The 273810-nt window shown below is 48.2% G+C and overlaps 6 protein-coding genes across 8 annotated transcripts; 3 read left to right on the plus strand and 3 right to left on the minus strand.

Moving 5' to 3' along the window:
• Positions 1–28165: 28165 nt before the first annotated feature.
• Positions 28166–38921, plus strand: LOC122373959. Its single transcript, XM_043352422.1, has 3 exons — positions 28166–28714; positions 35044–35181; positions 37378–38921. Exons 1-3 carry the CDS (start codon positions 28700–28702, stop codon positions 37540–37542), a joined length of 318 nt encoding a protein of 105 aa, XP_043208357.1. The 5' UTR covers positions 28166–28699; the 3' UTR covers positions 37543–38921.
• Positions 38922–43924: 5003 nt separating this feature from the next.
• LOC122373915 lies at positions 43925–48042 on the minus strand. Its single transcript, XM_043352373.1, has 2 exons — positions 47734–48042; positions 43925–47149 (listed from the first exon to the last, which is right to left on the minus strand). The coding sequence occupies exons 1-2, from the start codon at positions 47890–47892 to the stop codon at positions 44363–44365; spliced, it is 2946 nt and encodes a 981-aa protein (XP_043208308.1). The 5' UTR covers positions 47893–48042; the 3' UTR covers positions 43925–44362.
• Positions 48043–61912: 13870 nt separating this feature from the next.
• Positions 61913–110735, minus strand: LOC122373972 (cold shock domain-containing protein CG9705-like). Its single transcript, XM_043352447.1, has 5 exons — positions 110321–110735; positions 97074–97169; positions 75200–75331; positions 72309–72558; positions 61913–62891 (listed from the first exon to the last, which is right to left on the minus strand). The coding sequence occupies exons 2-4, from the start codon at positions 97160–97162 to the stop codon at positions 72360–72362; spliced, it is 420 nt and encodes a 139-aa protein (XP_043208382.1). The 5' UTR covers positions 97163–97169; positions 110321–110735; the 3' UTR covers positions 61913–62891; positions 72309–72359.
• Positions 110736–114307: 3572 nt separating this feature from the next.
• On the minus strand, positions 114308–187119 carry LOC122373979 (sodium/calcium exchanger 2-like). 2 transcript variants are annotated; one of them, XR_006255135.1, is made up of 16 exons: positions 186973–187102; positions 154929–155242; positions 154335–154596; positions 153859–154041; positions 123716–123854; positions 123229–123337; positions 120735–120916; positions 120241–120334; positions 119598–119745; positions 119072–119265; positions 118208–118352; positions 117547–117876; positions 116945–117129; positions 116487–116619; positions 115633–115900; positions 114308–114975 (listed from the first exon to the last, which is right to left on the minus strand). XR_006255135.1 is itself a non-coding variant. In XM_043352463.1 (15 exons), the coding sequence occupies exons 2-15, from the start codon at positions 155172–155174 to the stop codon at positions 115791–115793; spliced, it is 2460 nt and encodes an 819-aa protein (XP_043208398.1). In that variant the 5' UTR covers positions 155175–155242; positions 186973–187119; the 3' UTR covers positions 114308–115790. The 2 variants fall into 2 exon arrangements, 1 of the variants encoding a protein (XP_043208398.1); XM_043352463.1 differs by having other exon boundaries at positions 114308–115900; positions 186973–187119.
• On the plus strand, positions 127914–131635 carry LOC122373986 (uncharacterized protein K02A2.6-like). The gene is made up of 2 exons (XM_043352479.1): positions 127914–128981; positions 130951–131635. The coding sequence occupies exons 1-2, from the start codon at positions 128450–128452 to the stop codon at positions 130968–130970; spliced, it is 552 nt and encodes a 183-aa protein (XP_043208414.1). The 5' UTR covers positions 127914–128449; the 3' UTR covers positions 130971–131635.
• Positions 187120–231966: 44847 nt separating the features above from the next.
• On the plus strand, positions 231967–267040 carry LOC122373995. Of its 2 annotated transcripts, XM_043352491.1 has the most exons (13): positions 231967–232451; positions 246189–246279; positions 255352–255590; positions 256567–256661; positions 259179–259387; positions 259703–259842; positions 260158–260281; positions 262138–262299; positions 262917–263294; positions 263523–263657; positions 263945–264092; positions 264404–264638; positions 265032–267040. In XM_043352491.1, exons 1-13 carry the CDS (start codon positions 232417–232419, stop codon positions 265837–265839), a joined length of 2799 nt encoding a protein of 932 aa, XP_043208426.1. In that variant the 5' UTR covers positions 231967–232416; the 3' UTR covers positions 265840–267040. The 2 variants fall into 2 exon arrangements, with proteins under 2 accessions (XP_043208426.1, XP_043208432.1); XM_043352497.1 differs by lacking the exons at positions 231967–232451; positions 246189–246279 and adding an exon at positions 251139–251425.
• Positions 267041–273810: the final 6770 nt, after the last annotated feature.

Consider the following 273810-nt stretch of genomic DNA (forward strand, 5'->3'; position numbering starts at 1 on the left):
TGCACTGTCTGTTGTCTTGTTTATACCGGAGGCGTCGCGCGGCATGGGCCGTGACGTCACTGGGGCGCTCTGAACTCATTCATCAATCTCGCTCTCTGGGTGGGCGTCGGAGCGCTACTGGAACTGCTCCGGCAGCGGGGAGGGACAGCCCAGTGAGACCACAGGTCTGTGTAGATTGCAGCTCACGTGCTCGGCTAATGTGCTGACAGCTGAGGGTTTCCGGAGCTCTTGGTAGACACCCGGTGACTGGGAGATAGTGTCGACCGGTTCCTCCCACCGCAGAGCCGTGAAGGGTGCCAACTAATAAAACTTATCATCAATTTCCCAGGAACGGAAACTTGCTGAGTGCTCACGGCTCAGTCGGGCTGACCTGTGCCAATAGTTAGAGGCTAGAAGGAATGGTCTCTGCACATTTGGAATAGTTGTGGTTCAGACAGTAGGTGAGTTTGTTGCCAGTTGCCACACTCACGGTTCTGAAATATCTATGTAATCGTCCATAAGCCTTTCCCATTTACAAATACCGTTCCAACTGTCCTGCGCCTGACTGTTATGTGATGCAGGACGGTTTAGCCCTTATAAAGACCATGTATCAATATAGCAAACATACAATTGCTGTTAGTATCATAACGTTTAGGCTGTTCTTCGCCTCATCAGCAATGCACTTAAACGCTGTTTCCATCCCATTTAACCCTATTAGTGGCAGGCTCCTGGCTACCCCATATTAGTGGCAGGGGGGGGGGCTGTTTACGACCCCCCCTTGATATCTCGAGATCTAACCGGCCGATTTTCAAAATTCAAACGGCATTCGATTTGGCTCAACGAGATCTACATTTCTAAAAAAAATAAAATTAAAAAATGTCAATAGGGGGTAGAGGGGGGTAAAAACGGGCAAATTGCAGATACATTTTAGACTGTTTATCACGGCCAGGTTTCTGAACCAATCTTAACGCAACTTTTGCCGATCGATAGAGAATGAACCAGGAATTCACATGGATAATAAAAATATGCATTTTCAAAAATCATAGGCGGATACAGGTCATTGAGATTGGGGGTACACAATAAGTATAGTAAATAAGGTTTTTGTTGGTACTGTTTCTAAAAAGGGTGGCAATGGTCTTGTTATGTTACAATTTTTTTATGAGAGAACGACTAAAATTGTATTGGTCATGCATAGGCGGTGTCAGGGCACCTATGTTGGGAGGTAAAAAATAACCCCCCTTTTTGGACGCCTGGATCCGCCTATTATAGCAAAAACGTGTCAAAAGAGGATGCACAATAACTTTGTATATGTTATCACATGATACCTTTCATTCACTGTTCGTAAAACTGGTGCAGCATCGTGATCTTCGCCCAAATGACTCGCTTCACGAATAGGACCCCCAATTCCCAGTGCTCTGGAGCCGCCCCTGGTAAAGTTATGAACTTGAAATTTTCAGGGAATGTGCCCAGTTTAGTTTTAGGAAAAGTCAGAAAATTCCAGCATCGTAGCTTCAGCGGTTTCGGAGATATTCCCGAAAAACCTGAGGGGTGGATAAAAACACCCCCCCCCCCCTGCCACTAATAGGGTTAATTGCTCTTTCAACTCACCACTGGACTGAAGTCCTAAGGTGTTCTCCCCATTGGACCACTGGGTTTCCTCATCGACTCCCGTTTCTGTCATTGCTCTGGAGTTCCCATGGGAGTACCCTGTCTGGGGAACTGAGAATGGCGGGCACTCTCCGGTCTAACTTCTGAGACAGACAGACGCAGCTTCCACATGAAAATGTGTCGAGTACTTTCATCAAACTTGTCGCCAAATCAGTGACTTCACCACAGAACTTTGCAAGTGCTCATGGAGACGCAAAATTTGGCAGCATTTCGATAGGCATTGTAGGTAAGCACAGACTACAGAGAGCTGAGCCAATATAAACTTCAAAACAAGTATCGTTCGGTTTCGCTTTTGCTGAATTTCAACTGCAGGCTGGCTTTGGGATTTTCCAGTCCACATGTTTTGCTTCGGGTGGCATTTTAGATTTACTCCCGAGTCGGAACTGACACGTTTGACAAATGTTATGCATCCCGAAGATGAAAAATGATCCGTAATTTGCAGTTTTAAGCCATTTGCGTACATAAGTCTTCTCTCCGGCACAGTTAAGCGTTGCTAATGCTTGTCGCAGGTACAAATGTACTCTGCTAACACTTTGAGTGTTGTTTTACAGTTCTATACATAAATAAGTAGGCCGTTTTGGAAATCGACCAGCCTGTTCGTGTAGAGCCTTATAAAAACCTTCTTATATGGAAACAGGACATTTCCCTTCGAACATCTGATGGGCGATAGGTAGATATACGGAGAGGGAAGATCAATTGGGACCAGGGTTGTATACCAATCAAGTCGATTGAATTGATTGATTTGATTCAACGCGTATTTTGAGTTGATTGGATTGAGTCGATTGACTTTTCGAGATGACTGGTTGACTGACTCGTTTGACTTTAGCGACTGGTTGACTGATTTGATTCCCGAAAATTAGAGTGACTCGTATGATTGAGTCGATTGAATGGAAAGTTCCAATAAGTTTTAGTTGACAAAAAATAATGACACCAATTGATGACATCAAAGATCACAAAACTACACTGAAAACTGCTTGTCATCACAACTGCAATATGGGGTAGATGGCCAAATAAAGAACAGGGCCTAACCCGCGCCCCGTAGGGGGGGGCCGAAACGGCCCCCCCCTGTCCTTTTCGGTCGATATCTCCTAAACGGCTGGAGATATCGCCACCAAACTTTCAGGACCCCTCCGGGCATCAATTTTGCACATTGTGACCAAAAATTTTTCTAGAGGCTATGATAGGTTGGCCACAAATGACGTCAGAGTGACGTCATGTTCTGTCATTTTCGACCGAAAAAAGACCTTCGCGAGAAGACCTGTCAGGACTACAGCTTTGAAGATACAGAAAAATGATCAAGACATAAAAGGTGTAGAATTGACAGGGCTACAAAACTGCTATCTCGAATTTTTGAAATTTTTGAGTTTTGACCCCCAAAAATCAAAAAAGCATTTTTTTGGATATATTCGCCAAAAAATCCAAAAAGTTTTTTGAGTTTCGAAAAAACCGGAATATATGTGATAGTGCCTACCGTCTTCTATCTACATACCAAATTTCAGATCGATACCTCGTTTTTTGGCCAAGTTATAGCGAAAAAACTGTTCAAAAATGATGACGTCAAATTTTCAAACTCAATTTTTGGCAATTCTAGAACTCGTAGAGCAAAACGAAGACCACCATTAGACTCCCCGTGACGAGCTGCATCGAATCGATACCCATTTTATGCAAAAATATCAACTTTGAAATTTGACCTAATTTGACCTGACCTTGACCTGACCTTCACAAAAACGTGACCTAGGCTGGCCCCAAAGGCTGCCTAACCCACATAATCGCATTTGTCATGTAAAATGGACCATAAAACATGTATCACAAGACACATTCATATTGTGACCCCCGGTGACCTGACCTCGCTGTGACCTGACCTGGTATCAGTGACCTCAGATAGCAAAGTATGTGTTTGTCGAACAATGTACCATCGATGGTTTTCAATAAATTACCAATTTACTCGCTTTCACAGCACATTTCTTGAATTGCCTGTAAACGGTGAAAATCTGACCTTTGACCTGACCTGTGACGTCATCGGTTTGACCTAGGTCAATGAAATTTGGTCACAAGGTAGTTCCCGGGTGGGGCTATCGAACGCCGTTTGAATTTTGAAAATCGGCCGGTAACTTTCCGAGATCTTAGGGGGGGGCCGATACGGCCCCCCCCCTACGGGTGGTAGGGTCCGCCGGTAGCCCTACGGGGCGCGGGCTAAACATGAACAGCCAACTTTGACTTTCAACTGCAAAAACTGCTCCAATCCTGGTGATAGAACCTAGCGATGCACCTACCTACCTTTCTGCACTCAGCAGGAAACTTTTTTTTTTAATCCAGATGATAAAGTGCAAGGCCCTATATAGGTACTTATAAAGTGTGATTAATTAATAATTCACATCTCCACATCTCCTCAGAAACAACCCACTGAACTCTATAAATATTTGAAACCCCTACAAAAATAACTGAAACCAAAGCGTCGTTATCGTCTCGCTAATTACGTTTGCGTAATAGCTAATTTGCTGCATTGTTTAATTTGCAGCAGAACGTTTGTTGATCCTTTTCTCCCGAAAACCTAAGCATAACATATTTAATATATTTCATTTTCCTTAAAATATTTTACCGAATATTATTAAGTGGTTTTATTTCAAATGAAATAATAATTAAAACGAAATTGGTGTTGTACAATACAACCGATTTATTTATGATGATCTACCATACTACATGATAATCAATGACATCATCTTACCAAAAAATCAAAAGACGTAGAATAAGGATTTATAAAAGCTTAGCATACTTATTGGCAAAACGTTTTCTTTGTTTTTTCGCAGTCGCTCCGTGCCGTTTTCGTGTTTTAATTTTTTTTTTGTTCCTACTTCCTTTGTCCTTAACTTATCCTGTGGTTCCAGAGTCCCTGTCCTCTCCATTTCCTTTTAAATATATTTTTAATGCTCATCCCTATTCCCCAGTCCTAACAGTTTCAAATTGTATTGCAATAAAATGTTTTGAATTTGAATTCTTCACATATAACCTATCTACCTTCGTTGGTACTGTTGGTAGCTAGTGACACATCTAGGCAGGTAAGTAGGTACCTACCTGCTTTCCTGCTGTCTTCATAAAGCATACCTAATGAAGGTGTCAAATTTTTAGCACATTTTCAACACTTTCATATGGTGTCGGTGTGGCATGAAACCTAGCTAGGTTCATTATGTTCAGGGTTCAATTCAGAAGAGCTCCGCATAACTCACATAAGAGACAGACAGGGGCTTTACATGGGGTAGATGGCCTAATGACTTAGCTGGAATATGGCCAAAATTAAATTGACAACTTTTAGGTGAAAGGTGGTGATTTGGGTTAAAGGGCGTTTGTTGAAGTCAACTACTGGGTTATTTTGCACCCATTAAATGAAACTTCTGCTCCAATTCTACCCATTGAACCTCAATATCATGATCCACCTGTCCATCACTAGGTATCCTTCCTTATTACATAGAAACTTTGAATGGCATGGCAATTTATAATTTTAAATGACAATATTTTTATGTTTCTTCTGTAGGTAGGTAGGTAGGTAGGTAGGTAGGTACACCAGACTGCTATGGACACTTTTCCAAGTTGGTGGGGCAAAAAAACCTAATGTATGTCTTGGTTTGAGTCGTTTGATTGAGTTGATTGATTCCTTTCATTGTCGCGTTTGAGTCGATTGAATCAATTCCCGAAAACTGCTCTGACTTGATTGATTTGATTGGTTTCCCAAATTTGTCGTGATTGAATTGATTGCTATTGATTGAGTCGTATACAACCCTGATTGGGACAAATTTCACACTTATCTAAATCGGCTGCCTTTTTGAGAAATCTATCTAAATTGTGGATACACTCACAAGCTAATGAATATTTGTGTTCAGCAAGTAGGAACATTGTCTTCTAGACTTCTGGACTTATCGAATTCGGAGATTCATGAAGCGAGCCGGGGGGGGAGGGGGAGGGAGAGAAACGGCAGGCCAACGTCCAGCACTAATTAATGTAGCGATGAACTACACATAAAGAGCGTCGTTATGCTTACTTGATTGTCTCAAAGTAACGTCTATCGAACAGTGGCTAACAATGCCACAATACGCCATGTTGGTTCGCCCTCCCATACCTGTTGCAGCGACCCCGCGGACTGCTCCCCTGGGTTTTCAGAGGGAATAAAATGCAAAGTTTGGCTATGCTGAAGGTTCATTGTCAAAACACTGGCGATGCTTACAATGTAAATTGTAATGCCGGAGGCAATGGTTAAACACCTTCAGCTTTTAAATTCAAATTCTATAATAATAAAAAAAATAACATTAGGGTGAACTGTGACACGTCTAGGACAACTTGAACAAATGTAAGGGAGAACCGGGACTGCCCAAGCAATGTGATAAAAGTGGGTAAAAATCAATGGTTATTGACATTGCGCCCTTACCTACATAAATGTTAAAGTTAGTAAAACAGTCATAGTCCAACTAAGCATACACTCGAAATGAGTCAGTCAGTCGAATTGGTCATACATGAGCTTATACAACGATTAAATACAATACAATTACCAGGATTGGCTTAAAGTTACCCTTTGCCAACAGCAAACATATAAATGCAGCGTCATCTTTATTTTCGCGCCACCTTGGGTCCAATATGTCACTCCTCCCACAAACAAGTTACCGCGACACACAAACATCATCGAACGCCAACCATTTCACAGAACACTTCCCGCATACATCCAACCATGTCAACGTGTCACGTCCGGGGCTGCGGCACGCATTTACGCGCGACCGTGACATCCTTGGCGGGACGCTTTCCCGCCATTTGTGCGCGCCAGAAATGGGACCGCGTGATCCATTGGGCGCCGACGGCCCCACCCGCGCCGCCCCCGCCTCTGTCAACATGGAGTGGGAAATACGGTGCATTACGAGAACTGCTCGAACGGGTGTCCTCCGTGGGGTCGCGGTACGAACATGTGTCCGAATGTGTGCGTGTGTGTGTTGTCGTGGTAAGCATACACGCGGGCGGATGAAGGAAGGGGGGGGGGCTAGTAATAGCGTCTGTGGACGATCGTGCGTTTTACTTATGGGGTAAGCAATGGTGGAGCGCCAGGGATGGTGTCATCATGTTGAAGATGCAACAGAGCAGCAGAATCGAATTGTGAGACATTTAGCAGGACCACCGGAATATTATAAACATTGCGACGATAAAAATGCACAAGTGCATGCAGTGCACAAAATCTTGACGATTGTTTCACGAGCAAGTGGCAAAAGAGAAACTATTCAGTGCTGTCGAGTACGACGTGTGTGTTTTAGACTATTTCATACTTTGAAAAATGTCAAACCTTCATTACTCATTCTAAGAACTCTTCACGAACAGACATAGGTTCTGATAGCCTTGACCTACACAAGCAATACTTCTTCGTGTTGGAACGATGTAGATTAGGCAGGAGCAATGGAACGCAAAAGGGCAGCCGAGTTGACTCAATTAGACACTTAAGCACTCGTATACCTACTCCATGAATAAACAATGTGTCAAGAGGGCTAAAGAAAGCGAAATTCTGCTGCACAATGAAACAGACAAGCCCACCTTATGGCAACAGTTTTAGAGCCCCGCCCCTGCGTCCTTGCGCGCAACAGTTTGGTAAATTTGCACGACCGAGTTGATTAGTGTCCGGCCATGAGCATTGCCTGGCGCTCCAAGTTAGTCAATTGGTTAATGACACAAACATTGGCGATTTTAACGGCGCAGAAATGTCACTGGAATACAACTGTGACTGTGACAGAAAAGGCAAAATTGAGAGGAATGAAACTATGCAGTTAAAAATGATGGTTGCTCAGATGTATTGACCGGCAACACAAATTTCTTATTACTCATTACAGAAATTCTCCCTACAGGCAATGCGAGAAGCAGCATGGAGTTAAGAGGAATGAGAGGTGGGCAACATACCCAAGACCCCCATGTGTTCTGGGTATTGCATAAACACGACATCCTCTTACCGAGTCCGCAACGCTAGTCCATGATAGCGAGATAAAGGTCACTGGCCTTCCATCAACATCTTGGTTCAGATAGCGTCACGGTTATAGGAACTCTTGAAAATGAACATTCGAGCGCTCCTTATTCTCCGTAGTTTCTAAGGGCCAAGGGGCAAGTTTACGAATGCACGGAGTGTTTTTTATGACTCGATTTGTGCAGCGAAAGTTTGACCATGGGTGCAGTTATAGGTGGATTCTAGTCCTGTGAGTGTTTTGAAGCTAATCAACATGATCCCCACCAATGAATGAAAATCGGGTACAGCAATCTACGCTTGCCCCAACAAAAACATTCATGAGCTAGCTGACATATGTCACCACCGCCATCCCGAAAACAACACTTTCCCCACATCTCAACATAACCGAAGAGAGAGCCACGTCACGTCAGGCGTTCTCAGCAGCTGAGCCGGCCGTTCTCAGCAGCTGAGCAGACGCATGTGAGAATGCCTGTGATACTCGAATGTCTGTGAGAGTGCCTGTGATACTCGAATGTCTGTGAGAGTGCCTGCGATACTCGAATGTCTGTGAGAGTGCCTGCAATACTCAAATGTCTGCGAGAGTGCCTGCGATGCTCGAATGTCTGTGGGAGAGAGCCGGCCGGCACTCGGCTCTGCCACAAACAGCACATTGTCTCGGTGTCGCTGCAGAGACAATGGACCGGACACCCGACACCTTTCTCCGACTGCCTCCTCCCTCCTCCCCTCCCTTTACCAGCGCCGTCTCCGACTTTCGTACTGAGGTCTGGAGGGTGGAAGAATCGTCAGACGACTCTCCCCGACACATTGGATCATCTTCTTTTCGTCTTGTTTTGTTTTAACCGTATCGCATCAATTGTCTTATATTTGTCAACATCCATACCTTTACCTCTAAGCGCTTCCCTACTGCTACTAAAAACACACCTACAGGTAGGTGTATTTTATGAAGGGGGCGGGCGGTATCCGGCAGGTCTGCCGAATGCCGCCCCCTCCATATCTTTCCTGACGAGCCTATCCCACCAAAGATCAAACACACGAGTCCAGGGTTCAGGCAGTTCTATGAACTGATCAGCAATTAGGACCGGGGCGGCGGCGTCGGTGGCGGCGGCGAGGACAGTGCCTATTTGCCCCGGGGCGGAATATTTGTCTGTCGCACCTGGCCGCCAACGCGGGTCAACTGTTGGTGACGTCATTTCCGCAGCAGACGATGTGGTGGTTGTGTTTGCCCTCCGGTGGTGCTATCGGAGAGGTGTGTCCATTGGGGAGGGGAGGGGGATGCATCCGGGAAGTTGCGTCAGGTGTCATTTTGGGGATGGGTTTGATATCCTGTCGATCTTATTGCTGTTGGGCTGTGTAAGTGTTTGGCCTAGGATACCGACTTAATGCAGGAATCTGTTTTCACTGTTCCATTCAGGACTTCACATAACATAATTTCGGGCAAGTGTACCGGAACTTTCGTAAATAAACAACCATCGCTATAATGCACAGTCACCTACCAAACGAACCCCAAAATCTTGCTGACACTGTGCACACACCAGTGCACCGGTTGCGCTTTGATGCACGCTGGTTAGTTCCACAGCTCACACCCTCGTCTGTTGACATCGCCCAGCCCCTGCAGCTGCTCTGGTAATTCTCCATAGGTCCGCTGGTCGCTGTCAGCTGACAGATGTTGCATCATCACGTGAGGGGACCCGACTCACCGCTGCACGTGCAACTTGGTAACGTGCACCAAGGTGCGTGGCTTCCCTCTCCCCCACATAGAGAAAATCATCTAAAAAAAAAAAAAAAACAGATTTCGTTGCCTTGTGCAATATGCAATGAGCATTATTCCAAACACATTCACATGACGTTAGCTCCAAACCGGGCTCAAGTTCGGTTTTCGTCGACCCACAAAATCTCCTGCGAGCATGCGTCGTTGCTAAGGGGAAGTAATCCTGGCAGTAGCATTCCACTATTGCATAATCCCAGAGATGTGAGATTCATGGAATGTTTATGAGAGCATGTAGCGAATTTATCGCATTTCTGTAGAAATCTAGGCCGATGATATGAGAGTTCAGTGAGCTGACAGGTCTCTCGGTGAAAAATTAGCAAATCGCGCGGTTGCCCCAATATTCATCAGCGCAAGACATCGCACGAGGAATCAAATGGTGAGCTTCGTGTTTATGCCCGCAAATGCAACGAAAATGAAACCCTCGGGAATGTTTCGATCTACATTTGGTGAAGCAAGATCCAAAAGCGATAAGGAAAAACATGTTATATAAGAGATTGTAATGCACGGCATTAATGAACTACTTTTTACTGTCGTTAGGGGATCACAGCAATATTAAAAAAAACGCCCATGACCATCATTTTTAGAAGCAATATTATCAATCTTCGTCCACCTACATAAGCAATGTTTAGACTAAAAACAAAAACAAAATTAAGAATTGCAATTCCCTTTTCCGCGTTTAACCCGCGCGGGGCTGGGGTCTCCAGCCGAACGAGCGGGGCTGGGGGGGGGTAAATTTTACCCCCCCTGTTATCTCCCGAACTAATGGTCCGATTTGGAAAATTCAAACGCCAATCGAAAGCTCTCATCACGAACTACTAAAAACATGTACTTAATTTAAAGTTTGAGGTCAAGGTCAAGGTCAGGTCAAGGGTACAAATTGCAAGTTTCTACAGTATCGGCCTTGCACCGTAGTTGCCGAAGAATGGAGTCATGGACTGAGACTGATCGCCCAAAACGTGTTCTTAGGCTACCAAGACAATATTTGTTGCATACAATATAATTCAGAGGTCAAGGTCAAGGTCAGGTCAGGTCAGGTCAGGTCACCAAAAAACAAAATATAGAAAAGGGCATGTGCGACACATGTTTTATGGGTCATTTTACTCATAGAATTCAATAGGCACACTCAATAAGTGATATGGACCACCTCTGGATGAATTTCAGGTCGAGGTCAGGTCAAGGTCAGGTCAAGTGAGGTCAAATTTTGAAGTTGGTTGTTAAGGCCTAAAAAGGTGTCTATCTGATGCAGTTTTTCACGGCGAATCGAATGGTGCTATTTTTGTTTCCGTACGAGGTCTAGAACTTCCAAAAAAGTCATTTTTCAAAAAAATTTGTGTGTCGTGACGTCATAAAATTTTGAATAACTCCCACCTTTTTGAACCGATTCTTCTAAAATTTGGTATGTAGGTGCACATAGACCACTTCTCTGACATATATTCCGGTTTTTTCGATAGACTCAAAATTTTGGATTTTATAATGATTTTCCCAAAAAAGTCAGTTTTTTGAAAAAATTTAGGCCAAAATCCAAAATTTTCAAAAAACCGAGATAGCCATTTAATAGACAAAGTAAAATTACGTATAACCTTTTTTGTTACGTCTTGATTCCTTTAAAAATGAAGATGTTAGCGGCGTTTGAACTTTTGCCGTTTTTGAGGCGAAAATGGCGAACATGACGTCACTAAAACGTCAATTTCTCAAAAATTTTCCGACGGATTTCGCTCAAATTTTCAGGGAACATGTCAAATTGATGTAAGAAAAGGTACTGAAAGTTTGGCGGCGCTGCGCGCCACCGTTTTTGAGATATCGCAAAAATTCGCGAGGGGGGGTAAAATTTACCTCCCCCCAGCCCCGCGCGGGTTAATGAATGTCACATATGTGATATCGCTATGCAAAATAGTCCAGTCCAGCTCAGGTTTGTTTTTCAATAGACATACATAATTCTAACAAATAGTGCTTTACCTACTGGACACAAACCTTCCGTTATTTTGTTTAACTCTCGCCCCGCTGGGGAGCCAACTTGCCCCCCCCCCCCCCCCCCGAGGTTTTTCCTGAATAGCAAGAAAACAGCGGCGCACAGCACCGCCAAATTTTCAGTACCTTCCCGGGCATCAATTTGACACCTTCAAATTTCCGAATTTCAAGTCTTAGGTCACCTCAGGTCAGGAGTTATTGAGGTCAAGCTGAGGTCATGTTCGAGCAAAAATGAGCAAAAAAACATGAAATCTTTAAACGCTCACAAAAGCTACAGTTACCAAGCAATTTCAAAGTTCTTTATATGGTTATGTAGACAAAAGGCAGCGCTACAAAACTGCTATCTCGAATATTCAAAACTTTGGGATTTCGACCCCCAAAATTAAAAAAAAAAAGTTTTTTTTAGAAAAACGCCAAAAATCCCAATTTTTTGCCCAATATTCGAAAAACCCGGAATACATGTGATAGTCCGTGCGCTCTTCTATAAACATACAAAATGTTAGATCGATGCCTCCTTTTTTGGCCAAGTTATCCCTCGCCCGCACATGCCATTTTCCCATCCTAGAACGCACATGGGGGGGGGGGGTGGGTGCCACCCCCCGCGCCATTTCGTTCCTGTTGGAGATAGAGCTTAGCGGTAAAGATCAAAAAGATTCTTTGGGAAGAGACGAATCCAATGATACCCAGTTTTACCTTCTCAGGTCAGTCATTGACCTTCCAGGTCAGGTCAAACTTTAAAATGTTGCTGTTTTGGGTCACCGTTGGATATCAAGTGCGCTGCTTATCATATACCGATGACGATGCCGTTTTCTGGTGCCAAGCCAGCTAGAACCTCTTTGTCACACTACCCGACCAGGTTTTTGCTGCTGAGGTCATTTCAGGTCAAGTTAGGTCAAGGTCAATTATATGTGTTTGTATGTCTGTGTGTGTCTGTGTGTATACTGATGTGTGTACCGATTATTTATGTGTCCATATTACATGAAATCATGATCTGAGAAGCTTTTACAAAAAAATGCAGTCGAAAAACTTCACAAAAAGTAAATTCCGCTTGCCTAAAACGCAATTATCTTAGATGACCTAGGTTGACCTTGACCTTGACCTTGACATCTGTACATCGTCGAACAGCATGTTCCATGATAGGTGGGAGGTAAGACTGGCAAAAAAGATCGAAAGCAAGGTGTCAAAAGCTCACAAGGCCCATAGCCAACGCAAAATGTTGAGAATTGGCCATTTGGGTCATGACATGACCTGAAAAACAAGGTCATATCTCCGAAACCAAAAACCTCAGAAACTTGAAATTTTCAGTGGACATCAAGAAAGGATAGAGGAGCAGCTACACGAAAAATCAGCCTTCTAGCTCTACACTGAGAAAACAGTATCCCCATTTTCGGTCTCAGAGACCAGTTTTCGGGCTAATGTACCATATTCAAAACAGACAGCACATTTCGAGAATACTTTCTGAACAACGCCACATGGGCTCATACGATCCCTTAAATCGGTATCATTGATCGCAGAAACAGAGCTCAGTCAGTACCCATTATCGGTGTCAAGCTTCAAAACTAGTCTCACTATGAAACCAGTTTTCAGCCCGATCCCCATTTTCGAGCTCACCTGAATCCAGTTTGAGGGCTCAAATTGTGTGGTGAAGCCAATATTAGGGCTCACCTCATCTCGCTTTTCGGGGCTTTGGTAAAAACTGGATTGCGTCAGCTGGCTGGCCAGCTGGCGACGCACGAAAGGTATTTAATTTTAGATATAGGTAAGCGCGGTAGTAGGATGGACATAAATATTTCAAATGGCTTTAAATGAAAAATTGATTGGTAAATATTTATTCTTTTATATCTAGCATTGATATGTAAGAAGCTCTGCTAGCGCCACCATACGGCGCCAGCTGGCAAAAAATCCAGTTAATACCAGAGCCCGCTTTTCGTCCGATGCAGCCCCTCCTCCCCCTCCCCCGTGTCCAGCAGCTGCGAATAAGACGAAGCCGCGAACAAACTTTTTTTTGCTCGGCCAGCCTAGCGCCAGTCTCGAGCGGTGGGACAGTTAACCCGGCAATTTTGGCCGGGATGCAAAAGTTACGTTAAACCGGTTTATGTTAACCCGGGAGCAAATAACAACGTGGGAGCCTATCTTAGGTGTGGCAAAGCTAACGGATTACTTACTTGTTGCCGAGGTGCCCAAAGAAGGTACTGGAACCGAAAACACAACATTGGCTCATGTATTTATTAACATTCATACACACAGTCATACTTGTGCAAGGTGTCAGTGTTCGGTTGTGGGGTGTAATAGCCAGGGAAAAAGTTCTATGAACTGAAAAACCCGGCGCCTATTACTTCGCCACATGGTTGTGTATTCAACATGAACTGCAAGGAGTGCAGACGACATTGCCTGTGCTAACTTAACGTCTCACGGGCAGCGCCGCGCTCTGACGCCTTGGTCCCAGGGTGCAGGGTCCCAGAAGCGGCGGCGTTTCTGACCGCAAATCGCCGGAGAGCCGGTCGACGCCGTCGAGGGGACTGAGCAGGCCGCTGCCAGCTCCACCTTCACGTCCGCGCGGCGCAGCTCGGTGTGCGGCGGCGGCTCATCGCGCGGGCCGCACCCGTCCGTCCGCCGCACGAGCCGCTTTTCGATTCGACAGCGCAGCACCGGCACGCCATTGTGCTGGCTGAGCGGCGGCAGCGGCACGTAGGCAACAAAACAGTAGAAATCGATGGGCCTGGATCGGCGTTGCCAGCAACGCCGGCAGCGGCGCGGCGGGAGGCGCCAGTGCCGCCGTCGGGGACGTGTGCCCTTCGCTGCGCTCATTCGAGTTGGCCGGCCGGCCGCGCGGCGTAGTCCTTTTGACACGGTGTGAGAAGAGCCGGATGAAGGCGGACTTTTTATTGGCGTTGCTGGTGCTCACGCCGCCGGCGTCCAGTTTGGGCGGCAAGTCCGAGTACCAGGAGTCGGACAAGTCCCGCGCGAACGCCGCCAGCCGGTCGTCGTCACTGCTGGCGGCGGCCCGCCGACGGCGCTGCCTCAGAATCGGACGAGTCGGTGGTACTGAGCACCTCGCGGGACGGGTAGCTGGGAGTGGGCCGACCGCGGCCCCTGCCAGGCCGCGCCACCTTCACCGGCACAGCCGCCTTCAAACTGCCCTTGCTGGGCGGCGGGTTGGTCGGCGGAGGCGGCAGCGGTGCCTCGACGTCAGTCCGAGTCGCTGTCACTGGGCGGCCGCCGCGGAAACGGCTTCTGTTTGACCCGCAGCCGGCCTGGGCCGGCTCGGCGCCCTCGGCCGGCGGCGCGCGCCGTTTCGAGCGTTTCACCTTTTCACTGTTACTCTCGCCTGGTCCTCAGCGTCGAGCGGCTCGGCGCTGTTCGGTTTCATGTGGCCCATGCTGCTGGGAAACTCGGGTGGGGACAGCTTTCTGACTGGAGTGCCGTCGAAGATGGAGGAGACGGGGGTGCTCGCAGAGTCCTTGCCCAATGCCCATGATAGAGCCGAGGCTCCACTGGACGCCCAGCTTAATCGGGCTATCGCCGCCCTCCTTCTATGGTGGATTCTTCGGCCCCCTACAGCCACTAGGGCCATCATATACTCCCAGATGGCGGCACCTAGGGGATGAGGGGGGGGTGGTGGTGTCTGGGCCACTTGTCCACCTCGTGGCGTCGCCAGCGACGCCTGCGAGTCGGAGCAAATGATTATGGGGTCTTCCTCGAAGGACGGGTGCTCCAGGAGATGTTGCTTTGCCGTCTTGAGCGCCACCATCTCAGATCGGTAACTGGAGCAAATCCTCCCCGCCGCCTCCAGCAGTACCAATAATGTACTGTCTGGGTGCTCGGTGAGGACCCCAGCGCCGCCTTCCTATTACTCCCCCGGTCGCAGACCCGTCGACCCAGGCCCACGTCGCACGCTGGGGGAGCGCTCCCAGGCACGCCTCCGCAGCACTCCTCCTCGCTGTCGCGGACGCCCCGATCGGCAGCCGGTCCAGGTGGACCGTGACGCCGTCTGTTGGCGTCTACGGGGGCAGTCTCGTGGATAGGCGCGCCTCGGCGGGCAGCCCCACTCCAGTGGTCCCACACCGCTCCCCCCCCCCCGCGCTCTCTCCAGCCGGTCACTGACTTCAGTCACGGTTGGGGGGGGGGCTTCCGACACAACGCGGCGGGTCCTCCGACGGGAGGGAGAGCGCCTTCGCCAGTAGGCGCGATGCCAGCGCATCCCTCCTCATCTCTCCATCGGCACGACGCCCGCCTCGGCCCTCACGGCGAGTCTTGGAGCATGGAAATCGGGCAGCCAGTGATGACTCATGCCACCATCAGCATCTCCGCCTCCAGGACGCCAAGATGTGTGGCCGCAGCCGCAGGCAGCCACGCCGACCCCGCTGCCCGCATGCCCAAGTAGTCTCGAATCGCTGACACCTCTCCTGAAACAAGAGTGGTGTCGTAAACTTAAACCCCTTGCTGGCGCCCGCCAGCCGCGACAACACCGCCACACCAATTTTTGTGACCCCGGAACTTCCGTCCCGAGCCTTATTTCACGGCACGATGCTACAGTGCGCTACACGTATTGTGGTATTCAGCTTCCATGGAAACATCAACTAATTTGGACACTCAAACATGGGAGTCAGGAGTGGTTAAGGCCCAGAGCGTTCTGTCTGGTTTATAAAACCTTGGCCAGCAGATGTAAACGTGCTTTTTGTATAAGTGGCTTAATTTTGACGCAAAAGGGCACTAACCTTCGGCGCAAATAATGCAGAAATTTCAGCGCAAATTGCAAAATAGATTGCGCCGAACTTCGGCGCATGACGGCTTCACGGGCGTCCGGCGTACCATATGGATGTTTTCCAGTTTGGGCTGCAGGTTTTAGCTCTAGGTTTTAGGCTGTAGGTTTTGGGTTGGGTTAGGCTGGGCTGGGCTGGGCTGGGCTGGGCTGGGCTGGGCTGGTTGGGGTGGTTGGGTTGGGTTGGATTAGGTTAGGTAAGTTTAGGTTAGTTTAGTTTAGGATAGATATGAATACCTATTTTTTGTAAGTTGAATTACTTTTTTCATTTTGTAGCATCATATGCCTTCCATCTTTGAACTGCCATATTCAAGCACCAGAATAAGTATGGACTTGAACCTTTTCCAGTCTGGATGCCTGTATGGAAGTTGTGCAAAATCATGCAGTTGAAGGTATTGTAACCACAAATAAGAGCTGATGACTCAAAGCTCAACTTGTCCATAATTGGTTATCTTGCTCTATACTTGTAGACCCTTCCTCTTACTTGGCACACAGGCATGGTGTCACAATGTTCTAAAATTGGATTTCAATTGGGTGTCCCAACAAAAAAAAAATCTGAAGACAAAATGAGATAGATTTAGTCTTTCCGCAAAACTGCATAATGCCATTTTTTACCTCAGATTTTATCAGAACCTTCACAGGATCTGAAATGAAATGATGTAGAGTAGATGCATCAACTGTCAAGTCATGCGTAACCTGGCAGCTGGCTGTTGAATCAAACTTTTGACATATTTTTTAGCAAAGATGAAATAAAGCCACTTGTCATATTTTTAGGATGAAAATATTTTCCCCATCATGTGTGGTTATTCACCTAAAATTCTGAAACATGGAACACTGTGATACCAGCATTCCATCATGTCAACCAGCATTCCGCAGCATGTTAGCAGAAGCAGCAGCATGTTATAAGTATATGAAAGATCCAAATAGGTTGTAGGTTGGTAGGTATTGGTACTAAGTTTAACTTAATAGGTTAGTAGGCAAGGTTAGGATTAATTTTAGTTGAGCATCAAGATAACCAATTACGAACAAGTAACAAAATCCTTACCCACCCTTGAAAGCATTGCTTCAATCACATCATCACGAAGAACGAGACAAAAATTTTGCACATTCTTACACTATTTGACATCCTGAATCCAGATATGATGCTTTCATGTGGCGCAAATACAAGAAAAATGAATAATCAAACCCGTGCGTATTCGTATCAACGGCGCCACAATTGTAGATCAGACCTTTTCTGAACAAATGCCACCACAATTTTAATTGATAAGGGATTAAAATGGCATGAGCATCAACATCTTGATTTTTTCTAAAAGATAGCGATAACTGATAACTAATAACTTACCATTCATTTTGAAATCACGGCGGTAGGTACACCAACACATGGCAATGAAAACAGCAAAAGACGGAATGGCGGAATGTCGTATGGAGCCCTAAAACGCAGCTCGAATTGAGCCCGAAAAGGAAGACGAACTGATGCCGCTTTCGGGGCTAATGTACTTTGAGCCCGAAAAGGGCGCCTAACTGATCCCGATTTTAAAATCATACAGATTTGAGCCCTGTTTTGGCACTCATATGAGCCCTTATTCAAAAATGTTCTCAAAGTGTTTTCTGAGTGTACCTGGGGGGTGGCAACCCCCCCCCCCCATGTGCGGGCGAGGGTTATAGCGAAACAACTGTTCAATATTGATGACGTCAAATTTTTGAACTCAATTTTTAGCAATTCTAGACCAGGAAGCGCAAAACAAAGACCACCATTGAACTCCCCGTGACGATCTGCATCGAATCAATACCCATTTCATGCAAAAATATCAACTTTAAAATTTGACCTAATTTCACCTGACTTTCACCTGACCTTGACCTGACCTTCACCAGAACATAATCTAAACTGACCCCAAAGACTGCTGACCCATATACCTAATCGTATTTGGCATATAAAATGGATCACATGATGGATGGATCACATTATGGAAATGGATATGCATCACATGATATTTTCATATTTTGACCCTCAGTGACCTGACCTCTGAGACCTGACCAGGTAACAGTGACCTCAAATAGTAAAATATGTGTTTGACGAACATTTCTCCATCGGTGATTTTCAATGGAATGCATTTTACTCGATTTTACAACGCATATCTTGAAATGCCTGTAAACGGTGAAAATTCGACATTTGACCTGACCTCTGACGTCATCGGTTTGACCTAGGTCAATGAGATTGGGTCACAAGGTAGTTCCCTGTTGGGGCTATCCAACACCCTTTGCCGCTTGTCGCTATGCTGCGGGGTTCTCGAGATCTTAGGGGGGCCAAATTGCCCCCCCCCCCCCCAGCAGGGCGCGTTGCTCGGCAGACCCCAACGGGGCACGGGTTAAATATTGGCTGCCTAGCAGAAGTCTACCGTCGTTTTCAAATCAAATTGGCAGATCAAGTGAAGATAATGAATCACTGGTCATCTGTAGCAATGCACCATCACCACCTTCTACCTTGGCATCAAGCAGCATCAATATCATCACATAAATGTAGTAAGTTCCTTTTTACTGTACACCACGTTAGGGAATAATTTGTTTTTAATGATCGTTAACATCAAACATGTCGTCAGCACATCAGCCAGCGATTAACGGCTACCAGACACCCACTCCGTCATGGGTATGACAAATGTGACCATATTTACGGTAATGCCATAGCCTCTGATAAAAAGATTACACATAACCGTTATACAAGCCCAAATTACCTCAACGATATTTGCGCGGTGTAAATCAAAGCAACAAAATTTTGATTTTTATAAGCTCCAAGATTCTCGTACGGATTCGCAATGAGCACAAACTGGGAAGGATAGGAGTATCAATTAAAGTCGGATATCGTTTGTAATTTTTCATGAGCATTTCAGCGCCATCACTTTATTGCACTTCATTTTATCAACAATGTCATAATTTGCCCACATTTGCCGCGCCCCATTGAAGAGGAAGCGAACATGAGATGTTCATTGCCCAGGAAAGGTGCTTGGAATGAGCTGCGAGCCACATTGCGTAGTTGCTCGACATTACATGATCGGCATTTATCTATCTATTTGACAATCGTTGCCTCACCAGCTAGCAAATATCCCAGCATGAGGCGTCCGGGTCTTTATTCACCTCGGATAAACCAGGCAATCGGACACCAAGTGGTGGGAAAACCAACATACCACCAGCAAGACAAACGCGCTACTCCCACACCGATAGTTCTGGCAAATTCCGAGGTAGGTAACCTCTCGCATTCCACACATAACTGAGCCAGCCATGTGACAACGGCACAAGCCATGTGAGAGTCTCAGGCGACACGTCAGCAAAGTGACGTAATTTTCAGTCGGTATTTTGGGCGGGCGGAAATGGCTGGGTTTTTAGGATCGGGACAAGAGCCAAGTGTGTCGCAAGCTGTCATATGACAAGAAAAAGGGCTGATGCTGGTTAGGTTACGCTACTTCTAAACTAGGCGAATTTCCCATTGATAAGTCATCTGGTTATTCATGTAGTCATCAACACTGCTAAAATAAACGGTATACAAAAATGTAAAAGCCATCCAAATGCCGACAGACACCCAAGTTCAGTTGACGGCGGGAGGCACCCATCCACATGTGGCACCATGCACTAAAAGTCCTGGATTGCATCACTCCAACAACATCGGCAGACCTTACTGACAAAGCAAACGTCACAAGATTACCGTATCGCCACCGCTGTACCTATCCCTATCACTCTGACCGCACCCAGTGTGCCTTGACGTCTGATAGGGCACCTCAGGCCCGCAGGGAAGCCCGCATACTTCATCAAACATAGAGTGGTGTGTCATCAGTCCATGGTCGTGCCTGTTGATCTAAGCCTTAGAGTCGGTGTGTAGTCAGCTCTCTGTAGCTGGCGGTCCCCGAGGGCCATACGTGGGGAAATCAGAGGCGGAAATGGACCGACAAGTGGCTGCTGGAGAGTGGGTGGACGCAGCTGCGTGGGGGTTCCACGAGGGGCGCGAGAGGGATCGGGGGGGGCTGGAATGGCCACTGGAATTCCAATGGCCCTCACAAGCGAGAGGCACGTCAATTTATGGCGAGATGCAAACTACAAACATTGTAACGTGATAAATTTTCATTTTACCGGTTTCCAGAATGCGCCTCCTGCCAAACGTCAGGACCGTTTAGTCTGGAGATTCATAGTCAGTTGATGTATTTCAAATCGAAGTTGTCCGTTGCTATGTGACATGGCGCTTGGTTTCACGTTTGTAGGTATGTGTCTCAATATATGAGACTGGCATTTGGCATGCCGAAAGCTTACGTAATATGTTTAAAAATTATGGGACGTATTTATAATATTGGCAAGCCCCCAGAAGTTATCCTCAGCCAGCTGAATTTGAACGAGGAGGATGACTAACGGGTTAAGGGCCAACGCCTTTTCCCTAACCTGGCCATCATATATACGAGATGTTGCACGTATCTTGAGATGTGCGCGCAGCTCAAAATATTTGAAAAGGAAGAGCTTGAAGCGAGTTTTTCGCTACAAAAAAAGAAAGACAACAAGCCTTCATTGAAAAGTATAACGATATTCATCCACTCGCAATGAAATACCGCATGTCTGCGACAATCCGACGGGGGCAAGCTTGATGGCGTTTGAGAAAATTTACGGCACATTCCGGCGACACATTTAGCGGAGGGTGAGCGACTTTGCTGGCCCATTATGGTAACAGAGGACGCCGGAAGCCGCGGAAAAGGCCCGGCTACCAGCGATGCAGCAGGTGGTCGGATAGTGAGCATAAGCTTTGCTTCCTTTGAGACATGGTGAACCTGCGATGTCCAATTGAGCATTACTTGTACGAACTCCATTTATATGCAGTTGTGTAATGTGTTGAACGATTTAAGTTGTGTCACGTGCAATGCAGTATAAAGCTGATATTGAGAAAACCGGAGAGTATAGCTACATTTATTTTGTTCAACCAACATGACTGGCAGTAATTTTAATCGGTCACCTTGCACTTTGATTAATCATTACAAACTGTGTTTTGGACCATGCATGAATTTGTTTGATAAGCCGTTTGTCTAGTGTCTGTTTAGGCTGCAGAACTAGACTGTTAAATATTGACGTCCAGGGAAGGACCTGGGCCCCTGAGTTTTGACTTGCCGTCCCAACTGGCCCACTTCTGCGATCAAATGCCGCGCAGTGCGCCCCTTGGGCCAATCTGGAACAGTGCACTTTGAACTTTGAACCCCTCCCAACATGATCACGTCAGCGAAAAACAAAACTGCGATCTTTCAAAGCTGAGCTGCAGCGCAGTTCGGAGCCAGAGGCGCGGATTTAGCAGCGCAGTAAGGCAGCTTGGCCCCGCGACCAAGTGTCAAACGATCATGACGAAAACAGCCGCAAAAACACTCGGTGCTTCCGAACTCATTTAGCCTTGACGAAGTTGTGCCATTTATAGAATATTGATTGAACAGATTACAGGCTTTCATCTTTTACTGCAACGTATTTGTGAAGCACTCACTGAAGCAGACGCAGAGCAAACTTTGGAAACCTCAGTCGGACTACTTACCAGAATATGTCATGTAAAAACACTCGAAGTTTTTTTTTTAAATCACTGGTAACACATTTCAAAGTTACTTGTTTTGATCAGCATGTTACCCATTTTGGATTCTAACTTGACTGTCTCTTATGAAATATAACTCATGCGTTTTAAAAACATGTTTTTTTTTTCTTTACATGCATGGTAACGTTACAAAAAAAAAATATAATGTCGTTCCCAAAACATTGATATAACAATGACAGCGAATATAATAAAGGGAATTTAAAGCTTTGAATTACAGTCATACCAGGAGCTGAAGCTCTCTATCATATGGCTCTACACAAATATCCTGGATGTTGCGATTAGACATGACCTTTCCTACCAATAGCAGGACCTGACTGCCAGTCACCGCTTTCGTAGAATTACCATACATTTTGAATGCAAAACAATAGCCCAAATTTCCCCGGTGTCCGCTACAATAACACATTTGCACATCGACATCATTAATACTCATTGAGCTGTCTCAATTTCAAACACAGGTCGTTGGCCTCGGACGACTGGGCTGCAGACGTTCTGCAACTGTAGAGAGCGTGCGTAAAGCTCTGGCGCACTCGCAGCTGCAGAGTGCAGACACGCACACACACCCTACCAGACGCCACGGTCATCTGGGGACCTACTTAATCACTCAGTGTGTGTGTGTGTGTGTCTACCACGAGTGCATCTGCAGACACACTGAATTAGATAGTGAGTGAGTCCTGCACGAGCACGTGGCTAACGGTTCGACTGACCCGAGGGAGCTCGGGACGGGTTGAGACTGAGAGTGATGGGCCACCCAGCTAGAGACCTTCGGGTAAATTATCAGGTTATTTTTGTTCATTGAAAAGCTTCGCATAGCCTATGCGGTGGGTATTTAGTTAGAGCCTCAAGTCGTAAGGCGTAGGTAAAGCCAGTAGAAAGTTTCGTCTGTCTTATGCAAGCTAGGCTTGCGATCGACGGTTCACACCGAACGTAAAAAGACTGGGGGGATATGCTATCATAACGGAGGGTTCCGAGATGCGTAGAAAATTCTTTGAACACGTGGGCTCTCTCTCTCTCTCTCTCTCTCTCTCTCTCTCTCTCTCTCTCAGGGGCGGATCCAAGGGGGGGGTCACATGGGTCATGGCCCCCCCTTGAGGCCCGGGGGCCCAAAGACCTTCCAGGGGCACCACCGGCCTATCAGGGGTATCACAGTCCTGACAGGGGCACCACAGGACCGCCAGGGGCACCACAGGCCTAGCAGGGACACCACGGGCCTGGTGCCCCTGGGCCCTGACAGGACTGTAACGCCCCTGACAAGCCTGAAGTGTCCCCGGCAGGCACGTGGTGCCCCTGACAGGCCTGAGGCGCCCCTGCAAGGCCGGTGGTGCCCCTGGCAGGCCTGTGGTGTCCATGGCAGGCCTGTGGTGCCCTTGCTAGGCCTCTGGTGCCCCTGACAGGCTTGTAATGCCCCTGGAAGGACTGTGGTGCCCCTGGGCCCTGACAAGCCTGAGGTGCCCCTGACAGGCCAGAGGTGCCCTTGCTAGGCCTGTGGTGCCCCTGGCAGGCCTCTGGTGCCCCTGACAGGCTTGCGGTGCCCTTGGAAGGACTGTGGTGTCCCTGGGCCCTGACAAGCCTGAGGTGCCCCTGACAGGCCCGTGGTGCTCTTGTTAGGCCTGTGGTGCCCCTGGCAGGCCTCTGGTGCCCTTGCTAGGCCGCTGGTGCCCCTGGCAGGCCTCTGGTGCCCTTGCTAGGCCGCTGGTGCCCCTGGCAGGCCTCTGGTGCCCCTGCGCCCGGAGAGGACTGGTGCCCCTGAAAAGTCTGAAGTGCCCCTCGGCAGGCCCGTCGTGCCCCTGACAGGCCCAAGGTGCCCCTGCGAGGCCGGTGGTGCCCCTGGCAGGCCTCTGGTGCCCCTGACAGGTCTGTGGTGCCCCTGGCAGGTCTGTGGCGCCCCTGGCAGACCTGTGTTGACTGGTGCCCCTGCTAGGTCGCTGGTGCCCCTCACAGACCTGTGGTGCCCCTGGGCCTTGACAAGCCTGAGATGCCTGGCTATGACAGGCTCGTGGTGCCCCTGATAGACCAGTGGTGCCCTTGCTAGGCCTGTAGTGCCCCTGGCAGGCCTCTGGTGCCCCTGCTACCCCTGCGCCCTGAGAGGACTATGGTGCCCCTGAAAAGCCTGAAGTGCCTCTCGACAGGCCCGTGGTGCCCCTGGGCCCTGACAGGCCCAAGTTACCCCTGCGAGGTCGGTGGTGCTCCTGGCAGGCCTCTGGTGCCCCTGGCAGGTCTGTGGTGCCCCTGGCAGGCCTGTGTTGACTGGTGCCCCTGCTAGGCCACTGGTGCCCCTCACAGGCCTGCGGTGCCCCTGGAAGGACTGTGGTGCCCCTGCCCCTAGGGGTGCTCATGGGCCCAACAGGCTCGTTGTGCCCCTGACAGGCCTGTCGTGTATACTTGCTAGACCTGTGGTGCCCCTGCTTCCTGGCACGCCTGTGGTGCCCCTGGCGGGCCTGTGGCGCCCCTACAAGGCCGTAGGTGCCCCTGACAGGTTTTTGGTGTCCCTGGAAGGACTTTGGTGCCCCTGACAAGCCTGAAGTGTCAAGGACAAACCCTTTAGACGCCAGGGTCAAGTTCGTCGGACTGACAACGATTTGCTTACCTGATAACGTTCCTGGTAAGTACTCATTACTCAGCGTCCACAACATATATACACATAGCACATTCATATATACTTGCTTACAATTGGTAAATGTGGTTGTGGCTAAGAGGTAAGATACTGACTAAAAATAAAAAATAAAAATAAAAAACTGAAAATGGGGGCACCACCAAAATGAAGTGGACGAAATCCGTTGAGTTTTTAATTTTGGGTATAGGTAGGGGCACCACTTCGATTCATGACCCTCCCCTTGGAGTTTTCCTGGATCCGCCCCTGCTCTCTCTCTCTCTCTCTCTCTCTCTCTCTCTCTCTCTCTCTCTCTCTCTCTCTCTCTCTCTCTATCTCTCTCTCTCTCTCTCTCTCTCTCTGCCTCTCCCTCACTTTTTCTCACTCTCTATCTCGTTTCAATATTCTACAAATTTGCTTCCACCTGATCGAGCAACAGAGCCACCCACATTTGCTCAACAACAACAACAAAACCGTATCTGATGTGGCAGCCAACAGCCTGACTTTTGGGCCACAGCTACAAGTCTTTTGGGAAATATCCATAATGTGTGGCGTGTGTTCACACCACTGTCCGCCCTTGCATCAAACGGCTCACAGATGCAAAAAGCCATTGCGTGACCAATAACGCGCAAACATCCCAGCCGCATTTTGAGTGTCAACGTTAGGTTTCCCATAAACGCTCTAGCACGTGCTAGAATATATATTACTGAACGGCTCTGGGAAAGAAAAATGGAAACCGAGGTCTTTAAAAAATGGTAGGCACGAGGCGTAGCCAAGTGCCGGAGATTTTTTGAAGACCGAGGTTTCCATTTTTCTTCTCAGAGCAAGTTCAGTAAGATATTTCCCATACGTCGTTTTATATCTATTCAGAAACTCACAATTTAATTATTGAAATCACCTTTTTTAAGATTTTTATCAAAAAATCACCAGAACTGTAGGTCATCAACCCGTGCCGGAAAACAGTGCAGGAAAGATCACGTGCAAATGTTTCCCGCACGGCTAGGATAATGCTAAAGGGATATCTCGGCGTATGGGAAAATGAGAAGGATGGTGCCGGAAACGTAAACCGGATAATAACATGAGTAACCAAAAACGAAATAGCGGCTGCGTCTTGGTTTTTGGCTTTCGAGCCACCAAAATATTCTTGTATCTGGGCCCGGTAGCGGGTTCGGTGTTTGCGGTGTGTATGAGAGAAACCGCCGGGTAAGACTGGGATCTAAAACGTGCCAGAAAGCAGTGGATCGATGTCGATCAGTGGCACCTTGTGAGCTCACTAAAGTGATGTATTTATGATCGCGCCCACAGTTTCTCTGGAACAGTCATAAATCAAACGATATTGTGTTTCAAATATCATGAGAAACGATCGCTTAAATTGTACACATCCAAGCTACACGATGGCAAAAATAGCGATGCAGCGGAAATCCTGGATTCAGAAGTTGTTAAGCATTTTCTTTTGCATGAGTTTTATGTAAATTAGAAAAATATTTTAGGTTCAATGGTAAAGGCTGGACATTACTGTTCCCAATATTTCCAAGACATGTTTCTCGCTTAGTCGCTCAATATCAACGACTTTACAAATTCACAAGAATCTTCCTTGCATCTGGCAGCGGGGAGAGCCCACAGCTAATCAAAGGTAAAACACGCCGCTCAAGGCGAGCCGATTTTCGCACAGAATCAGACATGCTTCTGAGAATTGTTTGGCACGTATCTTACATAACATGTAAACGTACATCAACGTACATCGCACTGACATGGTTCAGGGGTAAGCAAAACGGCACAATTTATAAACAGAATGACGGGTGGTCGGTTATGCACAACCACAGAGGAGGAGCACTGAACATGGACGGATAAACAGCGCTGGTAATGAGGCCTAGTAACAGTCACCGTCACACAAAACAGGACATGCTTTCATGACATTTTTAATTTATTAAAATTTTAACGATGACCATCGACCAGGACGGAGAAGAAATGACAAACATCTCTATTACGCAATCAGCTGAAAATTAATGCCTCCGGTAAAGAGCGGCAACAAGGAAAGCACGAGTTTTTCGTGAAAATTGAACATTACGCATATGGTGCGAATGTCATACTCGTGCACTCCGGAGAACAAAAGGAAGCACCTTTCTGTCAAATATTTACAAGAAATCTCCCAAAGCAATGTCAAGAAATTAACAGTGAGTGAAAATCCGCCTCAATTATTCTTGTTAAGATGCCATAAACATGTCTCAAATCTTCAAATAATTTACAAAAAAGAATTCTTCATTAAAAATTTATCCAAGTATTCAACGCGTGGGTGCAAAGAAATCTGACACATTCCCTCCCTGCTACCTGCCATCCCCCCGCCCCCGGCCCTACCGACGCGTCGACCTATCGGTCTCGGTGGAGGAGTGGCAACTCGCCCGGGGCGAGGTCCGTCTCCGTTCTGAGAATTCGGAGGGACCGCGTGACCCGCCGTCTGGGAGGGGCGGGGAGGGGGGGGGAGACAGGTCCCGACAGGTCCGTTGGATGCCGCCCTCGTGGTCGCCCCGGAGCACTGACCTCGCCGAGACGGGCTGAGAGACGGTGAAACGTTTCAGGGTCTATTGGCAACAGGTGGCTTGGCGTTCGGCAAATCTGACTGGGAATAAGACAAGTTCTCACATTTAACCGGTTATGAGTTCATGTGAACCGAGGTTTTTAAGTCAATTCAATTTCAATTTTAAATTTTCAAGTCAATTTTGAAATCTTTAAATATTCAATGGGTGAGCTTACTGATCATATTGAGTCCCAATTATATTGAGACTGATCATATTCATATTGAGACTGCATCAAAACTGCACGAGATTGATGGCACCCACTCTTTCCTTCATCATTCCTATCCGGGTTCGGTTAAATCCTAAGAGAAAAAAAACCGTTTTTGTGGGAAAATGCCCGAAGCAGGATCCATCTCAAAATAGTTTATTAAAATGCTTACTGACGATGATAAGTATTGACATGCGAAGGGAGCCATTGCGTCTGTTCCGTTATTCTGTATTTCTCACATTCTTTTCAGCGCTTTTCATCACTTTATCGACGTACGAGTTATATCTCCAGCAGCACCATGAACTTGTGCAATTTATTGACCAACAGCCTACAAACAGACGGCAAAATAGCGCTCCCGGAAAACGCAACTCGTCAGAACGTGCGCCGCCAGCTTCCCGGATATCACTGAAGGTTACATGGAGAGCTAGAGGTGATTAGAATCATTGTGCAATGTGCATCCCAACAGCACACAGCAAGACCGCATTCCACGCCTCTATTGTCTAGATTACCTAACCTACCCATTTAGGTTTGTAATGACGGAAGAACAATGACGACTGTAACGTCACGGGAAAGAGCAGCATCGACGCAGCGTGTTTCGAAAGTGATCAACCCATATGGCAAGGTATTGGTAATTTATCTCCCAACCTGAAGCGCAACAGGATTGCAATCCAGGAAGCATCATCACGTTCCGGTTCTCTACTGTTGCCAGCAAAGGTGGCAAGGAGAAAATTTGAGTGGCAAAATTAAGACAAATCCTTCATTTTATAGTTCCCATTTTAACATTAACATGCAACTGGTCGACTCTCATATCCTTCATTAATTGAATAATGATGTAATGATTACAAATGATCCAACATGGCTGCATGCACCAAAGCTGCATTTTAAAAGCAATTTTATCAATGTTGTGCAACAGTACGTTTTTCTTTTAAGCGAAAAGTTTAAAGTAACATCATTTCGCGGTGCAGCATTTCCCATCTCAAAAACTTATCTCTGCATCTGATGGATCCTAACTTTTTTCTTCACCATTTCCGCGATACTATAAAGACCCCTGTGGCCCTGTGCGTTCATTCCTGCAGGCATGTGCGAGGTCGCCGCACGTTGAAGACCATTCATTGTAATCAGTGAACACTTGAGACAGCGCACGTTTGGCGTGGCCAGTGGCCACCGATCGTCACCCGGCCGGCCCCCATCCTCCACCTCCCCATCCTCTCCCTCCGTCACCTCCGGAGCCCCCCCCCCCCCCTCTCTATACCACCCGCCGCACGCGCCGGAATCACCACGTGGCCCTCACCCGCCGCTGCCCACCGCTCCTCGAAACATGAGCCCTGTCTCACGCAACACCCCCCCCCCCCACCCCCTCCCCCGGGCGCGCGACCCGGCCAGGTCACACCGGCGCCCATTCATCGGTGTGCGGCCGCCTCCTCCCACATGTCCTCCGATGACGTCACGGCGGTGTGGGCGTGTCCTGTCGGCCTGAAGACGGCCGCGCCGGACAGCGCCAGGTCAGTTGGCCAGTCGAGCGGAGTGAGAGAACAGCAGCTCGTGGCGCCGGAAGCCAGCCGCCGGTCACCCTCAGTGGCCCAGACATCCGTCTGAACACACTACACAACATGACTGACAGACAGGTAAGGATCGAACCTGGGGTGGCTTTGAAGAAAAGTGTGTAAAGAAGACGGCTAATTGTAATCTACATCGGGGAGATGCCTTAGAGTAAGAACATCAGTGTTCGGTGTTCTTTTATGTATGTGCATAGCCATAGATAACATCAATCATGTTATTTATGGTATGTGCAATGTGCATGATTTCATACTACATGCTGCGTTATGTGAATGACATTGTATCGCTATTATCCTAGTAAAGACAAAACTTGTCAGAGCTAAAGCCTTTTCAAGACAGAAATTGGGATCAACTAGCAGGCAGGGGTGATGGTTGGAGACTGTTTTAAAAGCATCGGTGCCATTATCTGCCCCTTTTCGCTATTGGCTCATAGCTCCGAGTTCTCAATTCTCTCAAACATTGAAGATGCATAAGATCAACCTCATCCAGGCTGCCTGACTGGAACTCTCGAATGAAATGTTCACACGTATTGTATCGTTGGTACTACAGTTATCGCGATGTTCGTGAAGCATTTCAAGGTACCGTGTTTCATACACATGAAATAGGGACGCTCATTGACTGCAACTATTTTTTTCGAGTTTAAACCAATGCGAACACAAAGCAGCTCAAACAAGTGGTTTAGTTTCCGTCTGACTCTGTGCTCACTGGACGTTGACGATGAATTGTGTAATATTTGTCACTCCTTATATCGACTTATCGTCTCCATTGTGCCAACCAATACAGGAGCAGACGGAACGGAATGTAAGCGGAATGTACGCGGAATGTTCTTGTTTTCTATTCAATCTTGCAAACCTTGTGCTGTTTCTATTTAGTAGCATGGTTACGAAGTGTCAAACATATTCTTGTTACATTAAGTTTATCATTCAATGTTTTTCTGTGGTTCCAGAAGTTGAAAAATATTCGTTTAAGCATTCGCTCATTTAAAATCAATCAATATGTATTCCACATCTATCATTTGAGAAGTTCAAATAAATTGAAATGTATCAAAGGACAAATGTGATTGCAAGAATATTTCGCTTTTAACCCAGCTGCCTTGGCACCTGCCGCTACCATTTCCAAACGAACTTAAACGTCCTATACATGAAGTAAGTGGAAAACATCTTGAAAAATAACAGATATCTATAAAATACACGAAAAGCTCAGTGCAATATTCGCCCGACAAACAAATTGTTTCATAAATTTAAGATTTTTAATTCATGACGTCAGCATCCAGTTTCAGTCAGCAGCCTATCTCAACGGTGTGTGCAGGCAATCACCATAAACATCAGACAGTGTGCGAACGTTCCAATTCTGTAGCGCGATAATTCTCTGTCAGCACAGGGATGGCATCACCAAGCGGTTCGTAATTGTGTCGGCTACAGACAAAGCCAGCTCGGGCGTTAATCTCAGGATATATTTAGATATCTCGATTATCTTCTTAGAGTATGTGACAGCATGCACGCTAGGCTGCAGGCTTCGAGTGCTCAATCCGACGGTGAAAGAAACATTTGGTTCTGAGTCTGACAGTGTGTTGTGGCATGAATGGAATTCGCATTCATACCACTAACCACTTACGGCTTACGTTTTATGACTCATAGGCGTAGGAACAGGGGGGGCCAGGTGGGCAAGTGCCCACCCACTTTTCGAGGTGGGTGGGCCAACCATGTGTTTTGGCCCACCCACTTTTTACTCGAGGCCCCTCGTCTCGATTTGAGAGGAGGTCGTCACCTTCCAGAATAAACAAACTCGGTAAAAATAAGTTCCACGAATCCCCACGCACGGACTCCAAGGGGCCGTGATGGATCCAAGGAGGCCCTCTGTTCATACTTATCAGTCGAAGCCCCTGAGACTGATGGCCTGAGAGGCCCTAGTGGATCTGAGGAGGCCCCAATATCCACACTGGTCTGGGAGGCCCCTCCATCCACACTAGTCAGAATAGGCCCCTGACACTGGCGGTCTAGCCGAGGCCCCCTACCCTCACTAGTCAGAGGAGGCCCATCTATCCTCGATAGTCAGAAGAGGCCCCTGAGACTGATGGTCTGGGAGGCCTATCCATCTACACTGTAGCCAGAGGAGGCCCCTGAGACTGATGACCTGAGAGGCCCTTATAATCACACCAGGCAGAAGGGGCCCATGACACTGATGGACTGAGAGGCCCTTCTACCTATTCATACTGGCCACAGGAGACCCCAAAACTTTCGGTCTGGGAGGTCCCTCAATCCGGCACCAGTCAGAAGAGTCCCCTGAGACTGATGCCCTGGGAAGCCCTTATATTCACACTAGGCAGAGGAGGCCCCTGAGACTGATGGTATGAGAGGCCCTCATATTCACACCAGTCAGAAGAGGCCCCCGAGGCTGATGGCTGTGAGGCCCTTCTGTTCATATAACTGGCCACTGGAGGCCCCTGAAACCGGTGGTCTGGGAGGGCCCTCTATCCACACTAGTCAGAAGAGGCCCCTGAGACCGATGGTCTGAGAGGCTCTTATATGCATACTGGCCACAAGAGGCCCCTGAGACTGATAGTCAGAGAGGTCCACTCGTAATGAATCTGAGGGGGCCCTCTATATCCACATTTACACTTTTCTAGGGAGGCCCCCGGGACTGATGGTCTGAGAGGCCCTTTTATTTATACTGTCCACAGGGGCCCCCTGAGATCAATGGTCTGAGAGGCTCTTCTATTTATACTAACCAGAAGAGGCCCCTAGGATTGATGGTCTTACAGGCCCTTCTATTTATACTAGCCAGAGGAGGCCCATGAGACTGATGGTCTGAGAGGCCCTTCTATTCAAACTAGGCAGATGAGGCCCCTGAGAATGATAGTCCGAAGAGCCATGCGGCGGCAACTGGCCGTGGCCATATTTCGGCTCGGTGGGGCCCTACAGAGCTCATGAGAGCACCTCAAGGGCTCCCAAGTAGACACGCTTATCCCCATAAGGGTGCCACACAGGCTTCTGAAGGCTCCTTGTAGGCATCTAAGGGCCCTTTTCGGCCTCTAACGGCTCCACCCGCCTGTGATGGCTCCACACCAGTGGTTATGAGCGTCACACAGCGGCGCCTTTGAGGGTCATACTAGTGTCTCTTAGGGCCCTATATCGGTGGCTCTGGGGGCCCCACACCGGCGCCTCTGTGGGCCACCACACCTGTGCATCTCAAGGCTCTATATGTACATCTGAAGGACCCACACCGACACCTCTGAGGGCCCCACACCAGTATCTTGGAGCTCTGAAGGCCCCACACCGGTGACTCTGAGGACTCACCGGCTCCTGAGAGCACCATGTTGATGTCTAACGGCTCCACAAGGCCACTGAAGGCACCACGCAAACTCTCACTGAGCTCTAATGTCCATGTACCGGCCTCTGAGGGATTTAAGCCAGCGCATTCATAGCTCCACACCAGCAATTGTAAGGGCTTCACACTGAAGTATCTGAGGGTTCCACACCGGTGTCTCTAAGGGCCACATACTGGCATCTCTGAGGGCCCCATACCGGCGTCTCCGAGGGTCCACATCTGGCGGGCACCCATCAGCGACTGAAGGTCCCACACTGTCGACACCGAGAGCCCCATCTGCGTCTGGGAGCACCATGCCGTCTCTAAGAACCACAGCGGCTCCTCCGTACGAAAGATGGGCGTCTGCATGCCAAAGGGGAGCGGTTCTGAGACAGTAGGGCACCTACGTGCAATAGAGGGGCGCCTATGAAGCCCATAGGGGCGCCTCAATGCGAAAGAGGGGCGCCTCTGAGGCCTACATATATGGGCGTCCACATGCAATAGAGGTCTGCAAATTGCAATTGATCGATGCCATGGGGGTGCATTCATAAGAAACAGGGGCGCCGGCATGGCAAAAGAGCATGGCCTTCAAGTGTCCATAAGAGAGAGACGCCTATGATAAGCGCACATTGTATGCGACAACGGGGCGACTGTGGGACATATAGGGATGTCTCTGATGACTATAGGCACATAGGGCGCTTATATGCCAAAGAGGGCGCCTATGAAGCTAATGGGGGCACCTGGGAAACGAGGAAGACATTTGTGTAAGGGTTTTCAGGGGTCATGCGCCGTTTGCGGCAAATAGATTCTAAAAAAAATCGGAGGGGGAAGAAGTTTTAAAAATGGTGCGGACTTTCCGCATTGTTCGCTTTAGCGGTTACGCCCCTGGGTACATCTGCCCGATCTCAGAAGCTAGATTTGGAGGTCATACTTGAAAGCAGCCAGCAGGATGAGGCAAAAGTTGGAGGCCCCTGAAAATAGGAGGCCCCCTGGAAAAGGAGGCCCCTTGACAGGGTGGCCCATCCACTTTTCATGACGTTCCTACGCCCATGTTTTATGTAAATGAATAAACATAAATAAAACGTCTAACATTTATTGCCAGTTCATGTCACTTCAGCTTTCGTTAAAGCTATCGATGCCCGCATACCGGCATTCAGAAGAAAACTGCCATGAGTGTGCGCGTACTCATACCGGTTCCATAGCGGTGAAAGCTGCCGCCGTTACCGGTAGGCTGTACCGCAGCGCTCACGGGCTTGGCGGTACAGTCTAACTGCCAGGCATCAGAGCTTGGCGCGGCTGCGGCGGTCGGTATTTTACATTATTATTCCGGTTATTGCTATTAAATTCCACTATAATGATCCTGAACGTATCAACTACGATTGGACAGCATACATCCATATCGATTGTAGCAGTCTTCTCCTGGCATACGACGCATGCAACGTGTTTGATTCCCAAGCATTTACGCTTGTTCTCGAACAATCGACTGAGCAGAACTTTTATTCCAACTATACAGTGCGTCTACCATCTACAGTTGTGGATTTTATTCAACTGCGTATGAATTAGTACCGAGTATTTCCACCAACTTTTAAGTTCACTGAGAAAACGAATTGCTCTCTGCCCACGTTAAGTGTATGATCACTATGAAGTATAAAAGTACGATCTCACCACATGACAAAAGCCGAACCTTCTCTCCTGCGTCCACCCTACGCCTGGCGTGGCGCCCATATTGCTTCCCACGATACGCAGAAGGTCCGTTGAGGAGTCCCTCTGATTGATTGCCATCGATGTTATCAGATGAAGCAGCTGTTGTAATAACCAACCAGCGGCATGATTGGTTCTTTCTCGAGATAATTTCTATGTCAAGGCTGAACAAAAACTAAATGAGCTGGCAAGGCTCAAAAGTTATGTAGCCAGCTTTACGGTGGGTGTGATTTATGCTTTAAAAAAACGACATTGCAGACTGCTTGAATCGTATCACCTTATTACAGGAGTTGTCCTGTACGTTGAAGAGAAAGGATGGGTAACATACTGAGTGCGATTTGATTTTATCACTTGGTGGGAGGGCGAAGAAACGTGAGAGCAAAATCAAAACTTACCACACAAAAACATGTTCAAATAATGGTTTTTAATCATGTTTTCCTATTGCACTGCGTGTAGTATTGCAATAAAAGACGTAAGCCATTTCCACTGTCCTATTTTACCGAGTCATAGCCCCGAGGGCGGTATGCGTAACACGCTGGGCCCATCAGTAGTATAGAGGTATCAATCATTACGGCGTGCTTCATCCATCACAATAATGGACGCACTCGGTAGCGGCCAAAAGGAGTATCATTCGCGCGGCGATTGCGGCACCATATATAGCCATCGGGGTATGCTTTGTTTTATTTCCATATTAATTATTTAGGAGTAAGCTCGGTAGATTACCTTGGTGAATGCAAAAGTAGTAGCAAAGAAAAAAATTATTTTAAGCTTGAAAACCTCAATGGCAAAAATATCAGAAGAATCACTGAATTGTGAATTTTGAAACATCGTAGCGTGAACAAGGGAATTTGAAACATTCAGACATCTCACCAGTCAGCCCCAGTGCTACCCCCATTAATTCGTTGTTCTAAGTCTGAGACAGACAGATAGACAGACGAGGTCTGGCAGTTATAGCTCCCTGAGGTGTAAGAAAGCCACAACTTTAAACGATTTATCGTCAGACGGCACAGCGTGGGATGAATTCGTCAGCCCCCGTGGCCGTCACAATGCCGACTGATTGTATTCCTCGAAATCATGATATTAGTTTGTTCTGCTAATGAACTATGTTCCATGGTTTGATATTGTCGCCCTTCGAATGAGATGGGATTATAATTATGAGATATATCAATTCCAACACCATTAACATTTCACCCATGTTTGGGCGATAAAGGTCTTCAGCGTACCTACCCTCACAGCGATTTCAAATTATTTCGACAAATCCCGTTCACTGAGTATCCCACATCCACCTACTAAGAGCCTCATACCATTTACGCCACCTGAGAGTAATGCCTCCACTACGCGATCTCCTTGCACACAACATTGAACTAACTCCTTCTCTGTCTGCCCACAGTGTATCGCGCAGCTTCTCCTGCTGGCCGCTATCGTACTGATGGCGCTAGTGTCGAGTTGTCACTCGTACCCCAGCGCACATCCGTTCCGAAACGAGAACTTCATGCGCCGGAGATCACTGCAAGACTGCGAACGATCGGTGAGTATCAGAGAGAGAACCAAAATCTGATCAACAAGAATGGCATGCTCATCAAACCTTACTGTGATGGTCAGGCATGCTTACTCAGGATCACCTGGACAAATATTTAGATATTGCTTTTTCTTCATTAACAGAAATAAATATAAAATGCATACCGAGCTAGGTTTTATAATCATGCTTCAAGCATGCATCAAATCAATATCTCCATCATTTTTCATTTTCGGTCCACCGGCGCACTACCTTTGTCCCACACTCCCGGGCCTCTGTCTACCATTCCCCTTGTGACGCACCAATCGATTTTCGTCCATCGTTGTCACTGCCTAACCGGGTGACCCTCTTCTGGCCTCTGATTCGGCCAGTATTTATCGACGGCATACAGCGTGAAAACAGGCACTATTTCGGGGCACAGACCACCCATATACTGCCCCGACCCCTAAGGTGATATAGTAGGGAGATCGGTGATTAGGGCGGCTTGTATGTATTATTAGCAGAAGACCGGCCAATTATACATAAGAATGTCTCTAAAATCTACTTTCCTTATTTTTTAATGTCCTTTCAAAGCTCACAAAGCTCAGGCAGCGCATGTTCGTCTAATATTTAGATTGTTGATCGCCTTTATTAGCTTCTTTTGTATATCGCCACTATCATGATAGGCGCTTATGACAGTAAATATCTTATCTTTTCTTATTATCCGAGCTTACCCAAAAAGCAGCAAGCTTTGCCAAGAGGTAGATCCGTGCCATTGCTCATTAAAGCTTGCTTAAGCGAAGAATGGCGTGGGCAGTGACCTTTATTTCTGCTTCGTGTGGTCCAAATATTCCCCAATTCTATACATAATATCATCCGTTAGGCACCACCCCCATACCATTACTCGAAGACAAAAACAATCGACGAAGCTCAATGGCAGATTTTATGACGCATCTCGACTCGGTCCATCTCCTTCCCTCATCCCTCCTCTCTCGTCTCGATTCGCCCCATGCACCACTTGACCGCCCACGCGATAGCGTCACCCCTGGGGCGGAAATTGCCGCCCACTCTGGATTGATGGTATCGTCCGGCAACAATGCTGTGGGCTATGAGCTCCCGGGATTTGGGGTCATCTGTCCCGCCATCAACAGGGTGCCATCTATATCCATGGGCCAATAGAGGCTATCGCCAATAATGAACGTCGCGATCACGACGGAGGCGGGGTGAGGCGGAGCGAGGGCGAGGTTATGGCGATCGATAATGACCCGCCTCCAACCCGCCTTGTTTGTCCGAAGCTTTTCCAACAATTAGCTTCTACTTGGTGGTCAGTGATCGTCCATCGGTCATATATTGACGTCTGTCTCAAATGCCAAGCATTTCATGATTATTTGCTTTAACTAGAAGAAGCACATAAGTTATAGGTAAAACAAAATCATCCTACCGCCTTTACACATTTTTTTTCTACGGTTCGCTGTCTTATTTAAAAGTTTATTTATTGTTAGTGTTGTCTACGCATAAACTATCTGATGCAATAACTTTGATAAAAAGGAGTTACTCATCCGCAACAACATCACGGACTATTCCCCGAAATGTTTGTGGTCCCGTACCCCATTTCTCCCTGACCGTTTCATCATACTCCAACCCTGCTCCCCATCCCGTGTTGCGTGATACAGCTGTGTGCGCTGGCCTGAACCCCAAAAACCGCCGCGTTTCGTCATGCTCGGGTGATGCTGTGACCTCCGTCCGATGCCGGCCTGCATGCCACCGCTTCCGGCTGCCCTTCGTGTTTCGGGATGTCGCGCCGAGCCGAGGATGCGTCACGGGTAGTCGACGTTCAGCTTACTCGGCCGGATTTGGGTTATTTTTGTTATAATCTGCGTGCCGGATGACAAACGGTTGGGTTCAGGTCATAACGACTCTGTAGCAGTTACCATGGAAACAACACACATGCAGTTATATGGCGGGGCAAATTGACAGTCGATTCATGAAGTATATGGTGAAGATTCCAGAGGAATGAAGCCATGGCAAAACTGATCCTGACCTAAGCTAGTGACCTTACGTGCCAACTGACCTGACTTCAATCGCTAACCTAGGGTGACACCTGTCCTGACCTCAGTGGTTGACCTAACGAACCGTCTGACCTAAGCTCAACCTCCGACCTTACGTGCCGCCTGACTTAAGCGTCTGACTTGATCCCTTGACCTGACGTCTCGTCTCTCTCTGTTGCAGGCCCGCCTACGAATGACGTGCGAACGGTGCGCCAAAGAGAGTCGCTCCGACGACGCCTTCATCATGTGCTGCAGCGACACGGACGGCATCCGGGAATGGTGCGAAAAGTTCCTGGCGTTCGGCAGCGACGACTCATTCATAACTTCAAAGCGGTTCGCCGTCTGAAAGGATCCACCACCCGGCGCCGCGACCTCATCGGCCTTTCAGAGGCGCGACTAACTTCGTACCGATCTCGTCCAGACTCCCTCGGGTGCTGCCAAGTCCGGCCGGCAGCGGGAGAAGCCCCGAAGACGTCAGCTCCCTTCACGACAGCGCACATGCATCCGGGACGTGTTTATTTTCCTTTGTTGAGCGGCCGCGTGGCCGGGCGGTCGGTGCGTGTGCGCGTGCTACCGCCAGAGCCACGCCGCGGGGTCCAAAGGTCTTCAGGGAGTGTCAACGAGTCGCTGGGGTGCCTAGCGACCGCTCCCCGCGGACATCTGGAACGCCCACGCACGGCGGCCTGCCCCGGCCACCGCGCTGCCTCCTGTGCTGTGTTACTGGGCGGGTGTGACACCGAAAACGGCGCACCCGGGTGCGCCGTTACTGTCACATCCTTCCCATTGACGTCACTCGTTTGACAGGGCCATCTGTGGCACCGCAAACGGACACTCTTGTTTGGTTGGTTGGCGGGTACGGGCCATGATCCTCCTGGCTTTTTCAAAGCGGCTGCCTGTTTTCTTTGTGCGGTCCAAGCCTGCTGTGACGGCCGGACGTGTCGAGGCGCACTTTGGTCCACTTTTGCGCGGCATGCGTGGCCGGCGGAGGGGCGGGTCGGGCCCTCTCTCGTGTCTTGTGTCTCGGGGAGGAGGCCGGTGTTCGGGTCGCTCGCCTGTTCGGTCGCGATGCGCCGAGACGACCGCACGATCTCATTAGGACAATGGTGTCAGGGCAGCTAGAGCGTCGCTCGGTCTCGGTGTCTCATCGCGACCTCTTCGACAGCGAAAGACAGTAACTGAACTCGAACCACCTATCGGGCCTTATCGCAACTGGGGCATATCGAACGTGGTGGGCATCGAGCTCATACAGCATCTCTGAGCGGGTCTCTATCTCTTTGTGTCTTCACGTGCGCGAACTCTTCTCATTTGTGTTCCTCTCAGCGTCTACTGTACCGAAAGCGTGATCACACGATCGCGCTCGATCTTACTCCGGCGACTCCCGGCGTCGCTCAAACCATCGATCCGTTGGCACGTGAGAGCAGTTCTTCCAGACACCTATCACCATGAGCGCGTTCTGACCCTGCGTGTCGGTCTCGTAAGGGCCGAGCCGGAGCGTGTCCCGAGGCAGCGGCGACAATGACTGTACGATCTCTGCATGCACTGTCCAAGTGTTCAGCGTCGGCGTTTGTGTGTCTGTGTGCGCGTCTGGGTGTGTGAGTTCCTAGTGCTGGTATAACTGTACATTATAGACGCCTATTTATTATGCTATTTAAGGAATGTCTGTTTCTATGCTGCTTGCTGGTGACACAAACCAGCTGTTTCAAATACATATTCAGCCATTTTATACTTCTCTGGTGTGAGATGAGAGACGTGGCATTAATGCTTTAACCCGCGCCCCGTAGGGCTACCGGCGGACCCTACCACCCGTAGGGGAGGGGCCGTTTCGGCCCCCCCCCCCTAAGATCTCGGAAAGTTACCGGCCGATTTTCAAAATTCAAACGGCGTTCGATAGCCCCACCCGGTAACTACCTTGTGACCAAATTTCATTGACCTAGGTCAAACCGATGACGTCACAGGTCAGGTCAAAGGTCAGATTTTCACCGTTCACAGGCAATTCAAGAAATGTGCTGTGAAAGCGAGTAAATTGGTAATTTATTGAAAACCATCGATGGTACATTGTTCGTCAAACACATACTTTGCTATCTGAGGTCACTGATACCAGGTCAGGTCACAGCGAGGTCAGATCACCGGGGGTCACAATATGAATGTGTCGTGTGATACATGTTTTATGGTCCATTTTACATGGCAAATGCGATTATGTGGGTTAGGCAGCCTTTGGGGCCAGCCTAGGTCACGTTTTGGTGAAGGTCAGGTCAAGGTCAGGTCAAATTAGGTCAAATTTCAAAGTTGATATTTTTGCATAAAATGGGTATCGATTCGATGCAGCTCGTCACGGGGAGTCTAATGGTGGTCTTCGTTTTGCTCTACGAGTTCTAGAATTGCCAAAAATTGAGTTTGAAAATTTGACGTCATCATTTTTGAACAGTTTTTTCGCTATAACTTGGCCAAAAAACGAGGTATCGATCTGAAATTTGGTATGTAGATAGAAGACGGTAGGCACTATCACATATATTCCGGTTTTTTCGAAACTCAAAAAACTTTTTGGATTTTTTGGCGAATATATCCAAAAAAATGCTTTTTTGATTTTTGGGGGTCAAAACTCAAAAATTTTTAAAATTCGAGATAGCAGTTTTGTAGCCCTGTCAATTCTACACCTTTTATGTCTTGATCATTTTTCTGTATCTTCAAAGCTGTAGTCCTGACAGGTCTTCTCGCGAAGGTCTTTTTTCGGTCGAAAATGACAGAACATGACGTCACTCTGACGTCATTTGTGGCCAACCTATCATAGCCTCTGGAAAAATTTTTGGTCACAATGTGTAAAATTGATGCCCGGAGGGGTCCTGAAAGTTTGGTGGCGATATCTCCAGCCGTTTAGGAGATATCGACCGAAAAGGACAGGGAGGGGCCGTTTCGGCCCCCCCCCCTACGGGGCGCGGGTTAACTCATATGTGAATGAGAACTGGCGTCGGAAGTAGCGGACTTAGGATTTAAACTGAGACTGAGGCTATGAAAACACGCATAATTGCCTAGCTTAACTCGGCAACAGTGGTTAACAGAAATTAACCCTCGCCCGTAAACGGCGATCTGCCACCTTCGCCCATGCAGGGGGGGGGTTGGTGCGACCCCCCCCCCCCTTGGCGTTTGAAAACGGAGAGTCGTAGAACTTAGCGGGAAAGACCAACGGATTGCTCTCGCCGAGATCTCGCGATTGGTGGTATATTTTTTGGTCCTAGGTCAACATTTGACCTACTTTTGACCGGTCAAAAGTCAAATTTTCGGAAAAAAGACTTTTTTAACTTTCCGCGGCAATTGCGGCAAAACGGTGGGAGATATCGACTTGAAACCTTCACTATCGTGTTCCTTGATCAATTCTCTATCGTTTGGTATGTATTTCGTTTCCCTAGCTCTAAAAATGGCGCTTTGGGAGCGCCGGAAGTCGGCAAGGTCACAGTCGGCGGCAGAAATTCGAAAAATCAAAATTTAAATTTTTGAAATCTGATTGTATTTTTGGATTTGGGAGGTCCATTTGCTCCCTATAGAAGCTAATATTGCTGCATATTCCCATTGAGGTGACAAGAATTAGCAAAATAGTGGTTCGGGCGCTTTTCAAAAATAGTACCGGACGCTGTTCCTCTTGTGACGTCATAGCTCCGTGACCTGACCTGACCCGGTCAAGTTTCTTATACCATATGATAGCCAATACTTGCACCAACATGCATGGGAAGTTTCATCACGATCCATCAACCGATGTCCGTACCACCGGCAGGAAACCTCGGGCGTTGGCACTCAGTTTGTGAAAATCCGGCCGGAGGCTGTTCCCTTTGTGACGTCATAACTCCGTGACCTGACATGACCCGGTCAAATTTTTTTATCAAAAGATGCGCAAGGTTTGCCCCATAAGATACCTAAAATTTGGCGGCGCTGCGCGCCGCTGTTTTTGCACTATTTCCGAAAAGCCTCAGGGGGGGGGTTGCACCAACCCCCCCCCTACATGGGCGAGAGTTAACCCGCGCCCCACTGGGGGGGGCTATTTATAGCCCCCCCCCCTCCCGTTTTTCTGCAATAACTTCTAAACCGCTTGACAGATCGACGCCAAACTTTCAGTACCTTCGGCTGCATCAATTTGACACCTTGTGTCAAAATTTGAACTTCGTAGCTACCATAGGTCGGCCGGAAATGACGTCAGAGTGACGTCATGTTCGTCCGATTTCGACGCAAAACATTGAACCACGGCAATCGCTCCCAAGAGCTCAGTTTTTAAGCTAGATCCAATTTCTTTGCATGAAAGAACTCAGAATTGACCGCGCTATCAAACTGCTATCTCGGATTTTCAAACTTTTGAAAATTTCGAAAATTTTATATAATAATATTCAAATTTATATTTTTATATATTTTTCAAAAAGTTTTTGACTTTTCGAAAAAAACCGGAATATATGTGACAGAACGCATGATTATGACTAACTCTAGCAAGTTTTAGCTAAATATCTTCAAAAATGGCCAAGTTATACGCATTATTGCAAAAAATTCACAATTATTAATTTTTCAAATCAATTTTTCAGTACGTATTTGGCATCTAACACCAATATAAATGGCACCATCGTGTTCCTGAGCTCAAACTGCATCCAATACACACCTTTTTTGTTGAAAAATTTCAACTTCAAAATTTGACCTTTTTTGACCTGAAAGTGACCTGACCTAAGCTAAATTCGACTCAAAATGACCTCGAATAACATAGACGACATCAAATTCGAAGTCTATGGCCTAAATGGACCATAAAACATGTGTCACGTGACCGACGCATGATATAATATTTTCGTGACCTGTGATGACCTGACCCTGACCTGAAAATGAAAGTACAAGTTTGGTACCCTCAATGTATCTAGAGCATCTGTTCACGAGTGTGGAAACCAAAAATGAGCCTGATCTGACTTGTAAGACGGCGGCCAGAGCCCAAAATGTGAACAAGCCAAAGTGCTAATAATTTTTACTTTGACCTGACCTGTGACGTCATCGGTGACCTCGAGGTCAATGAAATTAGGTTTCGCTCGACAGTTTTTCCGGGGCTATCAGACACCGTTTGAATTTTGACGATCGGCCCAGTAGTTTCGGAGTTAGGAGGGGGGGCTATGAATAGCCCCCCCCCCCAGTAGGGCGTGTTACACACAGACCCCAGTGGGGCGCGGGTTAACATCGCGGGTTAACGACTACAGGTTATCATCTATTCCTGTTTTTTTCGGACATCCCAGGCTCAATTCGAAACATGCACCATTATTCAACGTCCGTGTGCTAAAGTTCTATGAAGAATGAAAATTCCATGTTGATTGCGTTTTATCCATAGTGGAAAGTATGCGGCGGCTTTACAAGACTGATGTAGCTATAACTCACTTGTCACATAAACATCACCAAAACCCTGTGTATGAATAACCTGCAACATCATGGGATCACGAGGGAGGGAGGGGGGGAGGGCAAGCATTCACGGCACCTGCAAAATGCAGTGACATTGTACGTACAATTGCGTACAATGTTGGCATTTTGAGGTCAAGGAACAGACTCAATAGAGCGATGCTTAACATCTAGAATCTCGGCAAGGGGCAGGTGCAACAGTGGGTTTCTTATTTCATAGAGAGCAAAATACAACATAACTAAACGGAGTGAAATCATTAATACATTTTGTTCCTTCACATAAACTAATGAAAGTCGCATTGCTGAAGCTCTTGGAAGCCTGAGACTAGCATACATTATAAATAGAGTGTTCACTGAAAACACCACTGAACTCTCTGATATGGAAACACCGCACTGCTCGCCGCGGTCAGAGGTCATGTTTGGTGCCGCTCAACGTACCCTATGTTGAGGACGGCTCGTCCAGCTCGGCTGGGGGCTACTCGTGTGTCATCAGGCACGTGCCACGTGCACGTGATCCCGCGGCCACGTGCTGAGATCGTGCCAGTCATCGCGGTCGCTTTTCCTTTCTAGTCGGATCACGCTTAGTGCACTGATTAGGGTTAGACTGCGCGGGGACGTAAAATAAATATCCATCGCTACCATATTTGCAGTTTTGCGAAAGAGACATTGACAATAGAAAAAAAAAACATTACGTACACGCTGATTAACCAATGAAGACTGCTGTTGACTGTACGAATATGCAATTAAATCATTCACATTTCTTTACACATAATTCAATATACCATTTGATTTTTGACCAGTTGGCAAATTTCTTCACTCCGTTCCCCACAGTGCGTTCTCTTTTCTTTCCCTTAATTCTCGCTGAGTTCATCTGACGCTAGCCAGACTGACTGGCGACAGGCACTCCGTGACATCACTGGAGCGTAGTCTGACGTCACTGGAGTCACGTTTCGACCGCATGGACTGACTATGACCGGTGCGTGATCAAGGATGTGCAGAGGAAGCGAATGCAGATAGTACGAGCGACGGGTCTTTTATTTTTGCTTATGATTATATTTGCAGAAATAATAGTTGATGGTTCTTTAGATGGATTGCAAGCATATCGGCGCTCATAACTTAGGGTGGGGGAGAGGGTAACTGCTCGACATGGAGCGAACCAAAATGTCTTTTCTATTCCTTATAATGTAAAAATGTATTTACTTTAACCAACCCCCACTCCCATTCCACCCCATCATATCCCCATCCCCATTCCCATCCCACCCCCACTCCCACTACCCATGGCCATCAGTAACCGAATCGATGCTGTGTATAAACAAATAAGAACATCAAAAGACCACATTTATGTCAGCAGTGATTATGCCATGTTTCAGCCTTCGAAAAATGAACTGAACAATAAAATAAGCTGAATAATCATGAAAGAATAAAGAAGAGTTAGGCTCATGCACGGCGAAAAATGAATGGTGGAAGAAACAAACATACTAAAAAGCAAGAATACTCAGATCAGCAGACCTAATGACAAAGCATGCCACCCATTAATGTATTTCACCAGCTGAGAAAATGCGTTTCGCTGCACAACTAGCACAGATATATCAGAAAACAGCCACACATTTGACCGACCGCTGAGTATGCTACAACTTAAAGCCTCACTCAATGCATTAACGACGCGAAAATATCTACTGTAGACTTAGCTAGTAGAAAAGGCTCAACTGAATGTTCTGCATCCGTGGTGAATTCACCACCTTCGGCGGCTGACATCGCAGAGCTCATTTAGCGCGCCTCCGGTGCCTCTCAGTTCCGACCTTTTCTCCGCGATTTTTCTTTGCAAATGGATTCCACGAAGACCAGCCTTTGGCCTTGTGGTCATCGCTGTGCTTTGGCTGCCGACGAGTTTTCGAAACTGTCGCGTAGGTGGGGATTTGTCCGTGGCTCTGTCTCACAGATGGAGCAAAATCTGAAATTTCAGCGTAGAGATAGCTCGCGCGAGTCGTTGTGCCGGCTCTCCCAGGATCTGGATGGTCTCTCTCAGACTTCTCCACATAGACATATCTACTCCGAGGTACCGTACAGTAGCTACTGATCGGCGTTGCTCCATCAGCGCCCACATAAAGAGGAGACTCGACCAGTCTCGGGCCGTGAGATGGTGCACCGCCCTGCATGTCCCCCCTGCCCAAGTGGGGCAGCACATGTTCTGCGACGTGCTCAGGATATGGCATCAACGGTGCTCCTCCTTGAAAAACATCTCTAGCCAATGCCATCTGCCTCTGGCCGAGGTTTGAGTTCATCGTGTCAAGCAGGTCGTCGTACACTTCATCGCGGTCAGCCGAATTTCTTCTTGGTCCACGACGATCTGGAGTGTAGCGCACATCCGTACCTAGAGCTTGATAGACGTCTGAGTAGAGGTTAGAATCTACGGACGATCTGCGACGGCGGTGCTCCGGATCGGTGTTAGGCACCCTGGGCAGTGAGTTGAAAACCTCGGCGTACTCAACTTCAGTTGGTCGTCGTCCCGAGGTCATGGGTTTTCCCACAGAAGGCGTAGTGCAGGCGCCTCTGGAAGGGATGGCACTGTCCCCCTCGTGGAAGTTTTGGGAGGAATCTGTGCGAGCTGATAGCACCTCCAAGGAAGCGGAAAGTTGGCGTGAAATTTGACCTGTCATATGAGAAGGCTTCTGTTTTGTGGACGTCGCATACACTGGCATTTCTTGTTTCGATTCGGATGGCTGCTTGGACGCCTTGCTGGACCCGAAGGTCGAGTTACTGGACTGTGGTGCCTTCTTCGTTACTTTATGGGAGAGATGAGCTCCATCACCCTCGTCACTCTTCTGATGACAGTTGTCTGCGTCAGTCACAGTCACTTCGGGGACAGCTTCGTCTAGCGCGTCTTTCTCGATGGAATGCTGCGGATCTGTGCTGGTAGTTGGCTTCCAATTCTGGCCTTTCCCGGCTTCGGAATGTTGTGTGCTCTCATGAAGAACGGACTCGGTGTCTGACCCAGCCTCTTCACCTGATGATTCAGCCTGGACATTAGGACACTTATTGTTTCGCAAAGCAGTTTTCTGAGAAGGTCCTTGCTCACTACATCCACCAGCTTCCAGCATCTCCAGCGTCTCTGGACAGCCTCCCTCTGACAGTCGGGGCACTGTCTCTCGGAGTGTTTGAAGCCAGCTTGCAAGTGGGCCTGAATCTCCCCGTTCTCCCCGTCCTTCAGCCTCTTCAAAGACGTCTTCCGGGCTATTGGCATCACTCATGTTTCCGGGACCACTGCCTGCGGCAGCGGCACGGTTAGGTGAACCGGGGTTGAGTTTGTCCCTTCCGAGGCCTCTCACACTGGGGACGATGCTGAGGCTATTATGTTCCGTTCTTCGCGCCACCTGCCATCGTTTGGCACGCAGCTGTCTCCTGTAGCAGAAGAACGCAACCAGCACAAGGACGACGAGCACCACAGCTGCGGCCAGGTAGGGAACCCACGCCAAGCTCGGACAGGCGGGCGACTTGCTGCCCAGATCGTCAGAGCAGCACCGCTCTCTGAAGACGCCGATGGATACCAGCGCCGGGCTCTTCTCCCCGATGCATTGCGTGTGCTCCCGTGCCGCCACCGCCTCGGAGGGACACACGCGACCGTACAGAGACACAGGAGAGTCCTCCGACAGAGTCAGAGCGTCCTCGGAGGCATCGTTCACTGTCAACGCGCTGAGACACACCTGAGGAAGTTCGTCGTCAGGTCTGCGATGGCTGTCGTCTTGAAGGATAGTCAGACCCTGTAGTGCGTTCCCCTGCATCTTGTTTACCTGAAGACTGTGCAGAGAAATGGATTGATTTGCTTTCACTTTGAGAGCGAGCTCACCGAGATTATCGATGTCGCATGAGGCGAGAGAGAATCGAGCTACTGTCAGCTCAAATGCCCCAGGCTGTACGTCACCCAGAGAGCTGGTCTCGATCAGGACGTTCTCGACGGATCCGTGAAAAGCGGATGCTTCGATATAACTTAGGCGGCTGGAGCGTACCGATATACTCTTCCACCCGGACGTTGCGCTGATGCAGCTTTCTTTGACGTTATCACTGGAGACGGAACTGAGGGATAAGTGTCCAATGTGGCCACTGAAGGCATCTTTCATACAGACCGAAAGGGATAAGTTCTGTAGCTTCAGCTGCCCAATTCTGGACTGAATAGCCACCGGTTCCATGTAAAGGACTGGAATATTCTCAAAAGTCACGTCCTTGAATGTAGAGTTGGGCGCCAAGCCTTGCTTCGAGATAGAGAGTCGCCGAATGCTCTTCATGGATATTGTTGATTCGGGATGACGCCAGTCAGACAAGGCTCCCGGATCCAAAGCCACTATATCCACCTGTTCAACAGCGAGTTCAATGGCTCTTTGTTCTATGACAGAAACCAAGCTGTTGCGGCGAATAGACAAAATGTCGATGCCTGTTATATAGATGCTCCGGAGACTCGTGAAACTTGCAAGAACGCCTTCATCTAGGAACAGATTTCGTCCTCTGGTGATGCGAAGTGATTCAATTGACGATGGTTTGTCCAACCGAATATGTGTCTGAAAAAAACACAAAGAAAAATGTAATTGCTGTGTTCAGAAAATAAAGATTAATATCAGATGGAAATAAGAGGAAGCTACCCTGGCTAACGATATGCTTCACAATACTGCATTGCTCGACAAAATTACTTCCTGCACATAAATGTTGCGGCGAAATACTTGTATGGGTAGAAAAATCAAAGTTTTTGTGAGGGTGGCCTCAGAAGGCCCCGTTTGGAAGGTTTCCAAGAAAACATGTTTAAGCTGACAAAATGTCACATTGGATGGTACATTAAAAAAAAAAATAGATTCAACATGGGCGTTTCCAGCACCACTTTGAGAAAGAAAGGCCGGTCGTATCCTACCTGAATCAGCATTTCATTTCATTTTAAATCTGGATCACCACATCACTTTCATATCTATTTTGAGTGCCTGCACAATGTGACCTCCATGTGACAGCCAAATATAGCCTGAAAAACACTCATGCACAATCCATCCCCACTATCATAAATAATGGAGCCCAAAACAGACCATCTCCTTCACAACTTTTATCCTCGCAAGCCTCCCCCATCATCACACCCAGTCCTACTCGAGTAGGTACTCACCTCGATCGACCTGAACTCGCACTCGGCGCTGACGGCGTTCTCGGCGCTCGGACTGAACACGCAGTCATCCTGCCAGTTCTTCGCCCCTGCCGAGGCACACGCCAACACCACACCCAGCGCGACCGACTTCCACACAAACCACGCTCTTGTGGGACACATGGCGGGTGGGGACTCCGTGCCCTCGCGTGAAACCCCGTGACCTCGCCTGGTCAGCGGCACGGCCAGCGCGGCCTGACCCGCTGATCGCCAGAGACGCTCTGCCGGCTCACCACGGTCACCGTCCTGTCCCCTGGACGGCAGGATGTCGCCGCCTCCACGGTCACAGGAAGGGCGCCTATCGCGGCACGGAGGAAGTGCGCCACACATCACGTCACGAGACTTGTGTTCGCAGGTTAGGCAGGAAGCCGCCCCGGTGTGAAGCACTGAACTCTAATATACAGGGTGATCCAAAAAAATTGGAACCCCTAACTTAAAATGTCTGTAAGTCAGGAAATTTTCACTTGATTGATAAATTGCAAACATCATTAGAAATAGCGTTCAATTCTCTATAAAACCAAGTTGATTGTACTTACTTATTATTATAAATATTGCCCTAGACATATGCCTATAAAATTTGTGTCACGAAACTCAGTGAAACGGTTTTGAGCATTATGCGCAAATCAGTGATTGACGGTTTGCTGTTCTGACCTTGTCGCTTGTTGGAGGTTCATCAATAAAAATAGCTCATTCACGTGCTATTGTAAGGAAAGGAAAGGCTGACGGCCTGCTGGGACCAGTTGTCCCAGAGACTGCTGGCCCGCGCAGTCGGAGCTGTCCCCAAGCAACTGCAGGTCTGCGTGACGGCCCCCGGAGCTCGCGTTGAGCACATGCTGTGATAAACAGCGGAAGTTAGGACGCGTGTATCTGTTCTACCGTGTGCTTCTGTGTTAACTTTTATGAAATAAAATTGAATTTGGAAGTGGTGTTATTCGCAAAAAGACAACAGATCGAGTGCTAACGGATTTCAGCGCATTGTTAAATTTGGCGATTTCGTTTCACTCAGTTTTCTGACGCTCATTCCAAAAGCTAATAGTGTGCCAATGCTTAACAACAAACATGCACCAACTTGACGTTATTTTATAGAGAATTTACTGCTCTTTCTAATGGAGTTCGCAATTTGTCAATAAAGTGAATACTTTCGAACTTATAGACATTTTAAATTAGGGGTTCCAAATTTTTTGGATCACCCTGTATACTGGAAGGAGCATTGGTGACTTGTTTTTGTCTATCGATTTCCGCCATGTTGTGTATACCAGAAATATAAATTGCATGTACGGTAGCAGAGGTGCAGTTAAGTGAGAGGTACACTACTCAAAAGTGCTGCTGCTTCATGCTTGCAGTTTGATTGCAGTGATCATTTTTTCAAGACTTTGGTATGCACAACATGGCGGAAACCGGCCCCCGGTCAACAGACATGGTAGCCCGAATCTAGTCGGATATGAAAATTCTACTAAATCCATAGACTTTAATGCTAAATTGACTATATTTGAGAGGGTTTTATGAAGATACATGACCAGATACAGAAAAAAGCGAGATGCTATCTTGTAGAATAAATCGTCTACTATCTGCGACTTTTGAAGTGTTTTTCAATCTGAGGTACGGAAATCGTGTTCCCAAGAGACTGAAAGTAGCCGTGCTTTACATTAGACCCGATGGCAAAAATTCGGAATTTGACGAAATTGGCCATTTTTACGTCTGGTTTATGAAAATTCTAGACAGGATACATAAAAACCCGAGATGCTATCAGATTGGGAATTTCATTGTCTATTACCGCTTTTTGAAGTGTTTTTCTATCTGAGACCGGCAAATCGTGTTCCCAAGAGACTGAAAGTAACCCTGTTCTACAGCAAGACAATGGCAGAATTTTAATATTTGATGGAAGATATCTTAGGTGATAAAAACCTTGCTACTAATTGCAATGCGTCATTGGAAAGCTCAACACTGGCACTATCATCGGTCTTTGCATTGCTATTTCACAGAACAACAAGAAATAACGTTTTGAAGCCTTTGAATATTGACTTACTTTTCATCGACGGGCTCGATCCCCATCACCACCAACAATTTTCCGGGAAGTCAGGATTTTGTAGATATTTAAGCCGAATTGCAGAGCTGTGTTAATACTACGGCACTTAAATACACATTTTAAGAAAACTGCTTTTTTCTTAGCATGAGTTAGGTCTCAGAAACAGCCATATGTCAATATAATGAGGAAAAATAAGTGCAAATGATCGCGCAAGAGAGTATCCTTAGCTCCCTAGCAACCACCTAGCAACGTAAGGCAAAATAGTAAACAACTCCTGTTGATATCAGGTACTCAGCTTTGGAAGCACACTAGACGGTCAATATACTGGGCTTCATACTGAATTTTGCATACCAGAATGGATGTTTCCAACTAAAATTATTTTTTCGCGAAATTTATCTTTGTTGCCCTACTATTTTTCGTAAAACCGAGATATACAAACTTCATGATATCAAAAATAATATTGTGATAATAAAAACCGCCATATAAAAGAAAATAATTGCTGAGATCATGCCTACTAAACTTGGTCCTACCCCCTAGTTCAATATACCCTGGCGGAAACCGTTAGACATTCTGGCCCATATACGGCCAAGGCGAGTGCCTCCCCCTGGTGTTAAGTCTATAGAGAGAATCCTTGACTCAGACGACATAAATGCTGACGCGGTGTTTGTGTTTGCATGGTGTTTACTGTTTGTGTTGTGGTCCATTGTGTTTGTCGGGATGTGCTGTCTGGGATGCCGGCTCCGAGGTTCAGAGACGCGTGTTGACAGACATTACCGCATGGTGACAGACTGTCCCGTACTGCCCGTCCAGCAGTGCGCCCGCAAGTTTCCATTAAAAAATGTTCGCAGTGAATATTGGATCGTTTCAATGTTTCAGACGAAATCGGTTGGGCGGATCTTACATAGGGTAAGAAGAAGGAATCATTGATCAACTCTAATGATGCCTTTTCAAATTGTATTGAAAGGTCAGGTCTTCACCTGCTATACCATACTCACCCCGTCATCTCCACCGAAATCAACTTATCTAGGAAGGAAAAATGGAAGATATAAATTATACAAAATACAGAACTTACGGGACAAAATACAGGACTTTGCGACACCATTGCAGCATTGGCTGTCTCGGTATCGTGAAAACTACCCGGTTCAAATTCCATTTCCACCGTACCGTAAAAGCACCAGCATTCTATGCCATAGGTACCAGACATACCAGCCTTATCCATGAAAGTACCAGCCTGCCATCCCACGGTACCATCCATACCATGGAGTACCACCAGTACATCCTCACCGTACCATGAAAGCACCAGCCGCTCGCCCGCCACTCGAGTGGTCGACTCACTGGCCCCGAAATGACGGTCCATATCAGACCGCCGGACAAACAGTGTGCCCTGGGGCACCCAATGAACGCCGCTCGACACACAGCCAGTCAGCCGCCGACGGGCTGTCGAGGCCCCGGTCCAGCCCACTTCCCGCTACCGGCCACCCGGGGGGGGGGATAGAGGGGGGGGGATAGAGGGGGGAGGGGGGCGGCTGGTCTGACCGAGTCTGCGGTCAGCACAGGTCAGGAGAGGGGAGTGGAGGTCAAGTTTTTGGGCGGGTGCTCTGAAGCTGGCTAACTACAGAGGCAGTGAATTCAGTGGTGGGACGGTGAAAAAAATTGGAAACTTTTACTACACTTTTATCAATAATTCTTACCATGTAATTGCCTCAAGATACATGCAACTGTCGACAATTTTTACAATGTAGCTAGGTAGTGGGCGGGTATGCGGATGATTGTATACTAAGATGTGGGATACCGGATACGGCTCTTAGAGATTCAATGAGATAAAGGAATATCTAAGACCTGTGATTTGTGAAATCTTCGTCTAATCCCACTCAGGTGCGCAAAATTGTTAGCTCCTTAGTCCTTTCTACATTCCACAATGAATATTTGCAGTCCATTTGCGTTTATCGATTCGTTGACAGGCACGGTGAAGACCACTTCCCATTCAAACCCATGTCCATTGTTTGCCCAAGTCTCGCTATGGTTTATGGAAGAAGTATTGCACTATACGCAAACCACTCCACTTTCCAGTGAATATTGAAAACCGTATGCCTGTGTACTCGTAGATAAGCGCTAATGCATTCAAATAACGGTGGCAACCGCGGGCCACGGACTCACCTGAATAAGCGCCTTAAGTCGCCGGGCCTGAAGTCGGTATCAGCCTGTCATAACGACCCACGAAGATGCGAGTCCGATGGAATCCTCAATAAGTCCTCATCGAGTGTGGCGAGTCCACGGCGAGTCCTCGATGAGTCCTCAATGAGTCTAGTCCTCGGCGAGCCATGGATTTCACCTAAACAGAAACGGGAGTAGGTATGTACAACCTATAGCTAGCTCTAACAGTAACGCCGTGTCGAGTCTGATAAATCGATAGAAGCTACGAACCATGATAACAAGAAGAGTTAAATCTACCGCTGGATATCGGTTAATTGGTCCGGCACAGGACACAGTGACCGGACACAGTGATGGTGATTAGCGACAGAGCGCAAAGAACACTAGGATGGCTCGTAATGGCACGGTCTGCTTGCTAGGTTGGCTCTGGGCTAGAAATACTATGGGCTTTGATCCTCAACGTATATTGGAAAATTATTTTTCCTCCAGTTATTTTATCGATGCCCGTGAAAAGATTTTGATAATAATGGGGATAATTGTGCTAATGATCGGCATCGAAATAGTTTATCTCTAATAAAGACAGAAAGGTTTTGATGACAATTAAAGGTAGTGTGCCACCTTTCAAAGATTTCCCATTTTATTTTTTCTAGGATAAGAAGCTTCTGTTTTTACCTAATATCGCAAAAAATCAAAAATGGGCCTGGAATAGTGCTTTTTTCGCCTAAAAGTTTATCGGTTTTTCGATATGTATAACAACTGTAGTGGGCTGACCTGCAAACAGGCGTCGGCAACAATCGCGAATGCGGCGCACATGTGACAATAAGCAAAGGTCATTATAGAGTTCCGACGTACGGGAATGAGTTATCAGCTGTCTAATCGTAGACAACACAATGTCGAACTTAAACTGTAAGCCTGTATTGGTATTGTTTCTTTAGTTTGGCTGTCGAACATTAATTTATGGTTTGAAATATGATTTTATGTAAAATAATTGATATGAAACAGCCATCTCTTAAATTATGACCCCATTTCACCACACGAAAGTGGCAGAAATGACAATGATCAGCTGACACATTTTTCTTGGCCGAAGTCAGAGCGCGCGGCCCGACGCACCACCACCACCGCACCACAAAGTATGAGCAGCGTATTTGGAAATTCCGACCTCGACGAGCATCAGAAGCCACCTAACAGGCGTGTTCGAAACCGCAGGAGATGATGATGAACGGGTTTATCGAAACTTGATTGGATGAGCCTATCGGTAATAGCGATTCTAGTGTGTGCATTTATTGTTCATAGTGGTGTGAAATGTGGTTGGGGTACGACCGACAACCCGTCGGGGCGAATTTCGCACTGGGGTACTCAAAATTTGAAGAATTTAAGACGTTTCCATGAGTTTTGAAGGTATGGATAAGTTCTAAAAATCCGGTTCTCCTTATCCGGGTCATTAACTCCATGTGGTCCAGGAAAGCTGGCACACTACCTTTAACCCGCGCCCTGGTGGGGGGGGGGGCTATTTTTTGCCCCCCCCCCCTCCAGACTTTTCGATATATCTCCAGAACCGCTGCGCCGATCGTCACCAAACTTTCAGTACCCTCCCGGCCATCAATTTTACACACTGTGACCAAAAATTTTCCAAAGGCTATGATAGTTTGGCCATAAATGACGTCAGAGTGACGTCATGTTCTGCCGTTTTCGACCCAAAAAAGGGTTTCGCGGGAAGAGCTGTCAGGCCTATAGCTTTGCAAATACAGAAAAACGATAAAAAATAAAGGCTGTAGAATTGCCAGGGCTACAAAACTGTTATCTCGGATTTTTGAAATTTTTGGATTTTGACCCCCAAAAAAACAAAAAAATATATTTTTTGAATATAATAGCCGAAAAATCCCAAAAGTTTTTTGAATTTCGCAAAAACCGGAATATGTGTGATAGTTTTTACCGCCTTCTATCCACATACCAAATTTGAGATTGATACCTCTTTTTTTGGCGAAATTATAGCGAAAAAACTGTTCAAAATTGATGACGTCAAATTTTCAAACTTGATTTTTAGCAATTCTAGACCTCGTAGCGCAAAACAAAGACCACCATTAGACTCCCCGTGACGAGCTGCATCGAATCAATACCCATTTTATGCAAAACTATCAAGTTTAAAATTTGCCCTTTTTTGACCTGACCTTGACCTGACCTTCACCAGAAAGTGACCTAAGTCGTACCTGATAGTCTTATAACCAACACCATTGAGTTGGAAATGAAAAATTGGCCATAAAACATGCATCGCACAACCATGTACCTAAAGTTAGGTTCATGTGACCTGACCTGTGGGCTGTGACCCCTGGTGACCTGACCTGTGACCTGACCTGGTATTGTCAGTGACCTCTTATAGCAACATATGTACTAGGCACCTGACGCCCTATCGCTGATTCTCGACAAAATGCGTTTTCTTCGGTGTTATAGCGCATTCCCTAGAAGACCCGTGAACGGTGAAACATTTCATCTTTGACCTGACCTGTGACGTCATCGGTGACCCCGAGCTCAATGAAATTTAGTTTCTTTCGGCAAATTTGACAGGGCTATCGAACGCCGTTTGAATTTTGCGGATCCGTCCAGTAGTTTCGGAGATACGAGGGGGGCAAAAAATAGCCCCCCCCCCCCCACCAGGTCGCGTTATAAACAGACCCCACCAGGGCGCGGGTTAAAGCCCCGGTCAGGTCAGTGACCCCGTGAACCAGTCAGTGCAGTCCCCAGGGGATTATAGAGACATCTCCCCTCCCAGCTAACTCAGCTCTTAGTCAGGACTCAAGTTGTAACTTCACTGCGGGTGTTGCTCGATTCATATTCAATGGATACAGACTGATAAAGAGGCCACTATAAACTCTCATAACTCCAGCTTAATTTTAACTGGAATAATGCTGAATATTTTTTATTGTTTCAAGGAACCAAGTTAACTCGAATGATAAAGTGATTGAAATTTGAAAAGGAAGCAATTGCGCGCCTAGAATGCGAAGAACTGTAGATAAAAAAGCATGGCTGTGGCGGAAAAAGCCAGACTTGACGCATTTCAAGCATGTACGAGCATTGCATAATGCATTGACGTGGTTGCACGCGCCAGCCAAATGCTGAACTGCATTTATCGCCTGCGATTTAATGGTCGAATTTTGCCTAATGGTCGTAAGAAATGTGCGTCTGTAATGGTTAAAGGGACCCTCCCACCTTAACATTAGATTTGAGTTGAGATAGCCAAAATGGGGTCCCTGGCTCACAATTACCGGTTTCGGCACTCACAACATCGAGAAATGCCTTAAATCGGAAATATTGAATTTCAAAATTGCAGCATTTTGATTCAGAGGGGCTAATGCTTAGGAATACCCCTCTGAATGTGTGACGTCAGCGCAAATATCTAACGATTTTTAAATGTTTGACTAAAACGTTTTGTAGCACGCGGTGGTATATGCTATTTGCGCGCAACATCTGCCGCAAACGCCGCACTTCTAAAATAAAGTCGCTAGAAACAGCGGAGATCCCAAAAAAATAAACAAAAGTAAAAGTCTAATATCTTGAAAACCGGTGAATATTTTTCGGTGAAAATTGGTAGATATTCGTTTTAGCTCTTTCTGAACCGAGCGACATCACTTTCATGCCAATTCATAAACTTTTTTGAAGGTGGGAGGGTCCCTTTAACAGGAAATAACGTCATGTCGACACGTGTCCTGGGACTGGACGGGTGATTATGGGGGACGTAATCACGCCATAAGGCTTTGGTGCGAACAAATCTAACTCCTCGCGAGAGGTTATTCGGGTCATAAAGGGTAAGAACTAGAGGCGTTGTAACGCCTATAAGTAGGTAAGTGGTGACCTCAAGTAGTTAGCCGTTATAAATGTGATTATTTTTGGGAAGTAGAATAGAATAAAAATGCATTGCCAAATGACATCCATAGCAGTTAGCACTCAGAAAGAGCGCAAAACTTTGTGTCAACTTCACTGGGAAGTGGGAGCAACTAACTATAGTCTAGCAAACCCGAGAAAGAACGGATTTAAAGTGCAGCGGCCATTGATGCATGTGTATTTATACCGTGTACAATTATCATTGGCATTGATGAACCGGTATATGTGTAAATGAAGTACGGTAGGTAAGTTGGTAGGTTGAAGCTTGGTAGGTTGTAGGTTGTAGGTTGTAGGTTGTAGGCTTTAGCTTGTAGGTTTGTAGGTTGTAGGTTGGGAGGTTCAAGGTTGTAGTTCAGTAGGTAAGGTTAGATCACGTTAGATTATGTTTCGGCTTATCATCACCGTACCTACTTCATCTACACATTTACCGGTGAACTTACCCACCACGACCGTGCGGATGAGGAAGCACAAAATGATTGCCCCAAATTGCCGATTGCGCCGTTTTCAATGATCGCTGAAACCGTCATCGGATGGTTCAGGAAACAAATTAATCATAATTCAAATGGTGATGCATTTTTCCCGTGGGGACGTTACAATCTCATACAATGCATAGCATTGGCCCATGGAAAACCATTACATTGTATGCATCGTTTCATAATTGCCGCCCATGTATCTTGCTGCAGTGGTCAGTTGAATCCATCGCGCTAAGCTGTGGACACAGTTTACCCGGAATTGGAATAGGCTCGATATTTTCAAGAATAGGTATAAAATAACACTCACTGGTTTTGGTAAAGATCCAGTGCACTCCAGGTTGTGCCGCTTTCTTCCGAACAGTTCGTTTCTCCGTAACTAGGTATCCAGTTATAACCACTAACCACTGTAACAAACAGTAAACACCAACAGGCACTTGCCAACAACACACAAACTGATTTCGCCCGGGGCGCTGTCTCGCATCCCGACCAGACGGATGGCGGCAAGTCACGTGACCACCTCTCGTTCAAGGCCACACGGCAGCCAATCACCGCTCAGCAGAGGTTCGCCTGTCGCCCTCCCCTCCTCCCCCCCTTTCCCCTACCTCGCTGCGTGAGGCCCCGCCCGGGGGTGGTCCCGCGCGCTTTGAGGGGCGCAGTGAACGACAACGTCATTAGAAATACCTACGGACATTTTGGAATGATGCAGGGGAGATTGGAGAGAATTGGGACACTACTCGTAAAGCAGCTATGAAAAGCTGTCACTTCGATTTCAAGGTTTTCTAGACTTGCGTTGCGTCTAGCCTTCTTTCAGCGATTTACTAAGCCATGTGTTTTGCATACTGGCATGGAGAGAAGATCGAGATGAAGCTAAGCCCCGTGGGTATAGTGCGAACAAATACCGTCGTCCCCACTTTCGCGTCAGGACCAATGGGCCCCACTGACAAAAAGGCCAATATTGCCACCGGGGCGCTCCGACAGCCTGGCTGTGGCAGAAGCCGAGCTGGCAGTGACCAACGTCTACAATTTGAGCTTCACACATCTTGGCTTTAAACAGTGGAACATACCTTTCCAATCGTCCAACAACAATGCCACGGATCCGTTATCACGACACAACGCTTGTGGGTCGCTATTAGTACGGCACGTGGGCGCCGCCGCTTGCACACGCTGATGATTTTGCTCACCCGCGATATCTTGCTGTTTCTCATAATGTGAAGTGTGAACTAAAAACAATATTAATAGTGCAAGGTCATAGCGCTTGAATTGTTGGTTACAAGTACTTATAATGCACGCTTATTGCAAACACCTTTGCTGTCAATGCCTTTTCGGATTGGGCCGGTAATTTCAACAGCGGGTGTGCAATCAGTATGCCTAAGCATGCAATTCTGCAAATGCTGTTCTGTAAATGTCTCATTAAATACACAAGGCGTTCAGAGAATAGTATGGTTGACAGCAAGCTAAATTTAGATGTTCTACTTCTAACTCAGTTGAGAAACCGGACCAGAAAATCAGAGAACTCGAAGTTAAAACGTCCACAGCAAGTTTTGATGCGCAGGTACAGCCCGCAGCTAAAGTAATGTGAGGTTCTGCCAATCTCAACCGATGGCTTTGACTGACGATTTATAAATACGGAGTGATCCAGAGGAAGACAGCAAAAGATGAGCTTGCAGCTATAAGGATGATGGTACTGAAGCTATATTTCAAATTTCATGTCAGGTAGTCTGAAAAATAGTTCCTAACCTGTTCAGAAAAAGTATACCTAGATCATTTTTCAATCAGGTCATGTATGAGGTCACTGGAGGTCACCAAATATGAAATTTTCACGAACTTTTGCTACCGATTTGGACAACAACTTTTCCTGGCTCGGCGCATCACCGTCCTCACGAGCCCTCAGACTCCTAAGCAAGTCCTCAGATTCTTGTGAGGGGAATCTACCCTCGGGTCCTGTTTCTATCTAAAATTATAGTAAAAGACTGTTCGAGATGTTTCATGAACTGAGATGACCTCAGGGACATACAAGAGGTCAAAGGTGCATGATTTTCCGAGACAGTGTGCCATTACTCATTTCCCGGTGTTTGATGGTGACGGTGTTTCCGTCCAAAGAAGAAATGCAGAAGAGCATTTCAATTTGCTCCCATTGACTGATTGGTAATGGGGAGGTCACAAAATTGATCTGACCTTAGGGCACCGATCGCAAAATTCCGAAATTTACGAGTTGTTTGCATTGATTTTCTCATGCAATAGCCTGAGTTTCAAACTTTTGGGATGTAAACTGCATGAATGACAGAATCACGTTTTTTAGAGGTCACTAATTAACTTGACCTGGTGACCTGACCTTATGTGATCTGGGGTCAAAAATTTCACACACGATGTGAAATTGATGCATCATAAGCAATACAAAGTTTCCTAACGCACGCAAAGAAAAAAACTGGCAGATGTGGCCAAAAACGCCCCTGACCCCCTCCGGGCGAAGGATAAGATAAAGATGCAAAGCTTGACAACTACTGGCACCTCACATTGCCCAAGCGGTGGACTGTACCTCAAATGGGTACCCTACCATGGGCAAGAACCGGTCTCCATACACTGTGTCCCAATATCGAAGTTCGCTCTCCCACCACTACTTCAAAACACTTAGGTACGTACCTACGTATCATCCCAAGTGGATGCTCGCAATAATCTGCAAATGGTGTAAGTTCCGTGTGGTATGGTATGGTACGGTAGGTACCTATGACTTTGGATACCGGTACCTATCCTTACAATCTGCTGATTCTCTAGGCGTCGAATGGGATGGATTTCTGAGAGCTGGTGGGCGCCCAAACCATTCATCTTTTATCAAATGATGCGTAAATTCCGGTAAAGACGCGTTCAATTCATCAGCCCCCCCCCCTTTCCAGATATATACCCACAAGTATGATAGCTATTCGCTGCTCAGGTTAACTCACATTGGTTTACTTTTGATCGATAGACGATAGTACAGGTTTTTCCACTCTCCCACACGTTCCTGTTGCTGCGCTTCCCCTCCCCCCCACACCCACAACTACCCCCTACCTTTCCCACAACTCCCGCAATATAGCCCGGCTCCTGAATCCGCCGACCATCCGCCGCTCCCCCGCGCGGCGCCGGGCTGGTCGAAATGAGCTGCCCCGGCGCTCGGTCATAGAGCCCGTGTGTGCTGCGGACACCGAGAGGTTACATAGGATACAACCCAGCGCCGCGGGACGTCTGGATTGGGGCGACGAGTCGGGTCGGAGAGGGCGAGAGTGAAATGCCGATGAGGGAGGTCAGAGGGATCGAACTAGGAGGGTCAGATGCTGGCGACCACGCTTATGTAGTGACTGCGGAAAACGTCGTTGAGGGCTATTATAGTGACTTTTACGGATAGGTATTCTTTGGTGTTCTAAAATAAAATACTGCTTTTCCAACATACGAGTTCTTTAGTCGCGCGCACTCGGTTTCTTCCACTTCTGATTCATTCTTCTGCTGATTACGTTCACAAGTTAGCTTTAGTTTTCTACCTGAGCGAGACCCAAATGGAAAAGAATCCCTCATTACGTACAAAACAGCTAGCATTTCAGGCGGGCGATGATCGTCCTAAATGCTTTTAGTTTTTCGGCCACTCTTTCCGGGAAGCTACATCCTCCTCTGTGATTAGGCAGTACGGAGAATTGTTGCCTACCAGCCAGATCTCCGGGCAATATAGGAGACGAAAAACGCCTTAGAGGATTCGATGATGGCTGCCAAGTGTGCAGGCATTCATTGCATGTTGCTGAGCCAAAGCTAATTTCATTGACGAATTACTCGGTACCGTAATTTATACTTATCTTCGATTGGATCTTAGTTTATCATTACTCGATGAGGAATTCAAACAAAATGGCAGCTTCCAATTCAACGGCATCGAACGCCGAAAGGCGTCTTTTGTAGTTGTTCGTTTGATGAAACATTGCGCTAATTACATATGATAACTTCGTTTTCAACCCGGCGAGTCCTGACGGCACGATAGAAAAGTAAAACCAGCCCCCTGTTTCCGTATTCTTGCAGCACACTTGAACTTTGCACTCAGCGGCTGAGTGGCTTCCACATCCCACCCAACATTACCCGAGCGTCTTTCAAGTCCTGAGTCCACCCCCGGCCCTAACCCAACCCAAACTTCCACTAACATGTAGGTACCACATGACCGTGGAGACAGGGCAGGGGGGAGGACCTCTCAACTTCCACTAACGCATACTTTTGGACTTTAGTGAGGATAAGGTGCCTCTCGAGTTCTACTAACGCGTACCACAGGAGTCTGGGTAGGACAGGGACGTCTTAACTTCCACTAGCATACATCAAAGAACACTGGACAGGGCAGGAGAGGGGGACCGCTCAACTTCCACTAACATATACCATTGAACCTTCTAGAGGACATGGAAAGGGACGCCCCGACTTCCACTAGCGTACGTACATCACAGAACCCTGGAAAGGACAGGGGAGAGGGACGTCTTAACTTCCACAATCGCACACTTTATGACCCTGGATAGGACCGCACCGAAAAGGAAGGTAGGTAGTCCGAGGAGCCGCCGTCGAGCCAATGTCCGTGTCTGTCCAGTAATTCGATCAAGGACGTCCCGTGGTGTTTACGCTGGGGAGCACGCACGCGGAAGTGATGGCTGGGAGCGGGCCAGAGGTGACACAGAAAGACGGCAAAAAACGACAGCGGATGATTGGGGAGGTGGGGATGTATTTGGGGAGAACAGGTGGGCTGGAAAATAGCTGTGAAGGTAGCTGCGTGTAATTGAACGGTGATGATAGATACCCGACTTAAACCTAGCGGAATAGTTGTCGCTATACATGGTAAAGTCGTTTTGAACAATTCAAATGTGTATGAGATTGTCAAATACGAGCACATCGGTCATTAAACCGGGAGGTGGCATGGAGGGCAATCTTATGCATCTTATTGTAACAAAGAGCGATGTGGTGTGTTTGTTCGATGTGTTTATAAAAGAGCGATGTCTATTGCGCAACCGTTAGACTTAAAGGGACCCTCCCACCTTCAAAAAAGTTTATGAATTGGCATGAAAGGGATGTCGCTCGGTTCAGAAAGAGCGAAAACGAATATCTACCAAATTTCACCGAAAAATATTCACCGGTTTTCAAGACATTAGACTTTTACTTTTGTTTACTTTTTTGGGATCTCCGCTGTTTCTAGCGACTTTATTTTAGAAGTGCGGCGTTTGCGGCAGATGTTGCGCGCAAATAGCATATACCACCGCGTGCTACAAAACGTTTTAGTCAAACATTTAAAAATCGTTAGATATCTGCGCTGACGTCACACATTCAGAGGGGTATTCCTAAGCATTAGCCCCTCTGAATCAAAACGCTGCAATTTTGAAATTCAATATTTCCGATTTAAGGCATTTCTCGATGTTGTGAGTGCCGAAACCGGTAATTGTGAGCCAGGGACCCCATTTTGGCTATCTCAACTCAAATCCAATGTTAAGGTGGGAGGGTCCCTTTAAGTTAGCAGACAGCAGTGCTATCATCTGTTCAGCTCTGGGCCTACCCTCCTACAGTCGCACACTGTAAGCGCCCCTCCCCCACCACACTCTGTCTCACTCGCCTCTCGTCGTCTCACAGACTCGGCCTCTACCCTACCGCATGTATTGTTGACGACACGGGTGGCTCGCTCCAACTCGTCGGCTGGCCCAGCCCGGGAGTCACGGAGCAGGCGATCGCACTGCCCTCTGCCGCACAGACGCCGAAGCTGACACGGGTTAGCGTTAATTCCATCAGGTGAACCACCCCAGAAATTCTCGCCGGCGCCGTTACATGTGCGACAACAGCGCGAGCTTTCCGCGTTCAACAACGATCCCGAAACAGCCGTCGTCGATAGAGGCGAGACCCCGCGCCAGCAGAGCGCAATCTCGCCCTTACGAGTCTCGCGGCGGTCGAGAGAGCCCTCCGTTCAAGGCGGGGCAGGAATTAACCTTCGGCGAGAGAACTCAGCGGACGCTCACCGTGCTCACACGCTCACCAGCTCACATCCACGCGCTCACACACGCTCTCACTTGAGACCCCACCCGATACACGCTAGAAGGGACACGCTGGCGCGAGAGACAGAAAGCGAGCTCCAATCAATTCGAGACAGAGGTCGAAACAAGCCACGCCGACCGGTACAAGCGTGTTTGAAAATAGAGCGAGACGAGAAGCGGTTTCCAGCGAACTCACGACGGAGATGACGCAAAGCGCACTGCCTGCGGCGGTTCTCTTGACCGGGCGTCTAGACAGTCCTCACTCTTCACCATCACCGTCCTCACGAGTCCTCAGACTCCTGCGAGAGGAGTCCGTCCTCGCGCGAGCAGTTTCCGAGTCCCAGACCCTCGTCAACGCGCCGACGCAGATGTCCACCGCATCCTCACATGTTGCTTCGATGAGTTTCGCCACCGTCTCTCAGTGTTTCTCGAAGCTTCTCGAGCGATCTCGAGCCGCCGCGTCGTCCCCAGCCAGCCGGGCGGTCGGCACGTCCCCAGCTGCTAGGCTGGACGTGCCCAGGGCGCCGGCTGGATAAAGTCGAGACAGGAGCTAGAGTTGATCCGTCGCCTTCGGCAGAGAGGCGGCACATTCTGCGGCGAACAGGGGCGTGGCGGGGTCAGATGGAGGTCACGGAGAGGTCAAGGCTACGGTCTGGTCACGCTCAAGCCAGGGGCAGGTCAGTCATGTTCACGTCACCGTCACGGTCAGGTCATCTGTGGAGAAGAGTCAAGGTCAATAAGACAAAGGCACAATTCCAGTGATTCAGACATTGCACATCAGAAGGTTATTCGTGGCGTGAGACTTTTCTGGAAAAAGTACGTTTGAAACTGAGAGCTGAAAGACGCATTTTCAGTTACATGCTTATACAAGACGTGTAGCGAAAAATAGTTATAAGAAACCAGGCGAGAAGCTCCACGTTTCGCCTACCACAGAACTAAGCGCCGACCTCGCACGGTCTAGCCAAAGTCTGAACCGCTTCTTTCAAAGAGCATAAAGGTTACAATAACACGAAGTTTTGCACATCAGCATATTGCGGAAGCGCTAACTTTGCACGCAATGATCCACATACTCAAGGAAGATGAGACTTTAATTCTTCCAGAGCATTTGGATGAAGAAGTCGGCTTTGAGCTCATGTGAGTAAAATGTATCGGACGAAAGTTAGCTGCACATGAACTGCAAGAATCGTGCGCAGCGCTATTGCGAAATACATCTTAACCCCCGTAGGGGGGGGGGGGCCGAAACGGCCCCCCCCCGTCCTTTTCGGTCGATATCTCCTAAACGGCTTGAGATATCGCCACCAAACTTTCAGGACCCCTCCGGGCATCAATTTTACACATTGTGACCAAAAATTTTTCCAGAGGCTATGATAGGTTGGCCACAAATGACGTCAGAGTGACGTCATGTTGTCATTTTCGACCGAAAAAAGACCTTCGCGATAAGACCTGTCAGGACTACAGCTTTGAAGATACAGAAAAATGATCGAGACATAAAAGGTGTAGAATTGACAGGGCTACAAAACTGCTATCTCGAAGTTTTGAAATTTTTGAGTTTTGACCCCCAAAAATCAAAAAAGCATTTTTTTGGATATATTCGCCAAAAAATCCAAAAAGTTTTTTGAGTTTCGAAAAGACCGGAATATATGTGATAGTGCCTACCGTCTTCTATCTACATACCAAATTTCAGATCGATACCTCGTTTTTTGGCCAAGTTATAGCGAAAAAACTGTTCAAAAATGATGACGTCAAATTTTCAAACTCAATTTTTGGCAATTCTAGAACTCGTAGAGCAAAACGAAGACCACCATTAGACTCCCCGTGACGAGCTGCATCGAATCGATACCCATTTTATGCAAAAATATCAACTTTGAAATTTGACCTAATTTGACCTGACCTTGACCTGACCTTCACCAAAACATGACCTAGGCTGGCCCCAAGGGCTGCCTAACCCACATAATCGCATTTGTCATGTAAAATGGACCATAAAACATGTATCACACGACACATTCATATTGTGACCCCCGGTGACCTGACCTCGCTGTGACCTGACCTGGTATCAGTGACCTCAGATAGCAAAGTATGTGTTTGACGAACAATGTACCATCGATGGTTTTCAATAAATTACCAATTTACTCGCTTTCACAACACATTTCTTGAATTGCCTGTGAACGGTGAAAATCTGAACTTTGACCTGACCTGTGACGTCATCGGTTTGACCTAGGTCAATGAAATTTGGTCACAAGGTAGTTCCCGGGTGGGGCTATCGAACGCCGTTTGAATTTTGAAAATCGGCCGGTAACTTTCCGAGATCTTAGGGGGGGGCCGAAACGGCCCCCCCCCCCCTACGGGTGGTAGGGTCCGCCGGTAGCCCTACGGGGCGCGGGTTAATTCAGCTTGTTCTGTATTTTGACTAGTGTTCCTCCATACTTATAATTTCAAGATGCCTTATAGGAAGATTCGCTTGACAAATTTTCAGAACAGTTTAATAATCATGGCACATGGAAAACTGCTTAAACAAACACGCAAGTATCTTCTAGTACGGCAGAGTTCTACAATACTTCCTCGCTGCCTCTGCTATTGCTGGCCTTCCAGCCCTCATCCCAATCTTATCCTTTTGTAACTTCCCCCACCCTATTTTTTCCGTTCTCTACCCGCACCCTATCAGTCTGGTACGTTGTGCGGACGAAGGGACGTGATACACAGGAAAACGGATGTCCTCTGCACTGAGCAACTACAGATAGCAGGCCATCGGACGAACATACTGTCTAGTCAAGTTGCAAAATGTGAATCACAGCAGACCCGAGAGGGAAGAGGAAAGAAATACAAAACTATGAATAGAATGAGAGAGCGAGAGAGAGCGAGAGCGAGAGAGAGAGAGAGAGCGAGAGAGAGAGAGCGAGAGAGCGAGAGAGCGAGAGAGAGAGCGAGAGAGCGAGAGAGCGAGAGAGAGAGAGAGAGAGAGAGAGGGAGAGAGGGAGAGAGAGAGAGAGAGAGAGAGAGAGAGAGAGACAGAGAGACAGAGAGACAGAGAGACAGAGAGACAGAGAGACAGAGAGACAGAGAGACAGAGAGACAGAGAGACAGAGAGACAGAGAGAGAGAGAGAGAGAGAGAGAGAGAGGAGAGAGAGAGAGAGAGAGAGAGAGAGAGAGAGAGAGAGAGAGAGAGAGAGAGAGAGAGAGAGAGAGAGAGAGAGAGAGAGAGAGACATCCAGGCATACATACAGATGGACAGGCAGATCCCAGTGCCAAATATCATTAGATGCCCTCTAGGCGGGACTGTCCAAATTTTCCACACTGAATTTGGAGAAGTCTAATGATGCAAAAACGCTCTTCAGGCTTACATAGCAACTAGAAAAATAAACTAACTTGCAAACGTACGGCAAACGAATTAGGAAGTAAGTACCAATGAAAAGCTTGATTCTGTAACACCATAAAAACTAAGTGGGATATAACCAAATAAGAGGTGTCAGGAGCCAATCATTTCAGGATTGACGAAGATCATGAGTTTGTGACGACGCCAAAGACTTGGGAGATCTGGGAAATCTGTCATCTCCGGCACAGCACATTACACACACCGTCATCCAGCAAACTAGCAGCACACAGGCGACATACTGGACGTGGGGAACACCAGCTCCAGGAAACACTTCCCTCCCCACCCTACGAGAGCGACCAGTACCTAACACGTGCCCTGAAGCACACACGTCACCCAGCGGGGGAGGTAGGGGGGGGGGAGGGGGCGAGGGGAACACGTTCCCGAGCCGGTCCATTCATTTGGGCACCCCCCCCCCCGACCAACATGGGTCTGCACTCGGCCAGCGGGCGGTGCGGGACTGTCGAGATGAGCCCATGGTGGACCCTACCAACCCAGTGACCTCCAGCGACACACAGTGACCCCAGTGACCTAAAGCGACATCCAGTGGCTCGTGACATACAGCGACATCTACATAGTGACCTCCAGCGATACCCAGTGACCCCAGTGACCTCCAGTGAAACACGGCGACATTCAGTGACCTCAGGTCACATACGGTGACATCGAAGTGACACAGTGACCTCCAGTGACTACTCAGTGCGACTCTGCAGACCTGCAGTGACTGTGATTCACATGGGCCTATAACGACCTAAGACGGACCGCAGTCGCACATTGAGCGACCCATGGTAACGTCAAGTGACCTCAAGTGACATGAGAAACGACCCTGTGCGATCTACAAAGATGTCAAGAGACATGCCCACAATTCACAATTCACGACTTCCAGCGACTTTCTCCCGTCCATTGAGCGACCATATGCGACCAGCAACCCTCAGTGGACAGCCTGCGACCTCATGCCCGGTGACCCCACAGCCACACGATACCTCAGCGGTACCCAAACCGGGAGCCCAGAACAACCCCGCTGGTTACCGCAGCCATGTGGAGAGCGGGAGGGAGCAATTAGCCAAATGAGTCGCTGTCGATACTGTCACTGGCAGCGCTGGGGGTTCGTGAGGGAGTGGAAGGGGGGGGGGCTGCGGGGGCGGGCCGTCCCTTGGTTACACGTGCTCGTGCGGCTAAGATTGGTTCAGACGGAGATGCATCGACTTAACCGGATCTGGGAATGGACATTGGTGGTGGGAAACAGGCAGAGAACTATAGGAAACTGATCAGAATAGCAGGATGTGGGAAATCAGGAGCGGTTAGGATGACTAGGTATATGGGAGGAAGGAAAGAAGAAAGGGAGGGAAGAGAGACTGTTTATGGTGCATATAGGAAGAAAGAGGAGAAAAGAGGCGACAAAAAGTTGCGAGAGCTGGAAAAACTGAACTCCAGTGCAAGTGATCGATAACCCGAGAAACACGGCTTTTAAGAGATAAGTGTAAATTCATGAAGACTTGCGATAACTCTGCACCCGGTCTCACAAATCATTAGAAAACAGGTTGATGCATAATCTACATGAAGTGCAGAACACCTCGTTGAGCCCAACAGCAAAACAATGCAAAAGAAGAGCGAGTGTTGAGCGGAAGGTTAACAGACGTAATTGGTTGTATTAAGAAAATAACTAACTTTCACAAGCACAAGGCCAAATATAGAAGCCGGAACTGAACTCAGGAGCGGTATCCAGCCTCAGTCCCGGATATCACAAACCTTCAGAGCAGAGAACTACACACCGGACTAGCGAGACGGTCCATCGCGCACAAATCTCGATCTAAGTGACTGAGGAGAGCGGCCACTTTTAGCAGTTCGTTGACCCCAGCCTCCAGGGAGCACCCGAAGGAGGGAGTGTCTACTTCAGGAAAAGGCAGAAATATCGCTGAGCTCAGACGTCAAACACAGCCAATGGAGGAAGGGTTAGAAAGGCAAAACAGAAAACGTAGAAACTGAGTCGATGCTTTCCATGATCATCAATATCAAATATGAGTAAAAGATGAACAATGGTATTACGAATATTAGTAACGCAAAAGGTATGTGCCTTTTACCCCCCCCCCCCCCCCCCCCTTCATACACTCACACAATATACGATAGTTTCCCGCATACTAGAAACGGGGTCACCTGATCTACACGTGGGACGCATCCAATAAGAGACCGCTCGCCCAGGGCGCATAGACCGCCAGGAGCGAGCACTTGCTGTCCAGTGGCTTACATGATCCATATTTATGAATTCCGAGGATTGCGCGATTCATTTCAACACGCCCGTATGATGTAGCGCTGTGCTGGCAGATGAACAAATTGCGCCTGTGCTCTATTTTTGATTCATTATCATGGTTGCGAGAGCTGTTTGCATAGCAATGACCTCAGCAAGTGAAGTAGGAAATGCGCAATGTTTTGAGCTAAATATGAAAGATCAGAGCAATACCACCATCAGTCACGAGTTCAAAGCATGATAAGGAAGGTTATGATGCTGTTTCAAAGCAAAAAAAGCAAGATCTATGAAACTATCAAAACAACTACACATAAAACAAGTTGTATAAAACGATAACACACAAAAAACGACAAAAAAAACGAGACATGACAAAGACAAAGCAAACAAAAAGGTTCATACGATATCAAACAAAGATATACCAGCCAAAGAAACAAAACAAATATGTAAAACAAAAAACAGTAGGGTGAAGTCGTATAAGAGTACGCACTTGTGGATTTCTTGCTCTCATTTGTTTAATATTTGAAGGAAAGAAATCGCAAATAGGGAATATTAAAGTTCATTGAATTAGCCATCAACCCATGGGGCAACGATCCTTCAGCGTAAATGGAAGTGGTCTAAAACTGACATTTTCTGAACCGTTGCACTTGCGTACTCTTACCATATGGGGTGTGTAAGAGTACGCACGCCAGGCGGGTGGAGTACGCAAGCATATGAACACACACCTATGCAGCTTGCACTGTCCAAATGCTTAGCTTCAAACTCAGAAGGCATTTAAGTTAATTCTAGTATCCAAAAAGAAAAACATAAAATAAATCTTTCAAGTCTATAAATCAGGAAATAATCATGTCGTGTGTTTCTAAAAAAAAAAAAATGCACAATCAAAAAGGAGAATAACTCGTATTTGGAAGAATTTCGGGTACGCATCTGCATCACAGTGCTCCATTGATGATATACCTACAAAACAAACGTCATTGAGCGATAGATTAATAATTATATATTTCTGTATATTCGATTTAATGTATAATTCTGCGTACTCTTACCCTCCTGAACAGTGCGTCCTCTTACCGTACATGCAATTTGCGCACAAAACAACCCCGAAACGTTGTGCAAAACTTCGCAAACAGAATATTGCACTGTACAGTATTTCCCCAGATAACCTCACAAGTTTCCCACAACAATCACGGAAATGTACCTCATCTCAACTGCCAAGTATCAAAATTATTGTACCATATCATAATAATATCATAACGCTCGAAAATAATATTCATCGCCTTAAACTCAACAGCGTCGCCGCTCAACGCCCACGTTCCGTTGGTGACATGCACGCACTGGCGGCTTCATGTCACTTCATGAACTCGACAAACCTGCGTTGCTAAGCAACCGAAACAGCTGATGCGTACTCTTATCGCCCGCGTACTCTTACCCGCCCTTACCCTAGGTAGGTACGGTGCACAACGAAAGACAATTTACAAAAAAAAAAAAAAAACACCAGACAGCGGCAAACAAACAATTAAATATTAACCACCGAAGAACATATCAACAACCACCTAAAAACAAACCTAACAGCGACCTCCGTCCTATCCTGACCCGATCCCGACAGTCCTCCGATCGTGACCGGGTCACTATGGACCGTTCCAGGCCCTGTTACTACCCGGCGGTCAGTGTCACAGCTGTGACGTCAGAGACCCCAGGGACACCCCCCACCGGATGGATGGGGCGGAGGGGGGAGGGTCGAGAGGTCGCTGGGTGTCATCAATGATTGGGGGATACAGCGGGTGGCAATAAAAATCAGCAGACTAATTACCAAGTACGAGAACCGTAACCAACTTCAAAACGAAGCCACATGTTGTCAAAATAAGTCCAAAAAATAATATGCTAGCAACAAAAACTAGCTTACAGCCTTGCAAAATTCCATGGTATTGGACTCAAGTCTCAGCTAACCATAAATAGCCGAACTAAGCAATAAGCATGGACATAACGAGTAAACCTTATGGAAATCCACTAACTGAAAAAAATGTGCAAGTTGTTTCAAAATTCCTTCCCGGAAACCTGAGCTAGTTCATGGACTGACATAGGACAGATGCTCGACTCGAGTGACTCCAGCTCCTCTACCAAACTCCAAAATCATTCCGCTATTTTGTGACCGAGCCGTGCCGTACTGACGTCAATTCAGCCAGCTGGAGCCACTCTGTTTATCCCGTGTCACATGTAAAATACCACAGGCGCCGCGGGCAGCCGGGAGCCGGCACCGCAGAGATTTGAACATCAGCAGCCGTGGCAGCGCCATGGGGTGGCATAACGAGTGACGCAATAGCACCGAAATTAATTTAAATCATACATTGATTTCCTAGACAGCGGTGCATCTATGATTTGAAGACACCGTTGAGCATCAGGTCAAATAGAATACAGAATGATTGACACATGTGTGCATAAAAATGGTCATGTTTATACCTAACTACAAAGCAAGCAATTCATGTTAGCCCATAATTTATACCTTACCCCAACCTATAAATAGGTTATGAAATAAACATATCAATGCGCCAGGGGTTTCAGAGGTGCACTAGCATAAGTTCCTAAAACACGGCTAATGTCTAACACTGGCTCAATCAAGTCACGTAACTAGCTGCTGGAAAGCGCTAGTAATCGAAAAAAAAATACCCTGCAACCACGGAGTGTATAAATACCCCCAACAGAGCCTAAACGCTCGATCACCCCCAACTCCTGAGCAAAAGATTAGCCAACTGACCACGTGGATTAGTGGCCAGCTGAGCCCGCCGTGGCAGCGGAGATATCTACACCGCTACCACTGAGTGGCAGGCTTTTCTGGACCTATTTCGGGCGCACAGGGGCGGACGGCGACCTCGGAACAATGGATGGTTTTCAATGAATGAAATTCACCAGCCTGTTTCCGGTGCGATTCAAGAGAAAGCATGCAATGGGTCGCGGCTGTTTCTCGTTCTGATTAAGGTCAAAACAAATACTCATTATAATAGATGAATATATGATTAACTGGAATTGAAACATATATCAGCTAGACATTGTCGACAGCAATTCTCTCTTTCGAAATGACTTATTTATACAAGCGTATTCATCTATGGCAGTGAATGCTGCCTTATTGGTTTTCTTGATGTCAAATAGCAAATAACGCACAACCCAGGCTTGTGTAATACCCTTTGGGGAACAGCTCTGCCACAATGACATCAATACTCCCAATCAACAGAGCCACAATAAGCAAGAACAGCACCAGACGTGGACATATGAGAAATGGCTGACATTGTTGAGCCAAAGAAATAAAACAAGTAAGACAACACACGATGAATTGGGGAATCATAACATAGCAAATACATACGACACAATATACCATGTAACTTTGGACACCGATCACAATGACGAGCACATGAAACTGACAATAAAGCCACATCATTCCAAAAACACAAAACGGCCGAAATTTTAAGGCATTGCCCTGAGCAATTCTTCCTAATCTAATCGTATGTGACACTGGAGACAAACGGACTTCTTACCCAAGGGATCTGGAGTGCATGATCCACACATGGAAATAAATACCTAACCCATATTTCGACACCTTTTTTTAAACCCCACATTTGTTCTCCGGTGAATTTCAGACAAGTTGGTTAGAGACCTTCAAAAAAGGTACAATCACTCGATTTTTCTCAAGTTTGTCTGTCTTGGCAGATAAAGCAATACCAGAACAGGCCTACGAACACACATATTTGATCAGGATCGGACGATTGGACACTTTTATAAGGAGTTTTTTTTCGTGCCTCCCGGAAATTCACGGGAGAGCAGATGTGGGGTTTAAAAAAAAGGTGTCGATTTCACGTGTGTATCGTTACGAGTTTCAGTCTTGACGCCCTCAGAAACTTTCAGAGCACTTCACCTCGCAGGGTTTTCGATAAAATTGCTGTAGCTTTCGATGTGGGATGCCTCTGCTTGCAAGGGTACTATCCATCCTCTTCATATTTTAGCCATATGGGAAATAATTTGATTTGAAACATCAATCAAAGTAAAGCTTTGGGCAAAAATCCACCAGAAGACCCTGCCCCTGGCATGCCAGCCACGGCCAGTACCAGTCCTGTGCTGCCACCTACAAAGCTAATCAACAATGCAGCCCTGCCATCTACATCCAAAAGCTGCCATCTAGGCTACAAAATCGGGCAGGTCGTCTCGCATCCCTTCCTGGTCTGTCTGTCATGCTATACAATACACGAGTCACGAAGCATATTCTCGTAAGTGTTGATAATTGATATTCATGAGAAATACAATCGGTTAGGTCCCATCCCGCCCTATCCCATCGTTCCATCCGTCCCGTCTCACGTCATCCCGCCCCATCCATCTCATCCCATTCCTCCCATCCCATCCCATACCCCATCCTCATACCTGCGTATGGCGTTGTGCTCCCGGCGCGGCGCTGGTCTCGCGGCGATCGGTTCAGTTCACAAACGTGGCGTCATCCAGCTGCTCCTGCTTCTCCTCGGCGCTGGGCGGCTCGTTCCACTTGTGGTGCTTGGCGTGGCTGAAGTTGACGATGCGCACGTGGATGGCCTGGTAACGGTCCATCTTGGGCGGGATCGGACACAGTCGGAACGTTACCCGGTCGTCCTTCAGAGGGATGTACTCGCCCTCAACACTGCCGGGAGGAGGGAGTGTCAGCCGGGGGTATGGAGGACAGAAATATGAGGTGACCAGAGCACCCATCCATTGGTTATGCGAGAGCGGGCGAACGTTTAAGTATAGCGGCGCACGGGAAAGAAAAAAATGGTTTGTCGTGAAAAGGAAAAGATATTACGATTCATAAGCGTATTTTTTGCTTTAGGTGAGAACTGAGAAATGTAATTAACATGCGCGAAAAGATAACTATTGTTATTTAATAGCTGCGCGAGGCAAGCACCAATTGAGTCACACACGCCGCTTACACCAGTGCATTGGTAAGCCGACAGGGTGATTGGTGAAAGTGGATAATGGCGCCACCACTGGGGCCAATAGAGTGTGAGGGATGGCACCAATCACTGGCGTTATTGGCGGGTAGGTACTGAGACGAGAACGACAGAGCAGCCAACAATGTTGAACGGGGAGGACGGGAAAACGGTGATGGAATGGTGGGAAAAGTTGCCCTATACGTGGGCCTTCTAAAGACAAAAGCAAATGCCTCAAAAGGAAGAACAAGCCCCAGCATAAATCACGACTTGATGGGCCATTCTTGTCGGACGATATCTAGGATCACAAACAGACACGAAAACTGTAGAAATTCACTCCACTCTCAACAGAACAAACAGCTAGGGAATCCAGCAACAAACTTCAATGGTTTCTTTTCATGCGGAATGTAAATGAATGGTGGGACGACGAGGACATGGGCGATGAGCGGTATGTGCCCCAACGTGTGTCTCTTGAAAAACAATACAGGAAAAAGTGCCATATCAAAGTATAGCTGAAATGCATGTAGATTCGAAGATCACACCAGCAAGTGTGTTTTTTTTAATGGTTTAGGTAAAGTTTCTCGTGTAAGCTATCAAATGTAATACTCACACTCCAAAAGACACCACACATTCATGAAAAAAACTACTGAAGGTGCACAAAATCATTACTAAAGAGGGTAAAGCAGCATCACAGCAAAATCACCTGTAAAATCTTCACATTAGAGAAACAGGACAATCTGTGGACAAGGACATGCATTATGTACAAAAGTCAGAGTTGCATAGTTATCGGACGGCAGGACATTCCACATCAGCTTGGAAACGCGTAAATTGGACAATATGTCACAAGCAAAGCGATTCTTCTGACACAAGAAACGCGTTGACATTGAAGGACAAAAGCTGCACAAAATATTGTCTAAACAAAGTATGCACAAAACATCGCATCCACGCAAAATGTGCAGAAAATGAGATGAGCCATGCAGACCTTCATACACAGAAAAATCCTAATCCTGAATTAACAAAAAATTCCACAGATGACACGGGCAGCCCACCAACTTCTGGCCCCTTCTCCGCCACCTCTGACTATGTTTGTCATTCATATTCCATATGACCTATGGCCCATAACATCGATAGCACGAATCGGACCATCTATATGACTGTTGGCCATTCCATTATGACTCGCGGTACCGATCAGCGTTCATGACTCCGGCTATTATGACTCGCGCGTGCCAGTCGATAGGACTCGCTGTACCGGCCCCCGCGCGTGCACGAGCATCGATCGTGCACATGGCACGGTCATTGGCTACGGTATGTAACCACGAAAACGCTGCGACTAATAGGTGCCTGATGCCCCAGCCAGTTCGGGTTCAGCCGACGAAATACGGGCGAACAAGTTCTATTCAAAGATTTAGAGAAGAACAGATGAAAGCAAAATGGGTTTTACGAGCTTTTCAAGTGTTAAATAAACACCATATTTTCTGCATAACCAATTTCAATTACAATTGCTATAGGGTTGGTGAAACTAAGGGAGAAAATGTACTCACTTACTTATAAACAATTAAGGAACAACAACAATATATACTCGTATTGCCAAAAGATAAATTGGCATATAAAAGGCCATAAATCGAGCACTGCGACATTGGGTGCCAGACGCCTGGTTTCCAGACAGAGCAATCCACAATGTCGGAAAACTCCGACCGGTATCGATTTATGGGCACGGACACCAGTTTTGTAGTCCATCTGGTCGGCAACAGCACTGAGCACAGCAGGTGGCCAGCCCCGCGGATCAATTGCCTAAAATAAGATTCAATGCTACCACCAAGCGAGTTATCCTCCAAATATTGCCATCCCTAGCGTACATGTATCTACATATATAGCTGATAGCAGTTTCTTTGCCCATAGCTTTCCTGACTAGTTACGTGATATAATTTCTATCCGCCTATTGAGCGAAGTTGCACACAACGCTGGTTCGGCATTTATAACCGCACTATCAGTGATCGCGCGCTATCGTACCGTCACTACGTAGGCGTGTGTAGAGCTGGCGAAGAGGGCTGATGTTTGCAGCTGTTTGAAGGAAAGGACGGGCGGAGAATGAAACCGAGATTCAACGCCAAAGGTCAAAATATAAAAAAACGCGACTCGTACCAATAAACAAAAATACAACTTTCACGCGCAGCCATCACAATCAATAAAAAATCGATATCACAAGCGTGCCGCCATCACCTACCACATATCCCGTTAAGCTTAGCTTACACCAGCCAACGCACTCGGATAACACTAAACAGCGGTGTAAAGAGAGTAACTCATTCGGAAAACACCGTTCGACGGTGTAAAAAAAACGAACACCCGTAAACTCACTCTGAGACGTGGCAGAAGATGTGCTCCTTGTTGCCCTCCGGCTTGTCGGGTTTGATGAAGCCGTGCCCCTTGGTGCGGCAGAAGCTGAGGATGGTGCCACTCTGGTCCGGGTTGCGCATGCCACGCTCCGACCTGTACGGGTACAGAGAATAGTAGGGGTCAGTCAGAGGTCATGGTGGGGCGTGCGACCTGCACAGGTAGAGGGAACAGAAGGCGTCAATAGAGGGTCGCAGTGGGGGCATGGAGGTGGCAGGGTTACTGCGATACCGTGGGTCAAAGCAGGGCTAGCCATTGAATCCCATGTCATTCATAGCACTGGATGACGTAAAGAAAGTACACAAATCAGTAGCGAAGTAGCGAAGTCCTGGGCCATTCACAAGGGCGCGACGGCTTTAGGGCAAGCCACCGAGAGTCACAGGTCAATACAAGGTCAATGCTGGGGTGATCTATCATACCACAGAAAACTAGGGTCACAATCACCAGTCAGTTATGTTTCTGAAATATCTTTGGATTGTACCTTAGTTTATTAGTTTATTCATGTTTATTCAATGTGAAGGAAACAAACAAGGCAAAGTCATTTGATAACGAATCCCTAAAAGTCTAAAAACATCCAGAGCTTCACGGAAAACACTTCCAAATTCACAGCAGTAAAAACTACGTTGCACAACTAAGGCCACCAAGCGTCGACCCACCGACGGAGCCTGATAGAAAAAAAAAAACGAAGCAAGGATGAATGACAGCGAGGGTCACGGATGACGTCACCAGGTTGTCATGGATAGGTCACGACCATGACTCACGGATCAGTCACGTCACGACCCATGGTCTAAGCAAAGTCACCGAGTCAATCCCGAGTTGGTTCTCAGAGAGCACAGGTTCTCAGAAAGCATCCATCGAGTACAGTTATTCTGGTCATGAATTTAGCGGCGCGTGTTGTGATGCGTGCTACTGAGCCGGCACGAACTCTGCCGGCGCAGTCAGCTGACAGCTGTTGCCAGCCGCCGCGGCGCCGGCCGGCGCCTGATGGTAGGCTGTGCCGCCCGGCAGCTTCCGGCGTCCTTGAGTAAAAAGTATTGTTGTGCAGTCGTCAGCCGGACTCAATACAGTTCACATCGGGAGTGCGCGTGTGCATCTGGGGCGGTGGAATCGCGACGATAATTAATTTGCTATCGAACCATTATTAACGTAGACTTAACCCGCGCACCGACGGGGGGGGCGGATATCCGCCCCCCCCCCCTGAGGTTTTTCGCGAATAGCGGGAAAACCGCGGCGCGTAGCGCCGCGAAATTTGGTATGACTATAACCTCATCAATTTTACACATGGTGTGCAAGTTTGAACCTCCTACCTTTTAAGGTCAGGTCACCAGGTCACTTTGAATGACCCAACCTCGTCACTTTTTTGCAACTTTGTCACCGTGCCAGAGCTACAGTAGATGTCGGAGGCCTTTGAAACTCACAGGATATTATTAGGTCATTAGTAGCTACAATTTGTATATCTCGGAATTTTGATATCGGTGACCTAAGGTCAGGTCAATTTCGCGACCTCCCCATTATAAGTCAATGGGGGAAAAATCAACTCCCTGTTTTTACCACTAAAACGGGTCGGAATGGCCCCATATACCATACATGACTTCATATACGATCAACCTTCACTACCTTGAGGTCTGTTTTGCTGTTGGGCAGCTGTGAGGTCATGTGACGTCATCAAAGGTCACCAAAGGTTTTTGGCCAATAACTCCGTACAGGAGCAAGATACAGACGCGTGGATGGTCTCATTGTGTTCAGCTCGTCAAGACGCATCGAATGATATACATGATGACCTCGAGGTCACGTGACCTGAGGTCAACCTTTGACCTTGACCTTTCGAGGTCAACATATATATCATTCGATGCGGATTGACGAGAGGATCACGATGATGCCCTTAGTTTGTTCCTATCTTGACTAATTCGAAAGTTATTCGAGAAAAACTCTCTCCATATCTAGCGCCGCCATTTTGACTTTTTCGACCCCTGTGACGTCATCTTTGACCTGACCTGAAAATGACCTTAGTAAAAATTGTAGATCTTGGCCGTGCGTATCCGATGCCGTTTACCGCTTGTCGCTATCTTGCTTCGTTCTTGAGATCTCAGGGGGGGCGGTCATCCGCCCCCCCCCCGTCGGTACGAAGTTGGCGCAGACCCCCGTCGGTGCGCGGGTTAAATGTAAAACCATAACATGGCGCGATCGGTATAATTTATTTTTTATCGTTAAATATAGCATTTTTTCGTCGGTTTTAACGCGCTTTTCTCGCAATGACGGAGGAAGGCAAGCCGGTAGACCTGGGAGCCCTCACCCAACTCCTCGCCCAGCAACTGGAGCTGGCTCAAGAAGCTCAGCGGCAAAGCCAGCAGCGGGAGGAGCGTATGGTGGCCGTAATGGAACGGATATGGGCCGGGCCGGCGGCAGGGACCGGCGCTGCAGCCGCGGCGGCTACTGCAGCGGCAACCCCAGCCGATACGAACGCAGCTGTCAATCTACCGCCCAGACTGCCGGCATCAGCGACTCCCGCTCCACAGCTGTCGTCATCGGCGTCACTGAAGGAGTTTGAATCCTGGCGACAGAAATTTCACGGCTACAGTCTGCTGACTGGCGTCAACAGGCTAGCCCAGCCCGAGCAGAAGGCAGCCCTACTCGCTCTGCTTGATGATGATTGGACCAGGGTGGTCAGGTACGGCCTGCCGATCCCCGAGGACGCTGACATGAACACCATCATCACTGCGATGCAGACGCATCTGCGCCGCCAGCGTAACGTCATCATTGATCGGAGAGATTTTTACATGCGAGTACAGGAAGCGGGTGAAACAGTGGACGATTTTCTCTGTGGACTGAGAGAGATTGCATCGTTCTGTGATTTCTGTCACCACTGCCAGGACAACAGGTTCAGAGATCGAGTCGTTGTCGGCACGCGAGACGAAGAAGCACGCCGCAGAATGTTGGAAGAGCCGGATCTCACGCTTCAGAAGGCAGTGGATATCGCCCGAGCGTCAGAGAATGCCGCCTCCAACAGCTCAGCCATCCGTGAACCAGCTGGCTCGACCCTGGCGAGGGTCTCTCAGTACCAGCGCAGCCGCGGTCGCCCGAGAGACCGGTCGACAGAAAAGACGTGCCCCCACTGCGGTGGTGAAGCTCACCGTAGCGCCGGCGACTGCAGGGCCGTCAAGAGGACCTGCCGAGCCTGTGGCAAGGTAGGCCACTTCGCGTCTGTCTGCCGCGGTCGCAGCGCCAGTCGCTCGCGCGCTCCGGCGGCGAGCACGGACCGGACCCAGCGGAGGTCCGATGGAGGCAGACGCGTGTCGCTCGTCACGATGCAGACGCGAGCGGCATCTGCACCTGCTAGACAGAGAGTGGACCAGCAGCACCGAAACTGCATGATCCAAGGCCTGCATACGACGCGTGCTCCGCAGATCCAGATTCTGCTGCATCGGAGTGACGGTGGCAGGCAGCAAACGACATGGACGCCAGATACAGGCGCTGAGGTGTCTGTAATCTCTCAGGAGGCAGCGAAGCAGATGGGCATCAACGTCAAGAAGCTGACGCCGCCCTCTGGAAGCCTGTTCGCAGCAGACGGACGAGAACTGCCCTGCCTGGGAGCGTGCCAAGTCGCACTGCAGCTGGGAAGCATCAAGAGGACGATAGCCGTCTCTGTGGTGAAGAAGCTGCACAGCTCGCTGCTGTCGTGGCATGACGCTGTTCGACTGGGAATACTGCACAAGGAGTTCCCACAGCAGATCCGTTCTGCTATCTCAGACGAGGAGGAGACCTCCAGACCAGCTCCAGCAGTCTGCTCCCTGAGGACCATGCCAGGGAAGAGCAAGATACCCCGCAGAGTGGTCAAACGAGGCTCTGCTCCTGCACTTGAAGACGCCGGGAAGGCGCAGAAGGCGCACCCGCTGAAGCCGACGTGGGATGAAAGCAAAGGCGTGCCATCAGCTGAAGAACGACGGAAGCACTTCTCAGCGATGAAGGAGGCCTTCCCACGTGTGTTTGACATCACCTCGAAGCTGCGCAAGATGTCCGGAGGCTCAATGGCCATCGAGTTGACTGAAGACGCCACACCAGTTGCCGTCTCCACAGCTCGCAGTGTACCATTCTGCTGGCGTGACGACATTCGGCGCCAGCTAGATGAGCTGCTGGAGAGTGACGTGATCGAGCCGGTGGAGCATCCGACCGAGTGGTGCCACCCCATCGTGCCGGTGGCGAAGCGGTCGCCGGACGGCACGGTCTCTGGCTGCCGTCTGACGGTCGACCTCACCAAGCTGAACCGATTCGTCAAGAGGCCAGCGTACCCAGTCAGGTCGCCGCACGACGCTGTGGCCTCGATCGGCAGCGGTGCAAACTTCTACACGAAGCTGGATAGCAAGTCTGGCTACCACCAGATCCCCATTCGCGAGGAGGACCAGGACAAGACGTGCTTCATCACGCCATGGGGCCGTTTCCGCTACAAACGTGCCGTCATGGGTCTGATCTCGTCAGGAGACGAGTACAACCGAAGAGGCGACGCTGCTCTCGGTGACATCCCTCAGACATGCAAAGTCGTAGACGATATTCTGGCGTACGACTCGAGCTACTCAGCTCACCTGGAGCACGTGTGGAACATCCTGCAGAGGTGTGACGACCACGGGATGACTCTGAACCCAGACAAGTGCTCCTTCGCCGGGAATGAGGTGGAGTTCTGCGGATTCAAGATTGACCAGACAGGCTATACCGCAGACAACAAGAAGGTGCGAGCCATCGCGGAGTTTCCGCAGCCGGCGTGCCTCACAGACCTCAGATCGTTTCTCGGTCTCGTGAACCAGCTGGGTGACTTCTCACCAGACGTCTCGGCCACCGCCGAGCCTCTGAGACACCTCCTGCGACCGAAGAACGAGTGGGTGTGGACGCCGCTGCACTCCAAAGCCTTCAGTGATGTGAAGAAGGCGCTGGTCTCGCCACCAGTCCTCGACTTCTTTGACCCGCGGCGCCGGACAGTCCTGGAGACCGACGCCGCTCGCCTACGAGGGCTGGGTTTCTGTCTGCGGCAACAGGATGCAGATGGACGATGGAAACTGATCCAGTGTGGGTCTCGTTTCCTGACCGATGTGGAGTCCCGCTACGCCGTCTGCGAGATTGAGATGCTGGCAGTTGCATGGGCTTGTCGGAAGTGCAGCATGTACCTCTCGGGCATGCAGCAGTTCGAGGTGGTCACAGACCACCGACCGCTCGTTCCAGTGCTGAACTCCAAGAGCCTCATTGACATCGACAACCCACGACTGCAACGACTACGGCAACGTCTCACGCCGTTCAACTTCGTCGCTGTCTGGCGGCAAGGGAAACTGCACGCGATCCCGGATGCGCTCTCCCGGGCACCGGTGGATACTCCGACTCCAGACGACGAAGAGGCGGAGAAGGAGGAAGCCCACCAGATCGCAAGCCTGATCGCCAGGATCACCACGGCTGATCCGACCGAGGAAGACTCACTGTTCCCGGACGCTACTCTGCAGAGGGTTCGGGCGGCGTCTGAGCGTGATGCAGAGCTCAGCGCCCTCCGAGACGTGGTCTTGGCTGGCTTTCCAGACCACAAGTCGCAGCTGGAGCCGACGCTGCGGCCCTACTGGACAGCTAGAGACCGTCTCACCGTGGACGGCAGCCTGTTGGTATGCGGGCAGCGACTCCTGATTCCTCAGAGTCTGCGTCGGGAGACGCTCGAGCGGCTTCACGCCAGCCATCAAGGTGTGGAGCGCACCAAGCGTCGGGCTAGACAAGTTGTCTACTGGCCCGGGCTTGACCAGGACATCGCTAACCTCGTCGCAGCGTGCAAGTCCTGCCAGATGTATCTTCCGAGCCAGCAAAAGGAGCCGCTAGTCTCCGAGGCGGTGCCAACTCGAGTCTTCGAGGCCGTCTCAGCGGACTATTTTTCGTGGGCTGGTCGCACGTATCTTGTATACGTAGACCGCCTCTCTGGATGGCCGTTCGTCTTCCACTGCTCTGGAGAGCCGTCGGCGAAGGACCTGGTGTCCAGCCTGAGGGTCGCCTTCGCGGCCACTGGGGCACCCAAGACTGCGAACGGACGGAGGGCCGCAGTTCGCAGCCCGTCACACCCGCGACTTTCTGCGACGGTGGGGAGTGACCCACGAGATCTCCACTCCGCATTTTCCTCAGTCGAACGGACATGCGGAATCTGCAGAGAAGGCAGTGAAGAGGCTCGTGCAGAAGGTCAGCGACCGAGGCAACCTGGACAATGACGCGTTCGCGCACGGCCTCTTGGAGCTGCGGAACGCGCCTCGGGCCGATGGTCGCTCGCCGGCCCAAATTCTGTACGGTCACCCGCTGCGCTCTACCGTGCCAGCCCACCACCGAGCGTTTGCCGAGGTGTGGCAGCGCGCGGCAGAGGAGTGTGATGAGAGAGCAGCCGCTCTGAAGTCCCAGACCGCAGAGCGCTACGACGCGGGCGCCCGCTCGCTGAGACCTCTGCGCATCGGTCAACAGGTTCTCCTGCAAGATCCGAAGACTGGTTTGTGGGACCGGACAGGCGTCGTCGTTGGCATCGGCAGCCGCCGAGACTACCTCGCTCGCCTGCCAAGCGGCCGCACCTACTGGCGGAATCGACGATACCTCCGCCCGCTGCGGCCGATGGTGACCACGTCACCCGATGGCAGCCGAGACGCCATCACCGAAGACGGCAACAGCGGCCGGGTCAGCGCCCGAACCAGGACCGCCGACAGCGGGACCCCAGTCGCTGACAAAGTCCCCCGCAGCCGCCCTGGCGGAGCGACCCCCGCGCCTGACGCCTCTGTGAGGCGCAGCAAACGACATCGTCGACAGCCTAAGAGGCTGACTGTGACTTGGTCGGACCCAGTGTACGAGTTCGTGTAGCCATCGTGCGCTGACACGCGTTGGTGCGTTTGTGTTTGTCGGAGGCACCGTTTTTGTTCTTGAGACGTGTTGTCTCCCCCACGTCTGGGGGGAGGTGTTGTGATGCGTGCTACTGAGCCGGCACGAACTCTGCCGGCGCAGTCAGCTGACAGCTGTTGCCAGCCGCCGCGGCGCCGGCCGGCGCCTGATGGTAGGCTGTGCCGCCCGGCAGCTTCCGGCGTCCTTGAGTAAAAAGTATTGTTGTGCAGTCGTCAGCCGGACTCAATACAGTTCACATCGGGAGTGCGCGTGTGCATCTGGGGCGGTGGAATCGCGACGATAATTAATTTGCTATCGAACCATTATTAACGTAGACTTAAATGTAAAACCATAACAGCGCGACGGCGTTGCGGGGTAACCATACACTTTAAGGCCAACAACAGACGGCGAATATACTGATATGATTTCAGCAACTTGGGTAAAGTGCGGCCGGAATCGTTCCTGACGCCCAAATAGTAAAGTAGTACCCAAATAGTGTTTAACCGATATTTCGGTACCTACGAATACTTGGATGGTGTACATCCGCCAACACATGGTCTCGGGTGGCTGTTGGGTTTCTGGTGACGACACTTCAGAGCACTTGGCCGATTAAAAGCTCGTTTCGCCTGATCGCAGTCCAATATGACGATTGAAGCTAAAATAAGAACACAAATTGGATGAAAAGATATATGACCTTAGCAGGGACAACGGCGAAAAGCTCATATCACTGTCGAGTGTCGATTGCATTGCGTCGAAAACTTCAACCAGACAGCTTGACCAGACAGTAAAGTTCAGTAGGTGAGCTGACTAGGAAAACTTTTAGGCACAACCAGCCATTGCTACCTCACACATTACAAACTAGGTACCGATCAACCCGTGATCGTGAATCGTTGACAATGAAAGAAACTTGCGCTACCGTTTCTAGTGAGCTGAACTTCACTACCGTATAAAATCAGATACAGTACCAGTAAAACGCCTTTTGGGCGAAGAACGAGCGAGCGAGATAGTGAGCCCTGCACGTGCGGATGGGCGAGAGGGTACTTCCAACGGGCTTCTGCAAAGCATCCTTCTAACCGGTCGCTAGCGGTGTGCCAAATTTGAACGCAATCGGCCCAGCCGTTCCTGAGATCTGGAAGCGGCATTCTGCACGTGCGCACGTGCAAACGGGGTCCAAAATGACTTTTGCACGGCACCCTACTAACCGGTCCCCAACCGTGTACCAAATTTGAGCGCAATCGGCCCAGCCGTTCTCGAGATCTGGAAACGCCTCCTGCACGTGCGCACGTGCCGTGCAGTAGCACCCTAACCGCAACACATGGGAATGCATTGCCTGGTGGATGCCTACCTGTATGCCAAGTTTCAGCGAAATCGCCCCAGTAATTACCGAGTTACTGAAATGGGAACAAATTTGGCACCTCTTCTTTTTGTATTTTGCACGTGCAGTGGGGGTCACTCACATAGATCAAGAGTATCCGACCTTTGGTAGAAGGGATGCAGCTACCCTATAAAAATAACCGCAAGACAATCGCTCAAGCCGCTGCTGAGATATGGGCCTCTCAAAATCACTACTTTTGCAAAACTGCTTGAACACCCTTGGCTTTTCACGTGGCACGTGCCACGACGGTCACTGAGATGTATCAAAAATAGTAAATTACGGGGTAGAAGGGATGGGGCTACCCAGCAAAAAAGACCGCAGGCCAATCAGTCCAGCGGTTGCTGAGATATAAGCCTCTCAAAAGCGTTACAGGCCGGGCCGGGCCGCGAGTTTCCTAAGTGTGGAACTATTCATACCGTCGCCCGTTCGAGTGACATCATCACTCGGCGCTGGCGGCTAGGTGCATGGATTGGCGGGTCTTTAAAGGGACTATCCCACCTTCTAAAATGTTGTTAAAACCAGTTAAATTGTGCCCGACTTTATAGATTGGATGACCAGGAACACGGTTCTGGCATTTATTTTTCATTAAACATCTCAGGCTTCCCATATTCCAAACACAAACTTTCAAATATGTGACGTCACAGCCCAAAATTACTTCCTTCCCCAGGCCACATTACTGTCATAAAGCTGATTCTTTTTACTCTGTAGGCACCACAACAAAGTTCAGACCAAGTTTTAAGCGATTTTTCAACGAACAAACCCATTTAAATCAGAATGACTAAACGAGGTGACGTCACACTAACGGTCGCTCCATGTTGAAGATAGGGCCTTGTACAAGGCCCATTTTCAAATGAAGGGAACGAATTTCTTCAACACCAAGAGGCCGCGGGGGTTGCAACCTAGATAGATAGTGGTTTCTGTACCTCGCCGCAAACTTGGCTATCTCAACTCAAACCCCATGTTAAAGGTGGGATAGTCCCTTTAACCCTCGCCCGTAAACGGCGATCTGCCACCTTCGCCCATGCAGGGGGGGGGGTTGGTGCGACCCCCCCTTGGCGTTTGAAAACGGAGCGTCGTAGAGCTTAGCGGAAAAGACCAACGGATTGCTCTCGCCGAGATCTCGCGATTGGTGGTATATTTTTGGTCCTAGGTCAACATTTGACCTACTTTTGACCGGTCAAAGGTCAAATTTTCGGAAAAATAGACTTTTTCAAATTTTCCGCGGCGATTGCGGCAAAACGGTGGGAGATATCGACTTGAAACCTTCACTATCGTGTTCCTTGATCAATTCTCTATCGTTTGGTATGTATTTCGTTTCCCTAGCTCTAAAAATGGCGCGTTGGGAGCGCCGGAAGTCGGCAAGGTCACAGTCGGCGGCAGAAATTCGAAAAATCAAAATTTAAATTTTTGAAATCTGATTGTATTTTTGGATTTGGGATGTCCATTTGCTCCCTATAGAAGCTAATATTGCTGCATATTCCCATTGAGGTGACAAGAATTAGCAAAATAGTGGTTCGGGCGCTTTTCAAAAATAGTACCGGACGCTGTTCCTCTTGTGACGTCATAGCTCCGTGACCTGACCTGACCCGGTCAAGTTTCTTATACCATATGATAGCCAATACTTGCCCCAACATGCATGGGAAGTTTCATCACGATCCATCAACCGATGTCCGTACCACCGGCAGGAAACCTCGGGCGTTGGCACTCAGTTTGTGAAAATCCGGCCGGAGGCTGTTCCCTTTGTAACGTCATAACTCCGTGACCTGACATGACCCGGTCAAAATTTTTTTATCAAAAGATGCGCAAGGTTTGCCCCATAAGGTAGGTACTAGGGTGGCCATTTTTTTGCAAAGTACACGGAATCACCGCTCCTAGCCTCGATCCTGATGCATTTTTTCATGCTGATTCCGAATCTGTTGAGAAAAATGAAAAATTCGTAAAAAAATTTGACCCCTGAACGTCCTTGAAGTTTTTGGATAAAGTGAAAATATCGACGTCTCACTGTCTTATCGAAAGTTGCGTTGTGTTTAGACTAAAAAGTTTATATGAACGTGAAATATGGTCTGTCGGCGTCACAATGCCACTAAAACCAGCAATATTTCTCATTTGGTTTAGCAACAGCGTTCAATAATATCCGCACCCTTTGGGGCAATCTGCCTCTGATGGCGAGTATCGAAATAATAGTGATACACGTCTGCCTGTAGGTGGCAGCACTGTTGCCCAAACTTCGATTCTTTGATAGGTCATTGTGATATCATTAACACGTTTTATCATCATGTTTTCCTTGCCAAAAGATACAATAACCATTAATCTGATCGTCTGAAAGAAATTTCGAGCATCAGTGTGTCATTTTCCTTTCCTAAACAATGTCTAAAATAAGGTAAAAGCAAGCAATCGGGATGAAACGGTAATAGCCCATGGTAAACACGATTACACAAAGAATCGTGAACGACAGGTTAATTGCGTTCAGTAGCATACACATGACGGGATGCACCTAGATGCTCAGCGAGCCCCACCGGCATTTGGTTTGGTCGTAAGACCCTATGACTCGATTAAACCCAGCTGCCGGCCCGCAGTGATGTCGTTGGAAGAATATACAATCGTAGACTAGAGCCGATGGCGTTGTGCGGCACTGATGTGTCACGAACCAATAAACCCTTTCATTTAACAGGTCACCGGTGAAGTATGGTTATGCACTTACTTGCCTGCCCAGCGCATTGACTCAATGGTGGCCAAAATCATGAACTGTCGGAACAATAGGCAAGATCGCTAAAGCGTCAGACTCTAACAACTGCACAATCTGAAGGGACCAGCTCGCTGTTTGACAGCGCACCGGAATCAATTACCGGAACATCCCGAGGATTTGTCCTTCCTCGCAGATCAGCTCGGTGCCAGGCATTAGCACATCGGCCAGTCGCTAAGCAACAGCGGGATACTGGAAAGGACAGGTGAAAAACCAACATCGCTGCTCCTCTGCTCTGTGCCGCTGCTCGGCAGAGTGAGACACCCTCCAGTGGGCCTTCTGTCTCGCTACATTTACACTTCCTCTGCGGGAATTCGCTCATTGTGGCTGGCAGTGAATCCGGTATAGTTAGGTAACAGGTCGGGTCCGCTGAAAAACACCCAGCAAGGCCGTCTCCGACTTGGGTTGCTCTTCTCCTGAGGTCAGTGTCTGCAGCGACACGGTCTCCGCGGCGCCGCGGACGGCAGTCTCACACCCTCCAGACAGGCAAGGAAACGCGTAACCATAAATTAACTTCATCGGAAACATGTTTAATAGTGGGCTTTATTGGTACGTGATACATATCAGTGCCGCACGACGCCATCGCCTCTAGATTGAGCTTGTATAATCTTCCAAAGACATCACTGCGGGTCGGCAGCTGGGCTGAAGTCAGGTCACAGGGTTTTACGACCACTTGCCGGTGGGGCTCGCCGAACATCTAGGTGCATCCCCTGCATGACACTAAACGAAATAAGCCTGTCATAAACGATTCCTTGTGTAATCGTTGCTTACATTGCTGGGGCATCGCCGTTTCACCCAGATCGTACTTTACTTTTGGTTAGAAAAGCCTTATTTTAGACATTGTTTAGGTAAGGAAAATGACATACTGATGCTTGAAATTTCTTTCAGACGATCAGATTAATGGTTAATGTATCTTTTGGCAAGGAAGACATGATGATAAAACGTGTTAATAATATCACAATGACCTATCAAAGAATCGAAGTTTGGGGAACAGTGCTGCCACCTACAGGCAGACGCGTATCACTATTAGTTCGATACTCGCCATCAGAGGCAGATTGCCCCAAAGGGTGCGGATATTATTGAACGCTGTTGCTAAACCAAATGAGTGATATTGCTGGTTTTAGCGGCATTGTGGCGCCAACGGACCATGTTTCACGCTCATATAAACTTTTCAGCCTAAACACAACGCAGCTTTCGATTATGCAGTGAGACGTCGATATTTTCACTTTATCCAAATACTTCAAGGACGTTCAGGGGTCAAATTTTTTACGAATTTTTCGTTTTTCTCGACGGATTCGGAATCAGCATGAAAAAATGCATCAGAATCGAGGCTAGGAGCGGTGATCTCGTGAACTTTGCAAAAAAATGGCCACCCTAGTAGGTACCCAAAATTTGGCGGCGCTGCGCGCCGCCGTTTTTGCACTATTTCCGAAAAACCTCAGGGGGGGGGGTTGCACCAACCCCCCCCCTACATGGGCGAGGGTTAAGTTGGCGAAGAGGCGGAGCCAGTTATCCTGCGTAAATATTTAGTCAGTGTTAATTTTAGCGAGTTCCCTAGCTAGAGAAAAAGTAACTTGTTCTGCGTGAATATATAACCGGTGTTATTTCAGTTATCGTTCGTGCATTCGCCCACCTTGGAAACATATCTCCTACGAGGTGCTTGAGTTTTGACGGTGTGGTTTGTGCACTGCGTTTCGCTTCAGCATTGAGCAAATGTCTTCAGTATTACGGCTGGTGATACTGCCTATCGGCGTTGAATGATGTTTGACACCAATAGGACATAAATTAGCAGGTAGTGCGAATTTATTATTAGCAGATTTATTAGCGAGATTATTAGCAGATTTATTAGCGGATTTATTATTTATTTTATTAGCAGGTAGTGCGGAACTACGAGTATAGTGCGGATAGTGAGTGACGCCATCTGGACCGATGCTGGAGATGGTAGCGCCACCTGCCGCCACTTAACTGCTCGCTACTTGTAGCAGTGCCTGGCTGGTGCTTTGTCTTGATTGTTTGAAGCGTAGTGTAGTACCTTATGACGCATAATATAAGGTCACTTTGCAAAATGTGAGGAGCATGGACGAATTAATTTGTGAGACATTGACGCCTTAGTAATTCATAATTGTTCCCAACACAAGCTAGCTATGCATTAGATTTTAATGTAATTGCTCAACTTCCCATAATAACACCAGGGGCGCTAGTGCCGCGCGCCGCTAGCCTATAATCGTGCAGCGATTGGTCAGCCGACTGTGAGTCATGACGTCACAGCCTGTAACGTCATCTCGGCGAAGCTTGCAGCAATCATAGACCTTAGGTATGGGCAGTTCCACACTTAGGAAACTCGCGGCCGGGCCGGGCCGGGCCGGGCCGGGCCGCTCATACTGAGATTTTTCCGTTATATTGAAAAGACTTCGCTTCGCTCGCTGCGCTCGCTCGCTCGTAATAACGGTTGACTCACTCACGTCATCACTTTTCATCCTGCATGTGCAATATGAGCGATTCCACGGACTGATAAATGCACCTTTTCTAAACTGATAGTCGATTGGTTCTCACGTGGGACTGATTTGCACAGCCGGGTAAAATCGGACAACTGAGAGCTGTCGGGAGCATTATAGAGAGTGAGCGGCTCTCGTAATGCTGAATCACTCCCTCGGAGATTCCAGAGTTTTGTACGTGAGGTAGCAAGGTTTCAGGAACATACGGACAAGTTATTGGCGAGGGTAAGGTGGCAGTAGAACAAGGCTTAACCCTCGCCCGTAAACGGCGATCTGCCACCTTCGCCCATGCAGGGGGGGGGGGTTGGTGCGACCCCCCCCTTGGCGTTTGAAAACGGAGCGTCGTAGAGCTTAGCGGAAAAGACCAACGGATTGCTCTCGCCGAGATCTCGCGATTGGTGGTATATTTTTTGGTCCTAGGTCAACATTTGACCTACTTTTGACCGGTCAAAGGTCAAATTTTCGGAAAAATAGACTTTTTCAAATTTTCCGCGGCGATTGCGGCAAAACGGTGGGAGATATCGACTTGAAACCTTCACTATCGTGTTCCTTGATCAATTCTCTATCGTTTGGTATGTATTTCGTTTCCCTAGCTCTAAAAATGGCGCGTTGGGAGCGCCGGAAGTCGGCAAGGTCACAGTCGGCGGCAGAAATTCGAAAAATCAAAATTTAAATTTTTGAAATCTGATTGTATTTTTGGATTTGGGATGTCCATTTGCTCCCTATAGAAGCTAATATTGCTGCATATTCCCATTGAGGTGACACGAATTAGCAAAATAGTGGTTCGGGCGCTTTTCAAAAATAGTACCGGACGCTGTTCCTCTTGTGACGTCATAGCTCCGTGACCTGACCTGACCCGGTCAAGTTTCTTATACCATATGATAGCCAATACTTGCCCCAACATGCATGGGAAGTTTCATCACGATCCATCAACCGATGTCCGTACCACCGGCAGGAAACCTCAGGCGTTGGCACTCAGTTTGTGAAAATCCGGCCGGAGGCTGTTCCCTTTGTGACGTCATAACTCCGTGACCTGACATGACCCGGTCAAATTTTTTTTATCAAAAGATGCGCAAGGTTTGCCCCATAAGGTACCCAAAATTTGGCGGCGCTGCGCGCCGCCGTTTTTGCACTATTTCCGAAAAACCTCAGGGGGGGGGGGGTTGCACCAACCCCCCCCCTACATGGGCGAGGGTTAACACGCGCAGTGGAAGGGGGGGGGGGGCGGATTTCGCCCACCCCTCCTGTTTTTCGCCAATAACTCGCGTCGCAAGCATAATATCAATGTTAAATTTTGTCTACCTGTCCAGAATTGAATTGCGGATCTTCTCGTGCAAAAAGTAAGAAAATCGGTTCACAACTTTTCTAGTAATAGCGGTGTAAAGTCAAACATCCTGCCGCCGCGGCGGCGCGGCGGCGCGGCGGCCGGCGCTAGCCGTTATCGCGCCGCCTGAATTGTAGACTGTGCCGGGGCGGGACGGTTCCGTCTTTACATCGCGCTCCTTACCGCTGAATAAATTAGATTCGCGTCAAATTGGGTGAGAAGACTGAGAAATGCACAGGCAATCATATGGTTAAAGAATTTTGAAAATCGGCCGGTAACAACTTGAGTTATGAGTGTGTAAACACAAAATTGTGATTGCCGCGTTTCCCGCGTCGGCCGATGCCGCTTCAGCCGGCGACATCTTACCCTTAGCAGGCTTCTAACTGCCATATTTATTGTTGGATTATCTAGAAATTCACCATACATACTCACAAATGTTTTTTCTTTCGTATAGTGAAAGATTTAAAAAAATCGGCCGGTAACTTTTTGAGTTATCGGCGTGTAAACGCAAAAAAAATCGCTAATATGGCAGATTTGACCACATTTGACCTCATTTGACCTTGAAGATATTGACCTAGGGTCATGAAATTCACACACAACAGAGTTCCCCATGGCCCCCACCTACCCTCCAAATTTCGTCTTTCTAGCTCCACTGGGAGCTGAGATCTTAGGGGGGGGGGCGACATCCGCCCCCCCCCCCTTCCACTGGGCGTAGTACTCGCAACCCTTCCACTGCGCGTGTTAAAGACCAATTTCCATGACATTGAGATCTAGAATCTTGAGCAAAGTTCGTGACCTTAAATGTTCCGTGTATCACTGTATCACAGACTTCTCTATATATAGAGAAGTCTATATATAGAGAAGTCTGTGACTGTATATAACAACTAAGAACACTACAAAAACACTTTAAATTATCGTCCACACGGTGCTCCCTCTCTTCGATGATCGATCTGTCGCTAAGTCCTAGCTATGCCGAACCCTACTGAGCCGCATCAAACCGCTGTCCATCACGACTGAATGACAGCAGCAGTAGTGCCGGCAGCAGCAGCAGCAGCAGTGGCAGTGACGGCAGCTCGTGTCAGCCAACCCCCCGAGATCGATACGGTCAAATCTCAGCACGACCGTAGCGGGGGAGCCGGTGGCCGCCCGCCGTCGTCACCGCCGCCCGAGGCGCCGACACCTAACGGCTCCTCCACCGACGCCAGAAACGTTAACGGCAGCGGGGTTCAGCCATGTAGACAGGATAGATGAGGCTATTACAGCCCCACCGGCGGCGATATGGTATCAAAGTGCGTCAGTACAGAGCTGGCATGCCTTGGGCCGGAAAAGGTATGTCGACTTGTTATAGAAGTTTCAGATCAAACATCGACAACTGGAGCAATGCGCATTCCAGTATCCGGAAAAATACCCAATACGAAGCCCACAAGTCCGGTAAATGATCAATGGATGCAGCTCACGCGTGCCTGTCCTGATTTACTCAGCGCCCTATCACGTGATACGTCGAACTTGCCCAGTGCCCGCCCACTTACCCCTCTTGGAACTCAACGCGGGTACCACCTTTTCAACCAGTCACTAGGGCCAGGGGCTCACCCACGCACGAGACGCTGGGTAAATAGTAAACACCATAGCGTCTCCGCGACATGCACCACGGCATGAGACGAATATCAACTAGACGACAGAAAAGCGAGGCTTCAGCGCTGGCTCACTAGTCAACCGGCGTTCAAACAGTCTGCGCTGAAGGAAGCTGCCTGGTGACAGCTGATGAAAGGGAACCTGGCGTATCGATCTATTCCTATCGAGAGGTCAGATAGCGATAGATGTGGCCGAGCCACAGGAGGATCAGAAAGCGGGTGGAAATAGGAACTGCACGATGTCTGGTTACCTCATGAATATCTTTAAGACAAAGTTTTTGTTCATGGACACTAAAAAGTGATTAGTTTAGATTGAGTTCAGAGGAACGCTGAGAAGGCCTAGTATCTAGGCACCGTATATATAGAAACGGTCTCCAAACCTGGTGGCGGTCTTACCGCAAGCACAAAGAAACGATCTATGTAGTCACGAGACTTGAGTTCGGGGAGGCAGCGTAAGCAGGACCCCTGATAGCACTTCCCTCCCACCCTCTTCCTCCCGACTTCCTCCCGTGGACCGTGGGGTCTGCCTAATGAGAGTAATAGTGACCGAGTGAAGAGCGTGCCACGAGCTTATTATTCAACTAACGAGCCTCTCAGAGCGTCATAACAGAACCATTAATGTCGACGCTATCCAAGTTTTTCTTTAGCGTAAACTCAGTGTCTAAAGGTGGAGGGAAGCGAGCTCTACGAATATCATCCGCAGCTTTGGCGACAAAAGCTGTGAGCTGTTAGCTAGACCACGACGAATTCAGTACGGACTTACAATGCGAGCTCCCTCAATAGAGTTCGATCAGCGGATGGCAACGTAGGCCGTTTCACGTTCCGTATTCATCACAACTACGTACAACATTATGTAATTCATCCGCATTGGAGCACGAAAAGGTCAACACCATCGGGAAACGGATAGGTCAGCACTGAAAAGGTGCAGCTAACAGGTGGAAAAGCAAAGAAGCTAATCCTACTTTTAGAGATTAAACTAATACAGCGACCAGCGTGCGTTTGTTCAGGTTGATCGAGTGCAACTGTCTGCATTAAGTCATTTATTATCGTTCGTACTACGCAGCATCCACACGGCAATGCAGCCCATCTAAATCATCGTTCCGTCGCGCAATGACAATTCATCGTGCGCTGTCAGTGTACCACGCGACCTCTGTGGCCCACTGAGGACCAATGTAGCCGACCACAGCGCCACAAAACCAGTTCCGACCCTACGTCCGTGGTGCCTACCCTACAGACCCCACCTCCGACATTAAACTGAAGTGCCAGCATCCGCATACGTCTGTCCACCTCTCCATTTGCCGAGCTGTCTGTCGTACCCCTGTCTCTGCGGTTGACCTGTCGCTTTTAGAAGGCAACTTTGATTTCATAGTTGCCTCATACGGTTTTGAATTTTGATGGTTTTCACACTCTATTTCTGGTTCTCTTGATTATACGACCATTTACATGTGATTCTTGAATAAATGATGTTTGGCTGCCTCGATGTCTCAATCATTGGCTGTCTTGCCGTCTGTCCCGTCGTTACCTCGCTGCCTGTCTTATTGTCCATTTGCGTGTATCACCGTCTGTCCCTTCGTGCCGACTGTCTGGTTATCTCACCATCTGCCTGAGCACTATCTCGCTGTCTGATTGTCTTTTCGTTTGGTATGGCTAATTGCCGTCTGTCCGGTTATCTCATCATCTGTCCGAATGTCTCGCCGTCTGGGCGCCCCTTTTTGTCTGACCAGGCGGGGCAGTCGGTGCACAAATCCTGCACGCCAGAGCCACAAAGCCACAGGGCTGCGGTAGGAAGGGGCGTAAAGCGGGTAAAACCGGCCTGGCCTGCAGAGAACAGTGCAGACATTCCAGCGCCGCGAGGGGGACAGGGAGGGGGTGGCGGAGGGAAGATCGAGCCTTTCGATCAGGGCTGCGGAGTCGATGGATTTACGGCGACTCAGACTCCGACTCCGACTCCGGCTTTCAAAAACCAACTCCGACTCCGACTCCGACTCCGGGCAGAAATGTTGACTCCGATCGACTCCAACTCCCGACTCCGACTCCGCACACCTGGCAGGGCTGCGGAGTCGACAGATTTTCGGTGACTCCGACTCCGACTCCGGATGGGGTTTCCAATATCGACTCCGACTCCGACTCCGACTCCGGTCACAACTGTCGACTCCGATCGACTCCGACTCCGACTCAGACTCCGCAGCCCTGCTTTCGATGAATATAATTCCAAGCCTAGTAGCAATCCATTACGCATTTGCGAGGGTTATAGCGATGGCGTAAAAATTGCCAAACTCCCAATGCATATCTCCCGCGTAGGTGTGTGCTGTCTGCCTGTCAGCGAGGGGAACGCATCTGCATATGGATGGATGTGTCAAAACAACGAGAGAAGCATCTCACTTAAAGGGACAGTATCATCGAAAAAAAAATCCATGTATGGAGCTGATTTTTTTTTTACTAGCATTTCTTATTTTCTGAATCAGAAAAACATAGTTTGAGGACCGAACTCGGTGAAAAATATTGCAACCACATTTCATTTTCATGATTCATTTTCATGAGCGAACCACCACTATACAAGCATGGCCGCCAGTTTGGAAGCATGGAAAATTACTACAGAACTGGCGCAGCTAATACATTATTGACGCTACGCTTACGCGGTCGTTCTTCTGATTGAGTTGTCCTTAGGGAGAGGTAGCCTTAGGTATTGCCTATAAAAATATAACGTGACAATTGGAGGGAGTGACAATTGGACGTGACAATTGACAATGGGAGAAAATATCACGTGACAATCACGTGATAAACGTCATACATTGGAGGGAGATTGTGATTCAAGCTGGAGGAATTCCTTTGTTGAGCCGCTAGAATCCGAAGGAAACAGCGGAAATTGCCTACGACTATTTAATGAATTTAACGGTGATGAATAAGTGCGAAAAACGTTTTGGCTTTATAAAATTTGATGAAATGACCAGGGTAAAAGTTTTATTACTGGCGGTCAATTCAAAACGGCGCAAACATTTAAACAGTGAAGATAGTGAAGCACGATTCAAAGTGTGGTACACCTTTCGTACTTTGAGCGGCGATAGCGGGATAACGGTGTGGAGCTTCGAGGATCGGTCTTCAGTTCCCGGACCAGAAAGGTGGGGCCTATGCAATGTCAAATTTCATCAAAATGGTGATACTGTCCCTTTAAACAGAATCTCTATCCGCCTAGCTGTGATTCACGAAGATCACGACCCAGACAGCCACACCCATGCGGACGTAATCCGCTGGCTCACACGTCATGTCCATTGCCCAAGGTGCTGCTACCCGGAGCACCCCTCAGCGTAGCCAAGCCGTGCTGCAAAGGTGAGGGAGCACCGCCACCACCGGGCGTCGGACCAGTTTAGACCGACCCCAGACGGACGGCGGCGACTGCGGAGGTGCGCTGCAAACAGCTTCCTGCACGCGCCGCGGCGGCGGCTGGGCCGGGGAAACGGGGGCGGGGGGGGGGGGGCGGGGGCGGTCCGGCGCCACCGCCACCGCCGCTGTGTCGAGACTTTCAGACATCAGCGTATGTATCGTCCGGCCGCCAGTCGCGCCCCACCAGCCACCCAGTCGCCGCCGACCTCTGATGACGTCACAATGACGTCATCTGGGGCTGGGCGTTACGTCAGACGGCAGGGGTGGGTGGGCGGGTGGCGGCCCGTAACATTGGGCGCGTGCGTGCGCGGCAGGCTATATGGCTGGTTTGGTGAGCATATGGTAGTTCGAACTCGGCCCCTCCAAACCGCATACACTAACGCAAGGTTGCTGACGGATATTCGCGGTAGAGTCGGGTCGATATATCCTGCTACTGGGTCAATATGCCATAAGTGATGCGGAATATCACGGGTCGGTAGACGGATCGATACTGTGTCGAGGGGGTGGGGAAGGGGGGGGCGGAGGCGAGCCGGGTCGAAGGCTCTCGAAATCTCCCCACTGGACGCGCCGCGGGCTATTTTGAGACACCGCTGCCCTAAGACTCCAGATTCTTCAGAGAACCCGGTCCCAGAAACTAATCAGAGGCTTGCACTAGGACCTCACAAGAATCAACAAATGAAACGCAATATACCTTGACAGTCTTCAGCGGGAAACTATGAAATGAAATGTATCTACAGTCATGTAGAAGACTACGCCATATACAACACAGTTGAGCTACAACGGACACAATAATAAATTTTTTGGCGATACATGCCATTTAAATGCCTAAATCAGCGCCGAAACGAAACAGCTACGAAGCACCAAGCAGAGACCTTTACAAATGAAGAGGGCATCAAACTGGGCAAATTAGCACGACCTGTCTCACTGGGATGAAGTTTCATTGGCCCATCGAGGTGAGACAGTAAACCTGCGGATAACGGCAGCGTACGACGTCACGTATAAGGCAGCGTCTTATCTACAATCAACTGAGTTACGGGTGGCGAATGATACCCAGATAAGCCATGCAGCGGTACACAGAGACCAGCTGTATTTAGCCGAGCTCATCATAGCTTCGGTGGTGAACAGAGAGGCGCTACGAGAAGCATCGCACCAGGCAGCTGCTTTGAGATGTCAGGGGAGTGAAAACGTCCTACCATACATAGGTACAATGCCGTTGCTTGCATTGGATTGAGGAGTGAAGCTATTGGTAAAGCAAGGGACGCTGACAAACCTTCTGTTTGCTAACAGCAACAAGCGTTCGGATGGTGACATGTCAGTTTTGTAAGAATTTTTGGTGCCAGCCGGCCGAATTTTCCTCAAGTCTGGCGTCTGCTGCCATTAAATGTTTATGGCTTGCACCGAATATGACCACAAATCTTTCAGCCAGACACAATTTAGTCCACGGAAGGCGGGATGAACATTTTCCATGACTCTTGAAATTTTCGTAATGCTCTGGCCTCTCATCAAGTTCGAGGCTCTCATTCAGGGTCTGATTTTAAAAAAAGTATCTTCTTACAATGGCTGTCACCTCTCCGGATTCTCAAACCGCGTCCCAAAGAACTCGATGTAGTCGTGATAGCGAACTTGGCACCGGATTTTTCCGGATATACTCAGCTTTGTTTATTGACTACGTGAGGCTAACCAGGGAACACTTCGACCATGATGAACTCACGTAACCTAGCCGGAGGTGGTGGCGAGAAAGGGGCAACGTCTGGATCGCATGGATGATTGAGCTCATCCTATTTACGTAGGCAGTAAATTGAAGCTAAGTATTCCACTAAACCCATGTCATCTGTGCATGGATTATGGAAGTGAGGTCCCCAAATAAAGTTCCACGTAGTCTTGTCAATTCACAGCCCGTTCAACTCAAATCAATCTTGTTCGACCCATGTTGAACATCGCTTCACTCAAGAAGATGAAAGAGCCAATTTAACCCACGCGGACTCTGCAATAAATCCCGTGGACCCCATGCCAACTCACGTGGACTGCGTGCGCGTGCGCCGGGTGATGAGCGGGCTGGGCATCTTGAGTCCCTCCAGCACCGGCGACAGCTTGCCTCCGTCCTCCATCGTGACCCTGCGAGACACAAACGTCATACGTCAGTTCACGTCATCACAGTACGTCACTCATCATAGCAGTCCGGGCATCATAACGGCCAGTCCTACTGCCACTGAGACCAGGCACAGCTCATCTGGTTCGTCTGCAAATGGACAAGAGTAAAAAAGAATACGTGTTGTATCAGCGCATGGGCATGTTTTCAAACTCGAGCCCCAAAGCAAAATCACCATATGTACCAGAAGTACCACACAAACTATTTAACTCAGCGATATTTGCCTCTAGCCTCTACAACCTCCTATGTCTCACTGTAAAATGCAAAATGTTGCACGGAAATGCAGATTTACCACCCCAGAAATGCCACCGCCTACAGGTCGTGCGGTAGGTTTTCATTTTGTAACAACACATCTTCATCAAACAACATCCTGTCACATGAGTTTAAATATTAAACCGTCTCAGTTTCAGCCCAGTAACACAGGGAGCGGTGCATGCACCCGTGGCTGGGTGGTTCCAAAAACAACATCAGGTGAATAATGTTAGGATACATCTCTGACGCTCCAGCAAATGGTTCAGTAGCACGCAGAGGGCCTCTCGGGATTGATGGTGCCTTCTTTGATTAAGAATTGGAATGGAGTGAGAGCTTTGTGTCGGCAGCTGCACTCACATAGTGTGATTAAAATGAGAGAACTACTCAATACCAAGGGCGGGAGCCATTTTACTATTTAGGTGCCCGGAGTCTAGCAGATTTATCAGTTATTAAGAGATCATGAAGAGAGTCGGACAAAAAGTACATCGGATGGCCTTAGATTCGTTAAGTAAGAAAGGACGTGGATGGAGGACAGGACAAGAAAATAAAAGTAAGGAAACAAAACAATTACAAAGTCACACGAACCAATACGGACTCCAGGCACCATTCCCCGTGTCACATCACAGGATCATGTTGCTGGCAGCACGTTTAAACTCTGTAGTTATCGGGATTCGGTCTCGATACCAATAACGCTGCTAGTCTCGCAGCATCGATATTTCATCGATCAAAGACAAACAAGCCCGGCCCCATCCATCACGATAACCACTCTGTCGCATTTGCTGCAATAAGTCCAGCAACGAACCCCAGCGTAATGATAACACACCACGAACACAGAACACGAGAACGGAGCACGGATCACTTCAAAGACAAGAACAGAGCACAGAAAACAGTGCAATGACATTAGAGCACACATAAACTGCAAGACGCAGAAACCATACACAGACACAAAGACATCGCACGGAATCCAAACATCAGCCAGCTTACAGGGCATCAGGGAAGCACGCCACTTCATCAGCCAAACTCGAAGACCACGTCTTACAGTAAGAACACAGCGCATTGGAACCACCTCGCACAGACAACACACCGCTCCAATCACAGGCGCATTTCACAGCCCGGTGCCCGCTGAAAGACGGCGCTGCAGCTACAAATAGCCCGTGTGCCGGCCATTGAGCGTCCGTGTGTCGGCGGCGATAGATCAGTGTCCAGACGCCGCGGGGTGCCATCACTCCAATTTGGTGACGGGATCGGGAGCTATATCGAGAGCCCGGGGCACACATCCGGAGACGTGCTGACGAGCGACCGGTGTTGATTGGTCTGGCTCACGATGGGGAAGGGTGATAATGAAACGTACGTACACACGTAAATAGAAATGAAACGTGCACAGAAGTGAGGAGAGATAATGTTGGACATCTGTGGTGGTTGTATTTCCCAAAGAAATGGCATATGGAGAAAAGGAACAATGCTAACTAGGTTAAAAGAAATGCGAAAGACGAAAGTCAGCCCGCACAAGCCTCGTAAAATTGAAGCCGGGAGAAAATGATACAGGAAAACGAATATTTCAGCTCAGAAGGAACGTTCGCTGGTTCTCAAGCCAGGTCGTAAACCCAAACCAACTACATCTTAGCCAAGCAACACCCCAGCGCGTACCGCGATGGTTTACGATGTTATCCAATGCTGCAGCGCATCAGTCTAGCACTTACACAAATTGCTACCAGCACCGCTAAAATGTTAGCGTAAACAAACTCTCCACAAAACTCCGTGGCTTCTGACATGGTGCTGAACTCAATGACGCCGTTTGGTGCACATGAGAACATCGCAACCATGGCGCAACACATATAACCGTGCCGCGAAGACCATGAGGTTCTAAGACGGCATCCATAAACGAACTCCCCTAGGAGAGTGAAGCATTGCGCCACTGCAGTTCGCATGGCTCAGACAGGCAAGTAATAAATCCACTCCCGACCGCAACAGGCATATAAATCGGAACGCTTCGGTGATTAATGCGAGATTGTTCTCGAACGGTCTCGTGATGCTCCTGCCTTTTACACTCACACTAGCTCCTGGTAGCCTGCACCATGCATTCCATGATGCACCATAATGATTTAAGGCTATCGAAGACGAGATGCTTTTATATCTGCCGCGGTGCCGACTGCATGCCCTAACTAGAACTACCTACTGATCTAATGTTCTTTTTAAAGTGACGGTAGCTTATCAGAATATTGCGCAATGCACATGTCCATAGCGTTGCAACATACCCCATACCACTGGGAGCTACACGGATAGATAAGCATCGCACTGGGACACTACGGCTTTTCCCATGGCAGACTATTCTTCTTTCATACTAAGAAAATTGTGACGCAAAAATGTGCCACAGCTCATCACTTCGAGAGAACGAGCGGGATCCATTCTGAAACCCGTGGCCAAAGTCCCGGTTGAAAATCACTGGAGATGGAGCTGCTGAAATTGTCCCAATTGGTACCTTTTTCCATACCCGGTGCGTCATCACGTTTTGTCACTTAACTTACACAGCTTTCTGACTGCTAGCAAACCAAAATCTAGCCAAACACTAAAATATGCCATATCGTATATCAAAACGAGAAAACAGCAAAAATGTCGGTCGATCTGCGCTGTTAATGTGTTGCATAAATACACCCAATTACATAACCCACCCATGAGCCCGTTGTGCGCCCCCAACTTTCCCGGTCGGTTCGCACTCGTGCTGTATAATACGATATACCGCGCAATACCAGGTAACCGTGCACATGGCGACCGTTACGTACGACGTTCCGCCTCCCCGTGAGACAGGGGGCTGGGGGAGGGGGCGTGCAGCGGCGCAGTTTCGTGGCCAGACGGGGCGACTGGACCACCCTGCGATTCTGTCTCTGCTGCGCCGTTACTGTCTGGTTGATGTTCATTGTTCAGTGTTCAGACTGGTCTGTGGTTTAGTGACTGAACAGCTGAGCAAGCGTGGATTGCTTAGCACTTTACGAGAGACAGCGCCGCTGTCAGCAGCTGTTATTCCAGCAAACACAAAACATCGCAAAAACGCCAGCGCAGAGCATCCACGTCGGAAGTCTTCTGATTCATCTAGAGACCGTTTGTTCATTTTCTGAAAATATAACAACGCTTGAACAGCGGGTAGATTCTGGGCAATGAGTGGCACAGTCTGAGTCCGCTTGCTTTGCTATTCGAGCGGAAAGTAGCCCTCTCCGCATCACACGCGAATACTGTATTCCATCCACTCTACAAAAGATACTTAAATGCCCCGCTATCTCTGAACGCCTCACAACCCTTACTGGGCCCTTCAGGCAATCCCCAACCCCACCCCAAGTTCACACACCCACTCCAAGTCCAAACACAATCTGCCACTACGAGTGGGAGCGTTCCCGGCGGGGACGGCCGACAAAAACCAAGTGCCGACGACAGGCGGCATCGCTCGCTCGCTCAGTCTCAGGGCAGTCTGTCCACGCTCACACCGGTTCAGGCGGCCTCGCAGTGATGCCAATTTCAAATATGCAGGTAAGGCTACTAAAAAAATAGCATTTCCGCCATACGCTAACGGCAAAGAAGTTATGTACGTTTCAGCCCTTCGTGTAATACGCATTACGCAATGTAGCTAGTGAGAAATATGCATGTTCCGTCAGACAATGAAGTGAAAGCTTGAATACAAACATGCCCAATGAAATCAGACTCTTACACACCAAAACATCCCCGGAAAACCAGTTTCACTGCCCACCAGTTTGCACCTCTAATTTGCACACTCGGACTGTAGAATGCCACACACAAACGCCAGGCTGGGCTGCAACGCGAGCTGTAAATACGTCGCCTCGCTATGCGCTCCTCAGTGGTTCAACAGGCGAGCTCACGCGGTATAACCGGGTATCAGACTGGTATGGCGCACAGGCTGGGCACAAGTCAGTGGTGTGTCAATCAGAATGGCACGTGCGTGCGATCCAACACGGCTTTCCTACCCCGGAATGTGGCGTGAGACGGAATGGGAGGGAGTTGGGAGAGAATGGGGGAAGGAGGAAAGGAAGGAGAGGGAGAGGACTGAAGGAGAGAAAGAGACAGAAGGAAAGAAAGAAAGGGAGAAACAAAGAGAGGGGAGCGGAGGTAAGGGGAAAGGGACACAGAGAGGGAAGGAGGGCGGTGGGGACTGGGAAGAGAGGGTACCTTGGGAGTCGTAAGAGCATTCCTGTTTATATTGGCAGTGAGGGCGCGGGGACCGGCCAAAGGGTCAATACCTATCAGTGAATGAATAAACAGTGGCAAGGTCTGCAGCTCACGGCCACGCCAAGAACTAGACAGGTGGGGTTCTCAGTTTATGCTCGCTTGCCGTTTGTAATCGTGGAGTGCGTCATGACCTCAGTTTACCTAATGGGAGGTTCTATGTAGAGCTGAAAGTTGGGCAGGGAACGCTGGAGCTGCCGGAGCTGGAGCTGCCTTGTTCGTAACCAGAGGCATTTTGAGTCATTCCCACAGTCAGACTAGCAGCTAGTGAATGAGCCATGGACTAGAACTTCCCTCCAAATTAATCCCTCTCCGTCTCCTCCCTACAGGAATTAGTAGTCAGCAAAGCGGTCATCTAAATGGATTTGCCGTGTAACATCCACCAGACTGAATGCAGTTCTGTAACCCGCTTTGGACACACCCTGGATTAGCAGTCTCTGAGCAACTGACCCGTCGCCCATTCTCAGTGCTCCCAGGCTAATGCCGATCCTGGTAATTTTTCGTACATCTTCAATATGATCGCCATTAATTCATTTAGGTTCTACAAAGCAGCAGATGGCAACATGAGATCCTGCAGCTTTACTATAACTTACATTCGAACATTTTTTTCATACACATTTTCCAGCGAAAGTGTCATAAAAAGGACAATCATTGAAATTTAGAGATACTGCTAACTGCTGTTCATCTCTTTCACGTATACCGACTGAAACCAAGGACCAAATCGCCCCAAAAAAGGTTCAAGCAGCAATCCTGGTCTGATAATAACATCATTTTGATTATGGTCACCAGCTGGGGCATTCCACGATAGATCGTACCACTTTTTTCCAATTTGACACCCTCATCTCTCGGAATTTGACGAGAATTGGTCTCAGGGGTAATCAGGGGCTCTGAATCCATCTGTAACAATTTAAGGCTTATCAGATAAGTATTTTTTGAGTTATGGTGTATAACATTTTTTGGATCTTGCTTTGCAGCGCTAAGTTTGGTGGGCTGTAACTCTAAGACGGATTATTCAAATGCCAAATGTTATATAACATTGAACTTGCAATGAAACAGAGATTAATATGTATTTTTGAAATTTTGAAAAATACGCTATTTTTGATATATGACATATCGAGTTTTCTTTCATTTGTATTTTTTGGACTTTGGGACCAATTTTTTTTTGAATTTTTATTTCTTTGAAAAATATTTGGCTCATTGTTAAGAAGTATGCAAAAAATTAGGAAGGTGTTCTTTTTATAAATGTATTTATTTTACGTCACGATAACGGTTTCGAATAGTGATTTTGGGAGGGGAGCTTACAAATGGCGTGGTAAAGCTGCCTAGTGACATCACGGGTTACTGAAATTTCAATTGAAGTCTGAGTCATCTGAAAAAGTGAAAAGAGGGATTATCCAACCCTCTTTCCTATAAGCGCGAGGGTGAAAAAGACTGTTTGGTTCTGACATTGTTTTGGACGCCAATGACCATAGCTGTCCGAGATGAAAGTTACAGGACGCATACATGGTGTCCTCCAGAGGTCTCACAACAGGCGCGGATCCAGGGGGGGGGCGACGGGGGCGGCCGCCCCCCCCCCCCCCGGTAAAGTGGCGCCCTTTCAGCTGTCCGGTGCCCGGCGCCGTCAGGCGCCGGGCACCGGACAACGCCATATACATATAAGGCGCGCTTTAGCACTATCAATACCCACGACCCATGCAATGGCGCCCCACACAAAGCTCCGACGCAACAGTAGATGGTAGTGGATTGCATACGCAGTCGCTACCGAGGCAAGGCGCCCCTTTTATCGCATGGAGGCGCCCCTATAAACTTCATAGGCGCCCCTCTTTCACATAAAGGCGCCCCTCTTACTCACCCCATTCCCTTAGGCAATGGCGCCCCCCTTGGGCGATGGCGCCCCCTTGAGGGATGGCGCCCCCTATAAGTTTGTCCGCACCACTTTTAGCGTGGTTACGCCCCTGATCTGCAAAGCATAACAGGCGCCCCATTGAAGATTACAGGCGACTGGGCGCCCCATTGAAAAAAACATGGCGCCCCTCAGGCGCGGATCCAGCGGGGGGCGGCGGGGGCGGCACCCCCCCCCCCTCCATCCGAAAAGGCGCCCATAGCCCGCGGCAGAGAGGGGGCCCCGAGCAGAAGAGCGGCGACACAGCAAAGGTTGAGGAGAAAAAGGGCGCCTCCACTCAGAAGTTGGGCTCACCAAGCACGAGAGCGACGCCCAATTGCCCGTTCCCAGCAGATGAGAGTCGCCCCAGCAGAAGAGCGGCGTCTTATTAAAAGAATAAAAAGATACCTTCTGTTCAAGAGGGGCGCCCCTGGCAGGGGAAGGGCACCCCCAGCAGGAGAAAGCACCCCTGAAGAGGAGCGACGCCCCAGCAAACGGAGAGAGGCGCCCCCATTCCGAGAAGAAGAGAGGCGCACTGACAGCAGATGGGCGCCCCAGCAAAAAAAGGAGCCCCATAAGAAGAAAATGGATGCCACTAAGAGAAGAGGGGTGCCCCCGGCAGCGGAGGGGGCCCAGAAGAGAAGGATTTCCAACAGGAGAGGGGCGCCCCCACCAGAAGAGGGGCGTCCCAGCAGAAGAGAGGCGCCACAGCAAAAGTTGACCAGAAATAGGGAGTCTCCGGCAGAGTTTTGGCTCGCCAAACAGGATAGGGGCGCCCCATTGACAATATCCGGCAGAAGATAGTTATCCCGGCAGCAGATGGGCTTCCCAGCAGGCAGCAGTCGTCGGGTGCCCCCAGTAGAAGAGGGGCGCCTCATTACAAGAAGAAGAGGAGCATATTCTGCACAAGAGGGGCGCCCCTGACAGCGGAAGGGCAGCCCCAGCAGAGGGGCGGTGCCCCAGAAAAAGGAGAAGGGTGCCCCACTCCGAACAAAAGAGGGACGCCCCAGTAAAAAAAAAACATAAGAAAAAAGGGGGTGCCGCTGGCAGAAGAGATAAGTCCCCGCAGTGGAAGGGCGCCCCCAGAAGAGGTGTCTCTAGCAAAAGAGAAGTGTCCCCTGCAGAACAGGGGCACCCCAGCAAAAGTTGGACAGAAATGGGGCGCCTCCAGCAGAATTTGGGGTCGCCCAACAGGAGAGGGTCGCCCCATTCACAGTAGAAAAGGGGACTCCCCAGCAGCAAAGGGGCGCCCTAACAGAACAGGTGCACTCCAAGTAGAAGTGTGACGCATCAGGAAGAAGAGGGGCGCTTCTAGCAGAAGATGGCCGTCCCAGATAAGTGGGTCGCCTACAGCAAATAGGTCGTTCTTAGAAGAAATGATGCGACTCAAGCAAAGTGGGCCTCCCCATGAGGCATTGGGCGATCCAAGCAGAGGTTGGGCGCCCTCAGGAGAAGTGAGGCAAACCAGCATAAGTGAGACGCTTCCAGAAAAAAAGGAGAAGAAGGATGCACCAGCAAATGGAGGCCACCTTTTTGCTAATATTTTTTGCTAGCGTAGCGGCGCCCATCTACGACTTTTAACCCGCGCAGTGCTGGTGGTCTGAGTTTTCCGTGTCGTGCTAGGGGGGGGGGGGAGGTCACGTCCCCTCGTCTAACTCGGCTCCTAGGTCGCGTAGAACTAGAGACACACGGTAAGCGGTTTTCTAGGTTAGGTCAAATAAGGTCAGGTCACCAAAGGTCATCAAAGGTAAAATGTTGCCTATTTCAACAATTTTCGAAACGCCGGCACATAGCTCGGAAACCAATGGAGCTATAGTGCCGCGGTAAAGCGCATTCAATAGCCCTTTCAAAGGTGCTTCTGTGAACTGCCCTCAGAATTGACCTCTGGTCAACGGTCTAGCCTCCAGAGGGCAAAAACTCTAAAAATAGCAGTTTTACGAACAATGTTTTCCTGCAATAGCTTTTGACTCAAGAGAGGCTCGACATTACGTTTGCCAGCATCGCGTTTCTGTCGTCGAGACGCGTCGAATGGACTATAGGATGACCTTGAAAGGTAATTTTGATAATTTGACCTCAGGTCAAGGTCATGACCTCACCGGGAAATGTCATGTTGCATATCAGTCGATCTGTATCGTCGAGCTGAACACAACGGAGGTGTTTTTATCGTTCTAGCATATGTATCTATCAAAAGTTATTTTCAAAAAACTGTTCAGGACCTTTCATGACCTGGGATGACCTGTGGGACACAATGAATGGTCACAAGTGCAATTTTCTTATTCAGTGTGTTGATTTTACATGTATCCTAATGCTTGCGATTGTCTAGAATGGCGCTCGTCCAAAAGCCTTTCAGTTGTCTCACATAAACTTAGGTATACCTACCCGGTATACCTAATGGAGATTGGAGAGGTCGCAAAACTGACTTGACCTTAGCCCACAAATATCAAAATTCCAAGATATACATTTCATGAATATTGTTGCTTTCATCAATCGCTGACAGTTTCAAAGCGACCGTTCTGTCGGTATAGCAATGGTGAGCATTTTAACATTCTGGGGTTAGGTCACTTGTCATGACCTGGTGACCTGCCGTTGCATGACCCGGGCCTGACACTTTCACAACATGTGCAAAAAAGGTGCATGATAATGTGTGCTGAAAACGGCGGCGCTGCGCACAGCTGTTTTTCAGATACTTTTGCGAAAAACCTGAGGGGGAGCATGACAACGTCCCATACCACGGCGCGGGTTCGACGACTCTCGATTTTAACGACGGTTTGGCGCCCCTTCGTATGAAGCGCCCCCAGATTGCCAGGTCGCCCCTATTTTGACTTGCCGCCCCCCCCCCCCTCCCGAAAAATCCTGGATCCGCCCCTGTCTCACAACTTGTATATCTGGGAATTTTTTAAGGTAACATGAGGTCAGGTCGGTCACGTGACATCACTACATTATAAGTCAATGGGGAAATATAAAAACTGTTATTTTGGCGCCGAGAATTATCTAAAACTATCTCACGTACATGGTATCGTGATTCCATGCACTCCTTGCAAAATCCAATGCTTCACTTTTGCATTGTTAACCTTGCGTGACGTCAGTTATGACGTCACTAGGGTCGTACGAGTTTTTCGTCAATAACTCCCGATGAAATGGAGCTAGAGAGTCGGGAAAGCCACCAATGGACTCGGGAAGACCTTCCAATCGAATGATATGCCATATGATACCCTTTGCCCAGCTTCGTGACCTGAGGGGCTCTGACCTGACCTTGACCCGAGGTCAACTACTAAGTTGACCTCACCCTAGCAAAAAGTATACCATTCGATGCAACTGAGCTAGGCGAACACAATGATGCCAAAATCGTGGCTCTGCGGCCATTTTTTGCGAAGTTATTTACTAAAAACCGAACCCGTAACTTCAGTCACTTGACCTGACCTCAAACGCTACCGGTTAACCTGAGACCTTAAAATCGGGTACCAATCGCTGCGACTTGTAACGGCACACACGCATGTTTTTTCCGCGAGGCTCTAGCTCCATTAGAAGCGAAACGGCGTGCTGGGGTCGTGTCAACCCCTCCGAAACCCATTTTGTCTGCGGGAAAATGAGGAACTTATAGAAAGAACACCTTTCTAATTTTTTGCATGTCGATTTGCAATGACATGAAGTTTATTTTGAAAAAAATAAAAATGTGAAAAATTTTGGTCCCAAAAGTCATTAGAAGCAAATGAAAAAAGATTAAGGTTTTTGCTCAACAATGAAAATTTTTCTTTGGAATTTTTAAATAGTAATATTAATTTTTGATTCATCGCAAGCTTAATGTTGTTTACGTTTTGTTGGTTGCTTAACCCGTTCTTGAGTTATAGGCCAACAAACTCACCGTTACAAACCGAGGTTAAAAAAATGTAATGCAATATAACTCAAAAAGTTTTGATCTGAGAAGTCTTATATTTTGCCAGGCGTCTTTGGGGCCTATGATTACCCCTAGGACCGATTTTCATTAAAATCTGAGAGATGAGGGTGACGGGCGTGGTACGATCTATCGTGGAATGCCCCAGCTACCCATTGGTAAACGCAGAATCACCCCATCAATGCGTTAAAGCGCCAACCTTGCACCAACTTCCTCCTTCCCACCTGACCCCATCCTAGCGACCCCTGGCAACAAGCGGCCACCATTTATCCCGTCCTAATTGATCTTATCACCGGGTCGGCAACAGGCCGTCCCTGGCGGTGGCGGCCCCGGGAAACACACAAACACCTGCCCACGCCGCCACCGGGGATCACTGAGGAAGTCGGGGGAGGGCGGGCTGCAGCATCGCCGCGGCGACACGACAGCTACGAACGTGTCCAGGGGAGTGCATTTAGGTCGGGGAAGGTCTGGGTCGAAAATGCAATTGCACATGCAATAGAATGCTAATTGGAACCTCATTACGTAAATGAATAAACAATCCTTTGTTACCTAAAATGATTTTAAAATGTCCTTGCTTCTTCGGGTATTGATAATTAAAAATATATGGTCTAAAATAATTATAAGTTACAGCAATTCGTCTAAACCTACAATCAGGCCAAACGGCCATCATCATTCGTGCCACCCCAACGCCCATGCCGCTACCCCCGTCCCGTCCTTGACCGTGACCTTGAACTCTGACGTCACGGCGCCCCGGGCTATGGGCGAACGGTGACTGGCCGCAGGCCACCCTAGCTCCGCCCCCACGGGGAATCGCCTCTGAGTAATCCCCTCCTGACAACTGTCTAATGCTCATGACTAACACGGGGAGAACACGGGCCAAAACCAACGGATGGACCGATGTTACGGACGGCTTGTTGATAGTCTGATCACCAAACTACGGACAGAAATCAACTCGCCGGAGACAAGCCTCGAGAAAGAACGACAAAAGGAAGGTGTATAATTGTCCTAATGAGTTGATGATGATGATTTGGCGTTTTAGGGCGCACCAGCAACGAGGCTATATGGCTGTCCTAATGAGTTGACTACCTACATCATAAGATATTTACTACAGAACGAAGAGGCACCTAAAATACCAATACCATCGTAAAAAATGATTGAGATATGGGATTCGGGACTAACAGCATAACGCATTACTGCTTCGTATGATAATCCAATCCAATACAAAAGTATTTTCCAGTGATGTCTCAATCTCCTTTTAGAGTAAGCCAGACTAGGAAAGAACCAATACGAAATTATCGGCTAGGCATCGGGTGTGGAGTTCAGCAAATGGGCATCGGTCTCTAAGCTTTTCCCGATACCCCCTCTGACAGAAGCTAAAGATGCGCTGAAAGCCTGAAAGATCCTATAGGAAATGCAGACCGCATTGTCGTTTTTCAATTACATTCCCAAGTTAGTTAGGCTAAGGACATGGGCTGAACACAGCAGCGATAGCACATATAGCACGAACTGTCGAATTAAAAATTCGCATGTCGCCATAACTATGTTTTATGATCGTAAAAGTACCTATAAGCTACAAAGAAATAGGCTAAATAAAACTACATAAAAATGAAAAACTATTCACCCTATGGTCACGCTGTCCGGCAGACGCGTGTCTGGCAGGAGCTAACGGAAGCTGGCGGGCAAAGTTACGCCGAACATCAGCAACTGTCGGACACTGTTTATAGACGTGCTGGGTGCGGGATAAGAGCGGGGGCAGCGGGTTTCGGTCTGAGACTGAACGGAGGAATTCAAACATTGCTGCTTGTTCAGGGTTTTTGAGGGTTTGTACTATGTAGGGTTCTAGCAGTATGTAGGGTTGACGTAACATCCAGGACCTGACTATAAATGGTCACTGCTAATTTCAAAGCAGTATTTTCCTTTGCATGGCAGCATAGCTTGCCAGCACATCACATCAAATCAGATCAATGATGGCAATTTGTGCCTCGGTAATCATCTGATAAATTCAGAACTTTATTGCAAAAGTTTAAAGTTCAAGTTCAAATAATCTGTAAAAAAACGACCTACTCAATGAGCCTGTAATGCAGAGTGCACATAGTATTTTGCAATTATATTGAAAATCAGTGGCTGCAGTTGATTTGTCTGGGCAAATCAACTCAAACTGGCAAAAAAAATCAAACTGGCTACAGTTGATTTGTCTGGTGTCCCCCCCCCCCAAACTTTGCCCGCCACACTAACACTGCACAGCACACACGTAACAAATTACTGCTGATAAGTATGAGATGAGCCAGCCTGGCTCATGAGGTTTCACATTGGTTAGGTACCTATCATTTATCACATGGTTGGTAAGACATGTGGGACACTTGAAAAATAAAGCATGCATGACCAGAGGCCAGTTTTACCAACAGAAAAATAGCCGCCTGTAACAATTTTTTGCCTTCAGACTGCTTCACATACAAGCGTAAATGGTAAAGCCTTGTACGCTTACGTGCCCATCGTGTTTACGCTCCGTATGTGAAGCAGTCTTTAGGCAAAAAATTCTAACAGGTGGCTATTTTTCTGTTGGCAAAACTGGCCTCAGCATAGGTACCTAACATCAGTTTATCAGGCTGCAGTCCTTCACAAACCTTAAAACCCCTTTCAGGAGACCTGTGACTTGTGAGAAGTTTTGAAACATAGGAAATATGCGAAAGTAGCAAACAGGTGAGTGTAATTCGAGCGTTGTATCCCGAACTGGGAGGGGCCGGCTTCGTTTAAAACTTTATCTAAACTTTCGAGCTCATGCGAGAATCAAAGCCGAACCAAAACAGTAGCGCTGGCATGCAAATGAACAGCGGTTTGAATAAAAAAGCAGACCAACACACCTTTGAAGCAGACCTATGAAGAATATCGCTCGCAGTCTCTCCGGATTCAGGACGCCACGGTTCACAACCACGAAACGCACGTCACCAAAGTTCACGAACTATGCAGCGCAGTATTGCAGTAATGGCGGCCAACGTTATCGCTTTTCACGCTTTTGTCTTCGACACGCTACAATCGCAAGCAACTCACTTGTTGAATTTGGTAGCATTGTGCTCCTGGAATGAAGGAATTCCTTTACCAACGGCTTTTACCTACTCTCCAACATGGCTGCAATGAGGGATGCATTTACATGGTAATTGACCTTGCAATAGCGAGCGATAATATTAGTTAAAAAATTGAACGTTCACCCCAGAGGAATATGTTCTCTTGGATCTGCCGTCCCGGTGTCAAAGTGAGCCTCGACACCGGCAGGCCGTAGGAATAGTAAAGTAATCTTGGGCCGTAGGCCATGCGCCGGCGCGTGAACGGGGATAGACCAAACGTTAGCACTTAGCCGCCAGGGAATTACAGAGGACGATGCAATGTATGGAAAATTGGGGGTCGTTGACACCGTGTTGACAATGGCGTCCCTTGACACATCACACAGTATCCCGTAGGTAGGTACTGCACATCTTAGATGAGCCTTTATTTTAGATAACGATCATTTTATCATTTTAGATAATGAGAATAAAGTATCGTATTCGGTATTTATTTTCCCATTACGGTATCTCAATTTGATTACATGAAATTTGCTAATACCTAATTCACGAAGACGGCAATTTCTAGACACCAGAACGCGGTAAAATAAGGGAGAGACAATCAGGGAATTGCTTTTTTGGCGTACGGGCGTCCCTCGTTCAGACAAATCGTAAATACAGACATATCGAAAATCTTTCCGAATATTTGTAAGTAGCTCTGTTCTACACTAAAAGAGCAAAAAGTCTTGACCCTTAACCCTTTTTTGCGATAGCTCCGAACACGCTGGCGATAGAGAGCTGAAACTTGGCATACCTGACCTTTGATTCAAGCCGGATCTTTTGACACCAGCTGCATTTTTGGGTCAGGTCAGGTCACTGACCTATGACGTCATAAGTGAACCTCTGCAAGGCCTTCAGATGTCGCAACTTCGCAACGCCCTCACTGCCAGAGGAGATGTCACAGGGAAATGAAACTTGCAGGATCTAGTATCCATTATGAGTCTCACAACTTGTATATCTCGGATTTTTCCTAAAGGTCATATGAGGTCAGGTCGTTTTCGTGACCTCAACATTATAAGTCAATGGGGAAAAATGAAAACTGCTATTCTGGCGCCGGGAACGATCTCCAACTATCTCAAGCACACAGAATCGTGATTTGATGCACTCCTTGCAAGGTTAGATGCGTCACTTTTGCAATGTTGACCTTGCGTGACGTCATTTATGATGTCATCAAGGTCATATTCGTTTTTCGTTAATAACTCTTGATCAAATTGAGCTAGCGAGTCGGGGAAGCCACCAATGGACTCAGGAAGACCTGTCAAATCGAATGATATGCGACATGACCTCTTTCGACCATCTTCGTGACCTGGGGGTGCTGACCTGACCTTGACCTGAGGTCAACACCCCAAGTTGACCTGACCCGAACAAAAAGTATATCATTCGACGCGCCTGAGCGAGGCGAACACGATGCTGCCAAAATCGCGGCTCACCGGCCGTTTTTTGCGAAGTTATTCACCAAAAACTGAACCGTACCTTGGGGCACTTGACCTGACCTCAGAGGTCACCGGTTGACCTAGGACCTTAAAATCGGGTACCAATCTCTGCGTCTCGTAACGGCGCACACGCTCGTTTTTTCCGCGACGCGCCAGCTCCACCAGGGGCGAAACAGCGAGGGGGGGTCGTACCCCCCCCCCCCTCGGCCGGCGCGTATGTAGAAAACCAATAGGTCCGGCGAGGGTTAATACGAAGAAAATATATTTTAGCATACATCTTTGACACGAGCAGTACACATGAAACGGGCGACGCGTATAGGTTACCGCATTTATTTTTAAATCGCATATAGACCGACGTGTTATTAATCTTAAATCACAACTGAAACCACAAAAGACGCCCAACACACCTTAAAACGCCAAAGACTGCATGTAGTTTTTAGCCGCTATTAGCTATACCAGATGCTACTGGTCAGTGGTCAGAAAAATAAGGTGAAACAATTCGGGACGCCGTTGCATTGTGAGCAAACTGTTAAAAACAAACACCACAAGCCTGCATATATTATTCGCCTGATTATGTCATTTCTGGTGGAAAAGGCCTTTACTTCAGCATCAATAAGAACGAACATCGTCCGCAATTAAAACACAGGCATTTATGATTGTATAATAAATAAGCATGAAAGGAACTAGCGCAGTCAGATATTATGCACCTAGCAGCATTTCCAATGTTCACAAACACGTAATAAGAATACGTCACTTTCTGGTTTAAAAGTGATAATCGACGCATATTAAACATGTCAGAGTATAGAGCGAACAGAAGCAGTTACCGGGAAAAGCAGTGCAGTTAAAACTCCACGTATTCCTGCGGCCACTAAAGATGATAAAAAAACGTGTTTCATGGAACCTAGTCAAGAAGCAATATTCACAGCAGAAACTACACAAGTACAACAATGTCTCAAATCATCGCATTGTCATAAGAAAGCTAAAAAGCTGTAAGTAAAGCATGTGACCGCTTTGGACAAAGCACTTGTTTACACATCAACTATAAAAAGTCAAACTAAAGAGCACATACAAAGGCAAAACAAATACAAACCACATACTCGGGCCTAAAAAAGCGTCATTACCCAGCGTTTCTCTCTGGCTTACAGCACATTTCACACGTTCACACGTCAATCTCACATATGTTCCGTACGCAGTCACTTCTTTTCACCCGGGGAGGTAGCTAGACAACGCGGCACTGCAGGCTGCTCAGAGGAAAGGAACAATGATTAAACCTGCCAAACCAGCTGAAAATCATCCCGCACGTACAGAAACTGAACGCATTGTCCTGAAGTAGATTCGGATAATCTCGTGAAAAAGGATAGGTTTTACGAGTTCGCTGTGTGCGTGTTCTAAACTACCCGCACAACCGAATCGGTTACTTTTTTCAATCATGGTTTGAGTTTCTTTCACAGATAGTCGCGAAAACAGCCGTCTCCGCTATCTGGTAACCAACAGAGCCATCTGGCAAGTGGCAACACATCATTCCTACCACGTTACCCGCATACACGCGCACAAACAGCACCCGAGGCGCACAACACGCCGTTACGGCAAGGACAATATTATTGGCTGAACGAGCCACAATTACACTGAAGAGTCTCTCACACACAAAGGAGCCTGGGGAACGAGCACGAGAGCGAACAATGCAGGCAGACGCACCGGTCGGATGTGCTCGTTTCTGGCAGAGCGGCAGAGCTCTGACGGTGGGGAGTAGAACATCCCACTTCACCACCTGGCTACTGGTGAATACAGGTCATTCATCGCGGTATATTTATTTCCAATCCTTAAATAGCTGTTTCTAGTACCTAATTGTTGTGCAGCACCAAGAAGCTCACTGGAACCTTATAGCTGAATCTGGCACTAAAATGTTGAAATGAAGCCTTAGGTTGCCTGATTGCCTGGCCCGATAATTCAGTGATTGCTGAATCGGCGCCAGAATATTTCACCTAATTCCTTCCGCATTCCCCTACCTTTCCGCCTATTTGCGGCCCTTTTCTTGGATTAGTTTTACCAAAGGTATCAGACAGAAATTTACATTTCATTCATGGCACGCTTTTTGACGATGGAAAAAGACCATGTTCTGTAAAACGCATCAACCGAGCCAGAAACGACCAAATTTCTTAGGAAAATTAGCAACCGGAGAAATATCAATTTGGCATTTCTCCGTAGCACCAATCTTTGTCCGTGCATTTCTACGCAGATGACACATTAAAACTACCACTGTTCCTGCCACAAAGCGTCATATACCTGCCAAATAGTCACTTGCAGTGCAGGGATGTCTTGGAATGCAGCTATAGCGCCTCGACAGTGGCGTCGCGCGAGCCCCCTGGCCCGAGACCCGTGACTTCATTCCCGCCGGCGCCGCCGCCGACTGGCGAGGCACCTGACGCACGTCTGGTGGTCTCGGCGTGTGTTAGCCTCCTGTGTGCATATCACACTTCAGCAATGGCACTGGCAACTATGTGCACTGTGCAGACTAAGTCTTCATGGAATATTAAAAAAAAACTTGATTTGGCAGACCTGCCGTCTACTTTCCTAGTAGATGGGTGCTAGTTTCAGCATTTTAGTGCCAGACTCTAGTTTTAGAGTATACCACTCCGAATAATTAGTGCCAGTAATAACACAATTGAGCCATTTTTCGCCATTAGTACTGAATGTTTCCAAATAGGTGCTGCAAACAATTCCAGGTTGAAACAGCTATTCAGTGTCAGAAATGACTTTTCTGGGGCGCGATTAAATGGCGGCCGTAATCATCAGAGCTGTCCATGGAACACGCCAGGCTGAGGGCTGAGGCGAAACGGAGACCGCACGGGTCTCATATTTGACTTATCGCAACGATTTATGTTAATCGGTAAGTGTAACTGTCTCTCAACGTTTAATTACGAAGCACCTTAACGGCGATAGGTGTCGTTAGCGAATAAATTCGCTCAATTCACATTGTGCACGCCATCCCTGCACTTGTTTGTTTGTTTTGTTGGGTTAGGCCCTTTCGGTCTGACAAGACCATTTCAGAGCCGGGAGGATGATAGGATATAGGGGGAGACATTGGTCTGGGCAGGCACCCTAGTGAGTCGCCGGGGCTGAGCCCGTCCAGAGGACAGGCCACCCAGCCCCAAGGCACTCACTGCACCCGGCTACGGGGTGCGCTCCCTCGGGAGCAGCGGTGCCGCTCCAAGGGAGCAGCCCGCATGAGATAAAGTTGCCTGTCCAGCCCGGAGGCAGCAGGAGAAGGATTTCTGTATCCTGAGGATAGAAGCACAGAACGGTGATGATCCCTTGTTTGTTTGTTTGTTTTGTTGGGTTAGGCCCTTTCGGTCGACAAGACCATTGCAGAGCCGGAAGGATGATAGGAATTAGGGGGAGACATTGGTCTGGGCAGGCACCCTAGTGAGTCGCCGGGGCTGAGCCCGTCCAGAGGACAGGCCACCCAGCCCCAAGGCACTCACTGCACCCGGCTACGGGGTGCGCTCCCTCAGGAGCAGCGGTGCCGCTCCAAGGGAGCAGCCCGCATGAGATAAAGTTGCCTGTCCAGCCCGGAGAGGGGTTGCGGCGTGGAGGAGAAGGATTTCAGTATCCTGAGGATAGAAGCATGGAAAGGTGTGGTGATCCCTGCACTTAGTCACCTTATCTATAGCCATCGAGCGAGCACACATCCTACCACCAAAAGGCTCGATTTGACACCCATCTCTCGGTCGGCTCATAAAGTCATGGTGTTAACTCCCGTTCATAGATGACGCTGCCAGCGCTGTACGCCCTCTCCGTCCTCTTTAGCCCATGCCCGGCAGGTGGCCGTACGCCTGAAGAGACGACATCACCAAATACAGAATCCAGAGCATAAACACGAAGATACCGGAGGCGTAGCGCGGCACGGTCGGACCTGGGGGAGGGGAGGGGAGGGGGTCGTCAGTGGCGGCTGTGGTAGGGACGAGACGGGGCTTCAGGCACGCTGCAGTCCCGTAGGGGGTAGCTAAAACCAGCTCTACTTCGATCCCTCATGTCTACCAAAAGGACACACACCTCACAGCACCCCAATTGCCGTGTTCCGGGCTGGACGGTCACCTCCTTACGACTCGAATATGTAACCTCTCATCGGGACATGCTCCTATGCGGTGGGGTGACCGTTAACGAGACTGGCTAACGAGTAGGGCTCAACGTTCAGCCCTTGGCGGCGCACCACGGTGGCCGCCCAGAAAGGCCCATTACCAACCCCCTTCCATCCCCCCACACACTACCAACACTTCCTCCCAGCACCCAGCCAAGGTGACTGACCTCCTAACAACCACCCCAGGTGACTGACTTCCCAGCAACCACCCCAGGTGACTGACCTCCCAGCAACCACCCCAGGTGACTGACCTCCCAGCAACCACCCAGGTGACTGACCTCCCAGCACCCAGCCCAGGTGACTGACCTCCCAGCACCCAGCCCAGTGACTGACCTCCCAGCACCCAGCCCAGGTGACTGACCTCCGAGCTCTCCGTTTCCAAACACCTTCAGGTACCGCCTGGCCACCAGCAGCGACACGCAGACGATGGCACAGCCAGTGTACATGGCCACACTGAACGCCAGTGCGCCGCGCTCCACCTTAAATGTGCCGTCCTGGGGGCGGCGGAAAAGGAGTTAGAGGGGTACCTAACACGGGAAAGAGTGGAGAAGTTGGGTAAAGTTGGGCTGAATGAACTACATTTTGGCATAAAAGTCATTCTAACTTGTTTAGCCCGGTAGGTATGGGCGCAACTTAATGTAATCGGTACTTTCCTGAGGAAAATTATTTAAATAATTCCGAAGAACCATAGACCTCTCGCCTCTTTAGACTGGTAAACAGAAGTCTATGAAATAACGAACAGCAAGGCTCCTGTGTTAAAACATCACATCTTGCCATAATCCCCTGTGATCCCCGCCCCCATGACGTCATTGGCCGTACCTCGCTCGCCACAGCGTGATAGATGGAGGCGATCAGCCAGGGCAGTCCCAGGCCCAGGAACACATTGACGCTGTTGGAGCCGGTGATGTTACCGATGGCCATGTCGGCGTAGGTCTCCTTGATGGCGGCGGTGCGGGAGGCGAATGTGTCGGGCAGAGAGGTGCCCAGAGCCACGAACGAGATGGCTGAGGGAGAGGGGGAGAGTTAGTGAGGGCAAGAGGCGAGAGGGAGCTACAAGAACGGTAGTGGCCATTTATAGATGTGAATTCACTGTATCGGCTAATATTGAAAGTGATTAAGAAGGTTAAAAATGTTAACCATAACTAAAGTTCAGTCGCAACGCAACTAAATAAGTACGTACGTCATTGAAGGAAACTGTTCGATATCTTTCTCAAATTAACTAAGCCAAATGAGCTGAGTATCATTTCTCCGCAATTCAAATGTGCCCTATACGTCTTCAGCAAACATTTTCAAATATTGCCGTGATGACTTCATTATCGCTGCCACTTATTTTCGTCCAACACATCCTTCTTTTGCACCCATGTCAAACCCACTTCTGACACAAATTTCCTATCTCCATTCTCCCCCCGGCCATCACTAACCTGTTACACTATCCCGAAGTCCGACCAGACATCCAAAGATGGACGCCAGATCTCCGACAATAGCCGTCACCACTCCGGTCACTCCCAGTGACACGAAGAAGCACGGCCAGCCACCGAGCATGCCGGTCGGAGGCACCAGCGAGAACAGCACCTTCCAGAAGAACGTGAGGAAGTGCATGACGTAGTCCATGTTGGTTGCGTTCTCGACGTCGCCGCCGTTGACGGTGAGGGCTTCTTTGATCTGTTCGCCCCAGGTCTGGCGCTGGATCTCCACGGCGTGGATGTTGGCGTTTGTGAGGTTCATCAGACGGGAGATGACCGTGTTGAAGTCTGAGAAAGGAAGAAATGGTGGTGACGTTAAATTGAGATTTTGTTCTGACTTGAGCAGGTGCAATTGCACTACCGTAATGGTTAAGACATAAGCACTTTTATAAAAGCATGACAATTGCCGAGAAAATTAGCGCAAAGGAGAAAATAAGTTAGAAGAAGAAACTGTCGTGCTAAAAGTAACTAATAAATATCTAGTGTTCTACCAGCGCAATACCGCAAAAAAACAGTTAACAACGATACAGGTTCTACGAAGGTACTGTCGTGCAATCAACTCATTAATCTACGCATGCGATGTCGCATGATGAACTACAAGCCTCCACTCTGCACATACTGTCGTCACTGATAATGGTGACCGCCGTGCGGTTGATGCGTCCGATCCGTGCTCCGCCCGTCGGGTCAAACAGCTCGATCTCAAAGTGTTCGTCCTTCTCCGGACAGAAGTCGTTGGTGATGGGGATCTCCAGAATTCGCTCCGTCTGAGGGTAGACAGAGACATCTGTCGTCAGAGCGGGGAAATACGCCTGGGGTCAGGTGGACAGATTGGTAGATGGCCTACTATTACTGGCAAGTCGTTGATGTACCAACTATTACAGCAGAAAAGAAATCGGTATCCGCAAACGACACTGCACACTCGAACGCCCGTGAACTTTCGGGCAATGGTTAGCTGATTCAGCTATTTGTATTCCCTCCTTTCGTCTCAGGTGATATCAGGTAGGTATGGATCCTCCTTTGCACTTCATTCAGGCGTTTTGTGAACTTCTCACAGCTGACCCTAGAGTGAGGTGCTTTACTAGACCGCTTTCGAAGACACCGAGTCAATATCAGCAACAGGGGTGCAGTCAGCACTGCGTGGAGACGAATTCAATCTATTATGAATTCGTGCCACGCGCCAAACCGCTCCCAGTGGCACCATTTTCACATCGAGTGCAGGGAAAACACATCAATGACGGCAAAGGCGGACAGGTAGTGTGGTGTTGGCTCCAGGTAACATCTGCAGACAAGATCCTGGTAAACATTCTTAAAATCCTCCCAGTACTTAGGCATCACCCCTTTCCCATGACGATTCCCGGTAAACCAAAATTATCTCCAATGGAATAAAGTTTAGAGCTTGAACGACGTTTGTCAAGTGAATTAATCACCCCAAAATCTCATCATCCTAATTCATTCGTAACTCTCCCATTCCAGGCTGACAAACCTCCGTGTGTTTGAAGATGAGCATGCCCTCTCCGCCCTCATAGTCCTTTCCCGATAGTGCCGAGCGGTCGATCGTCTTCCATTTGACGGAGATCTCGCCGTCTGCTCCGTTCTTTCTGATGACCGGGATGGAGGCCTTTCCGATGGATTCGTTCACCAGGTAACCGCGCTTGGAGAACTGCACGTTGCCAGGCTCTGGCGGAAGACAGAATGGTGGGTTAGATGTTGTTTTTAGGACCTTGGATGTGAGGTGGGTGGGTGGAGGGAAGACATTCGTCAATCCGTCAGAAACGATTTGTTTGATAAAATGGAATAAATCGATGCAATAATAGCTGAGATATCGAAATGGAGTGATAAACGAATACGATAAAACAAGTAGAATACTGCGGCGTATAAATAGCAAAAGACTCAGAATTAGATTTCATTGACTCCGGGATAAAGTCACAACACCTATCCTTGTTTCTCAATATTGACGAGAAGCTACATTAATACGATGATATCGATATCCTAGAGCTGCCTGGACGCACCATCATCGTTGAGGATGGTAATCTCCATGATGGAGATGCGTCCGATCTCCACTCCGACCGGCTCCTTGTCCTCGGGCAGGAGGGAGACCTTGAGGAAGAACTCCTCGTCGGGCTCCCACTGGTTGTCGTTGATGATCTCCACAGTCACCTGTGCAACGGAAACGACGCACTTCCGGTCAGGAAATGATACGTTTCCGGTCAGTCGGCAGTCGGAAACAACACACTTCCGGTCAGAGACAGTAAGAAGCGACAGCCTTCCGATCAGAGACAATCGGAACCGGCATACTTCCGGTCAGCGACAGTCAGGAAACGACACACTTCCTCTTTGCGCTGCAACAGTCGGAAACGTCACACTTCCGGTCAGCGAGTAGGACCAGAAATATACTACCGTCTACCGATGAAAGAAACAATGTATGCAACGACACAAAAACAGCGCACTTTTCCGACATGCTAAGTTCCCTTTCTTGCCTGCATAGGTCGTACCTACTTTTCTCCTTCTTTCTGGGTTCCTTCGCCATGGAATTTATCCCCTGTATCCTGTTCTAAGTCCTGCTGCTCATTACTCGCTCACTCTCCTGGCAGGCCCCTGTTCCTCGCTTGCCTCCGTTTACTCTGTCCCACGTCCCTATCATTCCTCACCCACCTGTTTTTCGATCTCTCCCGGCTGGAAGGTGAGAATCTCGTTGATGCCGATGTAGTCTTCGTTTACCGTAGCCGTGCCATCAATGGTCTCGATCCTGACCGAGTCATATCATGTCAACACGGTGAACTACGAGAATGGATCGGGCTGGGAGGGGGGATATGTAAGCAGCCATAGCAATGCGGCTATGTGATAATTTAGGAAACGCGTTCTATTTTGTCATAAAATACACTTTTAACAGACATTGAGAAATGTTAGCTTCGATAGCTTTTTAAAATCCTCATGTGAGGTCCTAATCGGCCTCATTAACTACACAAAATATCTATAAAATGACATAGCCCACACCAAGCATCAACATAAGACAGACAATGTCTCCACTACCCATATGACGTCACTAAGACATCACTCCCTCCACTGACCTGCACCGGACCTCTGTATCGGTCAGACCAGACCGGACAACATGGTGACGTCATTATGACATCACTCCCTCCACTCACCTACAGCGGACCTCTGTATCCGTCAGACCAGACCGGACAACAGTGACGTCAAACTTTCCGACGTTCTCCATCACGTGCGCTGTGGCGGCGTGGAACTCAATGACGGCATTCTCCGTGGTGTCCACCACCTTCACTTCACCGAGGGTGGGCGCGTCCGGGTGTTCGTTCAGGGTGGTGTACACCTGGGGTCACCGCGGGAGGGGTCAGAGGGAGCGCTGGGGGGGGGGGGGGGGGTAGTAAGAGGAGATAGGGCGGTAATAGGCAGCGGTTTGGGTTGAGCAGAGGATATATCCTGTACGCAAAGAAACGTTTAATTGTACCTATGTGGTCGGCATGGAAGGTGTCATGAATTTGTTGGCATTACATGCATTAATTGGTATGTGTATGTGTAAGGTATTGGTAACGCTGGATGTCGACAAATCATTTGCAAGTTATCTGACATCCTATTTCAGTAAATGCTTGTGACAAGACGAAGTAAATAAATGTTTTTCGAAGCAGTACAGGTTTGTTCACTTTACAACCGCGCTGCCGCTATCGGGTGCTCAGATTATCTCCCATCTCCCTCCCCCTGTCCAACTCCAACCCCCCCCCCCGCCCCACCCACACGTAAACCACCATGTCTCGACACCCACTAGATCTACAATCTACAGATAACTATCGCACCCAGACTAGCGGTACGATCCCATAATCCACACCACTTATCGTACGGTGTGCGGAATTCGACGTGGCTTACCAAACGGCACAGTATCAATAAGTCAATAAACGGTACCTGGGGCGCCGATATCCTGACAGTTACTGAATGCGTTGGGCGTTGGTTGTAGTGAAAAATTCGCAACGCATCTGAATAACTATATAGTCTTGTTATTCAAGCGCATAAAAGCTAGACAAAGACATTGAAATGTTGCATTTAATCACACTTTTTACATCAAATCAAAACTATTTCAAATGTATGATTCAAACTAATTCGACGTTAGTGCTATCACACGAGTATACACACCAGAGCCAAGAACGCAACTGAAATACGCTAATGAACCACAAAACAGAACGTTCGAAGAGGGACGGAGTATATATTTTGTGGTAACATCTAGTGCAGTGTGCAAAGGAGACTAGCGTGGTGTGCAAACTACACAAAATGCGTCAGTTTCATGGTGGGTGAAATTTGCACCGTTGCGAAGGTAGAGGTACATTAACAAATAAAGACAAGACATCGTTTCGATGCCTGCATGCATGGACTCAAACACACAGTGTTTATCTTTCTCAGTGTCACATACCTTTCTAATACTGTCATAAACCTGGTAGATGTGAGAGAAGAGAGCGTGCGTTTAGAAGCGATAGAGAAACAAAGAGAAGAACGCAATCATCGATTAAGTGGGCATATTACTGTACTACTCGTAACAAACATGGATACAATCACTATACAATGGTCACTTACACTATACTAATGATATTCACTAGTTCGTCATATATACACAATGACGAGGCTTGTACTTGCAATGGTACAATTGCGAAATGACTACTACGAATAACCAAACTTATAGTTATAATAACATCGTATACACGACAAATCACATGATAAATCACACTGTGGATAAAGAACTAATACACATAAAGAAAAAACTATGTCTATTGTCTGCTCTTAACCTCATAATAATGTGATATGAATAGTCGATAAAGATTCATGTAACAAAGTAAAAATAACTGTAGAAAGATTCACACATTCACAAAGCAAGCAGAAAGGGGTACAGTAACTCGCAAGCGGTGACTGAGTTGCAAGCTAAGGAAAGACTGCTGTGAAATCCATGGCTCGACTGTCCAAAAGGCGAGTTTATAGCGGGGACAAAACCATTCCGCTCTACACAGGCATCACTGACCGTTACCTACTTCGTCTAGTTTGGCTTGCTTGCGGAACAGAGTGAGTCACAGGCTGGTGTCAGTGGGAGTCAGTGAGTCATTGCCGGGAGTCAGTGAGTCCTGGAGTCGGCTGCCAGGGGTCGGCAGGCTCGCTATAGGCGGGCTGGCACGGCAAACTATTGTACAGCGCTGTGCTTGGCACTCAACCGAGCAAAGCCGCTCAACGAAAACTTTCCTAACGCGAAATGCACCGGGCCTCAGCGGATTCAGTTGGGGGTCACTCGGAAAATATTAGAGCCGAAGCTGGTCAATAGCTACCGCGTCAAACTGTCACACGTTGGCAAAAGGTCACACGGCACTAAGAATATATCATATATCCAGCCATCAAAACGGCCTCCGCTCCGCTTTTCTGTGAAATCTCACACCACTCGCATCACATGTTCAAAGAGCAATTGCCACTCATCGGCATCTCAACTCAAAAATAAAAACAATAACCTCAAAAACACACTCCCGATTCCACTTCACACTGCAGCATCCACGGCAATCCCAAACCACATCTGGCACACATGCATCACCCAACCCACTTCAGTAAACCCGCACACGCCACTCGTTGCAATGTACACCACTCGTGCTGAGTTCTTACCTGCTGCAGTTTCATGCTCATGTTGGGCGTGGTTTTCCGCCCCCCGGCGATACTGCGAGTGGCTCCAATGCGGTACCACAGACGAGAGTGGTGCTGACTGTCCACCAGTCTATGGGGCAGGTCAGGTCAGGTCAGGTCAGGGTCCGGTCAGGTTCAGGTAAAGGAGCGGGCAATGGTGCTGCATTATGTCGGATCAGAGTAAAAGTCAGAGTCACAGACAGGTAAAGTAGCGGAGGGAGAAGTAGGAGATGCGTTAATTTTCACCAGTCCGGGAAGCATGTCAGGTGATCTGTAATGCTGGGCGACTTCCATCAGTCTCCGATCCAAGTCATGTATACAAATCTATATCGTTATCTAATTTAAAATAGGTGCAGCTAAAAATGGGGGAAAATGTTAACGAAAAAGCTATTGCCAAACATTAACTGGTGGGTCTCTAAGCTATTTATAATGCTCCACTAATGCCACACACTATAAACCACCATCTTACTTTTGAGCGGCAAGCACGGCGGCGTCCTCGTCACTGATCTTGGGGTTCATCTTCTTCACCTCCCTGACGAAGCTGACCAGCGCATCCTTGTTGAGTTCTCCGTCCTTGAAGTACTGGATGTCCCGAGAAAACTTGTCGGCTGAAAACAAAGGACAGTGCTGTTTTTAGGACAATCGAGGACAATATCAAGACCCTGCTGACGAACAGGGTCTTGGTGAGTGCAGAGAGTGTCAGAAGTTTGTAGGTGAACGGAAGCTTGGTGCAACAAAAAAGGTAGGAGCACAGTATGGTCAATTTGTCCTTAACATCTCTTACAAGCAAGGTGTTCACATCTCTGGGCCACCATGGAACGGAAATCCGGCGCAATATCATTCAACTGGCACTTAATTTTATCGCTATACTTCTCTAGCCTCAGCGCTGATCACTATTTTGCAACGATCTCCCTCCCGGCTCCCATCGAATAGTCTGAGCTCCCTCCCACAAAGGTAGGTACTCTGGAGGCGGGTGGTATCTAAAATACATCGCCGAACACCGCTGCCTGGCTCGTTATGGAAGCGGCTAATCCAATTCAGGTGTTAAAATATGCACTATTGCAGGGCTGGGTGTGGGGGTGCTGTATCCGGTAAGCGGTTATGGAAATCACCTAGTGTTATGTGAACCCGCTTAGCAACAGGAATATTTTTCTTTTCTTTTTAGGAATTATTTTTCCGGAATTATGTCAAGGACTTTAAAGCTTTGCCACCTCTCCAGACGCTTTCTCGGCTTCCTACAGCCGTCGAGTGTCGAGGACTGCTCTATCGTGAACTGATAATGATTCGAGCTGAAAATGTCGAACTGCACTGCTGGCAGTTCCAAGACTAACATAGCTCAATAATTACGGAGCGAGCGAAGCGAGCGGAGTCTCATACTGAATTAAGGGAAAATCCTGAGTATGAGCGGCCGGCCGGCCGGCCGTGGGGACGCTCTTCAAAAGCTAATATCTTAGGAACGGGACATCCGATTGACAAGCGGTCTTCTTTACTGAATGTCACTTGGACGTAAAAGTTCTGTGGTGTGATGGCCACCATGCGTTCTTGCCAACCACCGCACGTGGCGCGTGGTAAAGTTGGACATTTTTTAAGAACCCCCAAAATTGCAACCTCAATAACGGCACAGCGGTTGGGCCGATTGAATTGAAACTCGGTACACAGTTAGGTCTCCATCAGATAATTCATCTGCATCTGTTAAGGTTGGGGTGCTACAGCACGTGCGCACGTGCAGGGGGCGCTCCCAGATCTCGAGAACGGCTGGGCCGATTGCGCTCAAATTTGGTACACGGTTGGGGACCAGTTAGTAGGGTGCCGTGCAAAAGTCAGTTTGGACCCCGCTTGCACGTGCGCACGTGCAGTGTGCCGCTTCCAGATCTCGAGAACGGCTAGGCCGATTGCGCTGAAATTTGGCACATCGCTAAAGACCGGTTAGTAGGGTGCAGTGCACAAGTTAGTTGGAGGTACCCCCTCGCAATTTCGCACGTGCAAGGCCCATCCTCTCGCTCGCTCCGTTGGTCGCCCAAAAGGCGTTTTACTGGTAATGTAGCAGTGTTCGACATTTAGCGCTTTCGGCTGGTTGTCGAGGAAACAGAGGTCACGACCGTAATCTAGCGGTTGGTAAAGCTCCCCCAAATCCAGCAGATTATGCCTGTCACAAGTTTGACAGATGTTGTACGCGTTTTCCGCACAACTTCCAGTTTATGGGGCTGCAACGGTGTGCAAGAGCCTGCAAACCAGCTAGCTGCATTGTCAGGGTGGATAAATTGCAAGCCACGTGAGTAGATTTCCTGCCGAATCGAATGAGACCAGAAGGTAGACCACAGTTACTCATTTGGCTTTAACGCCGTTAAATATTTATACCAGCACCATTACAATCTGAAACAGGGACACTTAACCTGTAGACTACAATATAAACATGCTTTGCCGTTGATGACAAACAATGCATTATGCATTGAGTTGAAGAGGGTTTGAATGGACAGCCATTATGGCATCAAGTGGCTCGCTGAGCGCAGCATACATCTATCTATACTAGATGCCGGCAGCGCTCTTGCATTGCCTTGGGCCAGAATTGGAGGAACGGTACTGAGGGCACACACCGGGCCAGACCACCGAAACCCAGACTGAGCTTGGACTGAACCTGAAACCAAACGAAACATCCCAAAAATGCTTCGAAGCACGTGAGATTGGTGCGGATATCTTCCTACAGTATGGTATGAATTAACTGCACGTGCATAGTTCATGTCCCAGGCACCCCAGTGCAGTCATTTTCATAACATCATGTAGCGTGTGTCTAGTTCTATCAGTGTACCGACTTTTGTGTCGCTAGATCGACGTTTCCCGGGATCAGAGGATCCCTAGTCAAAACCGTTATCCGCCCCCCGCACGCGCAGCTTGCACCCCTGGGATATTATCTCGCCGGAATGTTACGACTCAATGTATTCTTCTTATGACCTGCAAGTTTTGAACCAGTTAGAGCGGCCGTTTACCCTGCAGGCGTGGCAACGCACGAAGGGGTGCAATCGGCTTGCACGTACCTAGCTCGTGCACCACAGAGTTTAGCTCAACCAAATGTGCACTATTTTGGAGGCCTTGCCTGAGACTACCATTGAACCGATTTTGAGGTTGATAGCTCAAAATTTCTTTGAGCCAGAGGACCTCACGTCAAAACGGTTTTCCGCCCCCAGCACGTGCAGCCTGCACCCCTCGCAGACGGTGACCCCCCTGGAAACTGGTTCAAGGTGTTACCGATGTGTCCCGCCAGTGTGGCTTTGTCCGTGACCTCGGGTTGACCTGTAGCCTTGACAAAAAATTTCGTGTCACCGAAACTTTGAAGCGGAATAGCATGTGCCACGAAGCACTGAGCGAACCGAGGCCAGTACCAAAAGTTTACCTCGCCGCAGACGAGTCGAACGGTCCCACTTTCGTCCCGATCGGTCCACCCATTTTGACTCCAGGTCTAAAAAGGCTTGGACAAACTCACTCACATACTCACATACTCACTCACATACTGACAAACAGGCTTGGCCGAACTTTTCTTCAGCGACCACTGAACTCTAATATATACTGGAAGGAGCATTGGTGACTTGTTTTTGTCTATCGATTTCCGCCATGTTGTGTATACCAGAAATATAAATTGCATGTACGGTAGCAGAGGTGCAGTTTAGTGAGAGGTAGTGTTACAAAGTATCATATCATTTACATATTCGCAATAATGTCAGACCTCCATTAATCAGGCCAACATACATGTACTCACGTGCTTTACTTTTACATTCAAAAATTAGTAAAATCAGTGTGTGGAACGGAGAAAAAGTGTGTGAATAAAATGCAACAAAGAAACATGGATTATTAAGTCATAACATAATGGCGACGAGGACGAGATGAATTTAACGTTATAAAGTAACGTAAACTTAGAGCGCCGATTAACGTAACGTTAACGCTACTAAAAGTAGGTAACGTAACGGAAATTAAAATGGCATTAAGTGTAGATGCCCCTCAGAAATATAGGGAGGGAGAAGACTTTGACATGTGGATAGATTCCTTTGAAATCTATTTATGTGCGCTTGGGATCGAGGAACCAAAACGGAAAAGAGCTTTGATGCTACATCTACTTGGAACCGACATACAGCAGCGGCTGAAAGACATCGACACGGTCTACGAAAATAATTTAGAGGGAACCGATGAGTACGAGCGTACCAAGCAGCAGCTGCGATCGCTGTTAAAGCCACAGGTCCGAACGATTTACGAGAGAAATATCTTTCATAGCATGAACATGACTGATAACGACGAGAACGTCCGAGATTTTGTTGTGCGACTGAGAAAGCAAGCAGATAAATGCAATTTCTCGAGGGAACAGAGAGACGAAATGATCCGGGATATACTCATAGCAAGATGTCCCCATCAGACTTTGCAAGTTCGTCTGCTCGAAGCCCATAAACTGACTACAGAAGACGCGGTAAAAATCTGGGAGTCCTATCTCCAAGTACGGACCCAATGCCAAAAACTTCAAGATAAGAACGGCAAAGAGAAGGACCCCAGTCCAGAAACTGAGCAGTCTGAGCCACAAAACGAAAACGTCAACAGAGTTCGACAGAAATATCGAGCTCCATCCAAGCCATTCAACGGACAGGGACAGCGAACTTTCGCCGGAAGCGGAATTCCTGCCTGCACTCGGTGCGGACGAAGAGGGCATAATTCAAACGCCTGTACCGCAACGAAGGGTCAGACCTGTCACAAGTGCGGCGGCAAAAATCATTTTGCCAGGGCTTGCTGGTCTACTCAGACACGGCAGCCACAGACAACTCTGGAACCTAGAAGACGGGTAAACCACCTACAAGAAGAAAGCGCTGAACAGGGTGAAGATGAGCTGGTTTTCTCCACCAGACCGAAGAAGCCCATCCAAGAAAAGCTGAAACAGGGACTGACTGAAATATTGATCGAAAATACCAAAATCCAAGTTCTGGTCGACACAGGCGCGTCCGTCGATATTATCACCCGAAAAGATTTCAAGAAGCTGAAAGGTGTAAAGGCGACAAAAACAAGCAGACGGCTTCTGCCCTACGGCACCAAAGAAGCACTGAAGCTCGATGGAGAATTCCTGGCACGAAGCCAAGTCGGAGGAAAGGAAGCACTCAGCTGCTGGATCATTGCGGCGCACGGAGATGTGTCCTTGCTAAGCGGAACCACCGCGGAGCTCCTGGGACTTGTGATGCGCACCGATACGGTGAACCAACTGGAAAAAGACGGCGGTTCCCGGCTGACACTCAAGAAAGTGTTCGCAGACAACCAGGAAGTGTTCAAAGACGAGCTTGGACAGATGGCCGATCTGACAGCGAAGCTGAAGCTCAAAGATGACGCCGAGCCAGTCTTTAGGAAAGTAAGACCGGTTCCGTACGCCCTTCAAGACGCCGTCGATGAAGAGCTTAAAAAGTGGGAGAAGACGGGCATTGCTGAGCGGATTGAATATTCCGACTGGGCTACGCCGCTAGTCGTTGTCCCAAAACCCGGCGGCGGAGTGAGGCTGTGTGGAGACTATAAACACACTGTCAATAAGCAGCTCGACGTACCACAGCACCCGATGCCCAACCTGGAAGATATGCTACCAAAACTGGCTGGAATGAAGTATTTCAGCAAGCTCGACCTCAGCACCGCATATCTGCAAATGAAGATGGATGAAGAGAGTCAAAAGTTCACGGTGCTGAACACACCGCGTGGACTGTTAAAAATGAAACGACTCCCCTATGGAATATCCTCGGCTCCTGCTACATTTCAGAGGGCCATGGAGAAAATTTTGGAAAACTCACCAGGAACAATGTGTTTCCTGGATGATGTTCTGGTGGCTGGAGCTACGAAGGAAGAGGCACTCAAGAGGCTGGACCAGACTCTGCAAAGACTGAGAAGCTGGAAGCTGGTCTTGAAGCAGGCCAAATGCAAGTTCCTGCTGTCGTCGGTCCAGTACTTAGGAGTGGAGATCAGCGCTGCGGGAGTCCAAACGGTGAAAGAAAAGATCGACCCGGTGTTACATGCACCGCCACCGCGAGACACAAGCGAATTGAGAAGTTTTCTCGGAGCAGTCACATTCTATGCAAGATTTATACCGGACATGTCGTCAGTGGCTGCGCCGCTATACAAGCTTCTACAGAAGAGAGAAAAGTGGCGATGGACAGCTACAGAAGAGCGGGGATTTAGCGAGCTCAAGAAGAGACTTGCTTCAGCACCAGTACTGGCACATTATGACGGATGCCGGCCCGTAAGGCTCATTACGGACGCTAGCCCGCACGGCGTAGGAGCCGTGTTGATGCAGGTTGGAACAGACGGGACGGAGCGACCGGTCCGTTTCGCCTCCAGAAGCCTCACCAAAGCCGAGAAAGCCTACTCCCAGTTCGATCGAGAAGGACTAGCAGTCATCTTTGGAGTAACCCGCTTCAAGCAGTACCTGTGGGGCAGAAGATTTACTTTAGTCACCGACAACAAGGCACTAAGCTCGATATTCGGGCCCAAATCAGAGGTACCAGCCCTAGCCACAGCGCGAATGCATCGATGGGCGCTGCTGTTAGCGGCATACAGCTACGAAGTTGAGCACCGGAAGGCAGAGGCAATACCCATGGCAGATTTTCTGTCTCGTCTTCCTTACGACAAGCCAACCGGAACCCGAAACGGCCCAGATGAAGCCACTGTATGTTTTCTCGAGCAGATAGAAAACATGCCGCCACTCAGCGCCAGAGACCTGCAGCGTGAAACCAACAGAGATCCAGTCCTGTCTGAAGTTGCCGAGCATTTACACAGGGGATGGCCAAACACTGAGTCGTCCTACAGCAGGGAAGCGCAGCCCTATGCAAACAAAAGAGCGCAGTTGTCCCTCAACAATGGCTGTATCCTGTGGGGCAGCAGAGCCGTGATACCAAGCCGCCTCCGAAAAGCAGTGCTGGCTGAGCTGCATGAGAGTCACCCAGGTGCCACAAAGATGAAGATGCTGGCTCGCAGTTATGTCTGGTGGCCGAATATTGACCGTGACATTGAAGAAATGGTTAAGTCCTGTTCAGGATGCCAGTCCGTACAGAACGAGCACCCAGCAGTGTTTCTCCATCCATGGGAACGCACATCGAGACCTTGGGATCGAGTTCATCTGGATTTTGCAGGGCCATTCAGAGGAAGTTACTTCTTGGTGGTTGTAGACAGCCATTCCAAGTGGCCAGAAGTTATAATGATGAAGGACATCACAACTCAGAGTACGATCACCGAACTGGCAAAGATATTCGCCAGATGGGGAAATCCAGTTCAGTTGGTGACAGATAATGGCACCCAGCTAACCTCAAAAGACTTTGAAGATTTCCTGACAAAACAAGGAGTCAAACACATCAGAGTATCGCCATACCGACCGCAAAGCAATGGATTGGCTGAGCGTCTGGTGCAAACGGTAAAGAACAGCCTGAAGGCTCACCTGAGCGGAGGGGACCAGCGTCCACTTGACCTTCAGCTGGCATCTTTTCTCCTGCAGTACCGCAATACTCCTCACACCACAACAGGGGTGGCACCAGCAGAGGCCATGACCGGAAGAAAGATGAGGACGAGGCTGGACTTGCTGAAGCCCCGCACTGAAGAAAAGGTCATGAATGCCCAAGCTAGCCAGATGCTACGTCACAGCCAAAGACTACCCGAGTATGAAGCTGGAGATGAAGTTCTGGTCAGGAACTACGCAGGAGGACAAAAATGGAAAAAGGGAAAGGTGATAGGCCGAACCGGTCCAGTGTCTTACCAAGTCACAGTGGAAGGGCTGGTCTGGTCAAGGCATGCGGGACAGCTCCTACTCCTGCCCTCCAAGGACTCGAAGAAGGAGCAAGATTGCGGTGACAAGTCAAAACATCGGAGCATGAGCAAACATCTTGACTTATGTCCACCGCCTCCGCAAGCATCCTCAAGTCTGCCTAATCCCAGAGCAGATGAAATTGCATTGGAGGAACAACAAGGATCCTCAGATCCTCCAGGAATCCCCGAAACACAAGACACTAGAGGCCAGAGCAGCCCTCACCCATCCGCAAAACAGCTGAAGCAGCCAGAAGGTGTACCGCCACAACCGCCACCTGCTACCCAAGCTTCTCCAAAGGCGGTGACCAGGGCAGGGAGGACCTGTCGTCAACCATGGTGGCTCAAGGACTTTGTTATGTCTTAGTACTACTGAGCAGGAAGTGCAGTTCATTTTTTTTTTAAGGGTGCGAGAGTGTTACAAAGTATCATATCATTTACATATTCGCAATAATGTCAGACCTCCATTAATCAGGCCAACATACATGTACTCACGTGCTTTACTTTTACATTCAAAAATTAGTAAAATCAGTGTGTGGAACGGAGAAAAAGTGTGTGAATAAAATGCAACAAAGAAACATGGATTATTAAGTCATAACAGGTACACAACTCAAAAGTGCTGCTGCTTCATGCTTGTGTAACAGCTGGAAGCTGTAACATTTTTTCCGTACATCAAAAAAAGACATCTCTCACACTCTATACGAAAGGACGATCGCACTGTCTGCCGCGCCGCTGAGCCGGCGTGGGGAGGGGGTCGACCAAACGATCCCCGACTCGTCGGCCGGTCACCATTAAGCGAAGATCAAAGGCTCGCCGAAGGGTGGAGTACAAACACACCCATCCGGGCCGGCACAGCTACCGCCGACGAACGCGGCGCAGTCGGAACCACCTGCCCTCCGGTGCTGGCTAGTGCGAAAAACGCCGCGTCCGGCACAGGCAGGGACCGACATCCGGCGAAAATCGAGTGTGAAAACGTCATCCGGCAGGAGACAGCTGAGACGGATGAGCCGTGCTAGTGAGGATGACGTCACGTTCCGGCGGAATGGAGGGCGGAGGGTGACAGTCTCGACTCCGGATGCGAGACGGGATGTCGCCAATTTTCTGCCCCGGTCGGGGAGGCCCGGCGACGCCCGGAACCTCCGGCCCGGAAATCACAGGCGAACAAAAACTCAGCGGAGAAGGAGAAGGAGATTGAGACAGACCCGAGACCGACCATCGGAGGCCGACCACCAGGGACAGAACGCCTCGGGACTCGGCGCGGGACACCGCCCCGCCCGGCTTCGGCCGGAGCGGCCTCTCTGCTGATCGGATCATCACTGCACCGGACCTCAACTGGAGTGGACAGCAATCATCAAACACTGTCAAGTGAGTCATCTCATCTGTCCGCCTCATCAAGACTGCCTCCCCGTCATGGACAATTCAACCTCCCATTCACCCATCGGATGTCTCTGATCTGGATTACAAATGCCACTCCCTGGGGTCTAACCTGAGCCACCATTAGAGGGTAATGGATTTAACATCGTGGGAGTGTTACTCGACTGGGAAGGGGAGGGCAGATGGTCGCTACATTCCGCTCCCGACCGAGCAGCGCGGCAGTGGGGCGTCTGTTTGTAAAGACGGGGAGGGGCTAATGGGCCTGACTGGTCCGGCCTTGGCTATGGGATAGACAGAGGGGTTAGAGGGACAGCCGGGGCGGGTCAGTAAGGGTCAGTGTAGGCTAATGGCTCACCATTACATTGGTATTGGGGGGGGAGCGCTATCTGTCGGCCATCGAGCGCGCGGTCCGGCCGCAGTGAGGTGTGGGGTTCAATGTATTAGAGGGGAGGGGAACAGGTCAGGTGGTGTCATTTTTGGGGCGCTGGTCACCACTGACGCGTCAAACTACGTCAGATGACGTCATGACAGTTCAATTGGCGATGTTTTGTAAATAATCTTTTGCGGTTAGGGCGTTAGGATTAGATTTAAGGCTAAGTTGGCATTGGCGAGCTGACAACCGATCGTGGGACACCGGTTGAAAATGACCAGCATTGTATCGTCCGTTTGTAAATATAGCGTGAAAATTCAATAATCTGTCTGGGAAAGAAGGGAGGGTTACTCCGGATATGTTGCTGATTCGGATTCACAGAGACCGCTAACGTAATTATCTTTAAGTTGTCACGTCGACCACACGACCGTACGCCGGCATCACATCACAGGCTCACCGGGACTACACCGCGGCGATCTGATCACGAATCAACGGAAACGCAATGATCACGCCCTCACGACGCGACCACCACAAATTCGTTTTTTTTTTCTAGTAGGTCAGCATAAGCTGTTTCATAATCTAACTAGTTTGGACCCGGTAGACCAGCGTTTCAATCCATTATCAATCTAGTGTTAACCCAAGGCTTATCAATCGATTCTCAATTCTTACAAGTACTATTCGAGATAAATCGACGGTCAGCGTAGGATCGCCACATTCCTGGGGCAGATTCATCATTTGGATAAGGTTTGATACGAAGGCGGCCCAAGAAGTCGTAACGTGTTCAGTTACATTCGGATAGGGAGAGTAAACATTGTAAACGTCAAACATTATTCTGCTCCTTCGGCAGCTCAGCGCCAGAACAAGTTGAATTGCATTCCGGGTTGTTATTAAATCAGTATTGAGTCGTTTCGTGATTCGCGTTCATATAACTGATACAAATCTGAATCACCATTTCAATCGTTGTAAATTTATCGCTGTTCGTAACCTGTCAATCAATTACTCTTTCTGTCCTAGCATTATCAGTACCTAACTGATATTGATGCTAGCTCCCCCGTCGAGGTATATCAAAGATTAACGTAGAAATGTTACGGTTGTTAAATCGATGCATCATTTGAGGCAATTGATCATAAACATCAAGCGAGTTACCGTTCAATGTGACGTGACTATGTCAAATGTCACCCTGCTTGTACACGTCTAGTTGGTTACGGAGGGAAGCGAGAAATTACCGCAGCTCATGTCCTTCATGTAGAATAAAGACGCACCGACGACAGCACCACTAGCGCCACCTACAAGATCCCATGCCTTCAGTGCAGACTCCGACAGGGCTCACTTGCTCAGCTGCAGCTGACAATACTAACAGTGCCACCTAGCATGGAATACGCCACTGGTTCCCAAAACTGCCATGAGAGGTCGCCACATAACCCTGAATCTGACGCGTATGCGAGTATGCGTAAGAGACAGACGGGCACGGGCAAGGATAGAAAGAGTTAAGTGAGTGATGAGTGAATGAGTGGACGCGTGAAGGTGTGGATGAGTAAATTGGGGCGTGAGTTGGTATGTATGTGAGAAAGAGAGCAAGATGTCGAAGTTTCTAAATCAGTAGTTATAAAGATCGATCTCATACATGAAATATTTTGGTACAAGTTCGACAATCCAGACCAACCCGTGACTCCCTACCGCCACCTAGCTAACGTAGCCTTGACGACATCCGCTAGGAGTCGCCAAAATCACCGATGAGTCAGAATGGGCGCCGATCAGATCTGAAGCAGGGTCAGGTCACCGCAGAGCTTTCATTACAATCAATTAAAGGCCGGTTATCACCTGTCCCTTTGTGTTTGCTTAATTTACAAATATTGTACAATTTCGATAAATCCCGTTTGCCTAAAAGACTCAACGATATGGTTCAATCTTAAGACCTGCGACAGTGAGTTAGAACAGATAATCGAGAGTGAGAGTGAGAGTGAGAGTGAGAGTGAGACAGAGACAGAGACAGAGGCAGAGACAGAGACAGAGACAGAGACAGAGAGAGAGAGAGAGAGAGAGAGACAGAGACAGAGACAGAGACAGAGACAGAGACAGAGAGAGACAGAGACAGAGACAGAGACAGAGACAGAGACAGAGACAGAGACAGAGACAGACAGAGAGAGAGAGAGAGAGAGAGAGAGAGAGAGAGAGAGAGAGAGAGAGAGAGAGAGAGAGGGTGAGTGAGTGAGTGAGATATCCAGGTGTAATACTTCATTTATATCTGTAGGCAAAAGCGACCTTCATGCTAATTTAAACCAGAGAAAGACAATGACGCGAATGCTTTGGATCTCACAAATGCGATCTGGTCCCCCCGCCGCTGGATCGGAGAAAGCACCGGCCCATGAAGTCCTCAGCTCAGCTGAACCGCGGGCAGTACACGAATATGGACCTGCTGAGAGAAACAATTAATATGTTAAGATAGCTGGACGAACACCTAATTCAACTATTGACCCATCCTGACCTCAGTAGAAAAGATGGACAAAATTGCGGGTGGTCAAAAAGGGGAGAAATAGACAGCAGTCACATATGATCAAAATTTAGCAAATCTTGGTAAACAACTCTACGGTCTAATTCTGGGAGAAACTGGTTACCTTTGTCAGTCGAAACCAAACTCTACCTCGCGAGGCATGCTACCGACTCAGATTAGCAGACAATTATAGGCTAAAGGCAGGAATGGAGAATTAATTGTGTTATGATTGAGCGCGCATCACTAAAACTTAGAAATTGAAAGACAGAAAGTGGCCATGACTGAGTCAGATGGCGTTAGGTTCAATTGAGCAGCACCAGGGACTTGTGAGGAAATTACACCCACCCCAGTCACATTTCTAGTGTCATTCCCTAATAAACATGTACAACAAAAGGTCAAAGATCATTGCCACCCCAAGCTAGGATGACATTCAATCTCATGTCATGCGCGGCGTGAAAAGCCACTGACAACTATACTTACAGAGTTTAGGAGGGATACGTTAAAATTGAGGAATGCAAAGATGATACCTACGAAGTTGTGGCAGATCACCTCATGGACCCAAGTTACGGTTTGATACCAAACATTTTGTTTTAAAGAATATATTTTGCATAAGTGTCAGTTAAGAAACAAGATCGCATGACCCTTGAGTACTCACTGGTCAGTGGATTATACCAGTTAATAAATTCAGATGATAAATCAGTAGCATGCATCAATTCGAGTCAGATCATTCCCAGTAACATCCAAGGTTATTTGATCCCTTTCTAATGACATGATCTATTGAATATGGAATTTCAATGTCAATGATCATTGACCTCTCAAGTCACAACTGATCTCATATCTGGCCTTGGATGCTAGCACCACAGTTTCGGACCGATGTGGGTTCACTTAAAAGGGGTATCTGGAATTGAAAATTATAAGGCATCAGTGACTATAAAATCTCTGTCGGGTGACGAAAGAGATACAATGATGATTACACCAGTCGGAGTCTTTGTTGAGCCATTAATTTAGTTTGAAATTAGCATCATACTCCAATGGTCGGTTCCCCATTAGCTTATTGTAATTTACTGCTCCTGCCTTGATTTGATATAACCATTTCCCATTGCTGATGTTCCCACTCGGATAATTGGATATCACATTTGCCAAAATTTGTATACCTTCAACAACATAGCAATCGGTAAACCGAGCTTCCTTAAATTAGAACACCACAAGTCGATTGTCAATTGCAATTGAATTGCAAGTTAAATAAATCATCTAGTCGAGTATGTCAATAAAACCTGCATTATAAAATTGACTCTCATAAATCGGTTCAGTAAAATAACATGAAATCACATGATTTGGATTGTCTTTAAACCGAAATGCCAAATTGAGACTAATCCGGCGCACTACCTTAGAGTTCCCTTGATGCAAATACTTACGACCCCAGAGAAAGTTGCGACAGCGTGGCGAAGGACGCCAGACAACAATCCACATAAAAAATATTAATGATCACAAATGATTGGGCACTACCGAGAATTGCTTCATTGAAACCACGTGGAACACTCAAGAGAGTCAAGTTGAACTTCCGACCAAAAGTTGGCGTGTCCAAGGTTAGACGATGAAAAGTCAGGATGTACCAACCCGCCGACGACACGATCTTATGACGTCATTACTGATCAACAAGTGTAAACACAGTCTGTTTCCTGGAATATGACGTCACTGAGTGAATATAGCAAGCTACGGTGGAGACGTTCCGGCTGATAGGCGTAAATATCGTGTAGATGAAAGGAGTAGTAGATGGTCTGAGTATTTGGCGGCGCAGATTTCTCTATCCAATGATTTTTTTTTCTTGTTTTGTTCATGTCGCGGGTAACAATTGACTCGTACCGCGCAGCGGTGCGCACATGGACTGAAGGGATTCTACGGATCAGACAGGTAAGGAGATACAGAAGGAGTGACTTTGAAGTGGTCGATAGATATTGAAACCGGAATTACACAAGGAGGAAAAGATCTAAGGATGGATGCTAGCCGAAGAGGAGGTATGTTGCAACACTTTCATGTGTTTTTGACTCTGCTGATACGTCTAAGTCTACTAGGATTGGAACTGTCTCACGTTACGGAGGAAGTAAGTAAATATGTTCGGCAGATATCAGAACGAAGAACGCCATAAGACGCCCAAGCTGAGAGGTGAGTCAGAGAGAGACAGAGCAATAGAGCACGCCGCCCGAGGTGAGTGACAAATACGAAAATGATAGAGGTTGAGGCGAGGAGAATACCGCCGGGATGAGGTAAGTGAATTAAGTCCACCGTCGGAAGTATCGCAGCATGCATCACTCATGACGCTAACGCGCTTGAACACACATCTGCAGGACAGAATTCCACGGCGTCGGATAAAATTGCAGGATAGATTCAGTCATGGAGTCTTTCGAATCACACCGGTCAATGATCCGAAGGCGCCACTTGCGAGTGCCATGACTGCGTGAGAGTACTGAGTAGGTACCTGTCTATGAGCCCAGTGAGACTGCGGTCGTCGGGGTAGCAGGCTTGTGTCCACCGGTTCGTTAGGTGAAAACGCGTAAGACAGTCTCTCACAGAAGGGCTGCAAGGGTCAGTAACCAACGTCCGGCCGCGGGGTTTTAGTAGGGAAACAGAGATGTGCCGTGAGCGGCAGAGGTTGACGGACCAATCATAAGCCACCGAGGAACGCTAATAACTGACGCTACTCGCGTCGATCTTTAGACAAGTAATCGGGGTCAAATGATGTAGGTGTTCGAAGAGAGTGGGCCGGCAGAGATTGATTGAACCAATCACACCCATCGACGAACGCTAATAATGTAATCGCTACCTGCGTTGCACCTTTAGACAAGTAATCAGGGTCAAGTGATGTAGGTGTTCGAGGATATTGGGCCAGGGAGCCCAAGAGGTGCTAGGAAGAGCACACACAATTCCAATGTTGGAATGGGGCGCGATAAGTCGTTGGGAGGTAAGAGTAAGCTTAAATGAAATTTACACTAATCACGGAGTCTATTGAACAAATTGCGTTTATTGTCCCTAATATGTACCGCTGGAGGGAGTTAGAACAATTGCTGGGAGGGACTGAGAGGTCGACGCGGGATCAAATTTATTGTAGTGGGATGAGAGAGGTATGACAAAGAGAGTGAGTCTGAGGGAGATTGAGGTATGCGTCATATAGTGTAAGGACCAGCGGGAGATCTAATCTCAGCATTGAGGGCGACACTAAATGGGGATGTACTCGATTATCTTTGGGATGATAGGCATAAGAAAGGGAGAGAGAATGGTGGGTAGCTATCAGGTATTAGATGGTGGCTTCAGGTTATGTCCTCAAGGGAGACATCAAAATTATATGCTTTGGGGAGACTTCCGTGTCCTAAATTCCTTATGAGACAGATACCATCCTAGGCAGTGAAGACTATAGGTTGACAAGCGACAAGCCAGCCTCATTATAAATATTGTTTGTGACGAGCCCCAGGCGCAAGGAACGGTGGCGGAAAGGAATCGGTCAGCTTGAAACCAACGGACCGATCAGCAATTGGAAATGGGTGTGTAATTACGTTTGAACAAGAAATAAAAAATCAAACAGCAAGAGAGTCAACTAGTTAATCAACAATTTGTGGATCTACCAGCCTATAATACTCACCTGAAGTTGTTCCGGAGGATGGCGCAGGTCGGCAACCATCTCGGAAAGAAAAACACCCCCGATGAACGAAATTTTATTAAACAATAATTTTTTTTTTGAAAACATACTCCCCACCGCTTCCGGACCCCCCTGGGGGCACCATCACATTCGTGGCGCCCAACGTGGGGCAATGGCTTTGTTGCATGCAACATGAAATCAGCAGAGTTGAACATACCCGAACCCAAAGAAAAAAAAATCAAGTTCGAAGACTGGAGGAGCTATGGAGAGCAAACACGTTGTATCCACTAGCTATGAAGACGGGATATAATCCAGCAGTCCTGAGGAGTTACAGTCCAGATGAGTTGCAGTCCAGTTGCATGCAACATGCAATCAGCAGAGTTACGCATACCAGAGCCCAAGAAGAAAATAAGATCGACGACTGGAGGAGCTGCGGAGAAGAGACACGTTGTATCCACTGGCTATGAAACCCGGATGCCATCAACAGCCCAGAAGAGTTGCAGCCCAGTTGCATGCAACATGCAATCAGCAGAGTTGCACATACCCGACCCCAAGAAAAAATCAAGACCGAAGACTGAACGAGCAATGGAGAAGAAACAGGTTGTACTCACTGACAGGACAGGACATCATCAAACAGTCCAGAGGAGGAAGAGGAGTTGCAGTCCAGTTGCATGCAACATGCAATCAGCAGAGTTGCGCATACCAGAGCCCAAGAAGAAAAATACGATCGACGAACTGGAGGAGCTACGGAGAAGAGACACGTTGTATCCACTGGCTATGAAAACAGGATGTCATCAACAGCCCAGAGGAGTTGCAGCTCAGTTGCATGCAACATACAATCAGCCGAGTTGCACATATCCGAGCCCGAGAAAAACAGGATCGAAGACCGGAGGAGCTACGGAGAAGAACCACGTATCAACTGGGGTCATGGCTATGAACACAGGATATAACCCAACAGTACAGAGAAGTTGCAATCCGGTTGCACACAACATGAAAATCAGCCATGTTGCACATACAGGGACCAAGAAGAACGAAACCAAACGCTAGAAATCAAGGAGGATACCATGCTACATTCAAGAACACTATTCAAGGAGGTGATAGTCAAGATGTCCGAAAGTACTTCAGCTGTTTCGAGGCGTTGCAAGTTCCGTTGCATGCAACACAATTTAGCAATGTGGCACATACCCGAAGCCAGAAAACAGGACCGAAGACAGAAGAAACTCAAAAATACTTCATAACATCCAAGAAGGTTGAGGTTAAGAGGACACAATTGAATCCGGCTATCGAGAAAGGTTGCAGTTCTGTTGCATGCAATCAGTGAAGTTACGCATATCCAAACCCAGAAGAACGAGGTCAAAACTGGAAAATTTAAGGAGGAACATTAACAATTACGGAGTTAGTGGTCAAGGAGACAGAAGCAGGTCCAGCTGTTCAGAGGCATTGCAATGCGGTTGCATGCAACACGGAACCAGCAATGTTGCACAAATCCAAATCCAGAAGAACGAGACCGAAGACCGGAGAAGTAAAAGGAAGTATTGGCGTTGGGTCCAAGAAATCTGCGGGCAAGAAGGAAGGACGGATCCAGTCGTACGGTGGCGTTGCAGTTCTATTGCATGCAACAGCAACATGGACTCAGCAATGTGGCACAAAATCCAAATCAAGGAAAACGAAATCTAAGACGGGTAAAATTAAGAAAAGCATTGACGTTGCGTTCCAGGCATTGATAATCAAGAATGAAGAATCATACCCAGCTGTTCAGATGCGTTTCAGTTATGTTGCACGGAACCTACAATCAACAGTGCTACACCTAACCGAGCCAGGAAGGGGAGAAAGAAGACCGAAGAAGATGAAGAACCATTATGACATCTCAAGAAGTTTGCGATCAAAGGGACAAATTTGAACCCAGTTATTCAAAGGGAACTGCAGTCACAAAATGCAACATGCAATCAGCAGAGTCGCACCTATCGAGAAGCCGCCCAGAAAGAAACAAGATCGACGGTAAAGGAGATTAGAGGAGACACTGCACTACGAAGAAACAAAGACAAGATAACATCTAGAGGTTCGAGAGGAGCAGCAATCTGATCACAAGGATCCAACTCGTACATGCGCAAGCATATGTCACTGGTTTAGCCCAGATCACAACAAGATCAAGATCAAGGGTGCAGGAAATGCAAGATATTTGACAATGAAGTGAAAACGGCAGATGAAGAAGAAGCAGTGGGAGCCAGCCACCGGGAAGGGGAGGTCCTGAGCTGCTACACAAGAAGGTTCCCGTATCCGCAGCAACAAGTGGTCGGAAAGATCGTGGCAGTTTTCCAAACGCGGGAGGAGGAACCTGAGAAGAAGCCTGCGCCGTCGGGACGACTGGAACGCGAAGAGCAAAGCCTGCCTCCAGCGAGCAACGGGAAAATCTGAGGGGGAGATCAAGAAGAGCGGGAGGAAACACACCAGCCATGCTACGCTAATCTTACGGTTCCAAACTCCACAACAAAAACTGACCTGGCGTTGAGTACGGTGAAAGGGAGAAGTCTACGTGCTAAGAGCAAGTCGATCAGAGCAAAGCCAAGCAATCGGACAGGAATGGCGACGTACCGGACCTCAAGACCGCAGGGGTTCAACAAATACGACAACCAAGCCAGGCGAGAGAGGGACTTACTCTGAATATGTGCTACAATTACCACCGCCCGCGGCACAGAGCTTTCGAATGCCTCCCGAGAGATCAACAGCATCAGGGAAACTGACATCATCGTTCGCATGGGGATCAGCGTGACGAATGGACGCAACTTTCCTTCAACTTCCACAGGAAACAACACCAGGATCTACGGGAATCTCAATCAGAGGTGATCGAAGACAGCCTGAGAAGAAAACAGCTAACCTGGTCACGAAAGCCCACCACCTCGCTACATCATCAGCACGAGACACGGACCGACGTATAAAGTACTCCCGCCGAAAGGAGGTCCAAAGGAAACCGGCACTGATTCTCGCGTTGCTCGTCAGACATCATCAACAGCCAGTCTTCCCAAGTCGCGGGCGTGGCTCTTCGATCCGCCTCAGGTCATATGATAACCGGTCACCAGAGAAACAGCAGTAAAATTCGAGTTAGGAGTACATAAGAAGACATGACGCCTTCCCATACGCCGAACTTCACCGTGACGCCATCGTCGGAGTTAGTTTCGTCCGAAAAACAGCATCATCGTCGAGCGGTCAGTAGAAAGCTTTGAATCTCTGTAGCCAACAAAATCATCCTAGAGAACGGAAGGAGGCGACACTCTAAAAGAAAGCGGCGGCCTCTACCTAACCGGTGTCGGAGAAGGAGGGACCAAGATGGATTGTTCCAGGAGGAAACATCACTCCGAGAAGTGGAGAAGTCGACCAAGCAGTAACGAAGGAATATCCAACCGAGCCTGAAGAGAAAAACCAGCCGATCAGCAACGCCATCAGCATCTGAGTCGAGACAAGCCCTGGAAAAAGTCACCCACCAGCAGAAGACTCCCCTAAACTACCCACCACCCAAGGAGGAGACGCCGAAGACCAAATATCAAGACCACCAACTGTTACGAAGTCAAGAAGTCGTGGTGTCAGCGAACAAACACTCAGATGTCTGGCTAAGCGGGAAAGAGGATGAAGAAATATGGATCCGAAGATTCTGGGTACCAAGACGCTCGATTCGGATCAGAAGAAACAGCTGCAATACACATCGATGAACATCAAGAGCGCCTTCATGGACCTGAGGACGTGATGTCATTGAACCATCGAACATCGTGTTGAGCTGACCTGCAACAAACCAATTCGAAGACCGGTATAAGTCGCACTAACACCGAAAGGAATTCATGGAAACCAGAAGTTCGAGGCATGCGGGGCAGCTGAGTGAGTCGAACTAATGGGAACACACGGAGCAGCTGGTGAAACAGAAAACAGGCCACCCAGATAACTGCAATACAGAAACAAAGGCATGGTCACCAAGGAGAGGCACGGAGAGTTGATGTGCTCCACGGAGGACGAACAACAAACCCCAGTATCACCAATCCTGCTCAACAACCATCCCAAACCCCACCCTAACCACTCCAAGGGCCATGTCAAACCGCCTGATACTTTCCTTCTTCCCCCCTTCGACCCAAGAAGCACCCTCCCCCTTCTCTTTTGTTCCAGGTACCAGAGCCAGCAACGTTACCACTGTGGCGCTGAGGCGTGCAGCTCCAGAGCACCCTCGCGGGTTACCGCCACCAGACTTCACGACAACAGCGCCCAACCCTGGCAGATCCAGATCGATCAGGGCGTTGGCAGAGGCGTTGCTCAAAGACGCCCAATGCCCTGGCGCCAACAAACCGGACTTCACGACAACAGCGCCCAACCATGGAGGGAACCAGATCGACCAAGGCGTTGGCAGAGGCGTTGCTCTAAAGGCGCCCGATGCCCTGACGCCAACAAAGCGGACTACACGACTACGACGACCGACCCCGGCCTGGACACGAGCAACCAAGGGGGTCACGCCAGGCGGCGATCGGGGGGAAGGCCCAAGACATCTCGTCCAAGTGGCTACCAGAGAGCCACAACGGGCCGTCGTACCAACATGGAGCGACGTATGTACCGATGTGACAATATGCGCGCGGTGTGTCATTAGGTTTTATGTAGGGGTAGATATCTGATGGTGTGTAGTACTTAAAACAGATGTGTTATACTTACTGGTTACTCGGCTTGTCAGGCAACCACCTTACGAATGTTGGGGGAAAACGATTAGGACATGACCTGCTGTAATTAGCTCGGGGGGATGGAATACCGAAAGTGGGAAGTGTCACTAATGGGATGGTTAGGGTGTAAGCTAGGTTAGGGCAAATGGTGGCAAGGGGACTGACCTCGGGGGGATGGCGGCACCACAACCAGCTGTCGGAGGATCGAGGAGACGTTACCCATGGAGTCCAGAAACAGCACCCTCGCATCGCAGGGAGGCAGAGGACGTCAACGTCCTACCCAAGAAAGACGAGGAAAGCCAGCGGACCACCATGCAAGACAGGTACACCCTTAATTGTGGGGGCACAATTAAAAGAAGAAGCCTGAAAATGTAACAGCTGGAAGCTGTAACATTTTTTCCGTACATCAAAAAAAGACATCTCTCACACTCTATACGAAAGGACGATCGCACTGTCTGCCGCGCCGCTGAGCCGGCGTGGGGAGGGGGTCGACCAAACGATCCCCGACTCGTCGGCCGGTCACCATTAAGCGAAGATCAAAGGCTCGCCGAAGGGTGGAGTACAAACACACCCATCCGGGCCGGCACAGCTACCGCCGACGAACGCGGCGCAGTCGGAACCACCTGCCCTCCGGTGCTGGCTAGTGCGAAAAACGCCGCGTCCGGCACAGGCAGGGACCGACATCCGGCGAAAATCGAGTGTGAAAACGTCATCCGGCAGGAGACAGCTGAGACGGATGAGCCGTGCTAGTGAGGATGACGTCACGTTCCGGCGGAATGGAGGGCGGAGGGTGACAGTCTCGACTCCGGATGCGAGACGGGATGTCGCCAATTTTCTGCCCCGGTCGGGGAGGCCCGGCGACGCCCGGAACCTCCGGCCCGGAAATCACAGGCGAACAAAAACTCAGCGGAGAAGGAGAAGGAGATTGAGACAGACCCGAGACCGACCATCGGAGGCCGACCACCAGGGACAGAACGCCTCGGGACTCGGCGCGGGACACCGCCCCGCCCGGCTTCGGCCGGAGCGGCCTCTCTGCTGATCGGATCATCACTGCACCGGACCTCAACTGGAGTGGACAGCAATCATCAAACACTGTCAAGTGAGTCATCTCATCTGTCCGCCTCATCAAGACTGCCTCCCCGTCATGGACAATTCAACCTCCCATTCACCCATCGGATGTCTCTGATCTGGATTACAAATGCCACTCCCTGGGGTCTAACCTGAGCCACCATTAGAGGGTAATGGATTTAACATCGTGGGAGTGTTACTCGACTGGGAAGGGGAGGGCAGATGGTCGCTACATTCCGCTCCCGACCGAGCAGCGCGGCAGTGGGGCGTCTGTTTGTAAAGACGGGGAGGGGCTAATGGGCCTGACTGGTCCGGCCTTGGCTATGGGATAGACAGAGGGGTTAGAGGGACAGCCGGGGCGGGTCAGTAAGGGTCAGTGTAGGCTAATGGCTCACCATTACATTGGTATTGGGGGGGGAGCGCTATCTGTCGGCCATCGAGCGCGCGGTCCGGCCGCAGTGAGGTGTGGGGTTCAATGTATTAGAGGGGAGGGGAACAGGTCAGGTGGTGTCATTTTTGGGGCGCTGGTCACCACTGACGCGTCAAACTACGTCAGATGACGTCATGACAGTTCAATTGGCGATGTTTTGTAAATAATCTTTTGCGGTTAGGGCGTTAGGATTAGATTTAAGGCTAAGTTGGCATTGGCGAGCTGACAACCGATCGTGGGACACCGGTTGAAAATGACCAGCATTGTATCGTCCGTTTGTAAATATAGCGTGAAAATTCAATAATCTGTCTGGGAAAGAAGGGAGGGTTACTCCGGATATGTTGCTGATTCGGATTCACAGAGACCGCTAACGTAATTATCTTTAAGTTGTCACGTCGACCACACGACCGTACGCCGGCATCACATCACAGGCTCACCGGGACTACACCGCGGCGATCTGATCACGAATCAACGGAAACGCAATGATCACGCCCTCACGACGCGACCACCACAAATTCGTTTTTTTTTTCTAGTAGGTCAGCATAAGCTGTTTCATAATCTAACTAGTTTGGACCCGGTAGACCAGCGTTTCAATCCATTATCAATCTAGTGTTAACCCAAGGCTTATCAATCGATTCTCAATTCTTACAAGTACTATTCGAGATAAATCGACGGTCAGCGTAGGATCGCCACATTCCTGGGGCAGATTCATCATTTGGATAAGGTTTGATACGAAGGCGGCCCAAGAAGTCGTAACGTGTTCAGTTACATTCGGATAGGGAGAGTAAACATTGTAAACGTCAAACATTATTCTGCTCCTTCGGCAGCTCAGCGCCAGAACAAGTTGAATTGCATTCCGGGTTGTTATTAAATCAGTATTGAGTCGTTTCGTGATTCGCGTTCATATAACTGATACAAATCTGAATCACCATTTCAATCGTTGTAAATTTATCGCTGTTCGTAACCTGTCAATCAATTACTCTTTCTGTCCTAGCATTATCAGTACCTAACTGATATTGATGCTAGCTCCCCCGTCGAGGTATATCAAAGATTAACGTAGAAATGTTACGGTTGTTAAATCGATGCATCATTTGAGGCAATTGATCATAAACATCAAGCGAGTTACCGTTCAATGTGACGTGACTATGTCAAATGTCACCCTGCTTGTACACGTCTAGTTGGTTACGGAGGGAAGCGAGAAATTACCGCAGCTCATGTCCTTCATGTAGAATAAAGACGCACCGACGACAGCACCACTAGCGCCACCTACAAGATCCCATGCCTTCAGTGCAGACTCCGACAGGGCTCACTTGCTCAGCTGCAGCTGACAATACTAACAGTGCCACCTAGCATGGAATACGCCACTGGTTCCCAAAACTGCCATGAGAGGTCGCCACATAACCCTGAATCTGACGCGTATGCGAGTATGCGTAAGAGACAGACGGGCACGGGCAAGGATAGAAAGAGTTAAGTGAGTGATGAGTGAATGAGTGGACGCGTGAAGGTGTGGATGAGTAAATTGGGGCGTGAGTTGGTATGTATGTGAGAAAGAGAGCAAGATGTCGAAGTTTCTAAATCAGTAGTTATAAAGATCGATCTCATACATGAAATATTTTGGTACAAGTTCGACAATCCAGACCAACCCGTGACTCCCTACCGCCACCTAGCTAACGTAGCCTTGACGACATCCGCTAGGAGTCGCCAAAATCACCGATGAGTCAGAATGGGCGCCGATCAGATCTGAAGCAGGGTCAGGTCACCGCAGAGCTTTCATTACAATCAATTAAAGGCCGGTTATCACCTGTCCCTTTGTGTTTGCTTAATTTACAAATATTGTACAATTTCGATAAATCCCGTTTGCCTAAAAGACTCAACGATATGGTTCAATCTTAAGACCTGCGACAGTGAGTTAGAACAGATAATCGAGAGTGAGAGTGAGAGTGAGAGTGAGAGTGAGAGTGAGACAGAGACAGAGGCAGAGACAGAGACAGAGACAGAGACAGAGAGAGAGAGAGAGAGAGAGAGACAGAGACAGAGACAGAGACAGAGACAGAGACAGAGAGAGACAGAGACAGAGACAGAGACAGAGACAGAGACAGAGACAGAGACAGAGACAGACAGAGAGAGAGAGAGAGAGAGAGAGAGAGAGAGAGAGAGAGAGAGAGAGAGAGAGAGGGTGAGTGAGTGAGTGAGATATCCAGGTGTAATACTTCATTTATATCTGTAGGCAAAAGCGACCTTCATGCTAATTTAAACCAGAGAAAGACAATGACGCGAATGCTTTGGATCTCACAAATGCGATCTGGTCCCCCCGCCGCTGGATCGGAGAAAGCACCGGCCCATGAAGTCCTCAGCTCAGCTGAACCGCGGGCAGTACACGAATATGGACCTGCTGAGAGAAACAATTAATATGTTAAGATAGCTGGACGAACACCTAATTCAACTATTGACCCATCCTGACCTCAGTAGAAAAGATGGACAAAATTGCGGGTGGTCAAAAAGGGGAGAAATAGACAGCAGTCACATATGATCAAAATTTAGCAAATCTTGGTAAACAACTCTACGGTCTAATTCTGGGAGAAACTGGTTACCTTTGTCAGTCGAAACCAAACTCTACCTCGCGAGGCATGCTACCGACTCAGATTAGCAGACAATTATAGGCTAAAGGCAGGAATGGAGAATTAATTGTGTTATGATTGAGCGCGCATCACTAAAACTTAGAAATTGAAAGACAGAAAGTGGCCATGACTGAGTCAGATGGCGTTAGATTCAATTGAGCAGCACCAGGGACTTGTGAGGAAATTACACCCACCCCAGTCACATTTCTAGTGTCATTCCCTAATAAACATGTACAACAAAAGGTCAAAGATCATTGCCACCCCAAGCTAGGATGACATTCAATCTCATGTCATGCGCGGCGTGAAAAGCCACTGACAACTATACTTACAGAGTTTAGGAGGGATACGTTAAAATTGAGGAATGCAAAGATGATACCTACGAAGTTGTGGCAGATCACCTCATGGACCCAAGTTACGGTTTGATACCAAACATTTTGTTTTAAAGAATATATTTTGCATAAGTGTCAGTTAAGAAACAAGATCGCATGACCCTTGAGTACTCACTGGTCAGTGGATTATACCAGTTAATAAATTCAGATGATAAATCAGTAGCATGCATCAATTCGAGTCAGATCATTCCCAGTAACATCCAAGGTTATTTGATCCCTTTCTAATGACATGATCTATTGAATATGGAATTTCAATGTCAATGATCATTGACCTCTCAAGTCACAACTGATCTCATATCTGGCCTTGGATGCTAGCACCACAGTTTCGGACCGATGTGGGTTCACTTAAAAGGGGTATCTGGAATTGAAAATTATAAGGCATCAGTGACTATAAAATCTCTGTCGGGTGACGAAAGAGATACAATGATGATTACACCAGTCGGAGTCTTTGTTGAGCCATTAATTTAGTTTGAAATTAGCATCATACTCCAATGGTCAGTTCCCCATTAGCTTATTGTAATTTACTGCTCCTGCCTTGATTTGATATAACCATTTCCCATTGCTGATGTTCCCACTCGGATAATTGGATATCACATTTGCCAAAATTTGTATACCTTCAACAACATAGCAATCGGTAAACCGAGCTTCCTTAAATTAGAACACCACAAGTCGATTGTCAATTGCAATTGAATTGCAAGTTAAATAAATCATCTAGTCGAGTATGTCAATAAAACCTGCATTATAAAATTGACTCTCATAAATCGGTTCAGTAAAATAACATGAAATCACATGATTTGGATTGTCTTTAAACCGAAATGCCAAATTGAGACTAATCCGGCGCACTACCTTAGAGTTCCCTTGATGCAAATACTTACGACCCCAGAGAAAGTTGCGACAGCGTGGCGAAGGACGCCAGACAACAATCCACATAAAAAATATTAATGATCACAAATGATTGGGCACTACCGAGAATTGCTTCATTGAAACCACGTGGAACACTCAAGAGAGTCAAGTTGAACTTCCGACCAAAAGTTGGCGTGTCCAAGGTTAGACGATGAAAAGTCAGGATGTACCAACCCGCCGACGACACGATCTTATGACGTCATTACTGATCAACAAGTGTAAACACAGTCTGTTTCCTGGAATATGACGTCACTGAGTGAATATAGCAAGCTACGGTGGAGACGTTCCGGCTGATAGGCGTAAATATCGTGTAGATGAAAGGAGTAGTAGATGGTCTGAGTATTTGGCGGCGCAGATTTCTCTATCCAATGATTTTTTTTTCTTGTTTTGTTCATGTCGCGGGTAACAATTGACTCGTACCGCGCAGCGGTGCGCACATGGACTGAAGGGATTCTACGGATCAGACAGGTAAGGAGATACAGAAGGAGTGACTTTGAAGTGGTCGATAGATATTGAAACCGGAATTACACAAGGAGGAAAAGATCTAAGGATGGATGCTAGCCGAAGAGGAGGTATGTTGCAACACTTTCATGTGTTTTTGACTCTGCTGATACGTCTAAGTCTACTAGGATTGGAACTGTCTCACGTTACGGAGGAAGTAAGTAAATATGTTCGGCAGATATCAGAACGAAGAACGCCATAAGACGCCCAAGCTGAGAGGTGAGTCAGAGAGAGACAGAGCAATAGAGCACGCCGCCCGAGGTGAGTGACAAATACGAAAATGATAGAGGTTGAGGCGAGGAGAATACCGCCGGGATGAGGTAAGTGAATTAAGTCCACCGTCGGAAGTATCGCAGCATGCATCACTCATGACGCTAACGCGCTTGAACACACATCTGCAGGACAGAATTCCACGGCGTCGGATAAAATTGCAGGATAGATTCAGTCATGGAGTCTTTCGAATCACACCGGTCAATGATCCGAAGGCGCCACTTGCGAGTGCCATGACTGCGTGAGAGTACTGAGTAGGTACCTGTCTATGAGCCCAGTGAGACTGCGGTCGTCGGGGTAGCAGGCTTGTGTCCACCGGTTCGTTAGGTGAAAACGCGTAAGACAGTCTCTCACAGAAGGGCTGCAAGGGTCAGTAACCAACGTCCGGCCGCGGGGTTTTAGTAGGGAAACAGAGATGTGCCGTGAGCGGCAGAGGTTGACGGACCAATCATAAGCCACCGAGGAACGCTAATAACTGACGCTACTCGCGTCGATCTTTAGACAAGTAATCGGGGTCAAATGATGTAGGTGTTCGAAGAGAGTGGGCCGGCAGAGATTGATTGAACCAATCACACCCATCGACGAACGCTAATAATGTAATCGCTACCTGCGTTGCACCTTTAGACAAGTAATCAGGGTCAAGTGATGTAGGTGTTCGAGGATATTGGGCCAGGGAGCCCAAGAGGTGCTAGGAAGAGCACACACAATTCCAATGTTGGAATGGGGCGCGATAAGTCGTTGGGAGGTAAGAGTAAGCTTAAATGAAATTTACACTAATCACGGAGTCTATTGAACAAATTGCGTTTATTGTCCCTAATATGTACCGCTGGAGGGAGTTAGAACAATTGCTGGGAGGGACTGAGAGGTCGACGCGGGATCAAATTTATTGTAGTGGGATGAGAGAGGTATGACAAAGAGAGTGAGTCTGAGGGAGATTGAGGTATGCGTCATATAGTGTAAGGACCAGCGGGAGATCTAATCTCAGCATTGAGGGCGACACTAAATGGGGATGTACTCGATTATCTTTGGGATGATAGGCATAAGAAAGGGAGAGAGAATGGTGGGTAGCTATCAGGTATTAGATGGTGGCTTCAGGTTATGTCCTCAAGGGAGACATCAAAATTATATGCTTTGGGGAGACTTCCGTGTCCTAAATTCCTTATGAGACAGATACCATCCTAGGCAGTGAAGACTATAGGTTGACAAGCGACAAGCCAGCCTCATTATAAATATTGTTTGTGACGAGCCCCAGGCGCAAGGAACGGTGGCGGAAAGGAATCGGTCAGCTTGAAACCAACGGACCGATCAGCAATTGGAAATGGGTGTGTAATTACGTTTGAACAAGAAATAAAAAATCAAACAGCAAGAGAGTCAACTAGTTAATCAACAATTTGTGGATCTACCAGCCTATAATACTCACCTGAAGTTGTTCCGGAGGATGGCGCAGGTCGGCAACCATCTCGGAAAGAAAAACACCCCCGATGAACGAAATTTTATTAAACAATAATTTTTTTTTTGAAAACATACTCCCCACCGCTTCCGGACCCCCCTGGGGGCACCATCACACTTGCAGTTTGATTGCAGTGATCAACTTTTCAAGACTTTGGTATACACAACATGGCGGAAATCGTTAGACATTCTGGCCCATATACGGCCAAGGCGAGTGCCTCCCCCTGTCAGCGACCCACCAATGGGAATTTCCGGATGCAAAAGCATGCTATCGCATGCTTTTGATCCTCCAATTCTGGATTACCATTTGAGGAGGGTGCGTCTGTCCGTTACCGAGGTCCCGACTTGGTGGTGCTTTGCGTGGACTACAGGCTAGACCGTTGCACCTAGCCCGGTGAAATTTGTACAACTTATAGATCAAAGATGCGCGACGTGCCTTTGAGGGGTCTCAGCTCGATCGGATTGGTAGGGAGCGCGTGGCACGTGCTCAAAAAGTGCAAATTCGCGTCATAGACTTTACATGTATAAATCGGCGTGCGAAATCGGGCGAAAACGGCTAATTTTGGCCGACACGGGTCCAGTCCCCGTGCAATATCTCGGTAACCGTGGGCCGGATCGGCACGGGGAAAACAGCATCATGTAGATAATTGAACAGGTTATCGAATGATATGCAGTACAGGGGATGGCACGTGCCACGTGCACCCGTGAGGGTACTTTGATTGAAAAATTGCGGTTTTTGACGGATTTTGGAATTGATTTCATTTTTAGGTGACCATTAAACGGAGCGAGTTGGAACAGCGCCTGTTGGCAAGAGAAATGTACCGCCTCTCATGGGAAAATTGTGAAAAGCTGATTGATCCAAATCAAGGTGGTACAAATCACGGGAGAAAATGGTGTTTGTCTATTTTGTGCCACTTTATTAATCACACGGGTTTTGCTCAATGATCTGATATTTCTGGCAATAAAAATGGCACCGATGAAAAGAGCATTCAATTCTGTCCAAGGTTCAGTCTTTATTTTTGCATGATGAGCAACAGTATTCTTAAAAATGTAAATGTTCCAAACCATTACATTGTCATTTTTAGCGAAATTCATCGATGGCCCTCAAAAGACTTCACGCCAGTTTTCGAATCATTCTTAAGTAGAACGCATGATAATACGACACGGGCACCTCGATGCGATGGATCTTTTTTGTTTCACTACAAAATGTTTGGCCGTCAAAAAGCAATCGAACGAAGTGGATACCAACCAAATCGACACAGACCAACCCAATACCCACGGGTCTAAATTAACCCTTCTTCGCGTTGCGGAGCACGCGGGTAACCCTAGTTATCCCTATTCTGGAGCTCAGTTTGATCATATGACGAACAGTTAAATGCGAGGCTTAAATAGTAATATTCTGATATCTGCACGTCACCGTGTTTCCACATAAGGAAAAATGTCGGTTTGTCTGATTTCGATATGTTTAACGTCCAGTGTCTACTGATAAATAGAGTAAGGGGGATCCACCCGCGGCTATTGAGTGTTCAGCAAATTTAAACGGCCAACGGGTTGTCGTTTACTGTTTAAACAGGTTATGCGGCCCCTCACAGACACCTTACAAATACGGATCGATAAGAGCCGCTTGTCATGCTACAAAACCGCACGAGACGTCGGTATTTATGACCACCAAACGAATTCATGGTTCGGTCAGTTGTCGGCAACGATAACAAATAGAGCAGACCATTGAAACAAACTCCAATAAAAGTTATGTTCGTTTCAAATTTCGATATTCTCCGCAGTGTCCCTGGCCAGTTAGGTAACAATAATGTTACTTCAGTTACATAATCAGTATGCACACCTTAACTATTCACAACTATTGATTTCTCGGCACAGCACGCTATGCCTGAATCACAGTGTCGTCCAGACCCAAACCGAAACAAACAACGAAATAAACATTCCGCTGACAGCAGTCTTTCTCCTCCATACCCAGTAAAAGGCGCCGAAAGCCATTCCATGATCGTTATTGGAGGTGGCATATCGGTTATCGCGTCAGTATCCTAGGCGTTATGGATATTTTATGGTCCGTTTTACGGATGTATGAGATCGAATGGTGTCATAATACTGGCGAGAAAGGCTGCGGGCAGGTAAAGGCCATTATAGCGAATAAGCCATAGCAGATCAATAAGACGGCACAGTGCTGCTAAGGCATCTAATGCAAAAGCCAGCCGGTTCGTCCCACAGGCAGGGTGAGACATATTACACCAATCGTTGGTCGTTTGAGCGCAATATTCGGGTATTTAAAAGAGTGGCGTTATAACAGTCAATTTCCACTATCGAGAAAACCTACAGCCAGAAAACATGTTTTCGAGATGAAATAGGTTGTCATAGGGTGTAAAATTACGAAACGACGTTTTATTGGTAATATAGGTAATATGTGAACGGCCGCTTGCCGAAGCTACGAAAACTTGAGATTCCTACGTGAAGCTTCATGATAATTCGTGAAGCTTCATTTAGCGTTTATGGATCCCGAAATGCATTGGTCAGCCAGCCTTTTATCCTGTAAAGTCTTTCAGAAGCAGCATGATGTTGCACAACCATCTTAACATGACCTTGATCTTAACTTCAAAACGTAACACATTGCAGCCACTGACCGGGTTTGAACCTGCCGAGCTCGATCTGTTTATCAGCCGGCGCCTCCCTGAAGAAGTTCCTCTCGGCCGCCCAGGAGAGCAGCACCATCAGGGGGAAGAAGGCGAAGGTGACGGCGGCCTCCCAGATCTCCACCTGATCGGGCGACCAGGAGCCCACCAGGATCACCAGCAGCCAGATGTACGCTGTGGGAGGGTCAGAGGTCAGAGGTCAGAGGTCGGCTCATGAGTGGTGTAGTCGAGCCAGAGGAGGTCGGGTAAAGTCGGGTCACAAGGTCACAGAATGATGGTCACTAACAACGGAGATCAATTCAACGCTTTCCAGGATTGGACTTCCATAATCCGGAAACTTCCGGTTGAATAAAGGTCATTCCCCTGAAATTCAAGCGCCCTGCACCCGTTCCTCTACAATAAGGCCATCAGTCTCCCTCACTACCCCTTCCTTCTCACCCTTCCCTTTTCTCCCTTCCCCTTCTCACCGAGGAAGCTGAAGAAGGTGGTACAGGCGAACACCTTCATGTACTTCACGGTTCGCACCTCTCCCTTCGGCACGGATATGATACAGATGGCCACGATACAGAGCAAGTTGAACGCCGCTGAGCCGACGATGGTGCCCGGTCCGAGCTCGCCAGCCTCGAACTTGTTGCCGACGATCTCGATACAGGAGAGGAGGATCTCCGGAGCGGAGGATCCCAGCGCCATCAGCGTCAGGTTGGCTACGGTGTCTGACCAGATACGGACCTGTGGCAGAGGGAGCGTGAGGTCAGCATTAGACATGGGATGTGGCGAGTTGAGGCGCATAAAGTCCCGCGAGAAAATCTTCCTTTATGAGATCAGACATCAATAGAAAGAAGAAAAACACCAAACTGGAACCGCAACACTGAGACTGAGACTATTCTTTGGAGGTCATCTACACTGCATCCGCGGCTATAACTGCCTGCTGTCGACCCTTCCTTCACTTCTATCCTCTTTTCTTTCATTTCCCTGCGCAACAGATTACATGAGAAGTCAGGAGCTCGTAAAACATGCACAACTTGTTTATCCCGTCCCCGTGACCAGCACGACCGACCCACCTCTATAACTTCTGGCTCATTCTCTGTAGCCGAGGCCATGTAGATCTTCCTCGTCTTGGAGATGATCTTCTCGATGCTGCACATGAAGATGTCCGCGATGATGGAGATGCCCAGGAAGCAGTAGAGCAGGCCGAAGAAGTAGAGAGTGGCTCGCGCCTCCTTGGCCCAGGTGAACTCGTTGACGATGGGCAGGATGAGGCCGTCCGAGCACTCGTAGTTGTAGAGTGTGCCGTTGTTGGCCGTCATGGTGGACGGGTGGGTTTTGTGACGTCAGAGGTCACCAGTGACGTCACGGAGCGGGTGGCGCGAGCGGCCTGCCGAGAGACAGAGATTGGTGGTAAGTGGGGTGGTCAGATGACAGATGAGTGACTATTACGTTAAACTGTTTGGTTAAAAAAAAAAACGTTAGCGTGGAAAAAGCTGAAGAGCGTCTCGTATACCCAGGAATGTTCCATAATGATACCATCCAAATAACCAACAAGACATCAACACCATAAAAACAACACCCATGTTTCGTAACGGTTTTCAAAGCACTTTGGACTTGGACTTAGGTATGTGTATATAATTTCCTATTCGACATCACTCATCGTCTAATTATTTCCACCTGATTATATAAGGACATAATTACTTTCATCATGGACACCCACACCTACAGATCAATAGCCCTCCCACGAGCTGCATGTCTGCCACTGACAGTATGATCTCCCTCGACTGACAGCGGAATAATGAGCCGATAATTAGCCATCAGTAGACCCGTATGCTGAGCTACCCTGGTGAGCCTCTCTGGTGACCCCCCGAGCCTCTCCGGTGACCCCCAGAGTATCCGTTCGTAGCGCTAGGGAAGGGGTAACGGGGAGATGGGAGCGCTGCGTGTCTGGGGGGGGGGGGGGAGATTATGAGGGGTGATGGATCGGGGGAGAGGGGCGAGCGGCGGGGGGAGGGGTGGAGGAGATATGGAGGGTGATGAGATGAGCGATGACATGCAGAAAGAATAGGACTGATACTGATAGGGAAAGCAAGACGGGACATTGTGATGCAGTGGGAAGATGTTCGTGTCCTTTTCTCGACCTTTGATTATAAAATCGGTGTTTACAGAATCAAGAATGTAGGTACATATAAATCGAAGAAAATTGTCCAGTAAATTGAGAACGCCATAAACACAAAAACTAGACGATCGATTCTCCCCGTGGCAGAAATGGAGAGGGATGTACCAGCACAGGTGGAATATAAGTAAGCAGCTCCGACTTCCGTGACAATACAGTCTGATATCGTTCCACCTGTGAGGTGTCAGATTGACACCAACAAATGTCATGACATCGAGCACACACGCACGGTCGATGTGGAGAAACGTACCGGCTCCAGCTTTTTGAGACAAACTTGAATGTTTTTATTGACAGAAAAATAAGGCTAAAAAATAAGAAAAATAAGAACAGCTTCCTGCGCGATGTTCCTAAAGCCGATGTTTTTGACATGAGCCTTTGTATGTTCAAAGGTCATGTCAGGAAGTATGTGAGAGCGATGCCATTGAGATAGTGTTTTATCCATCATACTTCATGCTGTATACTTTTATCACAGTGCGTCTTGTTCTTAGTGTATACTTTTATTGATTAGTCATATTTATATTAGGTATATTTTTATAGCAGGTATATTTTCACCATATTTATTTTTACTATATGCTTTTATTGTGTAGGCATGTAGCATGCAAAGCTAGTAGATTCTTATCTATTCTTTCTTTCGATGTATTCGTATGTTTTTGACTTCGCCTCTCAATGGGTACTGCCTGTTGGCGATGTTGTGAAATAAACAAATAAACAAATAAACAAGGCTGCGATCGTTTTTATGTTTACTTTTATGCCAAAATAAACCGACAACATTCTAACACGGATAGTCATCTTCCTAGAATCTATACTTCGTGATCAATTTCCAACTAAATCTTAATATAAAACTTAGTGCTTTTTAATCGGACAGATTCTTATTCATGAGTTGATATCTCGTCTTATATGAGCATTCTACCACAGCCTACGTGCCGTGTCTGATTCTACAATCGCAGCCTGAACAGAACATCGCTGCCCTGCTCCACACGACTGAGCCTGAAACACGTCCCAGATTATCCACGCGACGTCAGTTCAAAGGTCACCGTCTCATCGATCCCGGCCCTTCATCCATATTCCGGAGCGGAGAGTTTCACTAATTCGCGGCGACCAAGACACATGAAACCACACTGGTTGTCTTTTAGAGACATTGTCCAACATTGGTTTGATGCATTTTATGCACTAGGTTTACGGGAATTCGAAATCATGCCCGCGTAAAACCAGTGATATCGAGAAAAGTACTTTCAACTTTGTGCCAAACACTCTGCACCAACAAACAGCTCGTAAGAACGAATTCGTTTCCTTTTTACCTAACCCGTAGAAATCATGAACAACCAAGCCACCCTGGGTAAAGTTTCTGCGAGTATGAATGGAATGTATGATCAGCTAATGAATCGGTTGAAAGGCGACAAACACCCAGGATGAGGACAGATCACGCGGCCACCTCCAATTAGCTAATTACGGTGGAAACGTCACACTTTCCATCAGCTGAACGTAGTGGCGAGCATGGTGACGTCACCAGTGACTCTCTTGTTGGACCAATAAAGGTGCCGCCTGCAAACAATGTTCGTGCCACAGTTGACTCGTAACGGCATTTGTCAACATTCTCCACATATTGGACTACACTGTCCAAATTAAACGGACATGGTAAACGTCCTGTCGGAGAGTAACGTCCGAGACTAACTCATGCAGTGCAACAGCTATTGTAGGCGCTCACTGAAGCTCTATGAGTATAATAGGAATAATTGCAATATTCAGCTTATATAGAACGACAGGGATATCTTCTGAATTGTTATTGGGTTGGGTGGACTGCAGGTAACAACGCAGCCGCAAGAAGACAGTGCAAACATAAAACAATTGTTTTGTGGTATTCGACTATTTCCAATAAAGCATCCGTAAGCACTACGTATGTACAAGAAGGTAGAAAGGTAGAAAAGGTAGAAAAACCTTCGAGCAAACTTCCGCCACTTCGCTGACGCGGACCCAGCGACTATCGGAGTTTTCTACGTCACCTTAGCACCGGAAGACCGTTGACCCGGTATTTTATCGGAGCGACAAAGACATGGTACTTCAGGACGTAGGTGAAGGATCAGGTGCAGAGCTTTTTGACCCAGCCCACATCCGGCAAGAGAAATGACATGTCAGAAGTTAATCCTGTTTTAAGTTCCATGAACAAGCTAGAGCTAGATCCGATAAAATAATCAAATAAGTCTGATCACGAATCAGAAGCTGATATATGAATGCTTGTAAAAAGCTGATCTCACTTCAGGCGACTGAAGTTATCAGATAACTTCGCGCATTGTTCTTCTACAGACAAGTGAAGCGGACTGAACTAAATTTTCACGAAACCCCGAGTGAAATTGATCGGGTTCTACGAAGATTCATAATGGATCAGGGCACTGAGAGAGCCGCATGGCAGAAGTTCTGCGAAACTATCAAAGTCATCTGATATTCTTAACTTTGAAGAATCACAATACCCTTGTGTTAAAGTCCTGGAACTCTTTTGAATATGGGATAAAAATGGCGGACACATTACAAAATAAACTTCCGCATATATGTATAATAATTGCCATGAAGCCTTTCCTTTTTCCTTTAGTGGTTTATTTAGAACACATTATGCTGGTGACGCGCGAAGCCCTTGATCGACTCCAGTAATAGCTAAACCATGTACGGAAATAGCTCCCGAGGAAATCACGCACTACCAAGGTCCTCTATGGCACACGGTGTGTTGTGTGGATTCAGTTTGACGTCACGGCCATACTATACTGGAATTACACACTACATAGCCAATGGACACGTGTGCATATGTGTCCATATAGGGAAATAAATTCAGGATGATGAACTGTATGTTGGAGGTTCAGCTGCGGAGTGAGTGCGGAGGCAGTTGTGTGCTCTTCGTTTATCATCTATTCAGTGGAAGATAAATGGCCTAAAGCCGAAAGGAGCTAGAGGCAGAAAATATGAACGGAGTGCAAGGAAGAGTATGAGAGAGAGAAAGCGGAGAGTGTTGGTCAGATGAGGAAGAGGTGAGAGGACAGTAAGATGGATAGGGTGGGGACGGGACGGGAGAGGGAGAGAGAGAGAGAGAGAGAGAGAGAGAGAGAGAGAGAGAGAGAGAGAGGGAGGGAGGGCAGATGGAGAGGTAGAAAGGGAGCGGGTGTTTCTGCCACTCCGATAACGAGGTCTTCTCGTTCTCCGGGTCTGACTAACTAGATGGACAGAGGGAGGGACGGCACTAACATAATTAGCCACCGCGTGGTCAGTGAATATCCTATTTACGCCGTCTGTGTTCCGAGAAGGAGCTAGCCACATCACGCATTATTCTCTGATAATTGGATAAAAGGAAGGTACAAAGCATCTGAACTGCATTCAAAGTAACGATTCATTGACAATAGCTTTTTGTGGGGCCTTGCGCTTCATAGCTGTGCCTAAAATTAAAGGTCCGTTTGCAATATGAAAAGGAAAAAAAACTATCAGACGCTAACAAATAAACACAAATATGGGCATATGCGCCAAGTCAGGCCTCCGAGCAGAGCAGTGTCAGAGATCGTACCAACGTTTCCAGCGAATAACGAGTCGCAACAGCCCTCCTTCTCTGAAACGAGCGAGGTCGAGCTAGCACCGACGAGCCTCCCGTGTCTGACCCCATCGCCCAAACACCTCACCTAAACCTATCCGCTAACCTAAACCACCGACCGGCACCGGTCCGCACCGGTGTAAACGGTGCCGTTGCCAGGACGAGCGGGTCACATGGGCTGGGTGTATGTCTGCCCCGGCCTAGGCCTGGGGGAGGGGAGGGAGGGGATGGAGGTCGCAGGGGTATCGATTTGTGGGCAGGGGGTCATCGGTGGAGGGGGGGGGGGTGCTACATGCGTGGCTTGGACATTGTTTGTGACATGAAGTGCTCGGTTGTGATTGGCGGCCTTTGTGTGACTGAATGGCCACATTGCGAGGTGTCGAGTACTGTGTTGATTCATGGTGGTAAGCTGAGGGTGCGGCAGGAAGGACTGGGCGGCATTGCTTCATGGTACTTATTTTGGTCATTGAGGAATTACTGCTTCATACTGTAACAAGGGCTTCCGCGGACTGTTCAACCCAATTTAAGTCAACTTCACATGGATACCGCCACATAAAGTAAGCGTCCATAAAAAAACAATGAAAATAAAGCATAATATTTTAAAGGTAGTGTGCCACCTTTGAAAGATTTCCCATTTTATTTTTCCTAGGATAAGAAGCTTCTGTTTTTACCTAATATCGCAAAAAAAATCAAAAATGGGCCTGGAATAGTGCCTTTTTCGCCTAAAAGTTTATCGGTTTTACGATATGTATAACAACTGTAGTGGGCTGACCTGTAAACAGGCGTCGGCAACAATCGCGAATGCGGCGCACATGTGACAATAAGCAAAGGTCATTATAGAGTTACGACGTACGGGAATGAGTTATCAGCTGTCTAATCGTAGACAACACCACAGTGTATATAAATAGACAACACAATGTCGAGCCTTAAACTGTAAGCCTGTATTGGTATTGTTTCTTTTATTTGGCTGTCGAACATTATTTATGGTTTGAAATATGATTTTATGTAAAATAATTGATATGAAAAAGCCGTCTCTTAAGTTATGACCCCATTTCACCACACGCAAGTGGCAGAAATGACAATGATCAGCTGACGCATTTTTCTTGGCCGAAGTCAGAGCGCGCGGCCCGACGCACCACCACCGCACCACAAAGTATGAGCAGAAGCCGCGCCCAAAGCCAGGGCCCCGGTAACGTGAGGTAGCCGAGTCGGGGCAGCGTGCGCTGACCCAAGCCGGGGCCGCAGCTTTGGGCGCGGTCTACCGCATCCCCGCGGGCAGCCCCGGGCTATCACATGACACCGGGAGGACGCGCGGCCCCGGCTTGGGTCAGCGCACGCTGCCCCGACTCGGCTACCTCACGTTACCGGGGCCCTGGCTTTGGGCGCGGTCTACCGCACCACCTAACAGGCGTGTTCGAAACCGCAGGAGATGATGACGAACGGGTTTATCGAAACTTGATTGGATGAGCATATCGGTAATAGCGATTTCAGTGTGTGCATTTATTGTTCATAGTGGTGTGAAATGTGGTTGGGGTACGACCGACAACCCGTCGGGGCGAATTTCGCACTGGGGTACTCAAAATTTGAAGAATTTAAGACGTTTCCATGAGTTTTGAAGGTTTGGATAAGTTCTAAAAATCCGGTTCTCCTTATCTGGGCCATTAACTCCCTACGGTCCAGGAAAGCTGGCACACTACCTTTAAAGCAAAATATCAAATCAACACACTTGATATTTAAGCAATACCGATTTAATCGATCATTTCACAATATATTCGTTTTAAGTCATGCTTACATGAGAAAGAGCCTCCTGCATATTTTTTTTCGAATGACCATAATCTCCACTCTACCACAGTCCTGAATCTCTACTACTTTTATCATCCGCGGTGACCCCGACCTCTTGACCTTGCCAGGGCGGCGGTGGGCGTCGAACGCACGCCAGGAGCGGGTCTCCACCCCGAGTGCGCGTGGGCAGAGGGCAGAGGCTATATGGGGGCGAGGCCTGAAATGAAACGAGGGCCGGTGAGGCTGGGACTGGATCACAGCGAGGCGCCCCGGAGTTAGGCGCCGTGTTTGTAGAGATGAGAAGGTCATCGTCGATGGAGGGCAGTGGGCGGCTGAAGGTGGTGTGAATAAAGGAAGATTTGTGAATATGAAGGTGACCTAGGAGGAACAGGATATCGATGGCGAGGATGTAAAATGGGAAAAAGAGCCTTCTGATTTATATAGCTTTCTTGAGAGAAACATAAAAATGAGAGAAAAAGTGTTCCTGCATTGGCAATATCGAAATCACAAGAAGTCAGGTTCAATCGATTATGGCTAATTGCTTAATATCGGCTTTAGCTAGTTCAGTATCTGAGTTACGTCCGATTCGCCCCGCTCTCCTCACAGCCCGTTTTGTCGACTGATCGAGGGGTCAGGTGTTACGTTAACCCATTAAATCAGCATGCTTAACAAGTGATAAATAACTGGTATTCATCATTGCAAGCTATGCTAGGGTGACACCATAACTCATACAAAGTCGACTGCCTATCAGCTCGGAATAAAGGAATAACATCCACGTCAAACTACAAACGCCGCACGCTGGCAATATCGCATCGATCCGGCGCCATTTACATAAGGGAACGGGTGACAGACATAGGTAGCAGTAGCACCGCTGGTAATAATTCCAGGCGGCATGTTACTCAGTTGTTATATTCAAATGTTTGACCAGGCCACAAGCCATCCGCTAAACAGACAGAGCCGCTCTTGTGATGTGTTTCCATAGCTGCTGGGCTTGACAAACATTGTGGATACACATTACAAATGTACTAAATGTAAAAGTTGATTTGATGTGATCGACAACGAACTAATATAGCGACGCCTGCACAGTCCATACAACTCAGGAGGCAAACTTTGTAATCATTGCATTCGTCACATCGACTTTACCGCTGGTTTCACCTAGTCCAAGCAGATTTTCTAAGTTAGTACTTACAACAATTTTGACAGGAAAGTGCGCTCCACATATACAAAATATCAAATAATGGAAAGAAATAAAACACCACGCCACCATAGCTCGCTGAGAGAAATCGCCAATACCGCCATATCGTTATTGTCCCGTCCGCGTCAGATACCACGGATATCTCTATTGACATACACCGATAGTACAAGTTCCGGCCACGGGTGCCAGGAGTATTGGGTGGGATAAGCCAATCAGTGAGACGCCTTAAGTTCCTGTACGATATGATACGATATAATATGATACGATAGGCGTCATCGTGTGAAGTAGGCATGATGCGATCGGAATACCCGAAGGTTGTTTCTTCATTAGACAAACACTATTCTTTACAATTGTGTTTTTCTATTGAAAAACAAACTGAGGGTGTTTCCATTTCGGGATAGGATTCGTGTTTGGTGCAGCGAATTGGGGCACCTTGCACCGTTTGCACACGAACCGATAGATTTTGATGAAATTTTCAGGGCAGCTGCCCCCGCAGATTATCTACCACGAAACACCCTCAGCTAAGAATATAATTATTTTTCTTGCACGTGGCACGTGCACGTGTTTTAGGCCCATAGGCTTCAACATTAGGTGGATTTTCGGCATCGCATTTCTCGCAGACGGGTAATTGTAATGCGATGGGCTTCTATGGGCTGGGTGGCCGCCCCGGCATCTACCATGAGCCGGCAACGCCGTTTCGGGCAGCCTCGGGAAGGGGGTGTAAATTGCACGTGCAGCCGCCATTGGTTTAACGTTACGAAATGGGCCAAAACGGTTTTTCTTGATTTGCTCAAAATCGGCTCGACAGATTTTCTTTGTTTTTTGAGTGCGGGTAGTCGGTCAGGGGGTGCGTTCGCCAATGTTGATCGCTTGAAATATAATTAACTTTTTTGCACGTGGCACGCGCCCAAATTTTCACGTGTTAAGTCAATGGGATTTCTTGAAAAAAAAAATACTAAAATCGATTTTCCTCAAAATTCCCACGTTAGATTTTGAAAATGTTACAGTATGATATGCACCCACATGTCGCCTACCACGTGGCATAGGCCATATATGGGGCGATTGAAATGCACGTGCACGCCCCGCACTTGTTTGAGTGGACCACCCCAGTGAAAATTTGACCACTGCTGGTATGATGGCCTGTGCCGCGCAAACAATGCGTGCCAGCGGCACCAATCGAGGGCAGTCGTCAAGGGGATGCTCCAGGCTAGTTGCACACCTCATCACGTGGTGCACGTGTTTTCGCACGTGCGCCACGTGGGTGTAGCATTTTGGGGTAGGTAGCCATTGGTGCATAATTACGCTCAGGTGATAACCTCAATGCATGGGTTTGAGCCAGAGTTCCAAGTCGGTTGCGACAATAACCAACGGTGTTGGGTCTACCACATGTCAAGCACGTGGCCGCCCGGGGTTCTCCATTCCGGAGATATTGTGACGGATAGTGAGGTAAACCCTAATTTAAAGATTGGCCAAGTTTGATCGGCCGCTGGGAGACAATGGTGGCGCACCCGAAAGTCTACCTATGAGCACTGACGACCCCTTTCATATGGTACAAAAGGGTGGTCGCTTTATGTCTTTAGGCCACACGTGGCACGTGGCGCCCCACCTCGAGTGACCACGTGCACTCTCAATGTAAGGCGTTTTGGCCATAACTTTGCCATTTATGGGCCAATTTCGACGAAACTTGCAACATTGATGCATTAAAATGACCTGCGCCACATACGGTGCAACGAATACAATAATCTGATGTGCGCCGTTTTAGTCTCTAGTGCGTCATTTTAGCTATACAGTGGCTAAAGTTGAGGAATATTACGCGTATTTATTTCGACGAGCCGGTTTCGTCGAAACTTGCAACGGTAGTGCACAAAACTAGGCTGCGCCACATATGAAGCGAGCCATAAAATAGGCTGTTGTGCGCCATTTTTGTCTCAACTGCGCCATTAAGTACCAAAACAGGCTAGAATTAAGGAATCTTTAATCAGTTTCATGCATTAATAAATTACTGTGAGGTACGCATATGCATACATGTAACGCCTCGCGTCACTTTGGTCTTAATTGCATTGGTGTTTCGGGCGTGGGTTTTGCGCTTTTTTTGCGGTGTTCGCGTTTTGCGGCGGGCGGGCGTTTTTTTTGCAGTGTTTGTGCCTAGCGGCGGGCGGGCGGTTGATGCGGGTGCTTTTGCGCCCTTTTCGATGTTAGGTTTGTTTTCTGTTTGCGGCGGCCGGGCGTTCTTTTGCGGTGTTTGCGTTTGGTGGCGACCGGGCGATTTTTAGGCGTTTTCGGTTGGTGGTTAGCGTGCGTGCGATGCGGGCGGTTTATTTTTTGCGGCGTTTTTGCGCTTTTTTGCGGTTTGCGGCGGTCGGGCGATTTTTTCCGACGTTTGCGTTGGCGTTTCGGGCGTGCGTCGGTTGGCGGTGGTTGGGCGCTTTTAGGCGTTTTCGGTTGGCGGTTAGCGTGCGTGCGATGCGGGCGGTTTTATTTTTTGCGGCGTTTTTGCGTTTTATGCGGTTGGCGGCGGGCGGGCGTTTGTTTTTTTTGCGACATTTGCGTTGGCGTTTCGGGCGTGCGTTTTGCGCGTTTTGCGGTGTTTGCGGTTTGCGGCGGGCGGGCGTTTTTCCACAATTCAAAGTCCCAACCTTCGGGCCGCAGCGCTACTCGAAAAGCGCTGCCCTCGAGTATTTACGATGAGCTAGGAATGCATTCCTATAACGGAAATGGCATGTCATTTCCGACAATTCTTGATAGTAAAACGGAAAAAAGAGACCTAAATTTAATCGAAATGAGAATCATGTTTCAGAACAACTAAAAAGCAGCACTCATGAGAAAAGCACCACACATTTTACAGGCATTTGAGCTGGCGAAAGGCACACTTCAGCTCTGCTAAGCAAACACATTTCTTGAGGAGCAAAGTTTAAAGCGTGATTTATCAAACAAATCAGCTCTGCAAGCATCAAACAGGTAAAAAGTCACGGAACTGAGACACATTCGCTCAGTTTCCTGGCACGACCTTTTCCCATGCGGTGAAATCCTTCCAAGAGACACCGCAATCATAAGTCCTTAACCAGCTTATGAATTAGCGCAGGCCGGAAAATCTGCTGGACCGCTGCAATTAACTGATTATGTCATTGCAGGGTGCAGAGTGTAAAGTGTTGGCACGGTGACAGAGAACACATTAAGCTGACTTAAAGTTCTGTAGTAGATTCAAACAAAATGTAAAAGTTGACCGTGACGACGAGTTAGATGTCAATGCATCGAATGCATTGCGAATTCAAATTTATTTATTGCTGTAATGGGGTTACCTGGGAACTGAGTGAATTGAATGCCCTTCATTCATGGACATAAATAGTTAAATAGGAACACATGCTTTATTTGTGGATAATGCATGACATTTCCGTCATACTGAGTCATATTCAATTAATTCATTGTTGTTACTCAAATGGCCTATTGTTGAAAGAGAGAAGCCAGTAAATCACAACACGACTCATCCTCTTATCCTTTGACCACGAAGGCTTCAATGCAAATAAATGTCGCATTCTGAAAATTCGCCCATTAGTTCACCGCTTAGACACTGCAGTGCACATTTAACAAAACAGCATCTCTGGCATCGCTTTCAGAGCGTCTGTCTGCAAAATGTCACCGGGTACAGTCATCCGCCTGCCAGTGGTGTCCGCTGGTCATCTGCCCCCGCGGGGTCACATGTCATAAAATAACTCTGAGTCATGGTGTTCACTGTTGGCCTAAACGCTCTCGTGATGGTTTGAAATTAAAATTCAGCTGCTGGGCTGAGGCATAAGATAGACTGCGGTGATTCAAATGAGACATGTCATATTCATACGCTCTTCACGAATAAATCAGATGGACACGATAATTTTGGTAGTAAAATTGAGTAATACTAATGCAAATTACGCTAACCGCTGAATCATTTGCCGATGTATTCCAGTCATGAATTTCAGGACAGCTCCAAACCAACTCGATTTGGGCACGTTTGAATGCAAAGTGTGTCGTGATGGGCCCATCCTGCACATTACGCTGAGGTGAAGTGGTGGGGTGCATGGACTAGAATGTCTACAGATGTTAACCTTTGGAATGTTGACTTCCTTGAATATTCAAGTAGTTCAAGCAGCAAATCTGTGCACGGCTGAAACCGTGGGGTCAATGGAGAGGTTGACGTTCGAAATCAAAATCTGAAGCTAAATTCTAAACGGTCCCGTTCAGCTAGCATCTAAATTTGTAGTTTCAGCTGACGAGATTTAGCATTCGCAAAAGGCATTCAAACTCAAACCGGTTTAACCATCAGGCAAGTTCTCTTCGCACGTTAACAGCTAGTGGCACTTCCAACAAGCCGGGGCATAAACAATGAAATGCTGCACTTCCGTGTGACTCAGTACGCTGCTCCGTGTCCTGTCTAATGCCTCACCGTGAGTAAAGTGGACAGGAAAAGGGTCTCGTGACAACGGTATACAGAGCTCACAAAGTAGCCACGCCGGCACTGCCTGGGAAAAACAGGAACAGGAAACAGCCACTGGTCCTCGACCTTACCCACAAACGCAAAGGTCCAAGGGATTTTTTGAAAATGTGGAAGAAGAGCACGTGCCGTTCATTGTATCATGTGGCAACGGGGAGTAAACTGTCCCTACGTCGATGTTTACTCTTCTACATCACTTTATTAACCCTCGCGGGCCCGGGGGGGGGGTGCGTTTTTCGCCCCCCCTGGCGAATATTTGCGATAGCTCCCGAACGCTTAGGGATAGGAAAGCGAAACTTTCAGTACCTTTTCTCCCATCAATTTGACATCTTCTGAAGTAAAAAAATTGGACCTAACCCCATTGATGACGTCACAAGGTTCATTTTTCGAGACCCCTGCACGGCAAACTTCGGCGTCACAGACGCAAGCTTCAAATAGCTGCTAAAAATAGAGTTTTAGAGATAAAGACAAATTACGAGTACGGTTGTGCAGCGTTTGACCTAGAGAAAAATAAAAAAATAGTTTTGGTGACCTGAGGTCAGAGGTCAGGTCAACGACCCCGAAATGTGATTTTAGTTTTTCGCAAATAACTTCGACAAAAAAGGTCCTAGAGCTACGGCAATGGTACCATCGCATTCGCCTTGTCAAGCCGCGTCGAATGATATATATTTTGTTCGGGAAAAGGTCAAGTTTTATGTTGACCTCATGTGACCTCGAATGACCTCTGGTTGACCTTGACACGTGAGAGGTCATTTATGATGGATTTGTACCCGCTGATCACGAATCTGGCATCTATTTTCCTCTAAGCCTTCATTTAGAGCTTCTGGACGGCAAAATTGTCTTATTTATTATTACTAACTTGAATCAGTGAAATAGCCTCTAGCAGGGATACTCTTCTGTGACCTTGACCTTTGAGCAGCCTTGCATCGTAATATGAACCACAAATAGGGAACTGATAAGCCTCAAAACATTTCAAAACATCTTGGAAGCTAGCACGCAAGATGTGCGAAAAAGTGCCAAGTTTGAGGTCAACTTTGAGCGTGACCTTGACCTTGACCTTTAATTTTAAGCACATTTTCGGAATCCTCAGATTCTCTTCTTTCGTTTGACACCCCATTTTGCCGGTTTGATGCAGCCTGCCGTCCTCTAAAAGGCTTACTTTGAGATCACTACACATGTGCCGGTTTTTTGCCTTTGACCTTGACCTCTGACCTTGAAAATTGACCTGAGGTCAAAAATTTTAGGTGCTTTAGAATCGTCTCGTAAGGACCTTTCGTTTGGTATCGCTTTTGCTTCCGTAGCTCCCTTATTTACGGAGTTAGGCAGGGGGGGGGGCGAAAAACGCCCCCCGGGCTGCGGTGGTTGGGATTACCCCCCGGGCCCGGCCGGGTTAAATCAACCATGCTTGCCACAATCCACCTGTAATATGTTTGACGCATGCTAAAACTTCCGACCCCGGACCCGTTCCACTTCACTGCCATCTACCCATGGCACACCGACCCCCCAAACACCGATCAATTCGCGGAAGCTTCTCTCCCCATACCTAACGGTCAGCCGCCCGGCCGACTCACCACCTGTGGCTTCCTCCTGCCTCTCCCCCTTCCTCCGCCGCTCTCTCCATTGGCTGACCACGACCCGAAGTATCGTGACGCCCGTAATATGTTGTCCGTCTCCCGTGTGTCATTATGAGAGCGACAGAACCGAATAAGCCTCCCCCAGCCTGACCCGTGGGTCATGAATGCATGGAGCCGGGTATAGTCGCGCTGGGACACATTGGCGTGCGAGATGAGTTCCCCCAAAAGCCACCTGAGCTTACTTATGTAAACGTTCAACTTCAGAAAGCGTCTATGACGTCATTCTGACACCAAGTTGATTAAAATTTCAAGCCAATGTCCCCATCTGAGCGAAGTATGCTCTCAAAACTTCTCCAAAATGTCTCCGAGGCAAAGTCCCTTCGCCGAGAGGCTACATCACACAAAGGTTAAGCCCTTTCCGAAACAGTTCCTCCATCTCACCCTGGATCAGTTTTCGGCAGTCGTGGCTTAGGCCACGTGTTTCCAGATGCACCGCCCCCGAGACACACTCATGGTTGACTGTGGAGGTCACCAGAGGTCACCGGGAGGGGGGGGGGGACAGCCGGCGCCCTACTGTCCAGACAGAGATGACCCCCACTGTCTGAGCGGGAGGGAGGGGAGAGGGGGTATGGAGAGATCGATAGGGCTGGACTGGAGGGGAGGGGAAGGGAGGGGAGGGGAGGGGAGGGGAGGTCACGAGCGATAAAGCATTCATCATCTGCGATAGATTCCTACCTTAGATCAGGCACCAGTTTTATCCGAGTGAAATAGTAACGTGTTCTTATCAATACCACCATGCTGTTGAAATGCTCTAACGGAGATGCTCTAACCGATGGCGCCTAACACGTACCAAATAGCGACCTTACTTAGCTTACTTAGGCTGAAACGGGTGACCTACACTTTCAGTACATGTAAGTACGTGGCACGGTTCTATGGAAAGTGTGCAAGCTCAAAACAAATTACGGCTTAGTCCTCTTTAGAAGTAGGAACCAGACACCATTGACTCACTCCGTGATCTTAACTTCATGAGAATCACAAGCTAATCACGGCTACCGCTGAGTCACGGAGGAGGCAGATCCTTACTCGAATACAGTGCCAAGAAAACCCGGCGCCAAACATCTCGCCTGCCATCAACAACATCTGGGAAACGAAGCGGAAGAGCTAGCTAGACGGCAAAATAAATTAACACGGAGTGCAAGATGGCAGGCGCAACAAATCGCTAGCACAGAAAAGCAAAAAAAAAACTGAGAAACATGAACAAATACTCAAATACAACTCAGGCGACAGGTTATCAGAACGAGATATGAAAAAGCACCTACGGTTTCGCAACTGCCAAAAGCTGATATATTGATAAACCGCTAACCCGACGACTCTGCAGGATCCCCAATAAACGTCGCAGGGACTAGCGCGAGCCGTAAAATAACTTCCCCCACTGGAGGTGTTATTAGAAGTTATGGCTGCGGTGCGCTGACGGATTTGCCGCAGCCATCCTAATAACACCTCCATTGATTTATTGAACATCTTCTTTTGAAGATGTTCAATAAATCATCCACTTCACCCATTTTTTAAATACAAAAATTATTTCAACGACTTGACAATGTCCATTTGATGTATGAACATTAACAGCTATACCATGCAAAAAAAGTTAGAATAAGAAGCTCCAGCACACGCCACCAACCACTGAGCCCATTGTAGCCCTCTTAACCTAAAAACATTGCCCATCGACTCTACCGGTATCCAGGCAGCCCGCGCCGACAGCGTCAGTTCGCCGAATTCGCCACCGATGACATCATCGCGTGACGTCACTGGTGGTTGTCGAGTCGGCAAGGCTGTTTGTTGAGTGTTGCCCCGGCGCACTCGGCAAACGTCATTGACTATTCGACCGTCTTGGGACTGCGGCTGTGTCTGCTCAGTATTCTATGTTCGCAGCGGGGTTATACATACATGGAATACCGGTGGTTTATGAACGGACATAGGCTATAGAGGATACGGGTGGGATGAGATGACATCATGTGAGGTCATACGAGGTCACATATCGTTTGAGGAGGTCAATTAGGTGTTGTGGATTACAGAAGCTGCGTTTAGCTTATAAGAGATCAATTGAACTATACCGAGGCCACATGCACTACGAAAGAGCATAGTGCCAAATTTGATGATCCTATATGATCCTATATGAAGGATCATATGGAATAACATAAACCATAACAGGTCAGATGAGGTCAAATAAGGTCATGCAGGACCATGCGAGGAATGATCGCCGATTGTCAAATCTGAGGTGCTATGGGATATCACCAGTCCTGTCTTATCGTGTTTGAAGATGTTGTTTGAAGATATCAGTTTAATAACTGGGGCTTGATTTGACGTTTTGCGGACGGCTCAGCCAACAGCTCAGGGCTAACAGTCCGCTCTGTGAGTCCACAGTTGACCAGAAAAGTCAACTGTGGATGGGTCAGCTGGGATAAGATGACGCACGTTTAGCAGTTCGAAACCAAAATGACATTCCAATATCTTGTCAGCTGCAATTGGTTGAGATAAACTCTGATGAAAATCTTGCACCACATGCTAAAACACAAGTGCGATCGCTGTGGTAGCCCAGCCACCGTTTCTGACAGTTTGACCGCACAGCTCGTAGCTCATGGCTCAGGTGCAGGGCTGTCCAATTAAACCAGAGGATAGATCGAACAGCCGGTGTTCAGCCCCACCTGACCCAAAGCCCGCCTCTGGGAGTTACCTCCCGGCTCGGTTTACGAGGCGGTGGGGCTGATTGGTTACTTTTCCGGGACGGTGGTGTGGGGTCACAGATAACTCACGGGGCGGTATTAGAGCGCGGGTGTTGGGGACAGCAATCAGTGCGAAATTACCACGTGGGTGGTCAGAGGCGGTAGGAAAACATTCGCGCTTTTCATTTAATTTCATTGCAAAAGTATGTTATACGTACGAGTGTTTCAAGTCGAACAGAACATAAAATCAATGAGCTAATAGAATGAACAAACTAAGCAGTTCAGCACGGAGCCAAAATACATCGGGCGACTAGTAAAGGTTCGTTATAGAGGCTACAAACAGTTCCACTAGCAGCAGCACACGTCTAATCAGTCTGCTATACATGCAGCACCCGCTCCTGACCCAGCTCTGTTGCCTCCTCCACGATGCCATTTCATGGCACGAGCACTCCTTCCATTTCATGGCAGCTTCCGAGCACTTCTCCCCTGAGGAGCAGGTGACGTTTAACCCGCGCCCCACTGGGGGGGGGGGGCTATTTACAGCCCCCCCCTCCCGTTTTTCTGCAATAACTTCCAAACCGCTTGACGGATCGACGCCAAACTTTCAGTAGCTTCGGCTGCATCAATTTTACACCTTGTGTCAAAATTTGAACTTCGTAGCTACCATAGGTCGGCCGGAAATGACGTCAGAGTGACGTCATGTTCCTCCGATTTCGACGCAAAACATTGAACCACGGCAATCGCTCCCAAGAGCTCAGTTTTTAAGCTAGATCCAATTTCTTTGCATGAAAGGACTCAGAATTGACCGCGCTATCAAACTGCTATCTCGGATTTTCAAAATTTTGAAAATTTCGAAAATTTTATATGATAATATTCAAAATTTATATTTTTATATTGTTTTCAAAAAGTTTTTGACTTTATAAAAAAAAAACGGAATATATGTGATAGAACGCATGATTATGACTAACTCTAGCAAGTTTTAGCTAAATATCTTCAAAAATGGCCAAGTTATACGCATTATTGCAAAAAAAATTCACAATTATTAATTTTTCAAATCAATTTTTCAGTACGTATTTGACATCGTACACCAATATAAATGGCACTATCGTGTTCCTGAGCTCAAACTGCATCCAATAGACACCTTTTTTATTGAAAAATTTTAACTTCAAAATTTGACCTTTTTTGACCTGAAAGTGACCTGACCTAAGCTAAATTTGACTCAAAATGACCTCGAATGACACAGACGACATCAAATTCGAAATGTTTGGCCTAAATGGACCATAAAACATGTGTCACGTGACCGACGGAAGATATAATATTTTCGTGACCTGTGATGACCTGACCCTGACCTGAAAATCAAAGTACAAGTTTGGTACCCTCAAGGTATCTAGAGCATCTGTTCATGAGTGTGGAAACCAAAAATGAGCCTGATCTGACTTGTAAGACGGCGGCCAGAGCCCAAAATGTGAACAAGCCAAAATGCTAATAATTTTTACTTTGACCTGACCTGTGACGTCATCGTGACCTCGAGGTCAATGAAATTAGGCTTCGCTCGGCAGTTTTTCCGGGGCTATCAGACGCCGTTTGAATTTTGACGATCGGCCCAGTAGTTTCGGAGTTAGGAGGGGGGGCTATGAATAGCCCCCCCCCCAGTAGGGCGTGTTATACACAGACCCCAGTGGGGCGCGGGTTAAAGGTCGAGTTCCGTTCCGAAAACGCAAAAGTGTTGATCGTTGATCAAGCCCTGTCTTCAAGAGTCACCATATATCGTCTAGGAGTACTTAACTAGAAGATAAAGGTGAGAAAGGTGTCGAGGTGAGGTGAGAAAGGTGCCAAGGGAGTAAGTGACATTCTTGGAGAAATATTTTGCAAACTTGGAAAGGCGCGTTAGCCCATATATGCCCACATGTATGAATACCAGACAAAGAAAAACATACAAAATACAAGTTTATCTTTATATTTCTTAACAATACATCTAGCGTGGTGAATGGTATGGCTATATCAGTATAGTTGCGAAAATTTGCATTAAACCAAACAAAAGTGACAGTTTTGTCTCCATTTGCCGCCTTGCTTTCTCCATTGCTAAGATACCACCAGCTGCGTGCCATCCATCAGTTTTATGTAATTACTGTGACATGCACGCAAAGGTGGGCAAAAACGACAAACAGCCGGCCATCAATAATAGACGGCGATGTCAGGGGAACACGGAGACACGCCAACAGTCAGAGGTCACTGGCAAAGCTGAGATAAAAAACGTATTCAAAGCAGATATGTAGAGGAGAAATACAAATGGCAAATGAAATGTAGAATTAAACAAGATAACCTCATGCTGTTTTTAGGGATATGAGGCGAAAAAATTAAATTGTTGCAAACGAATTGTAAGTTACTTTGCCCTCCTCTATTTCTAATTCCATAAAAGCGAGGTTCAGCAGCACCATTGTTACTGAATGACCTCACTAATTTCTGTCACCACCCTGCGACCTCTCACGCCCCTCGTCTGCCGCCGTGACCCCTACCTTGACCTCCGACCGCTTGGTCAATATGCCGTGGGGAGAGCGCTCACACCGTAAGGCGATCGTCACAAGCGGCCCCCAGACAACAATATCACACCGATACCAGGACCGCAGGTGTGTGCCTGGTTCCAGAAACCAGCCGAGGTATTACCTCGGGTGGTACGTGGAGGATTCTGAAGATCAGGCAGCGTGAATATATATCACCATTGATATTCATGGACAGAGCTACCCAAGGGTCCGTTAGCAGAAACGTTATACGGTTCCCCTGGGAAGATACGAGATCGAGGTTTTAGATCTATCACGTGAAAAAGCATTGACAAACATAGTGTTTTCGTCTCGGAGTAACGAAGTTCGGAGAGACTTTAAAAGTGTAAGTGTAAAAAGTGTGTAAAAGTGTGTAAAAGTGTGCCCCAAAGTGTGAAAGTGTTAAAAGTTTTAAAATGTAACAAGTTCCTCTGCCGTTACAACTGAGAAAGAGTTGCTCTGCTCCGGAGGCCAGTGAAAAACTCATTTCCAGGATTTCGCCAACCAGCCAATGCAGGAGCAAATGACCGATTAAATGCAACGGCCCTGCCACGTTTTGTCCTAAGCTTGCACCAAAACACGCCACGCCCAAATCACCAAGACGAGATCGTTAACCTCACTTCTCATGAGAACCAAAACGAACGAGGAATGCCGTAACAATATGTCAGTTATGAACGGCAAAACGCATGAATGAACATTGTCAATACAGGCGGCGATACACTTCGCTGGACCGGCCTGTTTCCTCCAGGATCATCGTAGTGAAGAGCTCGTCGGACAAGAAAATAACTTTCCTGCTTGAGAAATCGATTCAGCTTACGCCAAATGACACATAGCTCAGTAAAGTTACTCAGCGAATCTTTTGGATTTTTTAACCGGGCAATAATCATATTGCATGCATATGAATGTCCTGGACGCGCATCGGCGACTTGCATCATAACAGGCCGACAGGCATTGAGCAGTTGAATTCCAAAACCATTTAAACTCACTCCAAATCAAATTCTCCAAACATCGCACGGAGCGGACCATGTCTTCACAAGCAACCGGAAGGCGACCATGGTTCTACACCGGAAGTTGCCGTCTTCCGGTTGGTTGCCCGCGGTTCTGTGGGCACAGGCGGCATTTCCACACAGAAAAACGCCTACGCAACAGCCGCCGTTCAAAAGGAAGCCAAAAAGAGTGAAATGTTGATGCAACGGCCACAACTTCAAGTGTGAAACGTAGTTCACATAGTGTTGTCGCTCTGGCGTGGGCTATACATATTTAGCGCCAATGGTACGTCGTCCTCGACTAGCTATGACCTCGGTCATCAAAATCGACGCCCCGCCGTCTACCGTGGCAGAATCCAGGTCACAGCTAGGTCCGCAGGGCCGCCACTATTAGCATGTCATACGTAACTGTGCAGCGCAGCGCAACAGAGCGTAAAAGTCATGGTACTCGGCTCATGACAAGGTCTTGGTGTACACAGCGGCCACGAAGTTGTGAGAAAGTGTTGAATTGTACAATGGTTTTAACGCTACAATCGCCCTAGTCAAGGGAAAGGGTTGCACGAAAGAAAAAAAAATTATTGTGCAACATTGCATTGTTTATGCCGGTTTATTCTATCATTCGAATCGGCACAAAACAACGAGATACTTATCAATCTAGTTGTTTGTCCTTCGTCGAAATAGAAAGCAACCCTCTGAAGAACCACTGATGCAGTTGAGCTTATTAACCCGGCCGGGCCCGGGGGTAATCCCAACCACCGCAGCCCGGGGGGGGGGGCGTTTTTCGCCCCCCCCGTCTAACTCCGTAAATAAGGGAGCTACGGAAACGAAAGCAATACCAAACGAAAGGGCCTTGCGAGACGAATCTAAAGCACGTAAAATTTTTGACCTCAGGTCAACTTTCAAGGTCAGAGGTCAAGGTCAAAGGCAAAAACCAGCACATGTGTAGTGATCTCAAAGTAAGCCTTCTAGAGGACGGCAGGCTGCATCAAACCGGCAAAATTGGGTGTCAAACGAAAGAAGAGAATCTGAGGATTCCGAAAATGTGCTTAAAATTGAAGGTCAAGGTCAAGGTCACGCTCAAAATTGACCTCAAACTTGGCACTTTTTCGCACATCTTGCGTGCTAGCTTCCAAGATGTTTTGAAATGTTTTGAGGCTTATCAGTTCCCTATTTGTGGTTCATCTTACGATACAAGGCTTCTCAAAGGTCAAGGTCACAGAAGAGTATCCCTGCTAGAGGCTATTTCACTGATTCAAGTTAGTAATAATAAATAAGACTATTTTGCCATCCAGAAGCTCTAAATGAAGGCTTAGAGGAAAATAGATGCCAGATTCGTGATCAGCGGGTACAAATCCATCATAAATGACCTCTCATGTGTAAAGGTCAACCAGAGGTCATTCGAGGTCACATGAGGTCAGCATAAAACTTGACCTTTTCTGAACAAAATATATATCATTCGACGCGGCTTGACAAGGAGAATGCGATGGTACCATTGCCGTAGCTCTTAGGACCTTTTTTGTCGAAGTTATTTGCGAAAAACTAAAACCACATGTCGGGGTCGTTGACCTGACCTCTGACCTCAGGTCACCAAAACTATTTTTCTCTTTTTCTCTAGGTCAAACGCTACACAACCGTGCTCGTAATTTGTCTTTATCTCTAAAACTCTATTTTTAGCAGCTATTTGAAGTTTGCGTCTGTGACGCCGAAGTTTGCCGTGCAGGGGTCTAGAAAAATGGACCTTGTGACGTCATCAATGGGGCTAGGTCCAAATTTTTTACTTCAGAAGATGTCAAATTGATGGGAGAAAAGGTACTGAAAGTTTCGCTTTCCTATCCCTAAGCGTTCGGGAGCTATCGCAAATATTCGCCGGGGGGGGGGGCGAAAAACGCCCCCCCCCCCCGGCCCGCGAGGGTTAAGCGAGCTCACCGAACAGATCACTGTAGAAAATTGTGCTGATTCCGATGCGACTGCGATTGTGACTGCAGGCGAAACGCGGCACCCTTCATGCAAAACGCGTATTCAGTCTTCAATCTTTGCCTGACAGAATCAGAAGATAAGGAAGTGTTAAAAAAAAATAACCACTCGCGTTTCTCCAAGAATTGCCCACGCTCGTTCACTGTCCATCACCACAGGCCATGATCGAAGACACACCGCTCACCCTCCAGTGGGTGACCGAACCCACACCCTGACCGACCCACGCGCCGGCGCACCTCTCCTCCTGCCCACCACACACCCATACCATAACCGGTCAGACTGGATTCCTCTCCGAGCAGATGACGTCACCCCGGTATGACCTCACCCCCAGCTGGCATCTGATTGGACATAGACAACACGTCACGCATGATGGTGCACTGAAAGTAGCGAACCCTGTCTGCGGCTATCGTGATTTAGGAATGGCATTATAGACAGCAGAATGGTGAGTTCGTGTCCAGGAAACCTGACGATCGCAGACTAGTGCCGATTTGCCGGATGTGATGTCATCCACCGCCAGTCAGCCAATGCAGTGACTGGACGGCCGTGATACATCGCGAGTGACGTCATCTCACCACCCACGGCCAATGGTGTGACTGTACCGCTGCGGTATCTGCGGGGATGACGTCGTATATGATGACCTCATGTGCTGAGCTGGGGAGCGGTTTTTAAGCGTCGACACTCGCATGGCCCGACATCACCGTTCCATGCTTCTATCCTCAGGATACTGAAATCCTTCTCCTCCACACCGCACCCCCCTCCGGGCTGGACAGGCAACTTTATCTCATGCGGGCTGCTCCCTTGAAGCGGCACCGCTGCTCCCGAGGGAGCGCACCCCGTAGCCGGGTGCAGTGAGTACCTTGGGGCTGGTCGGCCTGTCCTACGGGATGGGCTCAGCCCCGGTGACTCACTAGGGTGCCTGCCCAGACCAATGTCTCCCCCTAATTCCTATCATCCTTCCGGCTCTGAAATGGTCTAATTTGACCGAAAGAGCCTAACCCAACAAAACAAACAAACAAACATGGCCCGCCTTCGACCGGAAATGAGACAGCAGTGGGCGTTAGATTGTCTTGGACTTGTGAGGTCCCCGAGCGGAAGATGCCAAAATCGCGAGATAACACCCACGAGCCAGAGGCGTGCAAAAACCCAGCCAGGCGTGAGGGTGAGGGTGGGGGGGGGGGCTGGGTCAGAGGAGGGCAGAGATGATGGATGAAGGGAATCGGCGAGTGACGGAAAAAGGCGAAACGCCGGCTGCAAGGAAGCGTCAACAAGTTGGCGCAGAAGGAAAATTTTCGGTGGGACCAACTCCTGCCGGAATACTTGTTCAAAATTTTAGGTTGTGGTTTTGGCTCATAACATCTTTCATGCATTTACGTATAAATGCTTAGGCAAGGAGGAAGAAAAATCGCGAAACATATTTTCGTTTGATAACCTTATAGCTGCTAACTTATTGTGCGGGGAAACAACGGAATCGCTATAATACACACAAATTATATAGAAGTGTTATAAAAGAAATATACAACATTTTCTCCGAATACCCTATCACGTTGCAAGAACATACACTAAGCCGGTTCGTAAATAGTGTCACCTTGCACCATTAAATATCCCATCCTCAGTCCAGCCATGAACATACGCCATCAACCTCACACCCATGTTTCTATAGTCGCCTTTATACCATCACAGCCACTAATGGATTACCTCCAAATGGATCGCGCCATAATCCATCAGCAGCGCCAGCTTTTTTCGCCGCGGCAGCCGCCAGCCGGTGACCTCTAACACCAAACCGGCCCTCTGCGGAGAGGGTCGGGGTCGGCACTCCCCGAATTTTACGTCGGAAGGTGATCAAGGTTGACGTCATGGTAGTGGTCACACACTACCCCTCCCCCCTCCCAATGACGGTCCACCGGCGCCGCTAGCCCCCAGACAGGACGTCGGGTCTGGCTGGGTGTTGGTTCAAATGAACCGTCACGCGGAGCGGCGGACATGACCCAGCCCGGGGAGAGAGAGAGAGAGAGAGAGAGAGAGAGAGAGAGAGAGAGAGAGAGAGAGAGAGAGAGAGAGAGAGACAGAGACAGAGACAGAGACAGAGACAGAGAGAGAGAGAGAGAGAGAGAGAGAGAGAGAGGGGAGGAGAGGGGAGGGAAAGAGTGAGTGAAACAAATTAAATATAAAGATAGATGAGAAGAAGAGAAAAAATTGAAAACAGATAAGTGGAAGAGAAAACTGAGGACAGAGAGGGGGGAGAGGAGTAGAGAAGAGAGGGGTTGGAGGAGAAGAAATTGTCGCTGCGGCGTGCAGTGACGCGGCAGCGCCAATTTCGGCGCCGCAGATGGTGTGCAGCCACACATACAAAGCGGGTCAGACGGCAGACTCGCGCGTACGAAATAGGGCAGCGTCACGGAGTCGAGGGCGGGCGAGCGAGACGATGGCTGACCATAAAAAGCGGCAGAAATACACGTAGTATCATCAACCCAACCATACTTAATACCTTTATCTACATATTATGGGATGGAAGTGCAGCAATGGGTAGGGGAAGTTGGGGGAACGCCGAATACTTTTTTTCTGACGCCCGTAGCACGCAAGGTAGACAGCATAAGCTATTCTTGTTGGCGTCATTCGAGAGGCCAGTCTTTTGCCTTTCAAACATACCAGGCGCATTTGATGAATTCGCATACCGTTAAGCGCACAAACTAAAAATATCAAAGAAGTGACTTTTTCGGCGTTGCCCCGGACTGCGGGGAAAGCCGAAAATGGGAGAAATGATCTACGGGAATGCCGAAATTGATGTTTTGCTATTTTATCTCAAATTTTATCCAGAATTCGTCAAAGCTGACACGCGTTTTAAGAGCTTGAGGACGCTTGGTGCACACTGGAAGTTATAATTGTGTGATATAATAAGAAAAGGCCAGGTAAATCATTCCTTATGGTAACAGGCCACTGTTGCGGTTAAAAGTGTAATTTGTGTGACTAAAAATACGCGTTGCTATTCTACAGCGGTAAAGTTCACGTAGCGTGCTTTAACGCGCGTAATTGCACGTTTTCGGCATTACCCCAGCTAGCCATACTTTCATTTGCAGGCCCATAACTTTTCAACGTGCTGTATAAATTTCAAATAGGCAGCACACTTATGCAAAGACGTGCTGAAGATTACTTGACCGAATTGGCCAGACAAACGGTAGCATAATGAGTAGGAAATGCAGCTTCGAAGACGCATGTAGTACAAAGGAAACGTACCTTGAAAACGCTCTTGGCGCCCTCACAGCCGAAGTATTCCGAATGACGACTGGTAACAAACATGCGATAATTGGTAGTCACTTAAGCTTCAGAGCATCACTGACAGGTGGCATCCATGTCGTACGGTTTTCAAAATATCTCGAATTTCGGCTTTGCCCCAACTCCGGCATTGCCCCAACTTCCCCTATGCGAAGTCACACTCAGCTGTCAGCCTATGAGCGAAAACGGCTGGTAGACTAAGAACAAGGGACCGACACTAGCGGATGCTTATGGGTCTCGAGTCGACAGAAGGGTCCGATAAGGCGGCGGATAGGATGTCCTCCGTTCACACTCCGCTGGTGAAATGCTGAGGGGGGGAGGGAGGTAGGGGAGGGGGTATTTCGCAATGCGAACTATCGAGACAGGGGATGAGTGGGTTAGTTTCGAGGTCGAAACTGTTTGATCAACGCCGATGGCTGTTACTGCAAGAGAAGGCGTTGACTTTGATTGCAAAAAAAAATTACTGAAGTTTGATTTCAAATCAGGGTTTTAATGTTGACGTTTGATTCATTTGGACGTGCAATACATGAGTCCCCAGTGTCCAGTGCCTTCTACGGAGCATGTAGCCACTATGCTTTAAAGATAATCAAACAGTCACATTGATCTGAGTCCGGCCGGTCGTCAGCCGTGATAGCACTGTCAGCACGACAAATAAACAGCACACCGCCAGCAAACTGCCCAGCTGTCACAGCCGATCGCCTCGGATAAATTGACGACAGGGTGGTTAGATCATTCTCCGTGAGTCAACCAGCGTGAGAGAGCGGTGAGCAATCCTTTGACTATTCATACGAAAAACACATACAGGTAACTGCTGCATGCAGTAACATCGGTTTCAATTAAGAAAGAAGTGCAAATGTAGCTAACAAAGAAGAAAGAAGAAAAAGAGCAGAGTCGTGCATGAGCTGGAGCAAAGGTATTACAAATCAAACTAAGCTCGATAAGCTGTCATTTATGTGGTTTTGTGTCCAATACGTTACAATCGCTCACAAATGTAGTCATGCTCATGCTTCAGCATCCCGGTACGAAAATGGTTAGCATTCTTGCAGTGCACGGCTCACCGACGTCAAGCCCCGTTTGTTTTCCAACATCCTCCGTGCCATCGCAAAGTCATCAATAATGCAGAGAATGGCAACCGCGACCTTGTGGGTCAAACCATGACCCAAGCGACCCGCCACCCCTGGTACGGGGATCCCGACCTCGCCGGCTTTTTATGGGGATCGGAGCTCCGGATTCTGCCGTAATGTGGGCACTCTCGACACCCAAGGCTCTTTCCGCAGACTTTCCCGGCCTTTTATCCACTGACAAAGAGAATGTCCGTTTTATCGATTTCGACCGGTGTCATTGATGTGAAGATTGGTGGAAATGAAAGAATACTGAGAGTCTGAGGAAAACAACGAGCTCAAAGGCATAAAAAGAGAATTTGCATGCATTGCAAGCATAGATACGGGTGCAGAAAGTGCGGCAAATTTGGTATGGCGGAGGGGTGCATTACAATATTTACACCAAATACTATATTTCGCAAACAATACAAATATTTGCAACCGGTGTCCAGGTTTTGAGTTTATGCAAATTCTTTACAACAAACAACTGCACGCTATGAAAAAAATGGATAAGCTATCAACATCACGCTACAACTGCAGGTGCACTCGGAAATACCACAGGAATCGACTGAAACCGACAACAGTTATCAGCAGACAACAAACACGCTCCTTTTGTTCATGGCACAACTAGCCCGCCCCCCATTCAAAAGCATCATGTTACAATGCAAGCGCAGCAACTAATGACTGCATGGCATTTAGGTCAATGGATTTACTGTGAAGGGAAGGGGCATAGGGGGTGACATTCACACGGGCGGGGAGGGAAGTGAGGGAGAAACATGCGGGTTGGGGTGGCAGAAAAACGAGAGAAGGTCAAGGCCGGGTCATGGGGTAAAGGGATGGGTCATGCAGACAGGCCGGGATTGTGGTTAGCGCAGACAACCCTTAATTCATTGCGGAGCTTATTTATAATCCAGACAGTCTGCACGTCGGAATAATTATGTAAGATCACGAAGCTGCATTTAGAAGACGCTTAAATCGACCCAACTTGGAAAGGTGTTTAGGACGGAGGTTATACAACATAAGTAATGCATAAATGCCATTGATTTGGTTGGTTGGTTGGATTTGGATCCAGCGGACCAAGTACTAACCGGAACTCTCACGCTTGTTCCAAGCGGCCAGGTAGCGGCAATGCCACGTGCACTGTCCGGGAATTGAGCCCGGATGAAACCATTGATTTGAGAAACAGCCTGAAACAGCCAGCGCAAACAGTCTTTGAACTGTGCGTGGTGGACCAATATTTGATATTTCACAATGACAACTTAAGATCCATCACCCTGTATAATTAATAAACATGTCTGCAGAGCATGTGAAACTAAAACAAAATCACCTAAAAAGACATCCCCCATTAAATTCCATCCAACTCCCCAACTCCCCAACTATCAAAAGGCTCTCAGACCACCGTTTGAACTCCCCATTCCCGACTCTCTCACGAATCCCCTCCCCTCCCCCCCAGTCCGCAGCCCGGCGTGGCGCTCCCAGCAGCTGCCCTGGACCGTTACATCGCGGTGGGACCGACAGACAGACTGCGTGGCTAGAGTGGGAGGAGATCGGCACGGAACGGAGCGGAACACCACACGGAACGGCCAGAAACGGCCACACGGAGCGAGACAGCGGCACGGTGGAACGGCCCGCCCGGAAAAAAAAAAACGAGACAGCCGACGCCAGTCACCGGTCACGCCAAAGGAGTTGCAGCCTGGTGGTTGCCTTCCGAGCTCCGGCACAGAATTCCGGCTTAATATCTGAGTCGCATTTTATTGTGCTTTTATGTGGTTTTCTTATTTATCTTATTAATATAGATTGTTTTTGTTCGTTGTTTATGCGGGCTTAGCAGTCGGTATCGAAATGCTAAAGCCATCACATGTAGGTATTCTGAAGCTACAAAATACACAAAATAAAATAGTTTGGATGCGTTACGCCACACACGCAGACAAACTTCCACGCTACCTCCCCTACATGATGCAAATGCGATGGGATGCTTTCAACCAACAATCGTAACAGCACTTGTCATCTCGCGCGTCCAGTAAGCTGCCTCACTGTCTACGGAAATGGCTCCCGGAAAAACTTTGACCGGCTCCAAAAAATTATGAACTTCGCAGCACGGGTCATCTTCGGCCGCCGTAAATTCGACCACGTGTCTGGCCTCCGCGACTCGCTTGGATGGATACCTCCGAAAGCTATGGCCGATATTCAAACCCTCGTAACTGCTCAGAAAATAATAAGGAACGGCGAGCCCGAAGAACTAGCTACCATGTTCACTTATAACAGTGACGCGCGAAAGAGGTCCACCCGGCAGGATCACCTTTTCCACCTCCCACGCTCGCGGCTCGAGACAGGCAAGCGACGGTTCGGCTACCGGGCCGCGGCGCTGCTCAACAGTCTGCCACCTGGCGTCATCGAACAGCGCCCCGTCCCATTCGCCCGTGCGGCCAAGGCTGCAGTCTGTCCGGCGATGACGACCGCCCGACGCTGGCCCATGTCAGGGGGAGGGGGTATCCGCAGCCGTGTGTGGCGCGCTGACTTGAATTGCCCGTATGTATAGAGAGAGTGAGTGTCCTGTGATTAAATCGTTATGTCTGCATGGGTGGAGCTTTTCCAGGGGAGTTGGTGGGGCAAAAAATTGTCAAACCCACAATGTCCGATTATGAAGTTGCATGAAATGCCACACTGAATCAATTCCTATCATTACAGATATAATATTTTGCATTAAACAGACGTTTCAAAGCTCTTCAATGCGAAAAACATTAATTTGCAAAGCAACAAAATCTTAGAAATCAGCTCAAGTTGGTGGGGCAAAACGCTTATTGGTGGGGCAGCCGCCCCACCAACTGTATAGGAAGCTCCGCCCCTGTATGTCTGTATTCTAGCCCCTGCATGTTTTTGTTCCAACCCGACTCAGACTCTGGACTGTAATCGCCACGCCCCGTGTGGATTGTCCAATGTCCATGATTGTAATACATACATACATATACATACAACCCACGCACGAGACGCCTCTCCTTAAACTGCCACGCCCATCTAACCATTGGCATTGGGTGCGCCGGGATGGCACACTTCCCTGGGGAAAGTATTTTTTTTTTTTTTTTTCTTTTTTTTTTTTTTTTTTTATAAAATTTAGTCTTCCCGGCATGCCTAAGGCAACCGCCAGGGAAGGGGAAATTACTAAGGCTGGCAATGAGCCAGATCTTTCGTTTTACTTTACTTTACTGTCAGCTATTTAATTCTGACCCAAGCAAGAGAGAGAAGCAAACTTTACTTTAATTAATTCGGCTCATGTGGCGTCCGATTAACAAGGCAAGGGTGTCCAGAAAGGGGTAGAATATTCATACTTGCTGCTGTAAATCTTGCTGCTGATGGTGTGAGGTGTTGCAATGTGTGATGTTTGTTGTGGGATGTATTTACCAGGAAAAGTCCTAACTAGAAAAAACCTGGTGCCTAAGTCAAGGGGCAAAAACTGTCGAGTACAGTAAAAATCCCCGCAATAGTTACGTTACGTTATATCTCTAATGTGGACAGTGAAAGTGTAATTGCGCAGGCTGTTCGCAGGGATCGGCCAAAAGAAAAACCGGCCTACCGAGTGAGACAGCCAGCGGGTTATGGCAGCCGGTGTGACCCGGGTGCCCCAGTCATGTCCCGCCCGTCTCAGGGGTACAACTTTGACTGGAATTTGGTGGCTCTGGAGGAGTAGCCGTGAGGCATAGCTCGACTCCTAGGCAGCGATGTTGGTAGGGCTAGTGGTTACCCGTTGGAGGAATTCTCTGAAGGAAGATACGGCGTCCGTGGTGAGGGGGTCCGTCAAAATAGAAGCCAGCCACGGCTGCCCTGTACGCTTTGGATTCTGGGCGAAGGTCAAGGTCGTATAGTCGGATTTCATGGTCAAACCAGTAGAGGGTGGAGGGAGGGTAGGAAAGTCGCCTGCCGCTGGCGTACTCAAACTTCAGCGACCCGATGTCAGGTGGAGGGATCTCACCCCTGGGACGTCTCTTCGGGATCAGGTCTGGATCGGGATCGTCGGTGTCGTTTCGGGGGCTGTCAGGCTGGAAGCTCGCCGTGTAGCCTCGGGTGAACGGCCTGCTTCGAGAGCAGCCGAAGTCGTCGGGGTCCGTGGTTGGTGTCGGTGAGTCGGGGGTGTCAGTCTGGACTTCGGCAGAGACCAGTCGGGCGGGTCGAGTTTGAGAGGTCGAGTCGAAGGTGGTCAGTTTGGTCGTTTGGGTGCTGGCGTCGGTCGTCTGAGAGCTGGCTGTCTCGGTCTGGGTCTGAACAGGGACTGCGGTCGCCTTAGGGGCCATGACCTCACCATCTGTCTGGACAGAGGCGTCTGTGCGAGCCGGAGGGGGCTGCATCGTTCGGTGCTGACTCTCAAGTGGAGGCCAAGCTGTGGAGTTGAGCGGCGGGGGTTGGAATGGCGCTCGCTCTCGAGTGTCTCGTTTGGTGGTTTTCCAGACGGGGCAGCTGTTTCGGTCCCATGCTGGGTGTGGACCAGAGCAGAGAGGGCACTTTGGGACCGAGGTACAGTCACCTGTGGGGTGGCTGTCCCTGGCAGAGCACTGCCCGCAGACTGTCTCTTTTCGTCGGCAAGAGCGCATGGAGTGGCCTAGCTTCCAGCACCTACGGCATTGCCTTGGCAGCTGGATCCAGGGTCGAACAGGGACGGAGAGGTACCCGCAGAGGAGCTTTCTTGGGAGATCGAGTCCTTTAAAGCGAAGTCGAATCAGGGGGTTTGGAGTTCGGTCCTTGGATTTGAGCCTCTGCACCTCGATAACACCCTGCGGGGCTAGTTCGGTGAGGAGCTCTTCGTCAGAGAGGTCGCTGAGGTCCGGACAGTGAATGAGACCCTGCGATGACATCAGGTTGGTTGCAAGAACAGCCGAAACAGGTTTTCCGAGCATGGTTTGGCAGGAGAGAAGGGCAGAGCTTTGGTCTTTGTTGAAGGTCGAGATGAGAATTTTGCCAGATCCGAGTTGTTTGTTTTTTTCGACTTCCGAGTCACAGATCGAGCGGATTTCCCTGATGATGGCGAACGGGTTCCCTCGCAGTGGAGTGCCATCAGGCCGGCTCATCAGGATGAGAGCGCGGCCTTCTGGTGGGTCAAGGTCGGGTGGGAGACGCGCCCCTGGAGGCGGTCCGGTCGAGTCCATGGCCATGATCGGGGTCTGTTACAGGCAAAGATAAATAGTCCGGTTCGTTATCACCGCTAGGTTTCCCCCGGACTGAGCAGTTATCCTAGATGACCTACCTACAGTCACATAGAGCAAAAAGAGCTGAAGGCTTACTCAAAGTTAGCGACCAAGGTCGTCCATGGACGACCCTGGAGCTCAGTGAGGACACCGTGCGCTAACTGACGTGAAGCGTCGAACTGGTGCGTGAATATCGAAGAATCCAAGGTTTGCGCAGGAAGTGCCGGGGGAGCGATCTTTTTGTGGGGAAAGTATGCCCGAACACAGCAGGGGGTGACGAGGTCAGACGGTACGTGCCGCTCAGATGCGCATTGTGGGGGAGGGGGAGGGGCGGGCGCGGCAGTGGGGAGGTGGGAGGGCGGGGCCGCGCTGGACAGGCCATCCACCAGAACCCGAGACGGCAGCTTCGAGAGGCAAATTAGTGTTTTTGGTAGTACCCCACGGAAAATGTTGATGCTTGCGTTGCTGGAGTGTTTCGTTTGTAAATTCGTCGTGGTTTTTGCACGAAATTATCCAGTTATGTGTGTCCAGGTGCGTCGGCTAGCTTATAGATGAGATACACGAATAAAGAAGATCCAGGTCTGTCCGTCTGGTCTTACCTTTGAAATCAGCCGAGTCTTCTCTTCTGATACTACCACGCCCCTCGCCTTTCTCACAGACACGCACACACACACGCACGCGACCTCGCCTTCAAGCGGTGCACCAGCGGACACCCCCAAGCACCATACCGGCCTGCGACTGGGCACTGGAACCGGCCGCCCGCGGTCGCCGCCCCGGCAGATTTGGCAGGGTCTAATGTTGGCGAGGCGAGTCTGCAGGGCGGGGGCGGTACAGCGGAACGCAGTATGTGGGAGGGTGAGTCAGAATTCGGCACTGTGTGGGCGGGCGGGCCTGGTCCGGTGGGGGGGGGGGAGGGGGGTTCCGGCTCCGGAGGTCGCGGTATAAGGTGTGAGGTGGGGGGGGGGGGGGGGGACTGAATGGACCCACGGACCGTGGAGGGCGGTGGACCAGGAAAGGAACGCAGGTGATAGAATGGGCCTGGGAATGGGACCTGCATGACTGGGGGTTTGCCTCAGGTGGGCAGCGAAATGGTTCGTAGGGAGACGGGTAAGCAGCTTTTTCTCGGGTCCTGAGCCTGAAGAGAGATCATCGAAGTGTGCATAAAACTCACGTGAAAATGAAATAATAAAGTGCTTGCAGTCGCTCCATAAATTCATGGCTAATGGCTATATCCAGACATGTGCATGGATCCGAGTGATGGATCTATGATCTCAGTGGATCTCGAAGCAAAGTACAGGTTGGGATCTATGATCCCACCGGATCCGGCGTGAAAAATGTATCTTGGATCTATGATCTCATATGATCTGACGATAAACCAAGAACCTAGATCTATGATCCGAGTGGATCCATCATGCACCACATTTGAAACCAGGTTTTAAAGGGTTTCTATGCCAATAAGTGCCACAAAACTATGGATTATGACGTGCGATCACATAAAATCACTAAACCGGAACGTTTTTAGTTGAAGCAAGTGTTTTTGGGGGGATTTATGTCATGACAAAAAATAAGCGCGGATCTATGATCTCACTGGATCTCAAGTAAAAAATGAGACTCGGATCTGTGATCCCTACGGATCTCTCGATAAGTTACAGAGCTGGATCTATGATCCCGTCGGATCCGAGATCAGGATCCGTGGGATCAGATCCCAGATCCATTTTCTCGGATCCATGCACATGTCTGGCTATATCAATATAATATATTTACCAAAGATGTAAGCGTTCTTTCGGGAGCAGTGGTGTTGGTCTGTTGATATGCCGCCCAAACCGAAATTTGAACTTAACCCTAAAACTTTCTGCTTTTGTTTTGTTGAGAAGAGCCGTTTCAGTTTTTGTTTTTTGTTTTTTGTTTTGTTGGGTTAGGCCCTTTCGGCCCAATAAGACCATTTCAGAGCCGGGAGGATGCTAGGATATAGGTAAAGGTATAGGATATAGGGTATAGGATATAGGCCGTTTCAGTAAACCTATATAAGGACCATCCATCTGGGATGAGGTGCCTAAGGGAAGAGACATATTTTGTTGATTTGAGTTTCGATGCCAGCACCGACTGGTAAGTGGTGCGACGCAGCGGCTGAGCCTAGCCCATAAAAGACGGGAGTGTAGCGGAGCGGTAGGCAAGGTCACCCAGCCGTCTAAACCTACTAATCGTCCCTTACCCCGGGTGACAATGCACCTGACCTAAAACTGCCCACCGCACTCTGACACTGTGTTGGGACTGGGATAATTGAGCCCGATCCCATAGGGCAGGCGTGCCCCGGTAGTAAGAACAGTCAACCCAGTCCCAGGCGCTGGGCACCCGGACGCTTATGAACCAGCAAAAGCACGAGGGGCAGTTAGCGCTTATAGCACCGAGTGCCGTTGTCACTTGTCACAGAGAAGCAATCGAGCGTGAGCGCAGCACTAGCGCCACCTACGAGCTATCCAGTTTGATTCAGCGCTATCTGACGGAAGTGGAGGAAGTAGGCTGGCTGATAAAAGTTCCATTGACGTGACTGAGGAGATTTACATGGGCCTTGTTTCACGGCTTGACGCTAACCGACGCTAGCTATCGTGGTATTGAGTTTCCATGGAAACATCAACAAACTCTGACGCTCTAACATGGGAGAGCTTACGAGTTTGTTGATGTTCCCATGGAAACCCAATACCACGGGCACGACACCGCTGGCGTCACACAGCGTCAAGCCGCGAAACAGGGACGCTTCCTGAACAAAATCGGCAGGGAGAAGGGGGGTCGATGCGACCCCCCCCCCCCCAGTTTTTTGCGATGGGCGCCGAACTATTGATCGGATCGTGCTGAAATTTTCAATAGCCTATTTTGCGCAACTTTTAGTAAAAAAAAACTTCGGGTCATGTCAGGTCACCGAGCTATGACGTCATAATAGGCACAAGCTCCGACCGCTTATGACAAAATCGTACATTCCGTGTAGTAACTGGGCGTGATACCATTGACAAGAACGAAACAATTCCGTGTGATTTATGTCAGCTTTTGACAAGACATGAATCTTTACATTGCGTATTGACCTTTCTAAGGTCAACCAAGGTCAATGACTTCGCATGTTCACACGCTGACCTCTGTGATATGAGCTGTGTTTAGTGGGGTTTCTTGAGGTCCTGAATCCGAATCTGTGGTTCAATTTTCACCTACCTAAACGCATTCAAAACTGTTCCTTGACCTTTACAAGGTCAACCCAGGTCAATAACGACCGTCCTCGACGGCGGCGTGTGTGACCTCCCGTGTTCCCGGGAACTACGTCACACCAGTAATAACTGCAATGCACTGAACTTTACATCATTTTGTTGCTAATTCGTTGAGAAACACGGTAATGAATGTTATATGTCGCTATCTGTCGCAGATTTGCCAATATTGCCCCAGTATCTTGGAAAATTATAGCTTTTCCCCGAAATTTGACCTTTGACCAGTCATATAACTGGGTCAAATATTGACCTAGGGTCAAAAATATGCAACCAATCGCGAATACTCGTTGAGAGCAATCGACTGGTCTTTGTTGCGAAGCGCTACGACGCTTAGCTTCGAAACGCCAGGGGAATCGCAGTAGCACCGACCCCCCCCCCCCTTGCCAGGCCGTGCTATGAAAAATGCCCTGCCAGGGCGAGGGTTGATATAGCATTGGAGAGTAGGCCCAAAACCCAATTCAAGAATAATTATCGGCTACCTGACCTTTAATTTTCATATGTAGAAAAAAATCACATAGCCCCAGAGCAAGCGAAAGGAAAAGCAGCAAAGCTATAGCAGGCTGGAATCAACATCAATGTGAGACGGTAGGGAAACCGTTCAGACGACACCTTATTGAGTGCGAATCAAAACGGGTAGCCACTCATATTACAAGAAACTATACATATATGTATAGTTTCTTGTAAGATGAGTGGCTAGTGGCTACCCTTATATAGACCCAGAAAAGTTGAAAAATATATAGTCGAAATAATACCAGGTCACGAATCAGCAGGACCCTCGTGTTCATGCAAACCGTCTAATTACCACGTGGGGTTATACGACAGAGTATAAAGAGCTCGAGAAACTGAATATCCCTGGCTTTACGAGAGAGTTTTTCGAAGTCCGCGGTCATTCTATGACCATTAAAAAATGACTCCAGTAAATAAATAAAATACCTACGCGTCCAGTACCACGCGAAGCGCGCGCGCGCAAGACAGAGAGAGAGAGAGAGAGAGAGAGAGAGAGAGAGAGAGAGAGAGAGAGAGAGGAGAGAGGAGAGAGGAGAGAGGAGAGAGGAGAGAGAGAGAGAGAGAGAGAGAGAAGAGAGAGAGAGAGAGAGAGAGAGAGAGAGAGAGAGAGAGAGGGGGGGGGGGTGGGAGAAGGGAAGGAGGGAGAGAGGGAGAGGAAGCAGATTTCCAGGCATTGCAATAAACTCGTTTTTAAACGTGGTCTGTAATTACCGTGTTTCACTCATAATTGTCCTAGAATTCTGTGAATGTGATTTCAAAGCCAGATGTCAATCACGACAAAATTGTTCCTTTATAAAGGTAACAGCGAAAGCCATTCGAGTCCGTGCCATCACGATGCCTTGCATACCGTCTGCAAATGCCACACATTAACACAAAATAAATAAGCTCGCACCGACCAAATAACTGCTACGGAGGAGCACTGGAAAATATAAAGAATATGAATAAACAACTGCTGAGACGGACAAATTAATATTGTTTTCGGAAAACATACCATGAGAAAGGCGGCGGGTGACAAATATCAGAGTGACAGGGTAAGCTAAGGTTAACGTAAACGGGGTCGTACGTAGGTAATACGAATAGTCGTTCATAAAAAGAAACAGGTAACAGTCGTAGATTAACATAAAATCCACGCTATCGAGAACACCACCAAACATCCAGCAGCTGCGGGTCGTTTTTGCTGTCATCTCTGTGACCCTGAATGACCCCAAACCAGCTCGCTCTAACCACTCTAACCCTACGCTGCACCTGGCAAGCCCACACGGGTCGCAGCCACCTGGTCGCCACCACCACCACCACCACCGCAACCGCCGCCGCCACCGCCGCCATCGAATGGCATTGGAGACGGTGCGGTGGTCGACACCTGCATTTGTGGTCAGTTGACCATATGTTGTGACCAGAGGATCACGGTGGTCGAACTGTGCGAGACGTACGCGGAGAGATGAGAGGTGAACGAACGGCTCAGTGCGGAGACGAAGCTGGTGGAGGCCGCTGGCGCAGTGTGAGGCTTCAGGAGTTTGGTGCTGTGGCCTGTGTGTTGTGGTGGAGGTGCTTGATCTACAGAATTGGTGATACGTATACTCGTACATTGGATACTTACTACGTGTATTTTTTAATATAGTGTAGCGCGAGGCCTGATTCGCCCGATTTTACAGCGAGCAGCTAACCGTTCTAAATCATTCTCTCGAAAACCATGCCTTGTTCGAGCTGGCTGAACTTCACTCTGGAGTCTTGCATGCCTAAACAGTAAATACCGACCTGCAAGCAAGTCCATTGAGGCTCATCGGCATAAGTTGTGTCTGCTCAGTGTCCGTCCCACCAATCAAAAACCAGCAGCTGAGGATCGCCCTTGTCATGGGCGCGGTCCTGTCTCGACTCGAGTGGGAGAGCAGAAGCCAGTTCCTGCTGTGGCTGGCCACGCAGTACTGGAACGCTCTGGTGCACGGTCTCTCCCAGGGACCGTGGCATGAAGACCAGACAGGGATGGAGAGTGGAGATCTCGGCCGCGACAGGAGGGACCTGCAAAACGGACACCAACAGGATGGAACCATTTTCGATGAAAGGTAAGGCTTTCGTAGTGTTGGTTGTTTTCAGAATATAAGGAATGGTGGGGTGCGTGACTTTGAATGAAACGCCAATAATCAGGGTTTACTTTATATGGATAGCAAGCAATGTCATAAATGCATGGCGAAGCCTCACCCTGTTAGCTGCTTCTGAAACAGTGAGACCATCAAATGTCCCGGGTTTCATATCACTGATAACAGCTGTCAAAGGACGACCAATCGCTTTGCTCTAGCCCTTCCCTTATCAAGATCATTTTCTGGAGAAATGGGTCTGGTCTCAGTGAAACGGAGAGTAACACGATGAATTGTGATAATGCGTCGAGATATGGCAGGTTTTAGTTTTATTTATTTAAATATTTCAAACACGTCAAACACGTTAGTTCGAAAGCTAACGGCAAAGCTGGTAAACGTCCTTGTGTTTGCTTCACTTGCAAACACAATTAATTGCAAACTATAAATGAATAATAAATATTACAAATACTTAGTAAAAACCTTATACTTAACAACACCTCGCAAGCAAATAATCGATGCAAGCGAAAAATATCCCCAAGTCGAATTGAATTCAGTGATATCGTGGCGGCATCCCATAAATCTAAAAACTTTTCCGTCGCACCATCATAGGTATAGGTACTGAGAATGGAGCGATTTGGAAACACTCTAAAAAAATACCGTTATGACGATCAGCGAGGCTATAAAAATAAACTTAGACTAGTTTCACTGTCGATACCACTGAACCTGAGAGAAACCGGCAGCGATTGGGACACAAACAAGTTCTCCCAGTGATATCACTGGCTCCGAGAAGCCATCAAGCGTCCGAACTATTTGAAAATCATCCCGTCGCTTCCCCGGCACCCCAGTTATCCCGATAATCTGAGGCGAGTTTTCGGGCGGGGCGGGGCGGTTCGCGTGTCCGAGGTGGTCTGAAAGAAGGGAGGGAGAGAGGGAGAGTAAAGAGAGGAGGAACAGTCGCACCTGATCTGAGAAAGTCCCGCCGAAGCTGGTTCTGCCCGAGGGCAGCGGACTGGTCGTAATAGCGTGGGCTGGGTGACGCGGGAGGGACAGGACCGGAGTGGTGGGTCAGAGATCATCCGACTGTCCCCCCGCAAGGTAGACGGCCGGAGCTCTGCTAAAGTGTCATTGACGGAACTGACGACGGAACTGCATTAGGACGGTGGCGTCAGTGGTTTGTGAAGTGGACTACAGGGTATCGTGGACAGGAGCGACGAGGTGATAACCGAGCATCACAGTGCGTATTTGGAACATTATACCATAGACGAAAACGCGTGATATCGATCCCTCCACAAAAGAACACCAGAGGAGCAGTACGAAAACTCTGTCCATCCGGTGTCGCCCCTGGCCGCCATGTCGGAGCTGATGAAGAAGCTGCGCCGCTGGGGCAGCCGACAGGAGCTGGACGAACCCATCTACATCTGTCCGCAACCCAATGACGTCACACTGGGTGACGTCAGCGGGTACATCTCGCTGGAGGAGCCGCCCGAGGAGCTGAGCAAGGAGCCGGAGGAGCTGCATAAGGAGCTGGAGGAGCTGCCACAGGCCTACTGCTTCATACCGCCCGACATCCTTCAGCACCTGTGAGTACTGAGATTTTCACTGCAGGTCGTCTGGAACCTCAAGCTGTTTGCAGATGTATGTGCCGGATGCCTGGCCTGAGACGATTTGAGATCTACGGCAGAATGATGCATACAGTTGCAATATGTTTTTTTTTTTTTGTCCGGATGGGACATCAATATCAAGCCTGCAGTTTTTGTTACATTCAGACCCAGGGCCTTGAGATGAAGGATATGTCGGTGGCTTGGAGATGAGTCCAGACCAACTGGTGTGCTGTGCCGCACCGGCGCCGCTGAATCCATTCTGCTAGAGCAGCAGGTCACGGTCATGCAGTCCTATTCTCTGCTGGTCCGATTTAGAAGCTCTAGTATCACGAACAGCCGCACTGGCGCTAGTGACGCAGCAGTGCCAAGTCGCTGACGAAGACCGGCAATGAATAAATGGTTAGTGGGTTGTTATTCATTGCCTGCACACCGTTCCGTGCTTCTATCCTCAGGATACTGAAATCCTTCTCCTCCACGCCGCAACCCCCTCCGGGCTGGACAGGCAACTTTATCTCATGCGGGCTGCTCCCTTGGAGCGGCACCGCTGCTCCCGAGGGAGCGCACCCCGTAGCCGGGTGCAGTGAGTGCCTTGGGGCTGGGAGGCCTGTCCTCTGGACGGGCTCAGCCCCGGCGACTCACTAGGGTGCCTGCCCAGACCAATGTCTCCCCCTACATCCTATCATCCTCCCGGCTCTGAAATGGTCTTGTCAGACCGAAAGGGCCTAACCCAACAAAACAAAAAAAACATTGCCTGCCCGATCCATGAAGCGACCTGTGAATTGACCCAGCTTACAGATTAATTGCAAACTTTCGTTAAAAGAATGACAGAATGACAGAATGACAGACACTGGTGACCGTTTATCAGCGATACCTACATAAATTGTCATTCGAAAATACCTATTTATTTCATAAATGATTAATAACAATCGAAAACAACAGCCAAACGCTTCTTAGAGTTCATTAGTGCTATCAATTAGTGCCATTTGGTATTCTTGCAAGGAAAAGTTTCTGTTACGGGCGAAACTTTGTATTACACGTCACTTGTATGCAGATCTTCACACGCGACCATCTACTGAGCATCATACAAAGGTACAACGCTCCTATAAACGCATCCTTATGTGAACAACGCTGCAATTATCATCCCTAATGTACGCATATTCACCATGCTCTTGTTCGCACTCGTTTAACATAAATTTCCCGGCGGGCACCACTATAACCTATCGTAAATCTGAGATCTGGCAAATTACTGTTAACGCCTCCCATTCTGCTCAAGTCCTATCGGTCACGGTTCGTTTGCTGAGTGTGAAACGACCGTCCTGAGGCTCCTACCAACGGTTCTTCTGGCCAACACATCGCCGGATCTAGCACAAATCAATACGACTGGAGACAGATTTATTGGACTCCAATTGAGAGCGTCTTCTCAGGAGCGTTGGCTTAGAAAAGCCTGTCTGTGTAAACGACCCGGGCGCAGCGCTTTGAGAGACGCAGCCTGCGCTGGATATGTAGTTATGTATGTTGTCGTTAGTGAGCATTATGTAGAGGAGAACAAATTAGCGCACTTGTGAACAGATGTATTCATCATAGCCCCTTGTTTGTGGACTTTTCTTATAAGGGCAGTGGCGGATCCAGGGGGGGGGGGGCAAAATGGGCATTTGCCCCCCAAACGGCATAATTTTAACATTACGCCTATGGACGAGGCATGAAAAGAATCGATAAATTGTTATGGTTTGCCCCCCCCCCAAAAAAAAACTCTGAGCTGGATCCGCCTCTGTACAAGGGCTAAATATGGAACTGTATTTTATGCAATGGCACCGACGAAAGTTAATTCGAGCTTGCTAAAGACGTTCTCTTCGGATGGATGAATATAAAACAAAAGTTAACAATAAGGGAAAAAAGATACGGCTTGTCGGTCCGCAACTCGCTGAAGGGCATTCCAATGTATTACAGGGACATGGTGTGTCGTTTCGGGAACTAGCGACCCGCGGCCGGGCGCCGCGGAGAGGTGCCCGCCATAGGGTTTTGGTGCTATTTTTCACGTTTCGGTCTGAATCGTGAAAAGTACTTGTCGTAGCAAATATGTTCCCTGGTTTCTGCATTTTCAGCCCACGTGGAATGCGATAGGACAAGAGTCATTTTCGTACAGACAAAACTGTGCCCGCGTTTTTTGGTCAAAGTAAAAATGTTCAGCAGCTTTTAACACGTGAGCCGCCGCAAAACAGGGTACACCGGAGGACTTACGATTCAATATCTCCTAAGCCATCATAGATAGCAAATATGTTCCCTGGATCTATGTAGATAATACTTTAAAGAACACCTCAGGCCAAAAATTGTTTCTCGACAACTTACACCCAGCCCGCGTTTTTGGCCTAAATGCAATGCAACACGGCAGCCGACCTTTAGGGCTCAGTTAGCGAGTTTATTTTTTAGCGAGCACTTCGAGCATTTCAACGTTCGATGAAATGACATATTTTTTCAACGCAGTCGTTTCTTCATTTGCATCTAAACGCGACCTATATGGTAATGTGACAATATCGTCACACTAGAAGGTGTAATTCATCATAATTAATAGGGCTAATTCTCGGCGCACAGCAGCAGACGGACACCGACTGACCAACCATCTAAAGGCAGTTTGGCGAAGCAGTATCGTGAATCACAGCCGCGAGATGTCCCTAGCGTAGAACACCGTCTGTTTGCCCAGTTTAAATACGTGATGTTTGCCCTTTGTCAACCCCTCAGTCATGGGGCTGGGGTCGCGGATGAATGGGCGACCGCCCGCCGCGCGGGGAGGGGGCTGCTCCCCTGACCCGGACCGCCACGGCATGGGGACGGTCCCGCATCGCGTGCCTCACGTCGCCGCCTCACACCGATCAATTACGCTGGTTTTGAGGAACCGCCCATTGTGGTGGTGGGTGATCCAACGCAGACCATGCCAGAACCCCACTGAGGGGTGTCACCCGTGTCAGCTGGCTCAGACCCATGATATCCCCATACCGAAAGCGACGTTCCAAAGAGCAATATGCCTTTAGTGGGTATTATTGATGTTTAATTCGAGAATGTATGCATGCATGTAAGCACATACCTACATGATGTGTTAAAGTACTCCAACTGTATAACTTATGCCTCTCAGCTCGAGGAATAACCTTTTTTTACTTTAAAGACAGATTTTTAGTGACTTAACACTCGCACTTACATATAACGGGGTCGAACGGACCCCCTCCCGGTTTTTCGTGAATAATTCGCGCAAAAAGCGGCCGATCGCGACGAAACTTTCAGTACCCTCGAGTTAATCAATTTTACACATACTCTAAAAATTAAATGACCCTGACCCCAATGACCTTTGACCTGTGATCTGATTCTCGAGACCATGTGCGACCGGAATCGCCAATTGGCGTATGTCGGCTGAGGCAGGAGGCTCACATTATCCGCGCAATTTCCAATTTTTTTTTGGTGTGGGTTTCAAGGTCCCGTGAAGGTCAGGTCAAGGTCATTGACCTTTGATGACCTTGCTTCACTTTTTCGAGTTTTACATGTTTCTAGGGTAGTTTCTGGAGCTGATTTCGAATTTGAAGATTTATGAAGTAGTTTTGGTGCCCTTGTATGCTACGAAGCTGTCAATAGTGGTCAACACCTGCTATGGATGGCCAGCAGGTCACCTACTGGTTGACCTGACCTGACCTGACCCGACCTGGCCTAAATACATTAACCCTCGCCCGCACATGGGGGGGGGGGTTGCCACCCCTCCCCCCAGGTAGTCTTTCTGCTCTGCACCCAACATTTTTAGAGCTAGAGGGATGATTTTTTCGTATAGCTGCTCCTCTATCCTTTCTTGATGTCCACTGAAAATTTGAAGTTTCTGTGATTTTTGGTTTCGGAGATATGACCTTGTTTTACAGGTCATGTCATGACCCAAATGGCCAATTCTCAACATCTTGCGTTTGCCATGGGCCTTGTGAGCTTTTGACACCCTGATTTCGGCCTTTTTTTGCCAGTCTTACCTCCCACCTATCATTTACCATGTTGTTCGACGATGTACAGGGGTCAAGGTCAGGGTCAAGGTCAACCTAGGTCATCTAAGATAATTGCGTTTTAGGCAAGCTGAATTTACTTTTTGTGAAGTTTTTTGACTGCATTTTTGGTAAAAGCTTCTCAGATCATGGTTTCATTTTTTCTCACAGACAATGACAATAGGTACAAAAACAATGTAATAAGACCAGACGTTTCGACAACAAAGTGCCTTCGTCAGTGGAAAAACAAGATAAAGGCTTTACATCGATAAAAAATATAGAAGACGACCAGCCTGCACGAAATACAGTTTTACTTTTTGAAATACAGGTTACATCTAATCTCGCACTAAAATGTTATATCGTTCTTCTGTCTAAACTATTCTGTAAGTCATAATCACAGCATTGGAATCGACACATTGACACATTATAACAGAGACACTCCTATGTATAGATATAGCTATTTGTTTTTTAGCACCATTTTCGCACCTATCCTGGACCAGCTGTAGAAGCCTGGCTTTATGTTAACGGTGTCTTCAAGTAAAATATATGCAGCTTCCATGGCTCTCCTAATCGGTTTTGGCATGCCCTTTTCCATCACTGTAGCTGAATCCCAAGCTGGAAGATGATGACACTTTTCTATATGAAGCACCATCGCATTGGATACATTATGATTTCGAACATCACGTTTGTGCTCTTGAAGTCGTGTTTTCAAACCCCTCCCCGTTTCACCGAAACGGGGAGAAAACACGACTTCAAGAGTTTGTTTTGAAAACACGACTTCAAGAGCACAAACGTGATGTTCGAAATCATAATGTATCCAATGCGATGGTGCTTCATATAGAAAAGTGTCATCATCTTCCAGCTTGGGATTCAGCTACAGTGATGGAAAAGGGCATGCCAAAACCGATTAGGAGAGCCATGGAAGCTGCATATATTTTACTTGAAGACACCGTTAACATAAAGCCAGGCTTCTACAGCTGGTCCAGGATAGGTGCGAAAATGGTGCTAAAAAACAAATAGCTATATCTATACATAGGAGTGTCTCTGTTATAATGTGTCAATGTGTCGATTCCAATGCTGTGATTATGACTTACAGAATAGTTTAGACAGAAGAACGATATAACATTTTAGTGCGAGATTAGATGTAACCTGTATTTCAAAAAGTAAAACTGTATTTCGTGCAGGCTGGTCGTCTTCTATATTTTTTATCGATGTAAAGCCTTTATCTTGTTTTTCCACTGACGAAGGCACTTTGTTGTCGAAACGTCTGGTCTTATTACATTGTTTTTGTACCTATTGTCATTGTCTGTGAGAAAAAACGAAATGTCTGACTCTTCTAATCATGGTTTCATGTAATATGGACCCAAAAACAATCGGTGCACACATCAGCATACACACAGACACACACAGACATACAAACACATATAATTGACCTTGACCTAACTTGACCTGAAATGACCTCAGCAGCACAATTCTGGTCGGGTAGTGTGACAAAGAGGTTCTAGCTGGCTTGGCACCAGAAAACAGCATCGTCATCGGTATTTGATAAGCAGCGCACTTGATATCCAACGGTGACCCAAAACAGCAACATTTTTTAGTTTGACCTGACCTGGAAGGTCAATGACTGACCTGAGAAGGTAAAACTGGGTATCATTGGATTCGTCTCTTCCCAAAGAATCTTTTTGGTCTTTACCGCTAAGCTCTATCTCTAACAGGAACGAAATGGCGCGGGGGGGGTGGCAACCTCCCCCCCATGTGCGTTCTAGGATGGGAAAATGGCATGTGCGGGCGAGGGTTAAGACATGAATGGTATGTGATCAAAACTAACATGAACTACGTGTTCAGCACCCCGCAAAATCCTTTTTCAACCTCACTTTACGAACTTCCAGCAAGTCCCGATTTTCCCGATTTTTGGGTCATTGACCTGACCTGGAAGTTTAACCAGTGACATAAATAGGACCATTAAATTGGGTATCATCGGCTTACTTTCGTCGCGGGCAACGCGCTCGTTTTTCCTGCGAAGCTCTAGCTCCATCAGAGGCCAAACGGCAAGGAGGGTCCAACGGACCCCCCCCCCCCCCATATACGTTAGACGCTGGCAAACACGAATACGGGCGAGGGTTAAAACGAAGGAGAAATATACGAGCGAACGGACCGCGCAAGCGAAGCGAAATCTTTTTAAGATAACGGAAAGATATCAGCATTTACATATAACGGCCCGGCCCAGCCTGTAACGCTTTTGAGAGGCATATATTTCATGCCTCAGTAGCCGTTGCAGTGGTTGGGCTGATCGACCTGCCGCCCTTTTTGTTGGGAAGCCTATTTCTTCTACCCCGTAATTAATTGCTCTTAATACATCTACATATAACATACATAGGTGATCGTCGTGGCACGCAGGGGTGGAGCTTTCTGTACAGTTGGTGGGGCGGCTGCCCCACCAACTTGCCATTTTTCCCCACCAATAAGTGTTTTGCCCCACCAACTTTGGCTGATTTGCAGAACTTTGTTGCTTTTCAAATCAATCATTGAGGAGCTTTGGAATGTCTGTGTTGTGCAAAATGTTACATTTGCAACGACAGGAATTGATTCAGTGTTCATTTTATTCAACTTGACAGTCGGACAGTGTAGGTTTGATGCCTTTTTGCCCCACCAACTTCCCCGGAGAAGCTCCACCCATGGTGGCACGTGTCACGCGAAAGCTGTTTTGTTGAAGTAGCACTTTTGAAAGACCTAAACCTTTCTAGTAGAGGTTTTAGCCAATGGGTCTACAGTGCAGGGATATTTCTATCTTGCACTCCTCTGAGAGCTAGAGCTTCGCGGAAAAAACGAGCGTGTTGCCCGTCACGAGAGGAAGCCGATGATACCCAATTTTAAGGTCCTAGGTCATCGATTGACCTTCTAGGTTAGGTCAATGACCCAGAAGTCGGGAAAATCGGGACCTGTTAGAAACTCGTTAAGTGTGGCTGCTATGGGGTTTTCCCGGGGTGCCGATCACGAATATCGTGTTAGTTTTGATCACAGATGATGTCATTGAGCATTTAGACCAGGTCGGGTCAGGTCAGGTCAGGTCAACCAGTAGGGGTCGTAACGGGTATTCGTAATACGTGTCAACCGCCTCTGACAGCTTTGTAAGATGTTACGAAGGCACCAACACTACTTCGTAAATGTTCAAATGGTTGCTAAATTCGAATTCAGCTACAAAAACTAGCCTAGAAACATGTAAAACTCGAAAAAGTGGACCGAGGTCACCAAAGGTCAATGGCCTGACCTGACCTTCAGGTGACCTTGAAATCCACCCAGATGCATGGGAGCAACATCAAATCACATGTTTGAACGTTCGAAACCACAAAAAGCTTGCAAACGCGCGGCTAATGCGAGCCGACATATAACGCCGAAATGCGATTCCGGCCAAACATGGTCTCGGAGAGTAGGTCACAGGTCAAAGGTCATTTGGGTCAAGGTCATGAAATTTTCAGGGTAGGTGTAAAATTGATCAATGCGAGGGACTGAAAGTTTCGTCGCGATCGGCCGCTGTTTACGCGAGTTATTCGCGAAAAACCTTAGTGGATGGTTGCATACCCCCCCCCCCCCCTATGGCGGCGTCCGGCGAGGGTTGAGCAGTCGAAAAAAAAAACACTTTTGGACAATTGGCATGTGATGGAGACGTGGAAGAGCAGTAAAAACAGCTGTAATGCGTTCAGTTTTACAATAGGCAATCGATTGGGATGCCACATGAGTTTTACCGGTCAGGTCATGAGCTCGACCTAAAAAATGTTCATCTTTGGAGGTCAAATTACACACCATTCTACACCATTGGACGAGAGAGACATGATGCTAGCAGAACTGATTGTTTTTAATGCCTATGTACCCACAACAATGACAACAATGCACCGCCGGGCTACGCTTCGCTTGCGTTCCAGGACCGTAGTGACGTCACAGGAAGGGACGCGGGCGGACCGCTGATGACCCGCCCGCTGTCAAAGGGCGGGCTGGGTTTGACGGGCGCACAATAGCGGCCGCGCGCGTGTTCCTGAAAGCGATAGCGAAGGCACGGGCGCCGGAAGGGTTGGACGCTTTGACCCTCTCCCAGACCTCCCGCTGTTACTGCCAAGGTTACTGCTACTGAGAAGGAAAATAAGTGACGGTGGTATTCACACAGGCTTTTCACTAATTTCTGACGTTTCGCACGTGTCGTCTACAATTCTCGTCCCTAGAGATACTTGCGCGAACACTAAGGTAACCGGCCTGTTAGCTTGAAACGCCGCCAGGGAAAAACATACTGCTCCATGGTATAATCTCTTCCAAGTGTGACCGGTCTGGAGCCTTTTCGCATTAGATCGATGCGTGTTTTTATCGATATAGGATCTCCATCGATCTTAGAATTTGCGATATGAATGATAGGGTGGAGCAAGATTAGAATGGGTCTGAGCCAGGACAGAAGAATCGGAGTTGGACCCAGAGTCACCAAAATCTTACTAACTCCGACTCCAGAGTAGAATCGACATCGCTAACTGAATGGCTCAAAGTCATACCCGAAGCGGAAGCCAGTCTGCCGAAAAATAGCCGCTTTCACGATGGACTTTCTGGCGAGTGGACTTATATGGCAGTGTTCGCCATGGGCCGGGCCAGCCAATGAGTCATGGGCTGGGCTGGGTCACGGGCTGGGCTGGGCCCTCAAATATAAATAATCGATGGGCTGTGGAATGTGTGGATGGGCTGGGACAAGGACTGTAAAGTGGACTCAGAGGTTCGCGACTGAGCTAAAAACCAAAACTAGCTTATTACTGTGCAAGACTAGAAATAAGAATGAAAGCATATACTATACAATACAGGGTGATCCAAAGAAAATTGGAACCCCTAACTTAAAATGTCTGTAAGTCAGAAAATTTTCACTTTATTGACAAATTGCAAACACCATTAGAAAGAACGCTTAATTCTCTATGAAACCAAGTTGATTGAACTTAATTATTATTATAAATATTGCCCTAGACATATGCCTATAAAATTTGTGTCACGAAACTCAGTGAAACGGTTTTGAACATTATGCACAAATCAGTGATTGACGGTTTGCTTTTCTGACCATGTCGCTTGTTGGAGGCTCATGAATAAAAAGAGCTCATTCACGTGCTATTGTAAGGAAAGGAAAGGCTGACGGCCTGCTGGGACCAGTTGTCCCAGAGACTGCTGGTCCGCGCAGTCGGAGCTGCCCCCAAGCAACTGCAGGCCTGCGTGACGGCCCACGGAGCTCGCGTTGAGCACCTGCTGGGATGAACAGCGGAAGCTAGGACGCTTGTATTTGTTCTACTCTGTGCTTCTGTTTAAACTTTTATGTACCTAATAAAATTGAATTTGGATGTGGTGTTATTCGCAAAAAGACAACAGATAGAGTGATAACGGATTTCAGCGCACTGTTAACATTTGGCGATTTCGTTTCACTCAGTTTTCTGACGCTCATTCCAAAAGCTAATAGTGTGCCAATGCTTTACAACATACATGCACCAATTTGACGTGATTTTTTAGAGGATTTAATGCTCTGTCTAATGGTGTTCGCAATTTGTCAATAAAGTGAATACTTTCGGACTTATAGACATTTTAAGTTAGGGGTTCCAATTTTTTTTTTTTTGATCACCCTGTATGTGCAATGTGCGTTGTGCATGCTGTTCCCAAAAAATTGTTTCCTTGCGCCTTTGGGTGACATATGTAATACCTGTTTGGTGTCCATGATCCATTCATTTTTGACGGGCTGGTCCGGGCTGGACGGGCTAGACCGGGCTGGGCTTTAACAATTTTACTATGTATGGGTTCGCGCTGGGCCGGGCTGTCAACCCATGAGCCTGGGTCGGGCTGGACTGGGATTTTGCGGCCCGTGGCGAACACTGTTATATGGTTTAAATCTACAAAAAATCTCTTTAACGGCAAATATGTTCATATCATGACTTTACTTTAGTGTTTTAACCCTCGCATGTGTAGGGTTAGTTGGATGGACCTGCGTCCCGCCCCTTTATTATAGTTCATTCGACGCGTCTCGACGAGAGAAGCGCGAGTTGACCTGAGATCAACTTGAAAATTTGACCTCAGGTCAAATCACTGAAAAGGTCATGTTGCATGTCATTCGACTCCTATTGCTGAACTGAACACATTTATGGTGTTTTCAGCGCTCTAGCATGCTTCTATCTAAAGTTATTGTCAAAAAGCTGTTAGTAACGTTTCATGATCTGAGATGACCTCACGGGCACAAAAGTGGTCACAGGTACAATTTTCCGATTCAGCGTGTCATGCTTACCTGTGTCACGATGTTTGAGGTTGTTTTCGGCCAAACAAAGAGCATTTCAATTTTCCCCCATTGACTTATAATGGAGAGGTCGCAAAATTTAGCTGACCTTAGGTCACCGATATTGAACTTCCGAGATGTACGAGTTGTTCATACTGATTTCCTCATGCAAAAGTTTGAAAGTTTGAAACGAGTGTCGAACTTCTGGGATGTACACTGTAGGAGTGACGGAACCACAAAGTTTTTTAGAGGTATGGTTAGTTAAATTGACCTGGTGACCTGACCTTACGTGACCTGGGGTCAAAATGTTCACACACGATGCGAAATTGGTGTATGATAAGCTATACAAAGCTTCGTTGCACGCGCAATAAACTGGCAGGTGTGGCCAATCCAAAACGCCCCCTCTCCTCGCCCCCGCCACTCGGGCGAAGGTTAAAACGTGAATTTCATTAGAAAATGGTAAACATTACTTCCGTTTAAAAAGTTGTATTTCATGTAGTATTTGGGCTGTAAACGAATTCCGACATTATAGCGACATTCCTGGGGGTGATCAGCGGTTCCAAGAGCAATATTAGCCGTTTTCACGACGGCCATCTGGTACACATTTGGTGCACATCTGGTACAGATTAGGTACAGATCTGGTCAAATCAGGTTCAGCGTGTCTCTTAGCAGCTATCAGCTAGGGTTGCAATAATTGCTTATATGTCTGCTTTGTCATATTATCAGAGAGCATTATCGATTAAAACACTGAAATAAATTCATAAAATGAAGATATTTACTGTAAAAGAAATTAGGTGCAGATTTGGTCAAATCAGGTGCATTCGCCGGATAGCCCGTCGTGAAAACGGCTATACTCTGTTCCGTTTCAAGCTTGCAGCCGAAGTGCCTTGCTGAAAGCAGTGCGTGATTTCTGCATATAATACCACCAGTATAACGCCTTTTGGGGCGACTAACGGAGCGAGCGAGAGGGTGAGCCTTGCACGTGCGAAATTTCGAGGAGGTACCTCTAGCTGAGTTGTGCACGGCACCCTACTAACCGGTCTCTAGCGATGTACCAAATTTGAGCACAATCGGCCCAGCCGTTCTCGAGATCTGGAAGCGGCACCCTGCACGTGCGCACGTGCAAAATGGGTCCCAACTGACTTTTGCACGGCACCCTACTAACCGGTCCCTAGCCATGTACCAAATTTGAGCGCCATCGGTCCAGCCGTTCTCGAGATCTGGAATCGACCCCTGCACGTGCGCACGTGCAGCAGCACCCCAACTCCGGCACATGGATATGCATTGCCTAGTGGGTGCCTACCTGCATGCCAACTTTCAGCGCAATCGGCCAAGTAGTTACCGAGATATTGCAACAATTACAAAAGTGACACCTCTTCGTTTTGCACGTGGCACGTGCATAAGGGGTCACCCACATGCATCGGGAATAGTCCAATACTTGGTAGAAGGAATGAAGCTACCCTACAAAAATTACCGCATGTAAATCGGTCAAGTGGTTGCTGAGATATAAGCGTCGCAGAATCGTGACCACGGCCGGCCGCTCATACTCAGAAATTTCCGTTTTTCTACGTAAGACTCCGCTCGCTTCGCTCGCTCCGTAATAAATGACATAGTTCACCAGTAAAACGCCTTTTGGGCGACCAACGGAGCGAGCGAGAGGATGGGCCTTGCACGTGCGAAATTGCGAGGGGGTACCTCCAACTAACTTGTGCACTGCACCCTACTAACCGGTCTTTAGCGATGTGCCAAATTTCAGCGCAATCGGCCTAGCCGTTCTCGAGATCTGGAAGCGGCACACTGCACGTGCGCACGTGCAAGCAGGGTCCAAACTGACTTTTGCACGGCACCCTACTAACTGGTCCCCAACCGTGTACCAAATTTGAGCGCTATCGGCCCAGCCGTTCTCGAGATCTGGGAGCGCCCCCTGCACGTGCGCACGTGCTGTAGCACCCCAACCTTAACACATGCAGATGAATTATCTGATGGAGACCTAACTGTGTACCGAGTTTCAATTCAATCGGCCCAACCGTTGTGCCGTTATTGAGGTTACAATTTTGGGGGTTCTTAAAAAATGTCCAACTTTACCACGCGCCACGTGCGGTGGTTGGCAAGAACGCATGGTGGCCATCACACCACAGAACTTTTACGTCCAAGTGACATTCAGTAAAGAAGACCGCTTGTCAGTCGGATGTCCCGTTCCTAAGATATTAGCTTTTGAAGAGCGTCCCCACGGCCGGCCGCTCATACTCAGGATTTTCCCTTAAGCCGGGTTCACACCGGTTTTCCGGTCCGGAAAAATTCCGTCTGCCGGGCCGGCACCAAAATGTTGAAATTGTCGCTAGATGTCAAAAAAGTCGCTAGAACCGGAAAACCGGAAAGTCGAGCCGGAAATGTCATAATCATCAACCATCAAGTACGATAAGTAGGTACCAAGCAATCTCGCGAATTATTTTGAAATCGAACATACTTGTGTGACGGCTTTACAAGTCCCTGATGCAGTTCCACCCAACCGAAAATCATCCATACTTCACTGGTAGGTATATTAGCAAGATTAATACAATTTAACATTTACAGCATGCGGGCTTGGTATCGACAAAAAGACACTAATAAATTTCAATCGCGCTGGCTGTTGTTGGTTTAAAAACACTTGCGAACAAAGAGGAATTGAGGGCTGGGCAGGGCGCATTAGAGACGGCGAGCTTGATATTACGCTTGCTGATGTAGATGGCTGGGTCTCAAAATCGGTCATCTGACTGTCACTGAACTCTACTGCCATAACCCGCGCCCCGCTGGGGATCCTAAATTTCCACGCCTTGCTGGTGGGGGTGTTTAACACCCCCCCCCCCCTTTTAACTCGGCTCCTGGGCCACGTAGCGATACGGGGAAGGCGGCGTTCGAAAGGGTGTCAAAATTAATGACGAAATTAATTCGGTCACTTTTTTTGGTCAAATCAAAGGTCAGGTCACCAGAGGTAATGGAAAGCCGAATTTCACCGATTTTCAGGTCGAATGTCGACGATTTACAACAAGCCAACGCATAACTTGGCATCAATTTTCTCCCATTGACATATAATGGGGGGGGGTCACAAAATTGACCTGACCTTATGTCACCGATATCAAAATTCCGAGATAGTTATTTATTTAAATTGTGTACATATTGTTGCCCTTATCAATCGCTGAGAGTTTCAAAGAGGTCGGTCGCTCGATGTAGCATATGGAAGACGTTGAAACTTTGTATGAGGTGAGGTCACTTGAAGTGACCTGGTGACCTGACCTTAAGTGACCTTGCTCTACAATTTTTACATGTGCAGAAAAGATGCATGATAAGGTGTGCCAAAAACAGCCGCCGTTTTTTAGATGATCGCGAAAAACCACAGGGAGGGCTCAAATATCCCCACCCCCACCCCCACCCCCAGCAGGGCGCGGGATAATATCCTTGGCATTCAGTACCATCGTATTTCCTGAATCTTCTACTTGCGATTGAATGGCAAAACTGCCTCCACCCTCCCGAGCTGCTATGTGCTTGTGTAGGAGGGCATCGAGGGCAGAGAAGTGTTGTCAGCGCGTCTTGTAGAATGTAGATTTCAGAATCTGCTCGGCTGGCTCCACTTCGTAGACGACGGAATTTAGCAATACGTACATTGTGCTACCTGTCCTGCGGCCGGCTCCAGCGCTTGATAATCTCTTCTGCAGATACTGGCTCCGCTCCTTCTACAACCAGCGCGTCCGCAATGTTGTTCCACAAATTCGCCCTTTTCACCGCTTCCTTATAATATTTATCTTTTTACTATAAAGTCATGGATATTTTCCAACCAATGAAATTAATTTATAATTTGAAAAGGTCATGAGTCATGTGAAATACAAAAACAGAAATGTAGCTATCACTCCGTTTGAGATGCAAATGTTTTGAAATAAAAATGAAACGCCGTCAAATTTACGCTTGAATTTTATATTCTCGTGAAAAATCGCGAGACTATTAGGGCACCGTTGGTTAAAGGGACCCTCCCACCTTAACATTAGTTTTGAGTTGAGATAGCCAAGTTTGCGGCCAGGCTCAGAAACCACCATTTATCCTGGTCGCAACCCCCGCAGCTTTATGGTGTTCAGGAAATTTCTTCCCTTTACTTGCAGGGTGGGACCAGCGTGGTCCCTATCTCTTAACCATTACGGGAATCTGATGACGTCATCAGGCTTTCGAACGTCCGTTAAATGTTTGACTAAAAGGTTTTGTAGCACGCGGTGGTATATGCTGCGTTGCGCGCAACAAATGCCGCACTTTTAAATAAAGTCGCTAGGAACAGCGGAGATCCCAAAAAGTAAACAAAAGTAAAAGTCTAATATATTGAAAACCGGTGAATATTTTTCGGTGAAATTTGGTAGATATTCGTTTTCGCTCTTTCTGAACCGAGTGACATCACTTTCATGCCAATTCATAAACTTTTTTGAAGGTGGGAGGGTCCCTTTAAATTGGTCCTGTAGCGCTGAAACATAACATTATTTCCCTCGTGCCTTAATTTCATATCACAAACGGTGGCTATCCGGCAAGGCAAAAGTTGAGATGATTTCAACTTTTTGCCGGACCGGAAAATCTGGCTCTCCGGCCTGCCGGACCGGTCAAAAGAAGTTGCCAGATTTGCCGGTTCACACCAGTTTTCAATTTTCCGGCACGGAATTGGCCATTTTTCCGGCCCGGCAGACGGAATTTTGCCGGTCCGGAATCCGGTGTGAACCCGGCATTAATTCAGTATGAGACTCCGCTCGCTTCGCTCGCTCCGTAATCACCATTGACCTATAATAAGTTAGGATTGCCCTTATCCTGCGCTGTAAATTCAGAAAACAATTTGCTTCTTTGGTCGACGAGGAACGCCGCAAAGACGCGAGTAGTTCGTCTATACTTATTATAGGTCAATGTTCATGGCCAACTTTAACTACCTTGATCTCATTTATGCCGTATTTCCTATTGGACAACTGTGAGGGCATGTGACATCATCAAATGTTATTAATTAAATGTTTTGTTTTGCTAATGAATCCGTACAGAAAAGATACAGCCGCGCAAATGGTATTATTGTGTTTAGCTCGTCAAGGCGCATCGAACGATATACATGATGACCTTGAAAATACGTGACCTTGAGGTCAAGCGACCTGAGGTATCGTGACCTGAGGTCAACCCTTGACCTTGACCTTTCGAGGTCAACACAAATATGTTTCAATGCGGACTGACGAGAGAATTGCGATGGTACTTTTATGGCCTAGCTTGATTACTTCAAAATCTATTCTTTAAAAAAAAAACTGTCATCGCATCTAGAGCCGCTATTTGGACTATTTGTGACCGATTTTTTGGAAACTATGACCGCTGAGTCAACTTCCAAAATGCGTCAACTGCGTCATAGGACACACGTCATTGCCTAATCTGAAGCTGACTCGCCTATAACAAGAAATCCCGACCTCAAACTAACACCGGCCAAAATGCCCCACACCCCGGCCAAATAACCCTGCTGGTGGGGCAATTTAACCGCTTTGTAGACCTTTGTAATACACCACAACTTCAATATAAAAAGTTACTCTATCATTTCAAGTTTACTGTCCAGTAAAATAAAATGAATGCGACGCCTTGCGACGAATTGCCGCCCCCCATAGGATTTTTCGCGATAGCTCCGAACACGTTGGCGATAGAGAGCTGAAACTTGGCATACCTGACCTTTATTCAAGCCGAATCTTTTGACACCAACCGCATTTTCAGGTCAGATCAGGTCACTGACCTATGACGTCATAAGTGAACCTCTGCACGGTCGTCAGATGTCGCAACTTCGCAACGCCCTCACTGCCAGAGGAACTTTCACAGGGAAATGAAGCTTGCAGGATCTAGTATCTATTACGAGTCTCATATTTTGTTTGTATATCTCGGATTTTTCCTAAAGGTCATATGAGGTCAGGTCATTTTCGCGACCCCACCATTATAAGTAGAGATGTCAATCGGATACCAACTTTTTGGCATACCGATACCAAACCGATACCAACTTGGTATTTGGTATTTCAATCGTAATGTGTTTGTTATTTTGTTGGTATCATAAGCCCTCACTAATGTATAAGAGGATAAGAAATCGGTAAAAAGTTGGTATTTCCCTCAGTTTCCCAATTTGGTTTGGTTTCGGCATTTTCTCGTGGTTTTTGGGTTGGTATTTGGTTTGACATCACTAATTATAAGTCAATGGAGAAAAATGAACACTGCTATTCTGGCGCCGGGAACGATCTCTAACTATCTCAAGCACACAGAATCGTGCTTTGATGCACTCCTTGCAAGGTAACATGCGTCAGTTTTGCAATGTTGCCTTGCGTGACGTCATTTATGACCATTAGGGTCATATTAGTTTTTCGTCGATAACTCCCGATCAATTTGAGCTAGCGAGTCGAAAAAGCAACAAATGGACTCAGGAAGACCTGCCGAATCGAATGATATGCGATATCACCTACTTCGACCAATGTCGTGACCTGGGGGCGCTGACCTAACCGTGACCTGAGTTCAACACCTTAAGTTGACCTCACCCAAACAAAAAGTATACCATTCGACGCGCCTGAGCGAGGCGAACACGATGCTGCCAAAATCGCGACTCTGCGGCCGTTTTTTGATAAGTTATTCACCAAAAACGGAACCGTACCTTGGGGCACTTGACGGTTTCTCATCAATATATTATTCATTCTGAGGGATTACATATTTTTGTTAGTCCACGACAACTGCCAATAGCAATCCGCGCGTCTGAATCTTTTGTCATTTTTCTTCTGATCGTCGACATATTTAACGATATTTATCAGCGTGTTGAGGTGGGCCATCACCGGCCATGTAATAAAATGAATACTGTGCGGGAAGGGGTAATAATAAAAATATTGCCTTCTGTGACGCCACTGTAGCTCTCGGGCGAACAGTACAGTATGGCCACAGAGAAAGTCACTCAAACCCCCTGCCAGACCAACACCATCCATATAATATTCAGGTCGGCGGCGAAATAAAATTGACCGGATAGGTACATCGTTGATGTCCTCGATAGCATGCAACTCGGCATCAATCTGCCTCAGGGGCCAGGGCAGCCACCAGGTCCGGGGTCTCGGCGTCCTCAGCTCCCCTGACGCAGGCTAAACTACAGTGGATGAGCGTTTGGCTAGAAGGGGGCGGATAAGCTCAATTGTCAAGTTAACCCGCGTCGTGCTGATGGTTATAGTTTTCCGTGTCGTGCTGAGGGGGAGGGGGCGTTTTCACACGTCTAACTCGGCTCCTTGGCCACGTGGTGACACGTGTAAGTGGCATTCAGAACAGCGTCAAAAAATAATGAAGAAAATAGTTAATCATTTTTTAAGTCAGGTGAAAGGTCAGGTCGCCAAAGGTCAAATTTTGCCTATGTCAACATTTTTTTTTTTCTTTAAAAAGCGGCGCACAACTTGGGAACCAATAGAGCTACCCAGCCGATAGCTCAAAAACCAATAGACGCAGCAAAACGCACGAGGAAGCAAACGAAAGAACGCGACGAGGCACTTCCGATGAGTACCTGAAAGTTGAATTTCAAGGTCACAGGTCGGGTCAAGGTCAGATCAAACACATGAAATTGGGCTTTCAGCAGCATGGATCCGAAACACCTCTGGTGACTTGACCTTTGACCTGACCGAAAAAGTGACCTAACTAATTTCGTCATTATTCCTGACGCTTTTTCGAACGTCGCTTTCCCCGTATCGCTGCATGCCCCAGGAGCCGAGTTAAAAGGGGGTGTTCAAACACCCCCGCCCACCAGCAGGGCGTGTAATTCCAGGACCCCCAGCGGGGTGCGGGTTATGAAATGCATGCATCATGATCGTGAAGTAGTCACAAGAAATTGCCAAGATTCCGTTCAAGATTTTGGAAACCGTAGAACGATAGATAATCAAAAATTGAAGATGGCAATTTGATAGTTCATGGTACCTATTGGCAGTCCAATGACGTTTGCCGCATGTCTGTAGGTATGTCTATTCTGTGATTTTATACCTATAATTTTTTAAACATGTGTCGTTTTTTGTCGAAAACTCAAATCATGACGTCACTAAAACCACGATATCTCAAAAAATTTGGACCTTTTTTGGAAGCTTTGTCACAATAAACTTCTATCGATTCCCTACATGTACCTACCCACACAAAATTTGGCACAAAAAAATCGCTCCTATGCTAAAATTCTGCACCAGCAATATTCCAAGTGTTCGTGCTTACAAACGGGCCAATTGTCTATATGGACTCTCAGCTGCTCCCGGGTCATGCATAGCGCCTCGCCGACTGAGCGTAGACAGGCGACAAGCCAGCCCGTCACCGCAAGGACGGCGCTGCCTCCCCTCCCCTCCTCCCGACCCCGTCCCCCGACCTGCGCGGCATTCCACAGGGCAACAATAGTGACTCCCCTCCCTCAGCTGACCCGTCCTCAGGTGCGGTGTACACTGGACAAATACCTCTGCCGGGCTGACGGGGTCCATGTTTGAACAAGGGATTGAGGGAAGCCTTCAAACATCTCAGACGGAGTTTTTGCCGAAACTACCAGCTAGCGCCATCCACCGGTGAACGGCGGTACTAAACTTCATTCGCTAGTTCCCGAAACGACACACCATGAGTATATAATTATTCGTTTTTTAAAACATAAATCCCTGTATCAATTCCTTTCAGTCCATTGCGTCAGGCGCCGTGCCCGTATATGATGTGTGCAATCAAATTATTAATAAATTCAGCCTTAAAATAGACATAATCAATAAAAGGAAACATCTATATAGAGCAATCAGCAAAGCAAATGTCTCAAAATTCGGCTTGTTTCTCTTCATTTAACACGGCAAAGCGACCACCAACAAGCTGTCAGCATTGTTGTTTTCACCCTTCACTGCCTTCGCACTGCCTTCTCATCGCCTTTGCAAAGTGCAGTTGACTGCTTTCGCCCTCCCGTTACTGTTGGCAATAACAATAATGGCCACCTGTTCTGGCCTGCGATGGCCACCGGTGATAAGTTGAGTGCTGGACTGATCCAATATGGCCGCCGGGGTGAAGAGACGAGCCCACAAGAGCCCCATCGAGGAGAGCGTGGGGCGCACCTTCTGTGTCACAGCAGGCCAGGCAGCCGATGCAATAGATCGTACAGACGGGGAGAGGGGAAAGGGAGAGGGGGAGGAGAGAGGGGAGAGGGAGAGGAGAGCTGCAGGCTGCGGGTTAGGGGAAGCCGGGGGAAGCCCGGCATAGTAAGCTCTTTTTCATTTTTATTACATACCATACGTGCTGTATAAAATGTTGATATTCTGTTAGCTAGATAAGTTAATTGGCCGTGTTTTCCCAAAAATTCGGTTTCGTGGAAATAGTATAAGGTTGAGAAAATCGAGTTTTAAAAAAGTGTTGATTTTTCTGGGGTAAGCCCGGCATAGGGGTAACGCCGGCCACCTCCCAGCGCTTTACAACGAGTTGATGAAACCATTATATGTCTTCCAAATATTGACGGAAAGTGAAATATTAAGGTACTGATTAGCTCTGGACATCTTAGAGCTTATGTCACTACTGGTATTTTAGCTAGCGTCTACCACATATTCAGTACAGGTGGATGAAAATCGTGATGCAAAATTGACCAAAAATGTGTATTTCAAAATTCCTTTAAATTTATTTTTCTATTTACCTAAATGCATCATATTGCATATCATTCGACTCGGCTGATGAAGAAGAACACAACGACACCATTTTTGAAGCTTTAGCTTCATTGTCCGTCGCGTTATCTGCAAAAACGTAGTTTGACCCTAGTTGACCTCAAGTGACATGACTGTTCCTGTAGCATACAAACATAAACTTAGTCACTTATTGATATAAACTGATGGAGGGTAACTAAAAACCGTTAAAATGGAGCGGATATCTCCCATGTTTTACAGTAAAAACCAGGCAAGCAATCGCCCTTCATCCATACCTGATATTTATAGGCACTGGAATAGAGCGACAGGCCGAAGAGGCTTTGTCTATGATTATTTTCGAAATTTATCTTTGATCTAGGTGTAAACCAAACCTACTCAGTACCTATTATCTCATGGAAAACAGTGGTTTAGTGGCATTGCTCTCGGTTGGGGGTAAGCTTGGCCACTCGCCCGGGGTTACCCCAATGTGCTAATTTTTATTTTAGAACAGCGATGTTCGAAAAATGTCATACTTAAGCCAGCCTGCCTCGCCACCCCTCACTACAAACACTTAAACGGTCCTTACATAACATTCTTATAAATATTAGGACTGTATGGTATAACATTAACAGTGCAATATACCTCACTTTTTAGCTAAAAACCCTTAAAATATCATTTTTGCTCTATAACTTTAACAATATACAATTTTTGTTAGCCTTAACTTTTTTGCTGGCGTTACCTTAGCTGCCACGCTGAAAAGACAAACAGTTGAGCATTTTATTGTGAATAATTTAGCCGGAAACGGGATGGCCGGGCTTCCCCCGTGCCCGGGCTTCCCCCGGCTTCCCCTACTTGGTCATCCACCAATCATATTAGACATCTAGGTACTCTGCACTTTATGTACACGGGAAAATAGTAGCTCCGTAAAGGAACATCTCTATTTCTTATACCTACCGAAAGTTTATGATGCGAAACAAATGTTTAGTTTCTCAATCATAAGTATAAACATTTAGTAAAAGAGGTACAACTTTCTAACTTGATCGAGAGAGATAAGACTGCCGATAACAAAGATACTATATTGAATACAGGCGACTTTTCCAATCTTCCTCAGCTATGAGTAAAATTGCTGAACAAAAGAGGCTATAAGGAAGATTGCGATGTTTTTCAGTTTTATGTAGTCATTTCCAAACCAAATCTTAGACCAGTTAGAGGGTTATAAATTTGCAGTCTTGCAAATTTAAATAGGTATGATTCCCAAACGCACTGATATTCGTTCAGATGTGCATGAGAATGGGAATCGACTATCGAGGCATTGGTCCAAAAAAAAAAAAAAAAACAGCATGCAATAGCGTGTAGCCTTCACATAATTTCATTGATCTGACAACACTGCCAATAATGCAGCCGATCAATATTATCCAGCCACAAGCTGGAACTCTCAGAAACCAAAAGAGCAACCACCTAGTCTTAGCAACGAGCTAAAATATTTCATCTTAACTTATGCACCGCGCCCTCGTCTGACATCTCCTCAGCACGCCCCTAATTAAATTTCACACATGACCAGTTTTTCGGACCACCGAGCAGTGCATTATCGCCAATCATCCCACTATTACCGTCAATCATACACGGACCTGCCCTCTGCCGGGGGCAGTGGTCTCCATCAATATGACCTGACCGGGGTGTCCCAGTCAGACAGCAGGTCACGGGTCGCCTCGGGGCAATTGGCTCATCGCGCTCCGCCCAGGTGCCGGCACCAAACTGCCCGTCATCCTCAGTGATATCGGCGGCAGGGCGGTAGGGATTCAATGGCGTCGTTAGCGAATGTCTCGGATCCAATGACGTCATTTGTGGCGTCTCACGTTTGAGATCCAATGACGTCTCTTACCGGGGACTATGTATATGAACCACTGAACTCTATAATGTGGAAGGCGCATCGGCCGCCAGATGGTGTCCAACGGTGCCGCCATGTTGCGCAGACCAGGAAGCGGCCGCCGCCTGTGTTGGGGAATAGGGAATTCGGGACCTCGATTTACGTTTGCGGTCGCTGCATCCGTTACGTTCAAGTTATGTGGACACAGAACGCGGCATCCTACGCAGAATTGAGTGGAGAACAAGATGAAATCCTAAAAAATCATCAGATACAAGGAACTAATACGTTAAACCCTTATAAGTCAATGGGGAAATATGAAAATTGCTATTTTGGCGCCGAGAATGATCTGAAACTATCTCAAGCATATAGAATCATGATTTCATGCACTCCTTGCAAGGTTCTATGCTTCATATTCACATTGTTGCCCTTGCGTGACGTCATTTGTGACGTCACAAGGGTCACAATTTTCTTCAATAACTCCCGATCAAATTGAGCTAGCGAGTCGGGAAAGCCACCAATGGACTCAGGAAGATCTGCCGAATCGAATGATATGCGACATGACCTCTTTCGACCAACTTCGTGACCTGGGGGTGCTGACCTGACCTTGACCTGAGGTCAACACCCTAAGTTGACCTGACCCGAACAAAAGGTATATCACTCGATGCGCCTGAGCTAGTTGAACACGTTGATGCCAAAATCGCGGCTCTACGGCCATTTTTGGCGAAGTTATTTACCAAAAAACCGAACCCGTGCCTTAGATCACTTGACCTGACCTCAGAGGTCACCGGTTGACCTGAGACCTTTAAAGCGGGTTCCTTCCAGTCACTCTACATTATACTTTGCCGCATACGACCACTTTACCGCTTAATTCTAGTTTAATTAGCGGCGCATTAGCGAGGTGAGTTCAATCAACCCCATCGGCCGGGGCAAATGTAGGTCCGGCGAGTGAATTTGAGAAATTCTGAATATACGATCGTGTTCCCCACTCAATTCTGCGTAAGATGCCGGGCTCCGTATCTACGTAACTTGATCGTAACGGATACGGCGGCCGCAAACGTAAATCGAGGTCCCGAATTCCCTATTCCTCAACACAGGCGGCAGCCGGTTCCTGGTCTGCGCAGTATGGCCGCCACCGTTAGACACTACGACCAATAGGGTTGAAGCGGCAGTGCTACCCTGTGATATGAACAGAAGAACTGCGTATGACAAATGGATATCTGTGATGCCAGCGCAAATAAAAATCCTTTTGTAACATTGTAATACTGATGTGTATAATAAGCTTGTGTAAACTAATTTTTTTACATTTTGGTACTGGCTGATGTGTCTCGGGCAGTTGCGCCCGTTTCTAAACTCCAGTGAGGCGCTCCGCCTCATATCCAATATCGTCAAATGAGAGTACCGGCCGCATGTTCAGGATGCAATAACGTCAGCTGTGATTTGTGAGCGCCTGTAGCGACAGGGTGGTATCCAGTGACGTAATTTATGAGCTCCGGTGGTGGGGAAGGTAGGACTGCGGGTCATAGCGGCACAGAAACGGAGAAGATGAATGGTCGAACGTGAGAGAAACTATCCGACGGGGTGGCCTGTGATACTATCAACTTTGGTACGGGTGGAGACCTGTCCTGCGGGGAAAAGACTGGTCATGAGCAATAGGCCACCCCAGGCCGTGCCAAGTATTGCCACTCTTGAATATTATCACAAGTGCCACATTGCCATATAACTGCGACCAATTAGTTTTTCTTTTTGCGGCGTCCCTTTGAGCACACCAATTGCAATGGCGATGTGTATTGATGAGTTGCTCGTGAGTCGTGTGCCCGTCACTGAGCTGAGCTAATGAGCTGCCCGAGTGCCCCATTCCAGCCTGTGTTGAGTACCTCGTGAGCTAATGAGCTGCTGTGAGCTCCACGCCAAGCTCATGAGCCGCTCGTGTGCCCGGACATGCCGTTGGCAATGCTCCGCCTCTGCACGTGCTGCTGGGTTTCCCAGAAGGCCGCTGTGCCGACTCCTCTGACCGGGGTTTGTGGCACGGACAGATCCTGGGGCACTGGGGCTGATGGACCGGCAACTTTCGCCGGACAATTAGCACCAACAACAGCGAACAACGCCTGATAAAGCTCGAGCTAATCTGCTTCTGAGCCTCTGTTTTGTGTTCATGCCAAGAGCATCTGTCTCATTATTCATGGTTTCTAATGCCAAACATGTCATGCCTAGATTTGACAAGGAACATTTGACAAGGTCTGATGATCTGAATTCCGATCAAGTAACGTTTCATGGCACATCAAAAACGCAAAAAGTGAGATATTTTTCGGCTGCATGCTCCTTGTAAGACTAAGGGCAATGGGCATGCTCATTACTCAAGTGCTCGACTCTAAACTCTCATTTTATGTAATCGCCAGTGAAGTCAAACGTTGTGAATGATATTGTTCGACGTAACATTTCATTCCAACTATAGCGCCGTTTGCAGCATCGGCAAACAAGTCAATGTTTGGACGATGTGAGCTTATCGCAGAATGGTGAGTGTTTTCATCGCTGAAGTGCGATCAAACGGCTACTTCCTCCCCAGCCCTCTCACGAGCTGCCGTTCGAGCACGCGCTGCTGAACTGTGTGGGACACCCAGCGAACAAAGAACTATGGACATGGTATTCTGGGCATGGTAGTCGCCATCTTCGTGTTTTAGTTCTGCAAGTCTTGGAAATAATAAGCTTATAATGTGGTATGGATTATGCATTTATGTCGATGCATTCAAGGAGACGCTGGGTGGACATAACTATTTGTTTCCACATTTGTTGCACTCTTGCACCGAATGCCACTGCAGTAATCTACCAGGACAATGAAGAGCTAAATATCGATTACTGTCTGACGCGCTGACACAACACTGCACTTCTAGATACAGCCATGTGACTTTTTACCTTTTTTCCAGAACACTGCACAATACGCAAGCCTTGTTGAAACGTTCCAGCCTTCTATTCTATCAGAACAGCACTATACTTTGATGAAGTCATCCAGCACAACCACAAATTATGACATAAAATAATACTGGCTTTAAAGGCAGACTAATAAACTCCAAACCAAACATAAAAACGACTCTGAACAATTCCATCATGACAGAATCGTGCCGCTGCTACATCCTCATGGCATGATGACCAAGCCATAACATATTAAACGGGTTTTGTACGACATTTAATGCGTTGGTGATTTGTTCTCGCCTGTCCAATGCACAATAAAACGGATCGTAACATCCGACCACCTACTAGACCTTGGCCTAGCCTCACGGTCATCCTAGCCTTACGTGCCCCAATTACAAACCGAGGATTCAGGAGGTTCTACAGTTGGATACGCAGCTAATTGACCCACTCCAGTAAAGAGGAGTCTACACATATTGTTAACGTGAACATAAAGACAAGCTGTACTTAACTATAAATAAACACTTTTCGCGCAACAAACAACGCTCTCCTAAGCGGCACTTCCAGTCAGACTCGGGGCCACCGAACTCAGCGGAACAGGGCCGCCGGGCTCCCACCACGGAGCAATGACACGAGACGAGTGAAGCAGTGGGTTGACTGTGTTCCGCTGGCGGGTACGGGCGGCCTAACCGAGCCGAAAACAGTCACGGTGGCGCAAAACGGCGGCCGGTTAGCGGTTATATCATGTTATACCGAGTTGTCTGGACGTTGAGAACGAAGGTGAGGTGGCAAAGACAGAGGAGAGGTAAAGAGCGACAAAAGAAAGGGAGGAAATGTGAAATTCTACTCGTGCAACAAAGTAACAATATTTAGGAAAAGACTAAGCCCTCAGTTTCAAAATAAAACAAACTGAACAGGGTAAAGGAAGTTTTGTTGTCTACCAAAAATAATGTCTTAAACACCTTTACCACGATGTAAAAGATCGATCGGTAAACAAATGTGTGAACAAGACATCTAATTACTAAGTCTGTTAGCTGACCGGCCCCACACTTTCCCGATAAATGGTACCTGGTAGTCTAATTGGCGAGGACCAATACCTCAAGGGTCGTGGCTTCCTCGCTTCGCTTACCACGGACAGTTTAATGTTAGGCCATGAGGAGAACAAAAAACTGACGGGGATCCTGGACGAAAAGAACCCATTTCTGCACAGACGTGGGCACTTACCAAGGAAGATGAAAAGGATGTCAGGGACTTGGCTTTCTAAAAATCGACCAGGTTAGAAAAGAATTACAAGTCAAATATAGTTCCAAAAATGCGCCATATACTCCCGACATAGTCACATATCTGTGTTTGTTTTGCAAATTGAGCTGGAATGTTTCAGATCTGAAAGTCTAAAATATTTGTAAAAAGCTACGAGAAAGCAGCTGGTAAATTTTAACCCTTAGGTACTTACCTATAGATTAAGTATTGCCTGATTTCTTTTAGTAGCATCATCCAATTCGCAAACTGATTTCCTTTCACCCCCAGACGCCCATCTTCATTTGTCTCCTGTCAATCTGACCGCGCCCAGACTGATCCAGTACACAATGCACAGTGTGTCAGTGTGCACAGTCATTCACGGGCCGGAGTTGTGTGCCACTTGAAGTCGGTAAAGCGCTCCGGGTAGGCTACCGTGCAGTCGGAAGTATTTATTTCTAGGGGTCGAGAGAGAATAACTGCTTAGAGACTTCTTGACCGCACGGGTCTGCCCAGGCTACATCGCTGCTTTTTTATAAATAGTTCACATCGTTGCACGTACCTGCTCGCTAAATACTTGTTCCAACTGAAAACATGACTGAACAAAACTAGCTCACAGCACATACTTTGGTGAACGGTCACAATCTGGTCGCACACCTCCCTGGTGACCTTATCACGATGAACGGTGGGCCATCTGGCCAACTTGTTGAATGTCTCGTGTAAGATTTTCTTCTGATCAATAGCTCTCCTCTCCCTACTTTCCATCGCATTGATCTGTTTCTGGTATTTCCGGGCTGTCTGCATACAATTTGTGGATAATTGTTTCTGGCGACCAGCGATGACCGGAATGGTTGAGTGGTTTTACCGAATAACCTAAGCCAAATGGTGAGATGCATTCGAGGAAAAGATGATAAGAAGAGAAACTGAATGTAGAATTTGACAGGCTCTTTCAACACCTCTCTGACAAATATACGACTAAAATAAGGAGGACACAGTCTACATAACAAATAACAAACCGATAACGAAAGAAGGGTATAGCACGGGACGGGGGATGGGAGGGGGAAGAGAGAGAGAGAGAGAGAGAGAGAGAGAGAGAGAGAGAGAGAGAGGAGAGAGAGAAAGAGAAAGAGAGAGAAAAATAGAGAGAAAGAGAGAAAGAGAAAAAGGATAAGAGAGGAAAAGAAAGGGAAAGGGGGAGAGAGAGGAGAAAGAAAGAATGAAGAGAGAGAAAGAAACAAGGAGAGAAAGAGAAAGAGAGAGAGAGAAAGAGAAAGAGAGAGAGAGAGAGAGAGAGAGAGAGAGAGAGAGAGAGAGAGAGAGAGAGTAGTGAGGAGTATGAGAGACCACACAATAGCCTCGTCTTTAGTCACGGTCCCCAATAAATCCCCGTTCAGCTCGCTCGCTCTCTCTCGATGGGCTGCCTGTGGCCGCGGTAGCTCTGTCAGTCGGCCCGCTGTCGCCGGGGGCGGCGGTCGTTCCGTCTCGCCTCAGTGAGCTCAGGTGTCCGTCCGGTGGCCCCGACTCGACCCCGACTGGTGACCACACGTCAGAACGGACGGGACTGAACAGTGGCGCGGATAGCGGTATTATGGGGCTGGACAGTGGACAGTGGAGAGACAACGAAAACTAATCGAGTCCGTGTGGCATGGCTGATCCACAGGCGACAGGATGAGGATGATCACTGGTCAAAGATCATTGATCAACTGGGCCATTTGAAATTACACCACGGCACTTAAATACGCCAGGACACTACGACACGACACGGATGGCTTGAAAAGATGGCACACGATATAGGTCGGGTCAGCAATTGCTATCTGAATCCACCCAGTACCAATTGCAAACCATGTCTGCTATTTTATCTACACAGTTGTACAATGGTCACAAACTGGTCACAGAGTTCTCCGATAACCTTTTCGTTCTCACGATGAACAGTGGGCCACCACGATCACAATACATTCTGGGACAAGGCAAAGTCAGATCAACAGATCGCATTCATTCCAATTCCGATCAGCGGCTGAAGATCCGGCGTGTGCCCGAGTCAAAGACTGTGTGGCCCTGCAGGATAACAAACGAGAGCTCGCAGTGGTAAAACAGGCTGATGGCGATCGGCCCAGCCAACCGGAACCCCATGGCCGCTCAGTTGGTCAATTGGTACAGTGATGGTTCTCTGTGATTGGAAGCGAAAACAAGGCGGGGTTCGTTAAGATATTGATGGTATGGCAATGGCAAGCGGTGTAAAAGATTAAGGTGGGTGTTATGTCTTCATTTAGATATAGTTTTGCCTCGACGCCCTGAAGCAAATTCATTATGTTGATACCGACTCAATAATAAATACCTTAGCCCAGCGCGAGCGGTGAGCTGGAAAAGAAACTTGCACTGTGCGATGAAAAGAATTGGCACTAGCATTTCAGCACCCATTTCCCCTTCTGATGATGGGCCGTCAGGTAATGCACGGCATTGACAGGGGGCAAAGCATAGCAGTGAAATATCTTCCACCATTTTGAGCCAACTAAAAGCATGGTCAACATTCGGCCGTTCATGTCGCCACCCAGTCGATGTAGCCTGAAAAGAACCGCAGTAACGTCTTACAACTTGCAGCGCCCAATGATCGCCAAACGCTGTCGTTGAAGGTTTCAAAAGAAGAAAAATAGCAGTCAAAACTTCACTCCAGCATCCTGCCGCGAAATTCTTTGAGAAAGTTTCACGTCGGACCGCAACTTTGTGTTTGCATAACAATGCAAACTTGAGGTCGATTGGATCCGCGTGGTCGCTGCACGAGCAGCATGCATCCCGATATCGATGTGCCCATCATTCACGGGATGGGGAGGGGGGAGGAATACAGTGCAGCTGATGCATCAGTGACATGGGCGAGGTTATTTGTCACGGCAGGGCTGATTATGTGCCGTGAGTGGGTAATGACGCTTACCATCCGGTTTTCACTTGATGTTTGGTAAACACATAGGATAAACTCACCAGAATGAGAGCGGAATCGAGGGGTCATAATATTCCAGTACCACGGGTCTGCAAGAGGCATGGTTCCGTTCAGGGTTTAGTACCCTGCGGCCCTGACTGTTCATTGACATCCTTGCAGATTTGGATAAGTTGTACTCTGAGCGATCCACAGCTCAACACTGAGTTCAAAACCCCCAACCAGTCTTCACTGTCCTGCAGCCGGTATCCCCGTATATAATGTCCGTCAGGCCGTGCTAATATTCCGTATTTGATATTCCGCGGGCAGCGATGCGCGGAAGCCGTCACGCCGCACGGACTCCGTCAATAGAAGGGCGTCTCTCTCGACTGAACTGCGTCTACGGCTCTGCTGCGGTGCGGTGTGAACAGCCGCTAGGTCATCGGGTCATCGGGTCACCGGTCAACGGAGGGAGGACAGTGGCCAGGATACATCGGTCGGACAGTGGGGGGGGGGGAGGAGAGGGATGGACAGGATTTTTTGGCGGTGTATCTGATGGGCAGAGCCCAATTCATATTTTTGAATGATATATTTTTGGAACTTGTGATGAAGTGTTGACGGATAAAATTATTGTAGATATGATTGTCAGGCTTCTATGAAAATTGCATCACTTACACATGACAATAACAAAAAATGTAATCCTCCTACACAAACGTGCTTACGCAGAATGTACATACAAAAAAGTACTTTAAAGTACTTACGAACAACTTACGGAAGCTGTAAAAAGAGCAGATAAGCCATCAGTTTGTGACCAGACAAGCAACGCCATTTATTCACGAATAACAACGGAGCAGCACCCCTCCAGTTATTGCTGCGCTTTCCGCTAACAAAGTTCCGTTAAAATCCATGAAACTGACGACTTCATGGGCCCATGTCACAGCTGCACTCGCCGCACTCACGACATACAAAAGCTGCACTTTACCAGAAACCTCACGGTCCGGTGCGCTTTGGTGTTCACGTTTCCCCGATGTGGCGAGCTTCTAACGCCTGGCGTACCCGAGCTAACCACCGTAAAGTGCTTAAAATGCACTTCACGTTCAGGGCCAAAAGCGTGCCCCAGGAGGGAGGGGTGCAGAGCGGGGTGCAGCTCCGATGACGTCATCATTTGTAGGTCACATTGACAGAAAAAGAGGCCGTGCATTTTAGCACGCGTGTTACGTTCGGAACGTAGAATTCCAATTTATAGTGGCGCATGTCCTGTGCGAAATAGTTCGGGTGTGTGCATTATGCAATATGCACTGAACTGTTTCAAGGAAATTTGAACATCGCATATAAACAAGTGTTAACGGGTGAGGTAAAAGGTGATATGAGTAGCATAGTTATACAGGTAAAATTAAGTTTTATCCTCTGCAGTAAAAGCAACGCAGTTAGCATGTTTGTCGCTCTCACGTGTGAATAGTTGCTCCCCTGACCAACATAATAACATGCTATCTAGTAAATCAATTATTTCATCTATCAACTCTAAAGTGATTAATGAAACTTCATAGAGTAAGCTTCTTGGGAACGATACAATAACGAAGTGGAATATCCATTAACCCTCTAGGCGGTGGGGGGGGCATTTTTTTGCCCCCCCTTTAGTTTTTTCGATATATCTCGAGAACCGCTGCGCCGATCGTCACCAAACTTTCAGTACCCTCCCGGGAGCAGCTAGCGCACATGGTGACCAAAAATTTTTCCAAAGGCTATGATAGGTTGGCCGCTAATGACGTCAGAGTGACGTCATTTTTGCCATTTTCGACCCAAAAAAAGGTTTCGCGGGAAGAGCTGTCAGGCCTACAGCTTTAGAGATACAGAAAAATGTGTCAAACATAAAAGGTGTGAAATTCAAAGGGCTACAAAACTGCTATTTCGGTTTTTCGAATTTTTTGGATTTTGACCCCCAAAAATCAAAAAATAGATTTTTTGAATATAATTGCCAAAAAATCCAAAATTTTTTTTGAATTTCGAAAAAAACCGGAATATATGTGAAAGCCCCTACCGCCTTCTATCTACATACCAAATTTGAGATCGATACCTCTTTTTTTGGCCAAGTTATAGCGAAAAAACTGTTCAAAATTGATGACGTCAAATTTTCAAACTCAATTTTTAGCAATTCTAGACCTCGTAGCGCAAAACAAAGACCACCATTAGACTCCCCGTGACGAGCTGCATCGAATCAATACCCATTTTATGCAAAAATATCAACTTTGAAATTTGACCTTTTTTGACCTGACCTTGACCTGACCTCCACCAGAAAGTGACCTAAACCGTACCTGATGGTCTTATAACCAACACCATTGAGTTGGAAATGAAAAACTGGCCATAAAACATGCATCGCATAACCTTAGTAAAGTTGGGCTCATGTGGTGACCCTTGGTGACCTTTGGTGACCTGACCTGTGACCTGACCTGGTATGACCAGTGACCTCTAATAGCAACATATGTACTAGACAACTGACGCCTTATCGCTGATTTTCGACAAAATGCGTTTTACTCGGTGTTATAGCGCTTTCCCTAGAAGCCCCGTGAACGGTGAAACATTTTATCTTTGACCTGACCTGTGACGTCATCGGTGACCCCGAGGTCAATGAAATTTGGTTTCCTTCGACAAATTTGACAGGGCTATCGAACGCCGTTTGAATTTTCCGGATCCGTCCAGTAGTTTCGGAGATACGGGGGGGGCAAAAAAGTGCCCCCCCCCCCACCGCGCGGAAGGTGGCTGGTAGGCCCACCGCCTGCCGGGTTAATCATGAATTACCTCCGTGGTCATTAGATTCATTTATCAATCCATAATGTGTTTTACTGATATCCAGCAGGCATCAACCACCATTCCAAAATCCCAAGCCCATAATCGAACTAGTCGATCCTCATCTGTTTAGTCAGAGACCAGCAATGATTATACATTATATGTAAACATACATCGGCACGCCAGGATACCCTATCCATGCGTATCCTGGGTATCCACACACAACTATCATCGCATTACCAGCTGCTGGCCTGGCTAACAAGCCATGCAGCTCACCATCCAGGCAATAAAGGTTCCAGCCGTAGCGGGCTGCGTCCAATACGACCAGTCATCGTCTCTCACTGTGCGGTCGTCACGGCCGGTCGACCCCGGACGGCCCTGTCCGGCTCGGGCCGTGAACCAGTGGCTGTCCGGGCCCGGACAGCCCCTGTCCGGCTCGGGCCGTGAAGCAGACAGTGGCCGGTCGACCCCGGACAGCCCTGTCCGGCTCGGGCCGTGAACCAGTGTCCGGCCGGGCCCGGACAGCCCTGTCCGGCTGGTCGCGCGCAGTGAACCAGACACTGGGTCATACGCGGCCCGGCCGGAGAGATGAGACCACGTCTGTCAGTCCCGGGGAGCACGAGGAGGGTAGCATGGACGTGGCGGTCATTGTGTTAGGTACGGTTCTCCAGTAAAAGTCTTGTTGGTTTTGCTTTTTCGGAAATATCTGGTCCTATATAATGTTCAAATGCATAAGCATCAACCCGAATTATGTGTATGCACATTTACCACGAGACTGTGAAATTGCATCGTTGTATGCCAAATACTTTCCGAGATATCCACCAAAAACCTCATTTTCTGCCGTTTGGGGTATTCTGGCCGCAATCTTCCTGGGATCGCCTATGACATCCATGGTGCCACCTAGCGAGAGGGACGCGGAAACACAGAATCATGAATGAATCGAGCGCGTAGTAAACGGTGTATGGAAGGGAGACTCGGCAGAGGCTATCCGGGTGGCCGGCGCGCGGCGCGCCCTTAGGCATCGGCCGACCCTTCGGACCGCGTGGGGTCAGAGGTCGCGCTCGGGAAGTCTCGGCTCTGGGTTTTAGCGCTGTGCAGTCAGGAAGGGAGGGGAGGATAGCGCTAGCCCGACTGACTAGTATCTCGGCTGATTCGTGTGGGGTGGAAGGGATCACAGAACAGGATGGTGGCTAGTGGTGGATGATGGGATGGTGGTTAGGTTAGTGCGTACTGCGAAAACGTAGCTGAACATGCTTTTTTCATGGCAAACAACATGCAGCATAATGTGCGGAATTATGCCAGAACTCATACGAAAAGGAGCTAATATTTCGGCCGAGGGAGTGGATGAGTGCCGTGACAAAGCATGACGATGCTGCCAAAATCGGAATGCTTTTTTGCCCCCATTTTTTTTTAAACCCTAACATGCAGCGCTTGATCCGAACTTAGAGGTCCCCGACTGACCTTAGACCTTAAAGGGACCCTCCCACCTTCAAAAAAGTTAATGAATTGGCACGAAAGTGATGTCGCTCGGTTCAGAAAGAGCGAAAACGAATACCTACCGAATTTCATCGAAAAATATTCACCGGTTTTCAAGATATTAGACTTTTACTTTTGTTTACTTTTTGGGATCTCCGCTGTTCCTAGCGACTTTATTTGAAAGTGCGGCATTTGTTGCGCGCAAAGCAGCATATACCACCGCGTGCTACCAAACGTTTTAGTAAAAGATTTAAAAATCGTTAGATCTCCGCTGACGTCACAAATTCTAAGGGGGCATACCAATGCACTAGCCCCTTAGAATCCGAAAACTGCAAGTTTGAAATTCCATATCTCCGAATTAAAGCATTTGTCGATGTTGTGAGTGCCCAAACCGGTATTTGCAGGCCATGGCCACCAATTTGGCTATCTCAACTCAAAACTAATGTTAAGGTGGGAGTGTCCCTTTAAAATCGCACCCGTCCGGTGCGCCACCTTTTCTTCAGGGGAGCTCTTCTTGGTTGTATCTGTTCTTACCAATAACTAAAGCAAATCGAGTGTATATAGGCATACCTCAAACACAGTTTTATTCACATCCGCTCGTGTGCATACTTGTTTTGACCTATACCTTCTCGCATTATAATATATCACTTCAGTGCTTAACCCTCAACGAAATTTTGGGTTTTCTGCATATACCCCGGCCGAGGGGGGGGGGCGATTACGACCCCTCTTCGTCTTTTTGCCCCTAATTGAGCTAGCGCCTTGCGGATAAACTTGAGCGCGTGCGTCGTATGAGATGCAGCAACTGGTACCCGAGTTGAATGTCTCAGAGTCAGGTCCACCGATAAACTCTGAGGTTAGTATAAGTGCTCCAAGTCGCGGGATCGGTTTTTGGTAAACAACTTCACCATAAGTGGTTACAGAGCCAAGATAATGGCACCATCGAGTTTTGCATGCTCAAGCGCGTCTATACGCTTTGTTTTTGTTGAGGTCAATTTAAGGTTTTTACCTCAGGTCATGTCAGGGCAGAGCCACTCAGGCCACGAGGCTGGCTCAAGGTCATATCGCTTCTTCGATTCGGTAGGTCCTTACAAGGCCACTGGTGGCTTCCCGACTCGCTAGCTCAATTTGATCGGGACTTTTTGGTGAAATCTCCTGTGACCTTAGTGACGTCATAAATGAAGTCGCCTAACTTCAAGAATGGAAAAGTGAATGCTGGGGCTTGCAAATATTGTATGAAATCGCGAATTCATGCGCTTGAGACAGCTTTAGATGGCTCCCGGCGCCAAAATAACAGTTTTCATATTTTGCGTTGCGTGACCGAGAGGTTGCGTGACCGACCTGACTTCAGGTGACTCTTAAGAAAATACGAGATAGCTACATACAAGTTGTGAGGCCTCTGGGAGATAGTACTAGATCATATAAGCTTCATTCCCCGTTGAAAAGTCCCCTGGCACGAAGGGTGCTGCGACGTCGCGACATTTTGGGACCTTACAGAGATTCACTTTTGACGTCATTGGTCAACGGCCTGACCTTAACCTTCGCACTTGTAGGAGGGTGTCGAACAGACCTCCTACTCTCAGTTTTTCGCAAATAACTCGCGCAAAAAGCGGCTGATTGCGACGAAACTTTCAGTACCTTCGAGTTAATCAATATTACGCCTACCCTTTAATTTGCATGACCCTGGCTCAAAAGACCTTTGACTTGTGACCTGTTTTCCGAGACCATGTTTGGCCGGAATCGCGTTTTGGCGTATTTCGAGTAGAGCGCGTTTTATTGTCTTTTTGTGGCTTTAAGCGATCAAACATGTGAAAGGTTGATCCCATGGATTCTAGTGGGTATCAAGGTCACGTGAAGGTCAGTCAGGTCACTGACCTTTGATGACCTTTGTTCACTCTTTCGAGTTCTACATGTTTTTAGGGTAGATTTTGGAGTTGATTTCGCATTTAGAAACCGTTTGAACATTTCAGAAGTAGTTTTGGTTCCCTCGTAACATGTGACCTGACCAGACCTGGTCCGACCTGGCCTAAATGCACAAAAACATCATCTGTGATCACTTGAATTTCGTGATCAGCACCCCGCAAAACCCTATAACAGCTTCACTTTACGAAGCTCTACAGGTCCCGATTCCCCGACTTTTGAGTTATATTGACCTGTCAACCAATGACCTAGGACCTTAAAATTGGGTATCATCGGCCTCCTCTCGTCACGGGCAACACGTTCTTATTCCGCGAAGCTCTAGCTCGATTAGGGGCTGAACGGCAAAGGGGTCCAACGGACCCTCCTACCTTCGAGTTAATCAATATTGACTTTATATAATATTGACTTATTACCCACGCTAGTCTATCGGCACCATAGCACATGGTCGAGACTGTCGTCAGCCACGGATGCGCTACGATAGACGCTGGCAAAACACCAATATGGGCGAGGGTGAAAATACAGCTGCTGTCATAAAAATTCAGCTTGAATCAAAGGTCAGGCTTGCCAAATTTCAGCTCTCGCAGCTATCAAAAAAAAAAAAAAAAACGTGGAGGCGGCACCCGCCTCCCTCCTCCCCCCTCTCCTCTCGGCCACTGCCAGCGAGGTTTTAAGCGTATCATACATGTTACAAAGCATCATATCAAGATGACACACCCCAGCAGCCATATGCACTGAACAAAAACTTATTACCCACGCTAGTCTATCGGCACCATAGCACATGGTCGAGACTGTCGTCAGCCACGGATGCGCACTCGACCAACCCTCTGAGCCCGTTGACTGCGGGTGACCTTGACATGTCAAGCCTGATCGGCGGCCGGCCGCTGTCGTGCGGTCGTTACACGCGGAGGGGAGGGAGACACAAAGTTCTACGTTATAGCTGACCTCTGACCTTTCCCTGCGCCCTGGTCACTGACCCCGCTCCATGTCGCTGGGCGGTCGCATGGCGGTGGAAACCGGTTCTAGCCTCTACACATGCCACCATTCTAACCCTCCCCTCCCCACGCTACTACGCGGCGTGGAGTACGCTCGTGCGTAACTGGGCGGAGCAAGGGGTCACGCGATACAGGGGCGGAACTGGTTGCCCTCCCGCTCGCCGAGCGACCAACGACTAATACCCTGGAGAACCGTACCTATATATGGACAGGTGGGATAGTCACTGGGGTGATATACAGTGGTCAGTAACGAGGTTTGAAAGGCTGAGAGGGACCTTTGGGGAGGGGGGTTCCAAATGGGCCAGATTTAAAGGTATGTGCTCAGAGGCTGAGGCTATATATCAACAAGTGTTCAGTGCAAGCGAGTGAATCTTACGACTTGCGAGCATGTAACGAAAAACGAGTACAATGCACCACATATTGCATTCTTCTTCGGCATTGCTGCACTACATTGAAGCCGATTGATAGAGGTCAAAACTGATATTTTATTTTAGCGCTAACATTGGATTCATGAGTTCTAAGTAAACACAACATTGCGCGTTTTTATTTATTGGACCGAACGCTGGAATGCATGTGACAGTGCAGAACATACGTTTCAGAACAGTTACCCCTCCTTGCATCAACCAAACATGCAACGCAATGACAGCAAGCGGATCAAATATAAATAGCTGATTTTTCAGCAAGTAAGGACGTCTCTTGTCTAACATTATACGACAAGGAAGCTTGAAGCTTGAATATATTTTTTATAGCTGATTACGAACCGAAATTGTTGGCTTCATGTCCTAGTCTATCTCTAAAATAAAGCTAAAAATACAGATTCAAATGGGTGATGCATTAAACGGCTATTCTAATCTGCCCCATACCTACTCGTACGTGAGCTCACAAATAAGCTACCATACCCCCTTTGGGGTTCCAACTAGTAAGGTGCCTAATTAGCGACCCACTTAATTTGAACCGTCATTGCTCACGCTCTGTGGGTGCCACTGTATTACTGGCTTGATTTTCGGAGAGACCGTTCATTTTTCTATTAAAATATAGTCATTTTCTGCCCCAATATTCACTAACTTATTTGTAGTGAGCATTTTGGCAAACCATTGCAAAAAACGCTAATAGGGAACTCTTCCCGATTAGCGACCGGGGAGGGTCGCTAATAAGTCTATGGGTTTCCCCATATTAAAAATGGCAAAATATGCGACGCCTGAAAAGATGAAATATGATCTCAAAAAGGTAACCTATACGCAAAGCACTCAATCACTCGAACAGGAACGTTTATCCAACACATTTACGGAAGTAAAAACTGATCACGTGATGCACCGAAAGGCGAAAAGAAGGCGGAAACCCAAATTTTGCGGGCTATCTCGTATGATATTCGAGGTCCGCGCTGAATTCGGCACCCCTGCAGTCGGTGACGACATTTGGCATCCCCTGCCACACATTGCAAGCTTCAGCAACACCTCATTTTCATTTCTCTCTTTTCCCCTTTCTTTCCCTTCTTGAGCTATTTGCGACCATGTCAGGCGCAAATAGAAAATATGAGTTGCGACACATTTTTAACCGCCATGCTGTGCACAGTTGAGCGATTCACTATGGGAAAACGGCAATCAATTGAAGAAGGAACGTCGATTCAGAATAAAAAAGGTGCATCATCCTAATGTGCATCGCTTTTCATCAGAGAGGGCCCAAACACACCCGTTTTGGATAAGAAACTCGTCATTTTTATTTAAACTCACCTGAAACGTCCCACCAGAAACATCGACGACCGGAAAATAATTTAATTTGATAACCAGAGTATGGCTGACCTTTTGACGATATTTTTACCCCGTTTTCTCCTGCCAGTTTTTCTGTAGGGAGGTAGGTCGCAAATCGGAAAGGGTCGCTAATTAGGCACCTTACCCCATAGGTACAACTTCAGTAAGTGTTGTAACTTCACACAATCTCAAAGCGGCTAAGTCTATTCTAAATCTAACAGCGTAAAATCTAAAGCTTATTCTAACACTACGACCCCATCAACACGACAGAAAAATTACATTCAAGTCACGAATCCAAAACCAGCCGGCTGCAGTGAATCCCGGTAGCGGGGCTCAGCCGCGCTCGGGTGCACTGAGGGCCGGCCGTCAGGCTTCCCCGGTTTCGGTCTGAGAGTTGAGACTGTATAGGCCGTCACAGTGTAGTCTGGGACGGGTGATGGGACGGCGAGTGCGAGAGATATACAGTGGACACCCGTGACGAGTAGTGATAGTGTGTGTTGACAAACACAACAGCTTCAAAGACACATTACGTGCTACAATCAACATCCAGCACCGACTTACGAAGAACGATAAAGCAAATCACTCGCCTAAGCGGTGTGTCGATGCCTTGACATAACTATCCTCTCAGAGTGAGTGAGCTAAACGCTCGTGCTGGGACTGGTGCCAACTGCTACTGCACAGTGCACGTGCCTCACGAGCCGCTCAGGCCTCAGCTCGTGGTGCCCCGCGGCCCGCCGGCGGCACGTGAGCCGGATATTCAGAGGACCGCGAGTCTACAGTGTCCGGGCACGACGATCCAACTCACCGCGCTCATGTGCGCTAATGCGCTAATGCGCCGCCGACAGGAGGCTTCTGTGTTCTGTGATGCTGGCACTGCTCCGGATATGCAGCTGGTGCAGGTGAGAAAGGGCCGAAAGCAGCCGAAAATTTGAAACAGTAAAAAAAAGACAAGTTTAAGCTACCATAGACGATTGGTGAAATATGTTGGTATGCATGAGTATGAAATAATTATTTTTGTCAGTCCAAAATCATATATAAGCATTCATGGAATGCCCCATTGCACAATGCACAAGCACCTAATGTTTAAATCGTTTAGATTGGTTGAAAGGGGTCGGCCATCAAAAAGGGCATTTAAATCCGTTATTGCGTCTCCTGCCAATTTCCAATTCAAGGCATGTTGTCCACGATCTTGATTTCTGAAACACTCATCTGGCTTCTCCCAGCTTTCGATCTTTTCGTTTTTTCCTCAAGCATGTTCAGAATCCCGCTCAGCATTTCAACTAGGGTAAAGAAGGAAAACCCAGTGAAAAGCCCAATGAAACCTCCGATGTTGGCGAAGAGATCAGGAACACTGACCGCTAGTGATTCGGCGAAAACATCTTCGGTGAAGTCAAAAGTCAGAGTGATGAAGGAGATACACTGGTTCAAAGACTCCCCGGAGAAGGTCTTCTTCTCTGTGAGGGTGTACGCTGTGTGCTGACAAGAGTCCGGGCATGAACAGTCTGTTTCGTTGATCTCAAAGGTCGTTGCCGGTAAAAATGAGAAGGCCTCAGGAGGAAGAGCAGACGTCCGTGAAGGAGGAGGTGGAGGAATATATCCGGATGAAGTTATTTGTGACGATGATACGGCTAATGTCGTCAAGGTAGCCGGCTGCGATGTTTCCAAGGCTGACGAAGTTGTTCTGTCTGGAGGCGAGGAAACTCCTTCCGTTCTTGCCGACGAGACCTTTCCTCGCGATGTATAGAGAACATAGTCTTCGACCAATCCCGTTAGATGCATTTGACTGCCCTGGGAAATGCACGCTTCACTCAGACTAATGGAACCATCGTGCAGCAGAGAGGTGTTTTCCCGAACAGCCACTGTCGAGCAGAGTGGCACATGCTCCATGAAACCACCTACGTCGGGCAGGAACGTCCCGGGCCCGACCATGTGCGGCATCCTGCAGCCTGCACGTGCCACCAGCCGCCTCCACTGGCACTCCTTCAGACACTGGGTCCGCGAGTAGCCGGGACGGGACGAGCACGGCCTCCGACGCACGCTGACTCGCTCGGTGCGGCGAGCGGAGATCGAAAAGTGGACGTACTTTCCGGGAAACACATTCTCGTTGGTCGTGTAGGGAGCCCAATCTGGAAGGTCATCGACGTTGAGTACTTCACCGTCGTGAACGAAAAGACGGTACGAGGACTCAAGCATTCCGCCGGACAGGTATGATGCAAAAAGTGGAGAACTCACCACTTCAATAGTCAAAGAATTTCGTCGGCATGCTTCAATATTTATAACTTCATTTGCTTCAAAAGTGACGCAGCGAATGAATGCTACACTTTGTAACCTTGGATCCGTGAGCAGAACCTGCCAGTAAAATCTTTCTCTCCATGTTCCAGGAATCTCCAGGCCAACCTTGGCTACATTTTCGTTCCGGTATACCGTGACAAGAGAGTCGTTATACTTGAGGTTAAGAGTAACTTTGTCGTACAGCTCTTGGATGCCGATGGACCCGTTTGCCAGCCGATGAAACGCGGGAGCCATAAGAAAAGGCGGGGCTGGACTTTGTGGACAGAGAGTGATGCGCGGATACCGACTTGGACCTCGCGACACCGATGTGAGAACGACCTGCGAGCTGTACAGCAGACATTGCTGGATGACGAGAACAGTTAGGACGCTGACCAGTCCCAGCTTCAGGATCCGCTGAAGAGTAGGAAAACACATGGTGAGGTGCTTCTCCGCCACCGACGGAACGAACTCGCGCTCTGACTTTCCAAGCCAGGGTATTTCCAATTTCTAGCACAGCGGTCCAATGTTCTTAAATGAACTGTGAATCGACCAGCTACTGTCTGATGGTCCTGCTAACGTCAACAACCGCCGCCGTCATTCAGCAAGAGTTGCCGCAAACAAATGCACTTTTGCCTGGCAGTTCATAGTGTCAATTTTGCATGCAAATGACAGCGTCTCTATTTAGCTTATGCCGCGCTCATGGAAAGCAAATATTGAGAGGCACGATGTTCTCGTTGACTCGTTATCAAGTCATTTCATTCCCTCTGCCCCAGATCGATACAAGTGATGTGTGAGCTAAATGGTAAGTGGTGCTTTGATGCTGTAGACTGTGCACCAGCATGGGATTTTCATGGGCTAAGCTGCGGTTTAACAGATGCCCTACCTAGCCAACCCCTTTTCTGGCTAATATTTATGATGAGAGGTTAGGGTTTAAGACATTTTTTTATTTCAGAGATTTTAAGTCTGGATGCTGCATTCCGTATCAAATGTAAGACAGCTCGAAATAAGAAAATTTGAACTTTGTTGTGCCATTTAACACAAATATTCGAAAGCAATTTTTTTTTTCAATTGAAAGCAACCGAAACATTGGATTTAATTTTCCGACGCATAGAGCTCAAACTGTTTTTCACCAGAGACACAGCCTCATCCAACATTCCCACCAAAGTAAACAAAGAAAATCCAGTGAAAAGTCCGATAAAACCTCCTATTCCCGCAAGCAGTTCAGAAAAACTCATAGCCAGAGATTCTGCAAAAACCTCCTCTCTGAAATCGAATGAAAAAGTGATATAAACATAGCACTTGTTCCATCCGCTGGATGTGGATTTCTTTGTTACGGTATATTCTGTCTGATGACATTGATAAGGACACGCACAGTCTGTGTCGTTGATTTCAAAGATCGCTGCCGGGAAAAATGAGAAAGATTTTGGAGGAAAAACGAACAGAGGAGGTGGCGGTGGCGGCGGTGACGGCGGTGGCGGCGGCAGTGATGGCGGTGGCGGCGGTGGCGGCGGTGGCGGCGGTGGCGGCGGTGACGGCGGTGACGGCGGTGGCGGCGGTGGCGGCGGTGGCGGTGGCGTTTGCAGCGGTGGCGATGGCGGTGGCGGCGGTGAAGAGTACATCGAGTGACCTGGCGAAAGAGTTGCCGTCACTAGTGAGGTCTTGTTGCTCAAAGATAAAGACGTCATTGCGAAGTTCTTGGCTTGTCTTCGTAGTTCAGAAGATAAAGAACCCTGTTCTCTCGATTCAAATAGAAGATAGTCTTTGATTAGGCCCGTTAGAAGCATCTCATCGTTGAAATTCAAACATGGTGTTTTCTGATTGACGGAGCCCCCTTCTTTCAAGGGCGTGTTTTCCGAAAGAGGAACTGTCGAGCAGAGAGGCACGTGCTCCATGAAACCACCTACGTCGGGCAGGAACGTCTCGCGCCCGACCATGTGCGGCATCCTGCAGCCTGCACGTGCCACCAGCCGCCTCCACTGGCACTCCTTCAGACACTGGGTCCGCGAGTAGCCGGGACGGGACGAGCACGGCCTCCGACGCACGCTGACTCGCTCGGTGCGGCGAGCAGAGATCGAAAAGTGGACGTACTTTCCGGGAAACACATTCTCGTTGGTCGTGTAGGGAGCCCACTCTGGAAGGTCATCAACGTTTGGTACTTGATCGCCGTGAATGAAAAGACGATACGACGACTTTTTAAATGTGTCCGACAGAACTCCTTCGAACAGAGGCGACGACACAGCAGCGATGTATAAGGCATATCGTCGACTCGAAGCCGTATTCCAAGCGTCACCCGCTTCAAAAGTGACGCAGCGAGTGAAGGCGAAACTCTGTCTTGTATCACCCATGGCGAAGAACTGCAGGTAATATTTTTCTCGCCATCGCCCCGTACGATTTCTTTCAAATCGAAGCCCTTTTTGATCCATGTACCAGGTATCAAGCGCGCCATTATTGTTCATGAGATAAAGGGTGACTTTGTCGTACAGCTCTTGGATGCCGATGGACCCGTTTGCCAGCCGGTGAAACGCGGGAGCCATAAGAAAAGGCGGGGCTGGACTTTGTGGACAGAGAGTGATGCGCGGATACCGACTCGGGCCTCGCGACACAGATGTGAGAACGACCTGCGAGCTGTACAGCAGACATTGCTGGATGACGAGAACAGTTAGGACGCTGACCAGTCCCAGCTTCAGGATCCGCTGTAGAGTAGGAGAGCACATGGTGAGGTGCTTCTCCGCCACCGACGGAACGAACTCGCGCTCTGACTTTCCAAGCCAGGGTATTTCCAATTTCTAGCGCAGCGGTCCAATGTTCTTCAATGAACTGTGAATCGACCAGCTACTGTCTGATGGTCCTGCTAACGTCAACAACCGCCGCCGTCATTCAGCAAGAGTTGCCGCAAACAAATGCACTTTTGCCTGGCAGTTCATAGTGTCAATTTTGCCTGCAAATGACAGCGTCTCTATTTAGCTTATGCCGCACTCATGGAAAGCAAATATTGAGAGGCACGATGTTCTCGTTGACTTGCTATTAAGTCATTTCATTCCCTCTGCCCCAGATCGATACAAGTGATGTGTGAGCCAAATGGTAAGTGGTGCTTTGATGCTGTAGACTGTGCACCAGCATGGGATTTTCATGGGCTAAGCTGCGGTTTAACAGATGCCCTACCTAACCAACCCCTTTTCTGGCTAATATTTATGATGAGAGGTTATGGTTTAAGACATTTTTTTTATTTCAGAGATTTTATGTCTGGATGCTGCATTCCGTATCAAATGTAAGACAGCTCGAAATAAGAAAATTTGAACTTTGTTTTGCCATTTAACACAAATATTCGAAAGCAATTTTTTTTTCAATTGAAAGCAACCGAAACATTGAGTTTAAGTTTCCGACGCATAGAGTTCAAACTGTTTTTCACCAGAGACACAGCCTCATCCATCATTCCCACCAAAGTAAACAAAGAAAATCCAGTGAAAAGTCCGATAAAACCTCCTATTCCCGCAAGCAGTTCAGAAAAACTCATAGCCAGAGATTCTGCAAAAACCTCCTCTCTGAAATCGAATGAAAAAGTGATATAAACATAGCACTTGTTCCATCCTACGCTGGATATGGATTTCTTTGTTACGGTATATTCTGTCTGATGACATTGATAAGGAAACGCACAGTCTGTGTCGTTGATTTCAAAGATCGCTGCCGGGGAAAAATGAGAAAGATTTTGGAGGAAAAACGAACAGAGGAGGTGGCGGTGGCGGTGGTGGCGGCGGTGGCGGCGGCGGTGATGGCGGTGGCGGCGGTGGCGGCGGTGACGGCGGTGACGGCGGTGGCGGCGGTGGCGGCGGTGGCGGTGGCGTTTGCAGTGGCGGCGGTGGCGGCGGTGGCGGTGAAGAGTACATCGAGTGACCTGGCGAAAGAGTTGCCGTCACTAGTGAGGTCTTGTTGCTCAGAGATAAAGACGTCATTGCGAAGTTCTTGGCTTGTCTTCGTAGTTCAGAAGATAAAGAACCCTGTTCTCTCGATTCAAATAGAAGATAGTATTTGATTAGGCCCGTTAGAAGCATCTCATCGTTGAAATTCAAACATGGTGTTTTCTGATTGACGGAGCCCCCTTCTTTCAAGGGCGTGTTTTCCGGAAGAGGAACTGTCGAGCAGAGAGGCACGTGCTCCATGAACCCACCTACGTCGGGCAGGAACGTCTCGCGCCCGACCATGTGCGGTATCCTGCAGCCTGCACGTGCCACCAGCCGCCTCCACTGGCACTCCTTCAGACACTGGGTCCGCGAGTAGCCGGGACGGGACGAGCACGGCATCCGACGCACGCTGACTCGCTCGGTGCGGCGAGCAGAGATCGAAAAGTGGACGTACTTTCCGGGAAACACATTCTCGTTGGTCGTGTAGGGAGCCCACTCTGGAAGGTCATCAACGTTTGGTATTTGATCGCCGTGAATGAAAAGACGATACGACGACTTTTTAAATGTGTCCGACAGAACTCCTTCGAACAGAGGCGACGACACAGCAGCGATGTATAAAGCATATCGTCGACTCGAAGCCGTATTCAAAGCGTCACCCGCTTCAAAAGTGACGCAGCGAGTGAAGGCGAAACTCTGTCTTGTATCTCCCATGGCGAAGAACTGCAGGTAATATTTTTCTCGCCATCGCCCCGTACGATTTCTTTCAAATCGAAGCCCTTTTTGATCCATGTACCAGGTATCAAGCGCGCCATTATTGTTCATGAGATAAAGGGTGACTTTGTCGTACAGCTCTTGGATGCCGATGGACCCGTTTGCCAGCCGGTGAAACGCGGCAGCCATTAGGAAAGGCGGGGCTGGACTTTGTGGACAGAGAGTGATACGAGGATACCGACTCGGACCTCGCGTCACAGATGTGAGAACGACCTGCGAGCTGTACAGCAGACATTGCTGGATGACGAGAACAGTTAGGACGCTGACCAGTCCCAGCTTCAGGATCCGTTGAAGAGTAGGAGAACACATTGTGAGGTGCTAACGGAGTTCTATAGCCTTGGTGCTAACGCGCCTCCGACTGCAGACGCGCGGGCCGCGCTTTATGTCTGAGTGACTGAGTCTCCCTCCACTCGAAATCTGAGTCTTTGTCACTGCCGTACTTTTATATAGGTACACTGGAGACTCACTGTTGATTGCTGTTGCGGCATATTGACCTTCAAGTGTGCGGCCATGTATTCAAGGGTTGCAGCAATAGTTTTGACAAATTAGTGCACATCCGAACTTCTTGTATGGAATGAAAAATGACTTAACTAACTAAAGGTTTGGTAGCGTGTTTTAGTGAGTGTAAATGCATGCATCATGTGTAAGGCTGAACACGAAACGGTTGTGCTGTCGCCTCTACTGTTTCATTCTAAAATAACTTCTGAAAGACATCGATGCATCAAAGAAGTACACGATACCAAGTGGAGAGGCTTAACCCTCGCCCGTTTTAGGGGGGGGGGGAGGGTCGATCGGACCCCCTCGGTTTTCCGCGAATCTCGCGTAAAAAGCGGCCGATCGCGATGAAACTTTTAAACTTTTAGTACTTTTAGTTAATCAATTTTACACCAACCCAGAAAATTTCACGACCCTGACCCAAGTGACCTATGACCTGTGACCTACTTCTCGAGACCATGTTTGGCCGGAATCGCGATTCGGCGTATGTTGGCTCGCATTAGCCGCACGTTTGCAGTCTTCTTGTGGTTTCAGCGCTCAAACATGTGATATGATGCTGGTCCCGTGCCCTAGGGTGGGTGTCAAGGTCAGCTGAAAGTCAGGTCAGGTCACTGACCTTTGATGACCTCGGTTCACTTTTCCGAGTTTTACATGTTTCTTTGCTTGTTTTTTAGCTGAATTAGAATTTAGCAGCCATTTGAACATTTATGAAGTAGGTTGGGTGCATTCTTAACATGTTACGAAGCTGTCAGAGGCGGTTAAAGGGACCCTCCCACCTTCAAAAAAGTTAATGAATTGGCATAAAAGTGATGTCCCCTGGTTCGGAAAGATCAAAAATGAATATCTACCAAATTTCACTGAAAAATATTCACTGGTTTTCAAGATATTAGGCTTTACTTTTGTTTGATTTTTTTGGGATCTCCGCTGTTCCTAGCGACTTTATTTGAAAGTGCGGCACTTGTTGCGCGCAAAACAGCATTTACTGTATGCCTGGCCTATTCAAATACATTAGCCGGAGGGGTGTGGTAATAACTGGTGTAAGCAAATTGACCATGGTCAAAAATGCATTACCAGTTTGCACTTAAGCCAACATTTTGGGATGGTCTCGTTCCTAAGTCGGCTAAGAGCTTCGGTCCAGAACATAAATTTATCGTTGGCATACAGTAAAATACATACCAAACTCGGCCGGTGATAAATTTTCAAGACCTCAGTCCTTACTGATTTTTGAACTCGGCCTTCGGCCTCGTTCAAAAATCCAGTAAGGACCTCGGTCTTGAAAATTTATTTACACCGGCCTCGTTCAGTATTATATAATACCTACCGCCGCGTGCTACCAAACGTTTTAGTAAAACATTTAAAATCGTTAGATCTCCGCTGACGTCACAAATTCTAAGGGGGCATTCCAATGCATTAGCCCCTTAGAATCCGAAAACTGCAAGTTTGAAATTCCATATATCAGAACTAAAGCATTTTTCGATGTTGTGAGTGCCCATTGCCCAAACCGGTATTTGCAGACCATAGCCACCAATTTGGCTATCTCAACTCAAAACTAATGTTAAGGTGGGATGGTCACTTTAACACGTACTACGAATACCCGGCAGGATCCTTATTGGTTGACCTGACCTAACCCGACCTGACCGAAATGCATGAAGACATCATCTGTGATCAAAACTAACATGATATTCGTGTGTAACCCCCCCCCCCTGAAAATCACCATAGCACCAAAACTTAACGACGTTCTAACAGGTTCCGATTTACCCGACTTTTAGGTCATTGACCTGACCTGGAAGGTCAACCAATGACCTAGAACCTTAAAATTGGGTATCATCGGCTTCCTCTCGTCACGGTCAGTACGCTCGTTTTTTCCGCGAAGCTCTAGCTTGATCAGGACAGGACAGGAGCTAAACGGCAAGGGGGATGGGTCCAACGGACCCCCCTCCTATACGTTCGCGGCTGGCAAAACACCAACACGGCCACGGGCGAAGGGTTAACCCGAGCCCCGCTGGGGGGGGGGCAGAATCTGCCCCCCTCCCGTTCTTCGCCAATAACTTCTAAACGCGTTACGCCAGCGACGTCAAACTTTCAGTACCTTATCATACATCAATTTGACACGTTCCCTGAAAATTTGAGCGAAATCCGTCGGAAATTTTTGAGAAATTGACGTTTTAGTGACGTCATGTTCGCCATTTTCGCCTAAAAAATGGCAAAATTTCAAACGCCGCTAACATCTTTATTTTTAAAGGAATCAAGACGTAACAAAAAAGGTTATACGTGATTCTACTTTGTCTATCAAATGGCTATCTCGGTTTTTTGAAAATATTGGATTTTGGCCCTTTTTTTTTTAAACTGAACTTTTTTGGGAAAATATTTATAAAATCCAAAATTTTGAGTGTATAAAAAAAACGGAATATATGTCAAAGCAGTGGTCTATGTGCACCTACATACCAATTTTTAAAAGAATCGGTTCAAAAATGTGGAAGTTATTCAAAATTTCATGACGTCACGACACACAAAAATTTTGAAAAATGATTTTGTTGGAAGTTCTAGACCTTGTACGGAAACAAAAATAGCACCATTCGATTTGCCGTGAAAAACTGCATCAGATAGACACCTTTTTAGGCCTTAACAACCAACTTCAAAATTTGACCTCACTTGACCTGACCTTGACCTGACCTCGACCTGAAATTCATCCAGAGGTGGTCCATATCACTTATTGAGTGTGCCTATTGAATTCTATGAGTAAAATGACCCATAAAACATATGTGTCGCACATGCCCTTTTCTATATTTTGTTTTTGGTGACCTGACATGACCTGACCTGACCTTGACCTTGACCTTTGAATGACATTGTATGCAACGAATATTGTCTTGGTAGTCTAAGAACACGTTTTGGGCAATCAGTCTCAGTCCATTCTTCGGCAACTACGGTGCAAGGCCGATACTGTAGAAACTTGCATGTTGTACCCTTGACCTGACCTTGACCTGACCTCTGACCTACTTAAGCAAAAAAATTTGGGCTCTTAAGATCCGCCTTGTTGAGAGCTTTCGATTGCCGTTTTCCCCGTCTTTCTACGACCATCGGTTCGGAAGTTAGACAGGGGGGCAGAATCTGCCCCCCCCCCACATTGCCCCAAAAGACGGTAAATAACTTTTGAAAATACCTATCTCCAATTTTAGTGTTTTCTGGACCAAAATTTTGCAAGGAATCCGATGGTGTGGTCCCCGAGATCCGAAAAATTTCCATTTTGGAGATAGCACCTATTTTTTGAAAAATAAATATTCGTCAGGCATAATAGTCAAATAAATTGAAAATATATTGAGTTAATTTTTGTAACAACACTAGAATGTGTCGAACAGGAATTAGAGATATACTTTAGCTGAGATGATACTATATCTGCGCATACATGTACATGAACTAGTACATTAACCCTCGTCGGCCGAGAAGGGGTGGGGCGGGTGCCGCCTCATAGGGCTTTTTGCGATAGCTTAAAACTCGCTTAGGGTAGACAGCTGAAACTTGGTATACCTAATCTTTTATTCAAACTGGATCTTTTGACCTCAACTGCGTTTTCAGGTCAGGTCAGGTCACTGACCTATGACGTCATAAATAAACCTCTGCGAAGTCCTCAGATGTTGCAACTTTGCAACGCCCTCAGTGCCAGAGGAACTTTCACAGGAAGATGAAAGTTACAGGACGTAGTATCCTTCTGAGGTCTCACAACTTGTTTACATCGGATTTAACCTAAATGTCACATGAGGTCAGGTCGGTCACGTGACCTCACCATTATAAGTCAATGGGGGAAATATTGAAACTGTTATTTTGGCGCCGGAAATGATCTAAAGCTATCCCAAGCACATGAAATCGTGGTTTCATGATCGGACCTTACAAAGAGTGCATGAAACCACGATTTCATGTGCTTGGGACAGTTTTTAGACAATTTCCGGCGTCAAAATAACAGTTTTCATATTTCCCTCCATTGACTTATTATGGTGAGGTCACGTGACCGAACTGACCTCATGTGACATTTGGGAAAAATCTGAGATATACAATTTGTGAGACCTCTAAAGGATACTACGTCCTGTAAGTTTCATCTTCCTGTGAAAGTTCCTCTGGCACTGAGGGCGTTGCAAAGTTGCAACTTCTGAGGACCGTGCAGAGGTTCATTTATGACGTCATAGGTCAGTGACCTGACCTGACCTGAAAACGCAGTTGGTGTCAAAAGATCCAGCTTGAATAAAATATTAGGTATGCCAAGTTTCAGCTGTTTTCCCTCAGCGTGTTTTGAGCTATCGCGAAAAACCCCTATGAGGCGGCATCCGCCCCACCCCTTCTCGGCCGACGAGGGTTAATGTACTAATTCATGTACATGTATGAGCAGATATAGTATCATCTCAGCTAAAATATATCACTAATTCATGTTCGATACATTCTAGTGTTAGTATAAATATTCACTCATAATATTTTCAATTTATTTGACTTTTGTGCATGACGAATATTTACTTTTCAAAAAATAGGTGCTATCTCCAAAATGGAAATTTTTCATATTTCAGGGACCACACCATCGGATTCCTCGCAAAATTTTGGTTCAGAAAACACTAAAATTGGAGATAGGTATTTTCAAAAGTTATTTACCGTCTGTTGGGGCAATGTGCCCCCCCAGCAGGGCGCGTATGGCTGAATAGCCCAGCGGGGCGCGGGTTAATGCTGTCAACGTGGTCAAAGTACAATTCTATACCGCACCGAACTATTTGCATCGAATTGATAGTGCACGCTGGTCCGCAGCGAAATGTTATCAAATAACGTGCTTCCCTATTTACAACATTTGGTAAGATGAATATTGATAGCAGTGCGTTTGCAAATGCGTTGATGAGTTGCCGACTCGAATCTTGGAAACGGTTACATACAATGGACTGAAAAGTGTACAAATCGTTTGTCATTTGTAGCCGTCTACTATGGACGATCCTCAGTCAGTACTGCCATAAATCCTACTAAATCACGTACTAATAAATATTCATATTCCTTTAAATGCTAGTTATGACATTTGGTAAGTTTGGTTTCAGTGAGCAGGGGCGTTTGGGCGTCTTACATGGCATGCGGCCACCTCCACTGGACCTCGGTACAGGAGTGTAATTCTGATTTCTTCCCTACTATGTCAAAGTCAGACAGACGACGGTGAATCGACCAGCGGATGGAAGCGGTGACTTTTCTGACACAAAATTACGTAGCTATTGGGCGAGAATAAAGGTATAGGATTGTTATTGGTTAGATCATCAACGGGTGATCAGTTCCTGACGATGAATAAATTCGGGAATGAAAAAAAACTTTATACCTGTGGACAAATGTCTGACGGTGACATCTTTCCACTACTCCTCGGATATAATTCCAGACCTTATGTCGCATTAGTTCCAGACTTATTGATGTGCATTAGCCGTAAAGGCAAACTCCGAACGGTGTTGTATAAAGTGTAGACAACTTTTGGACGGCACTTTCAATGCGTTTCCCACTGAGGCGGCCCTTCATTCACTCCGATGTCGGTCGATGACGAAGGATGGCCGCTGGTTCAGGAGAATGGCTATTGAAGCCGCGGAAAGCAAACCTGTTCAATGTTCACTACCCAGCTGAGCTCAAACTGCATTGTCGTCTCAGCACTCCTTTGAGCGTGTTCATCAGAGCTTGATGATGAATGGACGTGTCAGACAAGTTCGTGGACGGTACCAACTAAATAGATTGGCATGGGCTAGGCATTATTTGTGTGAAGAAGCAAACATGTTTGGCGATGGTGCATAACGTCACTTTTCATTCCATGCTAGAAGTTCATGTGTGCAGCTTTTCAATGAACCGATGCGCGGTGGATCTTGAATTGCTTTTGACTTATTGGTCGCTTTGGCTTACAATCAAATAAACCAATAGACTAATTCGTCGTGCATTATTTAGTCATGCGACAATCGCGGTAGCTGATATTGAACCCACGGTAGCTGATGCTACAGCGATGTTGCACCACAGAGTGATACATGGTAAACTGATATATGTATACCTAGCTTAAGTTATCGGACTAGGGTATCGCGTCTGCAAGTGCCAGAGGAGAAGCAGTGCGTGTCCTTTCCTACAACGGATCCTGAAGCTGGGACTGGCCAGCGTCCTGACTGTTCTCGTCATCCAGCAATGTATGCTGTACAGCTCGCAGGTCGTCCTGACATCTGTGTTGCGAGGTCCAAGTCGGTATCCGCGTATCACTCTCTGTCCACAAAGGCCAGCCCCGCCTTTTCTGATGGCTCCCGCGCTTCACCGGCTGGCAAACGGGCCCATCGGCATCCAAGAGCTGTCGACAAAGTTACCGTTTTTTTCCGGAGCCTGACCTCAGGTCAACAGTTTTTTGTAGGTCGTATTTAACATGCTACAAATTATACAACCATGTTCGTGATTTTTCTTTATCTCCCTCCCATTTTTTGGGGATATGTTTGAGGGTTATGCCCGTGACGTCGAAATTTACCTTGCAATCGTTTAAAAACTCAATCCTGTGACATCATCAAATGGGCTCGTCCCAAACTTTTTACTACAAAAAATGTCAAATTAATTTGGAAAAAGGTACTGCATATTTCGCTCATCTATCTTTAGGGTTTCGGTAACTATCGCCAATATTCAAGAACAGCGGTTGAGCAAAAACAAAACAAAAGCGTCCGGAGAGGGGGGACGCCCCCGGGACAGCGAGGGTTAGGCATTGATGGGAGCAGGAATGTCCAAATCGAGCAGTAGGAGTCGGGGCCTGCCCAACACGTTCAAGTTATAGAAGGAAGGCTTCATTTCGAGCTCTGCCCATCTTGCCTTTCTAACACTCGAGTTAAAAGTTAAAAAAAAAAAATCCGTCCGGTAATCTGCTAGTCACCACCTTCGCTACAAAGTAGAATAAACCAGACGTTCAGTTGACACCACATAGCGCATATCCTGCGCAGTTAATACCTCATCACCCGACGGCATCAAATGCAAAACGAGCGCAATGAATCCTGCAGATTACCTGCAATCCAGCTCGCTCTATGCCCCAGTTTACGACCTCATCTCTGTAATACACCGTAGAGAGCGGTGCTTAGAGAGCCCCTAGGCGTGCCCACGTGTCTGATCTAAAACACGCTCCGGGCCTAGAGTAATTTATGGATCATTGCCAGCTGAGCCGGCGCCAAAAGTGACCCATCCGTTCCGTTTCAGTGGACTCGAGCATGAGCTGGGGATGCGGTCCGAGATGGAGCAGCTTCGAAAGTCGACAACAGGTGGCGCTGGCGACTACGGCGGTTCTCAGGTAGGTGGCGCTGCTGCAGCCAGGCTGAGGTTGGCAGGGTGGCCTGGTGGCGCCGAGGGCGGCTGAGGCTCACCACTGCTGTGCCTTTGTATGCTAGGTGGCACTTGGGTTTGGTTTGTTGAGCGGACAGCAGTAAAAATGTTTATAAGACATACAGATACATCAATGACCTGGTCTGTGGCTGCCTTTTAGAGAATCGTGGTGACCCGATCCTAAGTGTTCCAATCGTAAGAATCCAAGCGCCCCCAGTCCTCTCACCACCACTCGACGAGGTCCCACAAGTGAGGTGATTCCTGGCCTTAGGTCAAATCCGATAGAAAATTTCACACATATTTTGTCTTTTATCAATCGTTAAAAACTAAAAAGTCAAAGATCTGTAATCTGTTAAAATAAACCTTTCAGGCAGTGAGGTTTGGAGAGCATTTAATGCAATAAAGTTTTGCCACTTAACCCACGCCCCGCTGGGCTTTTCAGCCATACGCGCCCTGCTGGGGGGGGGGCGCAGATTCTCCCCCCCCCCCCCCGTCTAACTTACGAACCGATGGTCGTAGAAAGACGGGAAAACGGTAATCGAAAGCTCTCAACAAGGCGGATCTCAAGAGCAGCCCATTTTTTTTTTTTTTGCTTAAGTACCTAGGTCAGAGGTCAGGTCAAGATCCGGTCAAGGGTACAAGTTTCAGGTCAGGCAAGTTTCTACAGTATCGGCCTTGCACCGTAATTGCCGAAGAATGGACTGCCGACTGAGGCTGATTGCCCAAAACGTGTTCTTAGGCTGCCAAGACAATATTCGTTGCATGCAATATCATGCAAAGGTCAAGGTCAAGGTCAGGTCAGGTTACCAAAAACGAAATATAGAAAAGGGCATGAGCGACACATGTTTTATGGGTCATTTTATTCATAGAATTCAATAGGCACACTCAATAAGTGATATGGACCACATATGGATGAATTTCAGGTCGAGGTCAGGTCAAGGTCAGGTCAATTACCTAAGGTCAAATTTTGAAGTTGGTTGTTAAGGCCTAAAAAAGGTGTCAATCTGATGCAGTTTTTCACAGCGAATCGCATGGTGCTATTTTTGTTTCCGTACGAGGTCTAGAACTTTCAAAAAAATCATTTAAAAAATGTGTGTCGTGACGTCATAAAATTTTTGAATAACTCCCACATTTTTGAACCGATTCTTCTAAAAATTGGTATGTAGGTGCACATAGACCACTTCTCTAACAAATATTCCGGTTTTTATACACTCAATATTTTGGATTTTATAATTATTTTCCCAAAAAAATCAGTTTTTTTTTAAATTGGTCAAAATCCACAATAAAAAACGAGCTGGCCATTTGATAGACATAGTAAAATCACGTATAACCTTTTTGTTACGTCTTGATTCCTTTAAAAATGAAGATGTTAGCGGCGTTTGGAATTTTGCCGTTTTTTAGGCGAAAATGGCAGACATGACTGACCTGAGAAGGTAAACCTGGGTATCAATGGATTTGTTGTTTGTTGTTTGTTTGCTCGATTTTATTGAAAATTTTCGCATAAATAGACATAAGGCAATCTGGGACATGACGTCACTAAAACGTCATTTTCTAAATTTTCCGACAGATTTTGCTCAAAGTTTCAGGAAACGTCTTAAATTGATGTATGATAAGGTACTGAAAGTTTGACGTCCTGGCGTAACGCGTTTAGAAGTTATTGGCGAAAAACGGGAGGGGGCAGATTCTGCCCCCCCCCCCCAGCGGGGCGCGGGTTAACGTGACCTAGTCGCCTGAGACTTGAAGACCTGGGTTTGAAATTTTCCCAGCTTGCGCAGAAATGATGCACCATACGCTAAGGCAAAAGTGGTGGCGTTACGCGCGGCAGTTTTTACGCATTGGTAAAAAACCTTATGAGGTCGTAAAACACTGTGGCGTAATGACCCGTGCTCGTCCCATGTATCCGATGTCACCATCCAAAAGGTACTGGAGGTTCACGGTCATGGGGGATGTGTGGGACGCATGCCAGCAAGGCTTCTTATGTCGCTCCCTTCGCAATCACAAGGCGTCGAAATGCGCGATGATTTGGAGAGCTGAGGCCAGTTTTACCAACAGAAAAATAGCCGCCTGCCGGAATTTTTTGTCTAGAGACCGCTCCACATACGGAGCGTAAACGAGATGGCCACGTAAGCGGATAGCGCTTTACCGTTTCACCCTGTACCTATGTGAAGCGGTCTTTAAGCAAACAATTCCGGCAGGCGGCTATTTTTCTGTTGGTAAAACTGGCATCTGGTGAGCTTTTTGGGGAAAGTTGGAGTGTAGGTATTTCGCAACAAACCACATTCCCAGCCTTCCAGAATAATTTATAAACCCCTGGTCGAAATGGCACCGAGTTGGCCTCCACCACCCTTGTATGGTCCTCTACCTTCACCACTGCAGTGGCCGCTTCACTTTAACTTAAGCTTTCCTAACTACCTTCTCCACCGCCCTATAACGCACAAGGGCGGATCCAGCCGGCCGTCTTGGGGGGGGGGGGGGGGCCAACCGGTTGGGACTAGCCAAACCTAGGGTACCCCCAAATCTAGTTTTCTCACCGGTTTTAGGCCATTTATTTTTCACCCTTCGCCTTTTCATCGAAAAAAAAAAAACGAAACGAAAACATTTGCAAAAAGTGAGATATTTTGTCTCAGCTGAGTCAAGGAACTACCTTTTTGGTAACGTAGAATAAAGGCCTAAATCTTCCACATGAGCTGTCAAGTCAGGTAAAGAGGGGGATTTTTTCTTAAATGTTTTCTTCCCTTTAGTATTCCTTTGTGACCCACAACCGCTAATTCAGGGAGGGCAAGCTGCCCCGACGGTTCCTAGCCCTATGAAAAGTTGTAGGGCAGCGCCCCCACGGCCCCAGAGTTGTGGGGGCAGGCTGCCCCCACTGACCCCCAGCTCCCGCGCCCATGACCACAAAGTTCAGGCCCATGGCCCGGCGTCGAGCTCAAATTCAGACTCGGCAATGTTGATGGTGTGTCCGAGTTCAGACAAGCTGAGCTTATGCTGGGTTCAGCTAGGACGATTGAAGAGGTATCCTGTTGGGCTAAATGCCGGACAATCTCAAGCTCTAATTTTGCATTTAATGCCTAATTATCCTACTATGTTGAGTGAAAACTACCCATGTGTCATTAAGTATAACTTCAAATAGTGGGTTTAGTTAGTGACATATGGTGGAGCATTAGGGGTTTTAGGGGTGCACATGCACCCCCTAACTGAATAAAGCACCTTCTCAAAATGACGCTTGAAACACTTCAAAAACAAGTACAGGTAAGGGGAAATTGTGTCTTCCTCTGTTAACCCTCCCCCGTATAGGGGGAGGGGTCGAACAGACCCCACCCCCCTCGGTTTTTCGCGAATAACTCGCGTAAAAACGGCTAATCGCGACGAAACTTTCAGTACCCTCGAGTTAATCAATTTTGCATCTACCCTGAAACTTTAATTACCCTGACCCAAGTGACTTTTGACCTGTGACCTATTTCTCGAGACCATGTTTGGCCGGGATCGCGATTCGGCGTATGTTGGCTCGCATTAGCCGCGCGTTTGCAGTCTTTTTGTGGTTTCAAGCGTTCAAACATGTGATATGCTGTTGGTCCCATGCATTTGGATGGGTGTGAAGGTCACCTGAAGATCAGGTCAGGTCATTGACCTTTGATGACCTCAGTTCACTTTTTCGAGTTTTACATGTTTCTAGGCTAGTTTTTGGAGCTGAACTCGAATTCAGCAACCATTTGAACATTTACGAAGTACTTTTGGTGCCTTCGTATTATGTTACGAAGCTGTCAGAGGCGGTTGACACGTACTACGAACACCCGGCAGGACCACTACTGGTTGACCTGACCCGACCTGGCCTAAATGCATGAAGACATCTCCTGGGATCAACACTAACACGATATTCGTGATCAGCACCCCGGAAAAGCTCAGCCACACTTACGACGCTCTAACAGGTCCCAATTTTCCCGAGTTTTGGGTCATTGACCTGACCTGGAAGGTCAACCATGAACCAATGACCTAGGACCTTAAATTGGGTATCATCGTCTTCCTCTCGTCACGGGCAGCACGCTCGTTTTTTTTTCGCGAAGCTCTAGCTCGATCAGCGGCCAAACGGCAATGGGGGCAACGCCCCCCCCCCCCCCTATACGTTCGCGGCTGACAAAACGCCAATACGGGCGAGGTTTAAATCCATATACATTCAGGCATGAGACAAGAAAGCTCCTGTTTGATAGTGTTAATGAACTATGAAGAAGCTTCAGCTATTAAGAAGCTTCTGAAATCTCTCAAGCTGAAGTTGATTATACTCAGTGTTGTTATGATCATTCCTCAGTTTTCTGACTAGAATCACACATTTGGCCATGGCAAACGTTGAAAATACCCTTTTCTTTAAAAAAGTGCCTCATGACAATCTTATTTTCCAACAAATTTGCAATTAAAACCAACCAGTACACAATACAGAACACGTGCCTATGAATGCGAATAACAATGTGATATCATGTCAATTTCTCCTACATGTTAACCTTCGCCGGCAAAGGCCATTTTGACTCTGGTTGGCAGAGTTTTTCACGTTTGCCCCAAGGTCACTCAATCATCAAAGCAATATTTCAGTTTTTCAGCATAGGAACTTTGAGAATGTTTATTTTTTAGTTTTCTTGACTTCTGTCTTGGGGGGGGGCAAAAGATAGTATGGCCCCCCCTTTGACCGTCTTGGGGGGGGGCCATGGCCCCGTTGGCCCCCCTTGGATCCGCCCTTGATAACGCATTTACCACCTCAGCCGCCACTACTGTTACCAGTTACCATAGCCGCCGCTACCGTCGCCGCCGGCGGCTCAGCGCAGCGGCGGTGTGTGCGGCCAGTCCCTGTCCGAGAGCAGCGACGCGCGGAGGTGGTGAGCGGCCCTCCCGCGCGGGCCGCAGTTCAGTGCCGGTGTCTGCTGGAGATCCGAGTGTCGTTGACGTGATGAGGGAGAGCTAGCGCGTCACCTGCCCACTTCACTCGCCGAAGTTGGTTTGGTGTCCGCTGAAGGTCAGGGCACTGGAGTTGGTTTGGTGACCACCCGAGGCCAGGTCACTGAAGTTTGAAGGTCAGGAGGGTCAGGATGGTGATCATACGGGAAGTGACGGACCTGGAGGAGTTTGTGGTGAGTTTGAGGAGAGTGAGTGACTGCATCGTGGATATTTATGTTTAGACTGGTGACCATACCGCTACATTACAATGAACAAACAAGGAGGAATTTGCACCCCAAAGACCGATCTAATTTGCTGTTGCCTGATTTGAAGAACAAACCCGATCTTGACGTTTTCAATAACCATGCACGTATGAGTTATTTTAGTCACGAATCGTAATGTCCTAATTACTAGATAAGCTTATTACAACTGAGTTTTATATTCTCTGGAGATCCGTGAGCGCCATGTCCTCTTATCCGTCAAATAACCCCACCCAGTCGCTCGAGGAACCGACGCTCGTGGGCGCTCGCCTGTCAACAATGGGAAATTGGGAACCGTCGAGGGTGCGTGCGGTAGCGACGTTTTCCAGACGGGTGGCTCCGCCTTCGGAGCCCAACCCGTCCCATGGTCTCCTTGTCTCTTAGCGTGTCGTTGTCTCGTGAGCGCAGACGGAGGAACTGAATCGTGCTTATGGGCAGTAGAGGCAGTATAGAGGTTCGCTAACTGTGATTCCATCGGCTAACCGCGTTAGTTATAGGTGTCGTGCTGTGCAATAACATAAGCGAGTTCAGAAGCCTGTACCACTAATGTGCATCTGTAATGCGTGCAAAACATGGTACAGTAGGAGCAATGGAGATACTATCTCCCCCCCCTCCATTACCCCATTTTTTGCGAGTAGCTCTTTATACTGGGTTATTTTTGGGCAAATTCCAACCCAGACAGGGAACCTTTACGAGATCTTTCTTTCACCAAAGTTCAGCAAAATCACGGTCGGTCAAAAACAGGGGCAACTTTGCCTTTTCGCGCTCCGCCCCCGCCGAAAAGGTAACAGTAAAGGCCGCCGTCCACTGCGACGGAATTCCGTCCGGAGTCCGTCCGGAATGTCGCCGCACGCTGGCCGCATCCGGTCCGGATGCGGTCCGGATGCGGTCCGGATGCGGAGAGCTAATAAATGTTTCCTATCACTTATTACCAAATAAAATATTGCAAGTAACCAGCAGCGAATACTCTTGCCATTCTAAGGAAATAATTTTTACTTACTTCATGATGATCGAGTTCCAATTCTTCGTACAATTCACAATGTTTGCCTCCGACACGGCCCCAAACCACGTCTGTTCCGGACGTTCCGGATGCGTTTTCCGCAGAAAAGTTCAACGCGTCGGACATCACTCTTCCGTCTCCGTAGCAACCGCATCCGAAACGCATGCGGAGAGCTGACGGAAAATCAACAGCTGATTGCCGTTCGGATGCGGTCCGGACGGAGCGCACACGATTTCCGTACGGACCGGATGCGCCCATAGGGTTCTGTGTTAAATTCCGTACGGACCGCACGCGTTCCGCTCAGTGGACGGCGGCCTTAAGTCGCCTTTTGGGACGACGAAAGATGGAGCCAAAATAAGCTACCCACGAGCTCACTTGCAGTAAAACCTCCGACTGAGTTGCCAGAAAGAGAAAAGGAAAGAATGCACGTTTTTTTTCTGACAAACTCCGACGTTTCCGTGATTCCTAACTGGCAGAAGTGAACTACGGTACCATTCACCGTGAGATATAAGCGTGAAGTACGGTATAGTTGACCGTGACATATGGAACACATGCACATCTGTGGCGGGATGTGAAAAGTCTCTAACCTTCCCAGTGGCGTCCCTCGTCGATCAGTGGCCTCCAACGAGCGGCTAATTACCAGAGGAACGGCCGCCAGACGCCACTGATATGAAGATAATCCCTTCCTCATCCCTACCAAGAGCTTCGCCAAATAATCAGCACGTGACACAATACCTCATTGTCCTCATAGAGTTTCGTCTCGGTTTCTATGAGTGCCAAGCGAGTCACTCTTGATTTCTTCTCGAGCGGTGGAATTTATTTCAGACTCACTTGTGCTCCCGTGCTGTTTGGGCTGAGGTACCACCTGCTGCGTCTGGCGAACGATGCCCACAGCGAGCAGTGGCTGCTCGGCCATCTGGCCTGATACACAGCCAACTAACTACGACTAACTACTAGTAGAGTGCAGTAGCAAGATTTGCCGCTTGCGGTAATTACTGAATAACTGGGTGTAAGTCCAGTAGATACTAATACTACTGCTCACCAATTGCGGAGGAGAAAATCAATCAGTTAGTCAAGAGGCTCCAAATTTAAAGTAGGCCTACTTAGCTGCGTGGGAGAGTTCCGGACAGCTAAATGCCTGTACCAAAGTCAATTGTCCAAAATGCTTGGAATCCATATATTTTCAGTATTGACTGCGCCCAGTATCTAGCAATTTGTACTCAGCATCATACATAGAGCTGGTTACACGTCAAAGCTTTCTGCTGACAACACACTGTAACATCGACTTCCATAACAGGCACTCAGCCCCATACCATTCTGTGCTGATTTACAGCACGTCTTGCAGCTCAAAATATCGTCACACCACGCTCTCAGACAACCACGACCGCCATGACTGTCAGTCCTCTACAAACCACCCTCCAGCCCATCCTCTCCGTGCTCGAAGTCGGCACACGTCGTCTCGCTGAGCCCGTGCTGCGGCGGTGCACGGGAGGTGGCCGTCACGGTCCAATGCGCCCGCTGCCGCCGGTCCAGCCGAGCGGGCTGCCCGGCGGTCGGGATGGGACGTTGAACCCTCTGACGGGAGGGAACGCCACCGCTGCAGGCAGGTCATACTGCGGTGATGGTGCCAGGGAGCTGAACAGATGGGCCCATGTTGGAGGGGTTGGGTAATTGTTGGCAGGAGGTAGTTTTAGCAGAGATTGTTAGATGAATTGGGTGAAAAAAGAGCGCTGGATTTTATTGGCGAAGTTAAGGTCTTTCAGTCAAAAGGCGCACAAGAGTCGAAACTAATCAACGTACCTACCACTTTTACTTATTTGTTAATCGCGATTCGAGACGATTCGATTCATGATGGTGGGGTGGATGGTGGTAAAGTGGTGCTGATCAACAAAGAATATAGGCAAAGAAATATATTTGTGTGTCCCCAGTTGCTTTCTCCTCAATTATGCGTGGGGCGAACCGTTCTTCTGCATACGCTTTCCACCCCTCTTGCATGTAAAGAGAGCTATGTTGCGACGGCATTCGGCCAATTGCATCACCATCGGATAAAAATGCATGGCAGAACTGCGACTTGGAGGTAGGAAAATAAAATATTTCAACTGAAACTCTTCACCTTCAACTCTCGTCACGTTGTAAATTCCAATGCGGACGTTCACTTTTCCACAATGAATCGTTGCTGTTTACCTCTGAATGCATTTGCAATGCAAAGTATTGCCAAACCTTCCTAATTCTGAAGCAACCCTAAAAGACGACCACCCTGGCCTTTAAAATATTGATGAGGAGGGAGCATTCAACCGTGCATCTGCAACACAGTGCATACCTAACTGCATCACAAAGTGAGTTGAATCGGTCCGAAGGAGTTAGGTGCAGCACTGAAACAACACAACAGTGTGTGTAGTTTGTCAACGCGCTACCGTCGACCGTCGTACAAACGAAATGTGCACGACAGACATAACAATGAATTGACGTGATGCTGTCATCCCCATGACTGTGTTCAACATCTTGACTCTAGCCTGGTAGTGCCAATATCGGAGTAAAGAGGAGAGTAAGAACAGCATGCTCTATCACACGTGAAAACTGTTAAACGTTTGGCCGTTCCTCTCCTCTGTGCAATCGCATTTTCATGCACCGAGACTCGGTCGTCTGGAGTCTACCCTAGTGTGAGCGAATACCTCAGACATCTATGTCGCCTATAGACGTCTAACGTTCACTTCCATGTTGTCCAGGTGTTTCCCCAGCTGACCTGCCTAGCCTTCTACCTTCCTGTCTAGCCTGTCTGATCTTCCACTTCCTCTCCTCCTATCAAACAGTCGTTCGGTGCTTGCCCTTCACTCGTCTCCCTCTCCCCCGCTCTTCTCAGGAGCCGAGACCTCCCCTCTACAACGCCGAGGACTACGTACTCGGTCTGCGCCGCTGGGGCAAAAAGGGCGGCACCAAGGCCTACATCGAGTCCTCTGCCGAGGGAGCCGAGCGCGACGCTAGGTCCGAGAAGAAGCGGAAGGAGAGGAACAAGCGCAGGGAGATGACCATGAGACAGCTGGCCGGCGTCTCCGAGCTGCTGAAGAAGCTGCGGCAGGACCTGCGCATGTCCTACCCCAGGTGGGTGAGACGGGGGTTCCGAGGATGCCGGTGGCGCCGGTATAGCGTATGAAAGTTTGCTGAAGCCGTTTAAAAATGGTTATTTTGTTTAGTGTGGCGTTTAACTGCTTATGTTAATTATGTTACCTCCTTTATACGGTTTCAAGTCAAACGGCACTATTTAGCTATTAATTTGATATTAATGCTGAGAGGTGATACTGAGATGAGAAACATGTGATGTAGCACCTCATAGACGCTCGAAACTTTTTTACATTTGGTTTATCATAATTAATCCCAAAATGTTATCATTGGAGTGAGCGAAATGTCGTTATAAAAAATTAATGTATACAAACAATGGGAAAAATAACACTGAACACCACTCCACATTTATAAAGCGAAGCATTTAAAAACTGCAGTTGAAAAAAACATCCCAAATATTTTCTATCCTATAGGGTCATTGCTGCGGTCAAAAGAAAGCAGGCCGATTGAAAAGTCAATCATCCATGACCTGAGCAACGAGCATGCATTTCCTATCGCTAGGTTTGCCCGAGACACGGCCACTCATTCATGCATGCAACTGAAACGTCCCATTTCGAAACATGAACTTTCTATGCCCTCGCAGACTTAGTTTCAAATCTACCAGATGGGCACGGTAAATTGTCGACTGTTGTGTAATCTACTCCTGGGTTTCGTATGTACCATATAATTGAATTGGTAGACTGCGGGTCAGAGAGTAGGTCCAACCGGAAGGCCATTCGATACGGTTCACAGAATTTTACAGCAGTGTGCAGCAATTGAAAGCAATTACGATGGACAATTGAGCAGATGGTGTATTTTGCTTTCGCTGTCTCTTTCGCTTTCATTTTGAAGGACATTGCTAAACTATTTCCGCTTTCGCAATGCAAGGCAATAATCGTCAACAATCGTCATGCGTGGTACTGCAAGCTGTCGTGTTTCTATAGTCCTGATGACGCATTTTTTTATTATTCTGTTCCAGCTTTGTTCGGGAGTTTGTTTCGGACCCGTATGACGGTGTGACTGGACTGCTCGACCTTCTCAAGATGATACAGCTCTCCCAGACAGACTATGCAGGTGAGTGGATGATCGGGAACAACAACAACAACAACAACAACAACAACAACAACAACAACAACAACAACAACACCAACAACAACAACAACTGTAACGACAACAACTGTAACAACAACAACAACAATAGCAGCAAAACAACCATAACAGCGGCAACAAAACAATGGCAACAGCAACAACACCGGCAACAATATCTAAAGTTCGAGTTAGTGAAAACTTATAAAGATAGACGACTCTCAACAGTGGAGAAGAAGCGCAGGCATGAGCTTTAGAAGTTACGTGAAGCATAGATAACTGCTTCCGGGAAATTGGTCAACATGAAGGCCTAGCATGACCGTCTAAAATTTGCCGCGCTAGTTACTCAAACGCTCCAAATTGGAGCTGCACGCTCGTGGTAAGCCCTAATTGGTATTTAGGCACGATAACGGCGGTAAACTATGACCAAATGAGACCCGCCAACGCAAGGGAAAGTCTGGCTAGCAGCTGTGCCGGCAAACAACACAGTAATCAAGTGCTCGCTGGGCGAACAACTCGGCAAATGTAAACTTTCGTGCAAGTCATTAAAATTTATTCATATCAGCCCTTGTAATGTACACTTTCAGGCCATGTCACGTTACAACAAAACCTTTACGATTTACGAACTCCAGGCTTTTTGTGTCTCCCATTTCGATTGTAGTCTTATCCCTCAAAGTCTCGTATAAACCGCTGACTCCTAAACAGCAGAAGCGATGTGCTGAACACCCTGTTTCATGGCATCAGCTGTTGAACATGAGGGCATTGTTGGCGAGTTTGCCTTATCCCTACGTCACCGTTATCTGGGCCATATGTCTGGACAAATGTGACGTCACGGGAATGACATTACCGTCAACAGCCGGAAGGCAATGTCAGGCACTGATGATGGACTGATGCTGTGCGGAGGCGGGTTCTATGTCAGCTCTTATGTGCTTCCGAGCAGCTAAGAGGAAATGTAATCACTCACTCACTCACTCACTCACTCACTCACTCACTCACTCACTCACTCACTCACTCACTCACTCACTCACTCACTCACTCACACTCATTCATTCATTCATTCATTCATTCATTCATTCATTCATTCATTCATTCATTCATTCATTCATTCATTCATTCATTCATGCATTCATTCATTCATTCATTCATGCATTCATTCATTCATTCACCCAATAAGTCATCGATTCGCCTATATTTTCTCTCTACCTTCCTCCTCGCCCTTTCTCTCTTTCTCTCCTCTCTTCCCTCTATCTCTCCTCCCTCCCTCCCTCCCTCTCACCTCTGTACCGTACGCAGTGACGCACCTGACACACTGCATGACCTGAGTCACTTCAAATCCCGTACGCGGTCACGGTGACACCTCCTGACAGCGCTCCCACTCTGTCAGTCGTGACACGTGACATGTGACGCGTGACGCACGTGACACAGCCTCAGGCGTGACACAATGTCACGTGATCGGGCGGGCCGTGACATCAACGGCGTGCAGCCTCTTTACGGGCTGATTGAATTGGTAATTTTCCTAATCATGCGCTGTTATTGTCCAACTGAGAATGGCGATGTTGTGTGGCAAATTGACAGCTTTCGAAAACGAATTTTGAAAGAACGGAAGCGAGCGAGAGGCGTTTCAACCGCGAAATACGATTGTTTTGTCCATGCTTTTACTCAGAGCTATGAATACTCATGAAAAGTTTTCATTGATTTCGTCAGCCCTAAAAAGTATTTACCGATCAAATATTTTACCTAGCTTTAGCACGTAATGAAGTAGGAACACATTCGTTAGCGCGTAGTTACCTTCCATTACGTTACGGTACCAAACCCATGTAAAGCCGTGGAAAGAAAGTCTCCGCATACGAATACTAACTACCTCCCGCCACGGGGCAGATTAGGGTCAATTGCGCCGGCCCAGCGGCCAACTGTGTCGTCGGGCGCGGCGGCGCGCCACTGTCGTCTACGCCGCGCCGCTTTGGGCGCTGTCACCGTTGGTCGAACACGGTCGTCGGTCCGTGAAAGAGGCGTCATCGAGCCGTGAAGGATGGCTGACGACGCCCCAGTGGGTCACCGGCGGCAGAGTCGGGGTCTTCCGCTGACACATAGACGGACATGGGGTGGCGAGATGGGCGGGGAGAATGGCGTAATGTAGACACACACTGACAAGGAGAATGTAATGAGATGGTGCACAGGCATGCCCACTTGGGGGATAAACAAAAATGAGAAAGCCCATTCGGCATATTTAACGGGTTGAAGGAATGCTCGAATGCAGCTATAAACGATCTGATGGGGTCATTGAGGCCGAGAAAATGTAGGTTAGATAGAGGTCGGGCGATATATCGACAATGGGCATAGTGATTCAGACCATCTTGATCAGGATCGACGATGTCAGCCACTGTGCCTGACCCGCCCGGCTCTCAGTCTAGTGCATCGCCGTGCACAGTGCGTTTCCCCACGACGGTCGACTTCATGCATACTTCCACTCAAATTTTAATCCGTCCCTCTGTCTCTTCTCGCCAGCCTCGATGAGCGGAACGCTGCGCTCCAAGGAGCACCACAACTTCTTCCGTCGAGCTCTGACGGACGAGTACGACTGCCTCATCTGTCTCAAACACTGTCTGAGGTGTGAGAAGACGGCCAGCAAGCTGGTCAACTACTCGCACGGCCTGTACACGGTGGCCGTCTGCATCATGAGCAACTTCAGCAAGTCCAGGATCCTGGCACTAGAGGTAGGTGATGATGGAGGATGGCGAGAGAATGTCCGTCAGATTCGAGGGGATGTCACGACAGGACCTTTGAAGTCGAATGGATGGTTGGCAAATACTGTTTAATGTTTTTACGTGAAATGTGATCGCCTACGGGTCTAAATGACGCAAAGCATAATGCATAACATTATAAATCAAAGTTATCTATAAGACCTGTAACTGAAAAATGCTCAAACAAAATTGTCAGTAAAGAAATACCAAGGTGAATATATTTGCAATGTAGTGCGTCAGCGCCACCTACGATCGCCCGACGCCCCTGACGGCTGCGGTTTCCACCAGCTCCTCACGGTGGCGTGCGAGACGCTCCCTCGCGGCCACAAACAAGTGATGGAGGCTGCCAGCACGTTGCGCCTGCGTTTCGGCGAGCCGGTGCGCTTCAAATTCCTCGTGGGAATGCTCACCTCGTTCGGTTCGCCCAGGTGAGTTGAGAGCCACTAGTGACCTCTGCCATGTGGCGAGTGCGTACTGACTTCCGTAGTTTCAGGGAGATAAACAACTTTTCTCTAACTGATAGACGATACGATGAAGTCACAGTAAATCTCACTGCTCCATCATCATGCAATGCTTAAATTATCTCGTGCCAACCTATACAATTTTCAGTCTGGCGTATTAGCCGGTAGCCTGCAATTTCACGTTTAGCTAACTGGGGAGTTCTATCCTCAGTCTCCATTCTGGCGCACCTATTAGCCCCAGTCTAACTGCCTTTGTTGACCCGAGGTCCGTCCTCTCTCCAGTTTCCAGGCGGCGTGCCTGCGCTTCCTGAACCGTCTGACGGAGCTGGCTGCCGACAAGAAGGAGCGCGTCCACCTTCAGGCCGAGATCGAGGAGGCCGGCTTCGACGTCAACGTGCTCAGGAAGGTCAGATGAATGGACGCGAGAAAGACAGATGGGTTCTAGACAGAAGACAGATGGGTTAAACAGTAAACTAGTCTAACTCTTCTAATAAGACAGATGGGGTTCGGTGCTATCGAATCGAGATGTACAGGTCTCGCGGGTTTTAGCGGTAGGTTTTGCACCTAGAAAATTTAGTGTACTTCAGGCTATATCTTCGTCGTCTTAAGCTTTTAAGTGTTGAAGATGCGATCGACTTGTTGGGTAACAAGCCGGCCATGATCGTGTAAAATGGCTTCATCGTAGATCGATTAGTTTCTGAGATATAACCGGAAATGTAAAAGTGCAAAACCTACCGCTTAATCTCGCGAGACCTGTACCTATGTCTTGTATAGATTCTGGGGTCGTTACATACAAGCCAACGGCTTGCGAGACACGCCCAGAGGTCGATAAAATGCTTGGAGTTGCTCCAACGAACATCTTAGTCCCATCACTGTCTCCAACTTAGCCCTCGCCTGGCGGGAGGGGGGATCCAGCCTCCCTAAGTTTTTTTTCGCGAATAGCGTAAAAGGTGGTGTCGCGTAGCGCCGCAAAATTTGGCACAACGTCTGGGAATGAGCCTCTTGCGATATATCCTGAAAATTTCAGGTGCCAGTCATTTCAGGACCTGGACTATGACTATGAGAAGTACGACCAGTGTTGATACTCACACCTTTCCTTTGAATTAGACGGATAAACAGGCGCCATGCCTATAAATTCGCCCAAGCAAATGATATGCTAGATGAACAATGCATGCACAACTGTCTAATCACTGCCAATTGCCGCTTCGGCACACCGGCATCTCCTCACCTTCTCCCCACACTGCCTTGACTCCCCAACTCACACCATCACACTACTGCATACGGTGACCGGTCACACGGTGGATCTGAATGCCTACGTTTTCATGCCAAAGTCTGAAACAACTAACGATTATCATCAGCGTAGAAATGTTGAAATTTAGCATTTTAAAGCTTTTAACTTAAAACTTTATAAGTGTGTTTTAACGCACTTGTCCTTATTGATTGAGAAAAGAGCGCACTTTTGATCGTATTACCTTATACGAAGTAACGCAATCGAAGTGTGATTCCGGTCCACTGTGCGTTTTCAGGCGTGCTCGATAAAACACCCAGGCCTGGAGAAAGTTGGAAGGGCGATTTTCTGATCCTCCTTACCACAAAATGACCCTAAGCGAAAGAATGCCCGCGGGGCGCTGCCAACGCGTGCCAGCGGCCCTGCTAGTAAGGGCGAAAATCAATGCATGTGTATGCGGAGCACACCCTTAGCGCTACGATGGCTCCTTGGAGACACCTGGAGAAACCTCTGCCGGCAGGAGGGTCAGGTCCCTCGCAGACGGCGCGGCACGGCGGGAGCTTAGCGGGTGGCCTAGCCGGAAAGAGGATAAAAATAGCCGACTGGCCCGACCCAGCGAGGGGTGACCGAAGGGTGACCAGGAGTGAATGAGGGAACATACACGCGGTACCGAGCAGCCGATAACAGCACCGGACGATTAGAAAGTCATAAGTCAATGCTGTATTTTAGGCGTAAGGAAGCATCCATGTAGACGGGCGGACTGTCTCCAGCTCTTCCAAGTATTGCTAATATCTTGCTCCAACGAGCGTTGGCACGTTGGAAGTTTTATCGACCACTAGACACGCCGATAACACCTCGACTTGGCACGAAGGGTTCCTTGACAAGCAGCATGGAGGCGGTGGCAAAAAGGGAAATATGCTTGATGTGCCAAAAGACTCGTTTGAAAGGAATGGAGTAGAAAGACCCGGTTATGACAAAACGGACTTAAGCAGACAATTTCAAGTCTCATAAAATCATGCTCCCTATCTTTTCAGTTCCTGTCCAACAGTAACGAGACGGCCGCAGTTCGCGAGGAGCTCGACAGGTGGCAGCACCAGTACGTGGACGTGGATGACCTGTACGAGCAGCTGCAGGCGGAGCGGGCGCACACGGCCCGCCTGAGGGCAGAGAAGGACGACCTCAGCACAGAACTAAAGGTCCGTGGGGTGGGAGAGTGGGGTCTGCGGGAAGGGCGAGGGGTTACAGACAGAGCTGAATAGAAATGGAACGAAAGACAGAGCAAGACTTATCGAAAGCTTGGCCGCCTGACCGTCCTTCAGTGTAGACCGTTCCGTGGTTCTATCCTCAGGATACTGAAATCATTCTCCTCCACGCCGCAACCCCCCTCCGGACTGGACAGGCAACTTTATCTCATGCGGGCTGCTCCCTTGGAGCGGCACCGCTGCTCCCGAGGGAGCGCACCCGTAGCCGGGTGCAGTGAGTACCTTGGGGCTGGGTGGCCTGTCCTCTGGACGGGCTCAGCCCCGGTGACTCACTATAGGGTACCTGCCCAGACCAATTTCTCCCCCTATATCCTATCATCCTCCCGGCTTTGAAATGGTCCCATTGGACCGAAAGGGCCTAACCCAACAAAACAAAAACTTCAGTGTCTCCGTTGAAATGTACGGGATGAATTGAAAGCAATTGATTTCAAACAAGCGTTCTCCATCGCATTGTTCGTAACATGTCATCAGGCTTGCTGCTTGCTAGATCCCGTTCTAAGTTCCAGCAGGCTTCTTACGCTGACTCCGTCTCTTTTGCAACTGTTTCACAGAACCACGCCACACGAATCCAGTCGATGCGGCAGAACGAGGACGCCCAGTCAGCACGGCTGCAGCGTCTGGAGTCCCAGCTCACGGCCGCTCCCCACTCGAGGATCAGCCGCACTAGCAGTCGAACCAGCCGCGGGACGCTAGAGCCACCTGGCGGCGCGCAGGTGTATCCGAGCTTCCCAGCGCCGCCTAGAGATGACGCGCGGGAGGCAGACATGAGTTCAACTGGTTCAGTGCTCTCCTCGACTCTCTCGTCGATCTCGCTGGCGAGTCGTGATGAGAGAGCCGTCTCGGCAGAGAAGGAGCGTCAGATTGAGGAGAAGGAGAAGGAGAGCAGCGGAGACGAGGAGAGGAAGAGCAGGAACAGGAGCGAGAGCAGTGTAAGTACCGAACTTCACGGGTAGTCGCTGGATGTTAGGCGTTAGCGTTTATAAATAGACTTCCCCCAGAATTCATCAATGTCACAAGTCACATGAGCTCCTGAGTTATAACAATGAACATAGGCGCTAAGCCTACCCTTTTACGAGGATCTCTTCAACGGAAGTAGCATCAATGTCCTTTTACTCCTCAATCGTCTGCCGTCGTCATCATCTAATCCTCCTCTTCAGACACAGGGCCGCCACTCGCCGTCCGACTTTGAGAAGGAGAAGCTGAGTGGTGAGACCATCGAAGTCAAGAACGACATCATCATGTTCGACCCGTCCCGGCCGCGGTCTGCCATCTCCTCGCAGCTGCCGCCCAGGGTCAGTCACGCTCAGAATTGCCATTATAAACCGCTAAGAAATACAAAGCCCATGTAGTCAATTTCGCTCTCACACATTTATTTACCTGCCGGCTGCCAGAAATATGAGTTTCTAGCATACACGAAGCTTCCATTTAACCTGAACAATGTCTTGAGCAAATTAAATATCTTAGCTGACCTCAGGTCTGGGCACTCAGCAGTCAGCAGTCAGCAAGTCAGCAATTCGTCCAATCCAGCGCCTCTGGCGGCTGTCTCACCAACTAACAGTTCCCACTACCGCCACCGCAGTCGGAGCGGCGCGTCTACCAGAACGTGACTCCGATGCCGGTGGCGCCGTGCGGCCGTCACTCGTGCGAGGCGGACGACATCCGGGAGGCCATGGACCAGCTGACCAGCGTCATCGACAACGCCGAGTCCAACATGAGCATCGCTTCAGGTCAGATAGCTGGAGAGGGTCGAACGCTGACACCGAGATGCGTTGATAAAGATGGATGTCAGGATGTTAAGTGTTTACGACCATTTTCGTTTACTCATAGGGCGGTTTTCGAGTCGTTTGATAAAATTAATGAGGTGGTTACTGGTTAGGTTACTTGTGCGAAAGGCACAAGTGAACTTTGAGCTGGCTGCTGAGAGCTGGCTGCTGACATGAGACATCGAGTCGTAGGAAACCCCAAACCCAAATCACTAATCATCTACCACAGGCCACAACCTTCTCTGACCGCCTCCCCAACCTCTCCCCACCCGCAGACCGCAGCGGCTCGTCCCACGCTGACAGCCTGAGCCCTCCGCCCCGCAAATCGCGCGGCTCTCGGGAGAGGCACATCGTCCCGTGCCGGGTACCGATGCCGCCGGGCAGGACAGCCTGTCGACGTCACGCCACAGCGGACCAATCAGAGCGCGAGGAGACGCTGACAGCTAGCAGTGAGACGAGTCAAAACAGCCTGCAGCGCCCGACTGAGCGCCGCCAGTCGCGGCCATCAAGGTAGGCATCCTCGGAGACGGTGTGGAGGTTGAGGCTGGTAAAAAGGGTGTTTCGGAAGGGGGCGGGAGGGCTATTGGCTAAACTAGTTTGACATAAAATGACATCAGAGTTTGAAAACATTGGTTCCCATTGGTTTGAAACAAACATGTAGCTCCCTTTTGAAGTACGGCTCCCTTTTGCAAACTGGTGGTGAACAACATGGCATGCGAAAGTCAGGCCTCAACCGTATATTCCTGAATAGAAATCACGGGCTACAAACTCAATTCTCAGTTACGAGAAAGTGTTTCGGGCAGTTGTAAGATTGAAACTAAATCAAATGTAGGATGACTAGACCTCGCATAGCTAGCCTATGTGTAGTCACCGTCAGCTAACGCTCAATGTCTCCTCCCACAGCGTGGTGGAGTCGGAGAGTACTCGTAGTTTCCACTACTCCCGCGGGGCGGCGCTGCGGAGGCGGGAGACGTTCGCTGAACCGGCGGCGCTCGGAGCCGGACGTCTGGGCGTGGTACAGCGTTCGGGCAGTTTCCACCACGGCGGAGGGCTGGCAGAGGCCCGCCACTGGTGTGGCAGCGTCGATCAGCTCTCAGCGCTCGTCCCTCGAGCTGCTGCTCGCATTGAGGAGCGCGAGAGAGGCGAGAGGTCCGAGCGAGGGGAAAGAGCGGAGCGGATAGACCGCAGAGCTAGCGCCGGATGGTCAGCAGCCCCACGCAGAGCTCGCTCGCGAGACGAACTAGCCCCAGCGCGATCCGGGAAGAGCGGAGAGGAGCACGAGCGTCTGCAGCGGGCTGCTGAACTCCGCATGCGCCGCTGGCTGGAGGAGCGGCGCGCGGCAGAGATGGCGCCACCGGAGCCGCAGAGGGCGCCACCAGTGCGGCCGGTGCGCCGACGCCGCGAGCCCGACCCCGCCTCCTCCTCCGGCTGGGGCTCCGGCTCCGGGTCCGGGTCCGGCTCCGGATCCGGGTCCGGCTCGGCCTCGTCCGACTTCCAGGAGGCGGAGGAGCGGCGGGGCACCGGCGGCGGGCCCGAGTACCGTCTCCCGGAGCCGCGCGGGTTCGTCTCGCGGGGTCACCGTAACGCCGGGCGTTACTCGTCGCGCCACCTGCAGATCCCGTCACCGGACTACAGCAGCGGTACGCTCAGCTCGGCCACCAGGATGAACATGTCCAGCAGTGTGATGGACCTGCCGTCCGCGCTCTATTGAGGGTGAGAGAAGGCAATGAAAACCAGCTGAAAACTTCAAGTGATGGACCTGCCGTTGGCGCTCTACTGCGGAGCAGAGTGAGGCAAGGGAATCGAGCTAAAGATGTGCGATATCGTGATGGACCTGCCGTCCCCACTCTACTGAGGCCTGAGGGTGAGGGAGGGGCAGTGGAAGCTGGCCGAAGACGCCCGGCAGCGTCATGAACCTGCGGCCTGCCGAGCGTTGTGGCGGGTGAAGAAACGCCCGAGACGCCCGCGATTCGACAGTATCCCGGATAAATTGTGGAACACGGTGCTGAAGAATATGAACATGCTGAGCAATGGACCAACGAGTAGTTGGGTGAACAGCGACTCTGTCAAACCAGCACATGATTGCTTACAAGTTCGGTAGAATTATACATTCGCTCGATCAAAAGCTGCGTATCTATACGGTCAAGCAGGCAATAGTGAATGAGGTCCTCTCCGTTGTTGTGACTTCAGAGTGAAGCATTTTGCTGTCCAGTTCATTGGGATAGGTCCAGAAGAACGCCGGATAAATACCGCTACCGCTAAGTATCGCTAATTTCTTCCCGTTTCAAGCTCGCTTTCTTCGTGTGAACTGCGAGGATTTAAGCGGTGCTCCAATTTTCACAGTTTGACGATGTGGCTGACGCCGTTCTATTTGAGCCAGACTATGAACGTGTTTAACTTGTATTTGTCGCTCTCGTTTGATGTGATGATGCATTTTGTTACGGATGGACGCACTTTCTTGGTGATGGGGTGGAGAGTGTAGTTACGGTAATGAAACGATGGTAGAAGAGTTGTGCTTGATAGAATCTGGTTAATATCACACGATGGAACTATTTCAATTGCCGGGCCATTGTGAAGCCGTAAGTACGATGTGTATTGCGTGTAAACTGTGAACGGTAACAAGCCCGTAGTTGGATGAATGTGTGAGTGAGATAGGTTGTTCGACAAACGGTGTCGAAAGTGTAATTCGCCATATCGAGAGAGATGTTGCGCAGTACCTATGCTGGATAAAACGCAGGTATGGGCCCGTGCTGACAGTTGAGACAGCTGACAGCTGACATCGACCAACTTCGATTCCATCGACTTTTGACAACAATATGCCTATACGTCCTTCATTGCGTGCATGTTTTGTTATTATGCGTATTACGAATGTTTTGGTTAATAAATACGATTCAGAAATACATTTTATGAGGTCATCTCTACGTGTAACAACAAAAACTCATGCACGCCCAAGAACAAAGAGATATAGAAAATTATAGAGCAATAATTTCGAAACTGATGTTTGTCATAGCAGGTCAAAGTGACGGAAAGGTATACATACACTCATATTTTACCAACGGTTAACTTAGACGTTCATCTCAGGTCAATGTCAGGTCAAAGCTAATCAGGTTAGGAAGTTCGGCAATGAAACTCAGGCCGCATATCATTCGATTCGGCAGCTGAGATTGCAACCGACTGAGTGAAGTTGTTTCGCTTTTGAGACCGAGAGCATGACCCCCTCCCCAAACCTGGTCAATTTTGACGAAACGACGAAAGTGGTTCCGGGTTCGACCACAATGTCCTCGATGTCTCAGTTCAGAAATGGTTTTCGGGAGATACCTACCAGTATAACGCCTTTTGGGGCGACTAACGGAGCGAGCGAGAGGGTGGGCCTTGCACGTGCGAAATTTCGAGGGGGTACCTCCAACTGACTTGTGCACGGCACCCTACTAGCCGGTCTCTAGCGATGTGCCAAATTTGAGCACAATCGGCCCAGCCGTTCTCGAGATCTGGAAGCGGCACCCTGCACGTGCGCACGTGCAAAATGGGTCCCAACTGACTTGTGCACGGCACCCTACTAACTGGTCCCTAACCGTGTACTAAATTTGAGCGCAATCAGTTCAGCCGTTCTTGAGATCTGGAAACGACCCCTGCACGTGCGCACGTGCAGCAGCACCCCAACTCTGGCACATGGATATGCATTGCCTAGTGGGTGCCTACCTACATGCCAACTTTCAGCGCAATCGGCCCAGTAGTTACCGAGATATTGCAACTATTACAAAAGTGACACCTCTTCGTTTTGCACGTGGCACGTGCATAAGGGGTCACCCACAATCCACATGCATCGGGAATCGTCCAATACTTGGTAGAAGGAATGAAGTTACCCTACAAAAATTACCGCACGCAAATCGGTCAAGTGGTTGCTGAGATATAAGCGTCGCAGAATCGTGACCACGGCCGGCCGGCCGGCAGGCCGCTCATACTCAGAAATTTCCGTTATTCTACGTAAGACTCCGCTCGCTTCGCTCGCTCCGTAATCAGTTTATTCATCATGCACAAAGAAAAATGCACCTTGCACAAGTGAGATCGTCAAGCGTTCAAACACCATCGTCTCTGGCGCCGTTCAGACTATGTCTCAAACGAAAACGGCCCGTTTTTCGCGTTTTCGGAAGCGGTGGGTTAACCGAATTATCTAAATCGAACTGACCATTTCACTCATCGATGGATTAAATTCAGCATCATTGATCCATCGTTGAACCACTTCCCTTTGGAGGCAGTCTGCCAGAACTTCGGTTCAGCAGTGAGAAGGTATTTTGGCATCCTTGCCAAACGCTTACTTGCTTCACTCCATGGTGTGGCACAGTCGAGTGATGCGTAGCGTTCGGTCGAACCGGGGTGGATTACATAGATTGAGGGAGAGCAGGAGCGTCCTCCGCCCATAGCGGGTCGTCTGCCGGGTCCCGTCGAGACGATTCCAGCAATCCCGCTCCACCCTACACGCCTGATTACTCCGCTCCTCTTGGAGGATTTGTTGGCAGGCTTCTGCGATCTCCGTTGACCTCATTCAGACTCCTGAAGGCCTCCTGTCGTTTGACTTTAAGGACCACCGCCAATGTTTGCGTTCCACTGTGATGGGATTTTACTCGCTTTGTCCGGCGCTGCCTGGGTACACATCGGACCTCGGTCAAAAGGGGAACTTCTGACGACCACGACCCTTTCTGAACTTCTGACCCCTTTCCCTCAGCACCGCGCACTCTTCCCGCCTCCAGCGCTTCCCGGATAGTTCACCGCTGCTTGCAGGGATAGGAGGACGCCTTGTCATCCGTGCTGACACGGGAGCGACTTGTCAGGGATCGCGCTGGACAACAGGAAGGGAAGGATGCGCCCGTGCCGTGGAAGGAGAAGGATCAGGTCATCACAAGTCTCCATTTCCGGTTTGAGAAACGTCTCAAGCGACCGCGTGAATGTCGTTATCTAATTATATTTTCCCGCATTTATAATTTGTTTTGCTGCTGCTGAAAAATACCAATTGCATGTAATACGCCTACGAAAAAGCGGCGGCGACAACTGTGCAGCTGGCTGAGGCCGTGGCCCGTGGGGAACTAAGTCGCCGCGCTCGGTCGCCCTGGCCACTTTATCACCAGTCCCGGTGGAAAGCACGCAGTGGAAACCTGGCCAGACCTCACCTGAGTAAACACCAAGTTCAAAAACACCGATAACGGCTGCATGGTCGACGCGACCAGCGCGGCGAGGGGATCGGGGGGGGGGGGGGGTGAGCGAGTGCTTCACGAAAGGCTGGCAGGATAGACGGACAAACGGCCACCGCTCCCCATCCCGGGAGAATGGTCGCAACCGCGCACGCACCGACCACCAGAACCTCGCCGTGGTGGATGTTGAAAAACACTATCCACGACCCAATCAACCACTCACACATGACCCTACATGCATTCAGAGTGGACATAAACATAGGTAGGTAACTTCAACTTACCTTTCGACGCACGTCCAAAGCCCGACGTCTCAGACGATGAATTTCCAGTTCCATCCCCCGCGCACTGGTTGGATAATGGATTGGTAATATGAATAGGTACGACACTTCCAGTTTCAGCACACTCACGGTCACTTTTCACTGCAGATCAATTTTCCCACACGACAGCGGTCACCACTGATAAACGGTTAATAAGTAATTACACTGGATTATTCCCGCCCAACCCTGCACTGAGCCGTGAACAATCAATTGACGCACCCGACGCTGCAATCACTCTCGTCTTCTCGGACGTCAGACGAACTTCTGCCGCGTTCGGGCCGCGACCAAAGCTCGACGCTGATTGGTCGACGGGGCCGATCGCAGCCCGAGGCGAGTGTCGTCCGGCTGGGGAGGGGGGGGGGAGGGGCACCTGGGGCGGGGAGAGTGGAGGTGACGAGGCGAGCCTGACACGATGAGGACACATTTGTTGCCATTCGATCTTGATAACAAACTACAGTGGCCATTGTGGGCGAGTAAATAGCATGGCCCGGTCAACTAATATTGGAACGGTCCGGGAAGACGTCAATATCCGTTAATTTTAACATATTAGCTAAAGAGGCCATAATATTATTGATCCAGTTGGTTGTAATAGAAAATATATTACAAAAAGCCCAAGGCCGAGGCCAATATCGCAATTACCGGACATTCATAGCTCCAACTTGGCCGTACGTACCTATATTTCTTTTTTCCGAATACGACGGTTGGACTATTGACACGATTGTAGTAGAAGGATGATGAAAAATAGAGACATGTATGTAATTTCCTGGATGTTTATTCAAAAGTCAAAACCGTCAATACCTAAACTCTTATTTCTCCTCAAGCCAGGCGCTACTGAACGTCTCACCGTTCAAAAGCAACCCTTGCTCATTTAGAGCGGACCGGCGGATACTCGTTTCACGGTTGCATCGGTAATCGGTATATGGGATAAAAACTCGGCGCGAACTCGCATCCAAGCCTGTGTAAAGAGACTTCCAACCTCACACTCACTAAAGGAAGCCGGTAGCGTCGCCGTCATCCTCGTCTCACCAGAGTCTCTCACACAATCCAAACACCACCATCACCACCGTCACCGTCACCAGCGCCGCCGTCGGCCGGTCACCACCGTTACACAAATCCTCGGAGCAGACGCAGCGGACTCCACCTCCCTCCAGGTACTGACAGCCTTCCTCCTGGAGCCGAGGGCCGCAGTAGCGGGTCACCTTGCCGCCCGCCACCTTCTTGATGCAGGTCTCGTCTGAGCAGGTCTGCGGACTCGAGGTGGTGCTGAAGCGGTAGCAGGTGGTGTTGGTGCCGGGGATGTGGACGTGGTCGGTACATTGGTAGCACTGCACGGCGTCGGAGTGAAGCACAGAGGTCAGTAGAAAGGTCAGGGTGATGAGGGGTCGAATCATGGTGGAACACTGAACGGTGCAGGTCGCAGGGAGGATTGACAACTGACAGGCGGTGGGAGTTCGATGGGGGCGGGGGGGGGGGAGGCAGGACAGACTGGCAGGCGGGTACAGGTCACGATTCGGAGCTTGACGATGTTGTAGCTGGCTATCGCTGTGGTAGGTGGCTTGTCTGCTCTTGTCTGACTTCGCACGAAATAGTATGATCTTGGCACACTTTGACTTTGGGCTGATTCTCAGGGCACTCCAACCTGACTGAGACAAAAGCTGGACTAATATCGGCACAAGTTTCGAGCCGATCTTGGCACACACCGAACTGATTTTGGCACACTGTCACAGAACATTTTCTGTGGCACACTCTCTCAACTTCAACTCAACTTCAACGAAAACGCCGAGCGCGGTAATTCCCTCGTCTGTCTTCCTTCTCAGGAAGTCTGTAAGCCCGTCCGGTGTCACCTAGTTCCGTAATCCGTCACTGCCACAACACTGGACTTGGAAATCCCACCTCACTCGCTTTTCCCTTCGCAACCTTATTACACTCGGCCGACACACTGGACTGAGCCCTGCCAAAAAGGATCTGTGCAGTGTGCAGTGTGCACGTCTGCTTTGCACTGACGTTGCCCTACCCCGAGCGGACCTATCGCGTTCGCTTCCACTGGTTTTGGTTTAGTCGCTCCCCACTTCCGTCTAGGATATGGAGTTCATTTTGCAACATATACGGTAGAGCATGATGTCACCGTCTTCAGAGTTCAGACACTAGTCATTTTATTGTTGACTTCTTGTTTGGTCACAGATTAAAATTGCTTGATAGGTTAAATAATAGTTTTGAACAAGAATAAAATGTGCAATTATAAAAAGTGGTAGAAATAGGGAACATGTGAATGGTATTGTGCAGCGTCAATCATGCTATTACGATCAAACACGGGCAAAAATGACCTTGTTATTCTTCACGTTACCTCTAGAGTTTAGAATCATTCTGAACTATGACCTTTTTGAAGAAAAAAAAAATCGCAAGCAAAAGGTAGGTAGGTAGCTGCATTAATTTGTGTATTTACCAATTATATCCCGTATATTTAATGTGAATGATAAGCAGGACAATTTTACAGAGTGCAAGTTTTATTCAGGCAACTGTAAAAAGCCGCTTTTGTAAACATAAAAGCCGCTAAAGTAAATAGGTCGCCTGTAAATATGAAGCTTTGGACCTTATCTTTCGGCCGTAGTGGTCAGGACTCAGGTTCATAGAGGTACTCTGAAAACGTGCACTGCAGTTATGTTTGAAATTTGAATAGCGCGCCAGTCGGTTGGCTCTCTTATCGGCTGGCGAATATTGTCAACATCCGTCTTCTATCTGCCGTCTACTGCACGTCTATCGCCCGTCTACCGTTTACCGTCCACCGCCTAACGTCCTCCGTCCACCACCGTTCACCGCCAACCGTCCAGGCGTCCACCCAGTTGGTACCGACTACCGTCCACCCGTCCACCGCCCATCGCAATGATTGTTCACCATCACCCTCTTCACCACCGTTCATCACGTTCACAGCCCATCGTTCATCGTCAATCGGCAAACGTTACCTACCGCCCACAGTCCACCGCCGAAACCGTGCCGACCGTTTACCGTCTACCGTTCGCCGTCCACGCTCCATCTAAACTAGGTATATGAAATGATCCCACTTCCTATGAAGCATTATAAATTCCTCGGCAGGTAGCAAAGCTGTCGGCTGCGTTTGGGAGAAGCCGTTATCCGTTTACTGCATTGTGCGCATTGGTAACTTCATCGATGCAGTAAAACGGTAGGTAAACTATGCAAATTTTATTCAGGATTTTCTACTTCATTTTCTTAGCAAATGATCTCTATCCAAACTATGTATGTTCATTCTTGAACAAAAGTTAAAGAATCAACATACAATTCGCCGAATTACATTGCAAAATGCAATGCACCTTGCACATGTTGCTTGACACGGGCTGGCCGGCCGGCCGGGGGCCTCCGTCCCCGCCTGCCGCCGGCCGCGCCGGCCCCCGACCGCAGCCCGTGGGGGCCACACAAAGGGGAGGTGTTTGGTTTACCACCAGCCGGGGCTCAGAGTCGGCGACACACGCGGTCCATGGGTCTCATCCACACTGGGGTATCGGTGCTGTGAAAATATAGGGGCAAGGTAGACGAAAGAGTGACGCTGGCAGGCGGTAGTGTCATCGAATTACCGGGCTGCCACCGTACTGCAGTAGGCAGGCCCGTTCAAAGGAGGGAGGGATCCACACCCGTCACCGAGACTTATTGGCTAAAAGTGACTAAATTTGTAACGAATATGTTCTAGAAAGGTCACATTCGGTGTAAAATTTGACCTTCAGCTGCTAGCAATGACGATCCCTGCTTCTACGCATCGGCTCGGCGGCTGCACCGTCCCGCCCCGAAAGCTCGCCTCCATGTATTTCCTATGGCATAGAAAATCGTCTGTCAAATCCACATATCAACACCAAATGGCTTATATGTGGGCTCAAAAGAAAGATAAAGTTGAGTGACATTCATAAATGAGGGATTTAGAAAGGTCGGTGGTTTGTTCTGAGTGAAATACTCGAAAAAAGTTCGTGCTTCGGCGGCGACATACGTCACGGAATCGACTCGCGGCGGCCGACGCAGGCTGAAGGCAACGGCGAATGTCCGAGGCTGCTGAACGTTTGTGTGACATTCAACCAGAATGACACCGGTATCAATCGATAGAGCTCGTCGAGACCTTTCGAATGGTGTAAATTTTGTGTTGGTAGAGTGCGTCATTTTGGCTAAATTCGCCGTTTT

The sequence above is a fragment of the Amphibalanus amphitrite genome, unplaced genomic scaffold (assembly GCF_019059575.1).
Source record: "Amphibalanus amphitrite isolate SeventyFive unplaced genomic scaffold, NRLGWU_Aamphi_draft 000039F_arrow, whole genome shotgun sequence".
In the NCBI taxonomy this organism is placed as follows: Eukaryota; Metazoa; Arthropoda; class Thecostraca; order Balanomorpha; family Balanidae; genus Amphibalanus; species Amphibalanus amphitrite.

Excerpts from the sequence above, each read along its gene's own strand:
- LOC122373915 (XM_043352373.1), bottom strand. The coding sequence starts at position 47,892 with ATGTGTCCCACAAGAGCGTGGTTTGTGTGGAAGTCGGTCGCGCTGGGT. Across the intron at positions 47,150-47,733 it reads GCGAGTTCAGGTCGATCGAG|ACACATATTCGGTTGGACAA; the intron begins GTGAGTACCTAC and ends TGTTTTTTTCAG.
- LOC122373959 (XM_043352422.1), top strand. Across the intron at positions 35,182-37,377 it reads TGCAAGACTGCGAACGATCG|GCCCGCCTACGAATGACGTG; the intron begins GTGAGTATCAGA and ends TCTCTGTTGCAG.
- LOC122373986 (XM_043352479.1), top strand. The coding sequence starts at position 128,450 with ATGCGCACCGATACGGTGAACCAACTGGAAAAAGACGGCGGTTCCCGG. Across the intron at positions 128,982-130,950 it reads AAAAATGAAACGACTCCCCT|ATGGAAAAAGGGAAAGGTGA; the intron begins ATGGAATATCCT and ends AGGAGGACAAAA.
- LOC122373979 (XM_043352463.1), bottom strand. The coding sequence starts at position 155,174 with ATGACGGCCAACAACGGCACACTCTACAACTACGAGTGCTCGGACGGC. Across the intron at positions 123,338-123,715 it reads GCCGTGCTTGCCGCTCAAAA|ACTGGTGGACAGTCAGCACC; the intron begins GTAAGATGGTGG and ends CCTGCCCCATAG. Across the intron at positions 120,335-120,734 it reads GATACAGAGGTCCGCTGTAG|GATCGAGACCATTGATGGCA; the intron begins GTGAGTGGAGGG and ends TGACTCGGTCAG.
- LOC122373995 (XM_043352491.1), top strand. The coding sequence starts at position 232,417 with ATGCTGGCACTGCTCCGGATATGCAGCTGGTGCAG. Across the intron at positions 259,388-259,702 it reads CCAGGATCCTGGCACTAGAG|CTCCTCACGGTGGCGTGCGA; the intron begins GTAGGTGATGAT and ends GGTTTCCACCAG. Across the intron at positions 263,658-263,944 it reads CCTCGCAGCTGCCGCCCAGG|TCGGAGCGGCGCGTCTACCA; the intron begins GTCAGTCACGCT and ends CCGCCACCGCAG.
- LOC122373972 (XM_043352447.1), bottom strand. The coding sequence starts at position 97,162 with ATGGAGGACGGAGGCAAGCTGTCGCCGGTGCTGGAGGGACTCAAGATG. Across the intron at positions 75,332-97,073 it reads CGCACGCGCACGCAGTCCAC|GTCGGAGCGTGGCATGCGCA; the intron begins GTGAGTTGGCAT and ends GTACCCGTACAG. Across the intron at positions 72,559-75,199 it reads ATCTTCTGCCACGTCTCAGA|TGTTGAGGGCGAGTACATCC; the intron begins GTGAGTTTACGG and ends TCCTCCCGGCAG.